The sequence below is a fragment of the Schistocerca cancellata genome, chromosome 5, assembly GCF_023864275.1.
Source record: "Schistocerca cancellata isolate TAMUIC-IGC-003103 chromosome 5, iqSchCanc2.1, whole genome shotgun sequence".
In the NCBI taxonomy this organism is placed as follows: domain Eukaryota; kingdom Metazoa; phylum Arthropoda; class Insecta; order Orthoptera; family Acrididae; genus Schistocerca; species Schistocerca cancellata.
In genome coordinates this window covers 485812345-486100702 of record NC_064630.1, presented here as the reverse complement: position 1 = coordinate 486100702, position 288358 = coordinate 485812345, and the positions used below count along the sequence as shown (strand labels likewise).

At 41.0% G+C, this 288358-nt stretch overlaps 2 protein-coding genes across 2 annotated transcripts; one reads left to right on the top strand and one right to left on the bottom strand.

The window, feature by feature from the left end:
• Positions 1-80459: 80459 nt before the first annotated feature.
• LOC126187619 (zinc finger protein chinmo) lies at positions 80460-195414 on the bottom strand. The gene is made up of 6 exons (XM_049928812.1): positions 194804-195414; positions 194418-194561; positions 181541-181758; positions 142862-143705; positions 113691-113873; positions 80460-80718 (listed from the first exon to the last, which is right to left on the bottom strand). The coding sequence occupies exons 2-6, from the start codon at positions 194533-194535 to the stop codon at positions 80492-80494; spliced, it is 1590 nt and encodes a 529-aa protein (XP_049784769.1). The 5' UTR covers positions 194536-194561; positions 194804-195414; the 3' UTR covers positions 80460-80491.
• Positions 195415-195560: 146 nt separating this feature from the next.
• Positions 195561-224939, top strand: LOC126187620 (cytochrome b-c1 complex subunit Rieske, mitochondrial). The gene is made up of 5 exons (XM_049928814.1): positions 195561-195848; positions 195932-196072; positions 196315-196492; positions 208541-208689; positions 224569-224939. Exons 1-5 carry the CDS (start codon positions 195638-195640, stop codon positions 224706-224708), a joined length of 819 nt encoding a protein of 272 aa, XP_049784771.1. The 5' UTR covers positions 195561-195637; the 3' UTR covers positions 224709-224939.
• The last annotated feature ends 63419 nt before the right edge of the window (positions 224940-288358 follow it).

Here is a 288358-nt window from a genome sequence, read left to right as displayed (position 1 = left end):
CAAAGCTTAGAAGATCTGTGGGAAGTGATGGGGATGGAATTGAAAAATTTTGTCTCATTATGGACATAAAACGTTTCAAATTCATCATGCAGTGCCTTAGATTTGACAACCGTGTGACTCGCGATGAAAGAAGAAAATTAGACAAGATAACAGCGATTCGGAAAATATTTTCTCTGTTCATACAGAATTGCCAGAAAACCTACACCCTTAGAGAAAACGTTACAGTAGATGAGAAAATTGAAGGATTCTGTGGAAGGTGCAGTTTTTGCAATACATACCTAGCAAACCAAACAAATATGGAATTAAGATATATGCTCTTGAGGATTCCCAAGTATTTTATCTCTATAATCTGGAAATATACACTGGGCTGCAGCCAGAAGGAATGTACCACATTAGCAATAAACCTTCAGATGATGATCTGCGACTATGTGAACCAATTTATCAGTCAGGTCGAAATGTGACAGCAGACAATTGGTTTACTAGTATTGGTTTGATAGAAGAGCTAAGAAGAAAAAATCTTTCTTTTGTTGGGACGATGAAGAAAAACAAGCGTGAGATTCCTCTGGAGTTTGCTACCAGTAAAGGCAGGGCTGTTCACAGTTCACTTTTTGGCTTCAAGAAAGGCTGTACTCTAGTTTCCTACGTTCCTAAAAAGGGGAAGTGTGTTATCTTGGCATCAAGTTTGCATGAAGATAATTCAGTAGATGCTGACGCTGGAGATAAACAGAAGCCATCCATTGTAACATTTTACAATAGCACAGAAGGTGGAGTCAACACTACAGATAAGTTGACCGCTTCATACAATGAACCAAGAAATGTGTGTCGTTGGCCCATCATCATATTTTTGGCAATGATCAATATGAGTGGAATCAATTCACAAGTAATTTACTATGGCAACAACAAGAATTTTATCCGAAGAAAAGGATTCCTGAAGCAACTCTCACATGCGCTAGTTCTACCTCACTTGGTTCGTAGATGCTTGTACACCTCAGAACTTCACAGAGATCTTCAACTGCGGCTACAACAATATAGGCCAACGCGTGAAGAAGAACCAGAAGACACAAGCAGAAACGAAGAACAAGGGACCGGGATCAAGAGGAAAAGGTGTAATACCTGCACAGAAAAAAACGACTGACAAAATATTGTTGCAAAATGTGTCAGAAGCCTATCTGTTTGATACACATTGAACCTTTTTGCTCTGAATGCGGAAAAATTCTGTATTTGTTACCACAGTCAAAAAGTGATGATGAAACAAATGAATGAGTTGTAATATCATAGTTGTTCTGCTCCAGTGTCATAATAGCCGTTCTGTAAAGATAATTGTCATATTTAATGTGTTTTATTAGTGAAATATAATAAAGAAGCAAATGAAAAAGCGAAGTTTTTATCATTTGTTACTAAAGCCCAACATTGACGATAAGAAATCTGAATGATGAATAGTTTTACTGCAGTTGTGCTCGTATGTCCTCTTTACCTTTCTTTAAATATATTTGGCACTTGTAATATGTTTTGTGAACAGAATTGAATAAATGATCACGTGAATAAGCGGTGTGATCAATTTGATACACTGCGCCCGATCTCGCTGCGACAAACATCGCGCCCGACAGAAGGTTAAGGATTTCTATAAGAAATGACTTTGTAGCAATGGCATATCAATTGTTGACAATGCTTTTTATATGAAGTGGAATGTAAGCCCTATAATTTGTTTGGATAACCATCATTATTACTATAATCTATGTTCTTATTTGAACCTCATGTATCTGTTTACATATGAAGATAAGAGCATATGGGTTAAGCTCACAGATATGTGAGTGGCTTGAAGACTTCTTAAATAATAGAACCTAGTATGTTGTCCTTGATGGGAAGTGTTCATTGGAGACAAGGGCATCGTCAGGAGTACCCCAAGAGAGTGTGATAGGGCTGCTGTTGTTCTCTATATAGATACATGATTTAGCAGACAGGGTGGACAGCAGTCTGCAGTTGTTTTCTGATGATGCGTTGGTGTATGGTAATATGTTGAAGTTCAGTGACTGTAGGAAGATACAAGATGATTTTGACAAAATTTCCAGTTGCTATGATGAATGACAGCTAGCCCTAAATGTGGAAAAATGTAAGTAAATGCAGATGAGAAGAAATGTTTGTATACAGTATTACTAGTGTCCAGCTTGGTGCAGTCAAGTTGTTTAAATATCTGGGCATAACGATGCAAAGTGGTATGAGATGGAACGAGCATGTGAAAACTGGTAGGGAAGGCAAATGGTCGAATTTGATTTATTGGGAGAATTTTAGGAAAGAGTGATTCACCTGTAAATGAGACCACATATAGGACACTGGCCTGGCCTATTCTTGAGTACTACTCGAGTGTTTGGGGTCCATACCATGCCAGATAGGAGGAAGACATTGAAGCAGTTCAGAGGAGGGACGCTTGATTTGTTACCAGTAGGTTTGAACAAAACATATGTATTACTGAGATGCTTCTGGAATTTCAATGGGAATCCCTGGAGGGAAGGCAGCTTTCTTTTTGGAAAACACTATTGTGAAAATTTAGAGAAGTGCCACTTGAAGCAGATTGTCAAATGATTCTGATGCCAGCAACATACATCACACGTAAGGACCATGAAGATAAGATGTGAGAAATTAGGGCTAATACAGAGGTGTACAGACAGTCATTTTTCCCTCACTCTCTTTGGGAGTGGCACAGGAGAGGAAACGACAAGTAGTGGTGCAGGGTACCCTCTGTCATGCACCTTACAGCGGCTTACTGAGTGTCTGTGTAGATGTAGATTTACGTTGTAAGTATTATAACCATTTACATATAGTTATTATTGTAATAATTTGACATGTTCTACATCCTAGTGATACACTCACATCAAAGATCCATGGAACTTGAACATGAATAGATAAATAAAAATAAATCTCCTCAGAATGTGAAAACATTTTGTTGGGGCCCTCTTACATAGGGAGAAATGACCGTCATAATAAAATAAGAGAAATCAGAGCTGATGCAGGAAGATGTAAGTGTTCATTTTTCCTGCGCACTGTCTGAGAGTCAAATGGTAGGGAAGCAGTTTGAAAGTGGTTCGATGAACCCTCTGCCAGGTATTTTATTGTGAATTGCAGAGTGATCATGTAGAAGTAGCTGTAGATGTGTTACATCTGTTTATAAACAAGAGTAAAATCAATAAAGATCCTGTTTCGGCAAAAAGTAGCTGAACTTTGCATGAAGCTATATAAGAAAAATTATGTGCTCACATTTATTTCATAATTTATTTCAAACAATAACCAATAGATGACCCTACATTCTTCGTTCAGTCGTGACAAAAATGTTCAACCATCAAGAGGTTGGTAGCCCAATTTAAAATAGAGAAGAATGCAGGAAACATGGTCCAAATACATTAAGTCTAGATTAAAAATAAAGTGGCAAACTAGATGTATGTAGAAGACAAAAGAAATGCATGTCGGTGGTGAAAGCTACATTCACACTGTCAAGGGTAAAATAAATCTCACAAAGTAAAGCTTGTATGATACGTAACGAACGTCAAGTTTAGATGAAATGCTGCTTATGAAACAGATCATCTGGATTTGGGGAGGGGGGGGGGGGGGGGGGGGCGAGGAGGGATGGAGCTAAGGAAAGGTAGAATTCAGGGAAAATTGTCCTGATACAGGTAATGTATAATAAGGATAAAGCAGAAAATCAGATGGACTGTAAAAGTATAAAACAAATTATGTGAGGTGATAGGTCTAGTCTATATAAAATGTTGTTTGGAAAACAGACCATCATCTAGGTAAAAGAAGGACTGGAGAAAAGAAACTTGAAACATTATATAGGCATACCACATGTGTAACATTGCCATGACAACATGAGGTTTGCAGTGACAACGTAGATTAACTGAGGTGAATCAGTGCTGGTACTGATAAGGAAACAGGTGTATCCACATGACAACATATGCAACGTGAGGTGGCATAGCAATAGAATCATAAACAGTGGCAGGAGGGAAAGTTGGGTAGCATCATTACAAGTAATTGCACATGTGAAAAGTAGAATAACCTAATATACACTTGTTATTTTATTTTTAAAATAAGGGTAGCAATCACGCATAATGGAATGCAACAACAAAATGAAATGAATTATGTAGACTTAATTAATAAACTTCTTTATGAATTGTGATGTACAAATCTCACAATGATTAACAATTCTAGAGGTCAAGGATGGAATGGCAGAGTAGAGAATTTTGATTTGAGGGATAAACATCAAATAACTGCATGTAAAAATGGTTTAAAAATATGAAACAAACATATGTACCAGATTATTCTATCGAACAAATCAAAGTTTTACTTATCAGCACTGGTGCTGGTTCAGTTCAGTTTGCCTAGGTGTTCACTGTAGACCTCATATTGTCATAATGATGCTGCACATACTGTATAATATTTTCAATTTTCCTTTCTCCAGTACTTCTTTTATCTAGATGATGGTTTATTTTTTAAGCAGCATTTTATCGGGACTGGAGCCTCATTACCTATCATACAGTCACGCCTTTTCAGATATATTTTACTGTACCAGGTGAACATTTGTTTACTCACCTACAGTTCATCTGTTTTATACTTTTACAGTCTACCTTGTTTATTGTTTTATCCTTATTTTAGATATCCTGTATCTGGGTGATGTTCCCTGCATTCTGTCTTTTCCCAGTCTTTCTTTTAGTTTGATAGCATATTCTGTAAGCAGCATTTTATCTAAACTTGACCTTCATTACCCACAGTACAATCATACAAGCTCTGCTTTATGAGATTTACTTTTACCTTTGCCAGTCCTCATGCAGCTTTCACCACCGACACATACAATTTGTTTTATATTTTAGATCCAATTGTGTTTACTACATTATTCATATTCTAGATTTATTATATCAGGATGACATTTCCTGTATTCGGTCCTATTTTAAATTGGACTACTAACCTATTTTATCACAACTGGACAAAGTATGTTGGGCCATATACAGGTTATCATTTAAAATAAATTATGTGAGCATATATTTTTCCTGTATAGCTTCATGTTAGTTCAACTACATTTTAACCAAAGCAGGATATTTATTCATTTTACTCTTGTTTGTATACAGATGTTCTCCTGAAGATGTGGGTCAAACACTATGAAACCAGCTGGAGCATAAATAAAGATTTATCATACAGCTGAAGTGGTTTCTTTCATCATGGTATTAATTCTATAGCTATGGATGCCCACAATATAAAATGTGCTACACTGACAGGTGTTACTCATTAGAATATAACCAAAACTCAATGGAAATTAAATGAGTGTTTGGCGTTATTGGCCAGGAGGCCCCTTACGGGGCAGGTCCGACCGCCTTGGTGCAGGTCTTATTACATTTGATGCCACATTGGGCAACCTGCATTCTGGATGGGGATGAAATGATGATGAAGACAACACAACACCCAGTCCCTGAGCAGAGAAAATCCCCAACCCAGCCAGGAATTGAACCCGGGCCCCTTAGGACGGCAGTCCACCATGTTGACCATTCAGCTATCAAGGTGGACACCAAAACTCTATTGGCCAAATGAACCTTTGGAAATGTTTCCTAAACAAAACCTTGCCTTCCTAAATCATACAAGGGTGCCAAGTCTAGTTCATTCTCTGAATTAGATGATAGCTGCACAGGAAAGGCAGATCACTGTGGAGCAACTAATGCTGCACATTGAACATTACTAGGATGACAGAAGATGGATAACCATTACCTTGAGTCTCTCTATTCCTAGCACCATAGGGAGTCTAACTTCGTTTTCCATTGCTCGTATTTATGTGAGATGGAGGAACAACCAATCTGTGGGTAATCCAGATCCCAGTGGTCCGGAGACTATTTTGTAAAAGATGAATTTGTTAGACTTCAAGGAAGATTATAAGCACAGAGATAGCTTTGTCATGAGCAAAGATGTGTCATGGGCACAGATACAGAAAGCAAAGCCTTAGGTGTTAAAAGGAAGCTGCCATGAAATGTAATGTAATATAAGAAATGTATAGTATTTTAGACTGCTACCCGAGTATCATTTTGGAAGTATCACTTGTTTCGTAATTCAATGATAAAAGTAGTTACAGTGGCAAACCGGTCCTGAGCAAGACCTAGGGACTTGATCTTTCCCATGGAGAGGTGTTATGCAGTGCTGCAACATAGTCTTAGGTGAAATTTGTAAGAAACTGCTGTAAAGCACTGTATTAGCTGCCACTGGCCGGTAAGCACATTGAGGTGACACATAGGTTATAGCAACATGCACACACAAAGATTGCAAGGTGGCCTCGCCGTGCTCTGCAAAACCTGCAATGTGCAGTAGTAACAGCCAGAGTGGGCAAGAGGGTGTGACCATACAAGGACTAGAACTTTGCTGTGTGCTGAGTGACCGACAACCAGGCAATGAAGCAACAAATGGTCCTGGACCCAAATAATTAAATGTAAATTTTGCAACAGAGGTATTTGAAGCCCTGCAGTACTACAATGATGGCAGAACTACACTGTCAGCTGCAGAGCAGTTCTACCACCAACACTAGCCACTGCCAGACACCTGCCAGGAAGCAGTAGGTCAGATCACATGTACAGCAGTTATCTGTCATCACTGTGGAAGATGTGAACAGTGCCTGCATCGCCTGGGCGCAGCCATTCAACATCGGAGGGTTGATGCTGCAAGAAGAAGGAGTACACTGCTGATGTCAGAGCCTTGGTCTACTGACAGGCTGCTGGTTCACTTCCCAGGTCTGCCCCCAGCATCACTGGATGCTGACTCAAGTAACATCCGTCAGGGGTGGGGGCATCAACTACCCGACCTTTGTCGACTGCAGTGCATGTCTGGTTGGGCATGTCTGCCTGTCATCGACAATGGAGAAATATTGTGATTAAATGCAATAAAGTATCTTTTCAACCACCAGTCTATCCCTGGGCCCCAGTGGCCCACCATTCACTTGGGCAAGTAGCCCCTGCAATAGAAATGAGGATGGTTAGGACGAGGAACTTGATGGTATAATTTTGTTGAGGTGGAAGGAGAATTAGCAGAATTAGATGCTGATGATGAGACAAGTACTGGAAGTGAAGACACTGGCAATACAAATAATGACAGCCAGAGTTCACCAATGAAGATCAGTAATGCATTAACTGAAAAGGGGGACATAAGTAAAAATAATGATTTGGTTGAAATTTTGAGAATGGTACATGATAATTATGAAGACAGTAATGAGAAAAAGGGAGTAAAGACCAAAATCATAGCGTTTTGAGAGACATTTCATCCTGATTGGTGGGGGAATTCAGGCCACAGGTCGAGTAAAATCTGTAGAAGTCAGTCAGTATGAAACTGCATTAGTGAAGAATGATTTTGTGTTGTTCCAAGCAACTTATAAAGATAAAGAGAAAAATTAGCAGATAATGGTTAAGTAAAAGATACAGGCTTTAGAAATACTGTAGATGATTTTTTGTACAAGGAAGATGAGGGTAAAAAATACAGGATGTTACAAAAAGCTACTGCCAAACTTTCAGGAAACATTCTTCACACACAAAGAAAGAAAATATGTTATGTGGACATGTGTCCGGAAATGCTTACTTTCCATGTTAGAGCTCATTTTATTACTTCTCTTCAAATCACATTAATCATGGAATGGAAACACACAGCAACAGAATGTACCAGCATGACTTCAAACACTTTGTTACAGGAAATGTTCAAAATGTCCTCTGTTAGTGAGGATACATGCATCCACCCTCCGTCGCATGGAATCCCTGATGCACTGATGCAGCCCTGGAGAGTGGCGTATTGTATCACAGCCGTCCACAATACGAGCACGAAGAGTCGCTACTGTACATTTGGTACCGGGGTTGCGTAGACAAGAGCTTTCAAATGCCCCCATAAATGAAAGTCAAGAGAGTTGAGGTCAGGAGAGCGTGGAGGCCGTGGACTTGGTCTGCCTCTACCAATCCATCGGTCACCGAATCTGTTGTTGAGAAGCATACGAATACTTCGACTGAAATATGCAGGAGCTCCATCGTGCATGAACCACAAGTTGTGTCGTACTTGTAAAGGCACATGTTCTAGCAGCACAGGTAGAGTATCCGGTACAAAATCATGATAACGTGCTCCATTGAGCATAGGTGGAAGAACATGGGGCCCAATCAAGACACCACCAACAATGGCTTCCCAAACGTTCACAGAAAATCTGTGTTGATGACGTGATTGCGCAATTGCGTGCAGATTCTCGTCAGCCCACACATGTTGATTCTGAAAATTTACAATTTGATCACGTTGGAATGAAGCCTCATCCGTAAAGAGATCATTTGCACTGAAATGAGGATTGACACATTGTTGGATGAACCATTCGCAGAAGTGTACCCGTGGAGGCCATTCAGCTGCTGATAGTGCCTGCACACGCTGTACATGGTACAGAAACAACTGGTTCTCCTGTAACACTCTCCATACAGTGATGTGGTCAACGTTACCTTGTACAGCAGCAACTTCTCTGATGCTGACAGTAGGGTTATCGTCAACTGCATGAAGAATTGCCTCGTCCATTGCAGGTGTCCTCATCATTCTAGGTCTTCCCCAGTCGTGAGTCATAGGCTGGAATGTTCCATGCTCCCCAAGACGCCGATCAATTGCTTCGAACGTCTTCCTGTCAGGACACCTTTGTTCTGGAAATCTGTCTCGATACAAACATACCGCGCCACGGCTATTGCCCCGTGCTAATCCATACATCAAATGGGCATCTGCCAACTCCGCATTTGTAAGCATAGCACTGACTGCAAAACCATGTGCGTGATGAACACTAACCTGTTGATGCTACGTACTGATGTGCTTGATGTTAGTACTGTAGAGTAATGAGTCGCATGTCAACACAAGCACCGAAGTCAATATTACCTTCCTTCAATTGGGCCATCTGACGGTGAATCAAGGAAGTACAGTACATACTGACAAAAGTAAAATCAGCTCTAACATGGAAATTAAGCGTTTCCGGACACATGTCCACATAACATCTTTTCTTTATTTGTGTGTGAGAAATGTTTCCTGAAAGTTTGGCCGTATCTTTTTGTAACACCCTGTATAACACTACATGGGAGCCCATACATCTACTTAAACAAAAGAAGATAGGAGGATAATTATTAAAACAATACTGGTAGTACAATCTGTAAGGTTTCTGAAAAATAAAAAACAAATGCAGACAAAATTCTGATTTAACTGAAATTCCTGCTGTAGGGGCAAAAATGAGGGGAGAAAATGGTAGTTATAGTAAAATTGTGAGCAGACAGGTATTTCCACATTTTTCTGTCAGGGATATCAAGTTTACACAAGGCTGACTTGTAATTCCTGATTGTAGTGAAAATGTCATCTTTGGGATGGACTGGATTACAAATGTAGAGGTAGGATTTTACAATTTAATAATAAAAATAGTATTTATTTATCAAAAAAAGCAAAATCACTTTAGGAACAAGACTGGATATTTAGACCATATTGGGGGGGGGGGGGGGGGTAACTTCAGCTGATGCTAGAGGATACTTTGATGATGATTGTTATTATAATAGATAAGAGTTTACTGATGAGTGTTATACAACTTACCAGAAGCTACATTAGAGGAGGAAGAAAAATTAAGTCCTGACTAGAAGATACAATTAAGGGGACTATCATTGGAATAGTACAGTACTTTTGATGAGAAAAGGCAGGAGCAAGGGAATTGCAAAAGATGGAGAACCGGGAAATAATTGAAAGGATACAATAATTCTACGGCTTTTGTCAAAAAAAAGAGGGAGAGAGTGAGAGAGAGAGAGAGAAGAAGAAGAAGAAGAACAGAAAGGAGAGAAGGAGAGAGAGAGAGAGACAGGGGTGTAAGAATGGTATTGGATTTCAAGACAGATAAATCTGTGGAAAAAGAGACAGATCATCCACAAGATATTGATGTTCACATTAAGGTTGTCTTTAACACAAAAAGGGGCACACAATGTTGCAACGAAAAGTTATGATGACTTAGCTAGCAATATAAAATTTCTGAAAGACAGAAAAGTACAGTTTGAGAACAAAATGAGAAAGTTTCTCCTTGACAACTCCTTCTACTCCATAGAAAAATTTCTATTACTGTAATGTGTAAAAGGTGGAGGGTACAAATTACCAAATCACTTCTGTATATCAAATAGAACAAAAAAAATAGAAATGTTGAGAATATAACCATATGTACATAATAGAGGGAAACATTACACGTGGGAAAAATATATATAAAAAACAAAGATGCTTTAACTTACCAAACAAAAAAGCACTGGTATGTTGATAGACACAATAAAATAAAAAACACATAAACACACACACACAAATATTCAAGCTTTTGCAACCCATGGTTGCTTCATCAGGAAAGAGGGAAGGATAGGGAAAGACGAAATGATGTGGGTTTTAAGGGAGAGAGTAAGGAGTCATTCCAATCCCGGGAGTGGAAAGACTTACCTTAGAGGGAAAAAAGGACAGGTATACACTCAAGCACACACACACACATCCATCCACACATATACAGACACAGGCAGACATATGTAAATGCAAAGAGGTTGGGCAGAGATGTCAGTCGAGGCAGAAGTACAGAGGCAAAGATGTTGTTGAATGACAGGTGAGATATGAATGGTGGCAACTTGAAATTAGCGGAGGTTGAGGCCTGGTGGGTAACAGGTAGAGATAATATATTGAAGGGCAAGTTCCCATCTCCGGAGTTATGATAGGTTGGTGTCAGTGGGAAGTATCCAGATAACCCGGACGGTGTAACACTGTGCCAAGATGTGCATGCCGTGCACCAAGGCATGTTTAGCCACCGGGTGATCCTCATTACCAACAAACACTGTCTGCCTGTGTCCGTTCATGCAAATGGATAGTTTGCTACAAGATCAAAGGCAGAGCCATGTGTAAAAGCACCCACGTGATTTACCAAATGACATGCCTACACTGTGAAGCCTTCTATGTGGGAATGACCAGCAACAAACTGTCCATTCGCATGAACAGACACAGGCAGACAGTGTTTGTTGGTAATGAGGATCACCCTGTGGTTAAACATGCCTTGGTGCACATCCAGCACGTCTTGGCAGTGTTACACCGTCAGGGTTATCTGGATACTTCCCACTGACACCAACCTATCGGAACTCTGGGGATGGGAACTTACCCTTCAATATATTCTCACTTCCCATTACCCACCAGGCCTCAACCTCTGCTAATTTCAAGTTGCTGCCCCGCGTACCTCACCTGTATCATTCAACAACATCTTTGCCTCTGTACTTCCGCCTTGACTGACATCTCTGCCCAACCTCTTTGCATTTACATATGTCTGCCTGTGTCTGTATACAGGGTGCTACAAAAAGATATGGTCAAACTTTCAGGAAACATTCCTCACACACAAATAAAGAAAAGATGTTATGTGGACATGTGCCCGGAAACGCTTAATTTCCATGTTAGAACTCATTTTAGTTTCGTCCACCTACGCTCAATGGAGCACGTTATCATGATTTCATACAGGATGCTCTACCTGTGCTGCTAGAACATGTGCCTTTACAAGTACGACACAACATGTGGTTCATGTGCGTTGGAGCTCCTGCACATTTCAGTCAAAGTGTTCGTACGCTTCTCGACAACAAATTCGGTGACCGACGGATTAGTAGAGGCGGACCAATTCCATGGCCTCCACTCTCTCCTGACCTCAACCCTCTTGACTTTCATTTATGGGGGCATTTGAAAGCTCTTGTCTACACAACCCTGGTACCAAATGTAGAGACTCTCCGTGCTTGTATTGTGGACGGCTGTGATACAATATGCCATTCTCTAGGGCTGCATCAGGGATTCCATGCAACGGAGGGTGGATGCATGTATCCTCGCTAACGGAGGACATTTTGAACATTTCCTGTAACAAAGTGTTTGAAGTCACGCTGGTACATTCTGTCGCTGTGTGTTTCCATGATTAATGTGATTTGAAGGAAGTAATAAAATGAGCTCTAACATGGAAAGTAAGTGTTTCCAGACACATGTCCACATAACAAATTTTCTTTCTTTGTGTGTGAGGAATGTTTCCTGAAAGTTTGGCCATACCTTTTTGTAATACCCTGTATATGCGGATGGATGTGTGTGTGTGTGTGTGCAAGTGTATACCTGTCCTTTTTTCCCTCTAAGGTAAGTCTTCCCGCTCCCGGGATTGGAATGACTCCTTACCCTCTCCCTTAAAACCCACTTCCTTTCGTTTTTCCCTCTCCTTCATCTTTCCTGATGAAGCAACCATGGGTTGCGAAAGCTTGAATATTTGTGTGTATGTTTTTTATTTTATTGTGTCTGTCAACATACCAGCGCTTTCTTGTTAGGTAAGTTAAAGCATCTTTGTTTTTTATATATAACCATATATACACATTAATTTGAAATTTGAATGTAAAATGACTTGTTCCACATCATTATGATTTATTGTGTAAAATGATCTATGGAACATGTAACTTAATAACTTCAGATTTTGTCTTTTGGAGGGAACTTCTGGGTAAGTTAAACATTTATGTAGATGATATCTTAATCACTGGGAAAAATTGGGAGTAAGATTTTGTCTTATTGAGGGAAGTTGGTAATAAATTGAGGCAGGGAGGGGGAGAGGGGTGTCACTGATGTTAGGAAAGTGGAGATTTGCTGTGAAGCATCTCAGACTTTTAGGCCACAGCATTACCAAACAAGGAGTTTTGCATGATGAAGATAAAACTGAAGTTATCACAAAACTCCCTGTTCCAAAAACAAAGAAATTGCGGATTCTGTAGATACTATCAAAACTCTGTCAGTGTATAATCTTTAAATGCACCTAGTTTAAACAACCTTCTCAAGAAAAATTCCATGTGGATTTGGGATAAAGATTGCCAGAAGCATATAATAAAGTTAAAACACAATTAGATGCGAGAAACAAAATTTTTTTTTTTACTTGCTCTGCCATTCTGTATCATGACAGGCAGCAGTGACAGTGGGTTGGGGTTCATCTGCTCAAGGAAAAGACTTAGATGGAAAGATAGAACACATGCCAATAACTTTTGCAAGTAGGACACTACAGAAACATGAAGAGCCATACACCTTTACAGAGAAGGAATTGTTTACAATTCATTACACACAGTAAATTTAAAATTTAGTTATTGGGAAACAAGACTGTAGAATATACTGATCATAATATTTTAATTTAATTACAAGAATGTAAGCTGTACCACAGCAGAATAACTATGTGGGCACTTTTTCTTCAACAGTTTGAGTGTACCATCACATATATAAAAAGGAAGGACAACCTGAGTGCCAAAGCACTGTCAAGACTTACAGTGGAGACTGAATTTGAAAACAGCAGTGGGGAATTTAAGTAGATTAAATTAATAGATTTTAATGGGATGGAAGATAAAAAGGAGATAAGAAGCATAGGCCTATGCAATGATACCAGGAGAAACCAGAATAGTTATCAATCTTGGAGATTGGTAATCAGTTATTTGTGGAAAATGGGAAATGAAAAGGTGTGACAATATTATAAAAGATATAAGAGCTAATATTTAGAAGGACAAGTGTTGACAATTAGAACTGGAAGTTAAGTGCACCTGAACAGTGCACTGAGATGTTAATAAAACTTGCACCTGAAAGTTTCAGGCATTTTGGGACACAAAATGCATTCAGAAAATTCAAGAAAACTTTTATTGTTATAAAATCTCAAGGAGAGCTAGAAAACAATTAGCAACCAGCAATAGGTGTCAAAGGGTGAAACTCAGTACCAGACAGGTGGGGGAATATGCAGAATATTTTTCCTAAAGAACAGCTGGACTCATTGCTGCAGATTTGCATGTAGAATTGCCAAAATTTATAGGGGTTTTTTGGTATATACTTGTGATGGTTGATTTGTTTTCCAGATTTATAATATTTATATATACTCAAGAAAGTATCAAGTGAGAATATTATTTTCAACATCAGCAGAGACTATTTCACAAATGTCAGCAATGGTCAAGACGTCACCGGTAGAACTGCGTGGTGAAAGGACGCTCCAAAATCAATTAAAATGAAATGGTTCTTCGTGCAGAAAGTATAAAAACGTGTTATCAAAGGAATTCAGTGCATTAAATACAACTTTTGGTTACACAAGAAGTGTGTGAACGTATGCCTGAAATTTATGATTATATTCAGTGGATATGCCTTGACTTACAAGTGACAAAAATGCGCGATTAACATCTGCATTAAGTTCTAAAGATGAAATTATTCGTGTTCTTCAAAGTGACATTGATGCCCTGAAAGCAGAACTGATGTTGCTAAAGCAGGAAAATATTGCACTGGAACGTAAAAATACGTTGTGTATGTGAAAAACCTCCAGTATTAGATTGACCTACATTGGCAAATATGCGTAGTGATACAACTGACAAACAATGAAAAAATTCAGCCACCATAATGAAACAAAAAGGAACTGAAGATATGGAAGAACTTAATAAATATAAGTGGAACAGAGTAACATACCGTAAACTGGGGAGAATAGGGGCAGTTTTGTGTTTCTTTTGTGACTCCTGAACATTAAATAACTTCTGTACTGATGTTAATGTTTTTATATTGTGTAACATTGCTCATGCAATTCATGCCAAGTAATGGAAATCTGTTCTCCTTTTTCTTCAACATGTATATATTTCTTTTATTTGTGTCCCTACTCCCGTCAATGTCGGGGTGAAAAGGGACATGTATTTATCTATCATTGTGTTCCCTATCCAAATATCTGGTGGGCTGTATAGGGACATAATTTATCTTTTTAAGACTGGCTTGATGATATTTATTACACAGGTGTGGCAGTATAAACGAACTTTTGTTTATTTTAAACCCACAACTATTATTTTTACAATACAATTTACAATTATACAAACCACGGGTAAAAAAAATGAACAAATTGATTATCCAAACAAATCAGTCATTACACAAATGGGTTTGGTTTGAAGGTGTAACGTCCTCTTCATACAGTTGGTGTCTTCAAAATACCAAGAATATCAGCTTTTGAGAAAATACACTCATCGCGCACATCAGGAAAAACAAACAAATCGGAGCACTTGTTCGACTGGTGAGGAAACGTTCCCTTGTATTGCCCATTTTCTTTATCAATTTGAAGAATCTTTCCAATGAACACCTTCATACACTTATCATAAGAAAACTTGACCTTAACCCAGTCTCCTTCCTTTAAATTATTCATCTCAATATCTGCAGTGGCTGCATCTCCATTTTGCACATCTCCTACAGAAGAGTCTAGGTCATCTAGAATGATTTCTTCCTCTTCATCTGGTAATTGTTTATGATCATCTTCATCAGTTTTCTGAAGGTCCACTAGAGTAACACTGCAACTAGCTGGGATATTCGGTCTCTTTTTCTGGCCCCTTGTCTGCTCTGTGTCATCATTCCTGTAATGCATTACTTTTAAAAATTCTGTCAGACTGTCTGGTGGCAGCAGTTCCTGCACTTTCTTCAATTGGCAAGTTGTCAAGTACTTTCTTCTGGTTACGAGGAAATATACCTGCCTTTTGAAACGAGATTGGATATTATCTTCCAACATTCTTTCATTAAATTAAATTCAATTCAATTCAATTCAGTTCAATGATTTCTTCAGAACAGAAGGAATACACTTTTTATCAAATGCTCTATGTCTGACATTTGCTTTGGATTTACTGTTTTCAAGAATTTTTCTCCACCATATCTTGAGTGGTTGGAATAGGGCAACATCTAATGGTTGTGTCAAATGCGTCGAATTTGCAGGAAGGACTACAAATGAGATATTATGGTCCTTGCATAGCCTGACATCAGCTGGTGATAAGTGAGAACTTAAACTGTCACCTATCAAACGCTTCCTCCCCTCAAATCAGCGATAATGGTATTATAACTCTCTGGAACCAGTCAAGGAAGCAATTTCCATCCAGCCACCCAGCCAGACTTACTGCAGTCATAAATGACACCTGGAGGGCCACCTTCAGTCCACAAGTCATACATAAATGTTACTTTGTAGATTACATAAGGAGGGGACAGCATCATCCCGGAAGCAGATGCTGCAAACATGACAGATACCCTTTCTGGGTATTTGCACCCTCTTTTAAAAATAAGTTTTCGTCATTCTGGGTTGTCAGAGAGAGCAGTCTCGCCATAGTTAATTATCAGATGTGATGGTACACTGGCTCCAGTACCTTCATTGATGCTGTCAACTCATCAAAGTAAGTGTTGATAATTGATGGGAATAGTTGTGCTTCTTTAAATATTGTGACACATGCAGTGGGTGATTTTAGTTTTGTGTCTAGTCAGGAAGTCTAATGCACACTCATATCCAGACATGTTGTCTTTAAATTTGGCTACATTCTTGCCCTCTATGCCCAAGTGGTATTTTACTAAGCAACACAAGTCATAGGCAGTTAAAGGATAGCCCCAATCTGCACAAATTGGAAGGCATTCAACAAGTTATTGTTCAAGATGATTAGGAAGACAAGTCTGACCACCTTTCTTCCTGAACTCAATATTCCCAGCAAGAATGTCTCTTGATCGCTTCACATAACGCTTTACAGCTGATTTAGAAACTTCAGTTTTTTTCTGCTTTTCTTAAGGACATTCCACGAGCAATTGTCTGAACAGTCTGCATTATCATCTTCTTATCAACAGGACGATGTATGTTCGATCAATGGTCTCTTGTATCTCCTAAGCATCGTGAAACGCTGGAATGAGGTTAACATTGAGGTTAGGTTAACCAATAAGTAACTTAAGTTGTTAAAAGTAAATTTTGTCTGTTTTCAAATTAAATATATTTAAGTTAAATATGTCACCAGAACTACTTTCGTTATTTTTCGTCTTGTCCCTATTCACCCCAATATAGCTACACAAACGCTACTTCAAACAAACAAATTAAATGGTTAAATGGTTACTTTCAGAGTGAAGGTAACTCAACATTTATTATGTCTAAATACTCACCAAAATACACTGCACTGAAAATATAACTCCAATAACACGTTAATCCAGACATCAGCAAGCAACAAACAACAGTTTAAGAGGTATAAAAATTTTATTCAGATTACCAGCAGATTAAAATGTCTACCAACAATAAAAAATAAAAACACGATTTTGGTGCCAAAACATCTTGTAGACAACAGAAGGGCCATCTTAACACCTTAGACGAAAACACAAGTGAGAGGTTACATTTAATTCGATTTTCCCAGTTTTTGTCCCTATCCACCCCCTATGCCTATTCACCCTAGTTTACAATGCAAAAAATAAACTAAAAAAAGAAGAGCTGTAGTAAGGCAGAAAGTGAATTCTTTATTATAGATGACTCATTGTTGAAAAACATAGTCATTCCAAACTCCAAAATCAACGTTCGAACAGGAATCAGGATGCATTAATTGCATAAACATCCAAACAACGACTTAAACTCAAGAGAGAGGGCAACATATAAGACTAACAGAAATCCAAAAGGCGTTTTTATCCATGTGGGAACAGATTCCCTTCGAAACAACAGTGAAGAAGAAATTGTACCATAAAGCGGGGTGACTTTGAACATTCTAAATTCATTTTTGTAAATTAAACAGAAACTTCTTAAGATATTGACATGAAACTTTTTGGGAAGTTGCAAGAGGTGTTGCTGAATATGATAAAGCAGATTATACATTTTTATCCCCCACGCCTAGTATTGTTTTTTTTTTTTAAATGTTTCGCTGTTCAATTTAACCCCATGGGTCGGGGTCACTTTGAACATGGAAACATTTGCCTATGCTGTGGGAGTCATGTGAATTATTTTTAAATGACACCCCTATCATATGAAACAGCATGATATTTTGTATGTAAATATAGTTTTGAAAGTCACTTTTTTAGAAAAATTTGAGTATTTTTATGAGATTTCTTTAATCACCTGAAACTGTTTGTATGATTACAGCTTAATTTTGCTAATATGGAAATGGGTGCAGAGCTAGTTATGAAATAAGAAAATTATTATAACCACATCTTTTCAAAACAGTCTGTATGACTTTAATAAAAGAAATGAAAAAAAAGTTATCATATTTTAAAGAATTACATCTGTAAACACTCTACAGGAAAGGAAGTTGCCACAAAAGAGTGTCCACTTTAGCAGATATCATAGACATCAAAATTAAACTCAAAATGAAGCCTTCCCCTTCTATCTACCTTAGAATCAGGTCATCTTTCTCAAAATCTGACACATTGGGAACATTAGGCCACACAAAAACTTCATCTGATTCCACCTTGGAATGCCACTTCCTCAGAAGTGTAATTTCATCATCAGTGATAACATGTCCAACACTATTTTACACTTTTCTTTGAAGGAAAGTTCACTAAAACATGTTGCCCATAGATCTGATGTGTCAAAGAATAGGGAAGGTGTTAAATCTTCAAATTTATCACATATATTTCGGACAACACAACAACACATATAAGTCACTGAGTAAGTTGACCTGTGTACAAGTCGGCATTCGATTAAACAGTGAGTCTCGGTCTAGCGGCTGCTGCTCGGCTGGCCGCTTAGGTGGCGCAGCTGCTGCATGGCTGTCAGACAGCGCCGCACGTAGAGGACGTGCGTAATTGCGCGGCGGCACTTTGAATAATCAGCGAGTCACAACACTTTTCCCCCCTTTGAAATTGTTGCACTGGTCTTGATGGGGGTGTCCTGGAGATGGCTAACGTCCATAGGCATTGTTTGACTCGCCGTAAAGTCTCGAGGAGGAGGCTTCCCGTACAGATGGAAGTGTCCCCGATGATAACGGGTCGAGATGACAGCAGACGTAGGGGTCGAATCTGCTGGGTCCCCATGCACCAATCTGCCCGTTGCGGCAAGTCCAGTTGATATGACAGGAGACATGGGTGATGTGTCGGCATCCATTGGAGGAGGAGGCGAGTAGATGTACTCTGACAGAGGATGGTCCTCCGGTTCCTGCATGAGCACGTCTCCTGGTGGCATCTGTTCTGGTGCTGGCATCGCGATGACGGTGAGAGGGCTGCATTGTGAGTATTGAGAGACGCCAAGATCCCGAGCATCAGGTAGAGCCAAAGGTGGTGTGGCAGCATTCAGAACAGGCGTTGCTGGCACCCGAGGCCGAAGCTGGTCTGAATGACGCACTGCAACACCCGTGTCCGTCTGGATTTCATACAGGCGTCTGCCACGGTGTCATAAGATGCGGCCCGGGCTCCATTTTGGCCGCCTGCCATATCTTCGTACCCAGACAAGGTCATCGGCGGTGAACCGGCCAAGTGAAGGCACCCGGCCGTGAGGTGGGAGGCCGCAGAAGATGAAGTAGCGTGCGGGGCTGTCGGCCATGTAAGAGCTCAGCCGGGCTGTGATCGCCCATGGGGGTGAAACGGTAAGATGCCAGGAACTTGAGAAGCACATCATCAGCAGCAGAAGAAGTCAGAAGTTTCCGCATCTGAGCCTTATATGTGCGGACCAGTCGTTCAGCCTCACCGTTGTATTTTGGATGGAACGGCGGGGCCGTGACATGCGTAACGCCGTGACGAGCACAAAAATCCACAAAGTCGGAAGAGGCAAATTGCAGACCATTATCAGTAACAAGAGTAGAGGGGAGGCCTTCCAAAGAAAAAATGCAGGCGCGAGCACTGGTGGTTGCCGCGCTGCTAGGTGACGTGCAATGGACAATGAAAGGAAAGTTAGAGTAGGCGTCAATTACGAGGAGCCAATAAGTACCTAAAAAGGGTCCCGCAAAGTCAGCATGAATGTGCTCCCAGGGCTTCTCAGGCAAAGGCCACGGTGACAAAGATGACTTCGGGGCAGCGGCCTGTGATGCACAAGGGCCGCAGGCAGCGGCCATGTGTGCTACTTCAGAGTCAATGCCAAGCCAGTACACATGACAGCGCGCCAGAGATTTTGTGCGAGACACACCCCAGTGCCCCTGGTGAAGGAGGCGCAAGACCAAAGTGGGCAAAGACACAGGTACCACAACACGCGGCGAAGCATTGTCAGTGGAGAGGAGGATAACACCATCCCTAGCTGTGAGGCGGTAGCGCAAAGCGTAGTAGTTCCACAACGGATCAGAAGTCTTAGCGGACGGGCGATCTGGCCAACCCTTCTGAATACAGTGTAAAACCCGGGAGAGGGTAGGGTCAGAACCCGTAGCAGCCGCCAGCCTGTCCCCAGTGATGGGGAACCCGTCCACAACCCGCTGCTCGGCAACATCCAGGTGGAAACACAAAAGTTCGTCTCTATCAAATGCCTGATCAGGACCCATGGGAAGGCGAGACAAAGCATCAGCATTCGCATGTTGAGCCGTTGGCCGGAAATGAATCTCATAATTGAAACGGGACAAGTAAAGAGCCCAACGCTGGAGGCGGTGTGCAGCCTTGTCGGGAAGTGACGTTGATGGATGAAACAAGGAAATAAGTGGTTTGTGATCCGTAACAAGATGAAATTTTGAGCCATAGAGAAAAACACCAAACTTATGAAGAGCATAAATGATGGCCAAAGCTTCTTTCTCAATTTGAGAATACTTTTGTTGGGCATCCGTGAGCGTTTTGGAGGCATACGCAATGGGTTGTTCCGAACCGTCAGAAAAACGGTGCGCAAGGACTGCACCGACCCTGTATTGAGAGGCATCTGTGGCAAGAACAAGATGTTGGCCAGGTCGATAAGTAGCCAGGCATGGGGCCTGTTTCAGCATAGTCTTTAATTACCGGAAAGCCGCATCACATGACGCGGACCAGTGAAAAGGCACGTTTTTATGCAACAGGCGATGCAACGGCTGAGCCACCGATGCCACAGACGGTAAAAACTTGTGATAGTATGCTATTTTCCCCAAGAAGCCCTGCAGTTCCTTAACAGATGTAGGGCGAGGAAGGGCATCGATCGCAGCGACAGTGTGTTGAAGCGGACGAATACCATCCCGAGAGAGTTGAAACCCCAAGTACGTGATAGATGCCTGAAAAAATTGTGATTTCTGAAGATTACACTTAGGACCGGCAGTCTGTAAGACATTAAAAAGTGTGCAGAGATTGTGAAGATGTTCTTCAGTGGTGGAGCCAGTGACAACAATGTCATCCTTGTAATTGATACACCCCAGGACAGGGAGCAATAATTGTTCCAAGAATCGCTGAAAGAGAGCAGGGGTGGTAGCAACCCCGAATGGCAAGCGTTGGTATTGATAGAGGCCGAAAGGCGTGTTAAGGACCAGAAACTGCCGGGAAGCAGCGTCGAGAGGAAGTTGATGATAAGCTTCTGACAGGTCAATTTTAGAAAAATACTGTCCTCCAGCGAGTTTAGTGAACAGTTCTTCAGGACGGGGCATAGGGTAAGTGTTGATGAGGCATTGAGCATTTACAGTGGCTTTGAAATTGCCACAGAGACGAATATCACCATTGGGCTTAGCAACGACAACGACAGGAGAGGACCACTCACTGGAAGTGACAGGAAGCAAGACCCCTGAAGCAGTGAGACGATCCAACTCCCGTTTTACCTGATCACGAAGGGCCACAGGAATGGGCCAAGCCCGAAAAAACTTAGGCCGAGCAGTGGGTTTGAGCGTGATATGAGCTTCAAAGTCGTTTGCAAGGCCTAACCCAGGAGAAAAAAGGGACGAAAATGTCGTCAACAAGGAATCCAGTTGAGCATAAGAAATAGCGTCAGAGACAATATTGACAGAGTCATCTATGGAGAACCCAAAAACGCGAAAGGCATCGAAACCAAAAAGATTTTCTGCGTTGCTCTGGTCGACCACAAATATGGGAACAGTGCGAACAACGGATTTGTAAGATACCTCAGCATTAAACTGTCCCAAGAGAGAAATCTTCTGTTTATTGTACGTCCATAATTGCCGAGTGACAGGGGACAGGAGTGGAGAAACCAGCTGAAGATATGTCTGAGAATTAATTATAGTGGCAGCAGAACTGGTATCCACTTGCATGCGAACATCTCGACCAAGGATTTGGACAGTGAGGAATAACTTCCCTGAAAGGGAAGAAGTGCAATTGACAGACAACACAGAATCAGAATGAGCGTCATGTTCATGAACATCATGTATGCGGTTGTATTTACAAACGGAAGACACATGACCTTTCTTTTTGCAATTGTGACACACAGCCCAACGTTGGGGACAATCCTCGCGTGAATGTTTCGTAAAACACCGCAGACATGAAGGAAGTTGCCGGGGATTTTGCTGCAGTTTCTTAGTGGGTTGTTTACGGCTAGGCCGAGGCTGCGCGTGGGAGCGTACTGTGGCCACGTCGGCCGGCGGGGACGTGCCGCACGCGTCGTCAACAGCGCACAGAGGTTGTATTTCCCCGACGTCACCCCACGCTTCTATTTGCGCCCCAGCGGTGCAAGAAATTTCAAAAGACTCCACAATGCAGAGAACTTCATCTAGAATCGGATTCGCCAACTGAAGGGCACGTTGCCAAACTTCTTTGTCGGGCGCCGACCGGATAATAGCATCCCGTACCATGGAATCGGCATAGGATTCTTTGTGAATGTCAGTAACAAATTGACACTTTCGACTGAGGCCGTGAAGTTCAGCAGCCCAAGCGCGATAGGATTGATTTGGTTGTTTTTGACAATGATAAAAGGCAACACGAGAGGCTACCACATGCATTTGCTTTTGAAAATAGACAGACAGAAGTGAGCACATTTCAGCAAAGGACAAAGACGCAGGATCCTTCAAAGGAGCCAATTGCGACAACAACCGATACATTTGAGGCGAAATCCAGGAAAGAAACAGAGACTTACATGGTTGTTCGTCCGTGACATGAAATGCCAAGAAGTTCTGTCGAAGACATTTTTCATAATCAGACCAGTCTTCCGCCGTCTCGTCGTAAGGTGGAAAAGGAGGTACAGCCAACGACAAGAAACGCCCCGCATTTGACGCCGCGACGAAATCGCGAATCGCCACTGTTAGAAGCATTTGCTGTTCAAGGAGATTTTGCAAGAGTTGCTCGACAGTAGCCATGGAACCCTGTGAGTCAACGGTGAAAAGGAAAAATCCACTACCTCGACGCCAATTGTTAAATCTTCAAATTTATCACATATATTTCGGACAACACAACAACACATATAAGGCACTGACTAAGTTGACCTGTGTACAAGTCGGCATTCGATTAAACACTTGAGTCTCAGTCTAGCGGCCGCTGCTCGGCTGGCCGCTTAGGTGGCGCAGCTGCTGCATGGCTGGCAGACAGCGCCGCACGTAGAGGACGTGCGTAATTGCGCAGCGGCACTTTGAATAATCAGCGAGTCACAACAGAAGGTGCTGTTCAAGTCACCCCTTGAAAGACAAGCCTTCATATTTTATTTTTTTACATCACCAAGGAATAAATTTAACATAATATGCTTTCTGTAAATGTTCATTCAAGTGTTGACCATCCATACTGTGACTCATAGAATGTTACCCTTCCACTGATTATTCAGTCTTTTTCTCATGGTCATCTCCCATTTAACAGTCGCCCCATGAAGATCCAAAAGGGGGATTATTCCAGAATCTTTTGCCAATAGAGAGATCATCATGACATTTTTTCAGTTACAGGCCACGTGTCCTGTAGATACATGTTATGTGTCTTGAATGCAGTGGTTTCTATTGCCTTCTGCATCCTCATGCTGTTGATCATTATTCTGCCTTTAGGAACAGTTTTCCACCCCAAGCACAAGATAGTGTCCTGAACCTCTCTCCACTCTCCTCTTTGACAAGACTGTTGGCAGAATGAGGGTGACTTCTTATGCTGGAAACCTTCAGGTGCCAGTGCTGATTATTAATCAAAATTTAAGTGGTGGTGGGTTTGGAACCTGGGACCGAGGACATTTTGATTAGTTATCAAAGATGCAACCCCACTTTTTTTATCTCATTTTGTTCTATATTGTTTTCTGAATTTGTTTGGGGCAGATGTCCAATGACACCCATTCAGGTTGTTGGTTGATCTGTTCAACTCAGTTTTTTTTATTACAGAGAGTAGCTAATCCAGTGACCGAACACACTGAGCTACTGTGCTAGTGCCCTAGACGATGGGTCTAGGCATAATGACCCCCTGATCATAGCGAAGGTAGACACTAAGCCACACCCACCACAAAAGTACAAGTTCATATGCCAACTAGCTCCGCAAATGATGAAGAGATTGAAGAAATGTATAATGAGATAAAAGAAATTATTCAGATAGTTAAGGGAGACACAAATTTAATTGTAACAAGGGACTGGAATTTGATAGTAGGTAAAGGAAGAGAAGGAAAAATGGTAGGTGAATATGTACTGGGGGAAATGAATGAAAGAGGAAGCTGCCTGGTAGAATTCTGCACAGAATATAACTTAATCATAGCTAACATTTTGTTTAAGAATCATGAAAGAAGGTTATATATGTGGAAGAGTCTTGGAGACACCAGAAGGTCTCAGGTTGATTATATAAGGGTAAGACAGAGATCCTGGAACCAGATTTTAAATTGCAAGACATTTCCAGGGGCAGATGTGGACTTTGACCATAATTTATTGGTTATGAAATGTAGATTAAAACTAAAGAAATTGCAAAAGTTGGGAATTTAAGGAGATGGGACCTGGATGATTTGAAAGAACCAGAGGTTGCAGAGACTTTCTGAGGAAGCATTAGGGAGTGATTGACTAGACCAGAGGAAAGGAATACTGTAGAAGATGAATGGATAGTTTTGCGAGATGAAACATTGAAGGCAATTGAGTATCAAATAGCTAAAAAGACTAGGTCTAGTAGAAACTCTTGGGTGACTCAGAAGATTATGAAATCAGCTGATGAAAGCAGGAAGTATAAAAACCTGGCAAATGAAACAGATGAAAGAAAATAAAAATATCTAAAAGATGAGTTTTACAGGAAGCACAAAATGGCTAAGAAGGAATGGATAGAGGACAAATGTATGGATTTAGAAGCATGGATCACTAGTGGAAAGATAAATACTGCCTGCAGGAAAATTAAAGAGGCCTTTGGAGAAAACAGAAGCAGTGATATGAATATCAAGAGACCGAGCGAGGTGGCGCAGTGGTTAGACACTGGACTCGCATTTGGGAGGACGACGGTTCAATCCCGCGTCCGGTTATCCTGATTTAGGTTTTCCATGATTTCCCTAAATCGTTCCAGGCAAATGCCAGGATGGTTCCTTTGAAAGGGCACGGCTGACTTCCTTCCCCATCCTTCCCTAATCCAATGAGACCGATGACCTCGCTGTCTCGTCTCCTTCCCCAAACAACCAATATCAAGAGCTCAGATGGAAAACTAACCCTAAGCAAAGAAGGGAAAGCTGAAAGGTGGAAGGAGTATGTAGAGAGTCTATACAATGAAGATGAACTTGCAGGAAGTATTACAGAAATGGTGGAGCACACAGATTAAGATGAGATGGCAGACATTATACTCTGAGAGGTTGAAATAAGGCCTTAGGGGTAGATGACATTCCATCAGACCTACTGACAGCCTTGGGAGAGCCAGCTGTGACAATACTCTTCCACCTGGTCTGCAAGATGTATGAGACAGGAGAAATATCCTCAGACTTCAAGTTGAATGTAATCATTTTTATCCCAAAGAAAGCTGGTGTTGACAGATGTGAATATTACTGAACTATCAGTTTAATAAGTCATGGTTGCAAACTACCAACACTAATGGAAAACTGGTAGAAGCTGACTTTGGAGAAGATCAGTTTACATTCTGTGACACAATACTGACACTATGACTTATTTTAGAACTTAGGTTAATGAAAGGCTTTACCTTTATATCATTCATAGACTTTGAGAAAGCTTTTGACAATGTTGACTGGAATGCTCTCTTTCAAATTATGAGGGTAACAGGGGTAAAATACAGGGAGTAAAAGACTACTTACAACTTGTTCAGGAAGCAGATGGCAATTATAAGAAATGAGGGACATGAAAAGGAAGCAACTATTGAGAAGGCAGTGAGACGGGGTGGTAGTCTATCATAGTGTTATTCAGCGCATACATTGGTAGAGGACCAAACAAAAATTTGGAGAAGGAATTAAAGTTCACGGAGCAGAAATAAAAATTTTGATGTTTACCAATGACAACATAATTCTATCAGAGTGTAGGGTGGCAGGTAAAAGTTAATCATTTGTTTGTTCACCGTTTTCCTCACACAAGCCTGGCAACTAATTTAGTGGTCAGCCAGAAAGTGAAGGGTAACATACTGACCTTAGTTTCCAGTCTGCATGGCCACATTCTCATCCAGCCCACTAAAATGAAAGTTTCCATTCTCCAATTTCTTTGTGGGATCAGGACTTTGATTTTAAATAAAAGTATGAAGTTCCAATCAAAATTATATTACATAAAGTTTCTCCCATACCACACTTGGAAATTCACTATTTTCAACTGAAAGCAAGTCTTTCTATTCTAACAGCAGATTTAGCAGTTCAGAGGCGACCTCTACAGTATGTTCCTACCAGACTGTCTTTCGTCCTGACTAAAATTACTCAATGAAAGTTTGCAATAAATGTTACAATTAATGCTCACCACTTGCCACACAGAATTGTAATTCACATGGACAGCACACTAACAGTTACTCTGGTGAATTCTAAGCAATCCAGGACAGTGTACAGTCCTCGCAAGTTCACTATCCATTTTTAGTGCAAAATACACACTTTGACTCAGTTTGGCCCTGACATCATCCGAGGCAGAGCTCAATCTGATGTTTAACACCCATGGATTTTACAGTGACTGAATGCAAAGTGAACCTTACTACTGCCTCTTGGGCTGCATTTATATATGTGTTGGAGCGGACGGCCGAGAGAACATCTGTTGTCTATGGCTATCTGCATACTGCAGCAGCCTCTGAACGGCCACTATCTGGGGCACATAATCTCTAATAACATAATCACAAATTACTTCAGAAAGTACTTAATTTTTACTTGTATATAGTTAAGCTGTTTTAAATCACAGAAAAAGTTTCAGCTTGCTAGACTGAAAACTTTGCCTTCTAGAATTTTTATAGTGGAACTAATGGTAGATCGTTACCTCTGAACCATATATTTACTAGACCTTTTGTCGGCAGTTATTAATACTACAACTCTCAAATTCAGTATAGCTCTATCACTTGGTATATTTTATCATCCAATTTAACCAAAATTCTCTATCATTAAAATTGCAGGTACTTAATCTGCAACAATTGGGTACATTTTAGCTACAAAATTGGTTTTTTACTTACTTACTCAAAAACTATAAAGTCGTCTTTCAGTTATTATTTCTGGGGTGAAGTGAAGCATAAAACAAATTTTCATGTTTCTAAGTCCATTATTTAGCGCCACTTATTTCCTCTTAAAATGGCATTTTTATGAAAACTGTTAAGTCTAGAATGTAAAGACTTTGTATTGGAACATTATAACATTAACCTATATTTTAAGAGAGTTTTAAACATAAATTCTGATTTTTAATTTCATACTTAATTGTGGCACAATACTTGCCCGCTATGCACAGATGTGTTAAGGTGCTGTGGTGCTACTAGCAGTGAACTGGGGTAAGTCCCGGCACACTCGCTCACCTCTGAATCTCACACACAATACAACGCTTGGCTTGCTTCACCACCCCCTTTTTAATTTTTGTGAAAAAATTTACTTTTGAACAAAACTAAATATCCAGAAAGAAACAAACAAGTAATGTAATAATTTAGTTTACTCTTTTAAATAAAATGGATTTTTAGAAAATTCCTTATTACTGCACATACAAAATAGCCATACATAAACAGGGTGGTCCATTGATAGTGACCGGGCCAAATATCTCACAAAATAAGCATCAAATAAAAAATCTACAAAGAATGAAACTCGTCTAGCTTGAAGGGGGAAACCAGATGGCGCTATGGTTGGCCCGCTAGATGGCGCTGCCATAGGTCAAACAGATATGAACTGCGTTTTTTAAAATAGGAACCCCCATTTTTTATTACATATTCAAGTAGTATATAAAGAAATATGTGTGTTTTAGTTGGACCACTTTTTTCGCTTTGTGATAGGTGGTGCTGTAATAGTCACAAACATATAAGTACAAGGTATCACGTAACATTCCGCCAGTGTGGGAGGTATTTGCTTCGTGATACATTACCCATGTTAAAATGGACCGATTACCAATTGCGGAAAAGGTCAATATTGTGTTGATGTATGACTATTGTGATCAAAATGCCAAATGGATGTGTGCTATGTATGCTGCTCGGTATCCTGGATGGCATCATCCAAGTGTACGGACCATTCGCTGGATAGTTAGGTTATTTAAGGAAACAGGAAGTGTTCAGCCACATGTGAAATGTCAACCATGACCTGCAACAAATGATGCTGCCCAAGTAGATGTTTTAGCTGCTGTTGCGGCTAATCTGCACATCAATAGCAAACAAACTGTGTGAGAATCGGGAATCTCAAAAACGTCAGTGTTGAGAATGCTACATCAACATTGATTGCACACGTACCATATTTCTATGCACCAGGAATTGCATTGTGATGACTTTGAACATCGTGTACAATTCTGCCACTGGGCATAAGAGAAATTACGGCATGGTGACAGATTTTTTGCACGCGTTCTACTTAGCGATCAAGCGTCATTCACCAACAGCAGTAACATAAACTGGCATAATATACACTATTGGGCAACAGAAAATTCATGATGGCTGCAACAATTGGAACGTCAGCGACCTTGGCGGGTTAATGCATGGTGCGGCATTATGAGACAAAGGATAATTGGCCCCCATTTTATCGATAGCAATCTGAATGGTGCAATGTACGCTGATTTCCTACGTAATGTTCTACTGATGTTACTACAAGAAGTTTCACTGCATGACAGAATGGTGATGTACTTCCAACATGATGGATGTCCGGCACATAGCTTGCCATGGCCATGGCCATGGCCATGGCCCGCACATTCACCAGATCTGACGTCTCCGGATTTCTTTCTGTGGGGAAAGTTGAAGGATATTTGCTATTGTGATCCACCGACAATGCCTAACAACATGCATCAGCGCATTGTCAATGCATGTGCAAACTTTATGGAAGTGAACTACTCACTGTTGAGAGGAACGTCATTACATGTATTGCCAAATGCATTGAGGTTGACAGGCATCATTTTGAGCATTTATTGCATTAATATGGTATTTAGAGGTAATCACACTGTAACAGCATGTATTCTCAGAAATGATAAGTTCACAAAGGTACATGTATCACATTGGAACAACAAAAATAAAATGTTCAAACGTACCTACGTTCTGTATTTTCATTTAAAAAAACCTACCTTTTACCAGCTGTTCGTCAGCCATTGTTGTTGTTGTTGTGGTCTTCAGTCCTAAGACTGGTTTGATGCAGCTCTCCATGCTACTCTATCTTGTGCTAGCTTCTTCATCTCCCAGTAGCTACTCAACCTACATTTTACTGTATCTGCTTAGTGTATTCATCTCTTGGTCTCCCTCTACGATTTTTACCCTCCAGGCTGCCCTCCAATACTAAACTGGTGATCCCATGATGCCTCAGAACATGTCCTACCAACCGATCCCTTCTTCTAGTCAAGTTGTTTCACAAACTCCTCTTATCCCCAATTCTATTCAATACCTCTTGATTAGTTATGTGATCTACCCATCTAATCTTCAGCATTCTTCTGTAGCACCACATTTCGAAAGCTTCTATTCTCTTCTTGTCCAAACTATTTATCGTCCATGTTTCACTTTCATAGATGGCTACACTCCATACAAATACTTTCAGATATGACTTCCTTACACTTAAATCTATACACTATGTTGACAAATTTCTCTTCTTCAGAAACACTTTCCTTGCCATTGCCAGTCTACATTTTATATCCTCTCTACTTCGACCATCATCAGTTATTTTGCTCTCCAAATAGCTTAACTGCTTTACTACTTTAAGTGTCTCATTCCCTAATCTAAATCCCTCAGCATCACCCAAGTTAACTCGACTAAATTCCATTATCCTCATTTTGCTTTTGTTGATGTTCATCTTACATCCTCCTTTCAAGACACTGTCCATTCCATTCAACTGCTCTTCCAAGTCCTTTGCTGTCTCTGACAGAATTACAATGTCATCAGCGAATCTTAAAGTTTTTATTTCTTCTCCATGGATTTTAATACCTACTCCGAATTTTTCTTTTGTTTCCTCTACTGCTTGCTCAATATACAGGTTGAATATCATCAGGGAGAGGCTACAATCCTGTCTCACTCCCTTCCCAACCACTGCTTCCCTTTGATGTCCCTTGACTCTTATAACTGCCATCTGGTTTCTGTACAAATTGTAAATAGCCTTTCGCTCCCTGTATTTTACCCCTGCCACCTTTAGAATTTGAAAGAGAGTAATCCAGTCAAAATTATCAAAAGCTTTCTCCAAGTCCACAAATGCTAGAACCACAGGTTTGCCTTTTCTTCATCTAGCATCTAAGATAAGCCGTAGGGTCAGTATTGCCTCAAGTGTTCCAACATTTCTACGGAATCCAAACTGATCTTCCCTGAGGTCGGCTTCTACCAGTTTTTCCATTCGTCTGTAAAGAATTTGCATTAGTATTTTGCAGCCGTGACTTATTAAACTGATAGTTCAGTAATTTTCACGTCTCTCAACACCTGCTTTCTTTGGGATTGGAATTATTATATTCTTCTTGAAGTCTGAGGGTATTTCACCTGTCTCATACATCTTGCTCACCACATGGTAGAGTTTCGTCAGGACTGGCTCTCTCCAGGCTGTCAGTATTTCTAATGGAATGTTGTCTACTCCTGGGGCCCTGTTTTGACTTAGGTCTTTCAGTGCTCTGTCAAACTCTTAACACAGTATCATATCTCCCATTACATTTTCATCTACATCCTCTTCCATTTCCATCATATTGCCCTCAAGTACATCGCCCTTGTATAGATCTTCTATATAGTCCTTCCACCTTTCTGCTTTCCCTTCTTTGCTTAGAACTGGATTTCCATCTGAGCTCTGGATATTCATACAAGTGGTACTCTTTTCTCCAAAGGTCACTTACCCCTAGTGAGATAAGCCTCTACATCCTTACATTTGTCCTCCAGCCTTCCCTGCTTAGCCATTTCGCACTTCCTGTCGATCTCATTTTTGAGACATTTGTATTGCTTTTTGCCTGCTTCTACATCTACATCCATACTCCACAAGCCACCTGACGGTGTGTGGCGGAGGGTACCTTGAGTACCTCAATCAGTTCTCCCTTCTATTCCAGTCTCGTATTGTTCATTGAAAGAAGGATTGTCGGTATGCCTCTGTGTGGGCTCTAATCTCTCTGATTTTATCCTCATGGTCCCTTCACGAGATATACATAGGAGGGAGCAATATACTGCTTGACTCCTCGGTGAAGGTATGTTCTCAAAACTTCAACAAAAGCATGTACCGAGCTACTGAGCGTCTCTCCTGCAGAGTCTTCCACTGCTTTCGCGATTACTAAATGATCCTATAACGAAGCACGCTGCTCTCCATTGGATCTTCTCTATCTCTTCTATCAACCCTATCTCGTATGGATCCCACACTGCTGAGCAGTATTCAAGCAGTGGGCAAACAAGTGTACTGTAACTTACTTCCTTTGTTTTCGGATTGCATTTCCTTAGGATTCTTCCAACGAATCTCAGTGTGGCATCTGCTTTACCGACGATCAACTTTATATGATCATTCCATTTTAAGTCACTCCTAATGCGTACCCCCAGATAATTTATGGAATTAACTGCTTCCAGTTGCTGACCTGCTATATTGTAGCTAAATGATAAGGGATTTTTCTTTCTTTGTATTCGCAGCATATTACACTTGTCTACATTGAGATTCAAATGCCATTCCCCGCTGCAGATCCTCCTGCATTTCAGTACAATTTCCCATTGTTACAACCTCTTGATATACCACAGCATCATCCGCAAAAAGCCTCAGTGAACTTCTGATGTCATCCACAAGGTCATTTATGTATAATGTGAATAGCAATGGTCCTATGACACTCCCCTGTGGCACACCTGAAATCACTCTTACTTCGGAAGACTGCTCTCCATTGAGAATGACACGCTGCATTCTGTTATCTAGGAACTCTTCAATCCAATTACACAATTGGTCTGATAGTCCATATGCTCTTACTTTGTTCATTAAAGGACTGTGGGTAACTGTATCGAACGCCTTGCGGAAGTCAAGAAACACGGCATCTACCTGGGAACCCATGTCTATGGCCCTCTGATTCTCGAAGACGAATAGCGCGAGCTGGGTTTCACGTGATCGTCTTTTTCAAAACCCATGCTGATTCCCACAGAGTAGATTTCTAGTCTCCAGAAAAGTCATTATACTCAAACATAATATGTGTTCCAAAATTCTACAACTGATAGACATTAGAAATATAGGTCTATAGTTCTGCACATCTGTTCGACATCGCTTCTTGAAAATGGGGATGACCTGTGCCCTTTTCCAATCCTTTGGAACACTACGCTCTTCTAGAGACCTACGGTACACCGCTGCAAGAAGGGTGGCAACTTGCTTCGCATACTCTGTGTAAAATTGAACTGGTATCCCATCAGGTCCAGCAGCCTTTCCTCTTTTGAGCGATTTTAATTGTTTCTCTATCTATTTTGATATCTACCATTTTGTCATCTGTGCGACAATCTAGAGAAGGAATTGCAGTGCAGTCTTCCTCTGTGAAGCAGCTTTGGAAAAAGACATTTAGTATTTCAGCCTTCAGTCTGTCATCCTCTGTTTCAGTACCATTTTTGTCACAGAGTGTCTGGACATTTTGTTTTGATCCACCTACTGCTTTGACATAAGACCAAAATTTCTTAGGATTTTCTGCCAAGTCAGTACATAGAACTTTACTTTCGAATTCATTGAATGCCTCTCGCATAGCCCTCATTACACGACATTTCGCTTCGCATAATTTTTGTTTGTCTGCAAGGCTTTGGCTATGTTTATGTTTGCTGTGAAGTTCCCTTTGCTTCCACAGCAGTTTTCTAACACGGTTGTTGTACCACGGTGGCTCTTTTCCATCTCTTACGATCTTGCTTGGCACATACTCATCTAACGCGTATTGTACGATGGTTTTTAACTTTGTCCACTTATCCTCAACACTATCTGTACTTGAGACAAAACTTTTGCATTGAGCCGTCAGGCTTTTTGTCACTTTTGCTAAACAGAAAAATCTTCCTACCTTTTTTAATATTTCTATTTACAGCTGAAATCATCAATGCAGTAACCGCTTTATGATCGCTGATTCCCTGTTCAGTGTTAACTGTTTCAAATAGTTTGGGTCTGTTTGTCACCAGAAGGTCTAATATGTTATCACCACGAGTTTGTTCTCTGTTTAACTGCTCAAGGTAGTTTTCAGATAAAGCACTTAAAAAAATTTCACTGGATTCTTTGTACCTGCCACCCGTTATGAACGTTTGAGTCTCCCAGTCTATATCCGGCAAATTAAAATCTCCACCCAGAACTATAACATAGTGGGGATATCTACTCAAAATATTTTCCAAATTATCCTTTAGGTGCTCAGCCACAACAGCTGCTGAGCCAGGGGGCCTATAGAGACATCCAATTACCATGTCTGAGCCTGCTTTAACCGTGACCTTCACCCAAATTATTTCACACTTCGGATCTCTGTCAATTTCCTTTTATACTATTGCACTTCTTATCACTATTAACACGCCTCCCTCTTCACTGTCCAGCCTGTCTCTGTGGTATACATTCCAATTTGAGTTTAGAATTTCATTACTGTTTACATCTGGTTTCAGCCAACTTTCTGTCCCTAGTACTATGTGGGCATTGTGACCGTTTATTAATGAGAGCAGTTCTGGGACCTTTCTATAGACAGTCCTGCAGTTTACTATTAGTAGATTAATATTGGTATTCCCTGTTGCATTTTGCCTACTCCTACTTTGCCGCATCTCCGGAGGCATCTTGTCAGGCATAGGGAGGGAATTCTCTAACCTAAAAAACCCACATGTGCACTCCACACATACTCCACTACCCTTGTAGCCACTTCCTGCATGTAGTGCATGCCTGACCTATTCAGGGGGCCCCTATATTTCTCCACCCGATAGCGGAGGTCGAGAAATTTGCACCCCAGATCTCCGCAGAATAGTCTGAACCTCTGATTTAAGCCTTCCACTCAGCTCCAAACCAGAGGACCGCGATCGGTTCTGGGAACGTTACTACAAATAGCTCAGATTCCACCCCGTGAGCGAAGCTTTCCACCTTCACCAACTCCGCCAACTGCATGTACAAACTGAGGATGACCTCTGAACCCAGACGGCAGGAGTCATTAGTGCCGACATGAGCAACAATTTGCAGTCAGGTACATCCAGTGCTCTCTATCGCCGCCGGCAGGGCCTCCTCCACATCTCGGATGAGACCCCCTGGCAAGCAGACAGAGTGAACACTGGCCTTCTTCCCCGACCTTTCCGCCTTGCTTGCCTCAGTGACACAGACAACCATACCATAGGTGCCACCACAATGGAGGAGTATCTGTTGAGAGGCCAGACAAATGTGTGGTTCTTGAAGAGGGGCAGCAGCCTTTTCAGTAGTTGCTTTTACTGCTTCATTTACTGCATTTTTATATTTTCTCCTTTCATCAATTAAATTCAATATTTCTTCTGTTACCCAAGGATTTCTACTAGCCCTCATCTTTTTACCTACTTGATCCTCTGCTGCCTTCACTACTTCATCCCTCAAAGCTACCCATTCTTCTTCTACTGTAATTCTTTCCCCCATTCTTGTCAATTGTTCCCTTATGCTCTTCCTGAAACTCTGTACAACATCTGGTGTAGTCAGTTTATCCAGCTCCCACCTTCTTAAATTGCCACCTTTTTGCAGTTTCTTCAGTTTTGATCTACAGTTCATAACCAATAGATTGTGGTCAGAGTCAACATTTGCCCTTGGAAATGTCTTACAATTTAAAACCTGGTTCCTAAATCTCTGTTTTACCATTATATAATCTATTTGAAACCTGTTAGTATCTCCAGGCTTCCTCCATGTATACAACCTTCTTTTATGATTCTTGAACAAAGTGTTAGCTATGATTAAATTATGCTCTGTGCAAAATTCTACCAGGTGGCTTCCTCTTTCATTTCTTACCCCCAATCCAGATTCACCTACTATATTTCCTTCTTCTCCTTTTCCTACTATCAAATTCCAGTCACCCATGACTATTAAATTTTCATCTCCCTTCACCATCTGAATAATTTCTTTAATCTCATCATACATTTCTTCAATTTCTTCATCATCTGCAGAGCTAGTCGGCATATAAACTTGTACTATTGTAGTAGGTGTGGGCTTCATGTCTATCTTGGCCACAATAAGGCATCACTATGCTGTTTGTAGTAGCTTAGCCGCACTCCTATTTTTTTGTTCATTAATAAACCTACTTCTGCATTACCCCTATCTGATTTTGTATTTAAACCCTGTATGCACCTGACCAAAAGCCTTGTTCCTCCTGCCACCTAACTTTGCTGATTCCCACTATATCTAACTTTAAGCTATCCATTTCCCTTTTTAAATTTTCTTACCTACCTGCCCGATTAAGGGATCTGACATTCCATGCTCCGATCCGTAGAACACCAGTTTTCTTTCTCCTGATAACGACGTCCTCCTGAGTAGTCCCCGCCTGGAGATCCAAATGGGGGACAGTTTTACCTCTGGAATACTTTACCCAAGAGGACGCCATCATCATTTAACCATACAGAAAAGCTGCATGCCCTCGGGAAAAATTGCGGCTGTAGTTTCCCCTTGCTTTCAGCCGTTCGCAGTACCAGCACAGCAAGGCCATTTTGGTTAGTGTTACTAGGCCAGATCAGTCAATCATCCAGACTGTTGCCCCTGCAACTACTGAAAAGGCTGCTACCCCTCTTCAAGAACCACACATTTGTCTGGCCTCTCAACAGATACCCCTCCATTGTGGTTGCACCTATGGTACAGCTACCTGTACCGCTCAGGCACGCCAGCCTCCCCACCAATGGCGAGGTCTATGGTTCATGGGGGGGCCATATGTTTGTGACTATTACAGCGCTATCTATCACAAAGCGAAAAAAAGTGGTCCAACTAAAACATTCATATTTCTTTACATACTACATAAAAATGTAATAAAAAATGGGGGGTTCCTATTTTTAAAAAAATGCAGTTGATATCCGTTTGACCTATGGAACGCCATCTAGTGGGCCAACCACAGTGCCATCTGGTTTCCCCCTTCAAGCTAGACAAGTTCCGTTCTTTGTAGTTTTTGCACTTGATGCTTATTTTGTGAGATATTTGGCCCGGTCACAATCAGTGGACCACCCTTTATACACCTAGAAAATATTGTATACAAAACTTTCACAAAATAATTTACATAAATTTATATAGAAACATTGTATAAATTTTTCAGTAGTTACATAAATATTATAAAATTTCTTTCATTTAAAATTTTTTGATCTTTACCTGAAAAGAAACACATGATTTTTTCACTTTACAGTAGTAATTTTTTCTTTTCATGATGATCGTAGGTACTAAGGTGGGTGTCCTTACTACACTTTTTTCCTAACTGATTAGAAATGTGGGAGGAGAATTTACTTTTTCATCCTATCTTATCATAGAAAAAGGGTATGTTTTACTGTAGTTCAGGTCATCATTTCATCCATTTCCACTACAGCTTGGAATCAGGCCTTCATGCAGCCTCCATGTCGCTGAGAAACAGACAACACAGCTTCTGTTCTCAACTTACATCTAAGTGAGGACAAAGTACATTTTACAATTTATGTTTTGGCAATGGTTCTAATAACTGAAAAGTTGCCAGAAAGACAGTACTAAGTCATATCTGAGAAAATAATTAATTTACTTTATTAATTTAGCCTAAACTACAAACTTCGCATTCATGCTTCCTTTCTTTCCCTAATGACATCTTTTACATCCCTAAATAGTGAATTTTTGGCAAATTTGCAATTTACTTTATTACTTGAGATGTTGCTTTAGCTTAAAAGATTAGGTAATCTTTGCAAATTCCACTTTAATTTTTCATTTACCATATGAATTAGTTTACCAAAGAAGTCATTTGCTAAAAAGTACTTACTTTTCTTTGTTGTGTGCATTATTGAAGAAACTGCTTTTATTTTCAACATATCAATTTTTATGATCTGCATTTTTCAACATTTGTAGGATTCTGTTGTCTTTTTACCCATTAAACGTTTTATCTGCCTGAAGCAAGATTAAGCATTTTCCATCATTTTATGAGATAGTAGGGGAAGTTATTCACCAATTCTCCATCATTTAATTATATATATCAGCTTACTTACTTCATTTCTCCATTTAATCATTTTCAAAATCCCTTTATTTTGCCACTTCTTTCTCCCTTTCTCACTTTGTCAGCCTACTGACCTCCTTGTTTCTCAACATATTTGGTGCGATCCTCACACCACTTCCACACATCTCCCTTCGATCAATGTTAAAAAGCTATTGCTTGCCTCTAGGAGCATTACATTCTTATCCTTTTTACTCTTCAGACAGACTTATTCCCACTAAAATTATTGCATTATGCAGATTCTAATAGATTATTTTTGTGCATGCCTAGCTTCATTAACATTTTAACTGCAAAATGTCTCCTATTATTTTGTATTTACTAACCATTTTTCAAATCTTATTTTTATCTATTTATTTTAGCCATGTTTTGCCTCTTATTGGTACTCAAATTTACTTTTGCCATTCACTAGGAAGATTACTTACTAAGAAGACTTTATAACCTAATAGAATATATACAATGTGAAGACATATGTAATTCTTACTTGCTATGATTGAACAGAAGAAGGGAATGAAACTTGAAATGGAAATAAAGTTTCATCCAGCTGGGACTGCACGGTACGCCAAACCGTGTATCCACCAAAGTGTGGCAGACTCCCTACAGTAGCTAGTTACTGTTATTTTTAAATTTCTTTAGATCTTAAATATTCTGTAGACCTAGTTCCTTTTTACTCTAATAGGCACTTCCCAGGTTTCATTATTACCACCTATATGGCTTCCTATAAAAGGCTCTCTTATCTCTTGAGAGTCAGGTAAAGTTAAAATTAAGTTGTTCTGGTCAAAATCAATCTTTCCCTGATACTTTGACAAGAAATTGGTACCAATCAACATATCAACACTTAAGCCTAACACTATTAAACAAGAATGATTTATTACTATGTCACTTATACCAATGTGTATCAAAGCTTTGTGCTGAACTGGTCTAGAAAGTTTTCCAGTAGCACCTATTATTTTTAAACCTCTTAGTTTCATAACCATTAACTCATTTTTATTGGGAATAGAATCAAAAAATGCTTGGAACAAAGCACTTGCTTCACTCCCACTGTCAAGAAGACAATGCTTGGTTACTCATAAGTTTGTTTGATAATAGGGTGAGTTATTATACACTTCACGGGTCTCTCATACACATCTTCTAATAAATCCTTCTCAGTTTGCTTCCAGATAAAGTAGTTTTGGTCAGTTGCAAGTACATTTACATTTAAATTCTGAAGCTCATCAATCTCTACATTTCTCACGGCCTTTTCCAACCTGTCCACCAGTTTCAAAGCGAAGCATTTGATGGCTCCCTGTACTTCTGTTTGCTGCCTATCAGCCACACTATCCTCTAACTCTGAGCAACTGTGTCTCTGTGCGACATTACTACTTATAATAATGCAATCAGCTTCTGCCATTGTGGCAAGTTAATACAGCTACTAGGTTTCTTCACTTCATTACTATTGCTACTCCCTTCATTCATCAGGTCCTCCTCTCTAAAATTTTGCAAAACTAATTCTTCTTTGGCCACCTCAACTGTTGCCATCATTATCAAAGATGTAAGCTTCTACCTCATCTTTGTCCATATCAAACTGAAATCTGTTAATTATTTCTTCCCTACCATCTACAGTGTATTCTTGTCCTTCTTTGACCCATTTCTCCAGTGTACCCAAAATACTGGCCACTATGTTATGAGAGTAGTTTAACACATCACTGGTACTTTCTGCTCCTACTTCATCATCCCTGTGTTCTATCTGTGTATGTTGGCTGACTGTTGTTTGTGTATTTGTTACTGGCTGTGTTACTATTACCACCTGTTGAGTGCCAGTTTCCTCATTGATGGGATTTAGTTTCCCAAACGTGGCCTGTTGTGTTCATTTCCTGCAGTATTAGATATGGTAGCATTTCGTTCTACATCTACATCTACATCTACATCCATACTCTGCAAGCCACCTGACGGTGTGTGGCAGAGGGTACCTTGAGTACCTCAATCAGTTCTCCCCTCTATTCCAGTCTCGTATTGTTCGTGGAAAGAAAGATTGTTGGTATGCCTCTGTGTAGGCTCTAATCTCTTTTATTTTATCCTCATGGTCTCTTCACGAGATATACATAGGAGGGAGCAATATACTGCTTGGCTCCTCGATGAAGGTATGTTCTCAAAACTTCAACTAAAGCCCATACCGAGCTACTGAGCGTCTCTCTTGCAGAGTCTCCCACTGGAGTTTATCTGTCATCTCCGTAATGCTTTTGCGACTACTAAATGATCCTATAATGAAGTGCACTGCTCTCCGTTGGATCTTCTCTATCTCTTCTATCAACCCTGTCTGGTACGGATCCAACACTGGTGAGCAGTATTCAAGCAGTGGGCAAACAAGTGTACTGTAAGCTACTTCCTATGTTTTCATACTGCATTTCCTTATGATTCTTCCAATGAATCTCAGTCTGGCATCTGCTTTACCGACGATTAATTTTATATGGTCATTCTATTTTAAATCACTCCTAATGTCTACTCCCAGATAATTTATAGAATTAACTGCTTCCAGTTGCTGACCTGCTATATTGTAGCTTAATGATAAAGGATCTTTCTTTCTATGTATTCACAGCATATTACACTTGTCTACATTGAGATTCAATTGCCATTCCCTGCACCATGCATCAATTTGTTGCAAATCCTCCTGCATTTCAGTACAATTTCCCATCGTTACAACCTCTCAATATACTACATCATCATCCACAAAAAGCCTCAGTGAACTTCCCATGTTATCTACAGGGTCATTTATACATATATTGTGAATAGCAATGGTCCTATGACACTCCCCTGTGGCACACCTGAAATCACTCTTACTTCGGAAGACTGCTCTCCATTGAGAATGACATGCTGCATTCTGTTATCTAGGAACTCTTCAATCCAATTACACAATTGGTCTGATAGTCCATATGCTCTTACTTTGTTCATTAAACGACTGTGGGGAACTGTATCAAATGCCTTGCAGAAGTCAAGAAACACGGCATCTGCCTGGGAACCCGTGTCTATGGCCCTCTGAGTCTCGTGGACGAATAGTGCGAGCTGGGTTTCACACAACCGTCTTTTTCGAAACCCTTGCTGATTCCTACAGAGTAGATTTCTAGTCTCCAGAAAAGTCATTATACTCAAACATAATATGTGTTCCAAAATTCTACAACTGATTGATGTTAGAGATATAGGTCTATAGTTCTGCACATCTGTTTGACGTCGCTTCTTGAAAACGGGGATGACCTGCATCCTTTTCCAATCTTTTGGAATGCTACACTCTTCTAGAGACCTACGGTACACTGCTGCAAGAAGGGGGGCAAGTTCCTTCGTGTACACTGTGTAAAATCGAACTGGTATGCCATCAGGTCCAGCGGCCTTTCCTCTTTGGAGTGATTTTAATTGTTTTTCTATCCCTCTGTCATCTATTTCAATATCTACTATTTTGTCATCTGTGCAACAATCTAGAGAAGGAACTACAGTGCAGTTTTTGTCTGTGAAACAGTTTTGGAAAAAGACATTTAGTATTTCGGCCTTTAGTCTGTCATCCTCTGTTTCAGTACCATTTTGGTCATAGAGTGTCTGGACATTTTGTTTTGATCCAGCTACCTGTTTGACATAAGACCAAAATTTCTTAGGATTTTCTGCCAAGTCAGTACATAGAACTTTACTTTCAAATTCATTGAACACCTCTTGCATAGCCCTCCTCACACTACATTTCAGTTCGTGTAATTTTTGTTTGTCTGCAAGGCTTTGGCTATGTCTATGTTTGCTGTGAAGTTCCCTTTGCTTCCGTAGCAGTTTTATAACTCAGATGTTGTACCACGGTGGCTCTATTCCATCTCTTACAATCTTGCTTGGCACATACTCATCTAATGCATATTGTACGATCATATTGAACTTTGTCCACTGATCCTCAACACTATCTGTACTTGAGATAAAACTTTTGTGTTGAGCTGTCTAGTACTCTGAAATCTGCTTGTTGTCACTTTTGCTAAACAGAAAAATCTTCCTACCTTTTTTAATATTTCTATTTATGGCTGAAATCTTTGATGCTGTAACTGCTTTATGATCACTGATTCCCTGTTCTGCGTTAACTGTTTCAAATAGTTCGGGTCTGTTTGTCACCAGAAGGTCTAATATGTTATCGCCACGAGTTGGTTCTCTGTTTAACTGCTCAAGGTAGTTTTCAGATAACACACTTAAAAAAATTTCACTGGAGTCTTTGCCCCTGCCTCTCATTATAAGCATTTGAGTAACCCAGTCTATATCTGGTAAATTAAAATCTCCACCCTCCTTTGGTCTTAATGGCATTGTTTTTACATTTTTGCTTTTGTCATAATAATTGTTACAAAAGTGTGGTGAATGTCTACCCCCTCCTCCTCTACCACGTCCCTGATTTTGATGATTTGCCCCTGTATTTCTAACTTCCATACTTCTAACATTCACATTCCCATTGCCTTGATTTCTGTTTTGTACGTGATTGTTAGATGATCTGTTATTATGCTGCATCTGATCTTCCGCAGCAGCTATTCTTCCCACCCGCTTTAGGTATTCAGTGAATTTATCTACACTATCTCTAGGGGTGGAAATGGTTATTTTCTGACAGTACCAAGGCAGCTTACCTTCTAAACCCAGAATAACTATATCTGGTTTCATCTTTTCTGTCAAATGCGATTGCCATTACACCCACTTCCTAGAGAAATCTTTTACTGATTCACATCCTGGTGAAAGCTTTTCACCACTCCAAAATTCTCTTAAAACGCTATTTTGTTTATTGTGTGACCAGTATTCATTAAGAAATGCAGATTTAAATTCAGACAAAGTTTTACATTTTATAATTACATCAGCTGACCATCACAAAGCCTCTCCTGACAAATGACTTCTTATAAAGGCAAAACATCTTTCTGACCAGGCATTAGGCAAAACATCTTCAAAGTTATTCCAAAAATCAATAGGGTGGATCTATTTATCTGGATCAAAACGTAAGAATTATCGACACCCAATAAAAGCTGCGTCAACTGAAGCCACATACTGTGCAGTAGTACTACTAGAACTAACAGAGGTTACTCTATTTTCTAGGTTAGCAAAGTTAGTATTCAGTTCCTCTACTTGTAACTCTTCTGCTTCTATCCTGTCAGAACATCTTTTGTCCACCTCTCCACAAAATTCCTTACAAGTTTCTTTTACTTCCTCAATATTTTTCTGACAGAGCAAAGTTTAGATTCATTGCCTATTCTTTCTGTCAACCTCCCTTCTAAGAGTTCATCTGCATCTTCGAAGTCTTTGGAAACCTTGTCAATTTCGCATTTAAAAGTATTATGCATTTTAATTAACTGTTGCCCTACTTTGACTTGAATATTATGATGGAGAGCATCCACCTTGTAATTTAAACCGTTCATTTTTTATTTCATTTCATCTTTCAGTTCTTTATTACCGTTGTCAATTTTATTTTCCAACTTTTTGTTACTATCCCCCATTTCCTTATTACTAGCCTCAATCTTATTTTCCAGTTTTTTATTACTGTCCCTCAGTTCTTTATTACTATCCTTTAACACTTTAGTACTATCCCTGAGCTCTTTACTACTAGTTTCAGTTTTGTTGTTCAACTCTTTATGATGTGATTTGAGTTTGGCAAACAGTAATTGCATCCAGTTTGGAGCCTCTACATTGCCACTTCGAATTCCCTGCCCTGGCTGAATTTGGGGCATATTGAGCTTAGTTTCATTATCTGATGATGTTATTATTTCTATTTTCTCCTTTTTGACTTCACTTACTTCTTCAACAGAAACTGGTTCTAACCTGGCAGTACCATTTAATTTCATATTAGATTCTACCTTTGACAAATCACCCTCTAATTCAATATTTATTGGCTCAATGGAACCATCCTCATTAAATTCAGTTTCTGATTCTGAGGATTCATGGTCAGAGACTGGTTCCTTCTTGATATTCACATAGGTATCCATTTTTAGTAACCTGTTAGCAGCAATTAATAAATACTTTAAATATTCTTGATTTAGCTTAATTGCTTGACTTTGATGAATGTTGTCGGCGCAGTGTACCAGTAATCGTGAAGCAAAGCGTCATGACATATTGCATGCAGCAGCAGCAGCTGTGGCGGCAAAGATGGCTGTGGGTATCGCTTATTGCAGTAACTCCAAGGGCCGGGGGGGTTGGTTCTAACCACTGGTGAGTGCTCGCCGCAGCTTGCGGGTGTCTTGCAAACCCATGCAGCTCTGTGATAATGCACCGTCTTCTTCTACCTTCAGTGTTGGAGACAGCCATGATCCAGTGTCGGCTTCCTTCTTCCTCCCGTCGTGATCCTAGTTCCTATGGTCAGCCTACACTGTTCATTCACCACACTTGCGAGTAAATTATAACACTGCTCCTGCACTAGTTTCTGCCTGTCACTTCGGTATCCTGTTAGTGCCTACCGAGTTCACTGATTTCTACCAATCACTTTCACTGTTCAATCACATTGATCTGCTTTCAGTTTCCTAGCTGATGCACCATATGTGGAGTGACAGGTAGAAGTTAATCATTTGTTTGTTCACCGTTTTCCTCACACAAGCCTGGCAACTAATTTAGTGGTCAGCCAGAAAGTGAAGGGTAACATACTGACCTTAGTTTCCAGTCTGCATGGCCACATTCTCATCCAGCCCACTAAAATGAAAGTTTCTATTCTCCAATTTCTTTGTGGGATCAGGACTTTGATTTTAAATAAAAGTATGAAGTTCCAATCAAAATTATATTACATAAAGTTTCTCCCATACCACACTTGGAAATTCACTATTTTCAACTGAAAGCAAGTCTTTCTATTCTAACAGCAGATTTAGCAGTTCAGAGGCGACCTCTACAGTATGTTCCTACCAGACTGTCTTTCGTCCTGACTAAAATTACTCAATGCAAGTTTGCAATAAATGTTACAATTAATGCTCACCATAAAAGTGGAAAGAAAGTCACCACTTGCCACACAGAATTGTAATTCACATGGACAGCACACTAACAGTTACTCTGGTGAATTCTAAGCAATCCAGGACAGTGTACAGTCCTCGCAAGTTCACTATCCATTTTTAGTGCAAAATACACACTTTGACTCAGTTTGGCCCTGACATCATCCGAGGCAGAGCTCAATCTGATGTTTAACACCCATGGATTTTACAGTGACTGAATGCAAAGTGAACCTTACTACTGCCTCTTGGGCTGCATTTATATATGTGTCGGAGCGGACGGCCGAGAGAACATCTGTTGTCTATGGCTATCTGCATACTGCAGCAGCCTCCGAACAGTCACTATCTGGGGCACCTAATCTCTAATAACATAATCACAAATTACTTCAGAAAGTACTTAATTTTTACTTGTATATAGTTAAGCTGTTTTAAATCACAGAAAAAGTTTCAGCTTGCTAGACTGAAAATTTTGCCTTCTAGAATTTTTATAGTGGAACTAATGGTAGATCGTTACCTCTGAACCATATATTTACTAGACCTTTTGTCGGCAGTTATTAATACTACAACTCTCAAATTCAGTATAGCTCTATCACTTGGTATATTTTATCATCCAATTTAACCAAAATTCTCTATCATTAAAATCACAGGTACTTAATCTGCAACAATGGGGTACATTTTAGCTACAAAATTGGTTTTTTACTTAATTACTCAAAAACTATAAAGTCGTCTTTCAGTTATTATTTCTGGGGTGAAGTGAAGCATAAAACAAATTTTCATGTTTCAAATTCCATTATTTAACACCACTTATTTTTCTCTTAAAATGGCATTTTTACATAAGCTGTTAAGTCTAGAACATAAAGACTTTGTATTTGGAACATTATAACACTAAACTATATTTTAACAGAGGTTTAAACATAAACTTTGATTTTTAATTTCACATTTAATTGTGGTGCAATACTTGCATGCTACACGCAGATGCATTAAGGTGATGTGGTGCTACTAGCAGTGAACTGGGGTAAGTCACGGCACATTCACTTGCCTCTGTATATTACACACTATACAGCACTTGGCTTGCTTCAAGAGACACCAGATGACTTGGAAGATCAGTTGAATGGGGTGGATATAAGATGAACACCAATGAAAGCAAAACAAGGATAATGGAATATAGTTGAATTAAACCAGGTGAAGTTGAGAGAATTAGATTAGGAAATGAGACTCTGAAAGTAGTAAACGAGTTTTGCTGCTTGAGAAGTAAAATAACAGGTGATGGCCGAAGTAGAGAGGATATAAAATGTAGACTGGCAATGGCATGAAAAGCATTTCTGAAGAAGAGAAATTTATTAACATCAAATATAGATTTAAATATTAGGAAGTCTTCTGTTGAAATATTTGTACAGAGTTTGTAAAGAAGTGAAACATGGACAATAAACAGTTTAGACAAGAAAAGAATAGAAGCTTCAGAGATGTGATGCTACAGAGGAATGCTGAAGATTGGATTGGTAGACCACATAACTAATGAGGAGGTGTTGAATGGAATTGGAGAGAAAAAGTATCTGTGGTGCAACCCAATTAGAAGAAGGAACCATTTGACAGGACACGTTCTGAGACATCAAGGAATCACCAGCTTGGAGGAAATGTAGGAGGTAAAAACCATAGAGGGAGACCAAGAGATGAATACAGTAAGCAGTTTCAGAAGAATGTAAGTTGCAGTAGTTATTCAGAGATGAAGAGGCTTGCACAGGATAGAGCAGCATGGAGAGCTGCATCAAACCAGTCTTTGGACTGAAGACTGCAACAGCAACCCAGATTTAGGTAGACTGGACCTAAGTGGTTCATGGTTTTGATTACTATTACCTATTTTTAATTTTGTGAACCTAATTTCCTACTATACCATACACACAACTTTTACATGTTGTTTTCCATAAAAGAAGTGATAACAATGAAGTGTCATTTTTATTATTGTTCTAAAACTGTCTAACACAAAAACATGACTGATTTTGCACCTGGATTAAAGGGGCCCTCACATACTCAATATTTATTCCACAATAATCATAATTGTTTTAATTTTTTATTTTGATTAGACAAAATTTCACTATAATCTTCAGTAACATATCATCATTGTAGATACTATTAGTTGACAGTATTGATGATTACTGCCAAGAAACTGATGAACCTCATTTAACCTTATGCACAGAGAAAAGATACTGTGACAAGTGCAGCAATCAGCCCCAGAAAGTTTGTCCATTGTACTACTTTACCAGTCAACTGGAAACACTTTTGAAGACTTCAGATTTTCAACATTCCCCTCACCCAATACCGTTTTGTAATGGAAATCTGTGTGGCTATTTGGACCTGCCTGAAAAAAAAATACATCAAAATGTGTGAAGTGCACACACTAACAAACTTCTGTACACAGCTCGTAAATTCTGTGGTTATAAATCATCATATGTTCTTATAATCAAACAATGGAAAATCCATGGAATGTAACAATATTATGAAAAGGAAATTTGCTACTCACCACATAGCAGAGATGCTGAGGCACAACAAAAAAAACTCTCAAAATTAAAGCTTTTGGCCAGCAAGGCCTTCGTCAACAATAGATCTCACACACACACACACACACACACACACACACACACACACACACACACACACACAAATTCAACTCACACTCACAACTGCAATGCAGTCTCAGGCAACTGAACCAAACTGAGTGTGGTTTCAGTTTTGTGTGTGTGTGTGTGTGTGTGTGTGTGTGTGTGTGTGAGTGTGTGCGCGCGCGCGCGCGCGCGCGCGCAGCATCTCTGCTATATGTCCTTGTAATCTTTGACAGTACCGTCTTTCAGAGTTAGCATGTAAAATGTGCTTCTGTAAGCCTCTAAAATAGATCATACATTCCTTGGCTGTAGACCTTAATTTTTTTTTGTAATTTTTGTCAATATTGTCTTTGACAGGTAGTCTGTAATATGCACCCTGCAATCCTGAACTTATTACTTGTTATGATACACAATATTTCAAAAAATGTTTACCAAAATTACACAAATGTTGACTGTAATTTCAGTTTTGACCACATTCAAACAATGTAATGAAAATTAGCAAATGTCATTTATTTATGGATGGTGGAAGTGCCCACCAGTTGCTCAATCAGTTGAGTGTTGTACGTATGTCAAAAGTTGGTTAGATTCCATGTCACTAATATTCATATTTTTATTGCGTCTTTTTGAAGACTTTGTGTACCTTCATTAGGTATAATACTATGCCAAGAAGTCTCTCTAATAAATGCCAGAAAACATTAATTGCAAGCCTGGTGTTGGCTACATTATTTCAAGAACCTGTTCACAAATAGGATTATTCCAGGCAGTGAACAGCAGATAAGACACCCAGATCATCGTGGAGGACAACGTCATAACAGATGAGTATCAATGATTTAAACTACAATGTGAATTATGTTTTGTTGAAATTTATTACTTCATGATGCATGCTTGCTAAAAAGGTTTTTCGCTTGAGTTTAGTACCTTAAATATTGAATCGATTATTAGTTACAAACAATGGAACATCAAGTCAGTAGCAGGAACTTGTATGCTGGCAGGAGTTAGCTGCATTTGCTGGTGCATACTGCCGTGTTGAATAGAAGTTAATTCAAATGATTCTGTATGATGAAAATTGTGAGTCTAAGTACGCATTGATGTATTGTTTTACTTACATATACCTTTTTTGAAGAGAATGCATAATTTTTGATTCGTGGAACCATTATGACTGTCTATAATGAAGAAGTTCTAAATCTGGTACAACATGAAAACATGAAAACTACTATATATGAAAAGAAGGCAATAAACCAAAAATAAATGTGTCTTAATCACACAGTGTTCTTATACAAGAAGCAAAATCTGGATCATACTACCTACATGCAAATTACTCGTTCAATGAGCCATGTTTTCATTGGAGAGCTGCAAGAAAGAGATGAGTGACATTTTTCTCAGACATTTTGACTGCACTACACTAGCATTGTCACTGCTTAAAAAGTTCACTCAATTGAAACAAGATTTAAAGACTTTTCTGAAGATTTTACATTTTAATTGTATTATGTATTAACTGAGAATGGTATTTCAGGGACGTCCTGCATCCTCATGAGTCCCTTCTCATGTAAGCATGTCATAATATCAATTTTCAACAAGACAATTGTCATCCACACATGACATGTGTCTCTATGAACTGTCTGCATGATGTTGAGGTACTACTCTGGCCAGCAGGATCCACAGCTCTGTCCCTGATAGAACATGTACAATTTCAGCTTGGATGTCAAGTCCATCTCACTACCAGTGTTTAGGATGGAAAGTACTACTTACAACAGTTATAAAGCCAGCTGACCTCAGGAGAGAATGCAATAGCTTTATGACAATCTTCCCAACTGAATTAATGCATGCATCCACACCAGAGTGGGTGCAACATGTGGTGTAATGTATCACTTCTGGTAAAATAATGAGTTACCCGTCTACTTGGCCAACAAATGATAATCACCACAAAGAAAGTGTTTGTTATTATTTAATTTGTTTAGAACTGTATATTGTTGGGAAGTTGTATCATTTGTGCATGTACACTGGCCCTTATGGGTGCTGCACACCTACAAGGCAGAATGAGGATGACAGTTCCAGAATGAAATTTTCACACTGCAGTGCACTGATATGAAAAATCATGGCAGAGTATAACTGTGGGCCAGACTGAGACTTGAACTCAGGACCTTTGTCTTTTGTGGGCAAGTGCTCTACAAACTGAGCGAACCAAGCACGACTCACAGCCCGTCCTCACGGCTTTAATTCTGTCAGTACCTCATCTCCTACATTCCAAACTTCACAGAAGGTCTCCTGCAGAAGGATGACAATTTTCCTATGCATTATGGTACTTACTGGTTGAGTAGTTATTCCATGCTATGACATATCGAAAAGTGGGATGTGCCATTGAGATAATCAGCATGCCATGACAATCATGCTTATGTCAGAGGAGTAAAAAGTAGATTCATTCTGTCACTGAGACTGGCATATATCTGTCATAAAGTACTCTGAAATTGAGTTTACATAACATGAGATCAAATGTATAAATGTTCATTGTAAATGTTGTGTTCTCATATACCAACAATTGTGAAATATATTGGAAAGTATAATGGAGATATCGTGCAATACATGGCAGTTCCTGTTAATAAATTGTAATTTTCTGACAAGAACAATTGATCCAGCAATGTCAAATGAATATGAATACATTAGGAAAGACAGGTGAAAGGAATTGCCTACCGGTGTGCACTCAGGTGAGTAGTTTGATTACATATTTAACATTTACTCAGTAATTAGCTGCAGAAACATTCAAAAAATGTTTTTTATTATTTTTTATGGAAATATACAACAGCACTACCTCCCTACTTTTCATATGAAGTAATGTATCTTCATCTTTTAAGGGTTATAAGTCACTTACAGGGCTATGGAAAGTGAAATCTGAAGAGTATATGAGTATATGAACAGAAACTTGAAAAATGAGGCCTACAGTGTCCTCCTGAAAGTCTATCAAGAAAGATAACCATGAGCTAAAAATAATAAATTTGCACATGCTGCCAGTGCTTCAAGCAATTCACACACTGTACAAAACAGTGCTACTCTAGATTTTGCAAATTTGTATCCTTAGTTTTTCTAATGTCCTCCAGTATTCATATTTTATTAGTTTCAGGTTTTTATCATGTTGGATAAAGTAACCATTAAATAATTCCAATAAACTTCCATGTAATGTGTGTAACTTCAAATAAATTCATTATTTTACTCTTCCCATAAAAATCACTTCTGCGACATAGTGTACTTTTCATCTTGGATACAGAAGTTTGTTAGTGTGTGCACTTCACACCTTTTGATGTATTTTTTCAGGCAGGTCCAAATAGCTTCACAGGTTTCCATTACAATACAGCTGACAGTATTGGTTGTGGGGAATGTTGAAAATCTGAAGTCTTCATAAGTGTTTCCAGTTGACTGGTAAAGTAGTACAATGGACAAACTTTCTGGGGCTGATTGCTGCCCTCATCACAGTAACATTTCTGTGTGCATAAGGTGTAATGAGGTTTATCAGTTTCTTGAATGATTCTTTGTTCATTCTTAAAAAATTACAGTATGTATCTGGCTCTGCTGCAGTTCTCTTGTAACATTAGTATGGTTGTGTGAAGAAGAGCTTCCAAGCCAATTTTTCAGGCATTGTGTTTTTTTAACTGATGTGTCTGTGGCATAAACATCATGCAATAACATTGTGCCATTGTGGTCTCACAATTTTGTGTAACATATTGGCACAATATTATTGTGGAATAAATATTGAGTGTGTGGTGTCCCTTTAATCCAGCTAGGGGTAATGACAGTATTTGATCTGTAAGCCCTCAGTCACCTCAATCATGTAAAGGAAAACAAGAAAACGTTTAGTATGAGGTAGAAATCCACTGTTACATGACTTAGAAAAAGTAGCTCTAAATGTGGAAAAATGTAAGTTAATGTGAATGAGTAGAAGGAACAAACCTGTAATATTTGGATGCAATATTTGTAGTGTCCAGCTTGACACAGTAAAGTCATTTACACATCTGGGCATAGTGTTGTAAAGCGATATGAAATGGAAGAAGCTTGTGAGAACTGTGGTAGGTAAGACAGGTGGTCGACTTCAGTTTATTGGGAGTATTTTAGGAAAGTGTGGTCCACACATAAAGGAAATCACACACAGGATGCTGGTGTGACCTATTCTTGATAACTGTTCAAGTATACCCTTAAAGACTGTAGCATTGTTCATGTGCTCTTTTACAGTTTCATCTAAAGTTGAAATGAAATTTATTAGTCCTCTGAATATTCCAGGGATCCGAACCAGGTTGGATTAAAGGAGGACATTCAAGCAATTCAGAGGTGGGCTGCTAGATTTGTTACCACCTGGTTCAAACAACAGAGATGCTTTGGGAACTCAAATGGGAATCACTGGAGAGAAGGTGACATCCTTCTTGAGGAACACTACTGAGAAAATTTAGAGAACCAGCATTTGAAAGTGACTGTCAAACAATTTTAATGCCACTAACATACATTGTGTGTAAGGACTGAGAAGATAAGAGAAATTATCACTCTTGTAGAGGCACACATACAGTCATTCTGTTTGCAAGTGGAATGTGGGAAGGAATGACTAGTAGTGGAACATGGTACCCTCTGCCACATGTTGTATGGTGGCTTGCAGAATATCTAAGTAGATTTAGATGTCAATGTAGTTGTAGACAACTCAAGCTGTCAATTACATTAAATATTTGGCAGTTATGATATGTGGCACTGATATTGTTTAATGCATTGTCTTCACTGGAAAGGTCCAAAACAAAAATGCAGAACACTCTGAGACAGTGATGTTTGTAGTGATTTCATGAATTTGTTGAGACTGATATTGCAAAATAAATTTAATAATAATCTAAGAAGGTACCATTTTAAATTAGTCAAAGCATTACCTGCATTTTTGATTACCAAGCTATATATTAACTTGATATGTTTTGTTAACATATTTATGTTCTGTTGTTTGTATATTCCTAATGTATGTATTCCTTTATTTTGACATAAGCTGCTCAGTATTAAGATGTGGTAGTAAATGGTATCAACAAACAGTATTCAACAGTATAATCAGCAGCACCACATCTTGGGTGTTCAGTGGTTCTGTAAACCCCTGGAAAAAAGCTGATTGTTTAAATACATACAATGATAATTTGCACAATCATTCTTCATTTATTTCTCATGTTAGATCATTTTATCTGCATTTTTAAAGCTTTTTTTTATCATATGACAACTTTTAAGCTGTTCAAATAGCACACACACATGTCAAAGCATTGCCCATCACTGCACAGTTTGAATTTCTCTTCTGAAGATCCATGAGTAAGCTTATGGGTGTCCCTTTAGCAGGAAGGGGCAAGAGGAAATGAAGCTAGTAATATGTGCATTTGCGCCAGTGGAAGAACCAGCACAAATGCAAGTTGGACCTTGAAGGAAGTACACCTGAACTGAAAGACTGCAGCCCACAACTGTAGCAGTTAGCACATATGTCTTCATGATACCTGTAACTGTAATTGTAAAGATAGTGTATTAAGTTATTTATTATGCTTCAGTGTTTTTATATGCACATTTATCTGTTCTTGGGGTATGTTTTCAAAAAGAATGAACAATGTTCAATACCTTTTAGAAACAAATTTCTCAGCTCTTTTCTTGGAAGAGAAATATGAAATAAAGAAGCTTGTTAGGTTGATGCTTTAGCTCAAATTAAAACAAGAACAAATAAGCCAAAGTGCGAAATTTTTCAGATCTTTTTAAATGGAAATATATATAAAAGAAATAGTTGGATTTGCAGCCCATTTCTACAAATAAACTATTTTGTTTTCTGAGCTTGCTCTTTGTTAAGTGTAAAAATACAACCAGACATGCACTGCCATGTCAGATCTAAGTCATCTAGCACAGAAGGTTGAGATGTATGAGGAATCTGTTACACATAAGAATGCTTATTTATCTTAATCACTTTTTGAAAAAATTGAAATTAGGCAACAGCTTAGTTCAGTTTTCAGACAGAATACAGAAATACACAGAGACAACACAAGGAAAAATCGCTGTGTTATTTCCAAAATAATTGGGACTTGATGACACAGGAGAATCTTAACAACCCTGGAATATTGAGGGCTGATAAATTTCACTTCAACTTTAGATGAAGCCGTAGAAGAGCACACTAACAATTCTACAGTCTTTAAGGGTACATACAAGTACAGACTAAATGATTTACCAGAGTGTATGTTAAATGTGCTTCATGATGAAATTAATGTAGAAATAGCTAAGGCAGATTTTGTGTTGTGATGGTAGATGAAACTTCTAATGTATCTTTCAAATTTCAATTGGTTATATTATTTCACCATGTGTTATCTACTGGTGAGCCTGCTGAAAGATTTTGGACATTTTTAAATCCATGGATAACAGTGCCTCCTCCTCAGTACCTTGCATTAAAAATGTTCTCACAGAAGTAGTCCAAGAACAGAAAGAAAAACTAACATCTCAAACTTATGATGGTGCATGTGTTGTGTGTGGGCAACAAGCTCAGCCCCTAGCAACTGTAAGAGAACAGTATCATTTTACATATTAGGTGCATTGTTATGCAACCAACTGAACTAAGTTCTCGCCAAAGCCACACTTTGAAATAAACAAATAAAACTGTTTTTTTTTTAATTATATTGCAGAGTCTGTAATATTCTCCTCTCATTCATCTCAAATCTTGGATATCCAGATACAATTGTGTAATGGATAGTCCCTCATGGGTCAACACCAAGATGGAACATTAAATTGTCAGTCAGGCCACGGCACAAGCAACAATAGGGAAGTAACCAATATTGTGACTTTTACAAGTTCCTAACCAGGAGCGAATTTTATAATACCATCTGTATGCTTTAATAGTTTAGTTTCTTGTGTTTCTGTATTTTTATTTAATATCTAATAGCCACAGTTCTCACATTTTTGTTCATGTCAGAAAGTAAATCGATTTTGTGACATATTACAAGTTCCTAATCAGGGGCGAAATATTTAGTTTCACCTGAGTGCTTTGGTGTTAATCTAATCTCTGCATGTTAATCTAATTTATTAGACACAGTTCCTGCGTTTTCATCAGGGTCTACAGTAGAGTTGTGCAGCAAGTGCCGATTGTCCGTTTATCTGCAGTTTAGTTTCCCATGGTCTTTAGTATGGATAGGGACTGTGATTGTTGTGTGCGCATGTGAGTCGAGTTGGTGACACTTTGGTCTCAGCTTCAAGCTGTGATGGCTTCAGTTACTCAACTTGAGACTGCAGTGGATGGGCACCACTGTTCTGGGCTGGCCAGGGGGATCCTACGGATGTCCAGCAAGGCCGAGTCCTCCGATCGGTCCTCACCGGTGGACAGCCCAGCTACTGCTCGCACTGAGGTTGACCCCTCACCTTTGGTCGAGTGGGAGGTCACCCCAGGGCATTGCAGGCAGCAGAAGACTTCCTAGGCAGCAGCACATAAGGCCTCCCTGGTTTGTCTGACAAACAGGTTCCAGGCACTGTCTGCGGCTGACACTGACGCTGAGCCAGATGCTGTCGCCTGTCCTGTTTCATAGGAAAGCTTTCAGCCTGCAAGACCGAACAATCACAGAGGGTGGGATTATTGATAGTTGGGAGCTCCAATGTTAGTCGCATTATGGGGCCCCTTAGGGACATGGCTGCCAAGAAGGGAAAGAAAACCAATGTGCACTCCATATGCATACCGGGTGGAGTCATTCCAGATGTGGAAGGGGTCCTCCTAGATGTCATGAAGAGCACAGGGTGCAAACAACTGCAGGTGGTTGCTCATGTCAGTAGCAATGATGTGTGTTGCTTTGGATCAGAAGAGATTCCCTTTTTGCAAGATGAAAGCAGAACTGACCATTTGCAGTATAGTTGACAGGACCAGTTGTGGACCTCTGGCACAGAGCCACGTAGAGGGTCTGAATCAGAGGCTCAGATGGTTCTGCGACCATGTAGGCTGCAGATTCCTCGACTTGTGCCAAAGGGTGGTTGGGTTTTGGGTACTGCTGAATAGATCAGGTGTCCACTATGTGCAGCAGCTGGCTACATGGGTAGCAGGGGCCGTGGGGTGTGGATTGGGCAGTTTTATAGGTTAGAGCACCTTGGGAAAAACAAGAAGGGCTTCAGCCACATAGGGTGCAGACTGAACACAGGAAGAATGTAGATACAGGAACCATCAGTATAACAGTTGTAAATTGTAGTAGCTGTGTTGGGAAAGTACCAGAGCTCCAAACACTAATAGAAAGCAATTACGCTCAAATTGTTATAGGCACTGAAAGCTGGCTACAGCCAGAGATAAGCTCAGTCAAAATTTTTGCGAAGAACCTAGCGGTGTTCCGAAAGGATAGGCTACACACAGTTGGTTGTGGCGTGTTTGTTGCTGTTAGAAGTAGTTTATCTTGTCGCAAAATTGAAGTAGATAGTTCCTGTGAGTTAGTATGGCAACCAGAATAAAATAATATTTGGATCCTTTTACCAATCTCCCAATTCAGATGATACATTTGCTGAAAGGTTCAAAGAAAACTTGAGTTTAATTTCAGACACGTACCCGACTCATGCGATTATAGTTGTGGTGACTTTAATTTACCCTTTATATGTTGGCAAAAATACATGTTTAATTCTGGAGGTATGCATAAAACATCATCCAAAATTGTGCTAAATGCATTCTCTGAAAATTATTTCGAGCAGTTACTTCATGAGCTCACGCAAATAGTAAATGGTTGTGAAAACACACTTGACCTCTTAGAAACAAATAATCCTGAGTTAATAACGAGCATCAAAACAGATACAGGGATTAGTGAGCATAGGGCTGTCACAGCGAGATTGAATAGTGTCACCCCCCAAATCCTCCAAAAATAAATGATAAATATACCTATTCAAAAAAGCAGATAAAAATTCACTTGACGCCTTCCTGAGAGACAATCTCCACTCCTTCCAAATTAATGATATAAGTGCAGACCAGATGCGGCTTGAATTCATAGAAATAGTATCAGCAGCAATTGAGAGATTTATACTAAATAAATTAATAAACAATGGAGCTGATCCTCCTTGATACACAAAACGGGTCAGAACACTGTTGCAGAAACAACGAAACAAACATGCTAAATTTAAACAGACACAAAATCTCCCAGATTGGCGATCTTTTACAGAAGCTCGAAATTTAGTGCAGACTTCAATGCGAGGTGCTTATAACAGTTTCCACAATGAAGCTTTGTCTCTAAACCTGGCAGAAAATCCAAAGAGATTCTGGTTGTGTGTGAAGTATGTTAGTGGCAAGACATAATCAATGCCTTCTCTGTGCAATAGCAATGGAGGTACTATCAAAGACAGTGCTGCCAAAGCAGAGTTACTAAACAGAGCCTTCTGAAATGCCTTCACAAAAGAAGACAAAGTAATTATTCCAGAATTCGAATCAAGAACAGCTGCCAACAAGAGTAACATAGAAGTAAATATCCTCGGAGTAGTGAAGCAACTTAAATCACTTAATAAGAGCAAGTCTTCTGGTCCAGACTGTATACCAATTAGGTTCCTTTCAGAGTATGCTGATGCATTAGCTCCATACTATACAATCATATACAACCATTCGCTTGATGAAAGAGCCGTACCCAAGGACTGGAAAGTTGCACATGTCATACCAATATTCAAGAAAGGTAGTAGGAGTAATCCACTAAATTATGGGCCCATATCATTAATGTCAATATGCAGCAGGATTCTGGAACATATATTGTGTTCGAACATTATGAATTACCTCGAAGAAAACGATCTATTGACACACAGTCAACATGTGTTTAGAAAACATCGTTCTTGTGAAACACAACTAGCTCTTTATTTGCATGAAGTGTTCAGTGCTATTGACAAGGGATTCCATATTTCTGGATTTCCAGAAGGCTTTTGACACTGTATCACACAAGTGGCTTATAGTGAAATTGCGTACTTAGGGAATATCATCTCAGTTATGGGACTGGATTTGTGACTTCCTGTCAGAGAGGTCACAGTTCATAGTAACTGATGGAAAGTCATCGAGTAAAACATAAGTGATTCCTGGCATAGGCCCTTTGCTGTTCCTTATCTACATAAACAATTTGGGAAACAATCTGAGCCACCGTCTTAGGTTGTTTGCAGATGATGCTGTTGTTTATCAACTAATAAAGTCATCAGAAGATCAAAACAAACTGCAAAATGATTTAGAAAAGATATCTGAATGGTGCAAAAATTGGCAGTTAACCCTAAATAACAAAAAGTGTGAGGTCATCCACATGAGCGCTAACAGGAATCCATTAAACATGATAAATCAGTCAAATATAAAGGCCATAAATTCAACTAAATGCTTAGGAATTACAATTGCAAACAACTTAAATTGTAAGGAACACGTAGAAAATGTTGTAGGGAAGGCTAACCGAAGACTGCATTTTATTGGCAGGACACTTATAAAATGTAACAGATCTACTAAGAAGACTGCCTACACTACGCTTGTCTGGCCTCTTTTAGAATACTGCTGCATGGTGTGGGATCCTTACCAGATAGGACTGATAGAGTATATCAAAAGAGTTCAAAGAAGGGTAGCATGTTTTGAATTATCACAAAATATGGAAGAGAGTGTCACTGAAATGATACAGGATTTGGGCTGGACATCATTAAGAGAAAGGCATTTTTCGTTGCGAAGTAACCTTCTCACGAAATTCCAATCACCATCTTTCTTCTCCGAATGAGAAAATATTTTGTTGACACTGGCCTACATAGGGAGTAATGAACACCATGATAAAATAAGGGAAATCAGAGCTCATACAGAAAGATATAGGTGTTCATTCTTTATGCGTGCTATATGAAATTGGAATAATAGAGAACTGTGAAGGTGGTTTGATGAACCCTCTGCCAGGCACTTAAATGTGATTTTCAGAGTATCAACGTAGATGTAGATGTGGATTGAGACCACTCCTTACAGTTCATGAGAATAAAGAGGCCATTCTAGAATGTCTTCAACACATTGAAGATACTAACAATCAGTTGACACCTGTGAATCAAGCATATGGTCCAAGGTTGAAACTGCAACAACCCAAATTTTCTGTTTTGTTACAAGTATGTTATAAAATAAAGTCCCTCGTGGATCTCTTGTACACACAATTACAAAAGTGCACCACTGAACCTGTCTCAGTAAAGCAAACAATAGCATCATTCAAAAATGAAATTTTGAAAATTACAACACTGTTGATAGTATCATAATTGAGAAAGAACAAAATTAGCAAAAACAAGATGTGAAGATATTTATACAACGAGGTATGTCACAGCAATGGACATATATGACATAATAATTCAGCTTAATTACCAGTGGTCTGAATTCTCAGGCACTTACTGTCTTGTAATTTATAACTACTTGACCAGAACTTCCTCTCTTCATTGTAAAATAAAATTTCTTGAAAAAATTGTTTCTACTGTTGTGCAGTCCCATCCATTTTTAAATAAATCTAAGTTAAAAATGCCGTGCGGGATTAGCCGAGTGGTCTAAGGCGCTGCAGTCGTGGACTGTGCGGCTGATCCCCGCGGAGGTTTGAGTCCTCCCTCGGGCATGGGTGTGTGTGTTTGTCCTTAGGATAATTTAGGTTAAGTAGTGTGTAAGCTTAGGGACTGATGACCATAGCAGTTAAATCCCATAAGATTTGACACACATTTGAACATTTTTTTAAAGTTAAAAACAGAACTAAATGTCATTTATTCTCAGAATGATTTTCAAGAAATGAAAATTGCAACAGCTGTGCTGAAGTTTTTAATTGAAAAATCCTGGAATAGCATTTTGGTGGCATTATGAAATTGTTGAAATTAGTAGCTACTGTTCCAATGACAACATTTGAAGCAGGAAGTGTTTTTTCACTTTGTTGCAGATCAAAATGTTTCATGGTACTGCCATGGATGAAGATAGACTGTCTGTTGTAGCCATTCTGTATTCTGAAAAGGGAAGGATGCACTTGCTTTCAGATTTAAATGATTGACTCATAGACAGATTTGCCATGAAAAAGGAAAGGAGAATGTATTTTTTTCTATAAATATACCTCTACATGAAATTACCCACAAGTAAACTCTGAGGCTCATTTTAAGATAATTTTAGAGCAACAAAACATTTTAAGCAATTTAGACAATTAAATTATTTGGAAACGTAAATCATGTAATGTAGTTACAGTAGTCAAGCCCAGTCATTTTAGGTGCTAGCTACCACTGGGTATAAAGACAGTTAACAGAGTAAAAAAAGGTAAGTTGTTTAGCTCTTTTTGATGGATACACAGCACTGTTTCAAAGTTTAGCTTTTCTTGGATGTACTTTGAATCATTAAATGATTGTAGAGGTAACTCAAGGGTTTGATAGTACTCAGCACAAGATTTTGAGTCTCTATTAAAATACAATGTAGTCAGAAGAACAGCTGCCTTTTTGAAGCCACTTTAGCAAATGTATATTTGACATTAGTATTTTCCTGAGGTGTATTAACCTTTTCATTACCAAGCTATATACTTTTTTTCCAATGCATGGAAGTTTTCATCACATTTGATGAAGAACAAACAGAATGTGTTGCCATTTTTTACAGAGCCATCATGGGTGAAGAGAATTACTATTTTGTGACACGAAGTTCCAGATCTTGCACGGTACAAATGTTTTACTTTCTTGACATCAGATTGGAGAATTTTACAATAAAGTATGAATTATTCTTACTTGCAACATGCCTTCTAATAAAACAGACCTCTCTCTTCCTACCACAAAATTAATCTTGGGTGATATATTTCCTTGCTTCCAGCTTCCACTGGGAGACTTCACCCTTTTGTAATGAGAATTCTAATTAGATGACTAATTTTATGCGGAATAATAAATTTTATGAAGAACAGTTTTTTTTGTTTTTGTTCTCTAACACATGTAGTATTTTAAAAGTCTTTTATTTTAAACCTTTAAGTATCTGTATCCTCAGCAGTAATCAACTCCATCCTGCAAAAAGTTCTGCAGAAGATTTCTGCTGCTTTTTCTACTGCTTACTCCCTCTATGTTGAAGGTAGTAGTATTGTGGTCATTTACTGGGCTTTGTCTATTTTTGCTCCTTCACATCTGTAATATCTTCTTGTCTGATCCATCTTTCTTATCATGTGGAGATCCAGTTGCACTACAATATCAATCAGCTAAGCCCTTTTCTCAGTTCACTAATGTGCAGTTTCATTCATTCCATGGCCCTAACAGTATTCCTTCATGATCATGCATATAGAGAATTATCAATGACTGAGAGTTCTCCAGCTTTGCCAAATTACTGACTTGGCACAATCGTCTAATTTTAAAATAAGTTTTCAGTTTATTTCCATAATGGCAGCAACCTCCAAACAATCAAGTACGGATCATGTGCTCTCACTAAAACTATATATTTGGTGAATACATGTTTTCCCACTATTACATTGGTTCTTACTGTCACTATGTCTTCATCACACATTTGCTACATTTTCATTACAACCTGTTGCTCTCATCACATTCTTTTCTATTATTATTATTATTATTATGATTGTTACTACTAGCTAAAAATGCTCCTATTAGAGCACAAAAAAAAGTGAATATGCTCTTCCTTAAAAGACTCTGACAGCAAAGTGGAGAACCAGCTGCCTCAGTCCTCATTCCACCTTCGTCACCAAAAATTTTGGCATGCAAACATGTTCACACTCTTTTAAGACACAGTGTTCTACATCCTTTTACCCACTCTCCATTTGTAGTGAAGCCTTCATATTCAGCACCTCCATTTCATTGCCACTGTCTATACATGTCTCCTTCTCACTGTCTCCTTTTTCTCCCATTGGCACTTTCTCTTGTCTGTCTTTCCCAGTATCATTGTCTTCTTCCTTTTCTCTCTCTCTCTCTCTTCCTTACTACTGTCTCCTTCTCTGCCACTTTCACTGCATCTCTGTTCTACTGTCATTGTCTTCATCCAATTCTTTCTCTCTCCTACTGGTACTGTCTCTTTCTTTCTCACTTACTGTCTGCTCTCTTTCTCTACAGCCACCATTGCCTCCTTTCCACTCATGCTGTTGGGGATGGTTTGCTTGGAGTTTTGACACATGGTTATAGGCAGTGGGTGAAAGTGTGCAAATGTTTTTCGGTTAAAGCTCACTGGTTAGGAGTGGGGAGAATTTAGTCACTGGATATCTGGATGAATAAAGTTCACTTTGTCTATCTTTTTCTATTTTTCCTCTTTCTTACATTAGAATTGCTCATCTATCAATTTTAGAAACCATATTTCCAGAGTAGAAAGTACACTAGACTCTCATTAATCTGGACATTCCTGGCACATATGGGTGACAGATTAGCGGAAGAGCCAGATTATTAAGTGTCTGAAATTTATTTTATTCATTTTATTTTACTTTTTATTTATTTTGACAACATAGGGGATATAGAGTACTGTACTTCATTAAACCAAAGGATACAATTTTAAAACATAGAGTATATACTCTATTAAATCCAAAAATACATTAATTTTCAAAGAAAACTTAATCCTTGAGTGTATACTCTACATTATTATACAGTCATATCATTCACTATGAAACATGTCCCTAATTTCTAACTGTTGCAATGATGATATGCGATGGTGGCATGCTTTATCACGCAGCCACTTTACAAGCATTACATCGGTACTGCATGTATCTGGTTGTTGCATAATGTACTCCAGGAAGACCTCAGCAATTTCAGCAGCAGCAGTGTGAGAAATCTTCATGCTTTCTCCTCCTGTGTCCTCTTCTTCATCGCTTTCATCATTACTTTCTTGCACGTTTTTGATTATTTCTTCATCAATCAAAGTTTGGTTCATATCACAGTTTTCCTCATTCAGCCACTTAGTAACATCTTCATCATCAATTTCTTCTTCTCTTGGAAGGTTGTGGAACATGTCAGTGTACAAAGTAATTGATAATTCTGAATTGACTGGCTCATTACTGTCACTCACAACTGGATCCAACTCGGCATCAATGGATGACCATAATTTTCTCCAGCTCTTCACTTTGGTAGCGCTCTCTACTTTATCCCATGCCTTAGCTGCTTGGAAAACCAACATCACGTATGTTAATAGCTTTCCACGCATTCAGCATAGTCTCAATAGAGTCGTTTTCACTTTTGTTCAGCAAGGAGACAAGAAGTGAATGTCGATAATGACGTTTAATTGATTCCAAAATTCCCTGGTCCATGGGCTGAATTAGGGCTGCCACATTGGGTGGGAGAACGTGTTCTTGTATACCAACGGACTTTAGAGAAACATCTGAAGGATGACTGGGAGCATTATCAATTATAAGGATAGCTTTCAGTGGAAGCTTTTTCTTCTCTAGCTCTTTTCCACTGCTGGTACAAATGTTTCATGGAACCACCAAAAGAGTATTTGTCTGTCCATCAATACTGCACTGGTAGAGTATTTTTGTCAATGTGTTGAAAACTATGTGGATGTTGGGATTTTCCAATCACAATAAGCGGTAGTTTATGACTCCCACTTGCATTACACTACACAATAATGTTACATGCTGTTTCTGTTGCTTGTAACCACGTGCTTCCTTCTCATTCTTGGCAGCTAATGCTGTTTCATCAGCATTATACAAGGCATCAGCAGTTAAATCTTCTTCCTCTATTATCTTCTGTATCTTGCTTACAAACTCATCAGCATCCTTATCGTTAGCTGAGCGACTTTCACCGGTGACTGTCAGCTGCCGAATGTCATATCGTTTTTTTCCAGTTTGATAGCCAACCTTTGCTTGCTGCAAACAAGTTACTACCACCAAGTTGTTTGTTAAATGCAGCTGTTTTTCCTGTATAATTGGGCCACTGATTGGAATTCCTTTACTGCATTGTTGTATGAACCATCTATAAATAGCTACATCCCGTTCTTCATTCTCACTCTTTCGCATAATCTTCCATTTTCCCAACTCAGTATCCATTTGCCTTGAGTACTGTGAAATACCTTCTTTCTTTTTGATGTCATAAATAGTTGCTCGTCCAACACTGAACTCAGCATCACAGCATCAATGGCTTTCTGCGAAGAATCTCGATTTAACTTATCTAAAATTTCAAGGTTTCTGCTTGAGGTCTAGTGTAACGTGTTTCCTTTTAGAAAACATGATTCCAAACTGTAAAGAAAGCTACAATTTCAAATACAGTATATAAAGCATTGTTTAACTACGCTTTGTTGTGCATGATAATTCATTGTGCACGTGTTTTTCGATGTGCGCCATATTACAGAGAGTCCGGACTAATGAGGGCCAGATTAGCAAGAGTCTAGTGTACTTAGATTTTGGGGTTTAAATCTATTCCAAGTTATTTGGTAACAACTCCTTGTATTGCTGATAACATATGGGAAACACGGATTGCAGCACCTTTTCTCGCACATAATGCAGTGCATACTAAATGTAATCTTGCTCACACTTCCTGTTTACGTACATAATTCTGGCCTCACTGTCACATGAGACATATAATTGTTTGGACATTCTTATGTTCATACTTTTTACAGTTGTGCCAGAGATTATCACAAAATGGGCAAAGCAATCTCTATGCAAATTCTGCAATTTTATCCCATACTTTTATGTTCTACTTCAGTGACTTGTTAACTGTTAGCTAATTATCATTTTTCATCAATTATTCAGTGATTAGAATTTTCCTTGTAGGTCTCTTCCTATTAGTTCTATTGTTAGTGACCACAAAATTATGCTCATGATTTGGTGATGGTATCTGAGATTTTTTTCCTCGCCCCCTCTTTTATTCCATAATCTGCCAAGTACTATATCATAGTTTCAAGTGCATGAAGCTATTCTGTTTCAGTAACTGTCTTTCTGTATCAAAATCTTTCAGCTTTGAATACTGTTCATTTTGGTGGCAGCTTTCCATTCCATTTTAATTGATGTTTCATTTCAGAGGACACACTGACAAAGAAACAAACATGGATATGTTTCTATTGGTATGTATTCCAGATAGGCTAAGTCCAATCCTATAAGCAAAATTCATTAATAAATAGAATAGAAAAAGACCATCACAACTGGTATTTAACCAGTATTAAAATTCAAATATATGAATTAAGTTCTTGCGCACTACTTGCAGATTTATGCCAGTATTATAGTGCTTTTACAATATATTCTGTTGACCTTGTTCAAATGAAATACACAACATACTGAAAATTTTTATAATCATCTTTAAACTTTAATTGAATGTGCAGGTAAGCAACAATGGCAATGAAGAGAATATAACTACTTTTCATGTTACCAGGATATCTTGCTGAGTGCAAAAATATAAATCATGCTCTCTCTCTTTCCTATATCATGTATATGATAAAATGGATGATAATAAATTGAATTGAATCTACAAACAACAGAAAATTTTACACTAGTTACAAACCACATGAGGTAGTGCATTTGTTAAAACACTAATCTCAGATTTTGGAAGATGGACATTCATGCTCTGTACAATCATCCTAGTTTATGTTCCCCTAAATCATTTCAAGCAAATGCTTCAACAAGGCTATGGTGAGCCATCTGTCCTGGCCTTATTGTATTCACCTGTGTATATTTATGTGTGTGCATATATAACGTACAGTTTTTCCTTGTATTATACTGATAATTGTTAGATCAATATAAAAATAATGCCTTGATCAGTTCATTACTAACCTATACCATTATGTTTTGCATGAGTGGTAATGAGTCAGTTGTAATGAACATTCATATAAATAATGGGAGGTATGAAGGTAATGACTCATCAAAAAGTTAAGACATAGATAAGCAGATAAACAAGTCTGACTACTAATGGCCTGCTTTCAGGTGTTAAGTAGAGTTTTCATACATTTTTTCCCATAATACTGCAACAACCAGCCCAGCCATCTGGTTCAAGTGCTGAGTACACAAAAACCACCTTAAATAGATTACTGGGTCAGTCATTGAAATATCATGTAGAAAAATGGAATCAACAACTCAAGTGTACATTACGAAACAAACCAATAAACTATCACTTGGAACATCACAAGACTGAGCATGTTGCTTTTTCAGAGGTAACAGAATACATGGAGATGGCTACATTGCCCCTTATCGTTATTCAGCAAGATTATGCAGCCATGAAGATATATGTGTATTCTACTAGCTCTGAAGGAGACATCTGAAAGCTAGCAATGTTCTCCATCTTGTTTATGTACCTGTCGATGACTTGACTTTATTGAGGTGACAAAAATCACGGGATACCTCCTAATTCATGTATGACCTCCTTTTGGCCATCACAGTGCAGCAACATGATGTGGCATGGACTCAAAAAGTAATTGGAAATCCCCTGCAGAATATTGAGCCATGTTGCCTCTACAACCGTCCATAATTGCGAATGTTGCCAGTGTAAGAGTTTGTGCATGAACTGGCCTCTCAGTTTTTTTGTCGTACGTCTTCCGACTGGTTTGACGCAGCCCATCATGAATTCTTCTCCTGTTTCAAACTTTCCATCTTGGAGTAGTACGTACAACTTATGTCCTTGATTATTTGCTGGATATATTCCAATCTCTGTCTTTGCCTACAGGTTTTTCCCTCTACAGCTCCCTCTAGTGCCATGTAAGTTATTACCTGATGTTTTAAGGAGGGCAGGAAGTCAGATGGGGCGACTTGGAGCAGGAGAGGCACCACAGGACATTTTAATTTTCACTGTCTATACTTTTACCAATAAATTCATAAAACTTTGTCAGCATGACCAGGAAAGGATTCAGCATTCACACTCACAGCAGTGGACGTTCAAAAACAAAGATAATATTTTTTTCACAAGTGAAATTTCATCATTTTTTCACTTACTATTGGCCACATTTGTTGCTATAGGTACAATTTTCTTCATAAGTAAGAGGGATTCTTCGATGAATTTCGCACAACATACAAATCATACTTACAGGTGTATGAGATTCTTTTCGCCATCCACCTAACCTTTGTAACCTCTTGGTTCATCCCTATGAAATCCCCAAACCACGATCCCTACCCTCTGGCTTCTATCCTTGTAACCGCCCCCGGTGTAAAACCTGTCCCATGCACCCTCCCACCACCACCCCCCTCCAGTCCTGTAACGCGGAAGGTGTACACGATCAAAGGCAGAGCCACGTGTGAAAGCACCCACGTGATTTAGCAACTGACCTGCCTACACTGTGAAGCTTTCTATGTGGGAATGACCAGCAACAAACTGTCCATTCGCATGAATGGACACAGGCAGACAGTGTTTGTTGGTAATGAGGATTACCCTGTGGCTAAACATGCCTTGGTGCACGGCCAGCACATCTTGGCACAGTGTTACACCATCCGAGTTATCTGGATACTTCCCACTAACACCAACCTGTCAGAACTCCGGAAATGGGAACTTGCCCTTCAATATATTCTCTCTACCCGTTACCCACCTGGCCTCAACCTCCACTAATTTCAAGTTGCCACCACTCATACCTCACCTATCATTCAACAACATCTTTGCCTCTGTACTTCCGCCTCGACTGACATCTCAGCCCAAACTCTTTGCCTTTAACAAATGTCTGCTTGTGTCTGTGTAAGTGCGGATGTGTGTGTGTGTGTGGGAAGGGAGTGAGACAGGGTTGTAGCCTCTCCCCGATGCTATTCAATCGGTATATTGAGCAAGCAGTGAAGGAAAGGAAACAAACCAAAAATTCGGAGTAGGTATTAAAATCCAGGGAGAAGAAAACAAAAAACTTTGAGGTTTGCCGATGACATTGTAATTCTGTCAGAGACAGCAAAGGACTTGGAAGAGCAGTTGAACGGAATGGACAGTGTCTTGAAAGGAGGATATAAGATGAACATCAACAAAAGCAAAACGAGGATAATGGAATGCAGTCGCATTAAGTCCGGTGATGCTGAGGGAATTAGATTAGGAAATGAGACACTTAAAGTAGCAAATTTGGGGAGCAAAATAACTGATGATGGTCAAAGTACAGAGGATATAAAATGTAGACTGGCAATGGCAAGGAAAGTGTTTCTGAAGAAGAGAAATTTGTTAACATCGAGTATAGATTTAAGTGTCAGGAAGTCGTTTCTGAAAGTACTTGCATGGAATGTAGCCATGTATGGAAGTGAAACATGGACGATAAATAGTTTGGACAAGAAGAGAATAGATGCTTTCGAAATGTGGTGCTACAGAAGAATGCTGAAGATTAGATGGGTAGTTCACATAACTAATGAGAAGGTATTGAATAGAATAGGGGAGAAGAGGAGTTTGTGACACAACTTGACAAGAAGAAGGGACAGGTTGGTAAGACACGTTCTGAGGCATCAGGGGATCACAAATTTAGCATTGAAGGGCAGTGTGGAGGGTAAAAATCATAGAGGGAGACCAAGAGATGAATACACTAAGCAGATTCAGAGGGATGTAGGTTGCAGTAAGTACTGGGAGACGAAGAAGCTTGCACAGGATAGAGTAGCATGGACAGCTGCATCAAACCAGTCTCAGGACTGAAGACCGCAACAACAACGATTTCCAAAATGGAATGTCCCATGCATCTAGCACCTACCACCATTCTGCCATCAAAGTATATTAATTTCCATCGTGTGCCCTCAATCATGTCAGAAACCTTTCCACATGAATCACCCAAGTGCAAATGACTAGTCCGCCAATGCACTGCCATCTTATATCTTGTGTATGCGATCCTACCACCATCTGTATACGAGGGTCACTCCAAAAGAAATGCACACTATTTTTGTAAAAATACAGCTTTCATTCTGCATGTGTGAAAGTTTTACAGTGTGTAGATACATTCTTCCCGCTTGTTTTCAAACTTAGTTCAACCAGTTCCCGTGAGTGGTGCCGTAACAGCATGTCTTCAAGATGGCTGCTACACTTGACGTTCATCAGAAGCAACATGCTGTCATAGAATTCCTGTGTTGTGAAAACAAGACAGTGGGGAACATCCACAAGAGGTTGAAAAAGGTGTATGGAGATGCTGGTGTCGATCGCAGTACAGTTAGTCGGTGGGCAAGCAGGTTACGTGATGAAAGCGGGCATGGCAATATTGAGGATTGTCCTCGCAGCGGCAGGCTTCATACTGCACACACTCCAGACAATGTGCAGAGTGTTAATGAATTGGTGACTGCTGACAGACGTATCACAGTGAACAAATTGTCACACTACATTGGGATGGGTGGAAGGAAGTGTTTGCAGAATACTGAAGGTGTTGGCGTTAAAAAAGGTTTGTGCCAGGTGGGTTCCCAGGATGTTGACAGTGGCTCACAAAGAAACAAGAAAAATGGTATGCAGCGTACTTTTGGAACAGTACGAGAATGGTAGAGATGAATTTCTTGGAAGAATTGCGACAGGTGAAGAAACATGGCTCCATCATTTTTCACCACAGAAGAGGCATTCAATGGAGTGGCATCATGCAAATTCACCCAAGAAAAAAAAATTCAAAACCACACCTTCTGCTGGAAAAGTTATGGCTGTGGTGTTTTTCAATTCTGAAGGACTCTTGCTTGTGGACATCATGCCAAGTGGAACCACCATAAATTCTGATGCATATGTGATGACACTGAAGAAACTTCAAGCTCGACTGAGTTGTGTTCAACCACATTGGCAAAAGCAGGATGTTTTGCTGTTGCACGACAATGCACGGACAAAACTCGGATGGACAACACTGAAACACCTGCCTTACAGCTTTGGGAAACTGGAAGACTCTCTTTGTGGAACAAGGTTTGAAGATGATGACTTCCTTGTGCACGCTGCCAAACAGTGGCTCCAACAGGTTGGTACAAAATTTTACGGTGCGGGTATACAGGCACTGGTTCCAAGATGGCGTAAGGCAGTTGAGAGGGATGGAAATTATGTGGAGAAATGAACATATTGTTCCTAAAGGATGAATCTACACACTGTAAAACTGTCAAACATGTAGAATAAAAGATGGATTTTTTAAAAAAATAGTGTGCATTTCTTTTGGAGTGACCCTCGTACATCCATATCGCTGTCTCATCATCACTCTTGTAACCTATTAATGAGGCGTGTTGTTACCTATACTCCTTCCATTATTTATATTCTGCGTACAACTTCCCATTACCACAGGAAGATAGATATAATTGAGGGTTCATATTAATAAACTTTCACTCCATTTCCTTTTTTAGTCGGCACAACAAATAATTGAGAATTCAATGTTTTTATCCATGGCATCAAGATCTTTGGATTTTGAAGAAAGGAAATGTTCGGTGAAATCCGCAAAGCATTTTTGCTTAGAATGACATCTGCAGTTTAGTCACTTTGAAAATTGTTCCTCCAGATTTGTGCATCTAAATAATTCAGTTTTAAATGTAGCCTCTGGTAACTGTTGGCTATATTGATGGCTTTTGGAATGATCCATCTTTAGCCCTATGTTTGTATTGTCTCCTCTACACTTTCAACTAAAAATAGATATTGCTTCACCTATGTGAGTGTTCGAGGATGTGAAACTCCCTGGCATAATAAAACTGTGCAGTACAAACATGCATTCTGTTCACTCTGATATGTTTCGCTCAATTACAGCTAATGTAGATAGCAATACACAGGTTTTTCCTTTTTTTCAGCGATGAGGAAGACATGCTACTTCAAAAATGGCATGGAGTGATACAAGTGCACTGACATCATTGCTGGCAAAAACTCATTTCCTATGTCTGACAATTTTTATTCATCCATTATTGATCAAAAACATAGTTCAATTGGAACACGAGAGTTGTCAGTTAAACACTATCACCCGCAAGAACATCTAACCTAGACTGTTTAGCAAAAATATCCCTAATTTGTTGCTTCTATACCACTTCTTCAAACAATGTCTTTGTGTTCACCTCCCCTCCCTCCTCAATTGATTTCAGAAAATTTAATCTTACAAAAATTACCATATCTCCCACTCCCCACATCTAACAGCACACAGAACTCAGTGCATTTGCAAATATTAGTAATAGTCGTATTTCTACAATTTTTTGTAAACTTATGCATCAATAATTAACTGAAGTAACTGTTATGAACAAGCAAAGGTAATAGTTTAATATTTCAAGCATTGTCAGTAATTAAGAAAGATGATGATTTTAGCTTATATGCACTTTACATCTTATAAATTTTTCATTCATTATTTGTGCCTTTCTTTAATTCTGTTTGCCAACCCACTTGCTCTATAATCAGTTTCCATCTTCTTTAAGAGAAAACAAGAAGTTGGTTCTTGACACTGCTTTCTGCATTTTTATAAAAAATCAGTTGCCTTCACAAAGAAAATTAAAAATACACAGTTCAGAAACTACTTAGTTCAACTACAGTGGTGAATAAATCCATAACACAATTAAATTAAGGAAATATCTATTGAATTGTTTTCATGATTTCCTTTTGAGTAGGTTAATAACCATAAATAAAAATAAAAACCAAAGTGGCAGAAAATATTTATTTGTGTTACATAATAATTTGATAAATGACTCTGTTTGACAATGTCTGATGGACTGAGGTAGATTTAAAATAAATGGCAGTGTGTAGCATGGAAACAAAAGGAAATATTTATACAATTAGCAACAGACGTTTATTAGTAATCTGTAAATACTTTCAAATTAACTAAAACACTCATTTTTTTCATTTTACAGTAATTATTATTACATCTCGTGCAAATTACATACCATTAAATGATTCAAGGCATGATCATTGCAAACCTGAAACAATCGTCGAAAACTCAGTACCAAAACTCAGCAAATTCAATGAACATGCATATCTGTTTTTGCTTCCTTCCCCTTTTACACAAATAACAATTGTGTATAGCTGTCATCAAACATTAACAGCACTGACCACATTTAATGCATCGATAGTTAAAATTAAGCTCCCAGAAGGCTATATTGCACTCCCCTTTTTTATTGAAAAGGAATATCAGTACCACTCTCTCAATTTGAGAATTTTCAATGTACAGAATAAGTTTGAGGCTGGCTGATATTAATGAGGAGCACAATATCTTACACAATTACGAGTTTTGGGAACAATGCATCTTCCTCATATTTTGTTTTCAAAAGTGAGGAAGTGCGCAATATGACAAGAACCTGATATAACCATTCCAGTAGGATATAGATAGTAAGTAGACTTCACTGCAGCCCTCTCAAAGACTTTAAAAAGGAGTATTTGTCATGTGCAAAAATTATTGCACATTTACTGAGGATAAATTTCCCAAAAGTGAGAAAACAACATGCTGTACAAGAATAAGTTTCAACAACTGAAACATATTTCTTCTGATAATTAAGACAATTGTAGAAGAATACACATTTCACACAGCACCACTTATACAATTTTATAATGGAACTTAATATGCAACATGTAACTAATGATTGAATGTGTGCAGGTATACTTTTGTGAGTCACAGTTAATTTGACTATGGTATATGATTAATGTATGTGTAAAGATGTGTTGGGAGACAGCAGACCTTTCTGATGGGGAGGGTGTGTTGCAAATATACAACATAAGATGGATATGTAATGGAAGATCACAGAAAATTAGAATAATTTCCACCCGCTATGCACAAGCCACTTCAGCTACTGGATCACATTTTATGTTGTATATGCAGTTCAAGTATTTTGAGGAGCAAGCAGCCCTTTGAAACATTTAAATGTGGTCAGTCATCATGAAATTAAAGTGCTGCAAGAAAATTGCACAACAAAGAAGTGTAAAAAAAAAAATAATATGTTGTGAGATGCAGTATAAATGTATGGCTCAATTTTCTGTTTCTTCTTTTTTTTTTGTTTTGAACAATTAATTTGTGGAATTTCAACATGAATGAATTTTAGAATATACCGAAAACTAACACCTACTTGCCAATAACACTAATTTTAAAGTAATTAAGTCACATATGTAGAATGGGACTTCATTATCCACCTTCTCCAAGAAGAATATTCAGCTCAACTATGGCTTATGCCTAGAATACTTCAGTTTCTTTACCAGAAACATTCACCTCAATACAAGGTAAAGTAACTAGAAGTTACAAAAAGTAGCTTTGGCAGTTCTAGTCCATCACTAATCTCCAGGAAACTTTGTATTAAAATATTCTGGTTAATGGATAATGAGCCCATTTATGGTACATCAAAATTTCAAAAACTTTTACATCCAAACACACTTTAAGAATAATTGCTTTATTTTTAAAAATAAATTTCATATCAACATTGAAATATTTGTTCAGTATTTTGTAGGTCATTACCAAGCTTGGTTCTGACAACTAAGCAGTCCACTTTTTGAGCACATTCAGAGCATAAGGGAGTACTTGAAAAGGCACAAGTCAATTGCTAGATATGCAGCCTGTGCAGGTCGAAAACTTAATCAAATTTGTCTTCTAGGGGAAATGGACTGTAACTCATTCTCACACTGATACCAAATGTGATACAGTTAATGTTAATTAAAATGCATTGGGCAGGGAGATGGATTCAATAAATAACTACGCAAACAAACCTGCTATGTGGATGGAAATAGCGTTAAATTTTAGGAAATAGACATCCCCTATATAGAGATGATTTTAATTGGTTAAAATGCAAGTTGTTAACTGCAAAGGTAAAAATTAATGTTTGATTTAATAATGCTGTGGGGCAAAAGGTGTGGCAAAACCAAACTAACATATCCATTTAAAATATAAATCTATTCAGTTTCTGAGGTTCATGTAAAGCCTTTAATGTCAGCAATTGAACTGTGCCTTCAATTACAGACCTGTGAACTACTGTTCCTCAAGAATACAACACACTTACAATGTTCTCCTATTACGACTACACAATGAGAACACCTGAAAGCGTGCAGTATCATGCCTACTAGCAGAAACATTCAAGAGCTTCCATAACTACAATGTAACATTTTTTAATAGTTATGTGGCAGTACCAGTTTTTTATCAAACTTAGTTTGACTGAAAATGATCAAATTTACACTATAATTTTACTAGCTTCAGGCACCAAGATGAATATAATTTTCCTGTGATTAATAATCAATACATCATGATGACAAATAAAGAAAAAAAGTAATGCTGCTGTACCATTTCACAGATTGTAGCAAGATAATACAGCAACAGGTACTCTAATACCACACAGAACAATGAACAACTTAGTACAAATAAACAAAATTTAACATACAATTTTAACAACAGTAGAACATTTTAGTGTTGATTTAATACATACATCAAATAAACATATAACTTTATCATTATTTACAGTCATAATGATAACTCATGTCATGATACTCATAAAAAAATTACTCTGTGGACTGCAGTCAGGAAAACTGCTCTCAGAAGCTTAAAATGTATTAAGACAGAGGTGTGAATGAAAGGCTTCATTATATCCTGCTGTATCACTGGAATATATAATTTAGTTTGATACTGCAGCATAATTTGCAAAGGACACAAGAACTGAAGCTAGTCAACTGTCCAGTGATTTTTAAGGAACTTTTAAAATTAAAGAAAAAATATCTTATCGTAACATGACAAATGATTCATTTAGTCACATAGCAAACCGAACTGTGCTTTATTTTTGTTATAGTCACAAATATTTCACAGACTTTTATTCACACCTACACCCTGAGAAAAATGGTATGTTTGTTAAATGTTAAAAATGGTTAAACTTGGTACAAGAAATTATTTCATGTACAGGTGCATACTCATTTAAACTATGGATACATATACCGAAAAATCCATGTTCTTTATTTATTTGTGTTCACATACATTATAATAAAGTTTCTCAATACACATATTTGAATACCATCAAACATTAATGCAATTTTTTGTAAATATCCAATACACATTACAGACAAAAACAATAACTATCCACATTCCACATAATAATGCAATTTTATGTCACCTGCAAGTTAATATTTAATTTCTAGTAGGGAGATCCAAAAAATAAGTGGTACATTACATGAGAAACTGTAATGTAAATTTGTACATGGCACCAGTTTTTATAGGTATATTAATGTGCCAATCATACCTATAAGGCACCCATCAGAATCAATGTTAGGTGATGACAACTTTTCTGCCAAACACATACCAATTTTTTTTTTTTTTAATTTCATCTGATGTGCCTGCTAAGGTGTACATGAACTTGCATTAATAAAGTTGGATGACACACTATTGAGTAACATAAAACATCAAGTGTCTAACAGGCAAATTCAGTTGCATTGCTAATGAAGCAAAACATTACCAATGGCACCCATTCACACACTGATGAAATTCCTTGCAGGAAATTCTTTTCTGAGCATTATTTTTGTGTGACATTGTTGGTTACTGAAGGTAATATAGCAGAATGATGATTGTTCAACCTCATTTAAATGACAGCAAGAATGAAACATGAGAAGGAGCAACATCACAATGTTTACAAATACAAAATATTTGTTTGGAATATGGTACCAAAAATTAAAACACATACACTTACACATACACACAAACGTGCACTAATCAGCACTGTGGATGATGGTGTGATTACAAACAATATTTGGCAACAGCATGTTGTCTGCTGTGTGTACACCTAGAACACTTCACAATACTTTTAATTTTTCATGCAAAGTTCTGTATCTAATCCACAATGAACAAGTAAATATCTAGAGTAATTTTGTTGGATAAACAAACTATATGTTTTATGGTGTCACAATCGCTTTCAAAACTAAAAATTTGGTGCAGCAGATAATTACAAGTGTGTGAAGTTGTGCAACTCTCAAGACTATTGTAATATACTTTGTCCATATTAATAATTCATTTGATTTTTCTTCATTAGCAAAGACAAGACATCGAAACATGACGACATTTAAAATGTTCAATATACATGGCAAATATTTTTTTAACATACTCAACATGAAAGACACAAACAACCCGAGCATAGAAGTTTTTTGAAGTTGTAACATATCAAAGAAAATGCTTATTTTTTACACCTATTTTCACATAGATTATACAATGCACTTAATTTTATAGCTGTTACAAATTTCACTATATTTCAAATCTGAAAGCAATGTACAAAATTTCTGAACACTGGATTGAATCTAAGAGCAAGTAATAAGATGCAACACTGATGAGGAGGAGTGTGTATCACACCCCCTGAAATAATTTCCTGTTTCTTTTTTTGTATAAAAAAAAGACTGGGTAATACAAGCATTTCCATACATAACAAATTTTGGTTTCAATAGGCTTAAAATCAACAATCACATAGATCCAGTTAATATAATTCACATTCCATTACTGATAATTTGTGTAACTATACATGTACACACATATTTTTTTTAAATTTTCTTACAACTATGCACAGCTCTATATTTATGACTGTACAACAGATATTACCCAATAAAATAAACATCAAATAATAATAAAAACAATTACATATATTACATCTGAAACTAAGGTCACTGGTATAAAAAAATCACTGAAGATACATTGACAATGATGACTGGGTTTCACTCCCCACATATAGTTTTTTTTTTTATTTTCATTCATTACCTATGTCTGTTGCAAATATGCAAACGCACGCGCGTGCGCCCACACACACACACACACACACACACACACACACACACACACAGAAGAGAGAGTTATCATTGCCTATAAAAAATCATCAGTTTTTCATACTGGCATGGGTGTACACACACACACACACACACACACACACACACACACACACACACACACACACACACACACTTCTTACCACACATTATTTAATAGCACACAACAAGGTGGATGGGACAGACATGCAAGTCCCCCACAATCACAGGACCAGCATCATTTTCCCACATACCACGCCACAAATTAAGGTGCAGCAACACCACTTTTTTTGAGCGATTTAAAAAATCTCTTCGGGGAAAAAGACTCTTATATACAAAGCTAACGACTCATTTGAAGCCATTACTGTACATATGACCTAGTGGCCACCTACAATAATATCCATGTCATGAATACTGCAGATAATTCCTAGTGGCCTTCCACAGCTGAACACTCACTATCAACCATCAACATTGGTGCCAAGTGTGAAAAACTACATTATTTATATATATATATATATTCATAAATGTGAATTTACAGCAACTGGTGAGGACTACTTACCCGTTTAGTTTTTTGTTTTCCAGGACTATGACAAGGTTATTTTAGTATGTACTTTTCAAAAGAATTTTCATATAAAAATCCAAAGTGTAAATTTATATCAACACACATGGAGAACAAATGAAATTTATAAACAAATATGCAATTGCAATTTGTAGCCCACCAGTAAAATATCAGCAGCCACACCTCTATTAAAAAATCAAATTCTCTCTCTCTCCACACACACACACACACACACACACACACACACACACACACACATGCTAAGCACGAGTGTGTGCTGTTAACAAGACACACACACACACACACACACACACACACACACACACACACACACAAATATTACATTAAATGTTTGCTTAATTTGTACAGCATTTATCTTGTACTTGTTCACAGACATTAATATCTGCCTTAATATTATATATAGTTTACATTTCTTTTGTATTCTGTGTATACTTTCTTTTGCAATAAATAAGACAATTATCTGCCAGGCAGCTCGAGAAACGGGGTGATATAGGAAGCAAGCAATATATGAGAAAGTTTGGAGATATGAAACCAGAGTGCATTAGATGCAACCTGCAATGTAACCTTTCCAAACTCTGGCAGTAACAATAGCACCGGAACATTGTCAAATTGTGGTGAAAACTGCAAAATGTGATACTGTGTTAGCAATAGTTACTCTGTAATGAGCTGGATAGTTTTCAAAAGGAATTTGTACTTTCAAGGAACAAAACCCAGCCAGTAATGTACGTATCTAACAAATGTGGAGCAACAACCACAATCTAGAAGATAAAAAGAATACAAGTTAAAAAAATACAGAGATTCCACAAACTCCTGTTCATTGGACCCAATGGACGTTAAGTTTCTGTGCTACAAAACATCTGCATTAAACCATCTGAGGATATCAAAATGTCATTATAAATACTAGTCTGAGGTAATGTGTAATACTATATTAAATGTAAATTGAGGTAGCATGGTATGTCTGAGACAGTAACTTCTCACACATGTACAAATATATAATGCCTGAAAATTACCTGAGTTCCAGTTGTGACAGTCTCAAGAAAGAAATGTACACATATATGATGAGTGTTCATAATAACTGGAGATTCAGAATGATACAGAACATTTCAAAGGAATATCAACAGTACAAGGAGGATTGTGATTAGTACAATTGTTTTAATGCAATAATGCATGGTGTGTAGAAATTTTCTGTCATTAATGGAGCTCTTGACAGAGAACCAGATGCAATACCCAAGAATATGTATTAAAGTGAGGTAGGTAGCTTTGTGCTATTGCATCTAGTTCAGCTGTGCCCTGAGATTATATTAGGTAAAGTAAACTAGTAAGACCAAGTGTTTGTGGAATCATCTTAAATTCAAAAAAGTGATGCATTATTTAAACTATTGGCTCTAAAAATGAATACATTAATTGAGAAAGCTGTGAAATACTTTTCGTACACTAGCATTACACAACTAAATATTTTATATCACTTTGTGTATTACTGCCTACAAAACTACATTATGACAATTGCCAAAATAATAAAATCTGTGCATTTACTACAAAGCACATTGAACATTTGTTTAACACAATACCAAATTTGTTTCTAAAAATTTGTACTTCAAATGAAATGTGTACTGCAACTGCAACAAGTTCACTTGCACAGACAGCAGTGACATTCATATAAAATATTATTAAAACACATAAAATACACAATTATGTGAAACATTAAATCCCTGAAATGAATTCCTGAGATTGTTTTCTGTTGTGTTATTCTACAGTTAACGAATCAAAGCACATCTAATCATGAATTCTGTAACAGTGTCCTTTTCCCAAAGAATTTGGGTAAGTAACCGACAAAGCCTCAACCAATCATTCACTTTCTTCAGTTCTCTGCTGACCCTGCTTAAAAATGTAGTGACAGTTCAAGGATGAAAGAACTTGAACCCAGCATCACAAAACATATCTACTTTACTGTGGATTGCAGCTATTAAATGAGACGGAATGGTCATAACAATTTCCCACTTCCCATAAATAAGGAGAAAGGACCATTTATTATATACATGACTATTTAGAAAACTGTGGGCATGTGAGCATGGAACTGGGTGTACAGTAATGTTACATCCAGTTTAAAGATGAAATACTTAGTAATTTGAAACCTTGTATTCCAATTCATCTTCTAGGTCAATCCAAGGAAACAATATTTCACCACAATTCAACTCACAGATACCCGTCAGAAAGGTTAGCATTAATACTTTCAACATTGCAAATGTAATACACTGCTGTAATACAAATGCAAGTTATTACTCCTGCTTAGTAAAGAAGAGTTGCCAGTAATTTGATTTACCCGTTTCATCACAAAGCACATAGTGCATCAAACAAATTTCTTACATATAAAAAAGGGCCAATAATAAATTTTTCTGTAAAATGTTAGTAAATAAATACAGAAATAAGACTTCCATAAAAACAATCAACATTAAAATCTAAATTCTGTTACTTAAACCAATAACCATAGCCCATGATTAAAAGCACCAAAACACATAAAATCTAAAAGGCATTGTCAATTGCTTCAAACATAAAAATTTATCAACAATGAAAAACAAGTGAGAAAGAACCCACAAGCCAATTTCCATCCCCACATGCACAAAACTATGCAGTAAAGAATATGACACTATGCCTGATTTTTCTCTGCTCAACAGAGGTTTGGATATGGTGTAAATAACAATGTGATTTCTATTGTACACTCCTTTGCACCACAGATGACAAGGTGCACGCAAAAGACACTTTAATGAGGAAGACCACAGACTACTGGTCTTTGTACTGTTAACACTCTATTTCAACAATGTAATAATATAGATCTTATATTACATAAACACAAAAATCGAGATAGACTATTTCACACATCTCCAAGCATTCACTCCCATATCTCTCACACTGTTTGCAGCTATAACATCTGCTTAGGTGCTATCTTGACTGCTGTGTTATGATGATCGGTACACACATTACTTTCACTTGTACAACTCTGAAATCACTTTTCTTGCACTTTCCAACTGTAACAACATAGTTTCATTACAAACAACAAAAATCACCAAGAAATAAAACTACGTCTTATAGTTTCTACAAGTTCAAAATTTACACATTCACAAAAAAGAACAAATAAAAAGTTGCTATGATCCTACACTTGTGACATTTAAAATGCCAACTACCTGAGATTGCATAGGGAAAACCTATCAAACAAGAACATGACTGTAAATCAAGCAATGGCTTTCTCCTCAAATAGGAAAAATATAAGGACATCGGTAAAAAGTACCTCCTAGAAAATGCAGTATTTAAAATAGCTGTATAAAATAACAGTTTTTGCATTCTTGTGATGCTTGATCCTGAGTTCTGTAAAAACTGTCATGAAATGTATCATTTCAGATCTGTCAAACACTGTACAGATTAATAACAATGGATATATATGAATATGCACATTATTCTTGTATGTAAACTGGAATCTATAAACTGTGTACAAATAATGTTATGACCAAATTACTGACAAACATCTATACACTACAGGAAAACATTGACTAGGAGCGAACAGTAAACATGAATATAAATATTGTGTGTATATAGAATATCTTAAAGAAACAGGATGAGAAGAGGTCAAATAATCATTAAGAAATAGATTGGTGTGAGGACAGAAAGACATAATAATTTAGCATTGCTGAAGTGCTGTGTGAACTAAGCTACAACTGCAACGTAAGCTGACTTCCTTCTACTGGGTGTACTCCAATAAGAAGCTCATATTCAAAATTCCTAAAGATTCTTTAAAAAATAAAATACTTTATACATTGTGTATAGCGGTGATTTGGCACTAGATATTTTACTGTCCCTGATAACCCATCTGAATGGGGCCTGATAAATAAAAATATCTTCATTTACTACTGATTCCTGAGATGTAAAAGATGTGAGGTTGCACATTTCAATGACTAGTTATCTAACAGGAAAATGGCAATAATTTCTGTTTTAAATGACGGAATATCATAACAAAATAATGTGTACAACTTTAAATTGCTCAGTGTATCTTAAACATAACTCTCTTGTGGTCTTTAAGCCCACTGGAAGCAAGATGTTCAGGATGCAATTGAACAAGTTTTTAGTATGTACACTCAATGCAAGTTGGTAATAAAATTGCAAACCACAAGTTATGGAGGGCAACAGTTTTATCATCACCCCTAGAAGAGGTTTGATAAGATTTTAACTGTATTAAATGTACAAATACACAATCAAACTATTATTTGAAGTTCAAATGCACATTTCAAAGCAGAACACAATTTACCACCAACTGCAATTCAAAAATTCTCATTTTGTAGCTTATCAGTGAGGCACCATTGTGGATAAACTGCTGCCTTTGGGCAACGAGATGAGGACAGCAATGAAATTCATAAAGCCCTTTCTGTCAAATATGTTTGCAGTTGCAACCAAAAGTCATTTGCAATAACAAAATTTTGTGTTCTTGTGTCAAAGAGAGCCAATTAGTCCTCAGATATAAGTCAGTGAGAAGAAAGAATTCTGAAGAAATAAAGAGAAAAAAAAAAGAAAAAAAAAAGAAAGATCTGTTAACAGTTAACAGTACACTGTTTTACATTTCCTTAAACAATATAACATTTTTCATTTAATAATATATATATATCTATATATATAGATTTGTATATATCAATAATATATTTATGTATAAGATCGTTTGAGGTATTTCTGTTACTGTTGATTGGCTTGAGTTTACTGGTTGTTGTGATTATGGACTTGAGCTTGCTGGAACACTTTCAAGCTATATTCTGTTTTGTGCTCACGGGCAATGTGACGACGAACTGTATTGTTGCGGGTGAAGGTGCGGCTGCAGAATGGACATGGAACCCGTATACCCTGGTGACGCTGCCGAATGTGTGCCCGCAAGTTCGTTTCATAGCCATACAGACGCTCACAAAATGGGCACTTCAGTTTTTTACCTGGAAGTAAATAAATATTTTCTTTTTGTAAATAATAATTTTTTGAGAAGTATACAAGAAAAGAAAAACAGTTATTACTAATGGCGAAATATAAATACATGAAACACAGTGTTACAAGGATAGAAATTCCTGGGTGGAGAAATGTGTGAAATAAAGGAAAGGCAACCACAAACCTACCACACAAACACACAAAGAAACTATATGGATGTATGTGTGTATTCTTACTAGAAAAAGGGCAAGAGCTTGAAAGCTAATGTTAACTGTTTTCTATTACATGTATCTGTGTGCCACACACAAACAGCCTGTTTGGCAAGTGGTTACCTTTCCCTTATTTAACATATTTTCCACATATAGCATTGGATTATATACTCAGACATTTATGTAATATCCCACTAACGTATTACTGTTGGAATTGCAGCACTTCCTCTCGATGTTGGATTACCTCCAAAAAGTATTTCAGTGGCTAATAACTGATATTTGATAGTGAGTTAAGCCTTCTTGTATGACTACATGGTTTTATGACTCTGCGTTTTTAGAGTGTTGTAGATGTGAAGATGTGTGGTGGATAATCTTGTTTTCTTCAAATGTTTTATGCTTCAGCTTGCATTACTACAGCAATAATCCATTCAAATGTCAAAAGGAATGTAAATGTCAACCTACAATGGCTATGACAGAACCACACAAATAAAACAAATGCAGAATCTAACTGTCTCCCACAGATTACTACAATATGTGAAAAATGTGAACAAGGAATAACTATGATGCAGAATATATACTGATATCAGAACAGTATAAAACTGGATACAAACTAGGAAGGCAATATTTATCATAGAAACGGAATTTGCTATGAGCTTCAGTACAATGCTTATATTTCTATAATTTAGGAGTAAAGGAGACCACTTGCCAAAGAGCAGAAGTGTTGAGTTATCGAAAACCACACAAAGGAGAGAAAGGAAACTTGCTAGCTTTCTGGATAACTCTGTTGACAACCTACAGTACTAACACACACACACACACACACACACACACACACACACACACACACAACAGGACTGGAGAAGAAAGTGTTGTGTTGATGAATTGGGCACATCTGGCACCAGGTCCTTTGCCGGTATACAAATACTTGGCTAGGGATTGGGGACGAGAGTGGCATAGGGATGAACCAAGATGATTTATATGTTGTGTAGGTGTTGAAATACCACTTTAGGAGGGTGGAAAGGATCTTGGGTAGGTTGTCCCTCATTTCCAGCCATGACAATGGATAATCAAAGCTCAGGAGAAGGATATGGTTCACTGTTCTGCTCCAGCACAATGCTATATGATGAAATGACACAGGAAATCAGATTTTGGACTATTTTTGGGTGGAGGGGGGTAGTGCCTGTCCATTCGCCTCCCCCTCTGCTACCACTATCCCCATACATCCTAGACCACCTGCTGAAATGCATTCCTGGCACTCTGTTTCCAGCCAACACAATGTAGGGGCACAAGTGTGTGTGTTGTGTTGTGTTGTGTGTGTGTGTGTGTGTGTGTGTGTGTGTGTGTGTGTGTGTGTGTGTTTTAGAGAGAGAGAGAGAGAGAGAGAGAGAGAGAGAGAGAGAGAGAGTTTTCTTTCTCTTTGTGTGCAGCTGTTAAAGACTCAATATTTCTTGTTTTTGTCTGTGGTCTCCCCTTGTCGTAAATTACTTACATTCGGTCAGAACTTTTGTTACTATATTTATACTGTTTAGTGGCTCCCTTCCATTATAAACCTCATACTGCCCTCCCCTCAGTATGTCCTTGTAATTTATGTCTACTTTGTCTCTCCCATACTGTGTTCCTATGTGTTCCTACATGTTCACATGTTTTCCTACGTTTTTCTTCTCACCTTTATTACACACATGCATCACTGGCCCTGAAAAATGTGGTCACACATGACTTTTGTGACAGCTTGTGGCACCGGTAACATCCATTTCGACTACATCACGTGCTATTCTATGAACCACACATCAATCAAATCACAGATAAAACACTATCCTCACAACAAAACTCTACATTTTATCTCCAAATTGACCCATCCCTATTCACACATTGCTCTCACTGGAATTATGTGTGTTTTATTTGTTGCGCGTGACGATAACTTACATGCAGTTAAATAGCCCCACAACACAGAACTATCTGACTGCCCTCAGAACTATCCTACTACATACTTCTCCCACCTTGGAGCAACACTACCAATCAGCACCTATCCTAACCACAGGAATCCCCCCGCAATCCTTCATAACACCCATGCACTGCCTAGCTGACCTCTTCGATTTACCCCATGCTCCAAAACTTCCTCCGACACTGTACAAAATCCAGAACGCAAACAAAAACAAAACATTGTTAACCATTCCAAAATCTCCAATCCTACAGAAGTTTCAGTCCTATAAAAGCTCCTCACCTGCAGCTCCTCCCCCCCCCCCCCCACACACACACAAGTTTAACCATGTTGGACTTGAAAAAGATCTACAAAGCTCTACTCTCTCTTCTCCCAATCCCTTAAAGTTGAAACACATCTTTGCTACCAATCCCTCCAACCAAAACCTACCTAATTCCAACACTAAACTTTGCCTCTTCCAGTTGATACCACCAACCAACCAAGGCCCTCCCCCCTCCTACTTAACCAACTCTTTCCTTGCCTTCCACGTGGCCTGATCATTCTTCCCCCAATGTACCTCTCCAAGAACACTAATCTCTAACAGAAGAAAAGACAGCCATTCACAACCTCATAACTGATCCTGACCTAATCATCCTCCCTGTAAACAAATGTTCCACCACTGTTGAGATGAATCACAGTGACAATCTGGCAGACACTTCTGCCAACTGTCTGACTCCTCCACCAACTAGTGCTGCCATAGCAATCCCACCCCATACATAAAATATAACCTCCAATCACTACTGAACTCCTTAGGCCCATCCCAGAACCTTGCCTCCAGTACACCTTTCTCTTCACTCCAACGACACCCTGCATACCCACCTTCTATGAATTCCCCAAAATCCATAAATCCAACAATCCTAGTTCCTACTAAAAGAATTTTCACTCTTCTTGACCAACACCACCAACCAACTGCTCAAAGCCTAGTCTCTCACATCAAAGATAGTAGCCATGCCCTTCAACAACTCTCCACCATCCTCACCCCTTTATCACCAGGATACCGTATTTACTCGAATCTAAGCCGCACTTTTTTTCTGGTTTTCGTAATCCAAAAAACCGCCTGCAGCTTAGAATCGAGTGCAAAGCAAGTGGAAGTTATGAAAAATGTTGGTACGTGCCGCCACAACTAAGTTCTGCCGTCGAATATATGTAGCGCTACGCAGGCATGCTTTGTACGCACAAAGATAAATACTGGCGCCAAAACCTCTGCGTCAGTAAATAAATTAAAAAAAAAAAAAGTGGAAGACGAGCTTTTTTTCTCCGCCGCGAGTTTCGGCCACTGCATTTTCATACATTATCCAACGAAGTAAATACAAATTCCGTATTGTTCATCTTCGAATGTAGCACAATTTCAGTGTACTACGAAAATCTAACTGGCAAGACTGTTTGGGATGTTTGTCAATATGGCCAACTCTATGTTGTGAATTTTTTCCTATCTGTGAGAAGAGATGGTTGCTAATAGGAACCTGATGAAATTTGAATCACATACAGTACTCTCTTCACCATAAGAATAATATGGATATAAACATTTTGCCATGTATTCTTTCGTGTTTGCTGCTATCTCATTAAAACCCTGTCTGCCTAATAAACTACAAAACTAGAGTGAGACAACAGCAAACGCGGAAGTATACATATCGTGTCATGTTTATATTCGTATTTCGTATTATTCTTATGCCTAATAGTGATGCAGTCAGAAATGAAGCACGGCAAGTGACTAGATTTTTAAATCTAAGATGTCTAATTTCTGTGCAGAATTTGATGTAATAAAGAAGCGGCCGCAAAGATTTTCAAACGGAGAAAAATTTTCGCCTAACTCTCGTTCAGAACATGTTCTATCATACGCAGTCTATTATTTTATTCTTGTTGATCATTATCAAAGAAAGCAGCAGTGTAAGTAACAACAAATAGCAGTCTCTTGCCATTGTTTCGCTAATTAGACGATTCCTCTCTTTTTTTTTTTTTTTTTAATTGTACGCGGCGGTAGCGCGCACAAAAGCAAGCCATGCCGCGAGCCGCGACAGGCCGTAAACACGCGCTATCAGAATGCGACAAACAATGCATGACACAGTGCAGTAATGCATTTTCAGCTTAAGAGTGACACAAACACCTATAACAAAGAAAACGGCACTTATCAAATCAAAGCAAAATAAGCAATCGATTCAAACCAGACGAAGCACGTGAAAAAGGAAGGGTACCTGTATAAATACGGACGGAGCGCCTGACGCATAGCAATGGCTACGTGGTAAAGCTTAACTGTTAAGCTTACGACTCGAACCAAACTACTGTAGCTGTATCGTCATTCATTCGACCTAAATTGTGTCTCATATTACAATGGACTAACTTTGTTTCGATTTGGAGGTGCGGCCTAAAACTTTTCTCTCCCCTTGAATTTCGAGTCTCAAATTTCAGGTGCGGCTTAGATTCGGGAATTTTTTTTTTCCTTTATTTCGAGTCTCATTTTTCAGGTGCGGCTTAGATTCGAGTAAATACGGTACCTCATCACTGTTGATGCCAGCTCCCTATAAACCAGCATCCCTCATGCACATGGCCTTATAGAAACCTGCTACCTCATTTCGCTTGTACCTTACCAACTATAACCTCACATTAACTACTCCTCCTTTGATGGGAAGGCATATAAATAAATCTTCAGCACAGCCGTGGGTCCCTCCTATGTCACCTTTTTTATGGGCCATCTCAATGAACGTTTCTGAGCCTCCCAAAACCCAAACCCCATGTCTGGTTCAGGTTCAATCGTCATACCTTCATGAACTGAGCTCAGGGCCAAGACGCCACTATCCTAATTTTTCCACAATCTCAACACCTTCTCTCCCAGTTGCTTCACGTGGTCCTCCTCAATCCAACATGTCGTTTTCCTGGGCATTGACCTCCACTTCTCTGATGGCCCCATCCACACCTCTGTCCATATTAAACACACTAACCACCACCAGTACTTGCATTCTGATAGCTGTTACTCCTTCCACATCAAAAATTCACTATCGTATAGTCTAGCCACCTGTGGATGACGTATCTGCAGTATCCTGAAGGCCTCACAAAAGCCTTCACAGACAGACATTACGTCCCAAACCTAGTCCACCAAGTTACCATGTAAAATCCTCACACACCCCAAATCCTCTAACCCCCCCACCCCCCACAAGATTCAGCTACAAAGAAGCACCCTCCCCATCATCAAATATCGCTATGGACAGTAGCACCTGGATCATTTCCTTCCACACGTCTTTGATTATCTATCAACATGCCCAGAAATGAGGGATACCCTACCCAAAGATCCTTTATTCTGTTGTCCACCCAACTTATACAACACCCTGATCCATCGTTATGCCACTCCTGTTCCCAACTCCTTGCCACATGGGTCACATGCTGCAGAATACCAAGGAGCAAGACCTACATGATCCACCCATCCAGCACTTCCTACTGCAGTACTGTCATTGGCTTATCCTATCTCACCTTCGAAAGCATATAACAACTCCACTGCAATCACTAAACAGCTTTTTATTTCAGCACACCAACCAATGAGCTATCCACCAGAATGAATTGCCACCACTAAACTGTGGCCAAATACAAAGCTAACACCCAGTTGGCAAAACATACAGCTAAGCACAACATGCTCGAGTTAAATGGCTGCTTTAAAACCCGTGTCATCTGGATCATTCCCTCCACCACCAGATTTTCTGAACTATGCAGATAGCAGTTATTCTTGCAACACATCCTTCACTCCCATAACCCTTCTAGCCCCCAATCTCCACTATATTGCCACACACTCTCTATCAAATAGTTTCCTCTTCAATTGTGCTGTCACCCCTGTCTAACTGATACCTACAACTCTGTGATTCACATGCCTACCCCATACACCTGCCATGCTTACTTCCTACAATTCTAGCCAGCAAATCTGCTGCCTTCCTCCAAGCTGTTAGTTATCCTTCCCCAAATTCTCTTCCTGCATCACACTTCTCTCTTCCTCTCCCCACCCCACCTTTGTCCACTTGTCGAGTTGCAATCCCAGCAAGTGTGTATCCATGCAAAGATTCAAATGCAGCTTCCAGCCCAGGTCTAATCTCTCCTCTCTACCTCCCTCAACTTGCCTGCCAACCATAGAAGATGCAGTGCCCCCCGAATGTGAATAAAGGAGCAATATCTTGACATTATGATAGAAGAAGAGTATGGCAATCATTGAAACATTACAGTAATTCAATACAGCCACATTACAGTAATTCAATACAGCCACCCTGCTGTAAACCGGAGCGTTTTATCAGCAGTATACCCAGGAAAAGTATACATCACACCAGTCACATATGTGGTGTCATCTGCAGTTCTCATTGGGGATACCAATGTTGTCACCACCAGAGGAATTATTAGAGGCCAGACATGGCTGGTCCTGGAGCCAATGCCATCAAAAACCTTCACAGGGCCACCGCCACTGGACACTATTTGTATATGCTTAGGAGTTCTGGAAACTTCCCTACTCCAGAAGACGTGAAATAACAATACAGTTGCCTATATAGGCTGCCACCAAGAGTCTAAACAAGAATAATAACAGAATGGCTCCAAATCTTAACTTTGTTAAGCAACAAAATTGAAGAGATATATTACATCCAATAGCACCACATCTATGTAGAACATCTGGATCCTAGCCAATAAAATCAGAACTGCCCATACGCCTCCTTTGTCGTGCATGGTGGTGTCCCAACCTCTATGTGGTTGTCGAGACATTTTATGAAATCCACAGAATTACGAATATGATGAGGGCATTTACCCACATAAGCGCTTAGTAATTCTGCCAGGTATTTGGCCTGCAAATATGTACGTGACCTAATGCTGCTGACAATTAGGCGTAATGCCACCCCTTCTCTGTGGACTTTAGGGAGTCCATAAAGTCTAGGCAGTACAGGTCCTTGAGGTGTCAATTTTTTGGCGACATCCTCTGCTAAATCTGCGTCCTTGAGAAGAGCCCTAGTTCTTTTCTCTACCTTCTTTGTGGGGTCAGTGTTGATCTTCCTGTAAGATTCGTCACTTAGCAGGCTCTGCATCCTCTCAATGTAGTTGTCGTGGGAAAGAACAACCGTAGCATTGCCTATGTCAGCTGGTGAGACACACAATCTCAGAACTCTGTCTCAGGTCTCAAATGGCTGCCCTCTCAATGCTGGTAATATTCGACTTGATCCGTTTAGTTCTCATCAGAGCACAGTAGGTTTCCCGACGTACTTCTTCAGCTGCTTCTATTGGTAGCTGCGCAACAACCTGTTCAACTGAAGTAAGTCTAATCTAATCTAAAAATACTGACAATGTCCGCTACCGGCTTGAAGCTCGGTGTGGGAGCAAAATTAAGTCCCTTCTCCAGAACAGAGACAGCATCCCCAGTCAGTTTAATATCCGTGAGATTGATGACCGCCTTGTGTGGGGCCTCCAGCGATGGTTTGTCAGAGAGACAAGAGAATTTAGATATCTGACGTCCCGAGGTCTTCTTATGTGCAGAATCGTCGGTCACCCAGGTAACACCATCAATCCAGTCCGAGGTCCCAGAATTAAAATGATTGGCTAGTTGTAGATGTAGTTTAAGTTGTTCCGGGGGGTTGTACTCAAGGCTGCGTCTGGTAAAGTGTACCCTCTCACGAACCAAGGACAGGCTAGCATGCTTCATAAGTCTCTTAGCTGCTGCAGAATCGATGTGATGCGGTACCTTAGCAAAGTTTGGCAAAACCTGATCAGCACGAGATCTCTTTAGAAAAGCAGGAGCACTTGGCAAACGGCTCCTTTGGTGGCACAGCTTGTCGTATTTCTTCATGCTGCGATACATCTCCTCCCCACAGGGGTATATGATGTGAGTCTTCAGTTTCTCCGGGCGTATTTCTTGCTCGAACAGTCCACGGGTGTTCTACCCTCAGGAGCCAAGTTCGTCGGTGCATTAGAAGATGACGACATGTCTGATGGCCAAAATATTGTGCCCGTTGGACACTGTGGACCAGCAGTACACCCGTGGACTGTCCAAGCAAACCAGTCATAATGTATTTTACAACAGGTGATACATTGTAATATAAAATCTTTCAACCATTCCTGGATCACTGTCATCTACACAGAGGACATGCCATTAATTTATATCTTTACATAGTGACTGGACAATGTAGAAATTAAAATCATGCATAATTAAACTTAAGTGATGAGATCATGTTGTTTCTGTTACCTTGTAATTTATTGCTTTTCTTTACCATAATATCCCCTGACTTCAGTTACCTCGTTTTGCACAAATCCTGAGTTATGTGATTTGTCTGTTTGAGCATTGTGCACCTCTATTCCCTCATTCCGACAACACTGTGTTTAGTTTATGACAGGTTTAGATGCATTTCGTGGGAAATCATTTGATCCATGGAGCTAGCTTGATTGATAGGTTCTAACCATGTCATCCATATGAAACAGAACTGTTTCATTTGTGTCAACCAAGAAAAGAAAAACATATTTCTGGAATATAAACTTAACATCTGTCAAAGACTTTGATGCACTAGTTCAAAAGTTGTTATCAGCAAAGGATCGCAGAAGTGGAGAGACAGCAATTGCTGATAAAGAGACTGTGTCACACTATCCAGAGAAATTTGGGGTAACGATAGGAGAATGTGGCTATACAAGCCAAACCATTTTCAATGTAGCTGAAACTGGTCTGTTCTGGAAGAAGATGCCCAAAAGAACTTTTATCACACATTATAAGGAAACCTTTCCATCTTTCAAGCCACCAAAGATTGACAGACAGTGATAGTTGGTACGAATGGAGCTGGTGATTGCAAATTAAAACCTCACTTACTTTATACCTCAGAAAATCCAAGAGATTTAAAAAAATAATCTTAAGCTGGGTTGCCCTTGATTTGGAAGTCAAATGCTTAAGCATAGGTAACAGCTTCCCTTAGTCATCACTTCATATCTGAAGTCAAATGTTAATGCCAATAAAAACAAATCCTATTTGAAGTGATGCTATTAATTGGCAACACACAGGGTCTAATTGATTTCGAGCTACGTGTGTAAATTGTATTTTTCACACAAAATGCACCCAGCTTGCTTCAACTGATTGATCAGGAAGTGATTAAAAATTTAAAGCTTACTACATGAGACAATCGTTTGCGCACCTGCATGAAGCTATGAGACAAAATAACGAACTCTGTGTTAAATACCTTTGGAAGCAATTCAATGTTTTGGATGCCATGAGAATTTCAGAATAAAATTTCACTAACAGAATTGTAAATGACATCTAGAAAAAGATGCCCCCGTTTTTTCTTTTCACCACTGAAACCGAGGTGGAATCGGCACCAGATTCTGATCAAGTGAATAACATGAATGATGAAGCGGCTATCTTGCCAAAATACTTAGAGGTGGATGGACAGTCAGGAGCTGAGAACTGATGAGCTTATAGAAATGCATGAGCAAGAGCAAAAACTGGACAACCTGGTTCTTCAGAACCAGTTCAATCAGAAGATCAAACGACAGTTACAAACTTCACAGCAGGCTTCAGTTAACTGAAAAAAGGTTACAAATTTTAGAAAATTTAGTTCCCAATGAACTGTGCATTTCTGTTGTAAAACAACAAATAAAAAATCTATTGGCATGCTATGAGCAAATTTTACATGAAAAGAAACAAAATTTGACTAGTCAGACAACATTGTTAGATTTCATTACCCCTCCCGTGTTACAATAAGTTCAGTTTACATTGTTTCAATGCATAATACCGCACTGTAATTTATTTTTTTGTACTTTTGAATATTTTATTAAACATTTTTCTTCCTAATACATTACCTTCTTTAGTCTCTAGTCCCAACTGAACATAATCTGTATGTTTTTATATGCAAAATTGGACCCCGACCTACGCAAATTTGCCTTAGATGGTTATCACTTGTGGTACTGTACTTTCCTTAGGTACTGGTGTAATTATTCTTTAATTTACAGAAGAATCTTAACAAGTGTTTTAAATGCACATTCTTCATCTTCCATTGGTGATGGACATTTTTTCATTCATCATTTGTAAATGGGGTTTAATATCTTTCCTTGATCCAATTAAAAACGACTTGAATTCCTGTTACTAATATCATGCATTGTTCTACTGACACATCCTTTACACTGCATTTTGAATACACTAGGTCACTAGATTTGTTATCAGAACTGACCAATGGCGAATTTCTCGCAATGTATCAATATCACTATTCATGTTATGTCCGAACAATATGTTGCTGTTGGAGCACAGCGCTCTCTGCTGTTGTGGCTCCGGGAATGGTGGCTGCTTTGGTGAGCAGCACGGGCTGAGGAACAAAACTGTAATGAGCTTCCCATGGGCCTCTTTGTTGTGGTGTTAACTCTGCACAGCCAACCAATATTGGGGTCATGTTATCCCATGCAAGTTACTGAGTACCAATGTGGCTTATGTTGTGATTTATGAGAATAGTGTCAAGTTGTCAGCGCAGTGTTCATTGTCATTTTGGTCTATCTTCCTTCTGTTTGTTGGGTATGGATGCCTGTGTCTCCCCATGGTATTCGAAGAGCAATGTGATTGCAAGATCTGTCAGATATTTGAAATTGGTTCACTGGGTGATATCTCATTATAATTTGTTTTATGTGTTAACCTTAGGTGTCCATGGTGCTTATGAACCATTAGCCAGTGTAAAGTGCTGTGTTCCAGAACAAATCTTATTTTGAATGTCGGTGGTGTGCATTAATATATCTGTTATCTGTTCTTGTTCACCTCCACTTAATTCTTCTGATTTTTAAAGTAAATATTGGTCATGTAATTTTCAATTGGAGGCAGAGTGAAATGTTTAGTATCACCAGATACCACAGCCGATTAATTGTTCATGTCAGAATGTGTGTGTGTGTCTTGCTGTTTTATTGACCTATTTATAAATTGCTTTTGTTGTTCTGGTTTCTAAGCTGTCTAAGAAGCAACACAGGATGAAGCGAAATTCGTGCACTCTGTCTTTGCAGTGCAGCTCCTCACATGACAGCAATAAAAAAATGTTCTTCATAAAATTTCGTCTGGCGAGTACATCCGGCAGAAAAAGGACATTAAAGAGTGGAAATCTGGCAACATTGCAACCACATGTATGGCAACTACCTCTCACAGCACATTTTAGTTATGCACTACAGTTGGTGCAGTGGATAGAGTATTGTGTTAGCATGCAGGATGTCAATGGTTTGATCCTGGGTCGAGGCATGTGTTTTTTATTTGGTAAATGTAGTCCAGGTGATATGGTATCTGGCATCTTAATTGTCAACAGCGGTTGCAGCGGGTCCTCTAGAACACACTTGTACTTACATACTATAATCGTAGAAATGGAAGAATGGTCTGATTTGAAAGAACCTCTTTCCACGTCACGGGGGTGAATTTACTCACACCACTTCATCTACTAGATGCGAAACCTGCTTCCTTTTGTACCCTCCTTCAGTGGTCCCATTGATTAGTACCAACTATTATTCTTGCCTTGTTCAGGTACATTACATTTTGTTAGGGCCTTACGTTACCAGTAGGACTAGCTACGTGCTTTGCTAATAATGTCCAAACTCGGTTACTATTTGTATGTGTTATCACCATGGTCCCACTAATTTATGCCTTTCAACACTGAGTCTGGTAACCACATGCTGTTTAGTACGTTTCTCAATGCATTATTATTATTATTATTATTATTATTATTATTATTATTCTATCGATGGGATTTTGGAAACATCACATCTATTACCATTAGGAAAACAGTGTAATTCAAAACTGAACATTTCACAATTAGTGGTGTCGGGATGTATCATACAGAACAATGTCTGTCAGAGAGATAACGCTGTTAGATGGAACAACGCACAGGACAATGGCGTGTTTATACTGTATGTGCTGTCCACCAGACAGGGACTAGTTGCGAGCGAAGTGACACACACATGACATTGCAATGTACATGCGTACACGTATCAAATTTTCTCATTGTAAAACTCTAAACCAGTGTGGCAGATATATGGCATACATGATGAATATGTGGATATGCTTCTGGTTCTTGGTGAATCTAATAACTGGGCTGGTGTTGCCACTCGTGAATATGCTGCTAGATATCCTCGTCGATGCCACCCAGATAAAAATGTGTTTCGTCATCTAGAGCTGTGCCTTTGGGTGCCAGGTTCTCTCCTTCCACCATCGTGTGACAGAGGTCATCCACGGACTTGCCATACTCCAACTACTGAGGGAGCTATTCTGGACGTCATACACCAAGAACTTCAGTAAAGAACACGTAGCACAGCAAGGCAGCTGTGTCTCGCAATGCACGGCCGTTAACATGCTGCATGGGCATGGGCTGCACCCCTATTATTATGCTTTCACATAACACCTGCATCCTGCAGATCGCCATCAGCGGATGTAGTTTAGGGAATGGTTCCTACAACAACAGGAAGCCAATGATGACTTTGTGAACAACGTAATATGGTCGGATGAAGCAGCATTCACTCGTGAGGGTGTCTTCAATATGCACAATGCCCACCAATGGTGTGAGGTTAACCTGCATGTTACCCGCGACCGTGTATATCAAGTTCGATTTGGTATCAACACCTGGGCCGGTATATTGGGCTATAGGTGTTTGGGTCCCTACATGTTGCTTGACTGTTTGACTGCATGAAGTATCATGAATTTGTCTCAAACTATCTATCTGAGGCACTGGAAGATGTTACACTACATGTTCGGCAGAGGATATGGTTCCAACATGATGGTGCATCTCCACACTCTGGAATTAATGTGCGACAGTATTTGGACAGAACATTTCCAGGGAAATGGCTCAGACATGGAGGTCCAGTTGTATGACCACCACATACACGTGACCAAAATCCCCTGGAGTTCTTCCTGTGTGGACACCTGAATGAGCACGTCTACTCTACTCTGCCTACAAATATGGAAGAATTGGTAGGTCATGTTCATGCTGTTCTTGCTACTGTGGACGCAGCTTTGCTGCAAAGGGTCCAGAACTGTATAAGCCGGTGGGTTGCGAAATGTTTGGACGTGCAGGGAGGTTGCTTTGAGCATCTGTTGTTCTGAGGACAAGGTATTCTAGTGTGAAGGTCATGCGGTCATTAATATGGCCATTATTATTGTCACTGGTTGCTAAAGTATGTCATCTGAGCGCTCATATTACATATAGTATAAATGACAAGTAGACGTTGTGTTACTGTAGTGTGCCATCATCTTTAACATCTTGAAACTGATATTGATTCTGTAGTTATTCTGTTGTATGACAGGATATTTGTTTCCATTGTCTATTTCTTATTTGTCTAACCACGTGTTTGTTATGTTCAGCAGCACAAAAGTCATAAATTTAGGATACATGTGACCTAACAAATGGTGTATATTACAGCAGGAATTGTCAGAATTAAATAAAAAATGTGCCCCAACGCGGGATTGAACCCTCGACCTCCTGCATGCTAACACACAACTCTGTCCAATGTACCAACTGTACAGCCCAACTACTATATGACAACAGTGTTGGTTACAGTGTTGCCAGATTGCCACTCTTTAACGTCCTTTTTCAGCCAGATGTACTTGCCAGACGAAATTTTTGAGAGACATTTTTTTATTGTTGGCCTGTGAGGAGGTGCACTGTGAAGCCCGAGTGTGTGAATTTCGCTTCACCCTGTATAGAGTGTCTGTTCTATTTAAGTGGTTCAGATAAATTTTAGTCTGTTCCAAGATGCAACTGTTTTCTCCGAACTGCTATGGACTAATGTGTGTACTGATGAGCTTTGAATGTCATGTGAGTGTGCTTGCGGCTGCTTTAATGGTTTGCTGGAAAGGAAAATTTTTCTGATATTACTATCTTATTGCTGAAATTATTTATTTAAAATACTTGTAGCTGGTTTCTTAAATATTTTGATTAACTTGGGAAAAGCTAGTTAAGGAATCATGGTTTTTGTTAAGAGTTCAAATAATTAATGCTGTACTGTAAGAGTTATTCATTTGATGTATTGCTGTGTGCTGGAATTCTGTCTAACTAAAATTATGTGTGCCGCAGGAAACTGTCATCAACAATCTCTTGTACTCCATTGCTGATACTTGTTATCTAGAATTGGACCTCAGTTACTCACACCTCATCAGCCTGCTTACATCATTTGGAGTGCATACGCTCAGTAGCTCTCGCCACTGTATGTCTTTTGCACTGTTTCCTCCAACTGTGGCTGCGCTACTTAATGTTCCCGTTCAAGTTAAGTTTATACTTGGAATAATTCTGAATTTGTATCCGTTAGCTTATTGCCTACACCTTAAGCAAATTTTCACGTCTGTTGGGACCCAACTTATACCTTCATCCGTTGTAACTTAATTATCCAGTGTTTCTGGAAAATGTGTTAAATCTTCAATTGATTTGTTTTCCTGAGTTTAAAATTACCTTGCCCAGATATTGGTGTTAAATTGTTTTTCTTTGTTTTATATATGGTTTTAGGTTTTTTTTTAATCAGCTAAGTTTAAATTATGTTTTATGCTCACCATTTTGTAATTGAGGCTGTTCTGGTCTGTTCTCGTACTATTGTTTGGACTGATGTCTGCCTTTAGTAAGGGTTTAGCCTTACACATTCTGTGCCTAATATGGGGCATGTCTTGCCTTAAAGAATGTTACATCTTATTGGGTTAAATTTAATTTTAAATATATTGTAAATTATTTAAATCAGCACTGAATTTTAAATGAGTTTCTCATTGCTTGGCCTTTTAATTAACTTACAAAAATAAAAGTTTAATTGGCTGCTATGTGACTAAAAATGTGTAAAATAAATTTGTGTTATACCAGTGAACGAAGAGTGTACAATAACCACTGGTTCAATCCTTACCAGTTTTCCTTCCTGGCTGAATTAAGAGGCCATAATTATCACCATTTCAATAACCAATTACCACTTTCAAAAAAGAAGAAAGAAAAAAGAAAACCACAGCACTACTAATGGAAATAATGATGCATAGGAAAGGAAGATGCACACTTTATAACACCAGAAGTTTTATGATAATGGTGATATGGCAAAAGAAGACAATCCTAAACAACGCCGAGTCTTTGTATGCTGAATTTATTCTAGGTATGTATTTCCTATCGAGCACCACTGATGTTTGTTTGCCTTTGCACTAGATTATTTAAAGGTTTTATATGGATTTTAATTTTTGTCAAAGCCTTGAGAATTAAAAATAATGAATAAGTCTGGAAAAGTAAGGCCAACTCATTTAGGTACTTAGTAAGTGTAACTGACAAGTAGCTGGTTTATGACCAAATAAAACTTGGATGTACCATTCATCCTCCAATCTGACACGTTTTGGCACGTTTTTCTTAAATCATGTCACTGTTATAATTGTAGGCAACAATTCGAAGCTTTTGGCAACAGCAATGTGTACTTATTAAAATAACCACATAATATTTGATTGGTTTTGATGGTTTCATGGAGGAGTTTATTGAAGAATGAATGCATACATATTACTTTTCAACAAACTTGTGTTTCAAGAACTACTTCTCTTGAATAACACATTTCAAAATTGTATTTCTGAACTACACCTTGTAGGAATAACACAGTGAACAAAAAATACAATTTTCAACTGATGTTTGATACCCATGTGTGACCACGAGATCATTATTTGAGTCTTTACATGTAGTGTCCTTGTAAATGCAGACAGACGCCCATCTGCACAACAATTAACAGACAATGTCCTTGTAGAACCATTGTCAGCATTCAGAATTTCTATGACGCAGTCTTCATCACTTGATGTTTCTGTATCACTGTCATTAAAATCCTCATCATCATTGTCTTCTTCAAACAACAGAATCACTAGCAACATATACTGGATGATGCTTACACTAGGTAGTGCTGATACCCAAATGTAAATACATTCCAACAACCTCCCAGATGATGTCCACGGTAGGCCTGAGCGCACTTCATAGAGTACGGAGCGCGGTGCCACCAAGTGTCCCGAACTTAGTTTGGAGAGCACGATCAAGTGGTTAAGTGAGGAACAACCTGTCTAGTTCTTCATGAACAAGCAAAAGTTTGAACAGAATTTTCTTCTGATGCAGTTAATAAAAGAATAGGTTTTATATCAAATCATAGGTGTTACCATCAATTCAATGAAATGGAAAAATAAAAGGATCAGTAAAAAAATGCATTACATTCAGTAATTATTCCTTGTCGGTTATAGCTAAACAGTACCTCTCTCATATAACAAAATATATACATTTGCTGTAAAATGTTTGGTTGGTTGGTAGCTTGAGGGGGGCCGAACAACAGAGTCATTAACCCCACACTCCCATATGACATGCGTTAAGGAAGGAAAAACATCAAAAGCACAGTCCAATTGATGGGAAACGAAAACAGGCAAACAAAGGGACAGAAGGAGCATCGGGGCAACAGGAAAATTAACGAAAAGGATAGGAGGAAGAGGGGGACGAGGTGAGCAGGGGTGAGAGCAGGGGTGCATCAAAGGTGCTATGTGCAATGGGGCACTGGCACCAGCAGTGACCCATCCTTATGTCCACACCATACCATGATTGCAACACAATGGAGACAACACCATAGGAAGAAGACACAAGAAAAGGGGGAAAAAGTGGCACAAAAAACTAGAAGGCCTCTCAAATCAATGCCAACACTGAGGGACCATAATTCTGGGTGGAAATGAAATTCAGGTACTTAAATCTGGGAAGAGAACCTACTTTCACGAAGAAAACAGAGGACGGAATAACCATGTGAGGGCCATCCTCTAAGACCTGGGCCAGGGGGAATGGGAAGCTATATCTAGCACAAGGGCTAAAAGGCAGGGGCAGCCCAGAAAAACACTGCTTGAGGTGAGTGGGGAGGGGAGAACACCACATGGCAGGAGTCTCAGTAATTGCACGAAGAGGCAGCCCATGACTTGTGAAAAGGGATTTGACAAGAAGCCACAAATCCCCTCCTGGAGGGGTCTTGAAGAGCAGGGGTAGGTGGCCTTCCACCCCCCCCCCCCACCCCCCGTCAGCCAGATGATTGGCAAGCTCAATACTCTTGGTACCCACATAACTAGGGACACAAAAGAAATCAGCCAAAAAAGCAGCATGGACAGACCAACAAGAAGGTCATGGATGACAAGAGACCACGTGCTGGCGGGAAAAACATCGGACAATGTTGTGAAGGCCACTCATCATGTCCATGCACAACAAAACTTAGAAAAGTGGAAGGCGCAGTAAATGCCCATCAGTACCACAATAAACATCCTACACATGGCACACAAGAGATGGTATTCCCTGCCAACAGTGAGCATGAGGCATTATCCCATGTGATCAGAGAATTGAGAGCGATAATATACCATAACTCTTAACAGATTGCAGAACAAACAACAAAACACTATCGAAGTGACAAAGCCTTTCCGACCCCAGAAGTGATCCATTCAAATATTGAGGCAAGAAACTACCAAGGAGGCGGGGTGGGGTGTTCAGGAGATAATGTGGGGAACAGGACAAAGAGGGAAGATTGATTTTCCAGTGGAGGGAAGCGAGGCAGAACCCAACCAGTAAACCCACCCAAGGGAGGGCGGGCTGTGGCTGAGCAACACCTCAAAGCAACGAAAGGAATAGTATAGAAGGGGTGAACAAGCAAAGAGTGGAGAGCAGTGGCACTGTAAACCAAGAGGGGGAACCACAAAACCGAAAGGGAAAGGAACCAATCCCAGCGTCAACCAGAAGACTATTGACAAGCTAGTGCGAAAAGCACCAGTGGCCAAATGTTTATTATGATGGTGGACCAGGTGTAAGAACAGCACTGCAGAAAGGGCAGCTGACCCATAAACATTGCAACCATAGTCCAAAATGGACAGAATTGAGGCCCAATGAACATGGAGAAGAGTCAAATGATTTGTGCCCCAAGAGGTATGGGCACAGAAGCACAAGACATTGAGTTTACAGAAGCAGCCAATCTTCAGCCAATTAAGCTTGTTGCCATTCACATACAGGGCATGGGTGACCAATGGTCCAACGGAGGCTACGAGTTCTTTAACAGTGATGTGAAAAACAAGCACACTTAGTATACAACCTTGTGAAACAACGTTCTCCTGGGACTCCAAAGCAGCCCGAACTCTGAATGACCTGCCTAACAGAAAGAGGCCAATAAAATTGGGAGTCGGCCCCAAAGACCTCACTCTTTGAGTGTAATTATGTTCTGATGGAGCCAAGTCATGTCACAGGCTTTATACAGATAATACGAAACTGTGGCAACATGGTGATGCTGAGAAAAGGCCTGTTAAACTGTGGTTTCCAACTGAAGCAGATGACTGACCGGAGACCATCCCTCCGGAAAGCCACACTGGTAAAGAGAGAAAAGATCTCAAGATTCCAGGACCCAACAGACCACACAAGCCACCATCCATTCAAATAACTTGCGTGGGACATTGGTCAGACTGTTTGCCCAGTAATTATTAAAGGACAATGGGTTTTTATCAGGTTTAAGGACAGGTATAACAATACTGTCATTCCACTGAGAGGGGAAAACACCTTGGAGCTAAATACGGTTAAACACCTGGAGGAGATATTGTCGTCGGGGAAATGAAGTGTGTGTGTGTGTGTGTGTGTGTGTGTGTGTGTGTGTGTGTGTGTGTGTGTGTGTGACAAGGGCTTGCCGTTGGGTAGACCGATCGTGTAATACAAGCATTCTTAATTGATGTCATTTCAGTGACTTGCATGTCAATGAGGATGAAACGATGATCAGCACAAAACAACGCAAAACTCAGGCCTCGAGCAGAGACAATCTCTGATTCGGCTGGGATTGAACCTGGACCCCTTACATGGCATTCTGTCGCACTGATATCTCAGCTTTGGAGGTGGACAGGTGGACGATAGAGGCGTTCAAGAATTAGTTGTGGATGTGATCAGGGCCATGGGCTCAATTGTGGGAAAAGGAGAGGGTCAGAAGAAGTTCCCATTCAGTAAAAGGTTCATTGTAGGATTTTGCCTGACAAGGGGTAAAACAGAAGTGGGAAGGTTCAGTCCACTGTTTCCGGAGGAGGAAGGCAGCCAGATAGGAGGCTGTCTCTGATGCTGTTGCAAAATGGGTCACAAGGGCAAACACTGATGGATCCATACAAGGACACACAGGAGGGCAAGGCCCAGGATGGAAGGGTGTTGGCAACCTTGGAGGGTGCTGAATGTAGCCTGCACACGTGACAGAGGAACAAAGAACCCAGAAGGAGACAAAGTGTTCCCAACTCACCTGCTTGCTCTGTTTGATTAAATAACAGGCTTTGGCACAAAAGCATTTAAAGGTGTTATGGCCAGTGGACGATGAGTGCCACTTAAGGCACTGCAAGGCTCGACGGATTTCACAGATGGTGATGGCAATGGCCTTGCTCCACCGTGGGACGGGCTGGTGGCAAAAGGGGCCTATCGAGGGGGGATGGCAATGCCAGTGGTGTGAATCATCATATCGGACATGTTATGGATAACTTCATCAATACAGCCTGACAAAGGGGGGTACATAAACATGACCTGGGAGGTACATATGGGGACCAAAAAGTGCAATGGAAAGCCCATCACAGTAACCTGGCCACCTGGAGGTGGGAAAGGGATGAGAGAATCAATGGAAAGTGGTCACTATCACAGAGGTCATCCTGCATCGACCTGTATAATGAAGGGAGAAGGAGAGGAGATGTGAGTGACAGAAAAATGGCAAAGAAAGTGCCAAAGTGGCACTAAAACGGGTACGAGAACTGTCGTTAATAAGGCACAATTTGTGGCCCACAAGAAACTGGCCTATGAGGAGACCCCAACTACCCCATACGAGGTGATGGGCATTAAAATTCCTGAGGAGGAAGAAGGGAGGGGGGTGTTGCTGAAGGAGGGCAGTTAGAGCAAGCAGGTGTAGGTGGCCTGTCAGGAGGGGGAGGGGGAGGGGGAGGGGGAGGGGAAGGGGAGAGAGAGAGAGAGAGAGAGAGAGAGAGAGAGAGAGAGATTGCAAAACCATGACTACAGAGTCCAAGTGGACCTAGACAACACCTGCTGCAATAAAGTGTAATGAACATAGGAACTCCAGCAAATATGCACCTTTTACAAGCAAAGAAATTGAAGCAAATATGACATAAGTGAACAGTACAGGTGAGATATCAAGTAGGGCAGCAATGGTGTGTACTGGCAGTGTACTAACCACTATTTATAAAACATATTCTTTCAGTCAAACATTTACCCAGGTAGACACAGAATGCTGAGAGCTTCTGTAATAGCTCATTAGTTAAAGCACTGCACTTGTCCTTGGAAGTAACAAGAGAAAAAATGTGATAAAAAACATTTAACTTTGTAGACCAGTACTTTTTTCAAGAGGTGGTTTGGCAGCAATTGGTGGCTAATTGCTCTGAAATGTGTGCTACAGTAATGTGGGGTAAGCAGAAACATATTAAACAATTCACTATCCTCTGAGGCACAGGTATGTATTACTTTTTTGCACCCAAAAAGCAAGTGAGTACACATCACTGCACTACATAGACAGTGAAGCATTTCTATCTTTATGTTCCAAAAATCCCTATGACTGGCTTCATTTCCTCTTGGCAGACCTTCAGTTACAATGCTTTGTCAGATCTTCATATTATGCACTCATAATCAGGGCCTTAAAAAGACTCTATAAAACTGCACATCATAAAATCCATCTACAAGACATTGTGAAATATTAAATGCGTTCAAGGATCTACTTTTCACAATCCTCTTGTGTGTCAACTATGTTTTTGATAAAAAATTATTTGAATGTGAGACAGAACACACACTTCAGTAGTGCTGTAGAGTTGTTCTTTGCAACTAACTTACCATTTATAACATTTTCTAAGATAGCCTACAGCAGTGGATCTCAACCTGGGAGAACTACCCTTTGAGGGGTCACAAAACTAAATTATTTTCAAAAGATCATTACTGTTTTACAAGTTGATAGTGTAATTGGTATGATGTCAACTTTATCCTGATGCCACATTCCTTGACTTCCTCAGCCAGTTGTATGTATTTTTCAATTTTTCTCCTGTTTTCTTCTGTATATTTGATGTATTGGGTATGGATATTTCGATTAGTTGTGTTAATTTCTTCTTTTTATTGGTGAGTATGATGTCAGGTTTGTTATGTGGTGTTGTTTTATCTGTTATAATGGTTCTGTTCCAGCATAATTTGTATTCATCATTCTCCAGTACATTTTGTGGTGCATACTTGTATGTGGGAACATGTTGTTTTATTAGTTTATGTTGTATGGCAAGTTGTTGATGTATTATTTTTGCTACATTGTCATGTCTTCTAGGGTATTCTGTATTTGCTAGTATTGTACATCCACCTGTGATGTGATCTACCATTTTTATTTGTTGTTTGCAAAGTCTAAATTTTTCTGTTGTGGTATTGGGATCTTTAATAATATGCTTGCTGCAATATCTGGTGTTTTTTGTTTGACCCTATATTGCAATCATGAATCCTTCCGCTTCACTGTATATATTGCCTTTTCTTAGCCATGTGTTGGATGCGTCTTGATCGATATGTGGCTCTGTTAGATGATACGGGTGCTTGCCGTGTAGTGTTTTGTTTTTCCAATTTATTTTCTTCGTATCTGTTGATGTTATGTGATCTAAAGGGTTGTAGAAGTGGTTATGAAATTGCAATGGTGTTGCCAATGTATTTATATGAGTGATTGCTTTGTGTATTTTGCTAGTTTCTGCTCGTTCTATAAAGAATTTTCTTAAATTGTCTACCTGTCCATAATGTAGGTTTTTTATGTCGATAAATCCCCTTCCTCCTCCTTTTCTGCTTAATGTGAATCTTTCTGTTGCTGAATGTACGTGATGTATTCTATATTTGTGGCATTGTGATCGTGTAAGTGTATTGAGTGCTTCTAGGTCTGTGTTACTCCATTTCACTACTCCAAATGAGTAGGTCAATATTGGTATAGCATAGGTATTTAGCTTTTGTCTTGTTTCTTGCTGTCAATTCTGTTTTCAGTATTTTTGTTAGTCTTTGTCTATATTTTTCCTTTTAGTTCTTCTTTAATATTTGTATTATCTATTCCTATTTTTTGTCTGTATCCTAGATATTTATAGGCATCTGTTTTTCTCCATCACTTCTATGCAGTTGCTGTGGTTATCCAATATGTAATCTTCTTGTTTAGTGTGTTTTCCCTTTACTATGCTATTTTTCTTACATTTGTATGTTCCAAAAGCCATATTTATATCATTGCTGAATACTTCTGTTATCTTTAGTAATTGGTTGAGTTGCTGACTTGTTGCTGCCAGTAGTTTTAGATCATCCATGTATAGCAAATGTGTGATTTTGTGTTGGTATGTTCCAGTAATATTGTATCCATAATTTGTATTATTTAGCATGTTGGATAGTGGGTTCAGAGCAAGGCAGAACCAGAAAGGACTTAATGAGTCTCCTTGGTATATTCCACGCTTAATCTGTATTGGCTGTGATGTGATATTATTTGAATTTGTTTGGATATTAAGTGTGGTTTTCCAATTTTTCATTACTATTTTTAGGAACTGTATCACTTAGGATCTACTTTGTATATTTCCAATATTTGTAGTAACCATGAGTGGGGTACACTATCAAAAGCTTTTCGGTAATCAATGCATGCGTAGTGCAGCGACCTTTGTTTAGTTTTAGCTTGATATGTCACCTCTGCATCTATTATTAGTTGCTCTTTACATCCTCATGCTCCTTTGCAACAGCCTTTTTGTTCTTCATTTATAATTTTGTTCTGTGTTGTATGTGTCATTAATTTCTGTGTAATGACTGAAGTTAATATTTTGTATATTGTTGGTAGGCATGTTATGGGGCAATATTTTGCTGGGTTTGCTGTGTCTGCTTGATCTTTAGGTTTCAGATAAGTTATTCCATGTGCAAGTGTATCAGGGAATGTGTATGGGTCTGCAATGTAACTGTTAAATAACTTTGTTAGATGTGAATGTGTTGAGGTGAACTTCTTTAGCCAGAAATTTGCTATTTTATCTTTTCCAGGGGCTTTCCAATTATGCGTAGAATTAATTGCTCGGGTGACTTGATGTTGCAAAATGATCACTTCAGGCATTTGTGGTGTCATCTTGTATGTGTCTGTTTCTGCTTGTATCCCCCGTGCATGTCTGTTATGTTGTACCGGGTTTGACCATATGTTTCTCCAGAAGTGTTCCATGTCTGTTATGTTTGGTGGGTTGTCTATTTTAATGTGTGAGTTATCTATTGTCTGATAAAATTTCTTTGGTTTGTGTTGAATGTTTGGTTTTATTTCCTTCTATTTTCACGTTTTTTGTATCTTCTAAGTTGTTTGGCCAATGCTTGTAATTTCTGCTTCTTTTCATCTAATTGCTCTGTCGCTTCTTGTTGTGAGATTTTACCTAACCTTTTTCGTTTCTTGTCTGAGATTTCATTTCTTATAAATTGTGTTAGCTGTCCGATGTCTTTTCTCAGTTTTTCTATTCTGATCTGTAGCCTGTGTTGCCATGCTGGTTTTGTGGGTTTCTTCTGTGTGTTGGTTTGTTCTGATCTCTGCCTAGTGTGTATATTTAGTGTAGTGAGTGTTCCTATATAAACCAGTAGTTGTAACTCTTCCATAGTTGTATTTTCATTTATTTTGTTGTGTATGATTGTGTTATTGTTGTTTCGACTTGCGGGTTATTTGGTGGTCTCTGCAAGAATGGTCTAATGTCTGTATTTGTGTCTTTGTATTCTATATATATTAGCTGAATTTTTTCTTCTATATCTAACATGTGTGTCACTTCATGTTCTATTTGTGCTTGTTCTGATGGCCGTCCTAAGATTTCGTTTTCTTCTGATGCGTGTTGTTCTTTGTTTGTTTGCTCTGAGATATTTGAGTCCATTACTGTATTTTCTTCTTCTTCTGATTGCACATTATTTTGTTCCAGTATTTGTTGTACTTGTTGTTTGATGTTTTCTAATTCTGACTGGGGTATCCTGTTATTTTTGATTATTACACGGATCGGATCAGCTAGTCGTTGTTCTGTTAAAAATTTTAATTCTGGGTATCTGGTAATGAATGTTGTGTATACTTGTGATCCGTATCCAGTTGTGTTGGTTCCTAGGTTTGTTGCTTGGTAATAACAGAACATGAGGTGTCTGTTAACTTCATCTGACCATCTCATCCTCTGTCTTTGTTTTCCTTCTAGAGTGGTTGCAGGAAGCATATCCTGCAAAACACCTCTATTTGGATTTAAATCATTTTCCGTGTGGCTAGCAGTGTCGTTACCATTGTGGACGGGCATAGGGTTCAAGCGTTGTCCCCGACCATGACAGCACTTGTCCGAGACTTCATTAGTTCTGTCCTGAACCAACTAATCACACTAAACGGGGGGTTAGCCCTATTAGTGGTTTGTTCTTTTCGTCGCCTTTTACGACTGGCAGAACATACCGGAGGCCTATTCCTTATTATTATTATTATTATTATTATTACTATTACAGTGATTAGACACACAGCATAAACAGCCTGAGGTCATCCAATTTCTGCCTGTTCAGAAGTAAGGAGTGCGGCAAAGAAGTGATTTACACACAGTCAGTATAGTGCTTGAACCATGAGCCATGGACCTTGTCGTTGGTGGGGAGGCTTGCATGCCTCAGCAATACAAACAGCCGTACCGTAGGTGGAACCACAACGGAGGGGTACGTATTGAGAAGCCACACACACGTGTGGTTCCTAAAGAGGGGCAGCAGCCTCTTCAGTAGTTTCAGGAGCAACAGTCTGGATGATTGACTGATCTGACCTTGTAACATCAACCAAAACTGCCTTGCTGTGCTGGTACTGCGAAAGGCTGAAAGCAAGGGGAAACTACAGCCCTAATTTTTGCAGCTTTACTGTATGGTTAAATGGTGATGGCATTCTCTTGGCTAAAATATTCCAGAGGTCCTTAATCAGCTAGGTAGGTCATAAAATTTAGAAAGCGAAATGGATAGGTTAAAGTTAGATATAGTCTGAATTAATGAAGTTCAGTGGCAAAAGGAACAAGACATCTTGTCAAGTGAATACAGGGTTAGAAATGCAAAATCAAATAGGGGTAATGCAAGAGTGGGTTTAATAATGAATAAGAAAATAGGAGCACAGAAAAGTTGCTATGAACAATATAATGAATGCATTATTGTAGCCAAAACAGACACGAAGCCCACACCTACCACTGTAGTACAAGATGATGAAGAGATTGAAGAAATGTATGATGCGATAAAAGAAATTATTCAGATAGTTCAGGGAGACGAAAATTTAAGTCATGGGGGACTGGAATTTGATAGTAGGAAAAGGAAGAAAGGGAAAGTATTAGGTGAATATGGACTGGGGATAAGGAATGAAAGAGGAAGCTGCCTGGTAGAATTTTGCACAGAGAATAACTTAATCATAGATAACACTTGGTTTAAACAGTGTGAAAGAAGGTTGTACATGAGGAAGAGGCCTGGAGACACTGGAAGGTTTCAGACAGATTATATAATGGTCAGACACAGATTTAGGAATCAGGTTTTAAATTGTAAGACATTTCCAAGGGCAGAAGTGGACTCCGGCCACAATTTATTGGTTATGAACTGTAGACAAAAACTGAAGAAACTGCAAAAAGGCAGGAATATAAGGAGATGGGACCTGGATAAACCGAAAGAAGGCTGCAGAGACTTTCAGAGAGAGCATTAGGGAACGTTTGACAAAAACGGGGGAAACTTATACCATAGAAGAAGAATTGGTAGCTTTTATAGCTGAAATAGTAAAGGTAGCAGAGTATCAAATAGGTAAAAAGATGAGGGCTAGTAGAAATCTATGGATAACAGAAGTGATATTGAATTTAATTGATGGAAGGAAAAAATATAAACATGCAGTAAATGAAGCAGGCAAAAAGGAATACAAACGTCTCAAAAATGAGATCGACAGAAAGTGCAAACTGGCTAAGCAGGGATGGCTAGAGGACAAATGTAAGGATGTAGAGGCTTATCTCACTAGGGATAAGATAGATACTGCCTACAGGAAAATTAAAGAGAGCTTTGGAGAAGAGAGAACCACCCGTATGAACATCAAGAGCTCAGATGGAAAGCCAGTCCTAAGCAATGAAGGGAAAGCAGAAATGTGGAAGGAGTATATACAGGATCTATAAAGGGACGATGTACTCGAGGGCAATATTATGGAAATGGAAGAGGATGTAGATGAAGATGAAATGGGAGATACGATACTGCATGAAGAATATGATAGAGCACTGAAAGACCTAAATTGAAACAAGGCCCTGGGAGTAGAAAATATTCCATTAGAACTATTGATAGCCTTGGGAGAAGCACCCATGACAAAACCCTATCATCTGGTGATCAAGATGTATGAGACAGGCAAAATACCCTCAGACTTCAAGAACAATATAATAACTCCAATCCCAAAGAAAGCAGGTTCTGACAGCTGTGAAAATTACCAAACTATGTTTAACTCCCAGTTGCAAAATACCAATACAAATTCTTTACAGACGGAAAAACTGATAGAAATGTTGGAATACATGAGACAATACTGACCCTACGACTTATCTTAGAACATAGGTTAAGGAGAAGGCAAACGTACATTTCTAGCATTTGTAGACTTAGAGCAAGCTTTTGACAGTGTTGACTGGAATACTCTCTTTAAAATTCTAAAGGTGGCAGGGGTAAAATACAGGGAGCGAAAGGCTATTTACAATTTGTACAGAAACCAGATGGCAGTTATAAGAGTCGAGGGATGTGAAAGGGAAGCAGTGGTTGGAAAGGGAGTGAGACAGGGTTGTAGCCTCTCGCCGATGTTATTCAATCTGTGTATTGAGCAAGCAGTAAAGGAAACAAAAGAAAAATTCGGAGTAGGTATTAAAGTCCATGGAGAAGAAATTAAAACATTGAGGTTTGCCGATGACATTGTAATTCTGTCAGAGACAGCAAAGGACTTGGAAGAGCAGTTGAACAGAATGGACAGTGTCTTGAAAGGAGGATATAAGATGAACATCAACAAAAGCAAAACGAGGATAATGGAATGCAGTCGCATTAAGTCTGGTGATGCTGAGGGAATTAGATTAGGAAATGAGACACTTAAAAGTAGTAAAGGAGTTTTGCTATTTGGGAAGCAAAATAACTGATGACTTTCGAAGTAGTCAGAATATAAAAGGCACACTCGCTATGGCAAGGAAAGTGCTTATAAACTACGAAAGTGAAACATGGACGATAAATAGTTTAGACAGGAAGAGAACAGAAGCTTTTGAAATGTAGTGCCATAGAAGAATGCTGAAGATTAGATGAGAAGGTCAGGTAATTAATGAGGTGGTATTGAATAGAACTGGGGAGAAGAGGAGTTTGTGGCACAACTTGACTAGAAGAAGGGATCGGTTGTAAGACACGTTCTGAAGCATCAAGGGATCACCAGTTTAGTATTGGAGGGAAGTGTGGAGTGTAAAAATTGTAGAGGGAGACCAAGAGATGAATACACTAAGCAGATTCAGAAGGATGTAGATTGCAGTAGTTTTTCGGTGATGAAGAGACTTGCACAGGATAGTAGCATGGAGAGCTGAGTGTGCCAAGGAAAGTCTTTCATTCTCGAGTTAGCTACGTGCTAAAGTTGGTAGAATGTGGGGGAGGAGCTAGTTAATATGTAATTGCACTCAGGGGTAATGGTCTAAGAAAGGTTGGGAACCACTGGTCTACAGCATGAATAAATTTTAGAAAATGCAGGCTGACTTTGGTGTATTGAATTTTATGCATTTAACCTGACCAGTTTCAGTTGTCAACCACTATCCTGGGAAAAAGCAAAAAACAATCCGACTTTTACATTTCATATAGTATGCTACAGATGAATGCCACACTACAGGGCACATTTTGGTACGAATCAACAGCTATCAGAGAAATATTGTGACTCATTCAATTGAGATACAAAAACTGTATCACAGTTGAACAAGTTACAAAATTTCACTTATAGCTGTTAATGTCTCTCAGTCAAATGAGGCAGAATATTTTCTGATAGCTATTGATGTGCATCATAATATGCCCTGTAGTATCATATTTGTTTGTCACATGATTCATGAAATCTAAAAGTAGTATTGTTTTTTGCTTTTCCCTGGACGATGGTTGACAACCGAAACTGATTAGAATAAATGTGCAAAATTCAATAAAGCAAAGTTAACACGAATATTCTAAAGATCATTTACACTTTCTGAACCTTGCAACACTCCCCTCCAAATGTTGTGCTATGCTGGATTGTCCAGTATTATGCAGCATGTTGTGTTATTTTATGCATGCAATGATGACTGTGAGTGTGCCAACAGTCAGAGAATTGTTTCAGGGCAATCACTGTGTTTCATATCGTGCCTTTTAGCATTATGTATGGCAATTAGACATAAGTGAATCATGACAGTGGTACATTTCTCCCACATTTTGATAGTTAGTTATGAAGTCTGTGGTGAACTTTGAATGTTCATTTAGAACAAAACCAATTGTGGCATAATAAACATACCTGAAATAGAGCTGTGATGGTTTTTATTAACATTTAGGATAGGAGCTGCCTGTGATGGGACTGGAATAGGATATGCTGGGTAGGTGTATCAGACAGCTAATGCACTTGGTCTTTCACAGCGGTACAGCCCATACGGCACAAGGCTGGGACTACATGTGGCAAAAGGATGGATCAAGATGTTGCACAGAGTGGGCGGGCAGACAAATACGACTCTGGGAGTGGAGGAAGGATTATGGATAACACCAATATCCCCCATGCCCATGTCGTTGCTGCTATGTAACACTATGTCTATTAATGTCCTTCCAACTCTAAACCCACCACCGCAACTCCTACACTTACCAAACTACATCGTTACATAAGCTTATTATTTATCTTTGGGTAAAATATACATACATATCCTCCAAAATAAGGTAAAAAGTAAAGCGATACTCAATTTGAAGATTGTGCTTTACCAGAGTGGTCCTATTGTAGGTAATGTGCCATTCCTCCCTCCTGCCTTTGAACTAACTTATCCACATACTTATTGTAGTACCTACAGTTTAGTGTGGATGCCAAAGTATGGTGTAACTAGCCTTCATTTTAATGTACACAAACTGTTGCCTACGTAAAACCACAAATTTATTGAAAGGCACTGGAAAGTGAGGGGATCAGCGACTACTGGCACTAACTCTCTTATGTGATCATACTCAAGTGTATGAATTAGATCACCAACCATTACTACTTCAATACTACATACACTACCTTGGCACCATCCAAGGTGATTACATGGAGCCATTATGAAAGAACTCCCAGCTCACAGTGGACACCTCAAGTGATGTAAGATTGTATCTCCAAGACCTTCTGTTACGCCTGAATGTCATACTCGTTTATAACGGTTTCCTCCCCGAGATATGTTTTCACTGTAATGTGCTACTTTAAACATCTGTGTAAGGTCATATCATTATATTCTGACCACCATACTCATCCTGGACGGTCAGGAATATATAGAAAATTCTACTGATGTTGCAAAATTTTTGTATGAACACACATTATTATTATTATTCACAATTTTATATACCTTGTTACAAAATTCTGATATGGATCCTACACAATTGTACAGTATCCTAACATAGATCAAACAAATATTTTATAAAAATCTCTGTGGGTTAACAAACTACAGTTCCTAATATACTATTGATGAAAGTTCCTATTTGTCTTACAACTGCTTCTTCCATTGTAACTAGTATATATAATAATTCCATATACTAAAAATCAAATGTACAATGCATTACAAATACACCTGGCAATTCCTTTCAGTGATTGAAAAATTTACCAGCCAGTGCTGGCTGCTGCCTCAGACCTGTTGCAAGTCCAGTGACTGTAAATGCATTTTATTGATGCTACTTGATAGTAGAAATGAATTTTTGGTACTAACCTCCCACTAAAACAACTGATAAATATGTTCTCTGAACAATATCTCACATTAAACAAATTTTCTGACACTTTCTGCTAAAGTAACAAAATCAGTGTTGTCCATCACCACAGCCCTCAATTCTTCTCCAAAATGGGGATTATTTCAGCAACATTTACTCTTTTAAACCTCCTCAAATGAAAAAGTCACTACATCATAGGTCACAGCCATTGGGACCATAAACCATGAATGGTTATCTGATCACCAAAAATATCACATACAGTGTTTGCACTGCAGCAGCATCTTTCAGAAAATATCCATACCTTTTTTTCCGTAAAACATTCACTGAGTACCAAATGGAATTAGTACTTTTCTCATTTAAAAATTTTTCTTGGACACACACACACACACACACACACACACCAGTCTTTCCTCTGCTAGGAATCTTAGTTCCTATACTACCGATGTTCCAATGCGGTATGAAAATCATCTCAGCAGTGAGGTTTTTCTCATTATTTCCTCTTTCTTCCACCAAAGTCCTAAGTTTGCAGCAGAGGAGGAGTTACTTGAGGAACTTGCTTATCCCCTGACACCTACAATGATGTCCATAGGGTCATAAAAATGCCCATCTTCTGATCTGCAGACAGGACCAAGAGATCATGATTGGATGGTTTTGTAACAATTTTTTTTCCTTTTCTGCTTAAAAACCCTCGTCTGTATTTTGGTGAAGCTGTTTTACTACAACTTTACTTCGTTGCTCTTTGTCTGCCAGCCATGAATGCTTATTGTTCTTCCACAATAATCTGTTCTACTGCCACTACTGTTTCTGTTCTAGACGTACTTGTAGGTTTAATCACATTTACAGGTGAAATCTGCTGTGCTTTCATCAGTTGAATAGTTCAGGTGCCAATAATAGCCTTTGATAGAGGTTTTTTGGTTGCTGGAATTTAATAAACACAGATAGCTGTATGGCCTTTAATGCATTCTTTCATCCTTTTCTTCACCTGAAATGTTTGAGAAATGGCACAACCTTTATCTTCATACGTAAACTTAAGGTGGAAGAGGAAGAAAGAAAAAGAAAGGAAAGGGAAGGAATTATTAATGTCAGCTGCATCGGGATGGTATGCAGAATCGGCAGCGACAAGTGAAAATGTGTGTCAAGGCTTTCCCACTTACTAGGCAGCTGCATCAACCACTGTGCCATCTGGACACAGTGTTTACCCCAATTGGGCGGAATATCTCAGTATGTCTCCCAGCCGACTCCCACTCCCACCAAGCGCTACCTATCTGCAGTCCCTGTCCATGTCCATGTCTTCCATGTTGGCTACTTTGAAATTCCCTCAGTAGGTTGAATGTTCATCCAAACTGAATTTAGTAGATTCATGGCCCACTAAGGCAAATCAGTAATATGAATGTGTGATGTCTGTTTTTTGGACAATGTTCCAAAAAAACAGATACCATGCATTCATATAACTGATTCCCCTCAATGGGCCATGATTTCACAACCTGCAGTGTGGACGCATAATTATGTTCGACCTCCTACTGGAATCTCAAAGTGCTGAGCATGGAGGGCACGGACAGGGACTGCGGATAAGGGAAGTGTGGGTCAGCTGGGAAGCGTACCAAGATAGTCCGCACAATTGCAATGAACACTGTGTCTGGGTGGTGCAGAGGTTAACACAACTGCCTAATAAGAGAGAGATTCCAGGTTCAAGTCCCAGTCTGGCACACATTTTCACTCATCATTACTGAATCCACATAAAGTCCCAATGCTGCCAACATAAATAATTCCTTCCGTTTTCTTCCTTTCTCCTCTCTCCACCTACAGTTTACATAATATGTATCACAGCTGTGGATTCCGTGCAGTGTCTGTTCTTTTGAACGTGTCCGAAAGAATAGACACCATGTGTTCATAAAATTCATATACTTTATATTATTATTCTCTTTTTTGAGGGCATTCTTTATCCCATAGTGAGTGCTGGTAGCATTCGATACACATGGGTGGGGAAGTCCACTGAATATACTGTTTGTAGGCAGCTGGACTGCTCCTTTATGGTGACTGGTGGCGTTACCAAAATATTGACACTTAAAACAGTGCATATGGAGTGACATACAAGGCCTAATTTACAGACAGCCAAAAACTTCCTACAGTGTAATTGTGCACCTTTGTAACATTCAAAATAAGTAAAGGGTTAGTTTTTGAGCCAACCACTCTCTTTTCCCTGTGTTGTTTATTTCTCCGACATCCTCACCTTCCCATTTCTATTGCAGTTCTTTTGTGTCTGTTTAGGATTTCCTAGCAACTGACAACACCCGTACTGATATTTAACATACTTTTCAGCTTACTTCTTATGACAAACTCTCCAATCAAAATGGCATGTAACAGTTTGATTACTTCGGTAGATTTTTTTTTTCCTTCGTCTTTGCTAGGAGTGTGCCACTGTTCAGCCTCTTGATGGATTTAAGAGGCCCTCCAATGCTTTACTCATATAAAAAGGTAACAGTGTTTTTAGATGTGCCTCCCACATGATGGATATCAATGAAAATGTTCACAGAACGAACTTTGTAACAGAGTATGTGCTTTCCTGAAGCTTCCTTAAAGATTTTAATCGTGTGCTAGACTGGAACCCCGGTTTAGTTTGTCAGGGAGTTTTATGAGAAGCATCATCCAAGTGGCTACCTTGGTAAAACTGTTTTAGCTAAGTATATTCCCCATTTAAGTAAATAAATAAAAGATGAAGTTATCTTTCTCATAACAGTCCTTCAAAAGCAAGTAAAGAGTAGTAGAGGAGTTGCTATTTTTTTTTTAAATTCATATATGAGGAAAGTTCTGTAATGTAACCTAAGTAACATTTTGCTCCTACAGGCTTGTTTGGAGATATAAATACACATATATTTATACAAATTCTCAAAAGTTATAGATTTTAGGCTATTCTAAAAAGAAAATCAGGTATTGATTAAAGTAACTGATCTCACCATCTGCTGTGGCAATTGAGCTGCCCTTCTGCGGTGAAACCTTCATATTTGCACCAGAGTTCCATACATTGATTGGAATCATTTCTGGTGCTTGTTCTGCACTTGTATCTGCATACATAGCAGTAGACGAAGTATGCTGGTCTTCTGAATGAGAGCCTGATATCTCCAACTTCACTCGCAAATCTATAAATTGAAAATTTGGTTCCACTATAATGAACAAGTTACTTCATACTAAATACTATAATAATGTGATAATTATATACTAAGAAAACACATAACAACAACAAAAGAGACTGGTCTGGAAAACAAGTAGTGAGTACCCAGTCCTTAAAAAATCCTAACATATGGAACCTACAACATTGCCTTACACAGACATAGCTCTATTAAAATAGTGGCTCATTAAAAATTCTAATGGCACCTGTACGTGGAAGTAGCCGTGTCATTGCACTTTGAAAAACAGTTGCAAGTTTGAGTGTTGAGACACACACACACACACACACACACACACACTGAAGTGCAAAACGTAATCAGGTTTTTCATTTAAATAAAATGCCTCCAGTTACAATCTTCACCAACTAGCACAAGTTTACAGAAAAAGTGTAGTATCACAAAAACAGGTATAACTGATAACAGCAGAGCACATTTGTGAGATAAGCAAAAGTCTGGGCTACCAACCATGTTCACCTACGCAGGCAATATGTGCCGTTTGAAGAACTGATTTAAGCTAATTGTTGCATATACATGATGAAGATTGCACATGAACTCAACACCTCCACTGACAGTATAGTCAATATAGTACACAATGTGTTGGATTACCAGAAGATGTGGCAACTCTCAGACGAGAATAAAACCAACTGAATATGGTTGTTTCTCCATCATGTAACACGTATTGTGCATCGTACTGTTACAGCTGACAAAATGCAGCTGCATCTTATGACACCCGAGACGAAAAAAAGCATCTATACCATGGAGGCAATCTTCCCCTCTCATAAGGACATCAAAACAAAAGTAGTTATCATAAAATTTGCAGTCACATTCTTTTGGGACATGAAGGGAGCACTGCTCATTGATTTCCTAACCCATCGAGAGACCATGAATGGTGCCATTTATTGCAACCTGCTAAAGCAGTTGCAAAAGGTAACTAGGAGTAAATGAGCGAGATCGCTTTGGTAGGTATTGTGTTGTTGTACAACAACACCCGACAGCACACGGTCTCTGTTCTGGACGATTTAGTTCAGTTTTTCTGATGGAGCATATTGGAACAACTCGCATGCAGCCTAGCTCTCACAATACATGATTTTCATATCTTAAGACATTTAAAAAAGCACCTGGTTGTCTTCACTTCAAAATCGAAGCCAACTTTCAGGACACTTTTGTTAAATGGTTCCTAAACCTGGATCCTGATTGCTTTTATTCCAGTTACAACAGACTGTGTTACTGACAGAACAAATGTTTAGATGATCATGGTGAGTGTAGGAAAGTAACACACACCAGTGCCTCAGTAACTTTGTTTACCTCTCTGATTTCCTGAATACACCTTTTCTGAGCCACTCCTGTATTTCTGAAATTATGCAAACATTTTCTAGCAGACCTGATCACTCTAGTACCCTTGGCAAAAAAGATACAAAAAAAAATTGTCATTTCCTCCATTTCTCAGCACAGGATCTCTCTCATTTTAGTAGTTATATGAGTGATTCTTAGTGCATACAATGCAACTAACACATTTTCAATATCTGTTCCAGAATTGCACTGAAAGAAAACTTAAGAACATATCAATGGTGACACCGAACAAAAACTTTAAGTGCTAAACGAAGACATTTCACACAAATCAAGAAAATTTGCTCAACAGATAGTTTTCTGAATAAAATCTTCATAGTTTTCAAGCAATTCAAATAGAATTCTCAAACTCAAGAAAATGAAAATGGGCTGTAACAACCTAATGGTCTGGACATTGTGTCTCTTTTTACGAGGGTGCCATACAAGACATGATGGATCTTTTGTCCCAAAAGTTTCTTCCTGGATTCATCAAGTTCTTCCATCAATTTAGAACTATGACATACTTCTTGTATCACAACGAACATTATCAAATGACAGGTGGCTCAGCAATGGGATCACCACTGTCTCTGGCAGTCATGAATTTCTTCGTGGAGCAGGCTCTGAACACGTTGCTTCATTCTTGCTTCCCACAGCACATTGATGACACCTTCCTGATATGGCCTCATGTTGAAAATACACTGCAGTAGTTGATCGATCACATGAATGGTGTCAATCGCAATATTAAATTTGCCATCGAGAGGGAGAAGGGTGGAAAGTTACTGTTCTTGGATGTTTCTGTTGAGCAGGAGGCTGGCTTGGTCGTTCAGTGTACAGGAAACCGCCACACACTGATCGATATCCTAACACTGATAGTTTTAACTATCTTGTACACAACACAGTGGTCCTGAGCATATTAGTACATAGAGCAAAAGTTATTTCTGATGACAACCACCTACAGTCTGATTTGCATTCATTTGAGACATGTTCAGACAGAATGGTTATAGCCAAGAGAGGCATTGAAATGCCTACAGCTGCCACCAAAGAAGGATAGCTTGTGAATTGGTAGGAAAAGTCAAGCTGGCTGCTTTTCTGCCATACTTTCGAGCAATGTGTAGCAAGTTAGGACGAATGGTGCTGAGACCTGAACAGAGACCAGTGTTCCGGCCATCCCCAGATACGAGACATGCTGTGATCTGTTATAGACAACATAGCTCTTCGCATGCCCAGTGTGTATGGTGTCCCTATAGAATGCAGCAGCATCTATATGGTCAGGCAATTTGTACAGCTGCAGAGCAGTGTACCGAGCACAAGCGACATATTCAACAAAAGGAGCTCGACAAGTTGGCCACAGCTGAGCCCTGCCTAGAAAATGGACACAAAATAAAGTTTGAAAATGCGAGCATCTTGGCTCATGCATCAACATATTGGCATTCCATATAAAGGGGGTGGCTGAGATTATAATGAACAGCAACAAGTTTAACAATGACCAGCACCACACACTTAGTGGAACATGGGGGCAGACTTTGGGTATTGAAAGGAAGTAAAGACAGATGCTTGACACTTGAAGGGAGGCAGGGGCGTTAGTTTGAAACATTGCGCCGGCCCCTTGTGGCAGACTGGAGCTGCTATGAGCTGCATAAGTCACCTACCATGCACACCATTTCAGCTCTCCCTGATTGGTGGCAGAGGCTGCAACCGTGCCTATATAAGCAAAAAACCCTGCCAGCACTGGCAGTTGGTGGTTTTTACTCCTGATGATGACTGTGGAGATACCCATCGAAAGCTCAAGATTTTATTCAAACTGATGTGGCTTGAAATTTGAGAAGATTTTATTCAGACATGCCGCAGCAAAAGACTCAAGGGCAGATAATGTTCCGTTTCCACATATAGATATCTGCACAGTTTTGCCGACTAATGATGTGGTGAACAGCTAGTTCACATCACACTTAACAAAACAAATGTAAAAATTCTATGGTTAATAGCACTATAAAAAAGTTCTCAGACTGGGGTGAAGTCATTAACAGTATTCAAAAATGCACATTGCACATTGCAGTTTCTCTGGGATATAATCCCTATCTACAACATATATCATCAATTTAACATACTTTCAACACAATTTATAATAATACTTACGCCGCCTGAGAAAAAGTCATTAAAACATTCATTAAAAGGGGAGATGGCAAAAAATAAATAAGTGTTTTGCTGCTTATATTCTCTTCCATAACTAGCACAAATGTAACAGAAAGAAAGGAAACAGCTATGCACTGCAATGGATACACCAGTGATACACGCATACACTATTATAAACTTTTGAAGAATTTCGACTGTGCACACAGCAGCACATTTAAATTAGAAGAAAACACATTTATGAGCTGCTTTAACAATTAAAATGGTAATATTTGAACTCATTGGCACTATACACATCACCATGACAAATTAAAAAGTTAACAATTTGACAATTATATTATTTCAAAATATTTTGGACAAAAAATGAATCTATTCACCTTATAAAAGAGTGACATTAATAATAATCTGTGGTGTTCATTCAAAATCACTTTCTACACACAATCACGTAGTCTGCCAAACACTTGAAATCTTTACATAGTGGGGTGGTCGGATAGTTAAATGGTCTACAGTGGTCTGTAGATATGAGGATCGTTTAACAAAGATTGAGACTGATACTCAAAAAACTTTATTACCAGAAAATTAATTGAAATCAATACATTTTCTGTGCAAATATAGTTGCCATTAAGAATGATGTACTTGTCTCATCTTCTCACACACTTTTGGAAGCTTTCCTCAAATCTATTTCATGATGATTGCTTCAAAATCAGCTCTAAAACCTCCAGTGTGTCATTTTCAATGTCAAACTGAAATTATTTGAGATCTTTTCTTCAGTCAGAAAATGCAAAGAAAGTCACATGGGGCAAGGTCAGAGCTATATGGGGAGGGTGCAGGTAGGGGGGGGGGGGGGCAACGGAGGGGGACTGTACAAAGACCCTTCTTAGCTAAAAATGAAGCTGCTGCTGCTTCAACATGAGGCTGCACATTGCCCTGGCGCAGTTTCCACTTTCCGTGGAGTTTTCACAGTTTCTTTGGGATATAATCTTTTATCAGTTGTCGCAGGACATTATACTTTTAGTACTCTGCATTTACTATCTGACCAATGGGAACTTCCATGTACACCATGACACAATAATCACTGGGACCTTATTGGCTGATTTCTGGATCCACACTTATGATGAGCGTGACTGTCCATTTTTTCATTTCAGGATCAAAATTCATCTCCAAGGGTTTCCACTATTCATCCTGGGCACATTGCCCCCCCCCCCCCCCCCCCTCCTTTCAGCTCATAACACCCTCTTCTATTTTTGAAAGCTTTATTCCAATGGAAACATGTGCAGCACATGACACTGTAGACTCAGTGCCCTATGGAGATCTTTAAGCATTTTTGAAGCAGTCTTCATCAGAATGCAAAACCTGATTGCAGAACGTTGCTCTCTACTTTTTGCATTTATGAACTTAAGATGTGGCTCAAGTTACAACCACATTTAAGATGCAACTGCCAGAGAAGGGCTAAAATCACCTGCAGAACTTGTAGAGAGGACTGAGTAGACAATATTTTGAATTGCAACCTATGCTGGAAACGCACCATTTCTGAGCTAGGCAATTGAAAACATAACTGCTAGACAGGTATGCAACCAGTCATGGTGGGTGTTGCTTACATCAGATAGGCTGATGTCATTTGATGTCCATCCTATATCTTTGACCTAGTTTGAGCCTCATTCACATGCCTGTGAGTGTTAGAGCAACTTGACTGAGTAAACATCTGCTGAATACCCCAACATGATCCTTCCATATGGTGAAGCTAACTGTAATGGAAGAGCTACTTCTCGCCTTTATGGTGGCCGTTACCCATAATGTCTGGCTCCAATGCATGCCCTTTTTGCCACAATTACACAATGGCTTCAAGAAAGGGATACCTTCATCAGCAGGCATGACTGTGACACACCAAGGAGATGCCGCATGCCTGATTTGGAAGAGACATACTATATCAAATTGATGAGAAACAATCAATGAGTACAAGAGCAAATGTGTGTGCAATGGACGTTGGTCACAGCACTGCTCAGAATGTTCTGCACGACAAACAACTACATCCGTACCACCTCCAGAGGATATAGTCACTAATGCCAGCCGATTTTCGTACCACACGTTGACTTTTGTACACAATTCCTGTGCCACTGCATCAACATGCCCCTAGTGTTTCCATGGCGTGTTCACTTCAGGGCTGTGTTCTCAATTCTCGAAACAGCCATTTCTGGGCAGACGAAAACCTACATGCGATACATGTCCAGGGATTCCAATACAGACGTGGTGTCAATGTGTGGGCAGGTATTCTGGATGAACATGTGATTGGACAATACATCCTTCCACTCACACTCATGTGTCCCATCTATTCGACCTTCTTACACCAAGTATTGGGCGTGTTGTTGGATGCTGTGACACTGAACATCCATCAAGACATTTGGTTTCAGCATGACAGCACATCCACTCACTTTTCACGTCACATTTGGTAACACCTGCACCAATTATTCGAACATAGACGACTAGGGTGAGGTGGTCCAATCATATGACCTCCATCTCCACCATATTTGACACTATTTGACTTTTTCCTCCAGGGTCGAATGAAGAGTTTTGTTTATGAGACTCCTGTAGAGACAGAAGAAGAACTGGTGGCATGAGTTGTTGTTGCTGCCGGACAAACTGCAGAAATACCAGGTGTCATACAGCATGTGTACCACATTATCATTCACAGATACAACACGTGCACCGAACTTGGTGGTTTCCACTTGTAGTGGATAAGAATGTTAAGCCTCCCCTGAAAGGAACAAAAACAGTTTAACTGTAGGCAAATGCATTTTTTAAAACTGATTAAGTTTCCTTTTTGTTTCTTTGGTTATTAACGAGTGAAATTGTGAACCAAGTGCAGGGTTGCCACAAGTTTTCAGTAGTGAAATTCCCTGATATTTCCCTGATTTCAAGAAAAATTTTAGCATTTTTCCCTGACAAGTTTTGAGATCTCAACGGTAAGAAAAGATGTAAGTTGAAAAAATGCAAGGACTTCTGTATTTCTCCCCCATGTGATCAAAAATCTTAAGTATTAACATAAACATATTTGTAATGAACTGTTTTTAGATGGAGAAAGCAAGACAGAGGGTATACGTGATTCATTAAGACCACTGTTGTTATTTTATTTCAATAAAATGAAGCAAATTTGATGACAAAAATATGCATTCCTCAGAGTTGCAAGACAGATTTAAAGTGCCTTCACTGATTTCAGAAATAACCTTAAAAAAAAAAAAGTAAGCCTCTTGAAAGCAAGGGAGAATTGTATAAACCAACATTATAGGTGACCACCAATAAAATGTTTGTTATTGTTGGTTATACCCACTGTGTTATGGTTGTTATTTTACAGATATTGTGTGACTTATCTTTCGAGAAAGATATGAGTACATAGCATACAAACCACTAGCAACTACCACAATTTTCTTCTTTGTATCATCCAGAAATTATTTTTCAAGTGCCAAAATGTACTAGAATAAATAAAATGCCTATACAACACCGCACTGTACTTGTGGTGAGAAAGTCGCAATTTCTGAAATCCATTGCCCATGGCCTCTGGCCTGCTGAGGAGCACCGCAGTCCTGGGACCTTGCATAAACCACGAAAATCCGACGCATTATGCCACACACAAACAGACCCAGCCTGTGAGCAGATCGACCGAGACTAGATCCGACGGGAAGGGCTTACAAATTAGTGGGAAATGATGGACTTCAGATTGGCAGACCCGATCCGTTAGAGATACCCACAGAAATGGCCTGCAGTTTTGGCCCATTATGGAAGTCCACTCATGTGGCCAGCTATTCACACGTCACAGACACAATGTTGATGAAATGATCAATCCACACAGCAGATAACTTGCACAAACATTCCGAGAATCAAATTTCCACAGCTTCTGCCAGAAAACATGAGCGCGCGCGGGCGCGTGTACGAGAATCAAATTTCCACAGCTTCTGCCAGAAAACATGAGCGCGCGCGGGCGCGCGTACACGCGCGCCCATACACACACACACACACACACACACACACACACACACACAGAGTCACAACCGCTGTCTCTGGCTGCTGTGTCAATGACCTCTGAGAATCATATCCAAACAAACCATTCCTCACACCTCCCTGCTTCTGATATACAGCTGCTAGGCTAGTAGCAAGAAAGGGTGCCAGCACTGACTGCAAGCTGAGGTGAGTGACAGGAAGGGGAGAAGCAGTGATAATGAGAGAGTAGGAAGCGGCACATGTACTCAACTGTGCCCAGCCAATGACAATGCATGACATCTCAGTAAACAAAGCATTTTGTCTACTGTGGCAAAAACACGATTTTTTCAGTTTTTGAAACTTCCTGGCAGATTAAAACTGTGTGCCGGACCGAGACTCGAACTCGGGACCTTTGCATTTCGCGGACAAGTGCTCTACTGACTGAGCTACCCAAGCACGACTCACGCCCCGTCCTCACAGCTTTACTTCTGCCAGTACCTCGTCTCCTACCTTCCAAACTTTACAGAAGCTCTCCTGCGTCACGCGAAAGGCAAAGGTCACGAGTTCGAGTCTCGGTCCGGCACACAGTTTTAATCTGCCAGGAAGTTTCATATCAGTGCACACTCCGCTGTAGAGTGAAAATTTCATTCTAGAAACTTTTCAGTTTTTTTTTTTTTTCCAAATTTCCCTGACACATTTGAAATTCCCTGATTTCCAGAACTTGGGGCAACCCTGTAAGTGATACACTGGGTCATGCCAAATAAATTACCTGTAAAAGTGGTTGTGTTACCAGAATGTTTTCAAATGGTTATAGCATGGAAACTATGTTCCTGGACATAGGTTCAAATTCAAAATATTATCTACTCACGTCTCAGTTGCCTCTACAAATCATATAAGTTTGTAGGGGAATTTTAGAATACCCTCTCCCTTTTTTCCCCAACTGAAGGCAATACAGTTCTGCAACACTATTAACTTATTCACTAACTAGTTTTCATCAATTGATGATAGCATACCATGTCAAAACTGGTTGATGAACAAATAAAATTTATTGCAAAGCACCAGGAATGTGTTCTTTTTGTCGATTCTTCTTGTGTTCAGCCAAACACGAACAGAGAATTCATTTAATAAATTTCTTTTTAGTTCCCTAATATAACATTGCATTTTCAACTCTTTTAACTTCAAAGAATCTACAAAAGAAAAGGTAAAAACAGTTCACTGTGACTTTTCTTTTAGACCAAGAAACAATAAGTATTTCTCATGATGACACACATTATTCTCTGTAAATTGACATGAACAACATGAACAATAATCTGACAGCTAGTACTGAGTGGTTTGTCCTTGACCTGCACAACTCTTTGCACAATTAATAAATAGTTATAACATAACTTAGTGGTGTCGAAGTGATAAAGGTTGATAAAGTTACAGTAATAACTCAGAGATATTCATACAGTGTGATTAAATTTAAGAATCACCTGCAGGTGACACTTGGTACACATCAGAGAATCTAAAAATATACCTGAAGTAAAAAGGAAATTACAATCAACCTTCAACATGAGGCAATAAAATCACAAGAAAAGTTCTAAAAGCAAAGACACAGAACAAAACTTGGGTTCAAAGAGGAAGTCATTAAACATTTGGGTTGTTCATAAAAATATGGAATCACAGATTAATTTCAAAGAGAAGCCTTAGCCAAATGAAAGCCCCCACAATTCCACAAATGATTGTGTTTACTACTACTACTAGTACTACTACATAACAATAATTTCAGAAGGAAAACCAAAAGAACAATAGATCAGTGGAACTTGTTTAAATGTAAGGGGGGTAAAAAGTGCATAGTGAAATAGGTACTAAAATCAATCACTTTGTTGATAAACTTGAGCTCCTCTCTGAATAGAAATGCCCATATTCAGAATAAATCTTCACATAAAACATGGCACATCATGTTTCTATGTTTCAAAGACTCATTTAATTCAGTTTATTCGTCTCATTATATTACACTAAATGGGAAGTGCTGAACTAAAACATATCATCCTGGTGATTACAGGAAGGTATATAATATCTGGAATGTAACTTCTGATGACAGTTCTTGTATTTCATTAAAGTCCAAATGTCTTCACAGTGGGTTTCCAAGATGACTAAGATACTGCTAATTAATGGTAGTTGCCCATGTGGTGCTTCACGAGAGTAGTACGCTAAGTGCTCACATAGGGATTTACTCTCTCTTTTTCTTTATTCTGAATACCCATTCATAAAAACAGTAGTACTAAATTACACACAGTCACACACTCTTTCACAACTTCTACTAGACAGTTACATATCTGATATTTAGAGACTGGACTTGTGACTGAAGCAAGTCATGTGGAATCTTATAAATACACTGGCAGCTCCTTGTCTAGAGGTTAGTGCTGCTGCTATATCACAAGCTGCACAGGTGTGATCTTCCAGCCAATAATGCCATAATTCGATCATTTCAATTATATAGGGTAGCAGGAAGGTTTTCCAACATTTTTGATTTTTCAAAAGAATCTGATGAAGTAAAACATTATGACTACCGCTCACTGTGAGGGTGAATGCCGCATGATGGGTTTGTAGGCAAGTGATGAGTTAAGGAAAGAATATAATGGTAACTGATCATTTCAGGACACATAATTTTCTGCCAAATGTACAGCTTGGTTTCAGAAGAGGCTTAACAACTGAAAATGCTATATTTTCTTTTCGCGGTGAGGCACTGGATGTATTAAACAAAAAGTTGCAGACACTAGGCATCTGCTATGATTTACCTAAGGTGTGTGTGTGTGTGTGTGTGTGTGTGTGTGTGTGTCTATCACTAAATGTTACTGTAGAAGTTGGTACTTTATGGAATGAGAAGTAGCTCACAACTGGTTTCTCTCTCACTTTAAGAACAGACAACAAAAGGTCATGCTCCACCATGATGAGAATGACCATGAGGGGCATCTGATTATGGCATGGTTAAGTGGGGGTGCCACAGGGATCTGTACTGGGATCGCTACTGTTTTTTTTATACATGTAAATTATATCCTTTCAATATGACAGTTGATCCTAAAAATTTCTGTTTGCTGATGACATCAACTTGGTAGTGAAGAATGTTGAGTGCAATACTGGCAATGTATCAAATACTGCAGCTCAAGACATAAATTCATGGCTTGAGAAAATAAACTGATGCTAAATCATAGTAAGACTCAGTTTTTACAGGTTCTAATACAAGATTAACTAAAATTGGCATTTTCATTGGAAAGAATACGCATATGATTAGTGAGTCTGAATAATTCAGATTTCTTCATGTTCAGGTAAGAAAGTAAACTGTCATGGAAAGCTCACGTCCAAGATTTTGTTTAAAAACTGAACACTGCTGTATTTACTGTTACAACACTAGCTGCAATAATTGCGGGTCCAACACAAAAATTGGTCTCCCCAATCACAAATGGTATTTTAGCTCAGAAACAGTTCAAGCAATATGATGTGTAAATTTGCAAAGCTCTTGTCAAGCCCTGTCCAGCAGTCTGGGAATTTTCACACAGGCCTTTCTTTAATGTAATTTGATGTAAACAATATGAGCTTATTCCCAAAAATTAGCAGCTTTCACTCAGATAGTGCTATGCAAAAATCCAAACTGTACTTGGATTGCACCTCCTTGAGTCTTGTGCAGAAAGGCAAGCAGTATTGTGCTGCACCCATTTTAAATTTAAAAAATCTTAGCAGTAATCCACGCACTTTCAAATCTAAACTGAAAAACTTCCTCATGAAGTACTCCTTCTATTCTGTCACAAAGTTCCTGGAAAAATAAAGCTAATTCGTGTGTTATATTGTTGATTATAGTAATATATACTTGCAACTTGTCACCTGCATAGGAGTCTCCTACACTTTAATTCATTTATGTTAATTTCAGGTACAGACTTATTCCATGGCCATGGAGATTTGCTCCACAATTTGGTCCTACAGAACCAGAAGTATAAAATAAAAATAAACAAAAATAAAATAATAAACGTGGGGCAGACAAATGGGGATTCATTCTAGTAATTATATGAGTTACAAATGGGGAAATCTGTTGGCATAAATAACATGGACAAAGGTCAGATTGTTATGGCCCAGAACCTGACAAAGTGTGTCTCCGGAACAGCAAATCTGGTTGGTTGTTTGCATGCAGCTGTCATCAGCATTTACAGAAAGTGGTTGAAACTTGGTAAAAGCACAAGGAGGGGACAAGAGTTGGATGTAAATACCTCATCACAGAACACGGAGGTTTGAAGACTTGCTTGTTCTGTAAAGTAGAATATGCAGATCTGATGACAGCATATGATGGCAGTGCTCCACAAATACTGTGGAGCACACTGTTCAAGGCACACAACTCCTACATGTTCCATGTTCACCCAATAATACTTTCAATTAATAATGCTGTGGGGTGACAGTCATTAAGGTTTTCATGGAGTCTGTGGTAGCAACCGAAGATACCGTGAACAACTGTGGGCAATGTGTACATTATTGCAGACCATCTGTATACCTTCAGGTTTGATTTCTTCCCCAAGCATGGCAACATCTTCCAGCAGGATGACACTCTGTGCCACATGGCCAGAAATGTGCTATAGTGGTTTGAGGAGCATGACAGTGAATTCACATTGATGTCTTGGCCACCAAATTAGTCTAAATTGAGCCTGATGGAACACATATAAGATGCTTCCACAAACTACTGACTTGTAATTTACAAAACTGCACTATCTATATGTAGAGGTCTGGTGCCAAATGCCTCTGGAAAGCTATCGATGACATGCTGAATACTACCACTCAGGTTCACTGTAGTACTGTGTTCCAAAGGCAGACCAACACAATATAAAAACAAGCTCTTAATGTTCTGGTTCATCAGTATAATTTTCTCTTCATGCAATTCATCACTCTATCCTCATTAAATGGCCACAAAGCATCTTTCTTTCTTATGTATCTTATGTTTGCAAACTAAAAAGATATCATGCCTCTTCATCTGTAAAAAAATTATAATTCAACAGATAACTTACTTATGGAAACAAAGGAAACTCACATGGGGCTAGATCGGAGTTTTAATGTTGGTACTAAAAAGCTTTGAAACAGTTAATTGACCTGTACAGTACTTTACCAAAGAGCTGGAGAGTTGTCATGGCGAACAACTTTAGAAGATAGTTTTCAGCACCTCTGTGAACTGAGGTGAGCATTTTTCACATTATGTTTGTAATGAAAATGAAATTGAGATGGACAGGACATGCAACTAGATAGCTAGTTAGTAAATGTGCCACAAAAAGCGATAAGATCAAAGTAATGCCGTAATGGAATGAAGTTAGTTGGAGCAACATGGATGCATATAGCTGACAACTGTAAAGCATGAGTAAGTCTAGTGGAGGCTATCAGCTAGCAATGGGTGTTAGATGGTCGATGACATGGAGCAACTATGTGCCACTGCAGGTTGCTCTGTTTCCCCACCTGCATCACTAACAAGTCAATAGGTATAGCACAATCCCTTGCCATTTCACCAGTAAACAGTTGTCATTTCACCAGTAAACAGTAACATACACTAGCGAGCATCTATGCTTCTGTGTTCCTTTCCTCTCGCTGAAAAGTGTAGTGTTATTACCAGTGTTGGAGTGTTCTGCATTTGTCAGTTGTTGCTCTGAACTAATGTTATCATATCAGCACTGTTTTAGTAGTAGTGTGATAGGTCTCAAGATGAGATTTGCAGCAAATAATTCAGATAAGAACTTGTTTGCAGGCTTCAAAGGTACTGAGGATTGAAAAGAGAATTTCAAACTACATACAGGGCTCATCAAACTTTTATGCTCTGTTCTTGAATTCTTTGGACAGGATTGGAATAATGGAGGTCCAATTTTAGAAGCTTCAAGAGTGGTAGACAGAAAAGCAGCTGCAATTAATATTCAAAGGTCTACATTTTTGTTAATTTAAAAGGAAAAAGGAAAGAAAGAAGATGAAAAATTATGAATCATCAGCATGTCATTCTGTCCTCAAAACACCAGGCAAGCAATGTCAATACGTACATGGGCAAATCGCAAAGTTGTGTCAGGGAAGTCTCCACCGGTACACACACATGATGGGATACCTTGCTGCTTTGAGACTAGATATATGCCCAATTCTATTTGTGATAGCCTTTTTGCATTCTAGACCAAACAAATCTTTTGAAGGCCATGTGAAATGATGGTCTGATGTTAGGGTGGCACAAGTTACGCAAGCTGTTGGGTATGTAGTTGGTAAAAAGCAATGAGGCATCCACTTGACACATAGCAGTACAACTTAAAATCTGCGCCAGGAATGTCAGCTAGTTCTAACTCTAACATTGATGATACATCATTCTGGAACTCCAGGTATGTGTGTTGTGCCTTGGTGAGTTTTGTGAAATCAATGGTGCTTGAAACACTATCAATGTGAGAAAGATGAAGAAATGCCACAATGTCAATGCGCAAAATATGCTTGATATCAGCACTGAACTGGGTGATAAGTTCCAAATGGTTGTACTGATGTGCTGAGCAACTGTTGTAGTTTTGTCAAATGGTGTAGGTGCGCAGCTTATAATCCATGAGGACAATGAACACACTGGCTTCTAACAGTGGGTGTAAGTACTCAATTGCCTCATACAATGTGAGAAGTTGTTGATCACATGTACTCAACTTTTGCTGTGATGATGATGGCTTATACAAACAGAAATTGAGTGGTCGCCATGTGGCATTGTGTAACTGTTGCAACAATGCACAAACAGCAGCCTGGCTCACATCTACCACTAGCACAAGGGGTACATGAAGTTCGGGCTGTGCCAGGAGTGTGGCATTCGCTATGCTCTGTTTTGCTGCTTTGAAGGCCGAACTCATCATGTCTGACCAATGAATCAGAGTATTTACATTGGTTAAGTGCTGAAGTCAGCAGTTCCTGTTATTCCGCTGAATGTCGCAAATGGCAATGATAAAAATTCAACATGACCAAGAAGTAGCATAAGTGCTTAACAGTGTCTGGTCATGTAATCTTCAGAATGGCTTCTAGTTTTTTGTGCAATGATTGTGAGCCTGAGAAGGAAATCTGATGGTCTAAAAATTAATTTGTGACTGGTCAAACAAACACTTAGCAGTGTTTAGGACCATTCCATGCTATTCTAAGCATTTTAAGATTTCAATTAGGTGTTGCTGATGCTGTTCTCCAGGTCTAAATGACAAGAATGTCATCCAGGTAGGCAAAACAGAATCGTAGGGGCAGCACTTATTTGACGAACCATTACCATGACTGTGCAGTGTTACATGGGCAAAATTTCATAAAAAGACCCTCAAATAAATGAAATGGAGTGATGATGGCTGTCCTGGGACTGTCCATTCTACCACCAGAATTTGAGTGAAGGCCCTAGCACAATTATACACAATGAACATGGCTGTGCCATGTAAAGTACAACTGTAATCCCACAATAGGAGTACAAGATACCAGTTTAGCACTGTTGAAACGTTAAGTGCTCGATGGTCACCGCACTGGTGCCAAGCACCACACTTTTTCAGGCACAAGGTGGAGAAGAGGCAACCATGGGCTACTTGACGGGGGAATAATGCCTTCTGCCATCACACTGGCCACACAGTCGAGACCTTTTTGTACAGCTCTACATGAGACAGGTGCGCCATTATTAGTCTTAGGATGGCGAACAGTGCTATGATGTATTTCTTTAGGAGCTTCCGGAGATCTTGTCACGGCTGGAAACTGTTGCAATAGATCTGCATACTCATCACTTGACACTTGGACAAGACTTGTGGTATGCACTGCTACACCACATTGGAAACCCATACCTGTCGGGTCGATCAATCACAAAGTTCCTTTCGAAGGCACAGCACAGTCCCAAATCTAATTCAAACCACTGAGTACCGCATGCTAATATCAAAGACTTGTTTGTCACAGACAAGCAGAAAAAAAGTTGCTGGTCAACTGCCGTAACAAGGTACATGGATTTCTGCACAAGTCTGTTCTGGTGTCCACCAAGAATTTCTGACTTGATTTTTGATCAGTGATGAGTAGGCGCCTACATAAAACTGCCACTGGCGTCTGAGTAGGCTCAAGGAGAGGTCCACTTGCGCACCTGGTCCAGGTGTTGAAGAGTTTGTTTACGAACGGCTATTGACCTCTTGCGGTAGCGACTCCTGTCATTGTTAAGAGTCGTCACGCGAGAAAAATTTCCTGATCTGTTTTGTTAACACATTGACATTGACTGCGAGAGAAACATACTCAGTGCACATAACCACTGATTTTGATACACTGTTAACACTGCACTGTCACTGCACTGACACAAGTGGGTGTCATAGCATCTTGTATTTTGTCAGCCATGTCTGCAACTGCATCTAAAGGCATCTCAGTTTGTGACACTGCATAACTCTGACTTGCAGTGGTTGGCAGCTACTCCACAAGGTACATAGCAGGTTGCAGGTACAATGCAGGTATCAATTTTGCTTCTCAAATGTCTCAGGTATTACAATGGTTTCCAGATGCCAATGTCTTCCGTGTCGAGAGTTGGCACATGCACTCTTCTTGTGAGGCAGATACTCTGTGGATCAGTGCTGCCTTGAGTTTTTTTTGTAGAAATTTGTCGGAGGTGATGCTGTAATCACTTCCTCGACCTATCCTGAGAAATGGTGATCCAGTTTGATAATCACCAAGACAAACTTCATGGAATCAGTAGATATTCTAGTATAGTGAAAGCTTGCCTCAACTTGCATAAACAACAGTGCAGGGTTGTGCAACCATGAAAGGGACAATCGCACAATGAGTCTGGACACTGGAAGTACTGTCATTCTGCAAAATTGTATTAACAGAAGTTCTTGCCTTTTCTGGGCTGTTTATGCGGGCTGATCACATCGGGGTTGCCAGTTTCGTAGAGGCTCGGTATAAGCCATCCAAACAGGTTCATTTTGGGTGTTATAATATTCAGCCAGGATGGTACACGAAATACAACTCTCATGCACCATGGCAAAATACTATTTAATACAACAAGAAGGAAAATATCTTGTTATGAAAAATAGTTTAAGAGACTGACATATGAAGAGAACCATCTCTCTAGAAGATTAATGTGTAGCTATGTACTCTACTGACATCAATGAAAGTTGCACTCTTGAGGTCAAAGAATAAACAGAACTTGTCGATGCTGCTCCACAGCGCCTTTGGTGGATGGTGCGTAAACATTTTGACAGCTGTGAAAAATAAAACCACAACACATAAGCAGCGGGAAGCACTCTCTATCACTGCAAGGAGAAAGAAAAGGAAGAAGATGAGAATGACGAATCATCAGCATGTCATTCTATGAATTGCCAGCATGTTATTCTCGCCTGGAACACCAGGCAAAAAATGAAGTTATGACAGACTGATAACCAAGATAGACGTATTCCAGCAGGATGTAATATGCAGAAACTTACATGGTTACTAACAGCACAAGGGCACCATACATTAAAAAATCTTATTTTTAGCTTCAAAGAAGCAGCATCATTTAATGATATCGTCTTTCCAAGCTTGGTTTCTGGCACAAAAAGTTTTCATCTCTGAAGTTTATGATCAAGGGTAGTGATATAGTGGTCTAGAGAAGCTGATATCTTCATACCGTGAATAGAATTTCATTTGACATCATCATGTAGCTTGATGAGCTGTGGGCTAATGTATGCACAAATGGGAAAAGTTAATGGTTTAAATTAATATACACAGTGTTGCTACAAGAAAAGAAAAGCTTTCACATATAATATTGGTCTCGAAGATTAATAAGCTGCAAGAGAAGCTAAGCTCTTACACATAATATTGATCTTTTTTGTGCATGTTACACTTTAAGCTACATCACACAAATGTGACAGTAAAATTTTTAACAACAACATAAATGTCTGATCTTCTGGGCTCGAAATTTTTCTAAATGGTTGTCCTCAAAGAATTATTTTTAAATGAGAGGTAAACACTCTGTGATTTCTTGTACATTCTCACACATGGTTCAGCTTGCATAAAAGGAAATTTACTTTGAAAGTAACATTTTTCAAACAACCATTCGCAATATTTTCCTGCGACCTGTTAGAAATAGGTTCGTTTCAGCAGTTGCCGGAAAGAGCCACGTAACAGGCATCACCGTGCTTGCGCAGCTACAATGGCACAGGAAGCCTGTATGCTCGTACATGTAAAACATTAGAAGATCTTATATTATGTCATAAAAGAAACAAAACATCAGAGGATAGTCCAAGAGTGCAGGAATTTCGTGAGCCATACTAAAATGCATAATTCAGCTTACAGTGCACATTCGTATGTCCAGATTCGGATGTAAATTTTCTTGGAGAACCAGTACTGTATTATCTCATGTTTGGTTCTTTATTATGGCATTATGCCATACGTGCTAGAAGATGAAAAGATGTACTTTTGAAATGGAGTGAACAGTTGAAACTAGCCAATAGTGTAGAATTAAACACTTTGTTTCAAATAAATTGACTGCCTTAGCGGAAAAGATTAATAAAAGCCAAATTTCTTTAGCAAACCGACAAAAATAACTTCATTGTTCTGCAAGGTGCTTACTGCTTGACTGTCAGAAAGGTGGGAATAAAATCTGAAACTAGTAACATATTTTAGCCTTCCGTAATTATGTGAATGTATTTTAATTCACTTGCTAGCTCCTGGCCACAGAAATCCATTTTGTTTTCACTTGACATGAGTGCAATAAACAAAGAGGAAACAGCAAATTCACTAAATGTAAACACGGGTCACGTAGAGACTATCCATCTTCCCGCTGTGCATCAGCATTGGATCAACGATATTTCCGAACCACGGCAATAGAAGATAGTGGTTCCCCTCCCCCTCCCCCCCCCCCCTTCCTCCCTCGAGTGTTTGTGGCAGGACGCCAAAAATTTGGGGAAAAAAAACGACTTTTCAAAAATACATTCATTTTGTAGTGCACATCTTTCTGAAGAGTATGATATATAAAACAAGTGTTCGAGGAAATGTAAGACATGTTATCTGGTCTTTAGTGTGCCAAATGGCAGTGCAACGCCTCTTCACACAGCATTCTTCTATCACACATCATCGTTTTTCGCTCTGTGGAATTCAAACGTATAATATTTTGTAATGGATGCCATCAAACTATATTCAGGACAGTGGAAATTAAAATGTCCTGTGGTGTCTCTCCTGCTCCCAGTCGCCCAGTTTGACATCCAGCCCCTCTTAAAAAACTCACAATTAATATTGGATGGGATTATTTGTAAACCGGAGAACAAGAACTCTTCAGAAAATTTGCACTCTTTATTGCCTATTAGCTGATAACTTGCTTTTTTTGTGTAACATATAAGTAAATATAGGATACATGAAACCAATAAAGACAAGTGACAAGTAAGACAGTACACATTTATTCAATCCTTAAGTCGTAGCATTTATTTCTCTCTAACCTTGCTACAGCTTTATATGGTGTCCTTTCCTTTCTGGGAAAGGATCTATTACCTCAAACTTCCTCAAACGTTCTGCCACATGAAAAAACAAAATGTCAATGTCTAATGCTGAAAAAGCAGTTAATACAAATAGTACCCACAATTGGTATGGTTTCTCGATCTGACTACGTGTATTTTGTCACTGTCTGCTAGATAAAATGAAATAGGCCTGTCTAATATTGCAGCAACTGTAACACACACCATATAAACAGGCCGTTTTAGCACAAATAGTCACCTTTTTTTTTTAACATGACAGAATATAATTCAGGAAGTACGAATATTGAATGCCTATTAGGCCTACTACAAGCAAAAAGCTTTATGTCCGGAAATAGTTTCACATTTCATTCATACACTCCAGCTTCTCAAGCATGAGATTGAAAAGTAGTAGTACGAAATTTTTATATAAATTTGGAATTATCATATTCTTCCATAATTTGTGTGATGTCCCTGTTTCTTCGCCTTCCTTGTTCTAACAAACAATCATGTCATCACTAATTCTGTAACTATTCCTGCCAGTGACAAAACTTATTCTCTAGTTAATTTCACGAACCCTGCCACAATCAACTACTTTTATTCTCTGGTCAGGCGTGTTCATACAACGCATTTTCCATGCTACTCCCAGAATAGAACTTAGGTGGCTGCTACCGGGGTCTGTACAACTGGCCGTTACTTGTGTAGCGGTCTGGCCAAAAATTTTCTATCAAATTTCATTTTCTTGGATAGACCGAGAAGATAATATGTAATCTTTCTTATTTGTTATTCCTATTAATTATAACAACATTGATCATTCACAAACCCAGTCAATCACATAAACAAATAGCGATTGTCATTCACCCGTTTGGCTTTATTCCGCTCAGCTCGTATAGCCCCCTCCCCTTCTGTCTGCAGGGAAGTTTATTCCTAGATGCGATGTGGATTCCCCTGGCAGAGACATGACAGTACGCACACATTCAAAAATCAACTTATGATCCATTCAGAAATAAACTTAGAATATGTTCACAAATGTTAAAAAAACCAACAGAGATGCATTTCAAAATCATATGAATAATTGATAGACCAACGTGCGTTGGATAGTGGGCGCTTTGTGAAACAAGGCTTTTTCCTCAAGAATATGAATTCTTGCCATCTGGAGCAGATAGCCCAGTTTGCCCCCATTGAATCTGGCAGCATTGTTTCTTACCAGTTAAAATTACAAAAATTTAACTGAAAACTAAAAACCAAAAAATTCTCGGAATTCTAAATATTCCCGGGCTGTTCCTGGTTTTCTCCCAGACGAAAAAATTTCTGGGGTTTTGCCGGTTATCCCGGGTCGCATACACCCTGCTGAATGGCAATGGCAGCATACAGTCGAAAGTCACAATTTGCATTCGATTTATATAATGCCTGTACTGGTGCCAGAATCCCTTTGTGAAAACTACTGAATCCTACATTAAGACAGTTTTTGAAGAAGTATACAGACAAATAAGTGACCAGTAACTAAAGTTTGCAAAAAAATTTCAATTAAGTGAATGTTATGAGGAGGTAATGAAAATCAATAAAATAAATAAATAAATACACATAAGTGTGAATAGAATTCACGCACTGTGGGTTTGTATAAACGCAATTATGTACACAGATAGCTCATCCATCCTGGGAACTGAGAAGTTCAATGGTTTTGGCCTGTTATTGGTATTGATAATGGCAACATATCAAAGTAAGTGACAAAAAGGCCAGATCTTTTGATTGCATTGACTTACAAGCTTGAAGTCTTTATATTGCAACTGTTAACTTTTTACATAGATAATTTTTCAGACCTTCTGTTGTAGGCAGGAATGCTTTTAATGATCTGCCTTCTGCAGGATCTAATAACTTTTTCAGACAGTCTGTTGCAAGCAGGAATGCTTTTATTGATTCACCTTCTGAAGTATGTAATGGTCAAACAATGACACTGGCAATGAAACGACCGTGGGATCAGCTGACTCGTCGATTGAAATCCAGATCTTTCTTAGGTTTCCATATCTCAATTGGTAAAAACTGAACCATTATAGGATCAATTTGTTGTCTGCGTAATTGTTTGTCTATATGTCTTTCTGTCTGTCTGTCAAGAACCATTTTTCTCTCAAACGGATGGACATATCAAGTTTAAAATTACGTCATAGATAAACCATTTACTATGGAGCTCAGAACTACTTCATAAAAGACAGTTGGGTTTAAAAATAAATATCAAGTGCTGTTGCACTATGTCATCCTATTCTTGTTAGAGGGATACTGTGTGTACCAAACCAAAGCATGAATAAGCAACTCTAAAAGATCTCAATCAGAACTATCCAAGATGAAATCAATACTGAAAGAGAGCTATTATTACTTCCCTACTACTTCTACTAAATCGTTTCAGTACCCTCCCCAACAGCTTAATGGAGTTCCAGGCATTTACTGTTGGATATTTGTACACTGTCAGAAGTGCTATCTTCTATGTTTACACTACCGAGCGAGGTGGCGCAGTGGTTAGCACACTGGACTCGCATTCGGGAGGACGACGGTTCAATCCCGTCTCCGGCCATCCTGATTTAGGTTTTCCGTGATTTCCCTAAATCGTTTCAGGCAAATGCCGGGATGGATCCTTTGAAAGGGCACGGCCGATTTCCTTCCTAATCCTTCCCTAACCCGAGCTTGCGCTCCGTCTCTAATGACCTCGTTGTCGACGGGACGTTAAACACTAACCACCACCACCTCTATGTTTACAAGTCTGCTGCTGAAGTATAGCATTCAAGCATTCAAACAGCTGTTCAGTGCAGTACTCATTTACATCTACAGCCTGGGACTTTAATATATATACACGGTGGTCAGAAACAGTCTGACAAGCTTGTAAGGGTGTTACAGGGTAGGTTGTGCTGAGAAATAACTGTTAAGAAAAAAAATCTGCTATGTTGCACCATTTCAGTTAATTAGCATTGTAGTTAGTCAATCCGGTCATTGCACATGCATATTCAAGTGACCCGCTGGATACGATCACTGTCAGTTTTTCTCATAGCTTAGATGATAATGCATGAGATTGCTCTGCCTTTGGCTCAGGTTTGATCTTACTACTGTCCCATGTCCAATTTCTGCATCACTCTCTTGTTCAATTTTAGGAAGCCAAATGAAGAACCTGCCTGGTAACACCATCTCTGGCAGTCCACTTAAATTTACATGCACATCGGCCTGACTGGCTGACTTCAGTGCTAATTAAATCGAAAATGGCACAGTGTAATAATATTTTTTTCTTCTCCTTATTAACTATTTCTCAGAACAACCTACCCTGCAACACCCTTACAAGCTTAGGCATAGCACATCTTTAAAGTCTCTTTAAATATTTCAGTTTCCTGAACCAATACGAAAAGCTCATCTTCCTTACTTAACAAGCATATTATGTTCTGATTGTAACGTCCAAATGTATTATGAGTATCACCCTTCCTACTCTCCAAGCTGCTGCCCTATATTTTGCCACTGACTGTTACACCTACATCTGTAGTTTTTCAGCAATTCTGTTCTAATAAAAATTTACTCTCAAAATTGCCTAGCGAAAATATTCAAAATAATAGGGAGGGGACAAAAACTGCACTGGTTTCTGGAAATTAGTTGTGTGAATAACCTCTTACTGGAAACATTCAGATGTAGTCCCATGCTGCATGTAGCACACCAGATGATGTGTGTGGTATGATGCACCTATCACACCAATGTGTGTGATCAGGCCATTCTGCTGACTGACTTCTGAAAACTCTGTGTTTACACATTTGTCATCTTTCTCAAAGAGTGTCACAATCTTTACGTCAGTGTGAGAAACATTCATATTGATGTGCTTGATGTCATATTCCAGCATACAGTTTACATTACGTTCCAATGCTAATTCATAACACCACGAATAATGACTATATGAACTTCTTTACCAAGTTCTTCCCCATAAAGCCTAAATCACAGGTGATATCACCTAGCCCTGCACTTGGCTTAAAAATACTAGTTGCCTAGTATTTCTTACCCACGGAGTTCTGTACTATCTCAGACATCCCCTTTTATGACTACTACCCAGCAGATGGACCTCCTTCACCTTTTAAGCCCCAGACTACTACTTGCCTTAACTTGTACTTTTTCCAGTCTTATCAGACTGTTCCAGGCCGCCTTGGGTTGACTATATACTTTTGTCTATAGTATCAAGGCAGTGACACTGTTGGAGGTAGAGTAAAGCCAGTCGAGTTTGCAGGTTTGGTCACAGTCCAGTTATCTATCCTATTTCTAAACTTACTCAAACTGCTCCAATTCTACTTGTGCTACTACTAGATCAGATCAGAGTTTTAAGGTCAACTGTTCCTTCCCCATAATAGTGGAGCAACAAGGCCACCTACTACCAGGCAACACACTAGCCACACTCCAATCAAGCTGATTGGTTTGCAACAACCAACATGAGAAAAACAAAGGCAGTCTTCAGACTACACCATTTCTCAAAGAGGATGAAACTATGAAACTTCCTGACAGATTAAAATTGTGTGCCGGACCGAGACTCGAACTTGGGACTGAGTTCAAGCCTCGGTCAGGCATGCAGTTTTAATCTGTCAGGAAGTTTCATATCAGTGCACACTCTGCTGCAGAGTGAAAATCTCATTCAGGATGAAACTATTATTAGTGAATGAGAGGTATCCAGAGAGCAGGGAAAACTTGGCAAATGGCTACCATTCTCTCTGCTTCCAAATAATGCATCATGCCTTGTCTTTTACGTCATTGTGACTAGAAATTGCCAATTTATGGTCATGAATTGCTATGTTCACAAAGTGAACTGGTCTATATGACAATCTTGCTGAATACAGGGAAGAGACTGGTTGTCATTAAACAGTTATGGAGAGTGAATCTACAAATCATCTTTATTTTCTGAATGAATCTAAAAGCAGCATGAAGTAAGTGTATCAAGTCACTAAATGCAAGAAAAGATTGTTCCAGTAACTTAATAAATGACTCATATGAACATGAGCATTATTGAAACTCTTTGAAATATAGTTTTTTTGATATACAATACAATGATGATGAGGAAATTGATGGTTTACTACTCACTATCCTTGCAATTCTCTCCAAGATATAACAGTCAACTTTATCAAAGAATAGAGATATTACTATGAAGAATAAATAATGAAGTTTGTTATCAAGTTGGAGCTAATGTGTAAAATTAATAAAATATTAATAAGAAGCACACTTAACTTTTAATTTTTGTAGACTGCATGTTTGTTTCTCACTTCCCTTCCTTCTGATATTTTCCCCATTTTCTTCTATTTATGTTTCAGTTTATGCTCATCTTACAGTTTCTTCCACTTATCAAAGACCTTACCAAAACAAAACTAATTTGATTTTCAAAGCTACTCTACGATTAATTAATATATTAAATAATCAAGTTCCCTCTCTTAGACAAGTATCCAAACCCGTCTTTTAAAATATTTAAACATCCTCACTTTCTCTCTTCGGTTAATACCTCGCAAAGTCTAAGACTTTTTATCTTTGTGAGACTCAGTTTCATATTCATCTGTGGATCTACTACTTCCTTAAATAGTGTACAAACACTTTAAATCTTGTATGATAAATTTAACTTTTATCTACATAATATCATGATGATGCCTGAATACATTAGAAGTGCTCTCTCTCTCTCTCTCTCTCTCTCTCTCTCTCTCTCTCTCTCCCTCCCTGTCATAATTGGTACAATCAAACAATGGAAAATCCAGTCATTCGCAGACAGGTACAACAAGAAGACTGCTAAACAAGTAGACTTTTGGCCAAAAGGTCTTCTTCTAAATTAGAGAAAAACACACACACACACACACACACACACACACACACACACTGCAGACAGCAACAGTGCACGATAGGAGAAGCAGTCTGGGTGGTGGGGTAAGGGGGAGGCTGGGGCGATGTATAGCAGGACAAGACTGGGGAGCAGTAAGGTGCTGGCATTAGATGGAGGGCAGTGTGTGTGTGTGTGTGTGTGTGTGTGTGTGTGTGGCGGGGGGAGGTAGAGAAGTAAAAAGACAGTGGATATGTTGGTGGAATAGAAGACTGTGTAGTGTTGGAGTGGTAATAGGGAAGGGGTAGCTGGCTTAAGGATAGTGACTAACAAAGGCTGAGGCCAGGAGGGTTACAGGAACACAGGATATATTGCAGGGAGAATTCCCACCTGTGCAATTCACAAAAGCTGTCGGTGTTGGTAGGAAGGATCCTGATAACACAGGCTTTGAGCAGTCATTGAAACAAAGAATATTTTGTTTGGCAGCATGCTCAGGAACTGAGTGGTCCAGCTGTTTCTTGGCCGTAATTTGTCAGTGGTCAATCATGTGGACAAGCAGCCCGTTCATTGTTATGCGCGCATAGAATAAAGCACAGTGGTTTCAGTTTAGCTTGTAGATGACATGGCTTGGTTTCACAGATAGCCCTGCCTTTTATGGGATAGGTGGTGCTTATGAACGGACTGCAGTAGGTAGCGGTGGAAGGGTGTGTGTGGGACAGGTCTTGCATCTAGGTTCATAAAATGTACACGAGTCATTAGGCAAGGCACTGGGTGTGGGGACTGAGTAAGGATGGACGAGGATATTGTGTGGGTTTGGTGGGCAGCGAAATACCACTGTGGGAGGAGGTGGAAGGATAATGAGTAGAACATTCTTCATTTCAGGGCATGGCAGCAGGTAGTCAAAACTCTGGCAGAGAAACAATTTAGTTGCTCCAGTCCTGGGTGGTACTGAGACATGAGGTGAATGCTCCTCTCTTGTCAGACAGTAGTAGTTTGGGAGGTGATGGGTGACTGGAGAGATAAGGCACAAGACATCTGTTTCTGTACAAGTGTGGAAGGGTAATGGTCTGTGATGGCCTCAGTGAGATCCTTTGTATATTTCAAGAGGAACTGCTCGTTACAGTAGATACAATGGCCACATGTTGGTAGGCCGTACGGAAGGGACAAAAGGATGGAGGTACTACTGCAGTCATCTTTGAGGTGGAGGTCAACATCAAGGAAGGTGGTTTGCTGGGTTGAGGAGGAGCAAATGAAGCGAATAGAGGAGAAGGTGTTGAGTTTCTGGAGAAATGTGGATGGGTTGTCCTCCCATGAACAGGTTGGCACAGGATGGTGCCAAGGATGGTGCCATGCAAGTGGCCGTAGTGATACCCCGAATTTGTTTGTAAGTAATGCCTTCACAGCAGAAATAATTGTGTGTGAGGATATTGTTGGTCATGGTGACCAGAAGGCAGTTTAAGTTTGGAATTTATCGGGTGTTGGGGATGGTAGTGTTCAATAATGGTAAGACCATGGGCATTGGGGATGTTAGTGTAAAGCAATGTGGCATCAATAGTGATAAGCAGGGCATCATGTGGTAAAGGAAATGGAACCGTGGAGAGTCTTTGGAGGAAATGGTTGGTGCCTTTTATGTAAGGCGGTAGGTTCCAGGTAACAGGTTGAAAATGGGCGATCTACGACAGCAGAGATTCTCTCAGTGGGGCACAGTAACCAGATGCTCCATTGTGGCCTGTTACTGTGCCCCCAATGAGAGAATCTCTGCTCTCGTACGGCAACACCTTCAGCGTATTACCTCCAACTTACCCTCCTATATAAAAGACAACAACCATTTTCTCCACAGTTGCTGTTCCTTTACCACACAGTGCCCTGCTCATCACTACTGATGCCACTCCCCTTCACACTGACATCTCCAACGTCCATGGCCTTGCCGTTATTGGAAAGTGCCACTCCCAATGCCTGATGCATTCCAAATCTACGACCTTCATCCTGGTCACCATGACCAACTATACACTCACCCACAATTACTTCACCTTTGAAGGCATCACCTACAAACAAAATCCAGGATACAGCAATGGGCACCCACATAACACCATCCTATGCCAGCCTACTCATTGGCCATTCACAGTAATTCTTCCTAACCAAACTGAATGCCAAACCCTTCACCAGGTTCAAATTCATTGATGACATTTTTGTGATCTGGACCAAGGGTAAGGACAAGCTACCCACATTCCTCCAGAACCTCAACACCTTCTCCACCATTTGCTTCACCTGGTCCTACTCAATCCAACAAGCCACTTTTCCTCAATGTTAACCTCAACCTCAAAATGGTTACATCAGTACCTCCGTCCATATCAAACGCACCAACCACAAGCAATACCTCCACTTTGACAGCTGCCACCCACTTGATACCAAGAAATCCCTTCCATACAGCCTGACCACCCAAAGCCGTTTTATCCGTAGTGACGAGCAGCTCTTCCCAAAATATACTAAGGGTCTCTCTGCGGCCTTCACAGACCATAATTAACCTCCCTATCTAGTACAGAAATAGATCGACCGTGCCTTATCTCTCCAGTCACCCATACCTTGTCAAGTCCTACTGTGACTCAGTATCACGCAGGACTGGGGCAACTGTATTGGGGTTCCAACTATCTCCTGTCATGCCCTGAAATGAGGTACATTCTACAGACTATTCTCTCCATGCATCCCACAGTGGTATTCAACCACCAACCAAACCTACACAATATCCTCATCCATCCCTACTCTGCCCCTTCTCCCAAACCCTTGTCTCATGGCCCATATCCCTGTAATAGATCCAGATGTAGGACTTGTCCCATGCATCCTCCCACCACCTCCTACTCCAGCCTGGTCACAAGCATCACCTATTCCACCAAATGCAGGTCTACCTGTGACACGAGTCATGCAATTTACAGGCTAAGCTGCAACAACTGTGCTGCATTTTACATCAGCTTGACAACCAACAAGCTGTCCACATTAATGACCACCAACAAACTGTGGCTAAGAATCATCTGGACCACCCAGTTCCTGAGCATGTTGCCCAACCCAACCCTCTTCATTTCAATGACTGCTTCACAGCCTGTGCCATCTAGATCCTTTCTACCAACAGCTTTTCTGAACTGCACAGGTGGGAACTCTTCCTGCAATATATCCTATATCTCATAAACTCCACAGACATCAACCGTCGTCAGTCATTGTCCCTCAACCACCAATCGCCTTCCTTGTTTCAGCATCACCAGCCTCCTATTCCTGCAACACACACAGGCTGTCTTTACCTCTTTTCCACTCCATCTCCCCCCCCCCCCCCCCCCCCCCAGCATTTTACCTCCTTATGGCACCTAGCTACCCTTCTCTGTTCCCACCATGTCCCTGTATGGCGCCACAAAGCAATACTTTACTACCCTGCTATCCCTCCCCCTCCCCTCCCTGCCCCTTCCTCCTCCTTAACACTCGCCCCCACATTGCTACTCCCATCATATTCTGTTGCTCTCAGTCTGGCCTTGGCAGCCAAACACAATGGCCATCTGTGAGTGAGTTGTGTTTGCATGCACGTGTGTTGTCTAATCGAGAGGAAGGACTTACTTCTTTAGCAGTCTTTCCGTTGCACCTATCTGAGACTCAACACGTCCAATATAAGTTGAGCAGCAATCTATTCTTTTCCTAATACTGTCATAACTGGTAAATGATGCAACACAATTACTCGCATTAAACAAACATTCAACAGAAAAATAACAACTAAACCTCACAGTCATAAAAACAAAAGAGATTAAATAGTCTACTAGAATACTATAAGTTTTTATTTCTTTGCAGTAGTTGTAAAACCTCTATTCTACACATGGATAATACCATACTTTGCACCAAAATTTGTGATCCAGAACATGCGGTTCCACTCAGAAAGACCACCTGCGAGCACAGATGGTCAATGAGACAGTTGAGTCACATCCCACACAAATGTACTGCCTGAAGACAGAGGTGTCCTAGTGGCTCGCATACGTGGAAAACACATGCAACAGGACCTAGCAGTTAGCCTATACTACCTCTGCCTATATGCAGTGAGCTATTGGGTGCTTGTTGGCATCCATGTCCACAATACTGCTGGAACAGCCTCATCTAGAAACTACTGCCAAAGTGGCTCACACTTCAACCCCTCACACTAGTGAAAGAAGTAATAAGCTGCGCAGGCATGCGCGCGCATTCACGCCTGCGCAGATGCGTGCGCAAGCACACAGAATAGATCTTACATCCTATATGAAATGTGTAACTAACTTAATTCTTCAGCAGAATGAACTTACCTTCGGGACAACTGCTCCCAGTATCCACTGAAGATCGGCGGCTGTCTGAGCCAATAGGATCTGAAGGGTCGACATCCACAGCAGCAGTTCTGTCATAAGTCACAGGTGTGGCAGCAGGATTTGGATCAGCAGCAGAATCATATCGCATATGGTGAGGACTCTGTACATAAGTTTTGTCTGGTTCAGATTTGAGTTCAGGCTCAGGTGGCGGCGGTGGAGGGGGAGGTGGCTGCTGGTTCTGTTGCTGACTTCCTGATGGACGGTAAGCCAGTGATAGTGGCGACAACTTCCCTGATGGCTTACTGCCATCACGCAATACGGATGCGCGTACTGCAGCAGCAGCAGCTGCATCTTGCATCACCTCCGACGAGCTGCGATGGTGACGTTTACGTGGAGGAGGAGCATCGTAATGGGAAGGAGATAATGGAACCCTCTGTTCATAGCGATAATGTGATGGATGCATATACAATGCTGTTGTATATGATGAGGTAGATGGATGCTGTTGGTGCAGCTGTTGCTGTGGTTGAGTTTGTGGTTGTGGTTGATGATGATGGTGTTGCTGTGGTTGCTGTTGCTGCTGTTGAGGTGGTGGAGGTGGTTGTTGAAGTTGTTGCTGTTGTTGCTGCTGTTGTTGTTGTTGTTGCTGCTGCTGCTGTTGTTGTTGTTGTTGCTGCTGTGTCTGTTCTGGGGTGTTTCCTTCATGGGATTCCTTCGAAAGACAGCTATTAAGCTTTGACTGTTTCCTGTTAGTGGGTGAGTCAAGTTGGCTGTCATGATTCACAGAGCCAGCCTGGGAGCTGTGCACTACAGCCAGCTTTTCATGCTCTATTGAAAGACCTTTCACCTAGAACAGCAATTATCAAGTCATGCATTAGAATTCTGTGTTCATCATGTTGATATATTTAAATTACAGCTGTTATTCAACGTAAGACATAAAACATGGTCATCATCAGATAATAAGAGGTAACAGGTTAACCTGTGTATTATATCTTTCAGAACTCACAAGACTACTCTGTATACACTAATGTACCAAAATGTTATGACCACCTGCTTAATAGTGTGTTCATCCACCTTTTGAACGCAATACAGCAGTGATTCTGCTAGCAAGGATTCAATAAGTTCTGCATCAGTTTCAGCAGGCATGTGGCAGCAAATGCAAATGCCTATGCACAGATCACACGATTCCCATAAAGTGTGAGTTTGTGGTTTGTTGGCATGGAACTGGTACCCAACAGTCTCATAAATGTGTTCCGTCAGGTCCCGATAAGGTGAATTTGGTGGCCAAGACATCTACACAAGTTTGCTATCACGCTCTACAAAACAAACCACTATGACATGATTCTGACCTTATGGCATGGTCAGCTATCCTGCTGGAAGATGGTTGGTTGGTTGGTTGGTCGGTTAGTTGGTGGATTTGAGGGAGGTGACCAAACAGTGCGGTCACTGGTTCCATCATCTAGGATGACAGAAATCAAGGGAGGAACAACACAAACAGGACAGACCACTCAAGGGGAAGGGATAACCTGCAAGCAAAGAGGGAAAAGGAATGTCACGGCATCAGGAAGAGGAATGCACAGGAGAAGTTTGGGTGGAAACAGGGATGCCCCAGAGGTACTATGCACAATGGGGCACCAGCATTGTCACTAATCCATCCTGATACCCACCTGAGAGAACAAACCACTTTCAGAAGAAAATTAAGAACAGACATGTGAGTCTGCGAGTAGAGCCCTGCAACTACCAGGGGGAGGGGGGGGGGGGGGCTCACTGCAGAGCAAAAAAAAAAACCAAGTAGGGCCAATACGAAGATGGCAGAGGAATGTAGATTCCTGCTCGGAGAGGCAGAGGTAAGAACAACAGATGGTGGGAGTCTCCTTGATGGCTTGAAGTCTGTTAGACGGGGGAAGGGGGGGGGGGGGGGGGGTAGCCTACCAAGAGTCAGCTCATGACTAAGTAAAAAAAGGGATTTGATGTAGAGCGGTGAATCGGCCTCAGAGGGGTCACGGAGAATGGGGGTAGGTGGTCTGTCCCCCTCCACAAAGAAAGATGATCAGTGAGTGCATTGCCTGGGATACATACATGGCCAGGAACCCAAAGGAAATCAACTGAACAAGCAGCATCACCAAGATCAGCAAAGAGGTTGTGGATGGCAGAGATCAAATGGCCGTAGGTAAAATACCAAGTGATAGCCTGTACAAAACTCAGGTGAGGAAGGACTGTTCAATAAAACAAAGGGCCCGATAGCTGGCCATATTTTGCAGTAAACACCCCCCACATGGCAGGTGAGAGATGGTGTTCCATGCCAACAGATGATGTGAAGGCATATCCCACATCATCAACAGAGTTTGAGCCATCGGTGTAAAAAACAATGGCATCCTGAAACTCCTGTAGGAGCGTCTGGAACAAACAATGGAACACAACTGATGCAATGGAGGCTTTCTGTCCACGGAAATGATCTAGTCGAATCTGTGGCTGAGAAACTAACCAAGAGCAGGTGTCGGGAGAGAACATCAGGAAGACAACAAGGAGGGGAGGTGGAAGTCATGGCAGTGGGAAGTGAGGCGGAGCCCAATCAGTAAACCCACCTGAGGGTGGACAGCGGGCTAGAGATGGTACCAAGCCACAATAAGAATAGGAAGTGCAAGCAGTGGAAGATCAGATAGTGATGGCATAGGAAACCAGGATCTGTGACCACTGAATCAAAATAGGAGGGATCCCAGCATCAATCAGAAGACTATCGACAGGGCTAGTGTGAAAAGCACCTGAGGGTAAACAGGTGAATTGGGTCTATGAGCAGCAGTATAGAAGGGGCAGCTGATCCTTTAACTTGAAAAACACAGTCAACACAGGACAGAACTAGCACCAGGTAAGGGCAGAGAAGGGTCGAACAATCTATGCCCCAAGAGGTGTAGGCAAAGAAGCAAAGGGCGCTGAGTTTATGAAAATATCCAACCTTCAGATGATGGATATCAGACAACCAAGTAAGCTTGTTGTCAAAAAGAAGACCCAAGAAACAGAACTGGGGGACCATGGTCAGGCATTGGGCATCAAGAGAAAGCTCTTGATCAGGGTGGACCATAGTACGGCGACAAATGCGCTACCCTCAACTTAAGGGGAGAGAAATGAAAACCATGCAAGTGTGTCCACGTGGAAGTGCAGTGGGTAGCAACTTGTTCTACAGAGGCCACCGAGTGGGAGCTAGCCCAAATACAGAAACCATCCACATACAGAGCAGGAGTAATCAACGGTCTGGCACAGGCTACAATTCCATTATTTACGATGTGATGAGAAAGGGAAGGACACTTAATACTGAGCCCTGTGGAACACCATTCTCCTGGGCTCCACGGAGAGCTGAGAACAGTGCCAACCTGAACTCTGAACAACCGGTGGCACTGGAACTGGTGAATACAAATCGGGAGAGGGCCCTGAAGACCCCACTACTCATTAGGCATAACAAGGATGTAATGGCACCAAGCTGTGTTGTAGGCCTTACAACTGTGACAAGATGGTGGTGCTGAAAAAAGGCCTGATGAACTGTGGTTTCCAATCAAAGCAGATGATCAGAGACTGTCCCTCCCAAAAGTCGCACTGGTAAAGAGAGAAAAGTTTCCAAGATTCAAGAACCTAACTGAGCTGACAAACCAATATCCATTCTAATAACTTACAAGGAATACTGGTTAGACTGATGGGCCGGTAACTATCAAAGGACGACGGATCCTTGTCAGGCTGAAGGACATGAACCACAATACGAGGACGGTTTGAAAAGTTCTCTGAATCACCATGAGAGGTCAGCGTTAGCACAATGAGTTGTTCATGTGATATTCATTGGACGGTTGCCTGTCAATACGTACCACATCACTGCTCTTGGAAGAGAGCTGTGCCGGTGACGTGACTCTGTTGTTGTTCCCGCATAATGATTGGGGGGACAAAAAAAAAAAAAAAAAAAAAAGAAATTTCAAGATTTGAGCAGTGATTAAGTACTTCGTAAACACAGGTATGAAAGCAAAGGACATTCGTGCTGGTTTCCAGAATACACTGGGGGACTCTGCTCCTTCATATTCAACTGTTGTCAAGTGGACAAATGAATTTAAATTTGGTCAGGAGAGCTTAGATGATGATCCCTGCAATGGTTGTCCAAGAAGTGTCACTACTCCAGAAATCATTGCACAAGTGCACAAAATGGTCACGGAGGATTGCCGACAAAGTGTGTGAAATTGCTCAAGCTTGCCAGACGTCATTTGAAAGGGCACATCACATTTTAACTGAATAATTAGAAATAAAAAAATTATCTGCAAGATAGGTGCCACGACTTTTGACACTGGATCAAAAACATGTGAGAATGGACATATCGGAACAATGTTTGGCCTGTTTTAGGAGAAAAGAATAAGATTTTTTGTGTTGGTTTGTGACCACAGATGAAACTTGGGTGCACTACTATACCCCAGAGACAAAACAGCAGTAAAAGTAGTGGAAACATACTGATTTTCTGCCACCAAAGAGAGCAAAGACAATTCCTTCGGCGGAAAAGGTCATGGATCAGTGTTCTACATCTACATCTACATTTACACTGCGCAAGCCACCCAACGGTGTGTGGCGGAGGGCACTTTACGTGCCACTGTCATTACCTCCCCCCTTTCCTGTTCCACTCGCATGTGGTTCGCGAGTATAAAGACTGCCGGAAAGCCTCCGTGCGTGCTCGGATCTCTCTAATTTTACATTCATGATCTCCTCGGGAGGTATAAGTAGGGGGAAGCAATATATTCGATACCTCATCCAGAAACGCACCCTCTCGAAACCTGGCGACCAAGCTACAGCACGATGCAGACTGCCTCTCTTGCAGAGTCTGCCACTTGAGTTTGCTAAACATCTCCGTAACGCTATCACGCTTACCAAATAACCGTGTGACGAAACACGCTGCTCTTCTTTGGATCTTCTCTATCTCCTCTGTCAACCCGACCTGGTACAGATCCAACACTGATGAGCAATACTCGAGTATAGGCTGAACGAGTGTTTTGTAAGCCACCTCCTTTGTTGATGGACTACATTTTGTAAGGATTCTCCCAATGAATCTCAACCTGGCACCCGCCTTACCAACAATTAATTTTATATGAACATTCCACTTCAAATCATTCCATACACATACTCGCAGATATTTTACAGAAGTAACTGCTACCAGTGTTTGTTTCGCTATCATATAATCGTACAATAAAGGATCTTTCTTTCTATGTATTCACAATACACTATATTTGTCTATGTTAAGGGTCAATTGCCACTCCTGCACCAAGTGCCTATCCGCTGCAGATCTTCCTGCATTTCGCTGCAATTTTCTAATGCTGCAACTTCTCTGTATACTACAGCATCATCTGCGAAAAGCCGCATGGAACTTCCGACACTATCTACTAGGTCATTTACATATATTGTGAAAGGCAATGGTCCCATAACACTCCCCTGTGGTATGCCAGAGGTTACTTCAACGTCTGTAGACGTCTCTCCATTGAGAACAACATGCTGTGTTCTGTTTGCTAAAAACTCTTCAATCCAGCCACACAGCTGCTCTGATATTCCGTAGGCTCTTACTTTGTTTATCAGGTGACAATGCGGAACTGTATCGAATGCCTTCCGGAAGTCAAGGAAAATGGCATCTACCTCGGAGCCTGTATCTAATATTTTCTGGGTCTCATGAACAAGTAAAGCTAGTTGGGTCTCACATGATCGCTGTTTCCGGAATCCATGTTGATTCCTACAGAGTAGATTCTGGGTTTCCAAAAACGACATGATACGCGAGCAAAAAACATGTTCTAAAATTCTACAACAGATCGACGTCAGAGATATAGGTCTATAGTTTTGCGCATCTGCTCGACGACCCTTCTTGAAGACTGGGACTATCTGTGCTCTTTTCCAATCATTTGGAACCTTCCGTTCCTCTAGAGACTTGCGGTACACGGCTGTTAGAAGGGGGGCAAGTTCTTTCGCGTACTCTGTGTAGAATTGAATTGGTATCCCGTCAGGTCCAGTGGACTTTCCTCTGTTGAGTGATTCCAGTTGCTTTTCTATTCCTTGGACACTTATTTCGATGTCAGCCATTTTTTCGTTCGTGTGAGGATTTAGAGAAGAAACTGCAGTAGAGGTCTTCCTCTGTGAAACAGCTTTGGAAAAAGGTGTTTAGTATTTCAGCTTTACGCGTGTCATCCTCTGTTTCAATGCCATCATCATCCCAGAGTGTCTGGATATGCTGTTTCGATCCACTTACTGATTTAACGTAAGACCAGAACTTCCTAGGATTTTCTGTCAAGTCGGTACATAGAATTTTACTTCAAATTCACTGAACGCTTCACGCATAGCCCTCCTTATGCTAACTTTAGCTTTACTTGTTCATGAGACCCAGAAAATATTAGCTTCTGTTTGTCTGAGAGGTTTTGGCTGTGTTTAAACTTGCAGTGAAGCTCTCTTTGCTTTCGCAGTAGTTTCCTAACTTTCTTGTTGAACCATGGTGGGTTTTTGCCATTCCTCACAGTTTTACTCGTCACGTACCTGTCTAAAATGCATTTTACGATTGCCTTGAACTTTTTCCATAAACATTCAACATTGTCAGTGTCGGAACAGAAATTTTTGTTTTGATCTGTTAGGTAGTCTGAATTCTGCCTCCTATTACTCTTGCTAAACAGATAAACCTTCCTCCCTTTTTTTATATTCCTATTTACTTCTATATTCAGGGATGCTGCAATGGCCTTATGATCACCGATTCCCTGTTCTGCGCTTACAGAGTCGAAAAGTTTGGGTCTGTTTGTTATCAGTAGGTCCAAGATGTTATTTCCACGAGTCGGTTCACTGTTTAATTGCTCGAGGTAATTTTCGGATAGTGCACTCAGTATACTGTCCCTCTATGCTCTGTCCCTACCACCCGTCCCAAACATCTGAGTGTCCCAGTCTATATCTGGTAAATTGAAATCTCCATCTAAGACTATAACATGCTGAGGAAATTTATGTGAAATGTATTCCAGATTTTCTCTCAGTTGTTCTGCCACTAATGTTGCTGAGTTGGGAGGTCGGTAAAAGGAGCCAATTATTAACCTAGCTCGGTTGTTGAGTATAACCTCCACCCATAATAATTCACAAGAAGTATCCACTTCTATTTAACTACAGGATAAACTACTACTAACAGCGACAAACACGCCACCACTGGTTGCATGCAATCTATCCTTTCTAAACACCGTCTGTGCCTTCGTAAAAATTTCGGCAGAATTTATCTCTGGCTTCAGCCAGGTTTCCGTACCTATAACAGTTTCAGCTTCGGTGCTTTCTATCAGCACTTGAAGTTCCGGTACTTTACCAACGCAGCTTCAACAGTTTACAATTACAATACCGATTGCTGCTTGGTCCCCGCATGTCCTTGACTTTGCCTCGCACCCTTTGAGGCTGTTGCCCTTTCTGTTCTTGCCCGAGGCCATCTAACCTAAAAAACCGCCCAGTCCATGCCACACAGCCCCTGCTACCCGTGTAGCCAACTCTGAGTGTAGTGGACTCCTGACCTATCCTGCGGAACCCTAAACCCCACCACCCTATGGCACAAGTCGAGGAATCTGCAGCCCACACTATCGTACAACCGTCTCAGCCTCTGATTCAGACCCTCCACTCGGCTCTGTACCAAAGGTCTGCAGTCAGTCCTGTCGACGATGCTGCAGATGGTGAGCTCTGCTTTCATCCCACTAGCGAGACTGGCAGTCTTCACCAAATCAGATATCTGCCGGAAGCCAGACAGGATTTCCTCCGATCCATAGCGACACACATCATTGGTGCCGACATGAGCGACCACCTGCAGATGGGTGCACCCTGTACCCTTCATGGCATCCGGAAGGACCCTTTCCACACCTGGAATGACTCCCCCTGGTATGCACACAGAGAGCACATTGGTTTTCTTCCCCTGCCTTGCAGCCATATCCCTAAGGGGCCCCATTACACGCCTGACGTTGGAGCTCCCAACTACTGGGATGCAAAGGGGATTCTGTTTGTAGATTATCACCCCCACTGGGCAAGCAATCACTGGAGAAAAATATGCAAACCTCCTGGACAAAAGATACGCTAAAAAAGGCCAGGTTAAGCAAGGAAGAAAGTCATCTTCCATCAAGACAATGCACATCCGCACACATGTGCTGTCGCCATGGCAAAATTACACGAACTAAGGTATGAAATGTTGCCACACCCAACTTATTCACCTGATATGGCTCCTTCAGACTTCCATCTCTTCTCAAAACTGAAAGTTTTTCTTCAAACGAAGAATTGATAGCCGGAGTTGACAACTATTTTGCAGAGCTGGAGGAAACTCATTTTCAAGATGGGATCAAGGCACTGGAACATCACTGGACCAAGTGCATCAATCTACAAGGAGACTGCATTGAAATACAAAAAAAGTTTCAGTCATGTAAGTACTTTTTTCTATTCCATTCAGAGAACTTTTCGAACCAACCTTGCACTTTCTCTCCACAGAGAGGGGAAAATCCCTTGGAGCCCAACATAGTTAAAAATCTGGAGGAGCTATCAGTGTTGTGGAGGTTTGAAATGATGAAGCAATTGGCTATGGAAGGAATCAGGACCAGTAGCTGAAGCGTGGGAAGAAGAGTGTGCCAGCAAAAGCTCCCATTCAGTAAAAGTTTCATTGTAGTTTCCGCTGACAATCGGTAAAACATAAGCAGGAAGCTTCAGTCCACTGTTTCCAGAGGCGAAAGGCAGCTGGACAGGGGGCTGACACCGATGTTGTTGTAAATGGGTCACGAGGAGTTCCAAGAGAACTGATGGATCTGTACAAACCTGGAAGAGCAAGGCCTGGAATGGAAGATAGCCACTGACAATCTTTGAGGGTGCAGAGAATAGCTCACACTTGTGATGAATGGACAGAAGAACCTAGAGAGGAGACAACTTGTTCCCAACACACCCATCTGCTATGTTTGATTAAGTAACGGACTTTGATGCATAGATGTTTAAGTGTAATAAGACCAGTGGAAAACAGGTGCCACTTAAGATGCTGCAAGGCATGACGATAACCACAGATAGCGGTGGCAATAGCCGTGCTCCACCACAGAAATGGCCAACAGCGGATGGGGCTTGTCAAAACAGGGAACGCCAATACCAGCAGCACTGATTATCCTATCGGACATGTCATGGATGACTTCATCAATGCAACCTGACAGAGAAGCTGGAAACAGGACCTGGGAGGTATATCGAGGCCAATCAGTACGATAGAAGGCCCAATGGGGTAACTTGGCCATTGGGATGTGGGTAGGGAACAAGAGAATCAACGGGAAGTGGTAACTATCACAGAGGTCATCAGGTGATGCTCATGGTCCACAAGAAAAGGGTCAATAAGGAACCCCCAATAGATGAAGAAGCACTGCCCCATATAGGGTAATGGGCATTAAAACCCCCAAGGACAAGAAAGGCAGGTGGGAGTTGCTGAAGGAGAGGGCAGCTAGGATAGCAGATGTAGGTGGCCTATCAGGAGGGAGATAGAAATTGCAAACCATGATGGCAGAGCCCAACTGGACCCAAACAGCAACCACTTCCAATGTGGTACAACGTCGGATCCATATTCTAACAATAATCATATGGACCAACACATGCTGACATCACCAGAGTCCTCAAACGGCCAAGTTGGTTCTGACAGAAAGCACAGAACCCAAGACGGAACAGTGAATGAGCATCAGTACAATGAGATTCCTGGAGAACGACACAAACTCCCGAGTAACAGGCAATGAAGGGTTGCAACCCTGGGAAGTGATGGTAGTACCCATTACATTTCCACCTAGTGATCACGGAGCAGGTACCCAAAAGGACAGTGAACAGTTTGGAGTCAATCTCACCAATGGGTCACCATGTGTCACCAGCAAAGATCTGGTGACATTCATAAATAAGATGTCAGACTCAGTTGCAAGGGGTCAGATGGCCCCTCTGGGAGGCACCGGGAGGGGGAGGAGGGGGGGGGGGCGCTTGTCCTGGGACTTATCTTTTTCTTCTTTTGGAGGATGAGGAGGGTATGGCACAGAGAAGAGCTGGCTCCTGCAAGATCTGGAACCAAAAGAGAGTGGGCAACGTCGGGGTGCACAGAATATGCATCCCGTGGCTGACAGGCCTCCAGTCTGAAAGGCAGTTGCGGGAGGGGTCCTGGGGAGGGCGCCCCATCACTGACAGGTGCCAAAGAAAGGAAGCACTTCTTCGGCCAGGGAGGGGGAGCACCACACAGAGGGGAGGGTGTGGGAACCGCAGGGGTGGGGAAGACGAAGGGGGGAAGGGGCACCAAAAGCACCTCATGGGTGGTGGGACATATGGCCACAAGTCACATCGGTAACACATAAACTTGACCTTCTCTGGGAGGGTATCTCCCTCAAATGCCAGAATAAAGGCACCAGTATCAGCACTGTTTTCTTCATGACCCTTCTGCACACGTAGAACAAAATGAATGCTGCGGCACTCCAGATTAGCCTGGAGTCTCTCATCACTTTGAAGGATGAGGTCCCTATGAAAAATCACTCCCTGGATCATATTCAGAGATTGGTTCAGGGTAATAGACACCATGATGCCACCTAGATGATCACAAGCACGAAGAGTCGCAGTCTGGGTGGCAGAAGCAGCATTGATCAACAGGGAGCCCAATCACATCTTACTGGGAGACTCCAATTCGCCAAACTCGTCCTTGATATTCTCCACAAAAAGCAACAGCTTTGTGGCAGTAAATGTGTCCCCATCTGTCTTAAGAACACAAAGTGAGGGGAATAGGGGGAGGGGGTAAGGAGTGAGGATGAGGAGGGAGAGGCACAGGGAAGTAAATGCAGACTGGGAAAGAGGAAAGAGATGCAATAGCTCAATGCCCCAACAAAACCTTGAGTCCCTGGGGGGCGGAGGGGGGGGGGGGGGGGCGGCTGGAAGATGTCATCATGGTTAGGGAAGACATCAAGCATGAAGAGACGCAAATTGTTTACAGCAGTTGTCACATAATCCACAGCTGTCACGGTGCTTGTGATTAATACCATAGATTCCACGGAAGCCCAGACGAAAGTCTCCCATAGCATAACATTCTGTCCATGGTACAGGGCATGTTTCTAGCATCTGTTTGCCTGGATGACTGCTTATCCCAACACACCCACTGACCTGTTGTAAAAAGGAACATTCTGCATACCCTCTTGACCCACAATTCAACATTCATGATTCCGTGCCCACTGCAACTGTAATTGATGGTGTCAATGAGTCAACATGGAAACAGGTAGGGGTTATCTGCTGCTTAGCCTCAAGTTAGCAATGTTTAATGAACAATATACTCCAAAACACTTATATCTGCTCCAGCACCAGACTTTGACATCAGATCTTCCACAGATCATTGCCTGTCCTACTTTAAAGACAGCCAAGCCCCTGTGTTCTGTGATGAAGTGTGCTGTCCAACAACTCATCATAAACTCATGGGTGCACTGTCCTCCAACTACTTTCCATAGAGGCTCACAACAGTAGCAAGCGTTGGCATTCCCAAAATGCTCATTCCCTGGTAGCAGGGCATACTTAGACACCCCCCCCCCCCCCCTCCTCCCCAAGTCATGGCCCGTATAGTCGTTAGAATGGTTCTCCATTTGTCTGAGCTCTGCTTACACAGTTTCCTTACTGCATCATATTTTACCCAGTCGATAAGTCTCAGATTAATTTGCAACAGGTAAAAATTTTGCTTTTACACTGACATGTGCACCCACACATCTTCTGCTTATCTTAGATTGCACGTAGGTTTAAGATTCAAATGGTGCAGGGAGTAAGAGGATAACACCTATGAAAATAAAAAGTATAAAAAAACTTTAATGTATAGTAATAACTGACCAATAACCAAGAGAAGGCAGTCTGTTTGAAAATTACTATCTGTAAATCAAAATCTGCTGCTGAGTAAAATTTACTACTAAGTAAACCATGGACCTTGCCGTTGGTGGGGAGGCTTGCGTGCCTCAGCAATACAGATAGCCGTACCGTAGGTGCAACCACAACGGAGGGGTATCTGTTGAGAGGCCAAACAAACGTGTGGTTCCTGAAGAGGGGCAGCACCCTTTTCAGTAGTTGCAGGGGCAACAGTCTGGATGATTGACTGATCTGGCCTTGCAATACTAACCAAAACAGCCTTGCTGTGCTGGTACTGCGAACAGTTGAAAGCAAGGGGAAACTACAGCCGTCATTTTTCCCAAGGGCATGCAACTTTACTGTATGGTTAATGATGATGACATCCTCTTGGGTAAAATATTCCGGAGGTAAAATAGTCCCCCATTCGGATCTCCGGGCGGGGACTACTCAAGAGGACGTCGTTATCAGGAGAAAGAAAACTGGCGTTCTACGGATCAGAGTGTGGAATGTCAGATCCCTTAATCGGTCAGGTAGGTTAGAAAATTTAAAAAGGGAAATGGATAGGTTAAAGTTAGATATAGTGGGAATTAGTGAAGTTCGGTGGCAGGAGGAACAAGACTTTTGGTCAGGTGAATACAGGGTTATAAATACAAAATCAAATAGGGGTAATGCAGGAGAAGTTTTAATAATGAATAAAATAGTAGGAGTACTCCTACAAACAGCATAGTGAACGCATTATTGTGGCCAAGATAGACACAAAGCCCACGCCTACTACAGTAGTACAAGTTTATATGCCAACTAGCTCTGCAAATGATGAAGAAATTGATGAAATGTATGATGAGATAAAAGAAATTATTCAGGTAGTGAAGGGAGACGAAAATTTAATAGTCATGGGTGACTGGAATTCGACAGTAGGAAAAGGAAGACAAGGAAACATAGTAGGTGAATATGGATTGGGGCTAAGAAATGAAAGAGGAAGCTGCCTGGTAGAATTTTGCACAGAGCACAACTTAATCATAGCTAACACTTGGTTCAAGAAGCATAAAAGAAGGTTGTATACATGGAAGAAGCCTTCTACCAGAAGAAGGGGCCACTGGCTCAGACAACTCATGTAATTCCACACCTTTTGTGTGTTTTCTCCCACCACCATTTGATAAGTAAACTTTCGATCTACCCGTATTATATTTTCAAACAGTGATTATTGTTGCTGATATATTTAAAAAATTCTTTGATGGAAATGATGCATCACAAAATAACAACATGACACTGTTATCCTTCAAGCATGAGATGCAAGAAGTGTGATGTAAATTCAATTTTCCATTGTCACCACAAAAATATGAGCAGGAGGATTTAGTTGAATTTTTGGTAAGGGTATTTAAGTATCTACATAGCAAAATTATATTTTCATAAGTTTTGACTATTAATAAGAAGATTGTTATGAGCAACTAAGTACAAATTAAGTTGATCTCAGGAACTCAGGTTAATAATTCTCAATGCTTGTATTATAATTGTTGCAGTACTGAGGTAGTGCATTTTGTTATCACTATCTTTGTTCTTTGAAACTGATAAATTTCCTCACCACCATAATTTATTCAGTTAGAAAATATAATAACAGTTTTGAATATAAACCTAGTGATATATTCCTCTCAACAACACCAACTGAAACGGCTTTGAAGCACAAATTTAGCATAACACATCACATTTAGCAAAAATTATCTCATGTTAAGATAATCTCCACTCAAGCTGCAGTTTGGAGCATATGAAAATATGACGTATTTTTAATATTTAGCTGTTCGTCTAATTGAAAAAACAAAAATATTTCTGAAATGTCGAAAATTTGGTAATGTCATCGGAAAACGCATTTTTGTAAAGTTTCTGTATTTCATCTTAAAAATGAATAAAACTAAAATGAAAACAGTGTAGCTCATTCGGAAGACAATGATGTCAGTTACAACTTTGTACATAGAATTGTTTGTGAATCAGAGAGAGTTGAATGAAGCGTAAGATTACATATGTATTCTATGTGGGACAAGACAACTCAATACCGCGTCTCCAGGCATTCCTGCCACAGTGTCGATCCTAAAGTAATTTTGAACAGACAATAGGATGAAACACCAGATGTCTTTTCAGAAACTTGTATTGTATAGGACAGTTTCCTCCCATCTGTTTAATCTTCAGTCAAACACTTTGTAAGGTTAAGATGATCAGTATGGAAGGCCAGATGAACCACAAATGTGTTAAATGGGAGACAATAATCCATAACTCAAGCCAACGAGCTTTACGAAGTTGAAGCAAGCACCATTTTCATATCTTTATGTCAACACTACACAAAAACAAATATATAAGTCATTTACTGCATAGTTATGGGAGATTTTGTTCAATGAACTTTCACAATCACTACAATAAATAGACTGTGAAGCCACCAGCTATGCTGTCAGGACTCAAAATTACACACAGAAGCCCTAACGTTCAAACGTTATGTGTTACTAAAGTGCAATCTGTGGAAGAACACAAAAGTGGGAGAGTGGGAGGTGAGGAGGGGTGGGGGGTGGGGGGGTGTACTCTCAGGATTTAGGTTTCAAACTTCTCCGCAGAGCAGCCTCAGCAAACAGACAGATAAAAAGTTAAGGATTTATGCTGCGCAGATTAATTTCCATGGTTTCCATCTCATACTCAATTGGTGACAATGTGGTTGCAAGAGAAACAACCTACTCATTGCCTGATGAGCATCCTTAGATGAAAAAGTGTATTTCACACACATTATTCAAAAACGGAAAGAGGAGCATGTCATCAAATAACTTTCCCTTCAAACTTCACATATTATTAACCATGTGCACCATCTTTAACGGCCTTCATACCCTTACTGCCTTTCTGTGGGAGGCATATTTCCTTGTTATACATCACAATCGCAAAGGTGGACACAATACATTACTTCACTTTGTAAGGCTTCCAATATCAACATCACTGAACAGATACGTGAGCAAATGTCAGCAGTGAGAGAGATGCAAATTATCCTTACCCTGTGCCCTCCATCTACCATGGTAAGCCTTTGTTTCTCAAAGATAATGGTTCATTCTTTAAAAATTTATATTGTCCTCAGACAACCCTCTTTCTCAGTCATTAGTCTTCTGACTGGTTTTCATGCGGCCCACCACGAATTCCTCTCCTGTGCAACCTCTCCATCCCAGAGTAGCACTTGCAAACTACATCCTTAATTATTTGCTGGATGTATTCCAATCTCTGTCTTCCTCTACAGTTTTTGCCCTCTACAGCTCCCTCTAATCCCATGGAAGTCATTCCCTCATGTCTTAACGGATGTCATATCATCCTGTCCTTTCTCCTTGTCAGTGTTTTCCACAAACTCCTTTCCTCTCTGATTCTGCTTAGAACCTCCTCATTCCTTACGTTATCAGTCCATCTAATTTTCAACATTCATATGTAACACCATATCTCAAATGCTTCAATTCTCTTCTTTTCCAGTTTTCCCACAGTCCATGTTTCACTACCATACATGTTTGCTGCTAGTAGACTCCTCTTAGCCAGGAATGCCCTTTTTGACAGTGCTTGTCTACTTTTGATGTCCTCCTTGCTCCGTCTGTCATTGATTATTTTGCTACCTAGGTAGTAGAATCCCTTAACTTCATCTACTTCATGACCATCAATCCGGATGTTACGTTTCTCGCTGTTCTCATTTCCACTACTTCTCATTACTTTCATCTTTCTTCAATTTACTCTCAATCCGTATTCTGTATTCATTAGACTGTTTATACCACTCAGTCCATCCTGCAATTCTTCTTCACTTTCACTCAGGAGAGCAATGTCATCAGCGAATAGTATTGTTGATAGCCTTTCACTGGGAATTTTAATTCCTCTGTCGTCGTTTCTTCGATGTACAGACTGAACAGTAGGGACGTAAGATTACGTCACTGTCTTACACCCTTTTTTATCCAAGCACTTCATCCTTGGTCGTCCACTCTTCTTGGTTTTCGTACATAATGTATATTACCCATTTCTTTCTATAGCTTACCCCTATTTTTCTCATAATGTCTAACATCTTGCACCATTTTACACTGTTGAATGCTTCGTCCGGGTCAACAAATCCTATGAACGTTTCTTGATTTTTCTTTAGTCTTGCTTCCCTTATCAACTGCAACGTCACAATTGCCTCTCTGGTGCCTTTACTGTTCCTAAAGCCAAATCGATTGTCGTCTAACATATCCTCAATTTTCTTTTCCATTAGTCTGTTTATTATTCTTGTCAGCAACATGGATGCATGAGCTGTTAATCTCATTGTGCGATAATTCTCGCACCTGTCAGCTCTTCCAGTCTTCAGAATTGCACGCATGATATTTTTTCCAAAAGTTGGGTGGTTTGTCATGAGGCTCGCACATTCTACACACCAATGTGACTAGTCTTTTAGCTGCATCTTCCTCCAATGACGTTAGAAATTCTGATGTAATGTTATCCATCCCTTCTCCCCTATTTGATCTTAAGCTCTCCAAAGCTCTCTTAAATTTTGATTCTAATGCTGGATTCCCTATCTCTTCTGAATTGACTCCCGTTTCTTCTTCTACCACATCAGACAAATCCCCCCCCCCCCCCCCCCCCATACAGGCCTTCAATGTACTTTTTCCACCTATCTGCTCTCTCTTCTGCATTTAACAGTTGCACTCTTAATGTTACCACCCCTGGTTTTAATTTCACCAAAGTTTATTTTGAGTTTCCTATATGCTCAGTCAGTCCTTCCAACAGTCATTTCCTTTTCGATTCCTTCACTTTTTTCATGCAGCCATTTCGTCTTAGCTTCCCTGCACTTCCTGTTTATTTCATTCCTCAGTGACTTGTATTTCTGTATTCCTGAATTTCCCTGAACATTTCTGTATTTCCTCCATTTGCTGTTACCCATGATTTCTTCACAGTTACCTTCTTCATATCTATGTTTTCCTTTCCAGCTTCTGTGACTTCCCTTTTTACTGATGTCCATTCCTCTTCAACAGAACTGCCTACTGAGCTATATTCCTTATTGCTGTATCGATAGCCTTAGACAACTTCAAGAGTATTTTGTCATTCCTTAGTACTTTCGCATTACACTTCTTTGCATATTGATTCTTCCTGACTAATCTCTTAATACTTTGGCTGCAGGCCATGTAAACTGTGCCATTTCTTAGAAGCCCAGCAGTTTTTGCTAATATTGTACATTCGTTTTACAGAAAACTAGCCTACATTTTATTGTGGTACTAACTTTTTATGAAAGCCGGCATCTTAATCTTCCAGAAAATGTATATACAGCTCCTTTGATTGTTTAGTTTTTTCCCTTATATTTTTAATGATTGTAAGGTTTTACAAAATATACAAAAGTTTACAGAAATGAAAAACAAGTTTCACTGACATTTTATTCCTCATAATCTGTGGTTTTACATTCATTAACAGAAAACTGGTATCCTAAGTCCATAATTATTAGAAATTGTTACATAGTATATTCACAAAGTATAATGTTTTTTTGTGTGGTATATTCTGTACTGCGTGGGTTCATACAGTGAATGCAATCTATCGGCCGTTTGAGGAACTAAATGAACGCGATCTGTCGGCTGTTTTGGACACTACATGTACCAAGTACGGCAATGAAGGTTGATCAAGCCCGTCAATATATGTGATTTTGTATTTAAAAGCAGGAGAAAGCACATCACGTCAAATGACGTGATCGGCACTCTACAGAAATTCTCGCATCCCATCAATTGACATGACTGGCACTCAAAACGTTAACTTTCAGCCTACTCTTCATCACTACTACATTGCATGTTTTAAAATTCAGTATATGATTTGGTAATCCCTGTCTGACCATGATGTAATCTAACTGAAATCTTCCCATATCACCTGGCCTTTTCCAAGTACTCATCCTCCTCCTGTGATTCTTAAACAGAGTATTCGCTATTACTAGCTGAAATTTATTACCAAACTCAATTACTCTTTCCCCTCTCTCATTCCTTGTCCATAGCCCATATTGTCCTGTAACCTTTTCTTGTACTCCTTCCCCTGTTAGTTTGCTGTCAGTTCTGATACGAATAACCCTATCATTGATGTGTTCAGAACAACACTCACTATACCCTACATTCCTGTTCCTAATGAATTCTACTCCTGTTATAACATTTTCTGTTGCCACTGATATTACCATTGTCTTCTTTCCGTTTAACTTTACTGGTCCCTACTAAACCTAGATTGAGCCTTTGCATTTCCCTTTACAGATTTTTAGCTTCCTTACCATGTTCAAGCTTCTGACATTCCACGCCCTAACTCATAGAACATTATCATCTTTTTCTCATGGTCACCTCCGCATTGGCAGTCTCTGGCTGCAGATTCAAAGGGGGGGGGGGGGGGGGGGGGACTCTTCCAGAATCTTTTGCCAATGCAGAGATCATCATGGCACTTTTTCAATTCCTAGCCATGTGTCCTGTGGATACACATCATGTGTCTTTAATCCAGTGGTTCCCATTGCCTTCTGCATATGCATCCTCATGCCATTGATCACTGATTCTTCTGCCTATAGGGGCAGTTTCCCACCCCAAGGACAAGAGAGTGCCCTGAACCTATGTCTGCTCCTCCATCCTCTTTGACAAGACCATTGGCAGAATGAGGGTGACTTCTTATGCCAGGAGTCTTTGGCTGCCAATGTTGCTTATTAATCAAAATTTAAGTGGCAGCAGGTTTCAAATCCGGGATCAAGGACTGTTTGATTACTAACCTAAGATGCTACCCCTAGACCACATGTGTATTGAAAAACAGCATTTTTGGAAACCTCCAATGTATCACAGCTTACATCATGAAATAAACTGATGAATATTATGGTATCACCAAAACAGAGCTTTTTACGACATGTGTAAGGGGGTTGCACATTTCAGTGCATCACAAAATCTACAAGTCAAAAAATCTTAAGGCAGCAGATTAATCATTATTCTAAACTACTGTTGATTACATTCAACTAATATTTTTATCTCGCCTTTACTTTACAGGAATAGCTAGAGCACAACAGGAACCATCTTACAATATGTTCAGAGTACCACGGAAAGAAAACACTTCCAACATAATCCAATGCAACTTCCACACTTCTGAAAACATGTCAGTTTAAAAACCAATCAGCGAAGATACGAGTCAAACACTATTCGGTAATTTTACTCTAACATTAATTACACTCAGCCAGAACTTTACATATCATATTTAGTTCAATGAAGCGAGTTAGACCTAAAATCCAGATAGCACCCTTCATTCATTCAAAAGAAGCAGAAGATATATATTTTCCAAGTACTTTTTTGACTGTTTAGAATTTATTCTCATACATTACAACAATCAGTCCACAAACAGTGTGTTTATAAACCTAAATCAAACTATTTCTTGGACTTATTCTTCAGCTTCTCTTGGTGTATCAGTTTACTGAACAGTCCATGGGGGTACTGTCAATTCATAGCATCCAATATGCCCAATATTTTGGCAGACAGATATATCGCCATCATCAGGTGCACTGACAAACTGATCTCCTCAGGTGCATGGCTGTCTTATATACCACTACTAGTAGGCCACTTCATGCAGAAGTCTGTGCCCCAGAATATGTGTTGGACACCAAAGAGACCAGTTTGGCTGCATTAGCAGTGATGTATGCACTTCATCCATTCTGGCCACAAGCTTGTTGTATTAGCCAAGTGTCTTCTTAATTAAACTCAGTGCAGATAGCCAAACATTGCTGAGACTACAGCCACAGTCTCAGTTTAAAACAGTGCGTTCTGTGAAAACTTGCTCGTTAGGACACATTAGTTGAGTGTGCCACTGATGCTGTCAGTATCAATCTTCGATGGTGTGCACTATTTGACTAACATGTGTCTTGTTATAATGACACAGAATCTGGTATACATCAGCCTTCTGTAAACCAAGGTCATCATTGACACTCCCCAATGATGTCTGTGTCTTACTAGGCGGGCAAAAGACAGTTCTTGCTGAGTGCTTTTTCAGCATGTGCCTGACATTTCCCGAAAGCCTGCTGGTGTACATTATAAAGGCAGAGGCTGCTTCATTTTCCGTAACTTTTACTGTCTCCATTGACTTTTATATCACAGTGCGGTGCAGAGTGCACCTAATCTGCCAATCTGAGTGTCCATTTTTCCAGGAGTCTTCGAGTTGTTCCGGTTACTGCAGAGGGACTTACTGCACTTGAGATGGTGCACACCTTGTCTATTAGCATTTTCAGCACACCATTCCTCTGTGCAGGTCTGTGTGGGTTTTCTTCCAATACACGCTGTGACCCAGGGAGCCATCCACTCTTCTCCTGACCATGACATCTAGGAATGGTAGTCTTCCCTCTGCCTCGAACTCCATAGTTGATCTGAAGTTGGGATGTGTGGAGTTTAGGTGTGTGAGGAAACCATGGAGTTCGTCTCTTACATAGGTCAAATGACAAACTTTTAATCCACATAGTGGAAAAAGAAAGATGTTACTGATTTGGATTACTTCAGGAGTTCTTCCTCAAAGAGCTCCATATACAGATTGGTAACCACAGGCTGCTAATAATAACTCCCTCCATCTGTTCACAGTATTTTCCATTAAACCCAAAATATAAGAGGTCAGAACATGCCTGAAGAGGTCAGTGGTTTTTGAGAAAAATTTCTGACCAATGAGTTCTAGTGACTCTTGTAGAGGTAACCTGGTGAAAACTGAAACATCATTTCTTGGATTGGTTATTGATATCCCAAGAGGTGTTTAACCAAACACACTAGGTTCACAAATAATTCATACCAGTAGGTACCCCCTCGTTCTAACATCTGGCTATTTTTCCCTCAAAAGGTAAAAACTTTTCCAAATATCTTCCCACTGCAAGAATTACAGTTTCTCCTGAAGGGTGTGGGAGAATGCAAAGGTCCACATTTTGTAGGACACCACTGAAACACTGATCAATACCATTATGGTAAAATAAAAGAACATTAATTTCTGCCCAACTTACTTGTTCATCAATGGACAAGAAGTACAGGATGTGAGTGGATGAAAGATTAAGAAATTTCCAAATCCATCCATTCATTAGCGATTGAAATGTGGATTTATTTATTACAAAACTTATTTTGTAAGGAAAAAGTGAAAGAGGGACCAGGTGGCATGTGGGAATGCACACAATTTCTGACTGACTGGTTGGTTGGATGGAGTAAAAGGACTAAACTTCTAGGTCATCAGTCCCTTCATCCTTTAAGTAGCAAACCAGTAGTAGTTTTCAAAGGAAGGAAGAGAAAGGCAAATCCTGGAAAGCCTAAGTGTAACTAACACAATTCGTCATCGGCTGATACTCGTATCCGAGTTTCCATTTCTCTCCTGAGATTTCCTTTGTCACGGTTCAGGCGTGGAAGTGTCGTTGATGGCTTAGCAATCCAATCCTAGCGTGGAACAGGCGGCCACAGACATTACAGCTGATGGAAGTTGGAGGATGTGGCTGAGCCTGGAGGAGTTTCCGTCTCCGGCGTTTATCATTCTCCATTCTTCGACGTTCCAGCTCAAAGTTTTGAAGAGCATTTGAGGTAACTGAGTGTCAGCGACTTCGATCATCTGCTATTGTGGACCAGTTACTCAGATCGATGTTCAAGTTTTTCAGATTTTTCTTGTACTGATCCTTATAACGTTTGAGAGGGGCACCTCATGGCCTTTTACCTGTGCTCACTTCGCTGTACAGCATTTGGTGTGGAAGTCTGTCATTTTTCATCCGCTGGACATGTCCGACCCATCTGAGTTGATGCCCAATGATAAGAGCTTCCATGCTATACATTTTTGCTTTCTCAAGAACAGCCGTGTTGGATATGAAGTCATCCCATTTCAGGTTCATGATATATCTTAGCTTCTGTTGGTTGAAGCGTTCTAGTTTCTTCAGATCACAGCAATATAACGTCCAGGTTTTGCAACCATATAGCACGGTGGAAATGACTACAGCTTTGTACACCATCAGTTTGGTGTACAGTGTTAGGTCTTTATTCAGGAAGACACGCTTTGTAAGATGTCCAAATGATACATGGGCAGCACGTAATCTATTCTCCACATCTTTTCCAGATGAGCAGTTAGACGACAGTACACTTCCTAGGTAGAGGAAATGGTCCATTTGTTCCAAGGGTGTATCATAAATGGATATGCTGAAATCAGGAACGGAGGAACCAGGAGTTGGCTGCGCCATCACCTAAGACCATCCACATGGCTTCTCTGAACTGTATCAAAGGCCTTTTCTAGATCGTAGAAAACAAGTAGTAAAGGCTTTTGCTGCTCTCTGCACTTCTCCTGTAGTTGTAGTGCACAGAAAATCATGTCAATTGTCCCTCTTGAAGGTCAAAACCCGCATTGAGACTCGGGTAGTATAGTCTCTGAAAGTGTCTGGAGACGATTTAAAAGGATTCTTGCCAAAATTTTGCCAGTGACAGAGAGTAGAGATATTCCCCGGTAGTTACCACAGACGCTTCTGTCGACCTTCTTGAAGATGGTGACAATTGTGGAGTTCTTCAAGTCAGCTGGTACCTTGCGGGTTTCCCACATTAATAGAATGAGTGAGAAGAGTCTAGTTTTTAGAGGCAAGCTGCCACCCTCAATAAGCTCCATCCGGATGCTGTCAGGTCCAGGAGCCTTCCCAGGTTTCACACTCTTGGGTGCCTTGCAAAATTCTTGAAAAGTTGGAGGATCAGCCATCCAGGGTTGTGGTGGGTGCTGTGGGATATTTTTGAGAAAATCTCCAGCGGCAGTAGAAGGGCGGTTTAACAGTGAGCTGAAGTGCTCTTTCCAACGATTTAAGGTGTCCTGACTTTCAGTACGAATGGTGGAGTTGTCAGCGGCTTTCAGTGTTCCTGATGAGGAGCGGATAGGTCCATACAGCTCTTTAATACCAGCGTAGAAGCCACTCGTATCCGAGTTTTCATTTCTCTCCTGAGATTTCCTTTGTCACGGTTCAGGCGTGGAAGTGTCGTTGATGGCTTAGCAATCCAATCCTAGCGTGAACAGGCGGCCACAGACATTACAGCTGATGGAAGTTGGAGGACGTGGCTGAGCCTGGAGGAGTTTCCTTGCATTCAGAAAGATTTTGGAGTTCTGTGGCTTTCTGTTGCCACCATTTGTTCTTGATTGCTTGTATTTCACTTTGACATTTCTGTTTGAGTTCTTGAAAGTGTGCTTTATTTTCTGCGCAGGACGGATCTTGAGCAGGGGATAGGTAAGCATCCCGCTTTGCACCGATGATTCAAACAAGTCACTTCTTTTCTGTGCACTAAAACCAATGACATTCTCAGCAGTTTCTTTGATGATGTTCTTTAATGTGGTCCATTCTTGTTCGACATCATCTGTGGTTGCTGGAGCTTTGTTAAGTTGTCCAGACAGTATGTCTTGGAAGTGTGAGCGAACGTTTTTGTTGTTCAGGCCACTTATGTTGAATTTTCTGTGTGGTGGGTTTGAAAAGTGGGATCGTGGCTTAAAAAAACAGAGATAAAAGCCCAGAGAAAAGACAGGGGGTAGGGGGGGTGGGGGGGGGGGGGGGAGAGGGGTGGCAGGAGATAGGTGCCCCATCAATCCTTCAAGTGGTCAATGAGGCCAAAAAGACTTTCCTTACAGGGATGAATAGAAACCATCTTTGTGGGCAAAACGTAACACCAGATCAACCTCTTTGGCATCATCTGCTAGCACTCGAGGTAACGTGTCTGGACGATTAAGGTGCCAGCTCAAAGCAGCCAAATTTGGGAAGTCAATGAGTAACTAGGCCATCATAAGTTCGGCTCTGCATCAGCAGTGAGGGGGATCCTCATATTGGAGAATGAGACCAAGGGTCAGCCAAGTGTGGCCAATGCAGAATCGATACAGGACAGTGGATTCCCTGTGTGAAGCATGCAAGGAGGACTGCCAGATGGTCATCATCTCCTTAACTGTCCTCAATTTGGGGAGATCAGGGCAGACCAATCTGAGTTCCAGACTTCCAGCTATTTATGGCATATAAACAACCAAAGGTCTGGTTCTGGGACCCCTACTTTCAGAATCGGCATCCTGGCAGACAGCTTGGCTAACTCATTCATTTCCTGAAATCCCAACATGACCTGAGGTCCAAACAAAAATGACTGGCCATCCAGCTTGATGGAAGTCAGAGAGAAGATACTCGATAGCTGTAACCAGTGGGTGAGAAGAGTAGCACTGTTCTATAGCTGCAGATGGAGTTACTACAGATTAGAACAAGAACAAACATGGCTAAGGGCTAGTTTAATGGCCATCAATGCAGTAGTGAAGACACTGCAGCTGTTTGGCAAAGAGTGGAGTTCACTGCACCATGCATGTGTGTATGCAAAGCCTGTTCGTCCAGTGACTGTTGAGCAATCAGTGAATACCACTTCTGAACCCAGAAATGTCTCAAGGACAACCAAGAACAGGCGGTGAAAAATCGTAGGGTCAACGGAATCTTTTGGACTAAAGGAGACTTCCAGACAAATTCGAGGTCAGGGCACAAGCCACGTGGGCTGATGCTTTGTCTCCTTGACCAGAGGCAAAAGTTCTGAACAGAGACACTATGTGTGCAGCAATTGTATACCCAGTTCTGGGTCACTATTGTGGGAGGTGGAGCTCCCTTCTAGGGAAAAGGACACGGTAGCTGGGATGTTTAGGGAAGCTATGAACATGTATAGCATAATTCAGTAGCTGTTGTTGGCGCCTGATAGGTAATGGAGGGACTCCAGCCTTGATTAGTAGGCTGTCAAAAGTCTAGTTCTAAAGGCTCCTGTCACAAGTTGGACCCCATAACGATGAATGGGGTCCAGTGCCTGCAATGCTGAGGGTGATACTGAACCATACAAAAGACACCCATAGTTGAGACAGGCCAGAATCAGGGCTTTGTAGAGACACAAAAGAGCAGAGCGATCTGCACCCCAGTTAGCACTACTGAGGCAGGGAAATGTAATGAGATGTCACCAGCACTTTTGCTTAAGTTGGCACTAGTGGGGAAACCACGTCAGCAAGGAACTGAAGACTAGTCACAAAAACGCGGTGCATCTCAACTACAAGAAGTAACTGATTGTCTAGATAAGGCTTTGCATGATGGTGGGGAGTACGATGGAGATAGGTGTCCACGACACAAGTCTTGGAGGCTGAGAATCGAATGGCACACCGTAGGCAACACTCAGCAACACCCTTACTAGAAGAGCAATAATAAAAGCAAAAATCACCAATGTGTAAAGAGGGTGATACCAAAGACTCCCTGCCACCACTAGATAATTGAAGGCCACCAGAAAGAGAGGGACACTCAGTACAGAGTCCAGCGGGATCCCGTTCTCTTGAATATGGGAAGTACTGAGTGAAGCACCTACTTGAAAACAAATGTACGATGAGACAGAAAGTTCTTGACAAAAATCAGTAGTGGACCCCGGAGACACCACTCATGTAATGTAGCAAGGATGTAGTGATGCCATGTTGTGTCACAAGCCTTCTTTAGGTTGAAAAACACAGCAATGAGGTGCTGATGATGTGCAAAGGCCATCCAGATGGTAGACTCAAGTTGAACCAAATTATCAGTACTGGAGCAGCCTTTGCGAAAACTGCCCTGAGATGCAGCCAAAAGACTCAAGGAGACAACCCAGTAGTTTGTTCACCATGCATTCGAGCAGTCTGCAGAGAGCGTTGGTAGGGATGTTTGGATGGTAACTGTCCATCTATAGTAAGTTCTTCCTGGGTTCAGTACTGGAACTAGCTCACCGCTGAGATGGGAACTCACCCTCATTTCAGATCCAATTAAAGAGGGCAAGGATGTGATGCTGAAAAGCCACTCAGAGATGTTTCAGCATTTGGTTGTGGATGTGGTATGTCCCTGGGGCCACATCAGGGCAATGGGAGAGGGCACACGAGAGTTCCCATTCACTGAATTGAGCATTATATGACTCCACGTGGAAGGTAGTAAAAGGTAAGTGCATTCACTCCATCCACTTTATTATGAACCAAAAGGCAGGGTGGTACTTCTCAGACGCAGATGCATGAGCATAATGCTCAGCAAAATGTTCAGCAACAGCATCTGGACCAGAATAAATGGCACCAGCTAAGGAAATACATAGTATACCTGAAAGGGATTGGAAGCTGTAGAGGTGTCTTATCTTTGCCCATACCTGTGATGGAGGAGAATGTAATCCACTGGTGGAAACATACTGTTCCAAGGATTCTTCTTTTCATCATTCACGAGGTAGCAGACACAGGCACAGAGCCCTTAAAGGCAATGATGCGCTCCAGTGAAGGGTGCCACTTATGGCACTGGAAAGCCCGCCTATCACCTCTAATGGCCAATGGCCACAGCAATCTCTGGGGTCTACAAGGGTACCATCTTCCGAGGGGGGGGGGGGGGGGGGGGGGGGGAGATCCTGAGGAAAAGAAGATGGCTTGGTTGGCTGCCAAAGCAAAGACTGCTGTAGCATGCTGAACAACTGCATCAATAATGCCTTGGATGGGAAGCTAAGTATGACAGCAGACATGAACCCATCCCAGTCAGGATCACAAAGAATCGATCTGGGCAGGCATCCAAGGAAGCAATGCTGAGTGAGAGATCAGGAAGTGGTCACTACCGAACATGTCATTGTGGACCCTCCAGCGGATAGATGGTAGAAGACCATAGCTGCAAAAGGAAAGATCAATGGCCAAATAAGTACCATGTGTCAGAGTGAAGAGTGTCAGGGCACCAAGAGTTCAAGAGGCAGAGGTCAAGCCATGCCAATGAAGTTTCATTGTCTTTACCATAGCCAGTGATCACTGTACAAACCTACGAAGGGTTATAACTAGGAAACATGGGGGGAGCTCAGAGAGTAATGCAGACAGTAATCCTGGGACACGAAATCATTGGGACAGAAATAAACATTACAGATGGCAAAATCCTGATGCACCGTAACCCAAACAGCCACAGACTCCAAAGGTGTATCACGAGGGACAAGGTCACGGTATACAAGAGTCCCGCACATACCTATAATAAATTCCATCCGGTACCCTCTCATAATCGATATGATTCTTAAAATAACCTTGGCAGCCACGAAGAGCAGGGGTCCAAGTTGCTGGAAACAATGTTTCCTGCATGGCCGTACACAATGCAGGATTAGGAGCTTAAACACTGCCAGAGCTTAGAGAGATGGTGGAAAAATCCATTAAAACTCTACTATTGGAGTATCAAACTGTCTGAATACTGTTGGGGGCATGAAGCGATTTGAGGGGGGGGGGGGGGGGGGGGGGCAGGATATGACCCAGGGTCATGTGCTGCCACTGGTTGAGATGTCAGGGGATCCACTGACACAGGTTCTGCAGCACATTGTCAGGGAGATCTGGTGTCTCAGGGGCCACTGGGATCTCCAACTCGGGCACCGAAGGAGTACATACAGAGTCCAGTGGCATGGAAGTTTCCTTCATATTAGAGATTTCTTTTTGTCCTCCTCCTCCTCAGAAGACGAGGACTGGGAAGGCATCCCTGAATTGGTTTCTGGGACAGAGGGAAAACGAGAAGTCCAGTGGCCAGAAGCCTGTAGTTCCTTCAGCCACTGGCTGGTGTCTGGCTGTGAACCAGCAATAACCATGGAAGGAAGAGTCACGAGGGACCTATTCCTAGCTACAGCGGCCGGAGGAGGATGAGGTGCCTCCGGCTGAAGACTGGGGACTGGTGTCCCCGGCAGGTGAGGAGCCAATGCTCCTGAAGTGGGTGTGGTGGAAGCACCAGAAGGGTCCCCGACTGCCTGGGGGGACAAGGCAATAGCGGGCGGGTCTGCGAGTCCATTTGTCATTTGTATGGCATTAAGACGCTCATACTATTTTCTGGCCTCTTGATTTGCAAGCTTGTCGAGCATCTTATACGCCTCGATTTTCTTAAAAATTGAAAAAATCTGATGAGCAGGAGAGTGAAGCACATCGGAGTTTACACAGACGGAGGGAGGGTCACAAGGAACATTTGCGTGCAGTAGACGTCCACAATCCCAGACAGGAACGGTGGTGCAATGGGAAAATGTGTGTTCGAACTTCATGCACCTGAAGCATCTCATAGGAGGAAGAACAAATGCTTTCACATCACCCCAGTAGGCCATCATCTTGACCTTCTCAGGCAACATACCACTCTAGAAAGCCAGGATGAAGGGTACCGTAGCAACTCTGTTTTCCCTAAGGGCACTAAGGGTCAGGTGCACACACTGTCACTCTTAAGTTCACCCACAGCTCATTATCAGATTGCAAAAGAAGATCACAGTGAAAGATAATGTCCTGGAGCATACTGGGACTTGTGTGGAGAGTGACAGTCATGGAAATGTCATCCAAATTTTCACAAGAGAGTAGTGCCTGTGGCTGGCTAGGACATGTTGTTTTAATCAGGAGGGAACCTCTCTTCATCTTAGAGATGGCTGCAACACCCGCACATTTATCTTGAATGTGTTTGACACAAAATAAAGGCTTTGTGGCCTGCTCCATTCAGTTCTGGTACAGATCAGGTGTTAGGAGGAGGGTTTTGCTCATTGTCATCTAGTCCTGCATTCCTCCCACAGCGTGGCCAGGAGAGGAAACACAATGGGATCGTATTTTGCTGCATCATACGAGGCCTTTCCAGTCAAAGAGACTGCTGGGGCCATGTGACCACCAGCGAGAGAAAGTTCAAGTCACTTCATGTGTGAATTATCTGCCAGAGTGCTACCCACTTTGAACGATGGCTCTCCCATTGTGCGTCACCCGGCCACAGTAATGGCTACCTTGCCAGTAATCTGTTGCTGAGAGTCCCTGTGCCTCAGTCATGATGTGCATATACTCTACGGTATATGTGGGAAGTGCAATCCTTGCATAGTCAGGGGGGCTAACACACACACACACACACACACACACACACACACACACACACACACACACACACAGATTGAGTGGCTACCAGGTAGGATTTTGGGTATACTACAACACGAAGGAAGGGTGACAGTGTGGAATGGCACAGAGGCAGAGCATACACCACAACCTGTATGACACACACTGCTGTAAAATTTGGAACAAATGGCAGGTCAAACCCAATAATGGAAACCATATAATCATTAATGGAAGCTGGTGATAGCACCAGCAGCAAAACTATGAATCAAGACCAAGAACGTGGCCCAATTCCAGGCATGGTCTGCACTGAAAGGACCATCTGACAAAAAAGTCAGAGGAGGTAACACATGGTCGACATGCAGATTTGCATCACAGAAAGAGGAAGTAGTGCTGCAAAGGCTAGGGCTCCGTGGCAGCCAAGCACATATTCACATAAGAGTGGAGAGCCTCCTCGCTGTTTCTAATTGAAGTTCTGAACTTCCCTTATAGGAACGTTATTGGAATTATTTGCATTCCTGAGAAAAATCAGAGCATTTTGTTTTACAGAGTTAACTTGCATGGCTCTCAATAGTTGCAGGAAACAATATCAAGTTTCGACACACTACTGGATGCAGCTGGAAGCATTGGCTAATCAAAGCAACATTTAATTCATGTGATCAAACAATGGAAAATCCAGGATGGAATGTAACAATACCAGAGAAGGAAAGTTGCAACTCACTATACAGTGAACATGCTGAGTCGCGATAGGCACAACAAAAAGATTCACACAATTATAGCTTTCGGCCATTAAGGCCTTTGTCAGCAGTACACACACACACACACACACACACACACACACACACACACACTTGCACACAAGTCTGCAGCCTCGGAGAACTGAAACCACACTGCGAGCAGCAGCACCAGTGCATGATGGGAGTGGCGACTGGGTGGGGTTTAAGGTGGAGGCTGGGGTGGGGAGGGGGAGGGATACAATGTTGGGAGTGGCAGACAGTGAAGTGTTTCAGTTTAGACGGAGGGTATCCATTTCGTTCTTTTCGTACTTTTTAGGATGAAATGGATGCACAAGGAGGGGGGAGGGGTTAAGGCCTTTGTCAGCAGTACACACACATACACACACGCACACACGTCTGCAGTCTCGGAGAACTGAAACCACACTGCAAGCAGCAGCACCAGTGAATGATGGGAGTGGCGACTGGGTGGGGTTTAAGGTGAAGGCTGGGGTGGGGAGGGGGAGGGATACTATGCTGGGAGTGGCAGACAGTGAAGTGTTTCAGTTTAGATGGAGGGCATCCATTTCGTTCTTTTCGTACTTTTCACAAGTATTTTGTTGTATTTTTGCGTAATTTTTCGGACGAAAGTATACTTTCTTACGCAATTTTTCGCATTTTTGCACCACCTTGGATCCTTGCTCCTTCCATCTGCATCAATACAGAAAAGTTTCCTTATCCCTAGGCGGATCCCAGTCCCACATAATGTTCTTGCGTTGTTGCTTGGCTCATGAAATACCCCCTAATGGCCTTACCATCAAATTACCCATCTCTGGTTGCCACCCCTCCTTCCAGAATGACCTCTACCTGTTCAGGTTCCGCCAGTCCTTAGCCCTCACCACATAGTCCTGCAAAACCATATCAACCAAGCCCAATCCTCCTTGCAGTACCTTCTCTCCATCTGCAAAATTCTTCTGCTATGTAATCCCAAATTCGTGAAACCCGTAATACACATTGGAACTCTTGCCCTGCAGGAACTTGAGCGACATGCACAATGCCACCTCAAAAAGCTCTCCTTCCTGCTCACCTCCTGCTCCCGCCTCGGAGTACCACTGTCCACCACTTCTACAATAACCTCCAAACCTCCCCCACGCCCCCTCATAGCTGACAAACCCTGTCTCGCAGACCTACTACAATTGCCCCACCCCCCAAAACTCCCTCCCACCACCACACAGAACCCAGAACCTAAACAGACCTGCAACACAGTTATGAACCTTTCCTCCAGAAGTCTTAGTGCCACAGAGATATGTCCTTTCCAAAGGCCTCCCCTTTTGCCCCACTGCCAAATTCAACCATGCAAGACTACTTAAAGACCTTCTCTCCTTCTCCCAGTCCCTACAGTGGAAACACATTTCGGCACCAACCCGACCAATCACACTCAACCAAAGACCAATATTGAACCTTGCCTAACTCAGTTCACTCCTCCATCCAACCGTGGTCCACCCGCACTGCCTCCAAACCACCCCCTGTTAATTTTCCAGAATTTCTTAACCTCGAACCTTGCCTCACCATCATTCCCCAAATCCCTCAACATGCAAATTAACCTTACATCCGCATAAAAATCCACAGTCCACCATCTAAAAACTGATCCCGACCTTATAATCCTACCTGCAGACAAAGACTCCACCACCGTTGTTTTGAACCGCAAGGATTACGTGGCAGAAGGACTCCGCCAGCTGTCAGATACTTCCACCTACAAAACATGCCACAGTGATCCCATTCCGGTAATCCAGCAGGATCTCCAGTCACTACTCAAACCCAGAACCTCTCCCCAGAGTCCATCTCTCTACTTACCCCTACCACTCCCACCTTCTACAAGCTTCCTAAAGTCCATAAACCCAACCAACCAGGATGCCCCATTGTGGCCCGTTACTGTGCCCCCACTGAGAGAATCTCTGCTGTCGTAGACCAACATCTTCAACCTATTACCCGGAACCTATCCTCCTATATAAAAGATACCAACCATCTCCTCAACCAACTCTCCAAAGTTCCTGTCCCTTTACCACATGGTGCCCTGCTCGTCACTATTGATGCCACCTCCCTGTACACTAACATTCCTAATGCCCATGGCCTTACTGCTATCGAACACTACCTTTCCAGACGCCCTATGGATTCCAAACCAACAACCTCCTTCCTAGTCTCCATGACCAACTACATCCTCACCCACAATTACTTCTCCTTTGAAGGCATTACCTACAAACAAATCCGCGGTACGGCTATGGGCACCCCCATGGCACCATACTATGCTAACCTATTCATGGGCCATCTAGAGGAATCCTTCCTAAAAACCCAGAATCCTAAGCCCCTCACCTGGTTCAGATTCACTGATGACATCTTTGTATTCTGGATTGAAGGGTAAGACACCTTATTCACATTCCTCCAGAACCTCAACAACTTCTCCCCCATTTGCTTCACCTGGTCCTACTCAACCCAGCAAGCCACCTTCCTAGAAGTTGACCTCCACCTCAGAGATGGCTACATCAGTACCTCCGTCCATATCAGACCTACTAACCACCAGGAATACCTCCACATTGACAGATGCCACCCATTCCATACCATGAAGTCCTTTCTGTACAGCCTAGCCACCCAAGGTGGTCGCATCTGCAGTGATGAGCAGCCCCTCTCAAAACATACCAAAGGTCTCACTCAAGCCTTCATTGACCATAATTATCCTCCCATCCTTGTACAAAAACAAATCTCCCATGACTTATCTTTCCAGTCTCCCACCACCTCCCAAAGTCCCACAGTCCAGCCACACAGGAGCAGTCCCCTCGTAACTCAGTACCATCCGGGACTGGAGCAACTGAATTACATTCTCCGCCAGGGTTTCGATTACCTCTCATCGTGCCCTGAAATGAGAAAGTCACCCCACTATCCTTTCCACCCCTCCTACAGTGGTATTCCGCCGTCCACCGAACCTACACAATATACTCGTCCATCCTTACACAACCCCTTCTCTTCTCCCAATCCTTTACCTCATGGCTCATACCCCTGTAGTAGACTTAGGTGCAAGACCTGACCCATACATCCTCCTACCAGCACCTGTCCCATCAAAGGCAGACTGTGAAACCAGTTGTAGTAACACTGTTCACGTTACGTCGCACTTCACTTAGCGTAGACCGGGACTGTGTCCTAGGCATGCCCGATGTTGACTGACGCTCTCTGCCTGTCCTGCCGGAGTTGTTGTTGTTGTTACGCCGGCAGAGGGCGCGTCCGAATTCTCGCGTGCCCTCTGGTGGACGGGACTCTACTTGCGGCAACTACTGTCCATGACGCGCCGTGCCAATGTGCGCCTCCCGCGATCTTTCTGGTGGCTACTACACTCCTCCTCCTTCGGGGAGTGAAGCCACTGTGATCCACTGCGTCGAAAGGTGGAGCGTCGGGCAGGAGCGATGACCTCCACATCCATGGGATGGCCGGAGTCGAGGGAATCTGCCAACCCTCGAGCCGGAACCTTCGAATATGGCTGGAAATGACCCACACGAAGAGGCCCCCGTCGTCCCACAACCGGAGCCCGGGACAGAACGGGTGACAAGCTGTCGAACGCCGGATCCTGGTCCACCTCAGGAGGGGCAAGACCCAGTGGCGGGGACGAAGGGGAAGGGACGACCACAGGGGAACTAGCCCCCTGCGAAACCGGGCCGGCTAGGGGGGCCAGCTCTCGCTGGGGCAGCTCGAATGACGGCGATGCCGGTGCTGGAGCCACTGGAGGCTGCCAAGGCTAAGAACCAGCACAGTGTGGCAGAGTCACAGCGGGGAGAGGAGGTAACGTCCCCTGTGAAACCAATACAGGTGCCGGCAATGGGGAAGCCGGTGTCCGAGAGGGTGGAGGGTGGGGGCCCGAACGTGGACGTAGCTGATTTTGGTGACGACGTACCACCCGGTCCCCCACCTGCAAGGTATAGAGCCGGCGGCCATGTCGGTGCAGGACCACCGCCGGTATCCAACGTGGATTGCGACCAAACCCACGGGCCCAGACTGACATACCCAGTGGAAAGCCAGGTACTCCGTTTTGGGAAGACTGGCGAGGACCAGGCTGGAGGAGGTGCAGCAGAGTCCTAGGTTGACGCCCATGGAGGAGCTCTGCGGGGCTGCGGTCTGCCATTGGTGTGGTCCGGTATGCCGTCAAGAAAAACATCAATGCTTCCTCTGCAGGAAATTCGTGCACATACTTTTTCATCTGCGTCTTAAAGGTGCGCACCATGCGCTCAGCTTCCCCATTCGATTGTGGATGGAAGGGGGGAGAGCAAACGTGCCGAATACCGAAGCGCCTACAAAAATCCTGGAAGGTCTGCGAAAGAAACTGCGGTCCATTGTCCGAGACCAGGGTGATTGGCAGACCTTCCACAGAAAAGATTTTTGCTAGTGCCTGGATTGCAACGTCTGAAGTGGTTGAGGAGCAGCGAACCACATATGGTAATCGGGAATAAGCATCAATGACAATGAGCCAAAAGCCATTGAGAAACGGCCCCGCAAAATCGATGTGAACACGTTCCCACGCCTGGGTTGCCGGCGGCCATGACGAGAACGCTGCCCTGGGAGATGCTTGTTGGCTCGCACACTGGGAACAGGCGGCCACCAAGTGCTCAATTTCTCTGTCAATACCGGGCCAGTACACATGTCTGCGAGCCAAGGTTTTAGTACGGGAAACACCCCAGTGCCCCGCATGTAATAATTTGAGGACCTCCCGTCGTAAACTTGCAGGAACAACCACGCGAGGAGCTGTATCATCGGTAGCCAGAAGGAGAACTCCTCCCAAGACCGAGAGACGGTCTCGTAGAAGAAAATAATTACGAAGAGGGTCCGAGGCCCGGCCCGGAGGGCGGGACGACCACCCTTGCTGAATGAGGCGAACTACTTGCCGGAGAACCGGGTCAGCCGCTGTTTCCCTGGCGACTCGAGAACTAGTGATCGGGAAGCCATCAACCGCCTGGCGGGACGCCACATCCAAATGAAAACACATAATCTCCTCTCGATGAAATGTAGGGTCCGGGCCCACCGGAAGACGGGAAAGAGCGTCGGCGTTGGCATGCTGGCCTGTAGGGCGAAAACGAATGTCATAATGGTACTTAGAGAGGAACAAGGCCCAGCGCTGTAGTCTGTGGGCCGCCCTATCCGGAATCTGAGAGGCGGGGCCAAATAACGATATTAACGGCTTATGGTCAGTGATTAACTGAAACTTCGTGCCATACAAGAAAGGGTGAAACTTGGTAACAGCGTAGACAATGGCCAAAGCCTCTTTTTCCACCTGGGAGTAATGGGCCTGTGCGGGACTAAGCGTTTTCGACGCAAACGCCAGTGGTTGCTCGGAACCATCTGCGTTGCGATGGGCCAGGACCGCCCCCACCCCATACTGTGAAGCATCCGTAGCCAGGACTAACGGCTTATGGGGATCAAAAGTAGCCAAACAAGGGGCTGACGTGAGGAGGCCCTTCAACGAGGTGAACGCTCGCTCGCATGCCGGCGACCAATCAAAAGGAACACCCTTGTGCAGAAGGCAGTACATGGGGTGGGCGATAGTGGAAGCCCTGGGAATGAACCGGTGGTAATAGGCTATCTTGCCTAAAAAAGCTTGTAACTCCTTCAGCGATGTGGGCCGAGGAAGGTTGACGATACCTTGGACCAAACTTCCTAGTGGCTGGATGCCATGCCGAGAGATGGTGTAGCCCACATACTCAATGGACGGTTGGAAGAAGATTGACTTCTGCAGGTTGCAACGCAAGCCCACAGACCTGAATTTGAGAAAGAGGGTGCGAAGGTTGTGCAAGTGGTCCGTCGTGCTGCGGCCCGTGACAATTATGTCATCCAGGTAATTAATACAATGAGGGATTGTCGACGTGACATGCTCAAGATAACGCTGGAATATCGCCGGGGCACTGGATATTCCAAAAGCCAACCGCTGGTATTGGTAAAGGCCAAACGGGGTGTTGACGACTGCCAGCCGTTTGGAGTCCTCATCAAGTGGTATCTGATGATAAGCCTCTGACAGATCGATTTTCGAAAAATAGTGGCCTCCCGCCACGGCGGAGAACAATTCATCAGCTCGAGGCAAAGGATAGGTGTCCACCACCAATTGGGAATTAATGGTGGCCTTAAAATCGCCACAAAGACGTAATTTTCCCGAGGGCTTCTTGACAATAACGAGGGGCGAAGCCCACTCACTGGAAGAAATGGGAAGAACGACCCCTAGGGCTGTCAGCCGGTCTAGCTCTTCCTTTACCTGAGGGCGGAGAGCCAAGGGGATCTGCCTCGCGCGTAGAAAATGCGGGCGAGCCGACGCCTTCAACGTTAAGTGAGCTTCAAAATCTGAAACACGCCCCAGGCCCTCCTCAAAAATGTCTGGAAAGTCTGAGATCAAAGATTCTAATGAGTGATAGGGAACGTCTTCGGAGACGAACTGTATGGTGTCAGCGATAGAAAAACTGAAAGCTTGAAAGGCATCCAGGCCAAAAAGGTTAGCGGAGCTCGCATCACTGACAACAATAAAAGTAATAGGCCGAGTGACTGATTTGTAAGTCACGTCGGTAGTGAATTGACCCAGTAGGGGAATGAACTGTTTACCATAACCGCGTAGACGCCGGTAAACTGGCGCCAACGGGGGCGATCCAAGGTCGGAATACGTTTGTGCATTCAACAACGAAACTGCCGCGCCCGTATCTACTTGCAGTTGTAACCGGCGCGACCGAACTGACACCTCGATAAAGAGTTTGCGTGCCGATGCGTCGGGAGCCTGGCCCGATGAAACTTCCTGAATGTCAACGTCCATGTCCTCTGTACTTGCTTCCTTCGATTCCTTTGAGGCTGAGCGGCAAACTTTAGCAATGTGACCATTTTTATGACATTTGCGACAAACGGCCCAACGCTGGGGGCACTTTGACCGATCGTGATGTATATAGCACGACGCACAGGACGGCAACAGGGGCCGGCGGCCGGAATTCTGTTTACGCGCCGCGCGGGAGCGGCCGTAACGGCCGGATTGTACCGCTCGCACGTCGTCCACCCCGGACACAGTGGACGCGGCCGCGCCGCCTTGAACCTCCGCGACGTCGCACCACGCTTCCAGCTGTTGACCTGCTGCGTGAGAGACTTCATACGATTGAGCAATGGACAGGACTTCTTCGAGGGAAGGGTCCTCTAACTGCAGGGCCCGTCGCCGGACCTCCCTATCAGGGGCCGAACGAACAATGACGTCGCGTACCATAACATGGGCATACGACTCCCGCGACTGCTCCGTGACAAAATGACACTTGCGACTAAGACCGTGCACGGTTGCGGCCCACGCCCGGTAAGACTGATGGGGCTGTTTCTTGCATTGATAGAACTCAACCCTAGCCGCCACAACATGCGTGCGGCGGCGATAATATGAAGCCAGCAATGAACACAATGCGTCAAAAGACAAGGACGAGGGTTCCTGCAACGGCGCCAGCTGCCGCAAAACTTGATACAGCGAGGGAGATATCCAAGACAAGAAGAGAGCACGACATACCTCCGCATCGGCAACATGAAACGCCTGGAAATGCTGCCGAAGGCGATGTTCATATGCGTCCCAATCCTCCGCCGTCTCGTCATACGGGGGAAAGGGAGGAGGGAACGGCGCCGGAGCAGACGGCGGTGAGAGCAACGCCGGAAGCACTTGTTTCATGGTGGCCATGAGCTCCGTCTGCTGCGCAACCAAAACCCGCACCAAATCCTCCATGCCGTGGAGAAACTGCGAAACCGGAACAACGACGCAACACGCGAAAGAACGACCCTACTCGTCGCCAATTGTGTAGTAACACTGTTCACGTTACGTCGCACTTCACTTAGCGTAGACCGGGACTGTGTCCTAGGCATGCCCGATGTTGACTGACGCTCTCTGCCTGTCCTGCCGGAGTTGTTGTTGTTGTTACGCCGGCAGAGGGCGCGTCCGAATTCTCGCGTGCCCTCTGGTGGACGGGACTCTACTTGCGGCAACTACTGTCCATGACGCGCCGTGCCAATGTGCACCTCCCGCGATCTTTCTGGTGGCTACTACACCAGTCATGTGATTTATAAGCTATGCTGCAACCATTGTGCTGCATTCTATGTAGGTATGACAACCAACAAGCTGTCTGTCCGCATAAATGGCCACCGACAAACTGTGACCAAAAAACAAGTGGACCACCCTGTTGCTGAACATGATGCCAAACATGATATCCCTCGTCTCAATGACTGCTTTACAGCCTGTGCCATATGGATCCTTCCCACCAACACCAGCTTTTCTAAATTGCGTAGGAGGGAACTTTCCTTGCAATACATCCTACATTCCCGTAACCCTCCTGGCCTCAACCTTCATTAGTCATTGTCCCTACCCACCCAGCCCCTTCCCTGTTATGATTCCAGTCTTTAATTTCTTTTCTTTTTATTTCTCTCCTTTCTGCTACTTAACGCCTCCCCCCCCTTCGCACCTTCTCTCCTGCCCTCCGTGTAAACTTCAACTCTTCACTGTCTGCCATTCCCACCATACTATCTCCCTCCCTCTCCCCGGCGCAGCCTCCTCCTTATCACCATCCAGTCGCCACTCCCATCATGCACCGGTGCTGCTGTCGCAGTGTGGTTTCAGTTCTCCAAGACTGCAGACGTGTGTGCAAGTTGCATTTGCGTGTGTGTGTGTGTGTGTGTGTGTGTGTGTGTGTGTGTGTGTGTGTGTGTGTGCGTGCGCGCGCTGCTGACAAAGGCCTTAATGGCCGAAAGCTATAATTGTGTGAATCTTTTTGTTGTGCCTATCGCAATTCAGCATCTCCGCTCTATGGTGAGTAGCAACTTTCCTTCTCTGGTTTAATTCATGTCACTGTTACAGTGGATTTTTCAGACACTTTTTGTCACCAGCAAAATGTGTCACATCTCTGATTTTCATTACTTAATATTTGGATTTTTTTATTTCATATGTTCCCACACTCTATTCAATATTCCTATTCCCATGTATTTTTTCTTGTTGCAAAATAAAACAAAAAGAGTAATGGAAAAATGTGCCTGGGAATCACATGATACAAAAAAGGAAGTTACGAACAGCCTACACTATTTCACATACCGGTAAAGGTATTGTAAGCGATATTACTAAGTCAGTAACAACAAAATGAAAGTATAGTAGTGTAAAATAATTTAGAAATGGCTACTAATCTGAACATGTCCAAATTATTTAACTTCAGTATGTATCAGATAAGAATTTTTAGAAGTGTTTACACTACATCAGATACACTTGGAATCATACCTGCAAACATTCAGCTGCTTTCAAAAAGCTTGACAAGCTGTCCTGTGAAACGTGAACTTCACCTTTGTACATAAATTCTAGCAATGCTGACATATTTGAAGATGATGTGCCATCCAATATAACAAGGACACTCGGACATACTGGTGCTGTTTCAAAGAGATCCTGAAAGTGCTTGCTGCATGCTGCTAAGATCAATTTATGTGCTTTAAATGTGACACCTGTGTAAGAAAACAAAAGAAAAATTGACGAATATATTACTTGTTTACTGTGACACTTCTTGCTTTATAAAATACAGAACTTCCAAAATATGACATTCCATTACTGTAATTTTAAACATACTAATACAAAAGTAATTCAAATTTTCCTACTGTTGATATTCATATTTTAGTCCAAGGGTATACAGTGACATTCTATACACTACTTGAAATATAACAACTGTACACATTTATATAAATCCTGAAACAGAACACGCCATTGAAGATAGGTCACTTTAACTTTTAGGCACAAGCAAGCCAAAAATTATGAAACACTTATGAAATCTGCAGTATTTTTTATTTACTTCCAGCTTCACCCAGTTGTTCCTGTTTTGGTAGAAAGATAAAGAGTTTAATGCCTGACAAATGTCTACAGTTAATTATTCACTCCGCAAGCCAACTTGCGGCGTTGGTAGAGGTACTTCTGGAACCACTATCACTTCCCTTCTTTCTTATTCCACTCAAGAATTATGAATGGGAAGAACAACTGCCAATAGACCCCTGCATAAGCTCTAATTTCTCTTATTTTCTCACAGTGGTGGTTTTGAGAGACACATATTGCATTACAGAAGATTGAATTCAGTATTTTTGTTTTCTGTCAGTCATCTATCTTTATGGTACCAGTGTGGTCACCAAGTGACTGAACAAATGATTTTGTCCACTTACTGACTTTACGTACAACCAAAACTTCTTAGAATTTTTTGCCAGTTCAGTTGGCGACATTTTATTTTCAGTCATCAAAGTTATTAGACAAAATGTTCTGTATTATCCTATAATCCCCTCCCCCTACACTCCTCTCTCATCGTTTACCGTAAACTGATACAGATCAAAACACTATTTTTAAAAACGAACATCATTTCCATAAACATATTATGATGTTGACTTATATTCTTTCCATACAAACCACACGCACTGTTGTAATTTATGAAATGTTATTCACATCAGGCATCACATCAGAGTTCCCTTCTCTCACACACTACTTCATAGTGATATTTTTATGGACTGTTCCAACCTTCCACAACCTGAAGAATGAATAGCCAGACAGGGCCAATATACACACATGCACTGATTTATGAATAATAGAAGAAACAACAAGTAAAATATCTGGTAAAAATAACTATGGGTGTTGTCAAAAGCTTGCCTTAACTGATGTGTACACTAAAACCATACACAGCTGTGGCATGGACTCGCAAACATTTCCAGCAGAACATAACAGAGAAAAGAGATTTGCTGGCAAACTATGTAATCAAATGTACCTCCGGTAACTACTGAAGATGTTCTAAATAGGATTTGAGAAAAAAAATTATGGCATTTGACTACAACCAAAAGCAATAGGTTGACAGAACATGTTCTGATGCATCAAGGAAGAGTTAATTTGGTAATAACCGGTAGTAATCCTTCCTTCAGTTGTGTAACAGATGTTACAAGAGATTTTCTATGCAGACACCTACTTTTTAAAAAGAACATTTTCCAATTGCTCAGTATACATTAGGCATAAGCTTCTGAATTGTTCAAAAAGGTTTTTCCACAAACCTCATGATTTGCATAGCTCCATGTCCACACCCCTTCCCCCCAATAGTCTTAAGCAGAGGACATCAATACATACAGCCACATGTGTAATGAAGGTAAAAATGAACCTTAATTCTCAATGTAGTTTTCTAAAGTGCATTGCCTCTCCAATTACGAATGGGACAACCCATCTTGTGTACACTGTTGAATCTGATAACATGACCTAAGAGTCATTTTCAATTTAGACTATTCATGCATTACAACTTTACGGTGAGAGAAGTAGTCAGCACAGCAAGTTCCCCACCAAGTTGGTCAACACCAGAGAAACACCCAATGTGAAACACAAAAACTGTAGCTCTGGCTCATAGTAGCTGCCTTCATCAGATTAAAATGATTACAAACAACTGTACAAATACACCAGCACTGTAACGCGCAGGGTGAATGAGGAATCATCTGGATTAGAACCTGGGCCAATTGTATTGGATTCCCATAATTAAGTGCAAAATTTGACATCTGCTGATCATGCATGTGGAAGTGGTTCGTACTAATGCATAACCCAGGCATGCAGTTCCATGGATGCAGCACAGAGGTCCCATGTATACAGGGTGTTACAAAAAGGTACGGCCAAACTTTCAGGAAACATTCCTCACACACAAATAAAGAAAAGATGTTATGTGGGCATGTGTCCCGAAACGCTTAATTTCAATGTTAGAGCTCATTTTAGTTTCGTCAGTATGTACTGCACTTCCTCGATTCTGATGATCAAATTGTAAATTTTCACAATCAACATGTGTGGGCTTACGAGAATCCAGCCGCAATTGTGCAATCACATCATCAACACAGATTTTCTGTGAATATTTGGGCAGGCATTGTTGGTGATGTCTTGATTGGGCCCCATGTTCTTCCACCTACACTCAATGGAGCACGTTATCATGATTTCATACGGGATACTCTACCTGTGCTGCTAGAACATGTGCCTTTACAAGTACGACACAACATGTGGTTCATGCACGATGGAGCTCCTGCACATTTCAGTCGAAGTGTTCGTACGCTTCTCAACAACAGATTCGGTGACCGATGGATTGGTACAGGCGGACCAATTCCATGGCCTCCACGCTCTCCTGACCTCAACCCTCTTGACTTTCATTTATGGGGGCATTTGAAAGCTCTTGTCTACGCAACCCCGGTACCAAATGTAGAGACTCTTTGTGCTCGTATTGTGAACGGCTGTGATACAATACGCCATTCTCTAGGGCTGCATCAGCGCATCAGGGATTCCATGCGATGGAGGGTGGATGCATGTATCCTCGCTAACGGAGGACATTTTGAACATTTCCTGTAACAAAGTGTTTGAAGTCACAATGGTACGTTCTGTTGCTGTGTGTTTCCATTCCATGATTAATGTAATTTGAAGAGAAGTAATAAAATGAGCTCTAACATGGAAAGTAAGCGTTGCCAGACACATGTCCACATAACATATTTTCTTTCTTTGTGTGTGAGGAATGTTTCCTGAAAGTTTGGTGGTACCTTTTTGTAACACCCTGTATACAGCTGACACTCCTTATCACTCTTGAGGGTGATATGGGGCCTTTACAGTATAGGATCAAGATCCTCCAACCTGTCGTCCTGCTATACAGCCAGCATTTCGACAATGGGTTAGCCTTCCAAGATGATAATGCAGCACATCTCACTCACTTTTTGACCATCTTCCTCCAGCCTCCAGGAGGAAGACATGAACTGAATGAAATAACCAGCAGTACATGCTGCCAGTAGACTGATTCAGCAATCTTGGGATCAGCTAAAACTTGCACTGTGTATTCACAGGAAACCTCCTCGCACTGTGGGTGTCTCTGAAGGGCTGCCATCGAGCTGTGGGATAGGCTTGAGTAGCAATGTCTCGATCACATTGTGGACAGCATGCTGGGGAGGATCAAAGTACGTTACAATGCTTGGGGCAGAGAAACACAGTATTGAATGTTACTCAGCAGCAGATTTTGATTTCACAGCTGTGCAAAATTTGCAAACAAACTGCTTTTATTTTCATGATTATTTTATTTCAGAGTAAAGTCACCTCCAATTTTGTGGTCCCTTGAATATACGATCATACATTTGCAAGTAGGCATGTGGTGCAAAACCTCCTTTTGATCAGTTTGTATCAGACAGTGAGAGTACAAGCCCTAGATATAAGCTGGAGGAACTTAGTGTCTCAAATAAAGATATGGACTACAGAGCTATTTTCTCTCTCAAGCAAATTGTGATACTGATAAAACTCTTTAGAAAGAAAACCAATATTCTTAGAGATGATTGTGGTTTATAATGATAAAATTTACTTGATAAATGACATTTCTTATTAGTATATAAAGACAAGACTATTTGCTTTTTACTTTCATTAAAAATGTTATTCATCAACTATATGAAGGTTGCAATACATCTTGAATACAAAACACTAATAAAATTTATGCATTTCAACTAATGCACCCCTCTCCCTGAGTCCTGTCCCCCCCCCCCCCCCCCCCCCACACACACATATACACACACAAAACTCTTTGGTAAAAGTAAGGGCACAGTTTCACACAAAATTTACTTAAGTACTAAATCACCAACTACAAAACAGGGCAAATTCCCTCTTAAAGGTAGAGCTGCCCTACCAGCAGAACGTAAAATATACACCATTAGTGTGAAATACTTATGCTACAGCGGCACAAATTCTTTGTGCCTCTGGGTGCGAAAGCTATCAACCAGTGTTCAATGGTTAGGTTAGTGGTGTTTAACGTCCCGTCGACAACGAGGTCATTAGAGACGGAGCGCAAGCTCGGGTTAGGGAAGGATGGGGAAGGAAATCGGCCGTGCCCTTTCAAAGGAACCATCCCGGCATTTGCCTGAAACGATTTGGGGAAATCACGGGAAACCTAAATCAGGATGGCCGGAGACGGGATTGAACCGTCGTCCTCCCGAATGCGAGTCCAGTGTGCTAACCACTGCGCCACCTCGCTCGGTCCAGTGTTCAATGGGCACTGCTTTATATACGGATGGGTCACTTTCATAACATTTCTGGGACCAGAAGGAATAACTCCACATCAGGATAATTTATTTCATTAATCGCAACTTATTGTCCGTAACTTTCATCCAACTTTCCTCCAATTGGCACAGCAGTGATCAACATTGCACAAATGGAGAGATGTACGTCTGCTGTGTGTTTCTGACAAACTTTCTCAATTACATCATCATTTGACAGAAGGGAACAATAAATCATTTGATGGGGCTTCTGTGAAATTATATTGAGATTACTAAGACAATCACAGCTGATCACATCTCATTTGCTCCAGCAGCTTCAATCTTGGATACAGTAAGACACTGTAATGTATATGATAGGCGATTGATGAACATATTGGGAAGGAAAATTACTGAGCAGCAAAGAAAGTGTCTGCTTAGACTCATTGATACTCACTGTAGCGAACTCTTGACACTGATCTAAAATATGTAAAATGGTATTAAAGAACTAGTAGAGAGTGCTTTTCCTCTTAAAAGCTAACGTATCTGAAATAACTCTGGAGCTCTTAAGGAACCAAGGTGGTAGTGTCCATTTCTAAGAGAGAGCTCTTTGTATGCAGTTCACTTGCAGACCTCTGGGTCCTGGACTGGTACATTTACGTTTGTAGTGTGTCATATGAGAGGAGTCACTGCCCTCCCCTCATTTTCAGTCCACGATGATGAGGCAGAACACAATATTTATGTGAAAAATACTTTATTTCTCATTAAAAGTGATATTCAGTAATACTTTAGAAGATGCCCACAGGCTGCGGCCCTTGGCTGGTCAAGACATATGTCTGCTCACTGCAGTGCCTCCAGGCTACCTCAGGCCATTGCTCTCAATAGATGCTCAGCAGTACCTGCTTGAACACAGAACCTGGGAAGTCCAGTTCTGCACACACAAGGTTATAATATTTCCTGACAGGGAGCAGATTATGTTAAGACAGACCGACCTGTCCAATTTGCAAAATGCTGCTAGATTGCACTTGGAGTGTCAAGTGAGTTACAGAAATCAACACTCTTTCTATGTGTCTTTGAGGACCCTACTGGTTTTCAAACAGTTTTTTAAAATTCTGTTCTATGAATTAGCTAGCAACAGTAAGGCATACATGTGTCTGAAGGTACAATATAAATCTGATATGATTTTTCAACATGAGTAAGTGCCATCGGATGGAAACTGGAGACTTCCAAGCCTCAGTGCAGAGGTAGTGGATGAGACTGGTCCTAACTTTTTATATGTCAGCCTGCTGTTCATGTTGTGTGCGTAAATATTTTAAAATACTGAGCATTGCGAGGCACCAGGCTCTCAGATACCTCAGTTGCAGCAATTAAGTAAGTATCATAAGAAAACTGAAGCATAGGATCACATCAAACCCTTAAAATTTGTAATGGTGTCCCTCACTCTAATTTTTTAAAAGATTAAAAACATGATATTAGCTGTTCAAAAGAAACATAAGGTGTCTTTCACATGAAACATAGAAAGTCAGGTACATTTCTCTGTCTTGTTTCTGAGTTGTTGGCAACAATCTGATTAAAGTACACCACATATGATCATACATGTATATTCTTTTGCCATTACTTCCTCGCACTTCATAGCATTCTTGAGCGTGTGTTTGGTCCAAAGAGAGACAATCAATCCTCTCCTCTCCCCAATATTTGGCTTCAGGAGACATCATGCTCTTCCCTGAACTTAAATCTGTCCTGAAGGACGAGCATTCTGAAGGTGCTTAATAGCTTCAATGGAACATGGTGGTGATCCTGAAGAACATTCCAGTTGAAGAATTTCTAAAGGTGTTCCAGAACTTCTATGATAAGTGCTGTGAGTGTGTAGCAGGGGAAGGATTGTATGTGAAACTAACACAATAATTATTTTTCAAATATTACAGACCCACTTCATCAATCATTTTCATATGATGAAACATCATATTCATCCCTTAGATTTAGTGCTGAAGTGTGTAGAGCCGATATCAATTAGGGCTAACAGAGGATGTTGTATACAAAGAAGGGCAGCACAAATGGTCACAGCTTTGCTTGACCCAAAGGAGACGGTATCTAAGATGTAGAAACACTTACTGGCAGATGCTTGAATATAGATGCCAAGTATGTGAAATCGAACAAAATATATGACTGGATTGAGAATTTCTTGTAGGGTGGATGCAGGGTATTATCCCAAACCCAATGGAATCCCTGTGCGATTCCAAACAGAATTTGCAGCTGAAAGAGCTCTCATTTTAACCATAGCATTCTGTAGATATCTCAGTGAAGAAAAATGTTCTGAATAAATAGAAGAAAGCATATAAAACACAGTCCACACAAAAAGTAGTAGAAGTGATCCATAAAACTATTATTGAATCTCATTCACACTCATCTTCTGTGGAATCCTAAAACATATTCTGAACTCAAACTTAATGAGGTATTTTGAACAGAATGATCTCCTACATGGCAACTAGCATGGATTCCAAAAATACTGATCAAGCAAAACCCAACTTGAGTTTTTCTTGGATGACACCCTGGAAGCCAATGATCAAGGTAATCAGGTGGCTTCTGAAAAGCATCTGACTTGGTACCACACCAAAAGTACAACAATATTGGGCATCAAACAAAATTTGTGATTGGATGAGGATTTCTTGGTAAGGTGGATGCAACATATTATCCAAGCATGGAGAGTCATCAACACAACTAGAAGTTAATTCAACTGTACACGGGGAAGTGTGTTGGGACCCTTGCTGTTCGTGCTGTATGTTTTAATGACCTGGTAGAAAATATTCACAGTAATTCAGACTTTATGAAAGTGGTGCAGTTATATATAATGAAATACTATTTGATAAAAATCTGCAAAAACATCCAGTCAAATCCTAACAAGATTTTCAAGTTGTGCAAACACTGGCAACTTGCTTTAGATGTACAGAAATATTCAATTGTAGGGAAAATAGTACCTTGTGACCACAATATCAGTAAGTCACAACTGAAACCAATCAATTCATGCAAATACCTGGGTGCAACAATTTGCTGGGATATGTAATGTAATAATGAATAGTAGGCAAAGCTGGTAGACTTCAATTCAATTGCAGGATAATGAGAAAATGCATTTGATCTACAATGGAGACTGTTTACAAAACATTTATGTCTTACAAGTATGAATGTGTGGTAAGTGAAATGTCTTTTCCACTGCTTTCCTTTTCTACTCCCCATTCCCCCTCCCTCTCCCACTAAGCCTCCTGATGCCACACCAGGCAGCCTTGTCTGACCACAATCTAGTCCCTGCACGATCTGCCAAGCAGTGATAACTAATATATATATATATATATATATATATATATATATATATATATATATATATATATATATATGTGTGTGTGTGTGTGTGTGTGTGTTTGTGTGTGTTTCTTTTCTTTTTCTCTCTGACGGTTTTGGCCGAAAACTCAGTGTGTAACAGTCCTTACGTTGTGTCTGCCTGCAACTCAACATGTCATCTTTATGGTGAGTAGCAATCTATCCTTTTCTTAATAATACTAATGTCCCAACCATTGTTTTGTTAATGTAATATTGTAAAATTAAATCCAACTGAGGACAAAAAAGGCTAATATCTAGACCAAGACCAGGACCAGCATCAGGCAGGGAAGTGTTTGCTTACTGTTCATAGGCTGGCAACTCGTCAATTTCACTTGGCAATGAGATGATACTTTCACGTAGCCAGTGAGACACGAGGAAGAAGGCAATGAATTTCTAGACCCACCACTGAAATCATTCACTTCTTTGTTGTTTTCACAAATATCCTAGCATTTTTTCCAAATATGTCATGAATTATGAGATGGTGGTTAGGTTGAGACCGAATAGCACAGCTTGAATTGCTGCACATGAAACAAGCAGCAATTAAATTTATAGTCTTGATTGTAATAAAAAATCAACTTTTTTTTCCTCACGCTGAATACATTAAGATTTCTGACACAGTGACATACAGACATGAGAATGTCACACTATTCCTTCGCCTCTTGCTTCGAACATGTCATCTATCTGCTGCTCTCTCATTGGCTGCATAGAACCCCTCTTACATTCCCATCATACCTCACAGTGATTGCTGACAACAATGCTGCACGAAACATGTAAGCACTGGCCCCAATCTAGACTTTTACTGGAAAAAAATGAAGTTCATAAAAACCATTCAAAGTTCCTTGCTCATATGAAGTTACTTATGAAAATATTTTCTCACCTTATTTTACTCATCAGCATATAATGAGTAATAATAATAATAATAATAATAATAATAATAATAATAACAACATATCCAAAGGTAAATAACAATAAGATGTCACACAATTATAACAAATTTAAAAAATTATCATAATTTTTTCAGTTGTAACTCATTAGAAGTCCATGGATTATGAAGAAAATGGCTCAGAAAATGACATGTGATGTAACAGAATCACTTGAATCAACAGTTGTATGTAGTAATAAAAAACGAAGAAAAAAAGGAAAAAAACAGTTCTTTAATATTGTTTAATCCCTAGAAGATATATAATATGCACGATTTCAAATTGTATTATGTCCGGAAAAAAAATTTTACAGGTGAAGTAAGAAACTGATTACTCATAAACCTGGTAATTTTTTCCCAAATTGTTCAATACAAAGTTATTGTGTCTGGGGCATTCTTCTAGAAACACGAAAAAGTGATATCAATTTGCAATTTTATTCTTGAAATGAAAGAAAAATGTGTTGATCTTGATATGCTTTGATTCGATAATCTGTAAAATATATAAAGAAGAAAACACAGTTATTCTTGGTATTATTATAGAAGAAAATGTTCCTGACACTGTCAGAATGGGGACAATCAGTAATATAATGAACTTTGGAAAAACTCCAAACAATCAACATCAAGTGTGTGTGTGTGTGTGTGGTGCCTAACACCATTTTGATCCAGCAGCCACCATGAATTTAGACACAAAGGAATTACAGACATTAACTGTGAGTCGACACTGGTTTATATTAATGGAGAAGATTGAAAATTTGTGCAGACTGGGATTCGAACCCAGGTCCACTGCTTACTAGGCAGATGCACCAATCATTGCACCATCAGGACACAGCGGCCATCACATGGCACTGAATAGATCATTGGCCATCCTAGCCTTTTGTCCAAAAGAATAGACAACACTTGTATATAAATAGCCTTATGTCTGAAAGAACATAAGGCGAGGACAGCCAATGAGCTCTTTAGTGTGGAGGCACACCAGACCTCAGCTCTTAGGGAAATCGGTGAAATGCCTTGAGTAGTGGGGATAATGGGCAAGGGGCACTATATTCTTAGTGTGTGGACAGATTGAGAATTTGGATCTGACAGGAGGTGTGCAAGGGTAGTCCCTGTAGTTGCGATGACCACTGTGTCCACATGGTGCGAATTCGAATCCTGGTCCGGCACAAGTTTTCAACCTTTCTACTCACAGCCAATGTCTTTAATTCATTTGTGTCTTTATTAGTAAAGTAATTATTTCAATGACCTATTTGAGTAAAATATGTTACCATCTTCGGATCTCCAACTTTACAATTCAGGTAATCTCTGCCTTGATACAACGCACTGATAGCGAAGGTTACATGAGTTGTGAAGTAGACGATCTGAAGATGGTAAAATAGTCTTACTGAAACAAGTCATTTAAATAAATGGTATACTAGTGTTCTCGGCCATTAGAAGTTTTTCTGAAGTTCATTATAGAAGAACACTAGCTTTAAATACAAATTTTCCACAATAAACGTTCTAATGCACAGTTAACTCATAACACCCCTCTAATTGCCAACTGACTTTAATAAGTTTTATATCAAACTAATATGCTATTATTGAAAACCATGTTATTACACAATAAAAATATCACATTAACCATTTTTATAATTCACAATGTCTTTTTGCTGTAATTATTTAAATGCTTGTTAGTGTTATTATTCAACAAAATTGTTAGTCCAAAATCTAAATCTGATTTATAGAATGTTCAGAATGGCCATTCTATTGGTTTCTCTTCAAATTTGATTCAGTGCTTCTCCTTCCAAGCAACCACAAGCTGACACATCAACCTCCTCATTGTCAGTTACCAAAGCAACTGATTCAATGATGTTACCACAGAAATCTGAATATCCTCTGCTCCTCCAATCAACCACCAAACATTTAGGCCTACATACTAAATTATTTTTTATGTCACTCTTCTTTGCTTCTCTAACTCTACTGTCTACTGATTTAAGTTCATGGACAAGTTTGTTTTTCTATACCTCTTTCGGCTTCTTCCTGAATTACCACCCACAGTGCTTTCTTCCTCCATGAGAGGAAAAGCTGTTTCCCTACACACAATTCACAAGTAAAAGATACTGCCATTATTAAACACATAGCATTGTCAAGAAAAGCATGCTCGTTGTTAGTACAACCAGCTAAGCAAAGTAACTAGGCCCTAATAAGCTTCATGTAGTGTTTACAATAGACACAATACAATCTGAAACACACAATGCAGAGGACTGGATATGATTTGGGGAAAAAAAAAAACAAAACAGCTAGTTCTCAGCAGATACACTGTTAGTGAATACAATTTGTTACAATCTGACTTTAGAGCTTGAAAGAATGATTCAGAAGCAATGCAAAAAAATCATCAAACTTAATTTTGTCCATTGGTGTACATAACACAATTTGAAACGATGCTCCTCATATAGGAAAAAAAAAAATCACTTTTTTGATACAAGAAAGTTTTACTTTTACTACATCTATATCTGCTAAAATGGAATTTTATGGAGGCAACAAATATACAAATTTATTTGTTTGGTACAATAAATGTAGCCTACAGATACCTCTACATCAATAACTACATTAACATGTGACTTGAAATAATCAGTCATGGCAATTGCTGAAAGATATGAGTAGTAGTAGCCTAGTTAGATCCAATAACATTGTTGAGTTACTACTGAAGACATCCATGTATTTCAGACAGTCACCCCACTCACTTATTAACGGAAACAATGAGTTGTAATTTTATTAGATATGACTTTAAAATTCTTTCGCTTCTTACAATCTAGGGCAATTGATGTTTGTTTCGAGACAATTTATTGAAAATTTTGCTCATACATACCTAAGTTAACCAACATCTAAATATGGTAGTGGGAAGTCCTTGGCTCCATACTGTCCTACACCTCATGCAGTGTGCCCTTCGTTGCTAGCCCCATGTAGACCTACTTGGTTATTTGAGATACATCAGAGACTTTTTTCTCCTTGTGTGAACTGATGTTTGAAAAAACTGTTAACCACTTGATATACCATGAAAGACTCCATCTAGTACTGAATAACTATAATCATGACTCCCTGATGGATTTCAGTACAGTACTACTAACGATTTTCCTTTTACGGGGGGCGGGGAGTCACACTCATGTAGAACTTTTCAAAAGAAATTTCTGCTAACTGACCATAAACTACAGTTCATTTATTTCACACAACCACGGTTTCGGCTTTACAGCCATTCTCAAGCGTATGTTCAAATGCTCACCTCCCTATATGACGTATTGTTTTCTTTGTGTGTGTGTGTGTGTGTGTCGTCCAGAAATATGTCTCTGTCAATGAAGATATGACGTGTACACAGTTCAGATATACTGTAGTCTAACATTTGAACATGGACTTGCGAATGACCACAAAGCCAAATCACGATTGTGTGAAATAAGTGCACGGTATCTTACAATGAAATGGTGAAAGTTTTGTTGAAATTCTTAGGGTTTGTGTTTAAAGTTTTGATAAAATATTGCTATTGGTGATTTAAGAATGGAGAAACTTAAGTTTACTCTGCATATTTCCTCTCCCTAATTGTACAAGAGCTATCTGTGGAAACTTGGTGTACATGGGCAGTATTTTCAGACTACAAAAAGTAAGCTGTATAGGTCAAAATAAGAAAAGGAGCAGCAGCACATCAATCACATTTGCAGGACAGAACTAATAATGAATGGTGATCAAATAAATATCGTTCGTTGTTAATAGGGCTACAATTTTATATTTACTTGGGTGACATGACAAGTTAAAAACACATACTGTCAACACATACTATCGGTCTCAAGTCACTACATAAATATCTCACCTTCACAAAACAATGTAACGTCTGTTAAGCTCTCGGATCGAAATAAGTTTCCAAATGTTGTTGCTAGATTGCTGCCAAAACTGTTCCACTTAAGACAGAACTGCTGCTGTGAATCCATTCCAGATGTTGTTTGGAATGTATCAGCTGGAATGGAAGAATGACATAACACAACACTTCCAATTTCAACGCATTAGAATAAATTAACTTCACTGTCAAATCAATATAACTCATTAACGTTGTCGTATAAAGTGCATACTATAAAAATTAGTAGCGTTTCCAGACATCGCGTATATGATTTACAACAGCACTATGAACACAGCGTGATACTGACAGACGCAAAATGATCAATAAAGTGATGGTAAATAACTACGAATGTAAATACGCACCTCCCTGCTGTTCTTCAGACTCACATGGGGAAGCCTAGCTCTAAAATTAGTATAGTGCAGTAAATGCACTTAGGCCTAAATAAATTTTGGTTCGTAACTGCGTTCCCAATAAACGAGGCCAAATCTAATTACTGTCAATGTATATATGTGCTACGTTCCGATTTTCTACATAAACATGTTTAACAGGTGTTTTTATACAAATCCAACATCGTTCAAGGTAAACCTTGCGCCAAATCATAAACATGCAACCATCTTGACACGATTCATGCAACACCAATGCTAAGATTCCATGTCCGCTGCAGGAGACTCCCGCAAAATTCACAATTTGCAATATTGTATAATGAGGTCCATATAATTTGCGCTTACGCGATAACACATATACGGCGTTGCATTTAATTTCTATTTATTTCAAATAATACCTGAGATAGGTCCGTTCAATATTTATAAATAACTTAATTTCTCTAACCCGTGCATAAAAAGAAATGTTGGTGTAGGCTACAGCCGGAAACAGTTGTGTACGAATTATGAAAAATTTCGGTACATCGGCTTAAGTCTTTGGAATAGGAAAGTAACTGCTGTGGCCTTACAATGAGTTCTGTTGACTTCCAGGGGAACGAATTATGAAAAATTAATTGTTTGGTAGCTTTCTATGTGTTATTACTGTCGTAATAGCTCACTTTACACTATTGGCACTGGGCAGATATCGAAATTTCTCATACCTCCCTAGTGGCGAAAATGCGAAGTAAAGTTCTATACGTTAGTTCTTTTGCAGTGGAGGTGAAGGTGGGATTGGCGTAGAAGGAGTGTAAGACGTAATACTAAGTTAACACAAGCATGATGAATATCGTATCTCGTGCGGGAAATTTAGCACCATACCTAAAAGCAACATCGCAGGTTGTAGCACCTCAATTAAAGCTACCAGCTACGCCGGTTGCAATTTCATCTGAAAAGATTGTGACCCCAAGTCTGCCGAAGCAACATACAAGTTATTCTTTAAGCCAGACTTTACCCAAGGGTAATTTGAGGGTGTGTTCTGGCCCAACAGGTAAAACCGTAAATTATATTTGCTGCAATGTAGAATAAAACCTTGATTCTCTGTTAATGTTGAGTGATGACTTTGGTTTACAGTTACTACTCAAGTGAGATGTGCACACACGGATATTCAGGTTCCAGATTTCAGTGCATACAGAAGACATTCAGTAGCAGATGCAACAGTGAAGAATACGGACCCGGAAGCCCGAAAATCTTTTACGTACCTAGTAGCGGGAAGTAAGAATTTAAATTTGAGCTTTGATAGTCATCTAGATTTTAGCAGTTCTGTGTCCAATAACATATGTCTCCTCTGTGATGCTGTGCAGACGTTAATAATAGTTAAAACCTGATTTTACTTAACCACATTGTTCATGTTTAAAACAGCTGATGCCATTACTAGTGGGTAACTTTTGTTAGTATGAATAAAGTATCTTTACAAACATGGGAAGAAGATACTAATCAAAAATCTTCACTTTCAGCTGGTGCCATTGGAGGAGCATATGCTGCGAAGGCAATAGTAACCCAGTTTGTCTCGAGTATGAGTGCATCAGCAGACGTGCTAGCTTTGGCGAAAATTGAAGTGAAACTGAGTGACATCCCAGAAGGAAAGAGTGTTACATTCAAATGGCGAGGGAAGCCACTGTTCATCAGGCACAGGTATCTAGAACTGTGTGACTCTAGTTAAAGCTCAGAGTATGGTTGTGATGTGTTAGGGACTATTCTACAATGAGCAGTTGCACAAGGATTCTCTTATAATGTGTGATCTGCATCTAAGTGACTACATATAGCTCAGAGTAAGTACTTATTGCCATCTCAGTCTTAGCAATATGGCTATCGTGACATTACACATTCAGGATACAGACAGACAAGAAGTCTCATATTACAAAGTGTAACTAAAATGATTTGAAGAACGACATGAAGTTAGTGGGAATTTTTGAGTTTTGGATGGGAAAAAACAAAATGACATTCCCAATGTAAAATTCATTCCTACCCAAACAATAAATAATTCAGAACATCAGTAAGCCACAAAAATTGATGTTGGAAATTTCATTTGGCCTATATATCTCATATGAAGACCACAATCAGCACAAAAGCTGGCATCAAAATATTCACTTGGTCTTCATAGCTCAAATATAGTCCATGATACAGTTTAATTTCATATGGTTCCAGATGTGTATTGAAACTTTCACTTCACGTACATAGCTAGAACAAAGTCCACAATATAAAAAACCAAAACTGATATATTTTCAAGAATTTAACTTCTATAAAATATCCAGAGCAACCTCCATGATATGCATAAGTCTTAAATCGTTTTTAACTGCGGTTTGTAACATATCATACAAATTTATATATATATATATATATATATATATATATATATATATATATATATATATTTTTTTTTTTTTTTTTTTTTTTTTAAGGTGTAAGGGCAGTAATGTTGGCAAATTGTGTACCAGGAAGAAATAACTTAACAGCGCAGAAAATTTCCACTGCTGGGGAATTTGTATTGTTGAAAAATTAAAGCTGGAAAAACCACACACTAACCTACAACATTTACAGCTACTTTTTTCACAAGAATATTGCCCAAAAAACTTCATGAACATAAAGCTGTAAGTTCGCATTTTGTAAATTTATGAGATGTATTAGGAATAATTGACAAAAGAAGCATACAAAGCAAAAGGCATAGTCATCGTTGCTGGACAAAAACTTTAGATGATGTGGGATGAATGAGAGGATGTGCTAACTGAACCTCGAAGATGGTTCTGGTTTCGTAGCTTTGCTATGATGTCACCATCTGGGTTTGAAATTATAGGGAATATTATAGTGCCAGTTGTTACAAAGGAAGACACATGATTTCAGAAAATGAATCCTTGTGAAGCAAAGACTTAACCCTTTTTTTCACATTTCAAAGCAAGCTAAATCTCAAGTAGTTTCAGTTTATGAAGCTTTGGTCGAACAATTAAAGGAATATGTATAGGTAATTCAGTTCTGTTAATATCACTGTATCATAAATTTAAGATTTTTATACACAGATTTAAATTATTCCGAATAACCATTTTCAACAAGCAGAACGTCTTCCACCCCATTGTCAGCGACAGTATCTACAATTGGAATCTGCCACATTTACTATTGACTCCTCTGTTAAGCACAGTTCCTCCTCTCTCTCAGAGAGAGAGAGAGAGAGAGAGATGGATGTTATTTAAAAAAGAGACAGCTTGTGAAATTTGCTGACAATGAACTTCCCAAAGTTAACGATCAAAGTTCTTCTTGGCAGCAGAACATTCTGCAACATTTAATGGGTCCTGCCAGTTCTTCGGGACCTGTAGCCTCTAAAATATTTTGTATCTTCCACTGGTAGAACTTGCGGAACCTGAAGTCAAATTAACTTGTTTCAGATCCTGGTGAATGAAGATAGTATGAAAAGGAAAGTGTGTTCACCTAGGTAGTCCACTTCAACCATCATATGGGAGCAATTGATGGGAAGCATATTGTCCTACAGTGTCCTGTTCCTAGTGGTAGCAAATTTTGCAACTACAAGGTCATTTAGTGTTGTGCTGCTTGCTGTTTTTGCTGAGAATAACAACTTTTTATATGCTAACGTTGGCTGTCAAGGAAGGGTTTCTGATGGAAGTGTTTTTAAGAATTCCTCAGTGTGAACTTAATTATAAAACAAGCTGAACTTGCCATCTAATGAATGTTTATGTGGAGGGACAAACCTGCAGCCACATGTATTCCTGGCAGATGATGCTTCATGTTACAAGCTTCATGAAGTCATTTCCAGGAGAGCACAACCCATGTTGGAAAGAAAGAATTTTTAACTACAAATGTTTAGACCTCAGTCTAAACTAGTGTTGCAGTCTAGAAGGCACGACCTATACTATGACAATTGTTTTCCACAAGTTCTTAAGCAGAAATGTTAAGCAAAGGAACTGTTATAGCCCAGGAGGAAATTTCAACTCTTATTGCCTACAGGCAGGTAAAGTCATCTCAGGGACATGCAGATGAGATGCTGCTGTATCATCTATTACTACACTCCCAAATTTATCATGGAGAATTTCAACCAGAGACAAAGAAATAAAAAAATGGAAAATCCAGGATGGAATGTAACAATATTAAGAAAAGGATAGTTGCAACTCCCTCTATAGCGGAGGTGCTGAGTTGCAATAGGCACAGGTAAAATACTTGTCAGCCAGCGAGCCCGCCCCACCCCGCGCGCGCGCCCACACACACACACACACACACACACACACACACACACACACACACACAGAGAGAGAGAGAGAGAGAGAGAGAGAGAGAGAGAGAGAGAGAGAGAGAGAGAGAGAGACCATAGCTGAAGCCAAACTATATGAACAGTAGCGCATGATGGGAGAAACAATAGGTTGGTGTGAGGAGGAGGCTGTTGGGGGGAGGGGGAGGGATAGCAGGGTAGGGGTGGGGGGGATGGTAGAGTACTGCTTGTGGATTGTGGAAGTGTGCAGGAACGAGGTGGCAGTTAGGGGCAGTTGGGATGTTAGTCAAAGGGCAGGGGAGAGAGATGAGGGGCGGGGGAGAGAAGTAAAAAGACTGGGTGCGTTGGTGGAATAGAGGGCTGTGTAGTGCTGAAACGGGAACAGGGAAGAGGCTCGACAGGTAAGGACAATGACTAAAGAAGTTTGAGGCCAGGAGAGTTAAGGGAATGTAGGATATGTTGCAGGCAGAGATCCCACCTGTGCAATTCGGAAAAGCTGGTCTTGGTGGGAAGCATCCAAATGGCACAGGTTGTGAAGCAGTCATTGAAATGAAGAACATCATGTTTTTAGGAGTTGCCATTCAGAAATTCTTTTAATTTCCTTTTAAATGCTGTATGGCTATCTGTCAGGCTTTTGATGCTATTAGGTAAGTGACCAAAGACTTTTGTGGCAGCATAATTTACCCTCTTCTGGGCCAAAGTTAGATTTAACCTTGAGTAGTCTAATCTAATCTAGGAAGCAGGTAGAAGGTAAGAGTTCAGGGAGTGGTAGGGGTGAGGAGAGATTAGACTCCAGGGAGAGGTTCTGGGATAGGCATAAGAATTTGAGGAGAGACTGAAGTTCCTGCTGGATTTTTGGAATGGGGTCACTGTGGCAGGGTTTGTGGGTGGATGCATCTGACAGGTGGCAGAGTCCTTCTGCCAGGTAATCCTTGCAGTTCAAAATAGCACTGGTGGAGCCTTTGTAAGCAGGTAGGATTATAAGGTCGAGATCAGTTTTTAGATGCTGGGTTGCGGTTCTTTCTGCACATGTAAAGTTAATTTGCATGTTAAGGGGTTTGGGGAATGATGCTGAGGAAAGATTTGAGGTTAAGAAATTCTGCTAAGTTATCAGGGGTGATTTGGGAGCAGTGGGGGCTATCACAGTTGTATGGAGAAGTGGACTGAGTCAGGCGGGGTTCAGTATTGGTCTTTGGTTGACTCCGATTGGTAGGGTTGATGGCAGAAAAGTGTTTCCACTGTAGGGACTGGGAGGAGGAGAGGTGGTCTTTGACAAGTCCTTTATGATTGAATTTGAGTCGGGCAAAAGGTGAGGCCTTTGGAAAGGGCTATTTCTGTGGGACTAAGGCTTTTGGAGGGAAAGGTCATTACTGTGTTTCAGGTCTGTTTTAGTTCTGAATTCTGGGAGGGAGTTTTCGAGGGTTGGGTATATTTAGTAGGTTTTTGTGAGACAGGGTGTGTCAGCTATGAGGGGATGTGGGTGGTTTTGCAGGTTATTGTAGAGGTGGACAGTGGTACACCGAGGCGGGAGTAGGAAGTGAGCAGGCTGGAGAGTTTTTTGAGGCGGTATTGTGCATGTTGCTCTACTTCATGGATGACAAAAGAGTTCAGTGTGTGTGTGTGTGTGTGTGTGTGTTTGGGATCCAGAACTTGGTTGCATAGCAGAATAATTTTATGGATGGAGAGAAGTTATTGCAAGGAGGTATGAGTGTGATTGATATGGTTTTGCAGGATTATGTTGGTGAGAGGTAAGGATTGGTGGAATTGGAACAAATGGAGTTTATTGTGGTAGGAAGGGTGGCAGAAATTTGAGATGAATTTGCAGAGTGCGTTTTAAACACACAAGGATTTATACTGCGATAAAATAATTAATAATATTGTTGTATAGTGCAGAATACAAATAAACATAAACAAGCATAACCTTGTTTATCTCTTTTTTTATTGTCTGTTCTTTGTTTGGTTCCTGAATAATCATCCAAAACCTGTAAATAATGGAAACCAAACCACTTTGATGTAAACAAAGATTCTGTACCACTGCCAGATTTCTTGTTCTCCAATTTTATTTTTCTCATGTCTGTACCGAGCTAAAAGAGATCTTGGCTTCCTGTCCACATCACTGCTGCTGATAGTAAGCAACAGTGGTTTTCTGTAGAGAGCCCTGCCCCACTTTTGTATTTTTATAACTGGTGCAACATACATTCTTTTAGCGTGTAAGAAGTTGTACACTTCATTTTCAAAATGTGGTACAATGTGCAGTGCAACATACGACGACTCGCAGCACTATGCAAAGTAGGGCAGAGCATAAGCAAACATGTTCTGTGTAGCCAGTGAGAAACATTGTTACCTTTGATCTATACTGACACAAACGTGGAACACTTTTTATTCCTGATGTGTTGCAAATTCTTGATTCCAGAATTAGTGACAGAATTCAAAACAAGAACAGCTGCCAACATGAGTGACAAAAAAGTAGATATTCTTGGAGTAGTGAAACAGCTTAAATCACTTAACAAAAGCAAGTCTTCCAGTCCAGACTGTACACCAGTTAGGTTTCTTCCAGAGTGCACTGATACAATACCTCCATACAATCATAAACAAATGCTTGTTCGACCAAAGATCTGTATCCAAAGATGGGAAAGTTGCGCAGGTCACATCAATATATAAAGAAGGCTGTAGGAGTAATCCACTAAATTACAGGCTCATATCGTTAATGTTAATGTGCAGTGGGATTTTGGAACATATATTGTGTTTGAACATTGTGAATTCACACACACACACACACACACACACACACACACACACACACACACACACACCTGCAGTCTCAGGCAACTGAAATCACACTGCCAAGTGTCCTTTTGTTGTGCCTGTCTGTGGCTCAGCATCTCCGCTGTATCATGAGTGGCAACTTTCCTTCTCATAATATTGTTACGTTCCATCCTGGATTTTCCATTGATTTATCTTTACTTACATGAAGTGTTAGTGCTATTGGCAAGGGATTTCAAATTGATTCCGTATTTCTATATTTCCAGAAGGCTTTTGACACTGCACCACACAAGTGGCTTGTAGTGAAATTGCTTGCTTATGGAATACCATCTCAGATATGTGACTGGATTCATGAGTTCCTGTCAGAGATGTCACAGTTCATCATAATTGATGAAAGTGTCAAAGTAAAACACTTTCTTGCATTCCCCAAGCTATAGCATTGTAGGCCCTTTGCTGTAACTTGTGTATGTAAATGAGTTAGGAGACAATTTGCGCAACCATCTTAGGTTGTTTGCAGATGATGGTGTCATTTATTGACTAGTAGAGTCATCAGAAGATCAAAACAAATTGCAAAATGATTTACAAGAATATTTCTATTGTGCAAAAATTGGCAATTGAATCTAAATAACGAAAAGTGTGAGGTCGTCCACATGAGTGCTAAAACGAATCTGTTAAACTTTGGTTACATAATAAATCAGTCATATTTAAAGGTCGTAAATTCAACTAAATACCCAAGAATTACAATTGTGAAACACTTAAATTGGAAGGAACACACACAAAATTTTGTGAGAAAGACTAAGCAAAGACGGTGTTTCATTGGCAGGACACTTAAGAAGTGTAAGAGATCTAATGAGACTGCCTGCAGTATGCTTATCCATCCTCTTTTAGAATACTGCTGCACAGTGGGATCCTTACCAGTTAGGATTGACAGAGTAGATCGAGAAAGTTCACAGGAGGACAGCACATGAAATAGGAGAGAGAGTATCGCTGAAATGGTACAGGGTTAAGTGTGGACATTATTAAAACAAAAGTGCTTTTGCTGTGGCGAAATCTTCTCATAAAATTTCAATCGCCAACTTTTTCCTCCTAATGCGAAACTACTTTGTTTTTTCATGCTGACCTACATAGGGAGAAACGATCATCATCATAAAATTGGGAAATCAGAGTTTGCATGGAAAGATATAGGTGTTTGTTTTTTTCCGCGTGCTGTATGAGATTGGAATAATGGAGAATTATTATTAAGGTTGTTAATGAATCTTCTGTCAGGCACTTACATGTGATTTGCAGAGTATCTATGTAGATAGAGATGTTGCAAAACCTGTTTCAAACTCAGTGTAAACAACCTTTAGGTACACAAAAGTAATTGGTATTTTGTGGGATTCACACAGTGCATCTTTCAGAGATGTTTTTAAGCAATTTTGAATATTGACCACATTTTCATATTATTGAATCACAGTAGGAATTAGCTGCTCAGATTCGTAATCCTTAGAGAAATGATCTACAATATGCACTAGTGGGCCTGACTTCACCACAGAAAGAAGTGAAACCCACAGTTATAAAATTCTTTGATAACCTACCCATAAAAATAAAATGTATACCAGCAGCAGTAGTGTCCAAGAGTACAATTAAGGTTTTTTTTCCTTAATAAGTCTGAATTATAGTGGAGGGACATGACAGAGCAGAGCTCTGCATCGGGCAGCTGCTGCAATGCTGCTTCGTGTCTAGTTATAGTGGGGCATGGATGAGCCCAGTAGCCAGTAGGCTCACTTCACTGCTTCATCAGCAAAAGCACAAGCTGGCCGATCTGCAGTCTTTCTCCAACAATTTTAAAGAAACTATTAGGTAAAAAAAATTCTCATGCATCTTAAGGATTTATTAGACAGTTTCGTGAAGAGCTGTTTATTGTTTCATTAATCATTGTGATATTTCAAAATTTAGTAGCCTACTGCGAGAAAGCTGAATAGTTTGCGTTGACACGTAGATGTTACTATGAATTTGCATTTGGTGCTTGTTAAGTCACATGTTGCAGCATACCAAATGTTGTTGACATATTGAAATATTGTTTGATCTTGGAATGGCATCTATAACTTACTCCATTCTTGAGGAAATTGATCATATATGATGCACCCATAAAGCAAGAATCAAACATTCATAACACCTGTGAATCTCGTAAACAGTATGAATTAATGAAACAAGATTTGGACAAATAATAGTGCTCAAAGATGGGAGTATGTTGCCATTTGGTTGCTGTACAAAACTCCCTTATCTTATGTGATGTACAAATAAGTACAGCTTTCTTTTATTTAACTTTTTTTTTTTCCAACAGAATAATGTGACTTCTTAAGGGCCATCAACAATTAGTGAAACAAGAATTGTTAAAAGTTCCTGGAGACCAGAAGTAGTTTTTTGAGACATAGCTCTATATTCACAATAGGATTCGCAACCATTATAAGAAATGTGGAGTCAACTACCAAAGTGTTGTGGGATTGCCTTCAGCCACTCCTCATGGAGTGTGTGTTCTGCAGATGATTTTCTAAATACTATAAAAGATTTATAGAACTTACAGAAACATTCAAATGAATTGGTGATGTTCGTAGAAACTGCATTCATCTAAAATGTACAGAAAATTCTGGTATGATGTCTTATGGTTATAGGCATTTTCATTCAATTGTACTACAAGCAGTTGCAAATACTCATGGGGAAAGTCATTATAATCTATGTTGAAGAATATAGGAAGGAAAGTGATTGTGGTAGATTTAATTTTTCTAGTGTATTTTGCTTGATGCAAGAAGGGGTGCTTAATATATCAGCAGTCTCGCCATTACCAAAGATATCAGTTATATTGCCTTTTGTGTTCATTGAAGATGAGGCTTAGCCATTGTTGAGGCATTTTGTCAAATCTTGCAGTCGGCGGATTTTAAATCGGGGAAAAAATATTTCAACAAACGCTTTTCCAGACCATGGCAATTGATGTGTTTTTTGAATAATGAGCAGTAAGCGTAGCATATTTTTTAAGCCAACAGAAACTTCACCAAATTTGCTGCTGATATTGTGAAATGTACGTGTTCTCCACAACAGTGGCATTGACTTAGAAGGATCCTCGAGTTGCAGTGAGCGGCATATGGTATAAACTGGGTGTTCTGTGCAGGGGGCACTTATCATAAAGGATGAAACTATTAAGAGAGGTTCAAATGAAGCCATTAACTGAGACTTTGAAAAACCTTTTCTCACATGGTAAAAGATGGTTTTTGTGTAGTTATCAGCTATGCTACTTTAATTTTGTTACCCTCTTGTTTTAAGCCAATGAAAGATACCAGAGATTAAGGAAATGTATTCTGCACTTTTTAAAAAGATATTTCTGCCATTCGACTGTATACAAAGTCTTTATTTCATGATCTGCTTTAGGCCATTTTCAAGTGTCACAGTGTCAAAAATCATCAGATTTGTGTTGTTGAAAATGCACATCATGTTACATGTATAAACCAGTCGTATTGTAAGTCAGTATGACAAAATGTCTGTGACACACAAAAAGGCTGGAAACTTATATGTCTGCCAAATACAGTGAAGCTGTGATGTAAATTAGACGTATCCTAAAAGTGGGTATACACTTAGTTTCATTTGAATTGATGTTTATGTATAATGAAATGCTTACACCCATGCTTTGAATGTGATGTGCATCACACTACACTTGTTGGTTATACACGTTTCCAGCTTTTTTATGTAACACAGGTATGTTCACACACTGATATAACCTGATATGTATTTTTCAACCATAACTTGTGTTTCACACAAGTCAGATGATTTTTTTTATGTTGTGACACTTGAAAATGGCCTAAGGTCATAATCTAGATACTGAAATGAATGCATTGTGTTCTGGTCTTCAGTCCAGAGACTGGTTTGATGCAGCTCTCCATGCTACTCTATCCTGTGCAAGCGTCGTCATCTCCGAGTAACTGCTGCAATGTACATCCTTCTGAATCTGCTTAATATAAGCATCTCTTTGTCTCCCTCTACGATATTTCCCCTCCACGCTTCCCTCCAGTACTAAATAGGTGATCCTTAGATGCCTCAGAATGTGTCCCACTAACGGATTCCTTCTTCTAGTCAAGTTGTGCCACAAACTCCTCCCCAATTCTATTCAATACCTCCACATTAGTTATGTGATCTACCCATCTAATCTTCAGCATTCTTCTGTAGCACCACATTTCGGAAGCTTCTATTCTCTTCTTGTCCAAACTATTTATTGTCCATGTTTCACTTCCATACATGGCTACACTCCATACAAATACTTTCAGAAACGACTTCCTCACACTTAAATCTATACTCGATGTTAACAAATTTCTCTTCTTCAGAAACGCTTTCCTTTCCATTGCCAGTCTACATTTTATATCCTCTCTACTTCGACCATCATCAGTTATTTTGTCCCCAAACAGCAAAACTCCTTTACTACTTTAAGTGTCTCATTTCCTAATCTAATTCCCTCAGCATCACCCGAGTTAACTCAACTACATTCCATTATCCTCGTTTTGCTTTTGTTGATTTTCATCTTCTACCCTCCTTTCAAGACACTGTCCATTCCATTCAACTGCTTTTCCAGGTCCTTTGCTGTCTCTGACAGAATTACAATTCCATCGGCAAACCTCAAAGTTTTTATGTCTTTCCTTGGATTTTAATTCCTACTCCAAATTTTTCTTTTGTTTCCTTTACTTCTTGCTCATTATACAGATTGAATAACATCAGGGATAGTCTGCAACCCTGTCTCAATTCCTTCCCAACCACTGCTTCCCTTTCATCCCTCTCGACTCTTATAACCGCCATCTGCTTTCTGTACAAATAGTAAATATTCTTGCTCTCCCTGCATTTCACCCCTGCCACCTTCAGAATTTTAAAGAGTATTCCAGTCAACATTGTCAAAACTTTCTCTAAGTCTACAAATGCTAAAAATGTAGGTTTGCGTTTCCTTAATCTAACTTCTAAGAGGAGTCGTAGGGTCAGTATTGCCTCACATGTTCCAACATTTCTAAGTAATCCGAACTGCTCTTCCCTGAAGTCGTCTTCTACCAGTTTCTCCATTTGTGTATAAAGAATTCGTGTTAGTATTTTGTTCTTGAAGTCTGAGGGTATTTTGCCTGTCTCGTACATCTTGATCAACAGATGGTAGGGTTTTGTCATGGCTGGTTCTCCCAAGGCTATCAGTAGCTCTAATGGAATGTTGTCTACTCCCGGGGCCTTGTTTCTACTTAGTTCTTTCAGTGCTCTGTCAAAGTCTTCACACAGTATCATATCTCCCATTTCATCTTCATCTATGTACTCTTCCATTTCCATAATATGCCCTCAAGTACATCGCCCTGTATAAACCCTGTATATACTCCTTCCACATTTCTGCTTTCCCTTCTTTGCTTAGAACTGGGTTTCCATCTGATCTCTTGATATTCATGCAAGTGGTTCTCTTTTCTCCAAAGGTTTCATTAATTTTCCTGTATACAGTATCTATCTTATCCCTAGTGATATATGCCTCTACATCGTTACATGTGTCCTCTAGCCATGCCTTCTTAGCCATTTTGCACTTCCTGTCACTCATTTTAGAGGTGTTTGCACTCCTTTTTGACTGTTTCACCTACTGCATTTTTATATTTTCTCCTACCATCAATTAAATTCAATATCTCTTCTGTTACCCAAGGGTTTCTACTAGCCCACGTCTTTTTACCTACTTGATCCTCTGCTGCCCTTATGCTCTCCCTGAAACTCTATACAACCTCTGGTGTAGTCAGTTTATCCAGGTCCCATCTCCTTAAATTCCCACCTTTTTGCAGTTTCTTCAGTTTTAATCTACAGTTCATAACCAATAGATTGTGGTCAGAGTCCACATCTGCCCCTGGAAATGTCTTAAAATTTAAAAACTGGTTCCTAAATCTCTCTTACCATTATATGATCTACCTGAAAGCTTCCCGTATCTCCAGGCCTCTTCCACGTATATAACCTCCTTCCATGATTCTTAAACCAAGTGTTAGCTATGATTATGTTATGCTCTGTGCAATGAATGCAGTATATACAGTCAAAAGGCATAAATATCTTTCCAAAAATTTTACGTGACTATGGCTTCAGAAAAAAAAATCTCTTCTGTACTTGTTTGTCCGTCTGTTGCTGCCTGATCAGATAACTTGTCTAAAATCAATTGTGATCTTAGTTGTTTCACTGGTGCCATAAAGAGCACTGTGTAAAAACAGCTGTATCAAGGCTTCCGCTGGTGCTATTTTCCCAGTAGTACAATGAAAGCAAGACGAATTCCAGAAATAATATTGACTCTGCTACCCACAGCAACAGCCAAATGCTGCTGGTGTTGTCCAAACACAGCTGGAGTCACTTGAATGTTCTACTCACAGCTCTGTGAAACACACACATTGGATTCCCTCAGCACCGCTCTGCGCTGCTCTGCTGATTTGCCTTGCTTGCTGCTCTGCTCACCATGCCTCGCTGCTCTGCTCTGGTCATGCCATGCAACTCCACTTAACCGCAGCCTGACTCCTACATAATAGAGGTTTCTTGATTAGAAGTAGTCAGTTAGAAACTGTTAAATGTCCAGTATATATGTAACATAAGTTGCTCTATTTGCCTATAATTATGTGTAAATTTTGTCAAATTGACATAGTATTTATCACAATATTTATGATGCGTTTAACTAACTGTTTTGTGTTTGTCTTTCCCAGAACGGCAGAAGAAATTCAGCAAGAACAGAGTGTAAATGTAAGCACACTAAGAGACCCTCAGCATGATAATGAAAGAGTGCAGAAACCAGAATGGCTGGTTGTACTTGGAGTGTGCACCCACCTTGGCTGTGTACCCATTGCCAATGCAGGTAATGTTTTAGCACATATTTTGTTAACATTGTTTATATTGTCATTTGGGACTGAAATGATACTGTAGCAGGTTCATTGCTCTTACTTACAAGTAGGGCACAACTTGGGAATTCAGATTGGAATGAGTCTTGGTTGGCGTGTGGTTTACCTAAAAGATGCTATCCTGTAGGAGTAATAAAATGCACTTGCTTGCCAATCCCCCAAAAAAATTTCAAATTTTGAAATGCATTTTATGCACCAGTTTAATGAACACCTGAACTTCTGTAAAAATAGCTCATTTGTGGCATGCTTGATTTTTAATCTGATGATCTAGATTCATTTCCTGTTTCTGTCATTTTTTTTTTTTTCAATTTGGGGGAGGTGACCATACAGCGAAGTCATCGGTCCCATCAGATTAGGGAAGGATGGAGAAGTCAGTCATGCCCTTTCTAAAGAACTATCCCAGCATTTGTCTGAAGCAATTTAGGGAAATCACAGAAAACCTAAATCAGGAGGTTTGAATGTGGGTTTACACCGCCGTCCTCCCAAATGGGAGTCCAGTGTGTTAACCGTTGGACAACCTTGCTCAGTTTATGTTATGATTAAGATTTTTAAATTAAATGAATAACCAAAACTATTGTCAATAAAATAGTTAATGATTTAATTTTATTTATGATGCAGCTGTTAGTTAGACCTAACAAAAGAGTTAAAATTAATATTGATTTTAAAATTGTCAAGCAATAGTAATTTTTTTTTAGATGAGAGGTAAATACTAAAACAGTGCTGTTGTCATTAAAAAAAAAACATTAAGGTATTATTCCCGCCCCCCTCCCCTCCCCCCCAAAAAAACTGTTGTTACATGTGAATGGGTGCAAGTTATCATTAGAACTTTTTCAACATATTTATTCCATGGAAGAGTTTGACTGTTGGTCTGTTGTTGAAAGGTAAACATTTCAGAATATCACAGATAGGGGAACAATTCAAGTAATAGTATGTACAGGCTACAGTACACTGCCATATTCTACATATTAACTGGTTGTATTGAATAAACTTAAGTATATGTTCCAGTTCTTTCTGGAATATTGCTGAGGTTGGAGTGCTCGTATTGTTATAGATTGTTGAAGTGAATAGGTCTGTTAATAAGAAAACCATGAATTTATCAAAAGTTGGAGATGAAATTACTCAGGATTACATATACAGTGGAAAGTTGAAGTTACTGTTGAGAGATGTGGTTGTTCATAACATAGGATTGTTTACTGATCATAATTCAGTTGCAGCAAAATCTTAAACTTAGATTTCTCATGAAGCAGGGTTGATAAGAAATGCACAATCACAGTGTAGATATTGCTTTTAGAATGAATCTGGTGCTGTGCATTGTTGTTTGCACTGTTCTGAAACTTCCTGGCAGACTGGACCTCAAGTGGGTAAGTTTCACTCCAATAGCTCAGATTGAGAGAGCATTACACATGAAGTGCAAGGATTTTAGTCAGTGTAGCATGTACCTTTAATTTACAAGGATGCTTCATAACAGTACATACTGTGTATCAGAGTGAATTTTTCATTCTGCCACAAAGCGTTTCATGAAAAATCTTTCCTTGTCAGTAAGACCCATTACCATTTTGTTCCCTACATGGCTGATTCACTTTTTCTCCTTGCAAGTTTCAAGAAATGAGATTGCTTATTTTTATGATAGTGGCATAATGCAAAGGTGTTTTTAACTTACAAACCTGTTGCTACCAGAAAGCTGACTGCAGGTTATTGTAAAAGTTTTGGTGTTAGCATTAATTTGATGCAAACACAATAATGCAGCAATATTTCTTTGGTTTTACTAACATCCAAAGAAGTGGTTCTGTAAAAAAATTTCTAAAACGACGATTTTCTTTTTTCTAAAAAATTATTATTCGTATGTGTTTTTACAAAAAGTGGTTTAAATTTCAAGATAGGAGATATATTAAATAAAGAACACTATGCAAAAGAACTAAGAGTTTTCATTGACAGACCTTGGAACCAGTACTTCAAAATTAGCTGAGAGATGGGCTTACTAAGAACTGAATTGTATGTTTACTAATCCCATAGTATAAACCCGATGAAAGTAGTAAGTTACCTGGAATATTGTCTGCATTTTTAGTAAAATAGTTTTAAACAATATTTTTCTAACTGAATATAAAAAGTAAAGAAAATTAAAAAGCTGCACAGAGCAATCACTTCAACTATTTTACTTGACGTCTCACTTGTACAAAACCTTTCCCTTAAAAAAAAAAAAGTGAGAGTGAGGATGGTGATATCTCACCCAAGGCTAGTGTGGAGTCTTCCAGTAGACATCGTGGGCTCACCTTTTCTTTAGGATTTGATCAGCTAGCGTGTCTTTAGATTTCAGAGTTTTGAGAGTTTTTTTTTTTTTTTAAAAGGAAGCAGTTGGTTCCTCTGAATGAACAACATTAACTCTGAATTTGTCAAATTGACATTGATAGTCCTTTTCAAGAATGCAAACAATCTACCATTGCTGATTAATCCAGTTTCACCCATTATATCTTCAATAACACTCAAAGCCTCTGAGGGATTAAGTTTTTAGAAATGGTTTGCACACTTGATTTACCATTCAAGATGTGTGGCCCAATTGCAGCCCTGAAAATGGGTCACTGGAATGTGTGTACTAAGAATCCCTTCCATTCCTCTGTTGTATAGTTAAATACTTGTCTCATAGATCATATTCACAGTAACTGCTATATTGTGGAATGTACAGGCCATATTTACCTGACAATAAGACATCCCCTTTTTTAAAGATGCTCCTTGGGAAATCTTTATTTTTATCAAACTGTGACTGATCACATTTACAAACTGTTCTCTTGATGTAAGGTATCGTAAGACTGGCCTAAAAAAGTTAACACTGTTGAGCTGTGGTGTATTGTTACATTGTTTGACACTATATGCAAGTAGTTTTTCATCAAATGCCATGAGAAATTGCTAAGCTAGTACTGTTCTAGATCCTTGTAAGACTCGCCATCTTTATCATCGTCACAGATGAGCACATGCTTGCTGTAAATTCTGCACATGCAGTTTGAAAATTCCTCTTTCTCCCCAACAGCTTCATTCGAATAATTGGGAAGCCTTAATCATGTTTCTTTCAAGCGCAGTAAACAAACTGCTGCTCCAGTTCACAAATCATTTCCTAATTCGACCCCCTGAAAGTTCAACATGCAGAACTGGTGATCTATAATATAGTCTTAATCTTACGCTACCTATGAACATTTGCTTCTGTAACATCAAATTGTCTACCTGTTTCTGGTCTTTAAGTCCTGGATCACTCTGCTCAGATTTTTCAGTGTAATACAATACCAATCACCATTTACGGTGTTCCCTCACAAAAGCTGACCACATCAATTACAGAAGGCACTTGCACAGACTTTAGGAAAACAAAGCCACCGGGAGACAATTTTGTTCAGTGGCAAGCAAGACATCTGAGAGAATTGATGTGAGAGTTCTGGAATTGCTTGCCACACTCCATCAGTTCTCATCTCACCAGGGATGGTTAGCCACTATGGTCTTTTCTGTGAATACAGATTTCTCCTTCAGCATATGGCATGCACCATTATCTGGCTGTACTCATTGTAATGATGTGCCTTTACGCTTGGCACAATTGGTGACAGATGTCAGCTGGAGATTGCTTCTGAGTGTGCAAAAATTAGATAACTGCACTAACCTTACAGTTGGTGGGAGACCACAACAATTAAAAGATTGAAACTACACTGTGTTATTCTCACATACCTCCTCTCTACTCCTGTGCATGTGCATTCCTATCCGACAACTCTTGCCATTGTTGGATGTGATTATAACTTTCTTTCTGAATGCACCTCATATGTTATCATCTTGGCTCCTTGGTGGTGAACTGGTCAAAATAAGAGCACTAAGAGGCAACAGTGCACTTCTTTATTTGTTGCCAACCTTGAAAATCACCAGTTCTGTTGAGCAGTAGCTGCTGTAGCGCCGTTGTTGAACATTGTATTTCATTTATTACGCATGTGTTTTGGGCATTCTGTGTGAACATATATTAGAATTAATGTCTCTCCTGTAGAAATGTATGAGTATTTGTCCAGTTTTGAAGTCAATTAAGTTCTGACCACATTTAGATTCTGGTGAACTGCAGTTTAAACATGGTAGATGTTCATAAAAACAAAGGTGCGCTTGACACTACCCTCCTGACATACTGCTGTGCTGTTGCCAATGCACCCCATCCCACCCTTCTGAAATCATCAAATTACATCTGTGTGAGATCTCAATTACCGAAGCTTCATCTGCAAATGTAATACAACCCCAGTAATAAGCTACAATACAGTGTAAAAATGTTGATCTCCAGAATGAAAGCTTTATCTTCAAATGTATGATTACCCATGTTCCCTTCCCCCAAAAGACAAAGCAAGATAAAAAGCTCTCTTATTGTTGGGTAAATATGGTAATGCAGAATTGATCCCAAGAATGGTGCCTTGAGCAAAACTGCAGTTCTAGCTGGGTGTCGTGATTTGATTTCAAATGGCTTTTGTAAATGTGCTTTAACAGAGGTCTTTTGACAGTGAGCGGGTGCGCATGCGTTTTAGTATTTGTGCAAATAAACAGACACAACACTTATAAAGTAATTATGCTTACCATAATATCCCTTTTTTTCTTTTTTGTGGGGGGGGGTGGATAAATAAATGTTGAATTGCTGTTTAATCAGGCACTTTACATGTAAATAACATCAAATTTTACTATTGTTTGTACTCGCTTGTACCTGTTAACAGGCTCCCCATCATCACCGCAGAACTTTTTGAATTTCGTTATTGAACCATAGTTCATCTTTTCTATTCTTAGTCCACTTAACTTGGCACTTACTTCTCTGGAGTTTGATTTACAGCCAGTTAAAACTTTGCCCACAATCCTGTACATCCGTCATATTGGAACAAAATTATGTCCATTCAGTGTTTAAACAGGATGCTAACTACTGTTTATCTGTTGTATCCAGCATAAACACTTTCCTCGGTTTCTTGGTAGATTTATTTCAGTAACTGTTGTTGCTGTGATATCATGGTTACTGAACCCTGCCTATATTGGCACTGTCAATAAAGTTGTAGCTATGTTGCATGTGGGTTGTCAGACTAGCTGCTCAACGCAGTTTCTGTAGAATGTTTTTGGAGTCAGTAGCTCCTGCCTGTGTGTGTGTGTGTGTGTGTGTGTGTGTGTGTGTGTGTGTGTGTGTGTGTGGGGGGGGGGGGGGGGGGGGGTTAGGATAGGCAGGTTGTAAAATAAAAGGGAGTGAAGGAAATGAATATTCACGGAAAAGAAATGCTGAGACCACAAATGTTAACGTAAATTTAGGCCAGGTGGGCGACAAAAACCAAGCATGTGTTGTGATATCAGTTCCCACCAGCAGAGTTCTGAAGAACTCATGTCAGGAAGGAAAAACCAGCTAACGTGCTGTGAAACAGGCACTGAGGTAATGACTGTCAGATTGTAGAGCTTGCTCAATAACACGATATTGTGTTTTGCCTGTATACCCCCTCTGTCTATGACCATTCAGACTGACTTTGACAAAAATGTCAGTCAGTACAGTGACGAAATGATAGGAGAAACCAAAGGTGATGTGAAGGATGATACTGTTGTGACTATTGCTGATGAAACTTGTGACGGAATTGGAGGATACTTACTTGCAGTTTTATTTCGGACTATGACTGGAACATCACAACAGAAACTGTATCCGGCTTCTTTTACTTTTTCGAAGTTGCTAACAGAAGTACTTTGTACAGGTCATAGTAGACACCCTAAAAACCTACAGCATTAAACGTGAAAACTCTGTAGGTTTAGTATCAGAATCTGCTACAAACATTTCGTACACACGTGACATATTGATTGGAGACAGCTGACTTACCTTAGGGGGGGAAAAAAGGACAGGTATACATTCGCGTGCACGCGCACGCACACACACACACACACACACACACACACACACACACACACATATGTGTGGATGGATATGTGTGTGTGTGTGCGCGCGCGAGAGTATACCTGCCCTTTTGATGATCTCGCACCACTGATCTGGACTGTACACATCTTGTACTTGTCGGCGAACGTAACATTCAGTTGTACTTCAGGAACATAATGGTATGTACATGCACTTACCATTATGTTCGTGAAACGTACTAAAGACAGTATATTTACAAAATAACATACCTCTGAGTCATCTGAATCATTAGGAATGTATTCTGGATCCCTCTTGAAGATATTAGTATCATTGGAGGTATATACCTCGTCTTCTGCCATGTTCACTGTAGCCATAATCTCGGAGATGTTTTTACTTGCTGCCATTCTCTCTGGCGCTTACCATTAAGCTCCTCCCCGACATCTGTCGAGTGAATTTGGAACTTATATATATATATATATATATATATATATATATATATATATATATACACACAAGCAGACATTTGTAAATGTCTGCTTGTGTCTGTGTATGTGTGGATGGATATGTGTGTGTGTGCGAGTGTATACCTGTCCTTTTTTCCCCCTAAGGTAAGTCTTTCCGCTCCCGGGATTGGAATGACTCCTTACCCTCTCCCTTAAAACCCATATCCTTTTGTCTTTCCTTCTCCTCCCCTCTTTCCTGACGAGGCAACCGTTGGTTGCGAAAGCTAGATTTTTGTGTGTTTGTTTGTGTGTCTATCGACCTGCCAGCGCTTTTGTTTGGTAAGTCTCATCATCTTTCTTTTTAAATATATATAATGTCTAAAAACAAAGATGATGTGACTTACCAAATGAAAGTGCTGGCAGGTCGACAGACACACAAACGAACACAAACATACACACAAAATTCAAGCTTTCGCAACAAACTGTTGCCTCATCAGGAAAGAGGGAAGGAGAGGGAAAGACGAAAGGATGTGGGTTTTAAGGGAGAGGGTAAGGAGTCATTCCAGTCCCGGGAGCGGAAAGACTTACCTTAGGGGGGGAAAAAGGACGGGTACACACTCGCTCGCGCGCGCGCTCACACACAAACTCATATCCATACACAGACACAAGCAGACATATTTAAAGACAAAGAGTTTGGGCAGAGATGTCAGTCGAGGCAGAAGTGCAGAGGCAAAGATGTTGTTGAATGACAGGTGAGGTATGAGTGGCAGCAACTTGAAATTAGCGGAGATTGAGGCCTGGTGGATAACGGGAAGAGAGGATATATTGAAGAGCAAGTTCCCATCTCCGGAGTTCAGATAGGTTGGTGTTAGTGGGAAGTATCCAGATAACCCGGACGGTGTAACACTGCGCCAAGATGTGCTGGTCGTGCACCAAGGCATGTTTAGCCACAGGGTGATCCTCATTACCAACAAACACTGTCTGCCTGTGTCCATTCATGCGAATGGACAGTTTGTTGCTGGTCATTCCCACATAGAATGCATCACAGTGTAGGCAGGTCAGTTGGTAGATCACGTGGGTGCTTTCACATGTGGCTCTGCCTTTGATTGTGTACACCTTCCGGGTTACAGGACTGGAGTAGGTGGTGGTGGGAGGGTGCATGGGACAGGTTTTACACCGGGGGCGGTTACAAGGGTAGGAGCCAGAGGGTAGGGAAGGTGGTTTGGGGATTTCATAGGGATGTACTAAGAGGTTACGAAGGTTAGGTGGACGGCGGAAAGACACTCTTGGTGGAGTGCGGAGGATTTCATGAAGGATGGATCTCATTTCAGGGCAGGATCTGAGGAAGTCGTATCCCTGCTGGAGAGCCACATTCAGAATCTGATCCAGTCCCGGAAAGTATCCTGTCACAAGTGGGGCACTTTTGTGGTTCTTCTGTGGGAGGTTCTGGGTTTGAGAGGATGAGGAAGTGGCTCTGTTTATTTGCTTCTGTACCAGGTTGGGAGGGTAGTTGCGGGATGCGAAAGCTGTTGTCAGGTTGTTGGTGTAATGCTTCAGGGATTCCGGACTGGAGCAGATTCGTTTGCCACGAAGACCTAGGCTGTAGGGAAGGGACCGTTTGATGTGGAATGGGTGGCAGCTGTCGTAATGGAGGTACTGTTGCTTGTTGGTGGGTTTGATGTGGACAGACGTGTGAAGCTGGCCATTGGACAGGTGAAGGTCAACATCAAGGAAAGTGGCATGGGATTTGGAGTAGGACCAGGTGAATCTGATGGAACCAAAGGAGTTGAGGTTGGAGAGGAAATTCTGGAGTTCTTCTTCACTGTGAGTCCAGATCATGAAGATGTCATCAATAAATCTGTACCAAACTTTGGGTTGGCAGGCCTGGGTAACCAAGAAGGCTTCCTCTAAGCGACCCATGAATAGGTTGGCATACGAGGGGGCCATCCTGGTACCCATGGCTGTTCCCTTTAATTGTTGGTATGTCTGGCCTTCAAAAGTGAAGAAGTTGTGGGTCAGGATGAAGCTGGCTAAGGTGGTGAGGAAAGAGGTTTTAGGTAGGGTGGCAGGTGATCGGCGTGAAAGGAAGTGCTCCATCGCAGCGAGGCCCTGGACGTGCGGGATATTTGTGTATAAGGAAGTGGCATCAATGGTTACAAGGATGGTTTCTGGGGGTAACGGATTGGGTAAGGATTCCAGGCGTTCGAGAAAGTGGTTGGTGTCTTTGATGAAGGATGGGAGACTGCATGTAATGGGTTGAAGGTGTTGATCTACGTAGGCAGAGATACGTTCTGTGGGGGCTTGGTAACCAGCTACAATGGGGCGGCCGGGATGATTGGGTTTGTGAATTTTAGGTAGAAGGTAGGGGTGCGGGGTATCGGTGGGGTCAGGAGGTTGATGGAGTCAGGTGAAAGGTTTTGTAGGGGGCCTAAGGTTCTGAGGATTCCTTGAAGCTCTGCCTGGACATCAGGAATGGGATTACCTTGGCAAACTTTGTATGTGGTGTTGTCTGAAAGCTGATGCAGTCCCTCAGCCACATACTCCCGACGATCAAGTACCACGGTCGTGGAACCCTTGTCCGCCGGAAGAATGACGATGGACCGGTCAGCCTTCAGATCACGGATAGCCTGGGCTTCAGCAGTGGTGATGTTGGGAGTAGGATTAAGGTTTTTTAAGAAGGATTGAGAGGCAAGGCTGGAAGTCAGAAATTCCTGGAAGGTTTGGAGAGGGTGATTTTGAGGAAGAGGAGGTGGGTCCCGCTGTGACGGAGGACGGAACTGTTCCAGGCAAGGTTGAGTTTGGATAGTGTCTTGGGGAGTTGGATCATTAGGGGTAGGATTAGGATCATTTTTCTTCGTGGCAAAGTGATACTTCCAGCAGAGAGTACGAGTGTAGGATAGTAAATCTTTGACGAGGGCTGTTTGGTTGAATCTGGGAGTGGGGCTGAAGGTGAGGCCTTTGGATAGGACAGAGGTTTTGGATTGGGAGAGAGGTTTGGAGGAAAGGTTAACTACTGAATTAGGGTGTTGTGGTGCCAGATTGTGTTGATCGGAATTTTGAGGTTTTGGAGGGAGTGGAGCTGGAAGTGGGAGATTGAGTAGATGGGAGAGACTGGGTTTGTGTGCAATGAGAGGTGGTTGAGGTTTGCTGGAAGGGTTGTGAATGGTGAGTGAGTTGCCTTTCCGGAGGTGGGAAACCAGGAGATTGGATAGTTTTTTGAGGTGAAGGGTGGCATGCTGTTCTAATTGGCGGTTGGCCTGTAGGAGGATGCTCTGAATAGCCGGTGTGGATGTGGGAGAGGAAAGATTGAGGACTTTTATTAAGGATAGGAGTTGACAGGTGTGTTCATTGGCTGAGTTGATGATGAATAGGTTGGCATACGAGGGGGCCATCCTGGTACCCATGGTACCCACCTATTCATGGGTCGCTTAGAGGAAGCCTTCTTGGTTACCCAGGCCTGCCAACCCAAAGTTTGGTACAGATTTATTGATGACATCTTCATGATCTGGACTCACAGTGAAGAAGAACTCCAGAATTTCCTCTCCAACCTCAACTCCTTTGGTTCCATCAGATTCACCTGGTCCTACTCCAAATCCCATGCCACTTTCCTTGATGTTGACCTTCACCTGTCCAATGGCCAGCTTCACACGTCTGTCCACATCAAACCCACCAACAAGCAACAGTACCTCCATTACGACAGCTGCCACCCATTCCACATCAAACGGTCCCTTCCCTACAGCCTAGGTCTTCGTGGCAAATGAATCTGCTCCAGTCCGGAATCCCTGAAGCATTACACCAACAACCTGACAACAGCTTTCGCATCCCGCAACTACCCTCCCAACCTGGTACAGAAGCAAATAAACAGAGCCACTTCCTCATCCTCTCAAACCCAGAACCTCCCACAGAAGAACCACAAAAGTGCCCCACTTGTGACAGGATACTTTCCGGGACTGGATCAGATTCTGAATGTGGCTCTCCAGCAGGGATACGACTTCCTCAGATCCTGCCCTGAAATGAGATCCATCCTTCATGAAATCCTCCCCACTCCACCAAGAGTGTCTTTCCGCCGTCCACCTAACCTTCGTAACCTCTTAGTACATTCCTATGAAATCCCCAAACCACCTTCCCTACCCTCTGGCTCCTACCCTTGTAACTGCCCCCGGTGTAAAACCTGTCCCATGCACCCTCCCACCACCACCACCTACCCCAGTCCTGTAACCCGGAAGGTGTACACAATCAAAGGCAGAGCCACATGTGAAAGCACCCACGTGATCTACCAACTGACCTGCCTACACTGTGATGCATTCTATGTGGGAATGACCAGCAACAAACTGTCCATTCGCATGAATGGACACAGGCAGACAGTGTTTGTTGGTAATGAGGATCACCCTGTGGCTAAACATGCCTTGGTGCATGACCAGCACATCTTGGCGCAGTGTTACACCGTCCGTGTTATCTGGATACTTCCTACTAACACCAACCTATCCGAACTCCGGAGATGGGAACTTGCTCTTCAATATATCCTCTCTTCCCGTTATCCACCAGGCCTCAATCTCCGCTAATTTCAAGTTGCCGCCACTCATACCTCACCAGTCATTCAACAACATCTTTGCCTCTGCACTTCTGCCTCGACTGACATCTCTGCCCAAACTCTTTGTCTTTAAATATGTCTGCTTGTGTCTGTATATGTGTGGATGGATATGTGTTTGTGTGCGAGTGTATACCCGTCCTTTTTTCCCCATAAGGTAAGTCTTTCCGCTCCCGGGACTGGAATGACTCCTTACCCGCTCCCTTAAAACCCACATCCTTTCGTCTTTCCCTCTCCTTCCCTCTTTCCTGATGAGGCAACAGTTTGTTGCGAAAGCTTGAATTTTGTGTGTATGTTTGTGTTCGTTTGTGTGTCTGTCGACCTGCCAGCACTTTCATTTGGTAAGTCACATCATCTTTGTTTTTAGGTATATTTTTCCTTCATGGAATGTTTCCTTCTATTATAACCATATATATATATAGAGGGAAACATTCCACGTGGGAAAAATATATCAGATACACAAACATACACACAAAATTCAAGCTTTCGCAACCAACTGTTGCTTCATCTGGAAAGAGGGAAGGAGAGGGAAAGACGAAAGGATGTGGGTTTTAAGGGAGAGGGTAAGGAGTCATTCCAACCCCGGGAGCGGAAAGACTTACCTTCGGGGGAAAAAAGGACAGGTATACACCCTCGCTCGCTCGCTCGCGCGCGCGCACACACACACACACACACACACACACACACACACACACACACATAGACAGGCACAAGCAGGCATTTGTAAAGGCAAAGAGTTTGGGCTGAGGTGTCAGTCGAGGCGGAAGTACAGAGGCAAAGATGTTGTTGAATGAATGACAGGTGAGGTATGAACGGCTGCAACTTGAAAATAGCGGAGGTTGAGGCCTGGTGGGTAACGGGAAGAGAGGATATACTGAAGGGCAAGTTCCCATCTCCAGAGTTCTGACAGGTTGGCGTTAGTGGGAAGTATCCAGATAACCCAGACGGTGTAACACTGTGCCAAGATGTGCTGGCCATGCATGCACCAAGGCATGTTTATCCACAGGGTAATCCTCATTACCAACAAACACTGTCTGCCTGTGTCCATTCATGCGAATGGACAGTTTGTTGCTGGTCATTCCCACATAGAAAGCTTCACAGTGTAGGCAGGTCAGTTGCTAAATCACGTGGGTGCTTTCACACGTGGCCCTGCCTTTGATCGTGTACACCTTCCGTGTTACAGGACTGGAGTAGGTGATGGTGGGAGGGTGCATGGGACAGGTTTTACACCGGGTGTGGTTACAAGGGTAGGAGCCAGAGTGTAAGGAAGGTGGTTTGGGGATTTCATAGGGATGAACCAAGAGGTTACGAAGGCTAGGTGGAGGGCAGAAAGACTCTCTTGGTGGAGTGGGGAGGATTTCATGAAGGATGGATCTCATTTCAAGGCAGGATTTGAGGAAGTCGTATCCCTGCTGATCCAGCCTCGGAAAGTATCCTGTCACAAGTGGGGCACTTTTGGGGTTCTTCTGTGGAAGGTTCTGGATTTGAGGGGATGAGGAAGTGGCTCTGGTAGTTTGCTTCTGTACCAGGTCGGGAGGGTAGTTGCGGGATGCGAAAGCTGTTTTCCGGTTGTTGGTGTAGTGGTTCAGGGGTTCCGGACTGGAGCAGATTCGTTTGCCACGAAGACCTAGGCTGTAGGGAAGGGACCGTTTGATGTGGAATGGGTGGCAGTTGTCATAATGGAGGTACTGTTGCTTGTTGGTGGGTTTGATGTGGACGGATGTGCGAAGCTGGCCATTGGACAGATGGAGGTCAACGTCAAGGAAAGTGGCATGGGATTTGGAGTAGGACCATGTGAATCTGATGGAACCAAAGGAGTTGAGGTTGGAGAGGAAATTCTGGAGTTCTTCTTCTCTGAGAGTCCAGATCATGAAGATGTCGTCAATAAATCGGTACCAAACTTTGGGTTGGCAGGCCTGGGTAACCAAGAAGGCTTCCTCTAAGCGACCCATAAATAGGTTGGCATACGAGGGGGCCATCCTGTTACCCATGGCTGTTCCCTTTAATTGTTGGTATGTCTGGCCTTCAAAAGTGAAGAAGTTGAGTCAGGATGAAGCTTGCTAAGGTAATGAGGAAAGAGGTTTTAGGTAGGGTGGCAGGTGATTGGCGTGAAAGGAAGTGCTCCATCGCAGCGAGGCCCTGGACGTGCGAAATATTTGTGTATAAGGAAGTGGCATCAATGGTTACAAGGATGGTTTCTGGGGGTAACAGATTGGGTAAGGATTCCAGGCATTTGAGAAAGTGGTTGGTGTCTTTGATGAAGGATGGGTGACTCGATGTAAAGGGTTGAAGGTGTTGATCTACATAGGCAGAGATACATTCTGTGGTGGCTTGGTAACCAGCTACAATGGGGCGGCCGGGATGATTGGGTTTGTGAATTTTAGGAAGTAGGTATAAGGTAGGGGTGTGGGGTGTCAGTGGGGTCAGGAGGTTGATGGAGCCAGGTGACAGGTTTAGGGGGCCTAAGGTTCTGAGGATTCGTTGAAGCTCCGCCTGGACATTAGGAATGGGATTACCTTGGCAAAGTTTGTATGTAGTGTTGTCTGAAAGCTGACGCAGTCCCGCAGCCACTTACTCCCGACGATCAAGTACCACGGTAGTGGAACCCTTGTCTGCCGGAAGAATGACGATGGATCAGTCAGCCTTCAGATCAAGGATAGCCTGTGCTTAAGCAGTGGTGATGTTGGGAGTAGGATTAAGTTTTTTTAAGAAGGATTGAGAGGCAAGGCTGGAAGTCAGAAATTCCTGGAAGGTTTGGAGAGGGTGATTTTGAGGAAGAGGAGGTGGGTCCCGCTGTGACGGAGGATGGAACTGTTCCAGGCAGGGTTCAATTTGGATAGTGTCTTGGGGAGTTGGATCATTAGGAGTAGGATTAGGATCATTTTTCTTTGTGGCAAAGTGATATTTCCAGCAGAGTAAGAGTGTAGGACAGTAAATCTTTGACGAGGGCTGTTTGGTTGAATCTGGGAGTAGGGCTGAAGGTGAGGCCTTTGGTTAGGACAGAGGTTTCGGATTGGGAAAGATTTTTGGAGGACAGGTTAACTACTGAATTAGGGTGTTGTGGTTCCAGATTGTGTTGATTGGAATTTTGAGGTTTTGGGGGGAGTGGAGCTGGAAGTGGGAGATTGAGTAGATGGGAGAGACTGGGTCTGTGTGCAATGAGAGGAGGTTGAGGTTTGCTGGAAAGGTTGTGAAGGGTGAGTGAGTTGCCTTTCCGGAGGTGGGAAACCAGGAGATTGGATAGTTTTTTGAGGTGGAGGGTGGCATGTTGTTCTAATTTGCGGTTGGCCTGTAGGAGGATGCTCTGAACAGCCGGTGTGGATGTGGGAGAGGAAAGATTGAGAACTTTTATTAAGGATAGGAGTTGACGGGTGTGTTCATTGGCTGAGTTAATGTGTAGGTGAAGGATTAGGTGGGTGAGGGCAATGAATTGTTCAGTTTGGAACTGGTAAGGGTTTTTACAGAAACATTGGCGAGCTCTTCAGCTCTGAAGTTTGTGGTGCAAAGCTGTATTTGAATGATTCTGCTGGGGAAAAAAATCGTAAATGAAAAGTATTCCACCTGACATTTTTTCTAACCATTCCATCAACGTCGTATTGACTATTTGAGATGTGATGAGAAGCCTGATATATTGACCCTTCTACTCTGTGAAAAGTGCTTTATCTGCGGTTTGGGTATCTATCAATAGTGGGGATGCATAGAGGTACTTCTCAATGTACAATTTAGTTGTGGCAGTGGGAGGTCAGTGAAGCCCGACATTATTGAAACAACTTCAGTGATTGCATTCAATAGATAAACATTTGTATATAGGCCTTAAGTGACTGTTAATTTGAATGACGACTAACACTGTGGAGTTGTGTTATGGAAAGAATCAGTTTTTTCTATTTTTTAAAGGAAACTGAATAATGAAATAGAAAAAATATAAGTGCTAAATTCAAATTTTAAAGTGCTAAAATTTCAAAGTTTATTTGCTAATTTCATGTAGCTTTACCAATAACTTACATTGATTTAGATTTTATAGGCAGAACTGAAGCTTGTAACACAAGAAATAGTTGTTTTTACGTGTTCTCAAGAAAATCTGATGTTACAGTATAGCTGTTAACCCTCTCTGAAACAGATCACTGCTTCTACTGATGAAGTCCTAGTGGAGAGGCTACACTGGCAAATATTTGCCATTTTACAGCTTTTCCACTTGGAACCTCAGTTACAAGCATATGCTGTAGAAGATATAATTCTATGCCTTAGTTTTGCATATCATAATCCAATGTCAGCCCCGAAGAAGACCTTTACAGACCTTGCAACATTAACCTGATTTCTACATCTGTTTTCCAAATCTAGGCTTTCTGCAATGTCTAATAATGTTCAGTTTGGCCTGCAAATCTGCTCTTTTGCATTAGATGTCACATCTTCTAAAGACCAGTTATAACTTCCCTGTCTTCAAGAACAGGAAGAGAACCTCAACAGGAAGTCATTGGATTGTCACATGAATGCTCCACAAAGTTGTGGACTGCATCCACAAATGTCTGTAGGAATGGTATCGCCTTGATGACTGCCAGTTCAGTGAAGTTAATTTTGAAAGTAATTGACAAAAATTGCACTGTAATGGGTTTTATAAATAAAATATTTTTTCATTGTTTAGTTTGAAATACGTTGCTCTGCAAAATTATGAAGTGATCCTGTGACATGTTAATTCTTCTGTGGCCTGTATTTTGTTACATGTGCTGTGCTCTGCATTTCGTAATGTCAGAGGTTCATTAAAATGCCTTAAGTTAGTATGTATTTTGTTTACAAAGTTAAGCTTCTGTATATACCCTTACATTCACTTAATATATTGGTGTGTGCTGGTTTTCAGTAAGTGTCAGTCTCTGTAAAAACTGTGATGTTTTAAACAAATGAACAGTTCAGGTATTTTCATTACTACACCACTTTCTTTCAGGTGACTTTGGTGGATACTACTGTCCCTGTCACGGCTCTCACTATGATGCATCAGGTCGTATCAGAAAAGGCCCAGCACCTCTCAATTTAGAAGTTCCAACATACGTGTTTCAAGATGAAGGAACCTTAGTTGTTGGCTGATTTTACTCATAACTACTAGCATGTACTAGTTACGTGAAGTAAATCATATGTTCCCAAGATAATTAAGTTATTGTTCAGTTATAGAGATATGTACATATTACCCTTTATTGTTCCTGATATGAAAGAAAACTGAGTTATCAATTGGTCTGTGGCTCTTAAAGTAAATATGAAACACTGTATATGTTGCAACACTTCCTTTTATGTACATTAATTAAAATACTTTTTTAATTATTGGAATAGTTGATGAAATGCATGCATGGTTTCTCTTTGATAGAGTACTGCTCAGTGATTAAGTAATCTGCTTCTGTTTAGACTGTTGGTCATAAATACTTACATTGACATTTTAAAATGGAGTATAAAGCCTTTCAGAATATGCCAGTAAACTCCCCAGTGTTATCAAACACTGAATGAGTTTAGTCTGAACAATTTGTGCTCCATTTTAAGGAAAGTTTGTTTCTCCCACATCTCGGTGTTTATCTCCTGTGCTTTTTGTGATAGAATAGTATGATTTTGCAGGTAAATTCAGTGATATATGTGGATACTGTCTGCAAAATGTCCTGCAAATATAGGAGTAAAGAAGTTATGAATTAAAACATCATGCATGGCACTGAAGTTTTACTGAATGAACAGGGAAAATTTAGCAAGTGATAAACTTTTACCAGTGAGAAAAAGTTTTGTAAAGGTTTCAAATTATGTGTAAAGTTATTTGCCAGCTGCAAAGTGCTCTCTTTCTCAAGTACTGGAGGAATACACACTGATTAATTTCTGCGGCATGAGTTATTCTGCCTCAGAGAAAATATTCTATGTTCAATATTAGATTGGTGTGTAAGTTTGTAGTATTTTTGTTTTGCATGTTGGTATTCCAGTTATTATGGGTTTGTTTATTGATTCTCATTTTTTATTTGTAGTTCGCTGTTGATGTTTTGACTTTACATACTGTCATTTAGAGATAGTGAGTGGAGCTATGGACATTATAAAGTGGAATGACAAGTGAACAAATCAGAACGTTTCTGACTATTCTTCTGTATGAGTTCAGTAGTGGGGTGACAACAAGGGAGGCAACCAGAAACATTTGCCCCTTGTATAAGGATAATGCCATTTGACAGAGCAAGCCAAAAAAAAAGTTCTCATTCTAAGGAGGATCATTTTGACATTAGTGTGTCCTCATGTTTGGAAGACCTCCAGGGTTTGATGAAAATATTTTAAACTCATTTTTCCACAATGAGCCACATCAGTGTATTCGAGAACTGGCAAATGTGGTGAACCATGATCATTCCACCATTGTGCGACATTTGCGTGCAAACGGGAAGGTTCAAAAATCACAGAACTGTCAGATGGCCATATGTGGATCTCTGCTTGCTCGTCATCAGTTGGGTCAGGAGCAACAGTGACTATTCTTATCCTGTATTGTCACAGGTGACAAGAAATGGTGTCTTCATGCTAACAGAAGGCCAACTCCCCATACAAAGACCTGTGTGCATCCACAGAAGATAGTGGTATGCATCTGGTGGAACAACAATGGTATGTTGTACTACGAATTACTTCACTGATGTGTAACCATCACTTCTGACACAACTGAGATGTTTTGCCAGATGCAGTCCAAGAGCAACGACCAGGAAGATTGCGTGAAGTTCTGCTACTCTGTGATAACGCCTGCCCACATTCTGCTAGACTGACAAAGAACAGTATACAAGAGTTGCTTTGGGAAGTCACTCTGTACCAACCTTATTCACTTGACCTTGTGCCCTCAGATTTTCACCTTTTCTGATCTCTTTGGAAAACCTTCAAGGATCTCCCTTTCTGTATGAAAATGCACTCTGCATATGGCTCATTGAATTCTTTGCCTCAAACCTCTAAACCACATGATTTCTACAGTAGCAGAATTGAAAGTAACTGTAGTATTGGACCCCCCCCCCCCCCCCCCTGCAGGTCTGGGGGTAAGAATAGGTCTGAGGTATTCCTGCCTGTCGTAACAGGTAACTAAAAGGAGTCTCACATGTTTCGGCCTTTATGTGATAGTTCCCTGTAGGGTTTGACCTCCATTCTTCAAAATTTTTCTGAATAGTGAACCAATTGAGAAAGGGAGCCTTACATGGTGCATTGTGTCGATTGTGCCTTGAGATCTGTAGCCCCCTTTGTTGTCGTCACATTGCAGTCCTGCACATTCTCAATCTCTTGAGGGAGGACATCTTCCTGGGTGCGTTTTCCACCATACACTATGCAGTGTCGCATTCTGCACCGACGATGATCATGGACTTGTTTGCACCTGATATCCAGCATGGTAGCCAGTATGTTGTGGTGGGGTTGCCATGTATCCTGTTGATTGTAGCCCCCCGACAACACAGGGATCGCTCTGCTGATGCCTGCGCCGTTAACTCCCCACGTACGCCAAGGAGTAGATGCCCGTCATCCTGGGGCATTGGGACTCCGGAAAATGGCCATCCTGCCAGGTGGTCGTTGCTGCGGCTGGATGGCGCCCATGGGAAGGGCCTCTGGTCGGAGTGGATGGCATCAGCACAGATGACACGCCACAAAGAGTAGTATGTCATCTCTTGCTTGTGGTCTGCCACCAGCAGTCTCTAACTGGCAAAGTCTAACTACAATGCTAAGAAATATGACCCCAAGTCAGTCCCCTCCCTGGCCACACCATGAGAGGAACGCCAGGCTAAAGGTGGCAGTGAAGTTTATTCGCCCCGGTACCTCGTATGTACAAGAGTTTATGGGAATCTTTCATGTCTGTGAAGCCTCAGTTTTTTGTGGAGCATTTGGAGGACAAGTTTGGGGAGGTGGGGGGCTTGTCCACAATGCGCTCTGGGTCAGTTTTGATAAAAACGGCATCCTCTGCCCAGTCACAGGCATTACTCGCTTGTGGCAAGTTGGGGGATGTTTCTGTTACCAACACGCCCCATAAGAGCTGAAATATGGTCCAGGGTATTATATTTCAAAGGGAACTTCTTTTGCAGTCTTAAGACAAGCTGCACGCCAGTTTAGGGCGGCGAGGTAGTCATTTCGTTCGACACATCCATCAGTCCCCGTGGGATAACCAGGTTGCCACCAGTGCCTTCATCTTGGCCTTCGAGGGTGACACATTGTTCAAGAATGTCAGGGTGATGGTCTACTGCTGTGATGTCAAGCCATATATTGCTCCCCTGATGCGATGCTTTAAGTGCTGGCAGTTCGGCCATATGTCTTCCCGCTGTACTTCCAGCCTCACCTGTCGATTGTGGACATCCATCGCATTCCAGTAATCCATGTGCCCCACCTCCCATCTGGTGTCAACTGCGGAGAGCTTCCTTCACCTTGCTTGCCAAACTGCAGGGTTTTACAGAAAGAGAGGAAAACAATGGAATATAAGACCCTGGACAGACTGACCTACACTGGGGCGAAGAGGAAATTTGAGCACCTACATCCTGTCCCATATGACCACCTCATATGCCGCCACTACAAGAACAGTTGTCGCCCCATCAGTTCCTTGAATTCCTGTCGCCTCTCAGAACTGGGAGACTACACCTGCCCCACTGATGGTGGAGGGCACTTCTCTCCCTGTTGCTCTCACACCACTTACTTCAGGAGCAACCCCCCCCATCGGGGATTTCAGTCTCCACTTCTGAGCCAGAGAAGTGTAAGGCTTCTTCGGCTCCTCTCACTAGGAAGGGATCCCTTGGGTCACTCCCTTCCCAGGTTTCTGCTAGTGGGAAAGATGACACCCGCCACTGGCTGGAGAGCCCAAAAGTAGCTTGTCGTAGGGCTTCACACTCATTCTCAGTCCCGGAGACTGATTCAGTGAACTCCTCCCAGCCAGGGAAACCCAAGGAACAGTGTGAGAAATCAAAAAAGAAGACCCCGAAGAACAAGGAACTTGTGGTGGCACCCACACCACTGCTACCTAAAAGCCTGAAGATGGGGTGGATATTCTGGCATCCGCTGAGGACCTGGATCTCGCCGAACCCTCAGTCACAATGGATATACAGGGTATTACAAAAAGGTATGGCCAGACTTTCAGGAAACATTTCTCTCACACAAAGAAAGAAAATATGTTATGTGGACATGTGTCCGGAAATGCTTACTTTCCATGTTAGAGCTCATCTTATTACTTCTCTTCAAATCACATTAATCATGGAATGGAAACACACAGCAACAGAACGTACCAGTGTGACTTCAAACACTTTGTTACAGGAAGTGTTCAAAATGTCCTCTGTTAGCGAGGATACATGCATCCACCTTCCGTTGCACGGAATCCCTGATGCGCTGATGCAGCCCTGGAGAATGGCGTATTGTATCACAGCCCTCCACAATACGAGCACGAAGAGTATCTACATTTGGTACCGGGGTTGCGTAGACAAGAGCTTTCAAATGCCCCCATAAATGAAAGTCAAGAGGGTTGAGGTCAGGAGAGCATGGAGGCCATGGAATTGGTCCACCTCTACCAATCCATCGGTCACCGAATCTGTTGTTGAGAAGCATACGAACACTTCGACTGAAATGTGCAGGAGCTCCATCGTGCATGAACCACATGTTGTATCGTACTTGTAAAGGCACATGTTGTAGCAGCACAGGTAGAGTATCCCGTATGAAATCATGATAACGAGCTCCATTGAGCGTAGGTAGACGAAACTAAAATGAGCTCTAACATGGAAATTAAGCATTTCTGGACACAAGTCCACATAACATCTTTTCTTTATTTGTGTGTGAGGAATGTTTCCTGAAAGTTCGCCTGTACCTTTTTGTAACACCCTGTATAGTGCTCAGGCAAAAAGTCAGTGGCAGCTGGAGACCCTGAAGCTTAAACTGCCTCATTGAATGTTTGAAGCCTTCCCAGTCTCACAGTCATGTCATCCTCCAGTGGAATTGTGGCGGTTTTTTCCACCGCCTGGCTGAGCTATGGCAACTGTTAAGCTTTACACCTGCTTTCTGCATTGCCCTCCAGGAAACCTGGTTGCCGGCAATGCGGACCCCCTGGCCTCCATCGCTATAAGGGATATTACAGGAACCGTAGCAACTATAATAGTGGCAGGTGGAGTTTGTGTCTGTCGTGAACTCTGTATGCAGTGAACCTGTGCCCCCCTTCAAACCCCTCTTGAAGCTGTGGCTGTCAGGCAGGAAATAACTGTCTGCAGTGTATATCTTCCTCCAGATACCTCTGAATGCACTGATTGATCAACTCCCTAAACCTTTCCTACTTTTGCGAGATTTTAATGCCCATAGAGATTTTAATGCCCATAACCCCTTGTGGTGTGACACTGTGCTTACTGACCGAGGCAGAGATATCGAAACTTTACTGTCTCAGTTCGACATCTGCCTCTTAAATACTGGGGCCGCCACATATTTCAGTGTGGCTCATTGTAGCTACTCAGCCATTGATTTATCAGTTTGCAGCCCAGGACTTGTCCCATCTATCCACTGGAGAGTACCACTGCCCTGGCACCAGGTCGACAGATGCCTGCCCAGATGGGCTTTAAACAAGGCAGACTGGGAAACTTTCACCTCTGCTGTCACCACTGAATCTCCCCCACACAGTAACATCGATGTGGTGGTTGAGTAGGTAACTAAAACGATCATTTCTGCAGCAGAAAACGCGATCCCTTGCTCTTTAGGGTGCCCTTAGCGAAAGACAGTCCCTTAGTGGTCACCGGAAGTAGCCAAGGTGATTAAGGAGCGTTGGCGAGCTCTGCAGCAGCATAAGTGGCACCCTTCCCTGAAGCACCTCAAAGCCTTTAAACAGCCCCGTGCCCACATTTGTCAGCTTATCTAAAGGCAGAAACAGGAGTGTTGAGAGAGGTACATGTTGACCATTGGGTGCCATATGTCACCTTCCCAAGTCTGGGAAAAGACCAAATGAGTTTTTGGGTACCAGACTCCAACAGGTGTTCCTGGTGTTAACATAAATGGCGTGTTATCTACTGATGTAAACACAATTGCTGAGCACTTTTCCTGAGCACTATGCTCGCACCTCTGTGTTGGAGAATTACCCCTCGGCCTTTCGCACTCTCAAACGGCGGATGGAAGAGAAAGTCCTCTCGTTCACTACACGTCACAGTGAACCCTATAATGTCCCATTTACAGAGTGGGAGCTCCTCAGTGCCCTTGCACATTGCCCCAACACAGCTCCAGGGCCCAATCAGATCCGCAGTCAGATGATTAAACATATCTTGTCTGGCTACAAGTGACTTCTCCTCGTGATCTTCAACCGGATCTGGTGCGATGGCATCTTTCCATCGCACTGGCAGGAGAGCACCATCATACCAGTGCTCAAACCAGGCAAAAACTCTCTTGATGTGGATAGCTATCGGCCCATCAGCCCACCAACGTTCTTTGTAAGCTCCCGGAACGTAAGATATGTTGGAGGTTGGGTTGAGTCCTGGAGTCATGTGGTCTACTGGCTTCCGCTTGGGTTGCTCTACCACTGATAACCTTGTGTTGCTCGAGTCTGCCATCTGAACTGTCTTTTCCAGATACCAATATTTTTTTTAATTTACGAAAAGTGTATGACACTACCTGGCGACATCATATCCTTGGCACATTGTACGAGTGGGATCTCTGAGGCCCGCTCCCGATTTTTATCCTGAATTTCCTGTCGCTCTGTACTTTCGATGTCCAAGTTGAAGTTCCCCCCCATATCCAGGAGAATGGGGTCCCACAAGGCTCTGTATTGAGTCTCTCACTATTTTTAGCAGCCATTAAAGGCTTCCAGTTTTTGGCCAGTAAGTCATGTGTCATGCACTTCTGTCAGCGTCGTACAGTTAATGTGGAACCAGAACCTTACCTTCATGAGGATCCATTAACTGAAGTGCTGGCAGCACCTAAATGCGTTCCGCTACCTGAGCAACACCAAGTGGTTACTCTGCTCTGCTGCAGCTCTACAAAGCCCTTGTTTAATTCTTCCTCTACTATGGGAGTCTTGTTTATGGTTCGGCGGTGCCATCAGCTTTGCTTGTACTCAACCCAGTGCACCACTGTGGCGTTCGCCTAGCGAAGGGAGCTTTTGGAACGTGTCAGGTGACCAGTGTCCTGGTGGAGGCCGGTGTCCCTCCATTGCAGATTTGACGTGCACAACTGCTTGCCAGTTATGTTGCACACATTCGTAGTTCTCCTGAGCATCTGAATTACCACCTCCTTTTTCCACCTGCGGCAGGTTAATGCTAATGATTGTGATTTGCGTGCGATCTTTATCACCTCCCATCCATGTCCGTCGGCATACATCTCCATGGTGTACACCTAGGCCGCAGGTCCGTCTGGACCTTTCACATTACCCTAAGGACTCAGTTACTACTGCCGCTCTCCGCTGTCACTTCCTCTCGATTCTTGACGTGTTCCGGGGCTCTGAAGTACACACACCAAACAGCATGTCATTAAGGAGACTATTTCCATGCGGGCCTCTCACAGGGTTGTGCTCTGCTGGCTCCGCATTGGCCACGCTTGGGCGACCCACACTTACCTCCTGTGATGTGAAGACCAGCCTGAGTGTCGGTGCAGCGCCCGAATGACAGTGGCCCATATTCTGGTGCACTGTTCTGTTTTGACTGCCCAGTGGTGAAATCTTGGGTTACTGGACTTGTTGCTGCTAATGTTATCTGACAACGCCTCATCGTCTGATTTAGTTTTATTCATGAGGGTGGGTTTTATCATTTGATCTAAGTTTTAGCACATGTCTTTTGTCCCTCTGTGTCCTCCAACCTAGTGCTTCTAGGGTGGAGGTTTTAATGTGTTGCAGAGTGGATGGCGGCTCCGTATTTATTCTCATGGTCAGCCAGCCATGGTAATCTGCTTTGTTGTTTTAATCTCTTCATCCTGTTTCTTGCATTTCTGTGGTTTTCTTGTCCCCTTTTGTCCATTTACATGTTGGTTGCCCTTCATCGTTTGTTGTGATTTTTCCTTTCCTTCCGTTTTGAGTTGTCAGTCTCATTTATTTTATTCTCACACTTGTGGCATTGTTTTATTCTGAAAAAGGGACTGGTGACCTCCTAGTTTGGCTCCTTTCCCCCTCTTTTAATCCAACTAACCAATCTAGCATTGGCAGGTGGTTGTATATATTGAAGGAGAATATATTATTGGTGACTGAAGTCTCTGTTAAGGGGAAAACACGAAGCCCACGCCTACTACAGCAGTACAAGTTTATATGCCAACTAGCTCTGCAGATGACAAAGAAATTGAAGAAATGTATGATGAGATAAAAGAAATTATTCAGGTAGTGAAGGGAGACGAAAATTTAATAGTCATGGGTGACTGGAATTCGGTAGTAAGCAAAGGGAGAGAAGGAACCGTAGTAGGTCAGTATGGATTGGGGGGAAGAAATGAAAGAGGAAGCCACCTGGTAGAATTTTGCACAGAGCATAACTTAATCATAGCTAACACTTGGTTCAAGAATCATAAAAGAAAGTTGTATACATGGAAGAATCCTGGAGATACTAGTAGGTATCAGATAGATTATATAATGGTAAGACAGAGATTTAGGAACCAGGTTTTAAATTGTAAGACATTTCCAAGGGCAGATGTGGACTCCGACCACAATCTATTGGTTATGAACTGTAAATTAAAACTGAAGAAACTGCAAAAAGGTGGGAATTTAAGGAGATGGGAGCTGGATAAACTGACTAAACCAGAGGTTGTACAGAGTTTCAGGGAGAGGGCATAAGGGAACAGTTGACAGGAATGGGGGGAAAATACAGTAGAAGAAGAATGGGTACCTCTGAGGGATGAAGTAGTGAAGGCAGCAGAGGATCAAGTAGGTAAAAAATCGAGGACTAGTAGAAATCCTTGGGTAACAGAAGAAATATTGAATTTAATTGATGAAAGGAGAAAATATAAAAATGCAGTAAATGAAGCAGGCAAAAAGGAATACAAACGTCTCAAAAATGAGATCGACAGGAAGTGCAAAATGGCTAAGCAGGGATGCCTAGAGGACAAATGTAAGGATGTAGAGGCTTATCTCACTAGGGACAAGATAGATACTGCCTACAGGAAAATTAAAGAGACCTTTGGAGAAAAGAGAGCCACTTGTATGAATATCAAGAGCTCAGATGGAAACCCAGTTCTAAGCAAAGAAGGGAAAACAGAAAGGTGGAAGTAGTATATAGAGGGTCTATACATGGGCAATGTACTTGAGGACAATATTATGGAAATGGAAGAGGATGTAGATGAACATGAAATGGGAGATATGATACTGCGTGAAGAGTTTGACAGAGCACTGGAAGACCTGAGTCAAAACAAGGCTCCGAGAATAGACAACATTCCATTAGAACTACTGACAGCCTTGGGAGAGCCAGTCCTGACAAAACTCTACCATCTGGTGAGCAACATGTATGAACTGGCGAATACCCTCAGACTTCAAGAAGAACACAATAATTCCAATCCCAAAGAAAGCAGGTGTTGACAGATGTGAAAATTACCGAGCTATCAGTTTAATAAGTCACAGCTGCAAAATACTAACACGAATTCTTTACAGATGAATGGAAAAACTGGTAGAAGCTGACCTCAGGGAAGATCAGTTTGGATTCCGTAGAAATGTTGGCACACCTGGGGCAATACTGACCTTAAGACTTATCTTAGAAGTTAGATTAAGGAAAGGCAAACCTACATTTTTAGCATTTGTAGACTTAGAGAAAGTTTTGACAATGTTGACTGGAATACTCTTTAAAATTCTGAAGGTGGCAGGGGTGAAATGCAGGGAGAGCAAGAATATTTACTATTTGTACAGAAAGCAGATGGCGGTTATAAGAGTCGAGAGGGATGAAAGGGAAGCAGTGGTTTGGAAGGAATTGAGACAGGGTTGCAGACTATCCCCGATGTTATTCAATCTGTATAATGAGCAAGAAGTAAAGGAAACAAAAGAAAAATTTGGAGTAGGAATTAAAATCCAAGGAAAGACATAAAAACTTTGAGGTTTGCCGATGGAATTGTAATTCTGTCAGAGACAGCAAAGGACCTGGAAAAGCAGTTGAATGGAATGGACAGTGTCTTGAAAGGAGGATATAAGATGAATATCAACAAAAGCAAAACGAAGATAATGTAATGTAGTTGAGTTAACTTGGGTGATGCTGAGGGAATTAGATTAGGAAATGAGACACTTAAAGTAGTAAAGGAGTTTTGCTGTTTGGGGACAAAATAACTGATGATGGTCGAAGTAGAGAGGATATAAAATGTAGACTGGCAATGGAAAGGAAAGTGTTTCTGAAGAAGAGAAATTTGTTAACATCGAGTATAGATTTAAGTGTGAGTAAGTCGTTTCTGAAAGTATTTGTATGGAGTGTAGCCATGTATGGAAGTGAAACATGGACAATAAATAGTTTGGACAAGAAGAGAATAGAAGCTTTCGAAATGTGGTGCTACAGAAGAATGCTGAAGATTAGATGGGTAGATCACATAACTAATGTGGAGGTATTGAATAGAATTGGGGAGGATTTTGTGGCACAACTTGACAAGAAGAAGGGGTCGGTTGGTAGGACATATTCTGAGGCATCAAGGGATCACAAATTTAGTATTGGAAGGCAGCGTGGAGGGTAAAAATCGTAGGGGGAGACCAAGAGATGAATACACTAAGCAGATTCTGAAGGATGTAGGTTGCAGCAGTTACTCAGAGATGAAGTAGCTTGCACAGGACAGAGTAGCATGGAGGGCTGCATCAAACCACTCTCAGGACTGAAGACGACGACAACAACAACAACAATGCTTACAATCTTTTAAGGCATCTTTTAGGAACATTTTTATCTATGAACCACAGCTTTAGCTGTCACAATTTTTTTAATTGTATTTTTTTTTTTTTTTTGTTGCAAGTGAAACAAACCATGCTAATTATTTATGTAGAAGGTTTATTTTTTTCCTATAAGTTCTTTACACTAATATCTTTAAAGCAGATTATTGGAAAGATGTTGCTGTCCTAAATAGTGGTACAAAAAAATTTGAGTATGATTATCAAAAATTTTGTAAATGAATTCAGCGGTTTTCTTCAACAAAGCGTTTTATTTTCAGAGTTAACTCAAAAGAGTAGTCTACTTTTTAGTTAAACATATTTTAAGATGATATACAAAATTTCAGCTCTGTATCTTTAATAGTTTTTAGCCAAAGTGTGCCAGGAAATTAAATAATTTAACTTTCTGCAAATTTAAGTTAAAGTTAAAACTTGAATTTTCTTTTACACTTGCATGCCACCAATGCACGTCACGTCCATATTCGTCTTGTTTCCGGTATTGTTCTTCCTCCCTTTTCTTTTTCTTTGTGTTCTTGCTTCTTTCGCGACTTCCAACACTTGATTTTTCTGATTTGAAGAGTCTCCTTCAGTCAGTGGCTATTAGAGCTCTGTGCCTATTTAGCACGCCAGGCACTCCCATCATTTCCATGACATTAAGCCTTGACACTGCACCAGGCACTGAAACATAGCGCAGCATCTAGCACACCTATTTTTAAAGTATTTAGTCCTACTGGAACAGTTTTTGATATCCGTTTCCATATACAGTTGTTGAAACTTTCATTTGGATTTTGAGTCCTATCATGTAAACATTTCTCTAATAATCTTATGTCCCTAGGATTCTTATACACAAGTTTTATAATTTTATTATAGCAAATGGCAAAAATGTTTATGGTTGTAGGTCTCACTTTAACATACCCTCTGGTAGCCACAGCATGAATCACTGCCAAGTGGGCAGAGTGCATGACATGGGTTATCATCTGTGGAGGATTTATGAAAGAAGGTAGCCCCTTACTGCCTTTTTTATTCCCTCAAGTTCATTTTTATTTTGTCTTGTAGCTTGTCCATAATAATACTCCAATCTGTGTATTTCTTCGTCTGTAAGCCAACCACGTCCACTAATGCACTTACCATCAGCTAATTTCTTCCCCTTTAAATTCCTTTTAGAGTTCCTCAATCTTGTACTTAACCTTTTCAGGACATGTCCAACACATTACGTTTTGTGTGTGTGTGTGTGTGTGTGTGTGTGTGTGTGTGTGTGTGTGTGTGTGTGTCAGCATAAGGCTTTTGGTACCCATTTGAGTCTCCATCTCCTAGGTGATACGTATACATTACACCAGATTTCTCCACTGACCTGTGAAATTTCTTCACAACACCTACAGATCCCATCCTTCCACCATAACAACTGAAATTAATCAAACATTCATGATTTTCTTGTTCCACTAGTACAACCATGACAGTATTTCGTAATACATCCCACATCAATGACATTGTCCAAAGAAGTAGCTGTCAAAACACCATTTAGGGAACTATGGCATCCTCATTGCCAGGATCCATTCAGGGCTGCAGACATAAATGCATTGCTGTCATTCATATCTACACTTTCCTGAACAGCGTTTTTCATACAATCGTTTGCAACTTCTTCTAAAGTCTGTAGAATAATTTTATTGTACCTGTCAAACCTTGTAGAGGGAGGTAAGTCCATAAGAACACAGAAAATTTGTGCACTTCTGTACCCTTTGCCTATACACCTCATAACATAAGCAAGTTTAATCTATGTATTATGCAGTCTCTGTTTAGTTGTGCTACAAGTAGAACAACATTCACTTAAAGCACTAAAATTACAAACAATTCTTAATTTTGATGCACAACCTTTTCTAGCATGTGTCTGCTCAACTACCTTAACACCACTATTTCCACATTCCTTACACTGCAAAGCTTTATTTATTAGTTCATATAGAGCAGAGTGTTAAACAGTAACACAACCTGAATCAGTAGTTCGTGTTTTTATATTATCAGCATTAATACTGCCAAGCCCATTGTCCAAATATTTCAGTTTTAGCTTTGAAGCACTTGGAATAGCTTATTCAAAGTTCTATCACATTGTATTTTGGTACCAAGCGAGGTGGCGCAGTGGTTAGCACACTGGACTCACATTTGGGAGGACGACTGTTCAATCCCTTCTCCAGCCACCCTGATTTAGGTTTTCCGTGATTTCCCTAAATCGTTTCAGGCAAATGCCGGGATGGTTCCTTTGAAAGGGCACGGCTGATTTCCTTCCCCATCCTTCCCTAACCCGAGCTTGTGCTCCGTCTCTAATGACCTCGTTGTCGACGGGACGTTAAACACCACTAACCTAACATAACCTAACCCTGTATTTTGGTATTAGCAGAGTTAATCCATTTGGCGAAAAAATTTCCATAAAATTTATGTTGTTTACACTGAACTTCTTAATTCTTCTCATTGCTTTCAAGTGGAATAAGACACATGCACAATTGCTCCTCTGTAAACAAAATATTCACACTAAAACAACAGCAAACAATTACTAACTCTGTGTATAAACAAATGATAGGTAACTGTAAAGCTTTCACATGTTGGTCAACTTAGGGGACTAAAAAGTCATAAAAACAAAGCAGATGAGAGCAAAACTTTATTTTTAACAGAGCTGACTGTATTCCTTGGGGACAATGTGGTCATGCAGCCACTTTTAAATTCCTCTTATTTTGGTACTTTCTGTGGTCCATTTTCATGGAAGTAAACTTTTTCTCATTCACAAAACTGCAGAGAATTTGTTAAGACAAAAATTAAAAAATCGATTTTTTGACAGTTACTCACATACAAGTCCCCTTAATTGTAACTATTGTGTTTATTAAAATCATAGAAAAATCTACAATTCGAATACTAACAGAATATTTGACTTATTCTGTTAAACTCTTAATGTAAGATAATACCTCTTAAGGATTAATAGACAGCATTTTAAAATTTGCCTAATAATTAAATGAATTACTGAAAATTAAATTTTTGGTTGTCCTGGAAGCTGTTGGATCTGCACCTGGGACTAATACCGTGGTACAAATACATGCCACAAAACTTAAAAATTCCATATACCTGATGTCCGTCACCATAATAAGGCATGATTACCGATAGTGTTCAGTGATTCTGCAGCTCTGCAAAAGCGCAGAATGTTGGAACTGCAAAAATAATTTATTCGGAAATTACAGTTCAATATCTCAATAACTAAACCTGAATATTTGGAGAAAAGTTAAATATGCCCAAAGAATATAGTTTAGTCATGTGAAAATATTAAACCTGACAGCTGACAAGTGTAAGAGTCATGCCCTTAAAGGAATAGTGTAGACGCAAGAAGAATGGAGCTATAGCATTTTTGCATAAGCAAAAAAAAAAAAAAAAAAAAAAAAATTTTAAAAAAATACTGAAGAAATTGAGAGATAAAAGATTATAAGAACAGACAAAACAGAACCTGTTAAACAGACGTCATGTGAAACAGCCAGGACATTGCAGCACGTACATCCTTCAGCACATGTTCTTAACAACATAGTTATTTCTCTCTTTGTAGTTTTGACCATAAAGTATGCTGTTGGAGTGTTTCACTCATAATGCAGCAGAAGTGAGTAAATAAACATGTCAGTTATGTCTCTCCGATGTGTTAAATGATTCAGCATGTATAAAACATGCTGCTAACAGGCCATGCTGATGGATGATTGAGCAAGCAAGGAGCTGCCCACCATAGGTTACTCTTGAAGTGTCAGAAGGGTTATTCTAGAGGACATGTGATTCACATTTTCTACAATGGAGTCTTGGTGGTTTTTCCAAGATGTTGTTTCTTTGCCAACCATGCAAACTACAGTTAAAACTCCAGAAGTAAGTTTGTTATGCTTAAGTATAGCTCAGTTTTTATCTTCTCTATTAATCTATTCAGAAGTAAAGGTGCATACAGTTCAAGTTTTTGGCAGTGATTTTTGCTTAATTGGTATGGCTGTGGACTTTTGAACTTGACTCAAAAACTGATGGAGACTACTTTCTGTTTGATATGAGTGCTATTCAGTGTCAGTCGATGATTATTCACCTGTTCCCACAATCTTCAGGTCATCTCTTCACAGCTGATCCCATTCTGTTTATCTCTGTGAAAGGTGTTGCAGGAACCTCTTGTAAGTCACTACCACAGGTCCCAAAAGTTCCAATCATTTGAATAGGGAAAAGCACATAATTTAGTCCAGCTTGCATTACTGCTCTGTCAGTGATCAGTAAATCAGTATTAGGATACCCCAACATACCCAATCTTATTTGTTCCTTGCTATTCATTGTTCAGAATCTGTGCTATTTGCACTTCATGGTGTTCATGTGGGATGTTTTCCAATAATTTAGAGTCGCTGGCACATTGCTTACGAACAGGGAATCCTCAACTCTGAAGGTAGTGAATCAAATCTTGCTGCAGACTGAGTGCTCCCTCTGTGGTGATTGCTCTGTTAAAAACATTGTTTACATAAAACTCTTGGTAATGTGTTTGTAGCCTTCGGATGTGTCATTCTCTGTTCTTCTGTTAGTTGCAGCAGAGATCTTGTTGCTGAAAATGGTACAGCTGCTGTACCACAGTTAACTATCAATCAACAGGCCCTGATTGGTAGAGAGACTCCTGGCGTAGAATCCTTTGTAAGACTTGACCTGCCTTTCAGACTTAAATCTGTTTGTCTGCATTTTTGTAATGTCAACAGTGTAAGTCTGTGTATTCAGAGCAACAGGATAATAAAAAATGTCGTCCTGTGCTGTTGGTCCAACCAACGAGATGTCATTGATGAAAGTGTTCAGCGATTTGTTTGTTAAGAGATTAAATACTTCTCGAAGTATATAGAAGCACTGAGGTGTGTGGTATGTAACACACGCATTTTTCCATGTCTGATTGTGAGTTCCATGTGACTGAGTTATTTATCTTCTCTCATATAACTGACATGCTGTGCCCTTAATTGTGGCTGTCACTGTAGGCTTCTCTTTAAGTGTTGCAAGTTGTATGTAGTGTTATTTATGGATTCTCCCAGTCCTGTATGATTGTTTTTTCACAGGAAGTATCACCACAAATTTACTATTTGCATTCCTGTGAATGTTTTTTGCAAAATGTTACTCACACAATCACACTTCCTCTGTGTGTACAGATGCAGACTCTGTCTCTTCATACAGCCAGAACTTCTAACTTGAATATTAAGATTGTTGTTGCATGTAAGGCATGACAGTACCTTTAGCACATTGGACTTGATTGAGTGAGGTATTATCCTGTCTGACACAATCCAAGTGAACATAACTGTATTATAGTACTGATCACTAACACCCAAACCTCCAGATGTCAGTCAGTCAGATCGGTCATCTATAGAGTATCGACGAAAACTTTGATATAGTTTGTGCTATGTGCTGTCATCCAGGAGAACATGTGTAAATGGTAAGTAATAAGTAACACCTGATCTACAGACCACAGGAAAAGCAAAATTGTGTGCATTTGTCATGTAGAGTTCCCGGGGGTAGATCATTAGTTCGTGGTACCAAGGTTCATGGGTTGAAGCCCTGGTTGCACCAGTTTTCGAACTGTAGTGCATGTAATACTGTTATGTGGGAGATGTTCCAGGCATGTAAAAGTAAAGTGTTCATATCAATGTTCTATTGGCAGTCCACTTTTGCTTCAGTTATATGAACATCACAAGCCTGTAGAGTAAATTAGTAGATTCACAGAAAAACATAAACAAACAAACAAACAAAGAGCTGTTGTTGTTGTTGTGCCAATAATTAACATAATAATCGGTATGTAACATTCTGGAATCAATATAACCGTGACCAAACACGCACAGTGTTGTTCATTCAGGAACAAAGGTTTCACAATAGTGATTGTGTAAAAGGAAATGTCTGAAGCAAATTACCTTCATACACCAAACACATTTGATGACTTCCATATTTGCACATCCTTCCTGTAGATTGCAGTATGGAAGCTTCTGTGTGAAACAGAAGTGTGTCAAAGTTTCAAAGCATATGGGTTCATGAAAGAGTTTAATTATTATCCATCTGTGCCAGTGAGAATTATAGAAACATGGAGAACGCATTTGATTTATATGAGGGACTGCAGCTTAATAAGATTATTCCATTTTTGCAGATTAATCTCTTGAATTTCCAGTAGTACCAACAATTTTATGAATTATTCACTTGAAGATTCTGAAGAAATGAAGGTCAAGCAGTTAACAAATGGAATTTGTATTTCTTGGAATTATGTGAATTGTGATTTTGTATTCTGGTAGGTTATTTTGTACGTGCAGCTCACAAAGAACCCTGGTGTCTTTTTGTGACCCATGAGAATCAAGTATTAGGACTTTCTCTTCGTAGATTTGTTCCATTACGGTTTCTTATAAAAATGTCCTGGACAGTTCTTTTTCCATTTTGCCAGAGTAGGGAGAGTGGAGAATGAAATTTGGTGCTTTATTGGAGTGACATCTATGAGCAGTCAAAGAATGAGGCCCTTGAAGGCCTACAAACAGCTCTGGAGTGTTTGTCTGCTTATGAAAGCAGTGGACTAAATGTGTATATGTGGGTTGCCATGTGAATGGACTCTATAACCCCTACAATATATACAGATTCTCAAGCTGCAAGAATGCAGCCCACAGTCATCTCCTTATTGAATCCACTTTCCTTGGCATTGTCTGTATTTGCAACTGTGTAGGCTTAAGAGTGCATGAGTTACATGTTGCCAGGCTGCTACCATTTTCTGGATGTCGTTTATATTCTGGTATGTTTTCAATGTAACAAAAGATTTTATTTTATTTTATTTTACTTACAATGTTGTTTTTACACTTCCAGCTCAAGAACAAACCATAACTTGCTGCAAAGCTTGGGAAAGTCAACTGCCTTGCTTTTGTTTTTGCTCACAAACTGATGCCCACAATATGCCAACGATATGGCCACCGAAGGTGGTGCAGGAAAATACTCTGGTATAAAATGAATATGAAATATATTGTAACATTCATAAACAATCTTCTCTGACAGGAGTTGGTCTGAAACACAATAATCTAAACAAGTCACTTCTGGAATATTGAAAGAACAATCATAATATCATAAGGCCTGAAAATGTCATTGTAAATTGAAAGGTCCACACCAAATGTACCCTGGGTTGCCACAAATTCCGGAAATCAGGGAATTTCAAACGTGTCAGGGAAATGTGAAAAAAATAAAAAGCATTGCAAAAATCTCATTTTTTATCTCAGTAGATGAAATGCTTTGTTTACTGAGATGTCATGCATAGTTGCTGGCTGGTTATAGCTGAGTACATTTGTCACTTTCCTACTCCCTCATTCCTACTGCTGCTCCCTCTTCCTATCAATCCCCTTAGCTTGTAGCCAGTGCTGCCATTGCTTCTTGCTGCTAGCCCAGCAGCTGCCAATGAGAGGCAGGGGGACATGAGGAGTCGTTTATTTGATTTGGATCTGATTTTCAGAGACTGTTGACGCAGAAGCCGGAGACGGCGTGAGTTATGTCAAAGTGATTTATTGAATTTGTGCGTACTCATTTTCTGACAAAGGCTATGGCTCAAAATTTAACTCTGAGAGTGTGATAGTCTCTTCCAAGTGCCTGTCTGTGGCTCAGCAATCATCTTTATGGTTAGTTGCTATGTATTCTCATTAGCATTTATTCTCAGAGTATTCGTGCAAGTTATCTGTTGCATGGATTGATAACTGCGATCTCATATTATCAACATGGTGTCTGTGACACGCAAATAGCTGGCCACACAAGTGGATTTCCGTGACTGGGCCAAAACCGCAGGCCATTTCTGCAGGTATCTCTAATGGATCCCTCCCCCTGTGGGTCTGGGAGCTGGAATAGGCCCGAGGTATTCCTGCCTGTTGTAAGAGGGGTAGGATACCTTACATGGTGTATCATGTCCATAGTGTGTTGAGATCGTTAGCCCCCCTTTCTCGTTGTCGCAATACAGTCCCGTTCATTCTCCATCTCTTGGGTGATGGTTTCCGCCGTGCCCTATGCAGTGTCACTTTCTGCACCGATGACGACGACAACGATGACCGTCGAATTCTTTGCACCTGATATGCAACATGATAGCCAGTCCGTTGCGGTGGGGTTGCAATGTACCCTGTTGGTTGTAGCCCCAACTTGTACAGGAAAGCAAAAATTGTGATTACACTCCAGTCCCAAGGGGATGTGATCGCATTCAATGAGGATGCAGCCCCACAGTGCCCTTAAAGAGGGGTTGAAATGCTGAAGAGTGTCGGCAGTGTCAAAGATTGTCAAGAACATCTTCCCGTTGCAAAATGCGTGGGAATAAACACCCAGGTAAAGGGATGGTTTCACTGGCACCCCTTATTTGCGCCGATCTTGAGCAATGGTATGTGTAGAAGGTTTTTCTCGGCCACTCATTTAAAAAAAAAGAAAGAGAAAAAAAAGAAAACTGCATGCATCACAGTTCTCAACTGCTTTGCAGAGGCATGAAAAGAAGGGGTGAAATCTGGGTAAGAGGGAGTTTGGCAACCTTCTAACCATGTGACACATCCACGGTGGTATTGGATGGGATTATGGTGAAATTTTATGCTAATGTGACATCATTAAATCTTGCACTTTCTATTAACTTCTGAGCTGTGACCTTTTTTTCCCGCATGTGTCGACACCTTCCTGTTTGAAGCCTCATCGAGCCAGAGAGCAACGTCGCAGGGTGCCACACTTCTGCACCTTTATAGGAGGAGGTTGTATGCACCTCAGAGCCAAATTTCAAACTTAATGTCAGAATGGGTGGGAATTAAGCAAATTTAAAAAGTAATCCTTTGATTCTGTTGCACATTGTAGATACTAAAGAAAAACCCATGCAGAACTGCATTGCTTTTCACAAATATCTGTGATGTCGAAAACCTGCTTCATAAAAAAAGTTAAAAAAACCATGTCACAACTGACAGAATAGATATTTGTTGTTCTGTGTTACTTTTTGGTTGCAGCAGTAAGGTTCTGTCTTCAATAATGGTAATATCGTTAAGTAATGTTATGAAATGATTGTGGAATGAAGACTTGAAATCAATTTTGAAGAAGATGGAAGACTTACTGCTACTGGTAGTAAAAGAATTCCAACAAAAGACATATACCAAGTACCATACTACTTGCAGGTTTGAGTTCCCATCAAATGACTTTAGAATTTTTTTTTTAAGGAATTCGGACATGTGCTGCTAGAATTTGTAGCGCTAGTTTATCAACGTGAAAATCTTGTAATGATGCTCAAAGATATGAAATGGGAATCACTAAAACACTGATGTGTGTGACATGTGGACAGTTATTTGCCTTCTATGACTTGAAACATGTAAATGAGTCACTACCACCAACCTCAAGGTCCTACTACACTACTGTAATAATAGGTTCACCTTTCAGTGTTCTGTAGTGCTTCCTGTCTGTAACAGACACACTTGAGGTTGGTGGTAGTGACTCTCATTTACATGTTTCAAGTCATAGAAGGCAAATAACTGTCCACATGTCACACACATCATCAGTGTTTTAGTGATTCTCATTTCAAATCTTTGAGCATCATTACAAGATTGCAGTACGCACACCATGACAATGTATTCCAGTGACTATTTACGTTTACCGCTTCCAATGTCCATGATGCAACAAAATCTTGTTGCCGTACCTTCCGAGTGTTGTACTGACGGGAAGCCAGTCAGTAGATTTTAGAAATGTTCCAGCTCTATTGCGCAGTAGCAGACAGGTAACAGTACTAACGCGTGATTCGTTAATTTCAGCAATCACGTTCAGACACTTCACTATGTATAAATGCAAAATAAATTTGTTAGTCTGATTTCCCAATGGTGTGTGATTTGACAATTTGGATTGACTGTACCTTTCAAAATAAAAAAAAAAAAACTTTAGAAAAACCATGTGTTAATAGGCTCACTGTAAAATAACACTGCAAAGAACTTGACGATGAAACTCCAGCTGCTCCCCCCTGCGGGTTCGGGGGTTCGAATAGGCCCGCGGTATTCCTGCCTGTCGTAAGAGGTGACTAAAAGGAGTCTCACATGTTTTCGCCTTATGTGATGGTCCCCTCTCGGGTTTGACCTCCATCTTTCTAAATTATTCCGAAGAGCGAGCCAATTGGGGAAGGGCGCCTTACATGGTGCACTGTATCCGTCGTGCAATTAGACCTTTAGCCGTCTTTCTCGTCGTTGCAATGGTGTCCCGCTCGTTTTCGATCTCTTGGGCGATTACCACACTGCACTCTGCAGTGTTCCTTTTACCTGCGACGACGACCTTGGCCATTTTTACACCTAAGATCCAGCACGGTAGCCAGTCCGTTGTGGTGGGGCCGCCATGTACCCTCTTGGTTGTAGCCCCCTGACAACACAGGGATCGCTCTACTGATGCCTGCGCCGTTAACTCCCCACGTATGCCAAGGAGTAGATGCCTATCCTCCTGGGGTATCAGGACTCCCGGCAACGGCCATCCTGCCAGGTGGCCTTTGCTGTGGCTGGGTGGCGCCCGTGGGGAGGGCCCTTGGTCGGAGTAGGTGGCATCAGGGCGGATGACCCGCAATGAAGCGTGGTACATCATCTCTCGCTGGCGGCCAGCCGCCAGCAGTCTCTAAGCGTTCTCGGGCTCAATTTAATGCTCAGAAGTACGATCCGAAAACGTTCCCCTCCCTGGCCACGCCGTGGGAAGAGCGTAAGTCCCAGGATGGAGGTAACAGTTATTCGCCCCGATTCTTAGTTTGCACGAGAGCTGATGGGGAGTCTTTTCTCTCCACAAAGCCTCAGTTCTTCGTCGAGCATTTAGAGGACAAGTTTGGGGAGGTGGAGGGCTTGTCTAAAATGCGCTCTGGCTCAGTACTGATACAAACGGCATCCTCCGCCCAGTCACGCAGGTTACTTGCTTGTGACAAGTTGGGGGATGTTAACGTTACTATTACTCCACATAAGAGTTTAAATATGGTCCAGGGTGTTATTTTCCATAGGGACCTCCTTTTGCAGTCTGATGACGAGCTGCGCGCCAACTTAGAACGTAGAGGTGTTCATTTCGTCCGGCGCGTTCATCGGGGTCCGAGGGACAATCAGGTTGCTACCGGTGCCTTCATCTTGGCCTTCGAGGGTGATACGTTACCGGAAAAGGTCAAGGTGATGGTCTACCGATGTGACGTCAAGCCCTATATCCCTCCCCCGATGCGGTGCTTCAAGTGCTGGAAGTTCGGCCATATGTCTTCCCGCTGCACTTCCAGCCTCACATGTCGAGATTGCGGACGCCCATCTCATCCCGATACTCCATGTGCCCCGCCTCCCATCTGCGTCAACTGCGGGGAGCACCATTCACCTTGCTCGCCAGACTGCAGAATATTCCAGAAAGAGCGCAAAATCATGGAATATAAGACCCTGGACCGACTGACTTACACTGAGGCCAAACGGAAATACGACCGATTACATCCAGTGCGAATGACAACTTCCTACGCCGCTGCTACAACACCTGTGCTAGCCCCATCAGTTTCGCGCCTTCCGGCCGGATCGACGAGTGGTACAACTCCTCCTGCCCCCTTGCCAGTGGGGGGCTCTACCCACCGGGTTGCTCCTGTGCCACCTACCTCAGGAGCAACACCATCCCCCCCATCGGGGACGTCGGTCCCCGCTTCTAAGCCGGAGAAGTGTCCAACTTCTTCGGCTTCTCACGCTCGCAAGGGGTCCCTTGGGTCCCTCCCTTCCCAGGTTTCCACCGGCGGGAAGGCTGACGATCGACAGTGGCGTAAGTGCCCACAATCTGCAGGTCGAAGGGCTTCCCGATCCTCCTCAGTCCCGGAGACTGAATCGGTGAAGCCCTCCCAGCCAGTTAAACCCAAGGAGCAGCGTGAGAAATCAAAGAAGAGCAGCTCTAAGCCCAAGGAACTCACGGTGGTAGCCACCCCATCGCAACCTTCTAGCTCTGCGTCTGGGGACGAGGTGGAGATTCTGGCGTCCGCTGAGGACCTCGATCTCGCCGGTCCCTCAGACACCGTGAATAGCAATAGCAGTAGCACAGGTGCTCAATCGGAGGCAGCAGGTGACCCAGCGGCGTAATCTGCCGTCCCAGTCCCGGCACGCCTTTCTCAGCCATGGACAAAACCATCCTCCAGTGGAACTGCAGCGGTTTCTTCCACCATCTAGCTGAGCTCCGCCAACTTATCAGCCTTCACCCTTTCCTCTGCATTGCTCTGCAGGAAACTTGGTTTCCAGCAATGCGCACCCCCGCCCTCCGTGGCTATCGGGGTTATTATAAGAACCGAGCAGCTTATGAAAGGGTGTCTGGTGGCGTCTGCATCTATGTCCTTAACTCTCTTCACAGCGAGTCTGTCCCTCTACAAACAGCTTTAGAGGCTGTCGCTGTTAGGGTGTGGACGCCGCAGGCTCTTACCGTCTGCAGTTTTTACCTTCCACCGGAGGGTGATGTCGCGCAGCATGTCCTGGCTGCGCTAATAGCCCAATTGCCGCCACCTTTCTTATTACTGGGCGACTTTAACGCCCATAACCCTCTGTGGGGTGGGTCAGTGGCAACAGGTCGAGGCGCCGCCGTTGAGCATTTATTGTCGCAGCTCGATCTCTCGATTTTGAATGATGGTGCCTCCACACACTTCAGTGTGGCGCATGGCACCTACTCCGCCATTGACCTTTCAATCTGTAGCCCTAGCCTCTTACCATCTGTCCACTGGAGTGTGCATGACGACCTGTGTGGTAGTGACCACTTTCCGATTTTTCTGTCACTACCACAGCGTCACTCTTCTGGGCGCCCTAGCAGATGGGCTATGAATAAGGCTGACTGGGACTTGTTCTCCTCCACTGCCGCTATTGAGCCTCTCTCAACTGATGCCATTGATGCGGTGGTTACATCGGTCACCGCCGGCATCGTCACTGCCGCCGAGTCTGCCATTCCCCGTTCTTCTGGGTCCCCTCGGCGGAGGGCTGTGCCTTGGTGGTCGCCTGAGATCGCTGAAGCGATTAAAGATCGCCGGCGGGCGCTCCAGTGTCACAAGCGACATCCCTCCATGGACCACCTTATCGCCTTCAAACGGCTGCGTGCGCGGGCCCGCCTCCTTATCCGCCAAGGCAAGAAGGAGTGCTGGGAGCGGTATGTGTCCACCATTGGACTCCATGTCACTCCATCGCAGGTCTGGGCCAAGATTCGACGGGTCTTCGGCTATCGGACCCCTGCCAGCGTCCCTGCGCTCTCACTGAATGGAGCAGTTTGTACTGACTCCGACGTCATTGCAAACCGCTTAGCAGAGCATTTTGCTATGAGTTCCGCTTCTGCGAATTACCCCCAGGCCTTCCGCTCCATTAAAGAGCGGATGGAACGTCGGAGCCTTTCTTTTCGCACCAACGCTTCTGAACCCTACAACGCTCCATTCAGTGAGTGGGAATTTCAGAGTGCCCTTGCCGCTTGCCCTGATACCGCTCCCGGGCCAGATCGCATCCACTGTCAGATGCTGAAACACCTTTCAGTGGACTGCAAGCGACGCCTCCTCGACCTTTACAACTGTCTCTGGGTCGAGGGTGAGTTTCTGTCGCAATGGCGGGAAAGTATTGTCATCCCCATTTTGAAACCTGGAAAGAACCCTCTGGAGGTGGACAGCTACCGTCCCATTAGTCTCACCAACGTTCTTTGCAAGTTGCTTGAACGGATGGTGAGCCGGCACTTAAATTGGGTGCTGGAGTCTCGGGGCCTTCTGGCTCCGTCTCAGGGTGGGTTCCTTAAAGGCCGCTCCGCCACCGACAATCTGGTGAGCCTTGAGTCGGCCATCCGTACAGCCTTTGCCCGCCGTCAGCACCTGGTCGCTGTCTTTTTCGACATGCGGAAGGCGTACGATACGACATGGCGTCATCACATCCTTTCTACGCTTCATGAATGGGGTCTTCGGGGCCCTCTGCCGATCTTTATCAGAAATTTTCTGTCGTATCGTACCTTCCGCGTGCAAGTCGCGGCCTCGTATAGTTCCTCCCTCGTCCAGGAGAACGGGGTACCCCAGGGCTCTGTCCTCAGTGTCTGCCTGTTTTTAATTGCAATAAACGGTCTCACTGTGGCAGTAGGAAATTCTGTCTCCGCTTCCCTGTATGCTGACGACTTCTGTCTTTACTATAGTTCTATTAGCATTGCAGCAGCTGAACGTCAGCTACAGGGCGCAATCCGCAAGGCGCAGTCTTGGGCTGTAGCGCGTGGTTTTCAGTTTTCGGCTGCCAAGACCCGCGTTATGCATTTCTGCCGGCGCCGAACGGTCCATCCTGAGCCGCGGCTTTATCTTGCCGACGAACTTCTTGTTGTGGTGGAGACCCACAGGTTTTTGGGTGTCCTTTTTGATGCCCGGTTGACTTGGCTGCCTCATATCCGGCAGCTTAAACAAGCGTGTTGGCGGCATCTCAACGCACTGCGTTGTTTGAGCCACACCCGCTGGGGCGCCGACCGATCTACCCTGTTGCGGCTCTACCAGGCGTTAATCCAGTCTCGCCTGGATTATGGGTGCCTAGCTTATGGCTCAGCATCCCCATCTGCGTTGCGGGTGCTGGACCCAATTCTCCACAGCGGGATACGCCTTGCCACTGGTGCTTTCCGCACCAGCCCTGTGGACAGCATCCTAGTAGAGGCAGGTGTACCTCCACTGCGGTTCCGACGCCAACGTTTGCTGGCCGCTTATGCTGCCCATGTTTTTAGCTTGCCCGGGCATCCAAATTATCGTGTCCTGTTCCCGCAGTCAGTCGTCCATCTGCCAGACCGTCGGCCCCGGTCGGGTTGTCCGATCGCCGTACGCATCAAGGAGCTTCTCTGCGGGCTTGGGTTTTTCCCAGTTCCACCTCCTTTCCGGGCGCCTCTGCGTACACCCCCGTGGTGTGTTCCTCGCCCTTGCCTTCGGCTCGACTTGGCACAGGGCTCGAAGGACTCGGTCCCTCCAGAGGCCTTCCGCCGCCGTTTTTATTCCATCCTGGCCACGTATCAGGGCTCTGGAATTGTTTACACCGACGGTTCGATGGTTGCTGGTCGTGTCGGGTATGCGCTAACTCTAGGGGACCATTCCGAACAACGGTCCTTGGCGGCTGGCTGCAGCGTTTACACTGCTGAGCTAATCGCCATCTTTCGTGCCCTAGAGTATATCCGCTCCTGCTCAGGTGAGTCCTTCGTTATCTGTAGCGATTCCCTGAGCGGTTTACAAGCTCTCGACCAGTGTTTTCCTCGTTCTCGTCTGGTGATGGCTATCCATGAGTCCCTGCATACTCTTGCGCGTTGCGGCCGCTCTGTGGTCTTTGTGTGAACCCCCGGTCATGTCGGTATCCCGGGCAATGAACATGTTGACCGCCTGGCGAAAGAGGCCATGAGTAAACGGTCTCTGGACGTTGGCCTCCCAGAGACTGATTTGCGGGCAGTCCTCCGCCGAAAAGTTTTTGCGCTTTGGGACGCTGAATGGCGCGATCTGATTACACACAATAAACTCCGTGCCATTAAGGAGACGACGACTGTGTGGCGGTCATCCCTGCGAGCCAACCGCAGGGACTCTGTCGTCCTTTGTCGGTTCCGCATTGGCCACTCCCACCTGACACACAGTTATTTACTGCACCGGGAGGACCCTCCTGCATGTCGCTGCGGGGCGGCTTTGACAGTGGCCCACATTTTGTTGGCCTGCCCCCTTTTAGCTGTGGTCAGGCAGACATTTGCGCTGCCTGATACGCTCCCTGCCCTCTTATGTGATGACCCTGGTATGGCTGACTTAGTTTTCCGTTTTATTCGGGCAGGGGGTTTTTATTATTTACTCTGAGTGTTTGTTCTGTTCTTTTGTGTTGATTCTGGCCATTGACCTACGATTTTACGCTGAGTTTTTAATGTGTTCTCGGTGGTTGGCTTTTCCTTTTTATCTCTATGGTCAGCCAACCACTGTCACACTCTGTGTGATTTTACTTTGTTTCGTCTGATCTCTGTAGGAGTATTTCTTGTCCTGTGTCGTCTGACGTCTTTCCTGTTGTTCGTTTTTTTTTATTCTCTTTGGGTGGTTTTACTTTTTTTGGAAAAAGGGACCGATGACCGTCGCAGTCTGGTCCCTTTAATCCCCCCAAACCAACCAACCAACCAAACTCCAGCTGCTAAAGAAAAACAAGACAGAACCTACGGCATCAAGGAATCTGACAGTTCAAGAAATGCTTTATTTTTAACTAAGACTCAACGACCATTCAGTATTTTTTGCTTTGCTGCTTGATACAAACCACCAGTTCCTGTACTAATTAGGAACATACACATTTCGTGTACATAGGTGATTTAGTAATTCCTCAAATAAAAGATTAAAAACTTAATGGAATATTTAGTAGATTTATTAACAGTTGATACAAGCTGGTGAGATATTGAACCACATAGTAAATGCTTTAACAGATCCAATATAGATGAAAATTCAATACCCATCACAGTAGTAGGTATTAAGCATTTATGCACCTACTAGCATTCTAAATATTGGAAAAAAATATATGATGCAATAAAAGTAATTATTGAATTTAACTGACGGAAGGAGAAAAAAAATAGAAATTCTGTAAATGGAGCAGGCAAAAGGAACACATCTAAAAAAAAAAAGATTGATAGAAAGTGCAGAATTGTTAAGCAGAAAGGCCTAGGGGACAAGTGCAAAGGTGCAGAAACATGCATGACAAAGGGAAAGATGTATTCTGCATACAGAAATATTAGAGAGACCTTTTTGAAAAAAGACAAATGGCTGTATCTGATATCAAGAGCTCAGGTGGCAAGCCACTACTAAGCAAAGAAGGGAAAGCTGGAAAAAATGTGAAATTTTGGTAAGAATTTGACAGAACTCTGTAGGACTTAATTTTAAAAAAAGGCATTTGTACTAGACGACATATCCTCAGAATAGTTGTGGTCCTTGGGAGAACATAACATGACAAAAAATTCCATTTGGCATGCTAGATATACTCTTGTGAGATGGACAAAATATCTTCAGACTTGAAGAATGCAATAATTCCTGTTCCAGAGGAGGAAGGTGCTGACATTTAAATATTACCAAACTATCAGTTTAATAAGACATTGTTCCAAAATACTGGCACTAATTATTTTCAGAAGAATGGCAAAACTGTTGGAAGTTGACCTTGGGGGAAGACTAATTTGGGTTCCAGAGAAATTTAGGAACATGCAAGGCAGTATTGACCCTAAGACTTCTCTTAGCAGAGAGACTGAAGAAAGGAAAACCAAAGTATATAGAATTTATTGATTTAGAACAAGTTTTTTTTACAGTGTTGGCTGGAATCCACTCTTTGAAGTTTTGAAGGTATCAGGGGTAGAGTACAGGAATAGGAAGGTTACCTACAACTTGCAAGAAATCGAGACAGCAGTTATAGGAATCGAAGGACACGAAACAGAAGTTACAGTTGTAAAGGGATTGAAACAGGGGTGTAGCCTGTCCTCCATGTAATTTAGTCTGTACATTGAGCAAGCTGTGGAGGAACCAAAGTGAAATTTGGAATTAAGGTTCACGGAAACAGAGTGAAAAGTTTGAGGTTTGCTGGTAGAGCTGGTAGAGATGGCAAAGCACTCTGAACATCAACTGAACAGAATGGACAGAGTCCTGAAAAGGTAAGATAAACATTGACGACTGGAAAACAAAGGTAATGAGATTCAGTCGAATTTCACCAGGAGATGCTGAAGGAATTAGATTAAAAGATGAGACTTTAAAACTAGTAAATGAGTTTTCCTCTTTGTGCAGCAAAGTAACTGATGATGGTTGACAGAGAGGATGTGAAATGCAGACAGACAATAGCAAGAAATCGTTTCTCAAAAACAAAGTTAACATTGAATATAAATATAATTGTTGAAAACTTTTTGAGGCATTTGTCTGTAGTGTAGCTTTGAATGGAAGTAAAACATGGACAATAAACAATTCAGACAAGAAGAGAATAGAAGTTTTTGAAATGTGGTGCTACAGAATAATCCCTACGAGAAGATACTCAGTCAAACTGGGGAGAAAAGAAATTTACTGTCGGTAGGTAGGTAGATTTGTGCAAGATGTGTAACAAAATATTGGAAGCTGTCGCACTGCTGTTCTTACCACCCTATAAAATACAGGTGAGAATTAATGCACATCAAGAACAACTGAATTAAATTTATATACTTTATTCGTGTCCTATTCCAACTTTTTATTGCATGAATGTTGTTTTTTTCATTCCTCTCAAACCAAGGGCGATACAGTATGCTGATGGTAGAATCTTTGCCCCTGCTGCCAGAGATGCTGTACTCACTGCCACAATTGAAGTGATGGCCAGCGATAGGGATATACTGCTGGTGTTGTTACAAAACTGGTTTTCAGTTTGCATTAATTGAACCTATTATGTTTAAAAAATAAAAATAGATAGACTCAAAATGTGCTGTTGCCTGCAAATAAAATCGTATATATTGTCATATGTAATATGAAAACAATAAAAGTGTTCTGATTTGAAAATTAATTTTACATCATATTTACTTCTGAAATGAAGAAATCAGTCTATTTTTAGAAGAAGATTATATAACAGTTCAAATTCTGTATGTACATGTATTTCTGTTTGTACAGCAAAAGATTTTTGCAGCTTTTCACGTAATTTGAGATTGCTAACACAGTCTGAGACAATTGAATGAGAGTACAAATGTTACCAAAATACAACATCTTATGATTATTATCAAATTGTAACTATTAGAAGAATCAAAGAAATATTCCACAAATACAGATTTGATGTGGCTTACTTTCTGGTTAATGGAATCCAAGTACAATCAAAGTGATTAACAAAAAGCCAACCTCTTCAGAACAGAAGCATAACACCACAAGCACAACTAGCATCGAAAGCTTGTGGTGGTCCGAAGAAAGATTTGATATGTTCCAGTTGCCATCATGGTAGTTTTATCATCTTAACTTACTGGTGCAGCAGCTGGGTTTATAATGATATGGCTTGAGCATTCATTGTTTATTATTATAGTTTTGCTTGTATGTGATTGTTTAAAAAACATTGTAGAGTACGAATGCAAAAGTGATGACGTGTTAATGATTTGAGCAGCGAGGATAGTACCTGCATCAGTGGATGATAGCAGTGGCAGTTTGAGTGGTAAAGATACTACAAACAGTGGAAGATGGCCACAAGAGGTCATCTGAAAAAATTATTAAATAGTTACAAGTAATGCTATTGCTATACATTTATTTGTGTTAAGTAGTTCCAAAATGGTTTAACATGGGTCTTGTCATTAGTTACAGTGAAGGAGTCGTGCTGGACAGCCAAATTCACACTGGGGAGTTCTCAGTGTAAGTATCATGCTGTCAGTTATAGTAAGCTGTGGGTCGAATAGTCGTAGTGGAACTTGCAGTGGTAATAGAGTTTTGGTACTAATAGGTCAGAGCGAGTGCTGGCCCAAAATAGTTGATTTGTTTAGCTCTGTGAGTCTCTACATCTGAATTACTGTTAAGCAGTTCCCATGGTTAATCACTTAATTGCTAGTGAGGGAGATCTGGCTAAGTATTGGTGCAAAGAGTGGACTTAAATAATTTGTGGAATGATAAAAATACATATTTCATTGAGAGGACTGTACTGAGACCAAGCACTTGTTGATTCATCTTGGATTTAAACTCAAATACTGGTCATACAGTATAGATTGTCCATAACAGTCAAGATACTTCCTGTAATGGTACACAGTAATCTATTGGAGCCATTTATGCAAGCTTGTCACGCTATTATTATTAATTTCTGATTTGAAGTGGTAAGTGACCATTAATTAAATTAAAAATGACTCTTCCAATGCTGTAGAGTTCTTGATGTAAACGGAAAAGGCAAATACAACTTTGGTATATTATCCTGAAATAAAGGAGTTCCTGAATACTATCTGTGTCTACATCTACACACTGCAAGCCACTTTGTGGTGCGGGGCAGAGGGTACTTCAGGTACCAGTGTGACTTACCCATTTTCCTGTTTTAGTTGCCTCTGGTTCATGGAAAGAACGATTGTTGGTAAGCCTCTGTGTGGGCTTGAATCTCTCTGATTATACCTCTGTGTTCTTTTCACAAGACATAAGTGGGAGGAAGCAATATATTGGTTGATTCTTCTAGGAATGCCCCTCCTCGCTGACCCCAAGTTAGGTTGATGAACAGGCGGCAGTTTCCATGTGGTGTTGCCTCTCGTTGCTGAGGCCAGCAGCCTCTGTAGACCATGTCAGTGGTGCTTCCAGTTGTGGTCGTGATGACAGCTCCACATGTGATCGTAGTGGCAGCATGTGCACTACTTCCCTTGGCGTCATGTAGGCATGGTGACCTTTCATCATACTCATTTCACTGCAATGGGACACACAGGTGGCTGTACGCAGGGAATGAACCACTGCACAGGGACAGCAGTTGCCTGGCAGCTGGTGTGGCACTGAGTCCCATTAGGAACACAGCTCAGAGTCGGCAGGTGCAGATGGCAGATTGGGAGGGCTGTGACATTAAGTTGGGTGAAGGACTTAGTGCAGATGGCAGGCATAGCATAGTCTAGAACCCATGGGTGCAGCTGGTGAAGCCCAGTTATTTCACTGTCTGACGTTGATCAGGCATTGTGGTGGTAGTACTGGCTTCCAGCAATGACAAGTGATTCCTTCCATAAAATTCAGACTGATTTATATGCATCTGGCGCCAATTTGTTTTGTTAAAACACAGTGCCTAGTCTTGTTGCCAAAACAAGAGACTGACCCTAGTGTGATGACACTGCCCCACTTGCTTCACAGTTACAGCTGTGCAGCACTGTTTATGTTGAGCTGTGCAGCACTGTTTATGTTGAGCTGTGCTGTCCTCATTGTGCAGTCCACTGGCATCTCTGTTATTGTAACTCACATGTCACCACACTTGCAGCTACTGGCCTGCCACTATTAATGCAACTCTTTGGTGCTTCCATAGTACTTTTGTTAAAGACTCATAATTTTCTGACCAAATACTGGGTCGTGATACTACATTGCCCTGCCCTAAGGAGAAAGCCTGATCCCTTGGGTCTTACTTCAGCCTGGAGCTTTAGTGTAATTACTACTGTCCGTAATGTGTAAAACTAGTACCTAACACTGAATTTGCTGTTCTTAACCACTACACAAATTACTGTGTTCATCCCTGACTCCATAAAATTATATTCTATCCCTCGCCTTTTATCTAGTCTACAGGAACTTGGATTAGCCATTGGTTGGCCTTATGCAAGGTTCATCGTTTCAAATGTGTGACGGCTAGGCAGGGCAAAATGAGAGTAACCCCAGCACTAGGATTACTATGCTTGAAGTCACATTTACTTCACTTCTACTATTCTGATACTGTTCCACAGTACTTTTCAATGATCCACGCCTCTTGGGCTGCTATCATTGGGCTTAGTGATTGAGAATAGGTTCCCAGGTATTACCAAGGAAGGTAAGAGTTTGTTTTTAAAGCACCTCTAAAGGTATGTCTGACCAGTACAGCTGTGGCTGTTTAACATTTAGTACAGCAACTCCCATCGTAGTAGCTGCCAAAGAAACATGGGTCCCAAAATATCCACATAGTGTCATTCATCAACAATCCACTGCCTCGTGATCCCAAACATCTCACTCCATTAGTTTCCCCCAATCGTAGCAACTAGTATATCCAACACAAACCTGCCTTCCAATAATGCAGTTCTAGTTCCATCACATCTTTCTGGCAAGGACAGCCCTATGTTTTACCACTGAGGAACTCCTTGATAAATGTACTCCTACTTGTCACAATTTCACGAGTCATGCATATGATGACTACCCCACTCTGCCATTGCTGGAGCTGCACCCTTGGTCATACTGCTTGTTGATCCCCATCTTAACTTCACTGGATAAGTATATATTGTGTAACACATGAACACTGCATGCTTGCCCGCTAGTGGTACCTTCACTGATACGTACAGTCATACACTATCTGGTGTTACACTCACTGTTGCATTGTGGTGGTAGAATGGCAAGCTATGGCTGCTCAGCCCCACTACTAGCTGTAATTCCAGTATAATTCTCTTTGCACTTTCTTCAGTCCTCTCGAACACTGCTTAGTGTACAGGTGACAGCAAGACAGAACTTAACTTCCCATGTAACACATGATGGATGGCTTCCTGCAGATTCATTAACTCCACTTGGCATCCTAGATCCTATCTTCCAGGTAATGCAGAAGCCTTGTTAACATTAGTCTTGTATCCCGTATCCACATTCGAGATTTTATTGCTTCCAAATCCCAGTTCAGAGTCCTAGCTGAGGTCCTAGCATAATTCATAAATTCCTTAGTCAGTTTCAGTTCATGCATGTGTTGTTTAGCTTGCCTTTCTGCAAGTTTTGCCTCTGCTAATCTCCTTGCAGTCTCTGCCATTTCGTTTAACTTACTTACGTCATTCAAGTATGCTGTCCTGAAGATGGCCCTAAAATGCTACCCCCACTGTGTGTCCATCCCCTTTTTACTCTCCTACATTCATGAGGAACCACTCCAGTCACCTCGTGCACCTGCTCCTTTAATTTTCCATTTGCTTCATGCTCCTTTGAGACTTTTCTCAGTTTCCTGCTACTAACCACTAATTATTGTATCCTATTGAAGACTTCTTCCAGCCTCCTAATTTCATTTTGCAGCTCCCGCACATTAAGCTGTAAACCTAATGACAACTCGTCACTGGATAGCACCACACCTAGTTGTCTGGAAAACACAACTACTCTGTCCAGTTGATGATCTCGCAGAACCTCCATTCCACCTCTGGTGAAGGGGTACAGCACCGCCAAAACTAGCAACCTTTTTCTTCAGCCTTTCTACCATACAGAACCCTGAGGACGGGGACTAATGTCACCTCCCCTCCCCCAGGAGTGTGCTGTGTCTCAACAACTACATCTCAATATGCTTATGATAACACCTATCCTACACAAAAACATAATTTTATCAGAAACCAAAGTAACTCTCTATAGTACACTGATGAGCCAAACATTATGACCATGTGCTTAGAAGTGTTGGTCCATCATTGGAACCAATACAGCAGTGATTCTACATACCATGGTTTTGACATGTACTTGGTAAGCTTCCAGAGGTTTGTGGCACCAGGTGTGTGCACACATATCACATGGTTCCTGTAATTTATGGGTGTGTGGTTTGTGGACACGGGGCTGGCACCCAATAGTATCCCAGTTGTGTTTCATCGGATTAAGATAATCTGAATTCGATAGCCAAGACATCGTGTTGAGTTCATTATCATGCTCCTCAAACCACTGCAGCACGATTCTGACCTTGTCAGACAGGCAGTTATCATGCTGGAAGATGCCATCGATGTCGAGGAAGACATCAAGCATAAGGGGTTGCAGGTGGTTCCTAATACACTCCTGGAAATGGAAAAAAGAACACATTGACACCAGTGTGTCAGATCCACCATACTTGCTCCGGACACTGCGAGAGGGCTGTACAAGCAATGATCACACGCACGGCACAGCGGACACACCAGGAACCGCGGTGTTGGCCGTCAAATGGCGCTAGCTGCGCAGCATTTGTGCACCGCCGCCGTCAGTGTCAGCCAGTTTGCCGTGGCATACGGAGCTCCATCGCAGTCTTTAACACTGGTAGCATGCCGCGACAGCGTGGACGTGAACCGTATGTGCAGTTGACAGACTTTGAGCGAGGGCGTATAGTGGGCATGCGGGAGGCCGGGTGGACGTACTGCCGAATTGCTCAACACGTGGGGCGTGAGGTCTCCACAGTACATCGATGTTGTTGCCAGTGGTCGGCGGAAGGTGCACGTGCCCGTCGACCTGGGACCGGACCGCAGTGACGCACGGATGCACGCCCTCTCGCAGTGCCGTAGGGAACCGCACCGCCACTTCCCAGCAAATTAGGGACACTGTTGCTCCTGGGGTATCGGCGAGGACCATTCGCAACCGTCTCCATGAAGCTGGGCTACGGTCCCGCACACCGTTAGGCCGTCATCCGCTCACGCCCCAACATCGTGCAGCCCGCCTCCAGTGGTGTCGCGACAGGCGTGAATGGAGGGACGAATGGAGACGTGTCGTCTTCAGCGATGAGAGTCGCTTCTGCCTTGGTGCCAATGATGGTCGTATGCGTGTTTGGCGCTGTGCAGGTGAGCGCCACAATCAGGACTGCATACGACCAAGGCACACAGGGCCAACACCCGGCATCATGGTGTGGGGAGCGATCTACACTGGCCGTACACCACTGGTGATCGTCGAGGGGACACTGAATGGTGCACGGTACATCACAACCGTCATCGAACCCATCGTTCTACCATTCCTAGACCGGCAAGGGAACCTGCTGTTCCAACAGGACAATGCACGTCCGCATGTATCCCGTGCCACCCAACGTGCTCTAGAAGGTGTAAGTCAACTACCCTGGCCAGCAAGATCTCCGGATCTGTCCCCCATTGAGCATGTTTGGGACTGGATGAAGCGTCGTCTCACGCGGTCTGCACGTCCAGCACGAACGCTGGTCCAACTGAGGCGCCAGGTGGAAATGGCATGGCAAGCCGTTCCACAGGACTACATCCAGCATCTCTACGATCGTCTCCATGGGAGAATAGCAGCCTGCATTGCTGCGAAAGGTGGATATACACTGTACTAGTGCCGACATTGTGCATGCTCTGTTGCCTGTGTCTATGTGCCTGTGGTTCTGTCAGTGTGATCATGTGATGTATCTGACCCCAGGAATGTGTCAATAAAGTTTCCCCTTCCTGGGACAATGAATTCACGGTGTTCTTATTTCAATTTCCAGGAGTGTAATATTCACATAGTCCACAGCTGTCAGTGTACCTTTGATTACTACTGCAGGTCCCATGGAAACACAGTGAATGTTTCTCAGAACATTGTACTGTTTTCGCCGACCTGCAGCTGTGGTGCGGGGCATGTTTCGAGCAGCTGTTCACCTAGATTACAATGTATCTGAGTATGACTGTCGACTTGGTTTAACAAGAAATGTGATTCATCTGACCAAGTGACATGATTACATTGATCTTAGGTCCAATCACAATGATCCTGTGCTCAGTGTAATCATAACTGACATTGCTGGGTCTACATGGGAACCTGTAGGAGTCATTTGCTGCAGAATATTCAACATTGTGCACTGACTGGTGTGCTCCAGAACACTTTTGCCTGGCCAGCACTGTACTCTGTCATCAGATAAGCCACAGATGACTGCCTATCCTGCTTTAGAAAGAGGCCAAGCCTCTGATCGCTATGTTCTGTGATGAGGTATGGATGTCCAACTTCTTGTCAACCGCTCATGGTTTCAGAATTCAAGCACTTTCCATACATTCTCGTGACAGTAGCACATGAACAACAGACCAGCTTCACTGTTTCCTATATGCTCGCTCCCAGGCAATGGGCCACAACAATCTGTTTTTTGTCAAAGTTGCCTAAGTTGGTGGATTTCCACATTTGTGCCACATATTGTCACTAGAATGATTACTCAATCATCTCTGTTCCACTCACATACTTCTTTTAATGTGTCACATGCTCTCAGTGCCACTAGGGAACTCACAACCTTGCGGTTGACAATGGTCACAGTTTTCATAGTGTTTTGGCTCATCAGTGTACACACAAAAGAAAAATATTCAGTAATCGCGAAAGTCACACCACATATCAATTACTTCCTTTTTCTTAATGCATAACAGACCTGAGATTTCTGGACCTCTCTCTTGTCATGCATCTTTCTACTACTTCTTTTGCCTCTCTCCCCTTGCTTTCACCAATACCTCTCATGGAATTGCCTCCAGCATGCCCTTGAATGGTCGTAGAAGCCTGATATGCACAATTGTTGTTCTATCGGCAGCTGTAGTTTCACATTTCCTGGTTATGTAGTTTCAGTTACTTGGTATGGGGCCTGAGACTGAGTTAATAACTTCTTCATTTTTCCATTTGGGGTATAAGGGCTTAACAACCTCACCCACTGGGACACTTTATACTGAGGTAATGACCCCATTCATCTCATTGCCTTTTCCTGCTTCTCTAATGCCTTAGGATTCCCTTGATGCACCTTCCTTCATCTTGTCTTACCATTCTAGCAAACTCTTTAACTCCCTCTCCTTCCTTGCCATCTATTGGTTAATTATGGATACATCAAATACCTGTGGCATTGTCTTCCCACAAACCATCTTGAATGATGACAACCCTGTACTTGTGTGTACTTTGTAGTTGTGTGCTCTCACCACAAAAGGCAGATACACATTCCAATCTGAACAGTGTCAGTTCATGTAATAACTTAGCATCTTCCCAATTGTTTAATGCACTCATTGCATTTTACTGTTAACTTGTAGGGTAAGTGGATTGGTTCTCAATTTTTTCACCTTCAGTAACCAACAGAATTCTTTCACCAGTTCGGACATGAAGTTTGTCCCCTGGTCAGTAACATAGTCTCTGCCATCCCGAACTTCAATACCCACCTTTTCACCAACACTTGGAGTGTGACTGATCACATGTAGGTCCAGCATCAGTACCAACATGATGTAACGAGAAAAATGGTCTATTAGGGCTAGAGTGTCTTTAGAAAGGTGCAAATGTTGACCATCTGACTGGAATACTGAATATGAAGTCATTGATGACTGCTTGGATATCCAATTCATCCAAAACATCTCGGTGGGAATGAAGAAGAGCAAAGTTGTTCAATCGCTTCTGTCCCATTGTTGATTGGAGGTATGACTTCAGATGTCTAAGGGCACTAAATGCCCATTCTGCTGTTGCTATTGTGATAGGAACTACTTGAGAAGCTTATTGCACTTCAATACTTCACATAACATTTCTCCAACTGCAGGCTCTTGTGTAATGTACTTTCTTACATCACGCATATTTTTTAAGACCAGTAGTTTTTATTGGCGATATCAGCTAACATATTGAAGTGTAAGTGCAGTCCCTCATTGTTTAGGTCATTTTTTAAAAACTCAGTTGATTTTTCCAATTTTGTTTCACCTTTGTTTACTAAAAGCTCAATTGCAATGACCTGTGTGAGTCCAGTTGAAGCAAACCGCTCAGTAATTCAAGATTGCACCATTTCACAAATTTCTAAGTAAATAGCTTTGTAATATTCCTTTGGGGTTTTTAAAGTATGCGGTGAACTGGCTTCATTGTTTTCATACTTCTTTGGTATACTTTGATTCTGAGGAAGTGAAGGATCATCAACTTGTGAAGGTTTTTCTTTTAAACACAATTCCCAAAAGTGTTCAAAATTATCATGCCCTCCATTCAATATACAAATCAAGCCCTCATATATTTTTTTCCAGATCAGCGACACTTAGATGAGGGCATTGAATTTTTTCATTGACATCCTCTACTGGATTCATTGCATGGCAATAAAGACATAAAAATAAATAAGTCTTGAATTGTAACATTGGCTCAAGGTACCCTGCACATTTGTAACCTGCCTCTGTTTTGTCCTATGCAGAAAATGTTTCAAAAAACTTTAGAAGTTCTTCAAAGTTTTTCAATATTCTCAAGATACAAGAAGCTCACATAGTCCATCGAGTCGAACAAAGGGGTCGTAAACCAGATTGGTCATTGGCGCTCTCACAATGTCTGCATCTGAAAAGTCCCATCCTTACGGTGTTTATTAAGTCCTTGGCTAAAGCCATAATATCCCTCATAGACGTAAGATGGCAGAGACTGTCTACAACTGCCAAGTCTAAACTGTGAGCAGTGCAGTGCACGAAACGTGCACTTTTGGTTGTATATCCAAAACTAACTTTTTTAGTCCTTTGAACTTGCCTCTCATATTCGAGGCACCATCATAGCACTGTCCTCTGAAGTTATCCATTGATTATCAAGATGAGCAAAATACTAAACAGAGTTTGTGATTTGGTGTTGTGGGTCTCGTATAAGCCAATAAAGTCTTTGCTGACAATTAAGGAATCATTGACAATATGAATACAAAATTACACTTGTTCATGAATCAAACAATCACTTGTTCCGTCAACCATAATAGAAAAATGTTCAGTCTTCTTTATTGAAGCCAGTACCTTTCTCAACACAGACTTTCTTAGTAGATCAATGATCTCATTTTGAATATTGTGGGACGTCTGCTTATACCCCAAAGCCCTAACCAATCTTTAAACTCAGGTATGTCATTCTTTCGGAGTTTCAACAATTGAAAAAAATTTGAGTTTACGTCTTCATGCCCTCTAATTGCTAGTCCTTGATGGCATAAAAATTGCGTGGTAGTAAAAATTGCCTCAAGAGCTAAACGGCCTTTCTTCATATCACTATCTAACTGTTCATTCAATTGGGAGGCCACCCTTCGGTTAGTGATAGAATTCAGAAAACCTCCTTTATGCATAAACGTATTTTCATGAAGACGGAATTTTTCCATAGCCTTTGTCCAGTTAGAAAACCTTACGGAAGAAAATGCATTTTCTTTTTTTGAAGAAAAATGTAATAGATTTTTAGCATCTGCCTCTTTACAGGTTATACAAAAAACTTTTTCGATAGATGCTTCATATTCTAGCTATGTATATTTGATCAACCAAGACTTCTGAAATGATTTTCGCTGGCCAGAGTGGCTGAGCTATTCTAGGCACTACAGTCTGGAACCGCGCTACCGCTATGGTCGCAGGTTCGATTCCTGCCTTGGGCATGGATGTGTGTGATGTCCTTAGGTTAGTTAGGTTTGAGTAGTTCTAAGTTCTAGGGGACTGATGACCTCAGAAGTTAAGTCCCATAGAGCTCAGAGCCATTTGAACCATTTTTGAAATGATCTTCCCTTACCGGGTTTTCCAGGTTTTGGCTGTGAACGGTTCTCATCTGAAGACAACAAAGCAATTGATGACACAATAATTTTTGGAGGTTGACTTGCAGTATCATCAACTTCCAAGCGCACCTTTTTCGTAACAAATTTATCCATTGTAAACTTAATTCACAATACACTAAGAGACTAAAGTAAATGAATGAAATATAGTCATATAAAATAGTCCACTAGACACTAAAGTTGGAACTAAACATGTCTGCGGCATGCACTCAACGAAAATATCCACACTGAACGACTGCAGCAGCAAGGTGGGATTTATATAGCCGCGGCCTCATAATGTCTCGAAGCATCAAGGTGATGCGAGGCGGAGGGTTCCAGGCACTTCTGCTACAGCCCTTTTGATGTCACCGTGGCCTCAGCACTGGCCCGCCAGCACCAGACTTTACCCAAAGGTTCGCGCACTGTCACAAATTCTAAGTGTGCCTGCAGCACCGTAACACTATCATGACTCACACCAGTCATTTTCAGTTAACCTTCTTACTACTGAAATAATTATTTGTTTTAACTCATTACTGAATGTATTTTAAAAGGTAACTATTGTCAAACAAGGAAAATAAAAAATTCCAACATAATTTTATGATTTTCAAAGCATAATATAACTAATAATTTTCTTAAATTATTGTGGGGGCTCTGCCCTGCCAAACTAATTTTTGAGGCCCCTCAGGCCCAGTGGAGTCAGCGCCTGTGCCTGTATTACACCTACTTTTTTATACTAAGCCGGTCTGCATTGGCATGTTTCTTTCCTTGTTTGTGGATTACTTGATACTAAAATGCACTGAATTTCAATGCTCACCTTGTCAATCTACTGGGTGGGTCCTTCAAACCAAGTAACTGCTTCAAAGCAGCATGATCCATTACTACGTAGAACTCCCCCCTACACAAGTAAAACCAGTAGTATTTTCCCCATATATCAAGCTAAGCATTTCCTTTTTTTTTTTTGTAGAATAATTCTTCTTTGCTGTGTTCAACTGCTTTGATGTCCGTCTCCAGTAGCCAAGTGGTCAGCACAACAGAATGTCAATCCTAAGGGCCCGGGTCCAATTCCCGGCTGGGCCAGAGATTTTCTCTCCTTAGGGACTGGGTGTTGTGTTGTCCTAATCATCATCATTTCATCCCCATTGACGCGCAAGTCACCAAAGTGGCATCAGCTCGAAAGACTTGCACCCGGTGAACTGTCTACCTGACAGGAGGCCCTAGCCACATGACATTTTATTTAATGCATAGGGAACAGGATATTCTTGCCCATCAGTCTCCTGGCTCAAGCTACACCCCAGAGCATGATTCAATGCATCATATGATAATATGAACTCCTGACTCTATGTTTATATTCTCTTCACCTCGGCAAATGCTTTCTGGCATTCTTCCAACCATAAAAATTAAATTCCCTTCTTCAGCAACTGCATAAGTGGCCTGGCAATGACTGCAAATCCCTTCATGAATTTTCTATAATAATTTGTGAGACTGACAGAAGCTTGTAATTCCTTCGTTGTTTGTGGTACTGGAAAGTCTTGCAGTATCTGTATTAACCTCGGATTGGTCCTCACACCAACCTTACCAATGATATGGCCCAGATAGTAAGCATCTTCCAGCGCAAAACTACATTTTAGCATTTTGAGTGTCAAATGGGCAGCTTGTAACCTTCTGAAAACTTCCGTCAGACGTTGCCTATGCTGTTGCATATCCCTTGAAAAGGTGATTGTATCATCAAGATACATGAGGCATTGACACACTTTCAGTCCCTTCAGAACTCTGCCCAGCAGCTCTTGGAAAGGGCCAAAAGGCATCATTATACGCTGACAGTGTTGAAAAAGCTTTTTTCGGTCTATCTTCCTGGAGCAGCTTCTAATTGATTTTATCTATTTCTTAAGTCCATTGTCGAGAAGTGCAGGCTGTACTCTGGGTTCTCTATCATCTCTGTGACGTCTGGAATTCTGTAGGGATCTCAGTATTCAGGTGGCGGTCCCCAAGGGGGCCTTCAGCCAACTGTTGGTTTATGAATTCCACCAAAACTATTTGCAGTAATTGTGGGTTTCTTTATGGCTTCCAATACACAAGGGCTTCATTTACTATTGGAATCCATTTTTGTATTACTGGCATAATGAGCAATGGCCCTTGTGGGAAAAAAAAAAACAAATCTTTAATTCCTAGCAACAGGTCCCCCATCTGTGTCCTATGCGTTCCCCTGAAATGCTTCAGTTTCTCACAAATTGCTGTCCTAGCAGCGTCTTATGCTTCATCACAGCCCGAACTGCCTGCATGGCAACCTTCCTCTTCCAGAATCTCTAATTTAGCTAATAACGATCCTTTTAACAATTTAACTTTTTTGGTGCAAAAATCATTCACATTGATAGGTAGTACTTTGCCTCTGTATCTCCTTTGTATGTGTAAAGTACTATTTTTCATCGAACAACATGCTGTATCCAATATTCCAATAAGCTCTTGTGGTTCTATCTTTCACAGCCTGTCACCTGTCAGTTCAGGCTCCACATTCACCCATAGTGACTTTCTGGTGCCTCATGACACACAGTGTGCAAATCAAGCTTTAATGTCATTGCTCACAGTGTAACTGAAATATCTTGTAATTAGATATTCCTCGTGGCAGACCAACTCTGACAGTGGTTTCCCCCAGTTGGAGTGTCTTCCCTCTCAGTTCTATATGTCATTGGAAAGTCAGCTATGGCATGACGACACAGAAGGTCAAAACCTTGAATCACGCTGAAGCCCTCACATACATGAAACACCATGTCTTCACATTGTTTAAACCTGGTAGCTTTGAACAAAAAACTCAGCTCGCTTCATATATCACTATCCCCTAACCCACTTATAATGTTGTGGTTGCAATGCCTCCTTCCTGCCTGTCCTGTAAATGGCAGTGACACATTTGCCCCCATTTGAAACAAAACTTTATATTTCTTATCATCTTTCACAACCATTATGGCACATTCCATCTCTGCATTTGTTCACATTGCATTTACTTTTACTGGGAACTCCTGCCAGCAGCTCTGCTATTTCCTGGTAAGTTTAACGGATTCTTCCTTCTCCCTGGGCCTCCTCTATTACCACCCCTACACCCTTATTGGTGACCTACACCTGCCCTGCTACCATTCCTATTAACTCACTGGACACCTTTAGTAACTCCATCACTCCTTTGTGGCTGGTAGCACTGCCTCCATCATTTCGCATTTGATGCAAATAAAAGTCTTCGATCTCTCACCTCTGTCAATCTAACAATTTTCTTGCATTCCACTTCTAACGTAACCCCAGCGTGGAGATCCTTAGGTGCTCCCGTATGCACCCTCACATTCATCTCTAGAGACAAACCCTTCAGAGAAGCATCAAGTGCTTGCTACTTGACCTTCTGCAGCACCACTTTGTGCATCTCATTGTTCTACAATGACTCATAGGTGTGACCATTCAACTATCTAATTGTATCTGTTAAGTCCTCCACTGCTTCATTCTATCTCTTCCAGGAGGCACCGCCATCATAGCATTGTCCATGCAGGTGGGAGAGTTTGTGTGCTCCACTGAAGTTGGGAGCTCTACCAGTGGTAGCTTAGCTACTGGTGGGTCCTACCTAGCTGGACAGGTCTCAGCAGAGGAGCCAGACCAAGTGTGCCTTATAATGACCTAGCTTTCTTTTCTTTCCGTACCCATCCCTACTTCCTTCCATCACAACCTGTCCCAGGGGCAGAAAAGCCTCAGCAGTTTTTGTTTCTCTAGTCATCATAGTCACTGGGCCAAGGTTACAAAGCTGTCAGGGACCATATGATTGTTGTTGTGCAGGAACATTTACACATAAAAAAAATACATGCACTGTCGTCTTTTGGAGGATAATATCACCAGTCCAATATAGGAAAGCCCTGCAGCGATCAGCAAGTTGCAATGGGAGCAGGACTGTCTAAACTGGAAGCTCTTAGTGACAAACCGACACGGCGGCAGGTGTGTGATCGCCGTTTTGCTCGAGAAGGCTGTAGAGTAAATCGTGTGCTCTACCTGTGACTGAGCAGGCCTATTCAGGATCAACTCACTCACCCTGCATGGTGAGGGGGCTTTAAAAGGTGCCCGAAATGTAGTCAGCCTAACCAACCAACTACCTGACTGGATGGGCAAACCATATGTGCTCGAAACAAAAAGAAGAAACGAAACTTAAATATTGCTAGGACTGTCTAAACTGGAAGCTCTTAGTGACAAACTGACACGGCGGCAGGTGTGTGATCGCCGTTTTGCTCGAGAAGGCTGTAGAGTAAATCGTGTGCTATACCTGTGACTGAGCAGGCCTATTCAGGATCAACTCGCTCACCCTGCATGGTGAGGGGGCTTTAAAAGGTGCCCGAAATGTAGTCAGCCTAACCAACCAACTACCTGACTGGATGGGCAAACCGTATGTGCTCGAAACAAAAAGAAGAAACGAAACTTAAATATTGCTAGGACTGTCTAAACTGGAAGCTCTTAGTGACAAACTGACACGGCGGCAGGTGTGTGATCGCCGTTTTGCTCGAGAAGGCTGTAGAGTAAATCGTGTGCTATACCTGTGACTGAGCAGGCCTATTCAGGATCAACTCGCTCACCCTGCATGGTGAGGGGGCTTTAAAAGGTGCCCGAAATGTAGTCAGCCTAACCAACCAACTACCTGACTGGATGGGCAAACCGTATGTGCTCGAAACAAAAAGAAGAAACGAAACTTAAATATTGCTAGCTGGAATGTTTGAACTCTTGTTAACTCAGACAAAAGCAACAGACCAAAACCAAGAGCATCTATTGTGGAGCATGAACTAAAAAGATATAACATTGATATTGCTGCCCTCAGTGAAACAAGCCTTGTGGGCGAGCGTCACCTTAAAGAACAAGGTGGAGACTACACTTTCTATTAGAAAGGGAAAGATGAAAAGGAGCCTTGTATCCATGGGGTAGGGTTTGTTGTAAGGAATCAACTTGTTGATGATGTAGATGAACTACCCTCTGGATTAAATGAGGTACTTATGACCATCCATCTCAAACTCGTGAACTGCCAAAAGGCTACTGTATATGCGCACCAACCCTAGATTCAGAAGACAGTAAAAAGGAAGAGTTCTACAACCAGCTAGACCAACTCTTATCAACCATACCTCAATGAGATAAAATTCTTTTACTAGGTTGTCAGAGACTATGCCCTATGGAAAGGCGTCATTGGTAAGGAGGGTATAGGCAATGGCAACTCCAATAGAACTCTTATTCTGACTAAATGCTCAGAACATGATCTCGTCATTGACAACTCTCTCTTTCGACAGGAAAAATAAGTATAAAACCACATGGCAACACCCCAAATCAAAACAGTGGCATCTCACAGATTATGTGATTTTGCGGTGTAGAGATCAAAGTGATGTGATGATCACAAGAACTGTAGGTCAGGCTAATGACTGCTGGACAGATCATTGAATGGTCAATTTAGTAATGGCTCTATAAGTGCCACTCAAGCAATGGAAGCAAAAGAAACAAGCAAAACATCTGCTAAATCTCGAACAACTAAAAGATAAAGAGGTCCAAATAAGTTCCAGAACATTGTGAAGCAAAAGTTGCCTGCTAAGTATCCTGATAATGTTGAAGAACACTGATCAATACTGAAAACCATCATGCTTTCGGTTTGCCAAGAATCAAATGGATTCATTAAAAGAAAACATCAAGACTAGTTTGATGAGAATGAAGATGAATTTCAAAGCACGTTAGGTAAAAAAAGAAAGGCCTACAACACCTGGCAAAATGGTCCAAAAACAAGCTTATCTCCATGCCAAAGCAGATGTTCAAAGGAAAACTAGAGCTCTCAAAAACCAGTGGTAGACTACAAAATCAACCGAAATGGAAAATTTAGCAGCAACCAACAACTCCAGAGCCTTCTTCACTGCCACAAAAGTGATCTATGGCCCCTCCAAAAAAGGCCTAAACCCCCTTCTATCTATAGACAGTACACAACTTTTTAAACACTCAGCATCTACTGGCTCTTTGTGTAAGGAGAACTTTGAAGAACTTTTAAACAGAGATTCAGAGGTGCATGAGGACATTTTTACAAAAATAACACAAAAACCCATTCAAGAACATATGAGTGATGACTCTTCCCTTCAAGAGGTTGAAGAAGCTATCCACCAACTGAAGAATGACAAAGCCCCTGGATTGGATAGAATCCTGGCCTGAGCTATTTAATAATAGTGGCACCAAATTAATCAGAAACTTTCACATCCTTATCATCAAGATATGCAACACTGAGACAATACTGCAGATCTACATGACATCGCTATTCTTACTATAATCAAAAAAGGCGATAAGCCCCATTGTGGAAACTACCAAGGAATATCATTACTCTCAACAGCTGGAACGATCCTTGCTAGGATTCTCTCTAACAGACTACTTCCTCTGGCTGAAAAAATCATATCTGAAACTCAGCGCAGCTTTAGACCTGATTGAGACACAGTGGATATGATTTTCAGTGCAAGGCAAATGCAAGAAACATCCAAAAACTACCAAGGAATATCATTACTCTCAACAGCTGGAACGATCCTTGCTAGGATTCTCTCTAACAGACTACTTCCTCTGGCTGAAAATATCCTATCTGAAACTCAGCACAGCTTTAGACCTGATTGAGACACAGTGGATATGATTTTCAGTGCAAGGCAAATGCAAGAAAAATCCAAATAACAGAACGAACCCCTGTACATGGTATTCATAGACCTTGCTAAAGTCTTTGACTCTGTTAATCAAGAAGCACTTTGGAAAATTCTGGCATCAAATGGATGTCCTGAAAACTACATAAAAATACTTTGGCATCTACATGTCAACATGAATGCCTCTGTCCCTGCTGGCAATGGACCCAGAGAAACATTTAAGATTACCACAGGAGTCAAGCAGGGATGTGTTATTGCACCTAGCCAATTCTCAATATTTGTGGAAACCATACTTCACCTTGTTAAGGAAAACCTACTGTTGGGTGTTGAAATAGTGTATAGGACCAATGGTAAGCTATTCAGCCTTAGCAGACTCTGAGCTAAAAGCAAAATAACTATAACAGCTGTCATCGAACTTCGGTACACTGATGATAACGTTACCTTGGTAAACACAGAGGAGGATCTATAAGCTATCCGAAATGCATTCAGCCTGGCATGCAAATCCACTGGTCTAGAGCTTAACACAGACAAGAAAGTCGTCTATCAACCAGTCTCAAATTCCACTGCAGCAGCTCCAGTTGTCACAATTGATGGAACACCTCTAGAGGTTGTAGAGTATTTGCCATACCTGGGAAGCCATCTTCTGCAAATTCAGATATAGATGCAGAAATTCAACACCAACTGGAGTGTGCTGTACTGCATATGCAGTATTTTTAAAAGAGTAATTAATTACCAAGATTTGCATGTTAAAACTAAGCTTACAGTCTACAATGCCATTATCACGCCTACACTTATTTGTGGATGTGAAACCTGGACCACCTACAGGTGCCACTTAAAGTCCTTAGAAAAATACCACCAACACTGCATAAGGAGAATACTGTAAGCAAAGTGGCAGGATCCGCGAATGAACAACAGTATTTTGGAAGAAACCAACTCCACCAGCATTGAAGCAAAAATTGTCAAACACCAACTTTGCTGGGCAAGACATATCGACTGCATGCCAAACTCTCATCTCTCTAAGCAAATCATGTTCTCCCAATTGAAGAATGGCCAACACAATCAGGGAGGGCAAACAAAACAATATAAAGGTGCCCTCAAATCAAATATGACAAAATGTCTAATAAACGCAAATGATTGGGAAACTGCAGTCCTAGATAGATCCAAATGGCGACAAATTGTTCACCAAGAAACACTTATTTTGAAAAGCAGAGACAATTGCAGGAGAATAGGAAGAGTGATTGCAGAAGAGAACAGGAGCTCTTGAGAGGAACAAACCTGTTACACCATTCAGTCAACACCAACTGGGTATGCCATTACTGTGGGAGAATCTGTGGCTCCAGAATAGGACTATTTAGCCACCAAACAATCCACAGATAACACTACCAAAAGACATTTCACACTCGTCAACAAGTAAATTCCTATGATGATGATGATTATGTTGGTACCTTCTGGACACGATACCAAACTACTCCCAAAAAACCTGAGCAGTATTCTGCTTCTTGTACCATTGTTCCAACTCCTGTCTCAGTTGATCAAAAATCTTTGGATTATGCAATGCTCTTGTGCATCTTACGAACAACTTCGCTTCCCCCATCAAACACAACCTCACAATCTGCAATAAATGCTTATCTGACCAACTCTTAGCTGCTGACTTAAGATCTTCTACAGATGCTACCACATCCTCAGCTGCCCTGTCAGAGAAGGGAGAAACAAGGTTAGCAATAGCTGGATTCACCCCTAGAACATGAGACCTGAAAAATTCTGTTTCTTGATCCTTCTCTGCCAGTGCGTGATTCACAAACATGTTATCCTCTCTCATCTGAGCTACCTGGTTCACTAACAACTGCAAAGCCTTCTCACTGGCGACACCTTGTGTGTCTGACTTTCCTCTGCTTCTGCCTTACTCATTTCCATGCCTGATGAAAACACAGAGAAATAACAAAACTCATACAGATACATTGAAGAACCAAAGAAACTGGTACACCTACCTAATATCGTTTAGGGCCCCCAGAAGCTTGCAGAAGTGCTGCAACACAACATGGCATGGACTCGACTAATGTCTGAAGTAGTGCTGGAGGGAATTGACACCAGAATCCTGCAGGGCTGTCCATAACTCGTAAGAGTACAAGGGGGTGGAGATACCTTCTGAACAGCACGTTGCAAGGCATCCCGGATATGCTCAATAATGCTTGTGTCTGGGGAGTTTAGTGGCCAGCGGAAGTGTTTAAACTCAGAAGAGTATTCCTGGGGCCACTCTGTAGCAATTCTGAATGTGTGGGGTGCTGCATTGTCCTGATGGAATTGCCCAGGTCAGTCAGAATGCACAACGAACATGAAAGGATGCAGGTGATCAGATAGGATAATTAGGTATGTGTCACCTGTCAGAGTCATGTCTAGACATATCAGGGGTCCCATATCACTCCAACTGCACACGTTCCACACCATTACAGAGCCTCCACCAGCTTGAACAGTCCCCTGCAGAGAGGCAGGGTCCATGGATTTGTGAGGTTGTCTCCTACACCTCCACCCACTCCACACAATTTGAAATGAGCTTTGTCCGACCAGGCAACATGTTTCCAGTCATCAACAGTCCAATGTCGGTGTTGACAGGCTCAGACGAGGCATTAAACTTTGTGTTGTGCAGTCATCAAGGGTACACAAGTAGGCCTTCAGCTCCAAAAGCCCATATCGATATGTTCGTTCGCATGTGTTGGTTCACATGCTAACACTTGTTGATGGCCCAGCATTGAAATCTGCAGCAGTTTGCTGAAGGGTTGCACTTCTATCACGTTGAACGATTCTCTTTGGTCATTCTTGTTGCTGTTGTTGCAGGATCTTTTTCCAGCCACAGTGATGTCAGAGATTTGATGTTTTGTCAGATTCCTGATATTCACGGTACACTTGTGAAATGGTCATATGGAAAACTCCCCACTTCATTGCTACCTCATAGATGCTGTGTCTCATCACTCATTTATCGACTATAACACCAAGTTCCAACTCACTTAAATCTTGATAACCTGCCATTGTAGCAGCAGTAGCCAATCTAAAAACTCCACCAGATACTTGTTGTCTCGAATAGGTGTTGCTGACTGTAGTGCCAGCAGCAGAGGAAAATAAGCATCTCTCAAAAGATGGGTACGAATTGAGAAAAAACACATTTGAAGAACACAGTTTTCTTTATTCACTTTATTCATACACATCTTTCAAACATTGGATGATATTAGTTTGTGACTTTCCAGTTTTCGTAAGGCTTCACGTTTTAATCAAGTTATGATCCTGTGGAGTGTCTACTTAAGCATAAATATACGACTGCCTGTTTGCATATCTCTGTATTTGAATATGCATGCCTATAGTAGTTTCTTTGGCGCTTCAGTGAAGAACAGGTAGTGGCAGAATGCTCCATCAACATACTTCTTCAGTCTAATAGTGAGCCACCTGGATTGTGTACACTGTCTAGCTGTGTGCCCAAAACGATTACATGTGAAGCAATTCACTACTACTGATTCAGAACAAGGGGGAGAGTGCCCAAACACATTAGAATGAGTACAAAGCCAAGGCACCAAACATTCATATCTAAAATTCCTCTTAAACTGCAATAAGTCAGCTGGCTCCCTCCGGTCTTGTAAAGGTAATCTTCTTATAATTACACCCCCTAAACTCCACCCCATGACCACCACCATACAAGAGCAGAAACAGTCTCACAAACTGTAACTAAGATACTGCAGGCTGTGGCTCAGACAATGCACTGTGGGGGTGATACCCCTCTGCTGATGATTGATGCGATATTGATTCTCCTGACACCAGTCTGCAGCATCAGAGGGATGGTGACAGAGATTAGGGCATCTAAGGGAAATTACTGTTAATAACTACAAAGAGCTTTGTTTGGTTTGTTATGTGGCATAGTGAGGCAGGCCCGCCCCTCCTTGCTGAACTTGACTCTCAGTGATGAAGAAGCAGCAGCTTCCACTTGGTGGTGCTGAGCTCTTGACTTGCTTGGCTGAGCCTGCAGCCCCTGTAGGCTATAGCCATTGATGTCAGTGGCACATCAAGTTGTGCTGTGATGGTGCTCCACTTGGGAGATGGCCCCCTTAGCTCAGCACACAACCGCAGTGGTGACGTGTACACTACTTCGCTCAGCATCACGTAGGCTTGGCAGCCCCAGTACCACTCACATCACTGCGAAAGAATGCGAAAGTGACTGTGTGCAAGGTACAAACTACTGCACTTCGACAGCAGTTGGCTGGTGTTGTGGCGTTGAATCCTGCTAGGGACTCAGCATTGGAGTCAGCAGGTGCAGTTGGCAGTAGCCCCTTGAAGGACGTAGTGCACATGTCAGTTGCAGTACACTCTCTGAATTTTAACAGTAACCATAATGTGATGCAGAACACCTCTCTTGCAGTGTCTGCTACTGGAGTTGGATGAGCATCTCCATGATCCTGTCGTGCTTTCCAAATTAATCATTATGAGATGATTCTAAAAATCAACATTAAATATAATTCATAATTGGATAACTTCCAAGAATGATTACTTATTGAGCCTGTGGGCCCCAAACGATATATATTGAATATGCAACTCTACGTTGACAAAACGACTCTGTTGATGTGAGTTATGGATACTGTTTCCAGCATTCACTAGAGCATTGACAAAAGATGAATGTTTACTAAGTTACAATTAATTACAAATGAAAAGATTAACTTTTCTTTCTTCATTTGTCAGCCACGTCTTCCTCATGCACTCTTCCTCCTGTTGTATAAGCAGCTGGCAACAATCCTTTTTTCCCAGAACCCAGGTTGCTCTGTCACTCATAAATATCAGGAGAGTATCAGGATGGTCAGTTTTTCCACACAACCACAAGTTGTGGAAATATAAGTATTTGAAGAGGCAGAGTTCAGTCCCTATCTTGTGACTGTCCCTACTATTTTACAGATTTCTCCAAGCATTCGATGTTCTTTGTGTAAACAGATAGACTATTCGATGACACAAATCCAATAGAGTGATTCACAAATTTATGCTGAAATCCTTCTTTCTTTGAGGTGTTATATGATTTAAAGTCATCTACTATCAGCTTCATGGCTGTCATCAGAGAGACTAAAGTTTTCTTCCCCCTTGCATTGCAGTATTCTCTGACAGTACCGCCAACACCCAAATACGAGTATGTTCAGTTTTAGTGACCTTCCTGTATAGTATTTACTAGTAGCTATATATGATTCTTGTACTTTGACAACCTTGTTTTGTCCACCGATTAGAACACTCTTTCGTCACTATGACGTAACACACTCCTCTGCAGAAACGTAGTACCCACACATGGTGTTCATGGGAAATTGTGTTTCAAAGCTGTTGCTTGTAGCGGATAGTTTCCTATCCTATAAGAAATAAAATGATGCTCTTCTCCATGGATAACATGAAAATGTCAAACCATTTGTTCTGTTTTATATCACAGGTGTTCTCTTGTGGCAATGGGCGCAGTACAATTTCAAAGGAAAAATCAGCATCCGCACCTTTCTTGAGAAGTTTCATGGAGTTGAGTTTATGACATCCTACACAACTTCCGCTGTCCTCATTTGGAAGCAATCCAAAGCCTGAACAATATTTGCAACAGTTTCCCACACTACATAGCTGACTAATTAGATATCGGTAAGTGAGACTATCTGCACTCGAAACTGCAACGCGTTCACTCATTGCTATTCACTACAGATAACTGTAAAACTATGTTCGCCTGGAAACAGGGGCAATGGCAAGAGGGGAGCTATAGCCCCCCCCCCCCCTCGCCCCCACTGGAGTATGATATTACACTGGGTAAAATGACTTCAGAAATCAGTGAATATATTACTTCCACAGATTAATTTTTTTATAATTATGTAGCAATATAGGTTGCAGTGTATTTTAAACACATTTTAACAAAAGAATAAGAGCAGCAAATAACTTTCTATCTAAATCAAAATCTATCTAAATCATTTAACTTAAAATGGGTGTCTTATTATTTGTTAATATACATTGGATGTATATTAATGTATGAGTACCACTTACAATAATCAAGGAAGCTAAATATGCCGGGTATGCCTACCAACACTTAAATTACTGACCCCAGACAAATACTTCGAAATCGCCAGACATCTGGGTCAAATCGTATTATTTTCCCAGGCACACACATTCTGTAGACACATTTTTACCCTGAACTCCAAAACAGTTACCAAAAATTACTTTAAGCAACACCAAATTTCACCAGTTTGTCAATGGAGAACCCCAACTCTCCTTTTGTTAAGCAATATTCCATATTCCATATTCCCAGCCCCTCTCCCCCCCCCCCCCTCCCCCCTTGACTGACTTCTAGAATCGTCCCTGCCTGGCAAGGAACTAAACATTTACCTTAACTCGTGCCACCAGAGTCGTGTGGTCAACATTTGAAACCACATTCAATATATATTGCTAGAGGTATGCATATTCAATAGGCAGTCATTCTTGGAAATTACCCTTTACTGACTATTATTCTATTCTAAATCTCTATATACGAGGGTTGGAACTTAAATCATCTTCTTTTCCTTCACCATTTGTCCCGCGTGCCTGCAGGGTCTGCTACATGGGTCCGTTGTCTCCATTTTGCTCTATCACATGCTGCATCTGGATGGATGTTCACTCATTTAAGGTCTTTATGAATTGTATTAACCCAACATTGCTTATGTCCTCCTTGGGGTCTGTTGTTGACGACTTCAAGTGTGTAACCCACCTTGGCAATAGAGTCATCAACATCCCGTAAAACATGCCCAAACCATGGAAGACAACTCTCACGCATCTTGTCTTGGATCAGTGCAACACCGAACTGTTTCCTAATGCTGTCATTAGAAACGTGATCCAACTTAGTGAGGCCCACTGCCCATCTTAGCATCTTCGTTTCCATTACACTTAGGTAGCATTCTGTCTCAACTGTAGTCGACCAGCACTCACAACCATACAAGGTGACTGGTGGATGACAGTGTGATAGATTTTTGATTTTAAATTATCTTTCATCCTGTGGTCACAAGTGACTGGTTGTTGTTTGCCGCTTCACCCAGGCTGCCTGAGTTCTGGTGTTGACCTCATCGGTGAGTCGGTCGTCGACGGTGATCGTGGAACCAAGGTACATAAACTTACTCACACAAGTCAGATCTTCACCGTTAATCATGATGGTTCCCATTTCATGTCTGTCTGAGGTCAGGTACTCGGTTTTCTTCAAATTGAGGCACAAACTGTATTGCACCAACCAGTCACTTCATTCTTGAGTTAGGCTCTGCAGATCAAGCTTGTTTTCTGCTGCCAGCATCACATTGTCAGCATAAAGTAGGGTCCATGGTAATGGCCGGTGCAGGTCAGCTGTCACACTGTCCATCACAAGAATGAACAGAGTGGTGAGAATGCAGAACCTTGATGGACACCAACTGTAATGGAGAGGTCATTGGATAGTCCTGAGGTTGTACGGACATAACTTCTCAGCTGTGCATAAAGTAAATGCACCCAGTTAATAAGCTGCTCTGGCACATCATGCTGTCGAAGTTCTAGCCAGATGAGACTGTGTGACACCCGATCAAAGGCCTTTTCAAGATCCAGGAATGCTAGATGCAGCGGCTTGGCTTTCTCATGATGTTTCTCGACTAAGAGTCTTGTAGTGGGTTGGAACTTAAATAGTGGCAACTATTTATTCAAAAGCGATAAAAAAGAGTTACATATTTGCATCTGTTACTGTCCTTCAAAGTAGTCACCAGCATTGTGTAGAACCCATTGCCAGTGATGTGGACGGCATAGTATACCTTTGCTGATGGTATGAATGGAGCAGTTTACAGTTATGGTGATTTTCATGTACGACTTGATGGTGTTATCCTAATCCATTACATTCCTCCATGCAGACCGTCAATGCACAGTATTATTGTTCATTTTTGGAGCACCATATGCGACCAGCTTTGCAAAAGAAGCGATGACACTTTGTGCGCAACCCACCCATCATTTTGCCTGACAATGCGCGGGTGCATACAGCACAAGCTGTGGCTGCTCTGTTTGGTCGATGGGACAGGGAAGTACTGTATCATCCACCATACTCCCCCAATTTAAGTCCTTGTGACATTTGATTTTATTCTGAAGATTTTATTCTCAACATTTGAACAAGCTTCCATCTACATCTGACTCAATAATTGTTGAGTTTTTCAGACAATATTTCATTGTAGATAATTGAATCATTTGTAGAAAATCTGTTACTGTTAATGTCTGCTATGTCACATGAACAGCAACATTTCTAACACGCTTCCTGGGACACATCTGAAGTTACTTCTGTTTCTACATTAAATTTCAATATTATAAACGTCAGGCAAACTGGCACTGCACTGAATAAAGGCACGTGCCTTTGACCCTCTACCTATAAGAAGTGGTTTATTCCGAACACTTCAGAAGTGTTCCAGAGATCTGACAGGCAGTAGACCGCTCCATTCGCTCCATCAACAGAACAGGCTCTGATAATGGTATACTGTGCCTTCCACATCACTGGCAACAGGTTGTACACAATGCTGATGACTGCTTTGAAGGACAGTAACAGGGGCAAACATGTAACTCTTTTGTATCGGTTGTGAATAAATAGTTGCCACTATTTAAGTTCCAACCCTCGTATAAAAGGCAATGTCCTGACCAACCGACTGACTGACTGACTGTGTAACTTATCATCACCCACCACAAACTGCTAAGTGTAGAGACTTTAAATTTGGAGAATATGTGGATCTTATACTCTAGGCGTCATTTAAGGGTTTTTCGAAATTCCGGCACTAAGGGAGTGAAATAGGGATGAAGGTTTTTTAAAAAAAATGTTGCTGTTAAGGGGGTTTTGAAGCTAGACCTACAAAAATTTACATTTGATTTCTCAGTCAGAAATAAAGAAATACCTGTTACAGCATTTTTTTGGAAATTTAACCCTATAGGGGTGAAATAGTGGATGAAAACTCTTTTTGAAAATATATCATTAGTAAAGAATTACTAAAGTATTTTAAAGCTATGTCTACAGACATTAGCATTTGAATTCTTAGTTATAAATTTAAAAAAAAAATACGTGTTTCAGTGTTCTGGAAATAGAACCTCTTTGGTGGTGAAACAGGGGATGAGATTTTTTGGTTTCCCAGTTATAAATTTAAAAAATACGTGTTTCAGCAGCATTGGAAATTCAACCACTAAGGGTTTAAAATAGTGGATAAAAACTTCTTTGAAAATAAATTATTATTAAAGACCTACTGAAGCAACTTTATAGCTATGTCTATGAAAATTGGTATTTGACTTCTGAGTTGGAAATAAAAAAAAATACGTGTTTCAGTGTTTCTGGAAATTCAACCCATATGGGAGTGAAATAAAGGGTGAAAAGTTTGATGAAAATATTTCGTTATGAAAGCATTTTCAAAGCTAAATATACGAAAATTTGTATTGGACTTCTCTGTTAGAAATTTTAAAAAGTCATGTTTCACTGTTCTTGGAGGTTCAACTCCTAAGGGGGATGAATTTCTTTTTTTTAATATTTCGTTGTATTAAAAGAAAAGTAATGTTAACCTTCTTTAGGAAACTCCCAAGAAAAGCTGAAACATGGATAACTTCCAACCCACTGTTGGGAGAATTTCAATTACATCATGTGGCCATTTCGCAAAAAAGTACAATGGAAATTATGAATGTGAAAGCAGTAAGGAATGGTGAATTTCATTCAGATCATTACCTCTCTAAAATTAAAGTCAAACTCCTACATAATAAAGAACAAAGAAAGTCACAAAGGTTAATAAAGTATAGCACAGACAGACTTACTATGACAAAAGAATCAGTTAAGAACTGTCAAGACGAAATTAAAGTGGCTAAACATGGTAACTGGAAAGGAATATCTAAAGCAATTAATAACGCTGCACAGGAAATACGAGGCATGTTCTTTAAGTAAGTACGATTTTGAAATTAAAAAACGTGCTAAGATATCTCAATAATTTTATTTTTACATGACAGCCTCTACCTTAATCTACTTTTCTGCATAATTTCCGTCAATATTGAGGCACTTGTCATAACATTGTACCAGTTTTTGAATACCCTCCTCATAGAAGTCTGTTGCCTGACTTGTTAACCACTCCATCACCACTGTTTTGACTTTGTCATGAAGATGCTGACTGCCCAGGTGTTTCTTCAAGTGCAGGAACAGATGGTAGTCACTGGGTGCAAGATCGGGGCTGTATGGAGGATTATCTAGAGTTTCCCATTGAAAAGATGTGATGAGATCTTTGGTCTGATTTGCCACATGCGGATGGGCATTGTCTTGCAGTAAAACGATGCCCTTGCTCAACTTGCCACATCTTTCGTTCTGAATTGAACGGCGCAGATTGTGCAGTGTCTTGCAGTAAGCTGCTGCATTGACTGTCTCATTACGAGGCAGAAATTCCACAAGCAATACTCCTTTTCTGTCCCAAAAAACTGTGCAGATGATTTTCTGGGCAGAAATTGTTAGCTTGTACTTCACTTTTCTGGGTGAATCTGAATGCCACCATTCCATGGCCTGTTGCTCTGATTCTGGTGTGACATAGGCCACCCATGTTTCATCATGAAGAAAGACCTGTGCGGTCTGGTGGTCCAGTGGTTAACAAGTCAGGCAGCATACTTCTATAAGGAGGATATTCAAAAACTGGTACAACGTTATGACAAGTGCCTCAATATTGATGGAAATTATGTAGAAAAGTAGAATATGTAGAAAAGTAGAATAAGGTACAGGCTTTCATGTAAAAATAAAATAGCACGTCTTTTTTTAATTTAAAAATGGTACTTACTTTAAAAAACACATCTCGTATTTGGGTCAATAAAAAAAAAAAAAAAGTAAAATATGGTGGAGTGAAATATACAAAGAAGCCATAGCAGAACTGAAAAGTTGGAAAATGGAAATGCTCAAAGAAAATTGAAGATTTTGATCAATTTAAACAACAAAGAAAGTAAACAGCCAGGTTATTCAGAAATATGAAACAGGCCTTTGAAAAGGAGAAACATATGGAAATAAACAAAAAAAAAGTAAAATATGACACTCATGACTCTTATCAAACTTGTAAGAACAAATTAAAGGGGTACCAAACTCCAAATGTCTGTTTCAAAGGTGAAAACTGCAAAATTGGGTTAAGCAATATTGAAAATTGTGAAATACTAGCAAGATATTTTCATCAGCTTCTGAACTGTCCTGTATCAGGTCATAAATTGGAATTTCAGATACTAATAAAGAGGTAAAAGAACATTTAACACCAACTACAGAAGAAATTCAAGAAGTAATTAACACACTCAAAAACAACAAAGCGAGTGGAGAAGATTTTATTACAGCTGAACTTTTGAAGTGCTCCTTGCCTAATATGTGGGCTTTCAAATTAAATGAAGTGTGGTGATGTGGCCCGCAACTACATGCCCACAGACTCAGAGTTGAAATATTAAAAGTTTTGGCAGATTTCATTGTCTAGGGGCTGAGGTATGTAGTTGCCACATTACAGGCCAAATACTGCTGAGTCTACAGTATACAGTAAGAATATACATGAATTGAATGGTCGAAAGTTCCTATCAGTCAGCAATTGCGAATTATGAAAGTAACAATAAATTTATAAATGAAAGATTGCAATTAAATAAAATCTGCAGGTACTATCTTAATGACTTTAAATGATGAGTACAATAGTAGAAGTACTTTTGAGAATGCGGTATATTTCTGCAAAACACTTATTGGTGTCGATGGTCCAGCAATTAAAAAAAATATAAGTTGAATAACAGGGAAACAATAGATTCATACTTCACATACTTAGTTATGAACGACAACATAGCTCGTGAGACATTAACTTCTAAATGTATACTACGTCTTCACTGTAGAAACCACAGAAATCTCACACATTCACAAGTTGGCACTCCGAAGTATTTCTATCTCCTGCGACCATGTGACTTCATGATGTACTGTCCCAGACTCTCTTGTGTCTTCTCCCAAATTCCTCAAAACTCCCCCTCCATTTACTTTGGTAGTTGCCTCCCTTAGTAACGAGCGCTGTGATTGGTAATAGTGATTCCGTCATGTCTCCAAGTCAACGTATACTCACAAACATATTGAAACACATACAAAGGTCTGGATTTACATTTAAACAACTTGAAATTAAATAAATACTCCTTTGGCTGGACCATAAACAAGTTCTAACACACATTATTAAATACACAAACAAATTAAATAAACATATATCAAAGGAACAGCAACAAAAGGTAGGCCAGTAGCCTAATGTCTCTGTGATTTCTAGAACACAGTAAATATTTAAACAATTTCTTCATGAATAGTATATATCAGATACAAAGACAAAGATGAATAAATATATTTATAAGCATGATGCTACCGTTTTTTCGTGTAACTGTGGAGTACTTACGGCCTGACACGATTTATAGTAATCGGCCACTTTGACCTCCAATAACTCATGTACTATTCAAGTTACATGCCTGTAATTTATACCTATTTAGGTTTACACTAATAGCTTTCTAAAGACTTGTTGATCCACAAAATCTGAAGTACCGTTTACATTTTGTAAATTCATTGCTGGGTGCTACTTGTATAATTTATCGTCGGATACTAAATTTTAAACTAATAAATATATTGAAGATCTGATTACATCATCAGAATCATCATGCAAATAATGGTAATGTACATGTTTCTTTTTGAGGTATCATGATTCATCTGGCTACTATTAATTTCCATACAAACTTTGAAATGGCTGCCATTAAGGTTTCACAAAGTCCGCCATCTTTGGCACTCCTGGTGTGTCTCCTTCATCAACACAGCATTACCGCGGAATTCCCAGCCTCACAGTTGGACCGGCCATTGTGCATCACCATGCAGTTGCTAAGCTTGCGTTCGGCACCATGTGGTTGCTGCCGGGCTGCGACCAGCCGAGAGGCCCCAGCTCGGCCACGCCATTTCAGGGCGCCACGACTCGCCCGTTACCTCACACAGCTCCACTTATCAATATTCTAGCTTGCCAGAATGTTCAAGAGTAGCACCCTACAGTTCATACAAGTACATATGAAACAAATTTCAAAGAACAGAGTTAAATGATTAAATGTTAGGCCAATAGTGTTTACAAGATCTTTGTAGGGGTGTGGGAGCAGTACGAATTTTGAAATAACTTAAACTAACACAAATTATGAACAAAATGGCATATTAATGAAATGCCTGCATTTCAGTTATGCACAAACAAACATGAATTTCGAAATAAACTAACACAAATTATGAATGAAACGGCATATTATATAAATGCCTGCATTTGAGTTTTGCATAATCAATTTTTTTGGACAAGAAATAAAATTTTTAAATGCACTATCACTTATGTGTGGTTTTGTAAGCAATTCTTGTGCCACTCACTCAGCACTAGGGCTCCTTTGTGCACTAATTATTTCTGTCACACTACACACGATCACATGGATTTTAGCACGAAGTATTGGTCAACTCACATCAGTGCCTCACAGAAATCGTGACTGCCTCTGAATTCCGAGTTCCACTGTTTATCGTTACAAATCTGTCTACAACGAAAACCAAAAGTAGAAACCCATAACAAACCACTTTCCAAAACCAACCAAATTCTTCACTAAAGATTCCCTCCAGCGGAAAATGATACTGTAGGAACAAAGATACAAGATAAACAACTGAATCACAGTATGCTGAAATTCCCACAAGTTCAATTTAATTGACTTCAATAAATCCTTCCTACCTCCATGCACCGAAAAATCCATGCACATACAATTACAATTTTAGTACCCTTCAAATTGACCACTAAATTCTTTGCCACACTCTTATACAAAGCATAAATCAATAAATATTTTACTTAAATTCACGAGGTCACTGACCTCCATGCACCCTCAGTGCCTAAACTTCCTCCTTTTGCACATGTACAGTGCCACAATAAAGTAACAAATTACCAATGAATCCCCAAGTAAGATATCTAAAATATCCCTCCAAAATTACTTCCACTAGTTACAGATTAGAACAGCTTTTCAATTCTGCTCTTTCTCTATCTACCCTTAGCAATTTTAAACTTCTCTCGTTTCCACATATGCGGCAGCAACGACCGTAACATTCTACCATACCAACACCAATCAGTCTCACTAGAATCACACTCCTCCATATACCAATTTGCACGAACTTCGTTACACAAACTATCCCCATCTGCACTATTTACTTCAGCCCTCTCTAAATTTTCTGTTAGTTCTTCCACACATTTCGCTGATTCACTACCCACAGAATGCATAACTTTACTGTTTTTCCCCTCCAAATTATCAACACTTGCAGCTTCAACAAAACTGCACATCTCAGCAACCCAGTCTGCTGATACACCATTTAAATCACTACAAAAATTCACATCAGAAACCTTACTTTCCTCCGTCGACAAATTAACTTTATGTGAATTGTACACAAAATTATCCTCTACCACTACATTACACAAATTGCTGCTACCTTGTTGTATATTTCTGGGACTTCCAGACTTGCTACATTCCACTGTGATCAGACAAAAATCAGCACACACTGCCATTTCTACACACCTTTCATCCAGATTAACCCCCGATCCTATTTTACACACATTCTCACTTTCACACTCTGACAAACGTTTTATATTCACACATTCATCAATAAGTTTAGTTTCATCTTCATTCGTGACTAGAAATGTGTAAATTCCTTCCTCCAAAGTATCAATATCAGTAGCTTTTACATTATTACATAAATTACCATTACTCTGTTCCTTTAAACAGATATCATCTACCTCCACAGATACATTTTTAACTTCAACTGCTGGTGAGACCAATGCTAGGCCTCCCTTAGTATCATTGACACTTTCCACCAAAACACAATCACCCTCACTTGCAGCTGGTGAGACCAAAGCTACGCCGCCTTCTTTAAAATCAACACTTTTCGCTGACTCGCAAATATTTGCTACTAAAAACACCTTCCTTACTGCAATTGCTACTGTTTGCTAATATTTCTTCAGAACTCTCAACGCAATTTGCTTTCACAAAATTAATTTCCTCTTTAACTTCTTTCTGAACCATTGAATCTTTCCATTTATCACCATTCACATACTCATTCATTACACATTCATAACTTCCATCATTCCCCACAAATTTATTCCCATTACTTTTACTTAAATCTCTCACGAATCTATAGTTCCCGCTGTCCGCGCTTGCTTTTATCGAAGGGGCCACCTATATAGCCTTCCTCTTTAACATACTCCATATTGCATATTTGTTGCCTTTTTCCAAACCTATCAACATTTCTACCATTACCATTATCTCCAGTCCTTTTTATCACCTGTTTAGATTGCCATCCCTGGACCTGAGATGTGATGAACATCAGTTTCCTGACTGGTTGTTACACAACTGCACTTCGTGCAAATTTCTCCCGTCAAATCTGCGTTATTTACTCGGAACCCATTCAGGGAAGCTAATACTCCTGTTCGTTCTTCGGCCATTCCGCTCATTCCAGCTACTATCCCCCTGAGAATTCCTATGATTTCTCTCACGACTATTATTTTGGTGATATTTGGATTTTCATTTTGATAACTACCACCTGGTTTGCTCTGAGGTTTGAACTTCAAAGCTCCCTCTAATTTTTCTAAAAATTCTAGAAATTCCACAGAATCACATGGACTATGGACGAGATTCCACTGCAAATCTTTTGGTAATTGCCTTTTTAACGTGGTGATCTCCGTTCAAACCCCCAACGGATTTATCACATGCGTAAGGTTGCCAAGTTCGCACTTGCAAAAATCTCTCGTCATCCCATTACCGTACCTGTAACTTGGCCTGTTTAAAAATTCATTTTGGATCCACATCTGTTTTGCCTCACTCCAAAATTTATTCAAAAAACGCTTTTTGAACTCTTTGTATGATTCACATGAATGACATTTAACATTTGCCCAAGACTGTGCATCTCCCTCCAAATGCCGTTTAACGTATTTTATTTTTGCTTCGTCCGACATGCCATGAACAAAAGTGTCCCTACACGCACCCAAGAAATTTAGTGGGTGATATCTTACGTCATTTGTGTAACGTCTCACAGATCTAGTATTTGCCCAAGGGAGATTTAAAAGCGCCATGGCCTGTTGGGAGTCTAACAAATTTAAATCACTTTTTATCTGTTGCATTTGTTTTTTAAATTCATTTTCACTAGTAATACTGGAGTCTATTTTATCTTTAATGTTACCCAATTCTTTCTCCCCCTCACCTACAGGATTGGCTGTGTCACTAATTGCTAAATTTATATCGCTTTTATGAGCATCTTATGCTTTTATACAGTCGCTTACCTTGGCCCCAAGTTCTGTCTGTATCTTATCCATTTTTTCCCCAAGATCTTTTCCCATTGATTCGATTTTAGATTTTACTATTACAACTTCATCTGTAATTTTGCCCATATCCACTCTAACACATATTAATTTATCACCAATTACTTTTTCAAGGTGACCCATAATTTTTTTCAATTCCTCTTTCACAGCGGAACCTACTTCAGTTTGTATTGTACCCATACCAGTCTGAATTGTTTCTGTAACTGTTTGAATTGCATTGATATTATTTTCCATTGTATTCATATTATTTCCCAATCCCCGGATCATTTGTATTAGCTGAGACATCATATCTCCCCCACAATCATTCCTCTTGCCTGAATTCCTACTAGTTACACTTTCGCACTCTGATTTCAGACTAACAGCTCACTTCTGTTTTCAGGTGACTTTTTTATATTTGTGAGATCTACAAGTGGAGCTTGAACTTCAGAGTAAAACACTATTTCACTATTTCCACAGGCACTTATCTGATCTGAGATTATTCCCTCTGCCATGGTGATGCCATCAGTTGTAGTGGAAGTTGACATTGAAGACTGCCCTGGAGTACTCAGAGATGCTGCCATCATACTGCTGTTGGATTTGTGTCCACCACTGGAGAAGTCGCCTGATGTAAATGTAGTTGCTGCTGGTTACCGCGTCTTCCAACCGTCTCCGATGCAGCTGTCCATTAAATGCGCTAACCGCTACTGTTCCCTGCACTCAACTTCTTTAGGTTTTGAGCTCGCATGCAAATTGCCTTTAACATGATAGATTAGGACATCTATTAATAGTGTGTGTTAGTTTTGAAAATTACTGGGTAATTTCACTATTTCCAGAAACCTACTTGCAGGAAAAAATGATCTCATATTGTGTTTTGTGAGAGGTTCACCCTACAGACATCTCTACTGGTTTTGCAAAGGTTTTTCCACTTCACATACTGAATAACAGAGAACAAAGGAATTACCACTTTGTAGGGCACAAATCCCGGACAAGCCCCCAATTGCGGGCTTTCAAATTAAATGAAGTGTGGTGATGTGGCCCTCAACTATGTACCCACAGACTCAGAGTTCAAGTGTTAAAATTTTTGGCTGGTTTTGTTGTCTAGAGGCTGGGATACCTAGTTGCCGCATTACAGGCCAAATACTGCTGAGTCTATAGTATATAATATGAATATACATGAATCGAATGGTCGAAAGTTCCTATCACTTGGCAATTACGAATTATGAAGTAACACATAAATTTATAAATG

Coding starts and splice junctions, on each gene's coding strand:
- LOC126187619 (XM_049928812.1), bottom strand. CDS start 194,535: ATGGATTCACAGCAGCAGTTCTGTCTTAAGTGGAACAGTTTTGGCAGC. Junction 143,706..181,540: donor AAGCAGCTGAATGTTTGCAG/GTATGATTCCAA, acceptor TTGCTGTTCTAG/GTGAAAGGTCTTTCAATAGA. Junction 80,719..113,690: donor CTCAATTGCCACAGCAGATG/GTGAGATCAGTT, acceptor ATTTACTTCCAG/GTAAAAAACTGAAGTGCCCA.
- LOC126187620 (XM_049928814.1), top strand. CDS start 195,638: ATGATGAATATCGTATCTCGTGCGGGAAATTTAGCACCATACCTAAAA. Junction 196,493..208,540: donor CCACTGTTCATCAGGCACAG/GTATCTAGAACT, acceptor TGTCTTTCCCAG/AACGGCAGAAGAAATTCAGC. Junction 208,690..224,568: donor TGTACCCATTGCCAATGCAG/GTAATGTTTTAG, acceptor ACTTTCTTTCAG/GTGACTTTGGTGGATACTAC.